At 39.7% G+C, this 288,358-nt stretch overlaps 5 protein-coding genes and 9 non-coding genes across 16 annotated transcripts; 6 read left to right on the top strand and 8 right to left on the bottom strand.

The window, feature by feature from the left end:
- The first annotated feature begins 77,008 nt into the window (after positions 1-77,008).
- On the top strand, positions 77,009-77,090 carry Trnas-uga (transfer RNA serine (anticodon UGA)). Its single transcript has one exon. It is a non-coding gene; the product is annotated as a tRNA-Ser (tRNA).
- Positions 77,091-77,655: 565 nt separating this feature from the next.
- Positions 77,656-77,729, top strand: Trnat-agu (transfer RNA threonine (anticodon AGU)). Its single transcript has one exon. It is a non-coding gene; the product is annotated as a tRNA-Thr (tRNA).
- Positions 77,730-89,194: 11,465 nt separating this feature from the next.
- On the bottom strand, positions 89,195-89,268 carry Trnat-agu (transfer RNA threonine (anticodon AGU)). Its single transcript has one exon. It is a non-coding gene; the product is annotated as a tRNA-Thr (tRNA).
- An 894-nt stretch (positions 89,269-90,162) lies between these two features.
- Trnat-agu (transfer RNA threonine (anticodon AGU)) lies at positions 90,163-90,236 on the top strand. Its single transcript has one exon. It is a non-coding gene; the product is annotated as a tRNA-Thr (tRNA).
- Positions 90,237-91,369: 1,133 nt separating this feature from the next.
- Positions 91,370-91,442, bottom strand: Trnar-acg (transfer RNA arginine (anticodon ACG)). The gene has a single exon. It is a non-coding gene; the product is annotated as a tRNA-Arg (tRNA).
- Positions 91,443-92,533: 1,091 nt separating this feature from the next.
- Positions 92,534-92,605, bottom strand: Trnae-uuc (transfer RNA glutamic acid (anticodon UUC)). Its single transcript has one exon. It is a non-coding gene; the product is annotated as a tRNA-Glu (tRNA).
- Positions 92,606-96,259: 3,654 nt separating this feature from the next.
- Trnaa-ugc (transfer RNA alanine (anticodon UGC)) lies at positions 96,260-96,331 on the bottom strand. Its single transcript has one exon. It is a non-coding gene; the product is annotated as a tRNA-Ala (tRNA).
- Positions 96,332-96,668: 337 nt separating this feature from the next.
- On the top strand, positions 96,669-96,740 carry Trnaa-ugc (transfer RNA alanine (anticodon UGC)). The gene has a single exon. It is a non-coding gene; the product is annotated as a tRNA-Ala (tRNA).
- A 1,875-nt stretch (positions 96,741-98,615) lies between these two features.
- On the bottom strand, positions 98,616-98,695 carry Trnal-uag (transfer RNA leucine (anticodon UAG)). The gene has a single exon. It is a non-coding gene; the product is annotated as a tRNA-Leu (tRNA).
- A 5,069-nt stretch (positions 98,696-103,764) lies between these two features.
- LOC128743098 (N-glycosylase/DNA lyase) lies at positions 103,765-105,198 on the top strand. The gene is made up of 3 exons (XM_053839620.1): positions 103,765-103,941; positions 103,996-104,463; positions 104,517-105,198. Exons 1-3 carry the CDS (start codon positions 103,853-103,855, stop codon positions 105,106-105,108), a joined length of 1,149 nt encoding a protein of 382 aa, XP_053695595.1. The 5' UTR covers positions 103,765-103,852; the 3' UTR covers positions 105,109-105,198.
- Positions 105,199-105,211: 13 nt separating this feature from the next.
- Positions 105,212-183,246, bottom strand: LOC128739584 (uncharacterized). Its single transcript, XM_053835080.1, has 14 exons — positions 182,586-183,246; positions 173,358-173,722; positions 171,008-173,304; positions 170,780-170,926; positions 170,281-170,715; positions 169,991-170,213; positions 160,700-161,536; positions 160,238-160,638; positions 124,035-124,162; positions 109,393-109,673; positions 107,235-109,336; positions 107,039-107,167; positions 105,830-106,189; positions 105,212-105,770 (listed from the first exon to the last, which is right to left on the bottom strand). The coding sequence occupies exons 1-14, from the start codon at positions 182,693-182,695 to the stop codon at positions 105,519-105,521; spliced, it is 8,067 nt and encodes a 2,688-aa protein (XP_053691055.1). The 5' UTR covers positions 182,696-183,246; the 3' UTR covers positions 105,212-105,518.
- Positions 159,935-161,816, bottom strand: LOC128743097 (probable cytochrome P450 6a14). Its single transcript, XM_053839619.1, has 2 exons — positions 160,700-161,816; positions 159,935-160,638 (listed from the first exon to the last, which is right to left on the bottom strand). Exons 1-2 carry the CDS (start codon positions 161,784-161,786, stop codon positions 160,223-160,225), a joined length of 1,503 nt encoding a protein of 500 aa, XP_053695594.1. The 5' UTR covers positions 161,787-161,816; the 3' UTR covers positions 159,935-160,222.
- Positions 183,247-195,373: 12,127 nt separating the features above from the next.
- Positions 195,374-197,891, top strand: LOC128744522 (ATP-binding cassette sub-family G member 1-like). Its single transcript, XM_053841594.1, has 6 exons — positions 195,374-195,391; positions 195,455-195,660; positions 195,716-196,290; positions 196,358-196,957; positions 197,022-197,122; positions 197,391-197,891. The coding sequence occupies exons 1-6, from the start codon at positions 195,374-195,376 to the stop codon at positions 197,889-197,891; spliced, it is 2,001 nt and encodes a 666-aa protein (XP_053697569.1).
- Positions 197,892-208,145: 10,254 nt separating this feature from the next.
- Positions 208,146-288,055, bottom strand: LOC128744462 (ATP-binding cassette subfamily G member 4-like). 3 transcript variants are annotated; one of them, XM_053841493.1, is made up of 8 exons: positions 287,678-288,055; positions 245,420-246,041; positions 221,341-221,467; positions 220,363-220,568; positions 219,719-220,293; positions 218,900-219,661; positions 218,738-218,838; positions 208,146-209,097 (listed from the first exon to the last, which is right to left on the bottom strand). In XM_053841493.1, exons 2-8 carry the CDS (start codon positions 245,800-245,802, stop codon positions 208,597-208,599), a joined length of 2,655 nt encoding a protein of 884 aa, XP_053697468.1. In that variant the 5' UTR covers positions 245,803-246,041; positions 287,678-288,055; the 3' UTR covers positions 208,146-208,596. The 3 variants fall into 3 exon arrangements, with proteins under 3 accessions (XP_053697468.1, XP_053697467.1, XP_053697469.1); XM_053841492.1 differs by lacking the exon at positions 287,678-288,055 and adding an exon at positions 275,464-276,630; XM_053841494.1 differs by lacking the exons at positions 245,420-246,041; positions 287,678-288,055 and adding an exon at positions 229,886-229,949.
- Between the last annotated feature and the right edge of the window lie 303 nt (positions 288,056-288,358).

The raw sequence follows: 288,358 nt of genomic DNA, 5'->3' as shown, positions 1-288,358 counted from the left end.
TCTTTGTCAAGCTACTACCAACGAAACAAAAAAAGTTTGTTCTAATACATTGTGTAGATTCTAAGAAAAAGGTACATAAAGTTTGAAAATCGTGGTGTTTCAGGAGCGGCGTTTTATTCTGTCGATGTTGTTCCACGCCGTACTGGAATGCTTATGTGTATGATCGTTTTTCGGCCACTTCCCGTAGTCGGATTATTACAAAATTAGTATGAAAATAAGCAGAAAAGACTGCAGAATCAAAATGTGAAATAAAAAAATAATGAAATTTTCAGAAGTTTTAGTCGTTTATGTCCCCTTAAATAAAATCCAATATGACCATAATAACTATTTGGTTCAGTTTCCGGCTAAGACTCTTTTACATCTTAGATCTATATTATGCAATATAAGAACTCTAAGAACTAATACAAAGATTAAACATCTTCGCAAACACTGGCTAATGGAATGTATCCGCAGTTCTCTGAATTCTGAATAAACATTTATCTTTTCCAGATCGTAAGATTCGGGCTCAACTAGTATACATATAAGCATACAGACATGCATTCACTATTATGTGTGTAGATAGATTTGTGTCACCTTTCTTGTCAGACGCAATTCCACTTTCATCATCCGGCCACTGGAAATTCCAATAATGCAAGAAACAAAGCTATTGTCCTCATTTAGCCGTTTCTCCCAATCGCCCTTCGTTCAGTACTTCGCATTTGGTCCCTGTATCCACTTAGGTATCTATTTTTCTCTTCGAATATTCCTATAATAAAAGAGAAGCAAACACTGCTTCTTTCGACTTCCCCCTTGTTGGAGACCATCCTCCTTGTGTCCTCCCAGTGCTGATTACCTGATGTCAAGGAGCATATATGCCACGTTTGGTGAAGAACGGTCCAGACGTTCCAGAGTTATGGCGGAACATACATACTGGCGTTTACAGTAATACCTCGATATAAGGCAAGCTTGATTTAAAGCAACTTCTATATAACGTTACTCGATATATAAATAAATTTGTTCTCGAGGTATAACGTATTGAATATTTTTTTTCAATTCAATAAAAAAACTGAATTAATCCCTCTTGCGGTGTTACCTCGGCTTTCCACCCATGTTGCGAATAACGAAGCGAGAATTCAACCATGCATACTCACACGCGAAAGAGTATGGAAAACATAGCATTTAACGCTTACGCCGCAAAAAGAAACAGCCACCGGTGCTGTGTGCAGACATTCTGCTACCCACACACTCGCGCACACACATCATCACATTGTCTTCCTACATAGCTTATTCCCGAGTCAAAAACTTCGCGGAGAATCAGCTGTCTGTGAGGCTGGTGGCACACTGGGATACAAATTATGCATTACTTTTTCTTCTTCTTCCTCATCTTCGTCCTCGATTCTACTCACGGGCGAGAGTATGAGCCGTCGTGAGTAATTGGTATCAGTAGATGGGGCTGCAACGACGAACGACGAGTGACGACTGTAGCTGTTAGCTAAACACACACTCGCAAAAACTCGTTGCAGTGCATGAAGAAATAGGAGAGAAAGTTTTACAGGGATGCTTATGCCGGCGTGTTCATTAGAATGAGTACGCGTGTGTCAGAAAATTAGATCACACAAGTGTGGGCGTCGCAACACTGCTTTCTACTGTGCTAAAACCATTACTATTTTCTCCGATGTAACCTTCGATCTAACCTAACGAAAATGAAAATAAAGTTGCTTTATAACGTGGTATTACTGTTCTTATATATGTTTAAGAAGATTTGTTTAATATAGAGGATTAATAGATGAAATAATTGATGCTATAAGCATTCCTTATTCCTATTAAAATATTTTAACACGTTGATAGAGAAGCAAAAAAAATAAATTCATACAAGTTATACTTCAATTTGGTAACCGTATTTGAATGCTAACTCACTGTACTCTCTGTCTACTATTTTTCACGGCATTTAAACTGATTCGCCACGCAGCAGTGCATTTCTGTAACCACCCCACCCGGCATCATGGCACGAAGTAATACTAAAACAAGATAGCCATACCTGCCATCTACAGTGGCAGTGGCGGAGCAGATAGTTCGGAATGTCTGTGCCTGTGTGGAATACGATGGCAAAAAGAGAGCCCCCGAAACGTTGCACAGAAACTACGTGGTACGTGTCCCCAGCTGTCTGCTGCTATGCGGAGCTTGTTGCTGGATGAGAAGTAATAACTAACCGACCAGACAACAGAAAAACTTTTTCGGACGATCCAAAACACTCCGAAAAATAAAACCGATTTCAGCCGTACCTTCGGCTACATTCAGAAATAATAATCTACTGCTGTGGTTTTATTTAGTTTTTTTTCTGCAGAAGTAAAAAACACTTGCTCAAATGTCTGAGCAGAAGTTCACGTTATAAATTATATCATTAAAATGTTATGTTCGGACTGTTTTAAGCGAAAGTATGAAACACTCCCCTTTAAAGATCACATTATTTAATAGTAATAATAGTAAACAGGTTTACAACGTTCAAAACAAAATAGGCTAATGGTCATCACTCAAGCTAGCCATTTTAATATAAGTGGAATTTGAAAATTTGACATTTGTTGCTCACAAAGCACAACGCGCCTCCATATTTGTTCATCGACGGTGGAGGCTCTTTGAACTTTGATGTATGTTAATTGAGTTTTTCAAATCACATTTATGCAAAAATACCTCGCTAGCCCGGACTAAAAAGCCATTTTTTCTCGAATATCACTGGATGCAACAACAAAAAAATAAAACAAATCTGCCTCAACCTACGCGTCCCTCTTCAAGCAGGGGTCCTTCACACACACACACACAGGAAACTGCACTGTACCAGTTGCGAGCGTTATTGCCTATTACTGTGCCCAGAATTTGTCCCCCCCAAAAATGGCCGGAAACTTTTCTTCAGCACGGCTTCAGCACAAAACTTAACAATGAGTAGTGCAGTTTCTGGATGACTCTCTGCGTGTTGCCCTCGGTGTAGCTACACTATTCCTACAGACTGGAGGCGGCGCGCATTGCTTTCGCGATGCAACCACTTTCGGTTGGCTTGGCACATCAACCTCAGTAGTGTGCCCGTTCCGACACGGCATGGACGGAGGTGACAGCGGCGAAGTTGGACAGTCGGCGGTGGAGACAGACGAAGCCCACTACTCACTCACTATAGGTAGTAAGCAAACCGCATTGCAACACGCGAAGCGGCGTATGCCAGGATAAGTATCGCACAAACGAATCGTGAAATGAATGAAGATGGGGTTTTATTACGGCTTGGTAGATGTATTCGTTTTGGAGCGAATAAAACAGACCTGAACCTGCATGAAACAGTTATACATAGAAGGGAAAACTCGGCTGATTTTGGTGGTTTTCCACTTGCTGCTTTGGCTGGGCTGGGGACCTACCTACTACACACGAAAGGACTCATCTGACGAGAGGACATCCGAACTAAAGTGGCTGAAAATGATTACAGGTTGAAGCCGTTGCTAAACTGGCGGCTGTCGTGGAAGTACATCGATCGATTCTGATGTACGGTCATAAGTGTGCTGTCGGTTTGTGATAGTAACAAAAAAATGCGACTATCGTGGTCATTATCGTAATCAATTATTTACAACAGCGGATCTAAGTCCCGTTAAAGAAACACTACTCAAGCAACCAAAAGTTCGAATTTTACTTAAAAAACGAACTCAGAAATTCACATTTGGTTCACTGTTAGTTCCGCGAAACTTTATGGCTGCTTAATGTAGAACTATACGTGTAAACCGAACTTAAGCACCGCTAAATATTTGTTAGAAACTAAAAAGTTCAAAACAATTTTTTAATTCCCTTCAAAACAACTTTCAAGTTTACATTAAAAACTTAAGAAACTTGCTTCGAACTCTGTTTGACAAAATACAACGAAAGCACCGACCGTGCTTTTAATCAGCGTGAAAGTTCACGACAAATTGTTCTATTCGACTGTTAATCAGCGTTGGGGCTTGTAACTATAGAAATGTTACAGAAATTGTGCTATTTGTGCACTATTTATAGAAGCGCACTTGATTAATCTAGGTATCATGAAACGTTTGCTTCTTGGGTGGAGAGATGGATCGATTTGGGCTATAAATCGAAATTGTCTACGCAGCAGTCTAACGAAATATCGCAAATGTTAGCTAGCATTCAAATGCTTACTGAAATACACCGTAAGCTGCGAAGGATGGTCTTTTGACTTTTTAATTTAGCAGCTTCTTACATTACGCCAGGTGCCTGCAGTAAAATGAGTGGTGGTTGCATCACTGGTATGGGTTGTGGCTGCAATGGTGCGGCGGATGGTTGTAGTAGAGCGACTGTTGGTTCCAGCTTTGCAATTACTGGAGGTAGAGGCGGACCTACACTACCAGAACCAGCATGTTTTGGAATGTTTTGGGTGATGTTGGCATCCCGATGCAATTTTTTGAGATCTTGAACTTACTCTAAATTGGGCCACAGCATAATGTTTCCGGATTTGGATAGCTTCGGATCCATTTTTCTGGCACCGCCTAAAGCTCATTGTGGCCCCTTGCGTTCGTAGTCTTGACTACGGCGAACGGCATATCTGTAATCAATGAAACTGTAATTAATTTTTCGTCAGTCAATATTGTTTGCATTATATATAATTACTAACCTGGATTTTGCAAAAAATGTTGCTGCTGAAAAATTCAAAACAAACTGGTGAACAGTCAAACGCAAGTTCACATAAAGTTTCGCGCGTACTTTTTTTTGAACCATCAAGTCCGAAAAATATTTCGCGAGTACTTTTTCTAAACTGTCACGTTTTCGGATACAGTTTTTCGCGTACTATTTCAAAACTTTCATGACCGGATGAAGTTTCGCGCGTACTATTTCTGAACTTCAAGTTCAGATCATGACTTTCAAGTTCAAAAAGAAACCAGGGGCTGTTCAGGGACTGTTCAGAAACCAGGGATGTTTCAGTAAATGAGAAATCAGTACAGCGAGTGAAATCCATGCAGATTTCATATTTCACCAATGGAGCAGTGGTATGTATCTAGGATACCAAGAGGAGTACTCGAGTTCGAAACACGAGGTAAGTTATGAAAATAAATTAGAATTAATTAACAATCATTATTCTTCTGATCTAGGTTTTCGAACCAAGCTTATCATTAATAACCGAAACAAATGGTTCAGGGAAAAAACAGGGAAAAGTGGACAATTGTCAAATCTTTTTTAATTTTGAGATTTTTGAAGTTTTCGATTTTTTCGAGCTGAACAGCGTTCTCCACAGCGACCAAAGCAGACTTTTTTCGAACTTTCTAGTTTTGTTTGGAAGTAGCTTAGCATTCCTACCTGAAACTTGAAAGTACGGTTAATTGCCTAAAAGTTAAGCTGATCCGAGTTCTATTCATGATCATTTGGGGTAGCTGATTAAGCCAAAACATCCACTTTTATCGGAACTTTTGGTTACTTGGGTAGGCTATACCGTAACCCGGGGGCAAATTGATTACGTTTTTCAGGAAATTTTTAATATTACCGTCATTTTATGTTTGTTTCTCAATTGTTTTTGACACAAGTACTGATGCTAAGGTCAAAAATTGTAGTAGCAATATGTGTTGAAATATTTTGCTAAGAATTAATTTGAAAATGTCTGTCAAATGTGAAAATTTAATAGTAGTGTCCTCACATTTCTAATCTATTCGACCTTGGTTCCGCTGGCCAGCATGTACTTTGTTTTAGACATATTTACCCAATCTTTTCTGCTTCGCACTTTAGTCTGGTGTGCTTCCTGGGGGAGTGGACCTTGTCCATAATTTTCGATAGATCTTTCCGGTCGATGGTATCATATGCGGCTTTGAAGTCAACGAACAAATGCGTCGGAGCTCTGTATTCACGGCCCTTTGAGGTGAGGATCACCTCACGATCGTCCGTCGAAATACTGCCTTTCTTATCCCGACACATTTCGGCTCGCGGCACAAAGCCTTTGCGGGATCCGTTCAGTTTTTGGTAGAACTTTCGCGTTTCCTGAGAACGATGCAGCCGCTCCAACTCTGCATATTCTTGCTCTACCAGGTAGCACTTTTTCTCCCGAAAGATTTGGTATCGCTGCATCTTCTTCTGTTTGTGTCTTTCCACGTTCTGACGTGTGGTACTACGTATCTTGGCCGCCCGCGCAGCGTTCTCCTCATCCATCACCCTCCTACATTCATCGTCAAACCAATCGTTCCGCTGATTCCGGGCCACATGCCCGACGGAACTTTCCGCTACACTGCTGATGGCTATTCCAACAGTCCTCGAAAGGGGCTTCGTCTAGCTCGACCTCTTCCGGCAGCGCAGCTTCGAGTGAATGCGCGTAGTTTGCGGCGACAACCCCAAGCACTCGTTGATCAGTTTCTGTAGCGTACCAGTTTTGTGCGAATTTACAAACTACGGGACCTCAGCTGGCTACGTAATTCGTAGAAAACCCGATTCACGGTTGAATTTAATTTCGTTTGACTGAATCGTACGCCACCTTAAAGTCCACAAACAGTCTGAAAGTTGTACTCCCGGAACTGGTCTAATAACTGACGCCGGGTAAACGTCTGATCTATCGTGCAGCGACCTTCACGTAAACCAGCTTGGTACTCACCGAGGAAGGATTCCACTACCGGTCTTAATCTACAGTACAGGATACGGGAAAGCACTTTGTATGCAGAACTGGAATCAATGTCCTTTTTGGAAAATAGGGTGAATGAGGCCATCCAACCACTCATCCGGCATTTGTTTTTCATCCCAGATCCTACCAACAATCCGGTGGATTGTTTCGTACAATCGCTTGCTCACCGCTTTTAGAAGTTCAGCCAAGATACCGTCCTTCCCAGCAGCCTTATCATTTTTCAGCTAACCTCTACCTGTGTTGGTGGCTCCACACCTTGACCCTCGCTCACAATTCTCATCCTGTTTCTGCTAATCTCCGTCTTTACCTCGCCATTACCTCTCCGAGGCTCCTGGCTTCTTCTACCTGGCTGCTACCTCTGTTTTGTCAGTAAACAGGTTCTAAGCACTATCATTGCACATCACAGGCATGACAAACTTCCTGTACCTCACCGTTTTGTAGAAACTCCGTGTGTCATTGCTGACGAATATCTTCTCAGCGCCGGTAAACACGTACTTTTTTTAGGCGGTGGGTTCTTTTTAGACGCAGTGAGCATGCGACTCCTGACCAGATTCTTCTCATCTATCACTCTCAGGCAATCGGCATCAAACCAGCTGTTACGCTGTATTCTACCCGTCGTGCGTATCACCTTACTCGCTATTATTTCAATGGCACCATAGAGGTTCCTTCACAGCCCACTTATATCTTCCCTTCCTTCCTGCTATTTTGCTATTCGTTGATTCAACTTTCTGGCGTATTCTGCTGCCCCGCCATCTGCCGTCAACCGCTGGATGTTGAAATGTTGCGTTCGACAACCTTGCGCAGATCTTATAGAAAAAAATTATGTAAAAATTGTGAACCTTGCAACAAATAACTGGTTGTTTTAATCAGTTAATGCCATTGCACACCTAATTTTATGAAAGTTTCTTGTAGCATTATTTCAGCTTTCAGCTTTTCAGCAATGTTGGTCTTAAAATGAAAATCGGTTGGGGGGCTCATGGTGAAAACGGCGATTTTTTGATAAAATCCAATAAGGCGACTAAATCCAAGATGGCCGCCAAAAAAGTTTTTACTCCATTTGAAAGCCCTGTTCCTTTGCTTTACAGAACCGGGTCATTTGTTAGTTGTTTCATGGCAAATTTGTGAAATATCGCATGATATAGATCTCAAGGTTTGCTCAAAATTCAACTTTTTTTAAAACTAGGCCCCTTGGCGAACGAGGTGTCCGCTATTTTGAGGTATTTAAAGTGTAATTCTTATTTTTTAACCATTTTGAACCAATTAAACGCAAAAGTTCCAATATTTGAAGACCTCGTGTCAATAGTGGCCACGTTTCAGCGAGAATTACTTAGCATCATCCGATTAAACATTTGTCGGTGCGTATATGTTGATTAGGCTGTAGTTGAGGAATTTGCTTTTAATTCTCAACACACATATACGATCATCTACGGGTTGTAACAGTAACGGACGGGATCACTAGCTTACTGTCAGGCACATGTTCCTTGACATAAGGAAATCGGCACAAGGGGCACGACAGAAATGGAGAGGGGAGACCCAAATTAGAAAAGAGGGGACTGTCCACCCCTAGAATGGAGTTGTTCACTGTGGTGGTACTCCTACTCATTTGTAGGAAAAGCTGATGGAGAGTTTGAAAATGATGATGCGAAAGTGTTTTTGGACAGACTCTGAAATTGTTCGAGAGTCCGCATCAAGTCCCACATTATTGCAATTTTTTGCGGCAAGCAGAGTAGAAGTCAGAAATCCATCATTCAACACGTGAAGAAACACAAAGAACCCTGCCGATGCAGCATCGCTTATTCCTCACACTAAAGCACACTACTTGGTTTCTTAGATTTGTGAACAATGCTCGTCAAAAAGGAGGGGGTAGAGGTCACAATTCACTGTAGAACCAAATGTTGCCTCCAGAAACCTCCATTCCGGATTTGAAGCAAACACCATCTTTGCAGGATAGTTGTCCGGCATTCTAGCAACATGTCCTGCCCAACGTATCAGTCCAGTTTTAACCACTTTCTGAATATTTGGTTCGCCGTAGAGACGCGCGAGCTCGTGGTTCATTCTTCGCCTCCATACACCGTTCTCTTGCACTCCGCCAAAGATGGTTCTTAGCGCCCGCCGTTCAACAACTCCGAGTGCTCGTAGGTCCTCTTCTAGCAGTGTCCACATTTCATGCCCGTAGAGGACAACCGGTCTAATTAGCGTTTTGTAAAGTGTGCACTTTGTACTGGGGCTCAGATTGTTGACCGCAAGTGTTTGTGGAGTCCGTAGTAGGCCCAACTGCCGCTGATAATACGTCTTTTAGTCTCACGGTTGGTATTGTTGTCCTCTGTTGCCAGTGAGCCAAGGTATACAAACTCGTCGACTACCTGGAACTCATTCCCGTCGATTACCACGGTACTGCCCAAGCGGGCCCTGTCGCGCTCGGTGCCATTTGCCAGCATATAGTTCGTTTTAGACTATTTATCTTCAATCTAATCTTCTCTGCTTCGCGTTTTAGTTTGATGTATTGATCTTCCATCGCCTCAAATGTTCTGCCGACAGCATCCACGTCGTCAGCAAAACAAATGAATTGACTGAATTTATTAAAAATCGTGTCTCGCATTTCGATCGCCGCTCGTCTTATAACACCTTCAAGCGAAATGTTGAATAGCAGGCAGGAAAGACCATCTCCTTGTCGAAGTCCCCTGCGCGATTCGAATGGGTCCGACAATCCACCCGAGATTCTCACACAGCACTGGATCCCATCCATCGCAGCCATAATATGTCTAGTAAGCTTACCCGGAAACTTTCTATAGCTCTTGTCGGTTTACGCTATCATATGCGGCTTTGAAATCGATGAACAGGTGATGCGTGGGAACTCGGAATTCGCGGCACTTCTAGAGTCCGTTGTAGACCGACACTCCATAAAGCCGGCCTTGTAACTTCCCACAAATCTATTGGCTATTGGCGATAGTCGATGGAACATGACCTGGGACAGCACTTTGTAGGTGGCATTCAAGATAGTGATCGCTCGGTAGTTCTCACAATCCAGCTTATCGCCTTTTTTGTAGATAGGGCAGATAACCCCGTCTTTCCACTCCTCCGATAGTCATTCCGAATCACAAATCTTGACAATCAGTTGATGCAAACAGCCGGCCACCTTGTCCGGGCCCATTTTAACAAGCTCCGCTCCAAAGCCATCCTTTCCCGTTGCTTTATAGTTTTTCAGCCGCTGGATAGCTTCTTTAACTTCCATTTATCGATGGGGGTGGCACATCTTCGTTGCTTGCTACGCCAATGTTGACACTTCTTCCGCTATCATGGTCTTCCGCCTGTACGCCATTCAGGTGTTCATCGTAGTGCTGCTTCCACCCTACGATCACCGCACGGTCGTCAGTCAAGGTACCTCCATCTTTATTTCTGCACATCTCGGCCCGCGGCACGGCTTTAGCCACATTTTGGATACTGATTTCGCCATAGCTCTGTGTGAATTCATCGTCCGCCTCCATACTCCATTCTCCTGTACGCCACCGAAGATCATTGCTATCACTCATCTTCCGAAAACTACGAGCACTCGCAGGTTCTCCTCGAGCATTGTACTTTGTACATTTTTCATGCACGTATAGAACAACCGGTCTAATAAGCGACTTGTACAGGGTACACTTTGAACGGGGGCTTACTCCGCTCGACCGCAATTGCTTATGAATTGCTTATAATTGCTTATAATAAGCACGACCCAAGTAACCATAAGCATTAATTTAAAACCGTATATTGGAAATAATTCTGCATCCCAAGTGCCAAACTTTTGTATATTAGCAATCTTAATGCTTATAAAACGAATATTAACATTGTTGATGCATAGAAGCATTAACGTAAATCAGCATTAAAGAAAGCAATATATGCGCATATAACGTAACAATATAATGCATTTAGTCAATTGCATTAAAACGAGCCGTAAGTGTTGATGAACGGCTTGTACTTGACTTCTTATTTTGCTATTCTGCGGCCACTATTTGTGCCCTCTTCCATCTGACGGTTGCCGTCTTTTTCTACCCTATTAGTAATGCAGGACAAGTAGCTATGATATGAGAGGGAATATCACCAAGATTTAAATACGACTAATTTCACCTCATTCAATCACATCCGCTATGGTTTAGATAGCAAAGGTGCAAGGAAACGAATGAGGTTGCATGACTAACTCCCGGTTCGAGCCCTGTCTAGGTGGTAAGATTATTCAGCATTTCCAAAAAAATGGTTCCTGTGTTTATCCTGCTTCCCTTGAGATGCAGCAAAAAAATTCGCTTGCTTTTTTAGTTTTTTAAATCCCGACCGAATCTATTTTTATTTACCATAACAAGCAAACGATATGCCATCGATACTTTTTCGATACGTCGATAATGTAGACAAAATGACGTTTCGTTTAAGCCTCAAACAAACACTGATAATGCTTATTGCATGCTTGTGGCGTAGCATTTTAACAACCCGCTATTTCGCCTTTTTAGCATTATGTGAGTTCTATAGAAGTATATAATGAAAAATATGCTTTTAATCATAGTTCTGTATGCTTATATAATGTTGTCCAAGGACTAGTGTTTAGTGCTTACTGGTTACTTGGGGACTTCCGTTGGTAATACGTCTCCGAATCTTACGGCTTACGGTACTTTTTGTTGTTGAAGATCGTGCTCCGCGTGCTGATATCCACATATTCCCAACACCTTGCAGCGGTATGTTGAACAGCAGACATGCGAGACCAGTACCTTGACGAAGCCCTTAGTGTGATTCGAATGATCTTGACAATCCACCCGAAATCCGAACACAGCACTGTATACAATCCATCGTAGATTGAACCCATTTGATGAGCTTCCTGGGGAAGCTTTTCTCGCCCTAATTTTCCATAACTCTTTTCGTATGATGGTATCATATGCGGCTTTGAAGTCAACGAACGAATCGTACGTGGGAACTCTGTATTCTCAGCACTTATTGAGGACCTGCCGCAGTGTAAATATTTAACAAAACCAGCTTGACAAATTCCCATAAATCGGTTCACAATTGGTGGCAGACAGCGGAAAATTATTTGGTACAGCACTTTGTAGGCAGCATTGAGAGAACCGTAATCGCTCGATAGTTCTCACAGTTCAACTTGTCGCCTGTTTAAACGCGGAAACCAAATACATATATTCTTGAATTTCATATACGTTATTGTTTTCCATGCAAAAACCTATGAAAAGAAAAACAAAATCGAAAGATTTCCGTTTCGAATTTCCATTTCTGTTTCGTTAATACTTTCGTAGGTACACTCTTTTTTCGAGATCTTTGGGTTGTTAGGATGGAAACAATTATATTTTTGCGCCCGATTTTTCAAGGCAACTTCCAAGGAGGGGAGACAAAAACTTTGAAAATAATTTGCAATGGCCTGATTGGTCTAATAATCAACAAGTTTCAGTAATATATATTGTCAAAAAATTCGACCAATATAGCATTACAGTAATGTTCCGATTTTGTCAGCCCCACGTTGAATTTTGGGCTGACAAAATGGGGAAACTGACAAAATCGGAAAAATTTTCTTTCGAATTTTTTTTTCAAAATTCAAGACTTAAGATTTCAAGATTCAAGACCTTGCAATATCGAAGACTTCTACTAAAAATTAAATTTTAACCCTCAATTGGTCAACCGAAAGCTCAATGAACCGGGCACAGCACACTGGTCCAGAACCTTTTTTGGAGCGCATTAGCTTTGAGCGAGAAAACTTGGTTTTGGGCTTATGGAACCTTTAGAAAACTTTCTTAAAAATAAATGTTCTATCGTCCAGTGGAATTCAAAGTTTGATTATTCCCCCTAAAATTGCAATAACAAATTTATTTTTCTTCAGTTTCAATATAACACATTGATGTGTTATGCAAAGTTTTACAGCATATTATTACAAGAAATTTTGCTGAAGTAAGTAACCTTCTATCTCTTCACCAAAGATAGAAAAATTCTATTTCTCATAAATGAAAAATTGTTAAAATCAGTTTTTCTATTTTAGCTGTTTTTGTAGTTGTTGAATGACTTTTTTCTGTTTTACAAAGTTGTACAAATAGTAAAAATACACAACATTGCTGAATATAGTATACCTCTATCTTTGCTTGTTAAGGAACTATAGCACTTTTACTATAAAAATACCCTAGTTTTGAGCCCGAATTACTCGCAAGAAGGCATCATTTTATGTAAAATTTCTCCCCAGAGAATCAGAATAGTTTCCAGCAGGCTAAAAAGTTTTATAGATCATGTTTAAAAGCACAAAAGTTAAACAAAAGTTATAGGCTGACAAAATCGGGATAAAAAGCTGATAAAATCGGGGGTAGACAAAATCTGGAGCTGACAAAATCGGAACATTACTGTATTGCAAGTTACCCGGTTTGTCAGCGATTAAATAATGTGTGATTGAGCTAAAATTTTGCATAGTTACAAAAAAATAGTTCAACATTCGCAGTATTATCAAAATATTGTAACAAGTTTGAATGTTTATTTAGATTTAATTACCTCCATTCAATGGTTTTACCGACTTTCAATGAGTTCTTTGTCACAACCAAATGAAAGTTTAATCAATTCAATCAAAACAGCGCCTCTTCATCCTGGACTGACTACCGATGCTGTAGGCAGTCCGGTACAATGCAATAAACCTAAAGGACTGAAAAGCTGTTGCGCATTTCGTTCTGTCATTTGAATATGTATCTTCCTCTCGCCCCACTAGTAAACCCTCCCTAAGACAACTCAGCTTCGGGCGAACGCTCAAATATGTGTACCTCAAATACTCGATACAGAAGCCGAATCGAGAGGAAATCTAGCCAAACAATTTATGCGCATCGGAAAGCCGTTGGACGTCACAGTTTGAACGCCACTTTTGAACCTAACGGCTTTGCTTCCCCACGCCCCCAACAGCAGCAGCGCATCGGCGAGATCAGAACCATCAAAGTCCAGATTTCCGGAAAGGAAACCCCCACACCGGTGGTATGGGCCGCCGCTCGGTTCGTTTCGGTAGCATTTCAAAGCACCGTACGGCTGGCTCTGCTCTCCCAACCCTACCCTACGTCGTCCATCCTAGCCAACCCACCCCACAGAACGGCGACGCATAAACAGATGCATAAACCCCCGTTCCGACCATGCAACGGCCTCAGTCCGTGGAGCGGGAGCCAATAGTGTTGCGGAATGGACGAGGCACAGTAAGGGCCAAGTGGGGCATAAACAGATGGAACGCACGGGTAAAGCGCGAACAGCGAAACAGATGAATGCAGCAACAGTACCAAAACCAACAACAACAACAGCAACAACGTTCCTTACTTCGAAGGCAATAGCTTGTCGAACGGCCGTGCCTTCAACTTCAGCTCTCCCGACCCGATCGGTTCGAACCGTCCTACATGTGTGTATGCGGGTTTGCTAAACAGGCAAAACATGCGATATGCGGCACACAAAGCAGCAAAGAGCGGGGTATCATTCAGTAACAGAAAACAACAACAAAGCAGCAGCAGCAGCGCAACAGAAGCAGGAGGAGGAAGTTTTTATCGAAACCTCTCAGGGGCAGCCGCACAAGTGGTCGGTCACGGTACGAAGCGCGAGTTCCCATGAACTCACCAACACCGAACAAGGTCACCGTGGTTTCACTGTGTGAGTGGCTCTCAAAATATGTGCGCGCTCTCGCAACCTCTCGCGAGTTACTCACTCGCTCGCTCAGTTGCTCAAACTTACGTATGCAGATCGCGAACAACAAAGCCTGATCTGGAAATTGTACACCTCAACGAATCACGCGCGCATTGCCACTCACTCGGGCGATAGCTCAGCCAAGCCAAGAGCAGCCCACGTAGCGAGCGCACGCGTGCGCGCTTTTTTATTATCTGCCACATTTTTCGCCTTCATCGACGACGACGACGACGACGACGACGATGAGATCTCGTGGAAAATTGTTACTGCTGACTGCTTACTGATGGTGTTGCTATTGGTGCTATTTGTAGCACTCGAAATCTACACAACACTAGCTCAGCACACTCTCGCTTACCGGCGCTCTCCGGCTTTGGGTCGGTCGGTCGGTCGGTCGGTTTGTCGATTGAGAGGGTGGTTGGGCTGGGAGGGTCGGTCGGTAGAGGGGGTTAGTTGGTTGGTTGGTTGGTTGGTCGTCATCGTCGTCGGGTGGGTGCTGCAGGGGGTATTCCCCCTTAACGGGCGAGAGTGCTTCACTGCATGGAACATGATACGTGTATATTAAATGATATAATAATGTTTGATAATACCTTCTTCGTCTTCTTTGGGTTCAAATGAGGCACGGCGAACGGAGAAGCAGTAAGCGCACTGCTAGCGGCAGCAGCGATAGCACCACACCGTAAATTTGGAAGATGAATTTTCCGAAAATCGAACGCGAGAGCGTTGGTGTTTTTGCGATTTAGCGATATATTGATGGGATATTCGATTTTGCTTCTTCTGGTGCGACGATATGCGGATCTCCGGACGAGGGAACGAGGGTGAGACGACGGTGTCGGCCGTTGCGTTTGTTGCAAATGGGAGAATAAATGCTTCGGGAGACGATTGTTACGATGAAAAATGTTTTTCTTTCTTCTTTTGTTTTGCAGCCGTCTTAATTACGTGCTACGCACGAACTTTGTGGAACACTGGATTAATTGTTGAAAGTTTTCCGGTAATTATTTATAGCTTGTGTTCTTCCGTGAAGACCGGCATACTAATCAACACGGTACAAAATGTGAAAATCAAGCTAAACCAGAGTCAAAAACTGTAGCTCAAACGAAAAAGAAAATTATTACTTGTAATAAATATGCCTTCATGGAACATATTCTTATATGGACAGCTGACTTCTGAGACACTATAGCGCACTATGATGATGATCGTTCGTTCGTTGCAACCATCCTGAAACATCACGTCGTCGTTAACACTTTATGTTTCTTGAAAACAAAGGAAATGTTAATTAAGAAAAACCTTTTTTCACAATTAAATTGCACTCTTGATTTTATACACAACAGATACGTAGTTCACCTACGACTTAAAGGCTGCACGAGTGTCTGTTTTCTAACAAATGTTCGAAATCAATGGTGGAATTTAATCGAGTTAAAGTTTTCTTTCATTTAATTTTCGTATTCCACTAATACGCGCATAAAAAACTTCAGTCAAAGGAATCGCTGTTTATTTACATAATAAAAAGAAGAAATCTCAAATGAGAGCCTTGAGGTACACTGGAAACGGATTCTTATCCGAGTTCTTTCCGGTGAATTCATTTGTTGGCGATTGCACCCAATCGTGAACTGACTGATCTTTTACCCTGCACTAAAAAATGTGAAAACTGCACGCATGTCCGATAGGCCGCTTGTCGTTGGAACCATAATATGGTCAATATATTATACTAGCTGACCCGACAAACTTCGTATTGCCACAAATTAAACTGTGTTGCACATAAATCGTGAATCTAGGATGACGTTTGTCACAATCTCGAGTTTTGACTATAACGCAGAATATAGATTGCCGGCAACACTTGCGGCTTGCGGCGTTACTATTGGTAGTTTTTGGTGGTCTGGTTATTGACTAATGTTTTATGGAAGAGTCTAGAATTTCTCGAGTTCGATTAGTTTTTAAGTTACGCAAAAAAATCTGTTTTATTCGTATGAGAGTCCTTATCCCCCTACCACAGGGGTGAGGGGTCTTTAACCATCATAAAAAAATGTCTACCTCCAAAACCTCGCACATGCCAAATTTGGTTCCATTTCGTTGATTAGTTCTCTAGTTATGAGGAAATTTGTATTTCATTTGTATGGGAGCCCCCCCTCTTAGTAGGGAGAGGGGTCTCTAACCATCATGAGATCCTTCCCCGGCCCCAAATACCCCTACATGCAAATTTTCACGCCGATCGGTTCGGTATTTTTCGATTCTATAAGGAACATATGGGCAGACAGACAGAAATCCATGTTTATAGGTATAGATATGCACTATATGACTATATGCAATCTATATCTATACCTATAAAGAAGGATTTCTGTCTGTCTGTCTGTCTGTCTGTCTGTCTGTCTGTCCTGTGTTCCTTATAGAATCAAAAACTACTGAACCAATCGGCGTGAAAATTTGCATGTAGAGGTTTTTGGGGCCAGGAAAGGTTTTAGTGATGGTTAGAGACCCCTCCTCCCACTAATAGGGGGGGCTCCCATACAAATGAAACACAAATTTCTGCATAACTCGACAACTAATCAAGCAAATAGAACCAAATTTGGCATGTGGGTGTTTTCGGTGACAAGAATTTATTCTAGGGTAATTTGAGACCCCTCCCCTCTTTATAAGGGGAATTATAACTCCTCTCCCCTTTAAGAGGGGGGGTTTCCATACAAATTTCCTCATAACTCGAGAACTAATCAAGCAAATGGAACCAAATTTGGCATGTGAAGGTTTTCGAGGGCAAGAAAATTTTCTACGGTGAATTAGGACCCCTCCCCACTCTAAGAGGCGGGGCTCCTGTACAAATGAAATACAAATTTCCTCCTAACTCGAGAACTAATCAAGCAAATAGAACCAAATTTGGCATGTGGGTGTTTTCGGTGACAAGAATTTATTCTATGGTAAATTGAGACCCCTCCCTCTTTATAAGGGGAATTGTAACTCCTCTCCCCTTTAAGAGGTGGGGCTTCCATACAAATTTCCTCATAACTCGAGAACTAATCAAGCAAATGGAACCAACTTTGGCATGTGAAGGTTTTCGAGGGCAAGAAAATTTTCTACGGTGAATTAGGACCCCTCCCCACTCTAAGAGGCGGGGCTCCTGTACAAATGAAATACAAATTTCCTCCTAACTCGAGAACTAATCAAGCAAATAGAACAACATTTGGCATGTGGGTGTTTTTGGAGACAATTTTTTTTTTCAATGATGAATTGGGACCCCTCCCCACTTTAGGAGGGGGGTCCTATCCAAACGAAATACAAATTTCCTCATAACTCGAGAACTAATCAAGCAAATGGAACCAAATTTGGCGTGTAGGTGTTTTTGGAGGCAAGAATTTTTTCTGTAATGAATTAGGACCTCTTTCCACATTAGGAGGGGGGGCTCCAATACAAATTTCCCCATAACTCGAGAACTAATCAAGCAAATAGAACCAAATTCGGCATGTGGAGGTTTTTGGAGGCAAAAATATTTTCTACGGTGAATTAGGATCCTTCCACACTTCAAGAGGGGGGGCTTCCACACAAATGCAATACAAATTTCCTCATAATTCGAGAACTAATCAAGCAAATGGAACCATATTTGGCATGTGGGTGTTTTTGGAGGCAACCATTTTTCCCATGATGAATTAGGACTTCTTACCTTTTTAGGAGGGGGGGGGGGCTCCCATTCAAACGAAATACAAATTTGCTCATAACTTTAGAACTAATCAAGCAAATGGAACCAAATTTGGCATGTAGGAGATTTTTGAGTCTTGAATTTATTTTATGATAGTTAGAGACCTCTCACCCCTGTGGTAGGGGGATATGGACTCTCATACAAATAAAACAGAAATTTTTGCGAAACTCAAAAACTAATCCAACTCGAGAAATTCGAGACTCTTCCATAAAACATTAATCAATAACAAGACCACAAAAACTATCTATAGTAACACTAGATCATTCAGGACGAGCCGGTCGCGAGTGTTGCCGGTGACCCGCCGTCGGAAGCGCCGCCCACTGGGGGGCTTGCAAAACTCGAGAAGTGACAAAGATCTTCCGAGATTCATGATTTATGTACAACACAGGTTAATTTGTGGCAATACGAAGTTTGTCGGGTCAGCTAGTAACATATAAAAAATTGTTGTCGGTCGGCTAGCTATCTGGAGCAGATCCAGATAAGGTCGAAGATTATTTCAGGATAAAATTCTTTCAATTAGAATTGAGGGGTTAACCTTATCCTACAACTACATACACAATGTAATAATCAAAAGTTATTTTTGAACGTCTTAGGTAGAAGAATTTTAAAAACGAGTAAAAAAAAATTTCCATTTGATAATACAGGTCTGCATCAAAAAAACTATATAGGATTTTTCAACTGATTTTTACAGATTTTTGTCCACTGAATTCAGAAAAAATAATAAAAATTGTCCATCTCGTCACGTTTTCATGCAATACTTGTTGAATAATCTTTAAATTGATTTTAACCATAAAGCAGCTGAAATATCCCGGATGTAATTTACTTTAAAAATATTTTTTACATCAAAATTGTATTTTTTACTTTAAACACTTCCATTTTTTAAAGAAAACCATATATAATGGAGAAACTATGGAGAATGTCATTTTCCAGCAGACTTGGTGCGCTTAAATACACCCACTGGCGCTCAGTCGAATGTATTACCAGTATAATCAATCTTCAATCTATACCTATAAAGAAGGATTTCTGTCTGTCTGTCTGTCTGTCTGTCTGTATGTTCCTTATAGAATCGAAAACTACTGAACCAATCGGCATGAAAATATGCATGTAGAGGTTTTTTGGGGCCAGGAAAGGTTTTAGTGATGGTTAGAAATCCCTCCCCCCACTAAGAGGGGGGGCTCCCATACAAATGAAACACAAATTTCTGCATAACTCGACAACTAATCAAGCAAATACAACAAAATTTGGCATGTGGGTGTTTCCGGTGACAAGAATTTATTCTATGGTAAATTGAGACCCCTCCCCTCTTTATAAGGGGAATTATAACTCCTCTCCTCTTTAAAAGGGGGGGCTTCCATACAAATTTCCTCATAACTCGAGAACTAATCAAGCAAATGGAACCAAATTTGGCATGTGAAGGTTTTCGAGGGCAAGAATATTTTCTATAGTAAATTAGGACCCCTCCCCACTTTAAGAGGGGGGGCTCCTGTACCAAAGAAACACAATTTTCCTCATAACTCGAGAACTAATCAAGCAAGTGGAACCAAATTTGACACGTGGGTGTTTTTGGAGACAAAAATTTTTTCTATGATGAACTGGGACCCCTCCTCACTTTAGGAGGGGGGGCTCCTATACAAATGAAATACAAATTTCCTCATAACTCGAGAGCTAATCAAGCAAATGAAACCAAATTTGGCATGTGAAAGTTTTCGAGGGCAAGAACATTTTTTATGGTGAATTAGGACCCCTCCCAACTTTAAGAGGGGGGGCTCCTATACAAACGAAATACAAATTTCCTCATAACTCGAGAGCTAATCAAGGAAATGGAACCAAATTTGGCATGTGAAGGTTTTCGAGGGCAAGAATATTTTCTATAGTAAATTAGGACCCCTCCCCACTTTAAGAGGGGGGGCTCCTGTACCAAAGAAACACAATTTTCCTCATAACTCGAGAACTAATCAAGCAAGTGGAACCAAATTTGACACGTGGGTGTTTTTGGAGACAAAATTTTTTTCTATGATGAATTGGGACCCCCCCCACTTTAGGAAGGGGGGCTCCTATACAAATGAAATGCAAATTTCCTCATAACTCTAGAATTAATCAAGCAAAAGGAACCAAATTTGGCATGTGAAAGTTTTCTAGGGCATGAATATTTTCTATGGTGAATTAGAACCCCTCCCCACTTTAAGAGGGGGGGCTCCTATACAAACGAAATTCAAATTTCCTCATAACTCGAGAATTAATTAAGCAAATGGAACCAAATTTGACACGTGGGTGTTTTTATAGACAAACATTTTTTCTATGATGAACTGGGATCCCTCCTCACTTTAGGAGGGGGGGCTCCTGTACAAATGAAATAAAAATTTCCTCATAACTCGAGAGCTAATCAAGCAAATGAAACCAAATTTGGCATGTGAAAGTTTTCGAGGGCAAGAATATTTTCTATGGTGAATTAGGACCCCTCCCAACTTTAAGAGGGGGGACTCCTACACTCAAAATATTCTGCACATCACTAATGGTAAATTTCCATATGAAATTTCAGATAATTATCATGTGTCACATATAAGCACAATCCGCCTAGAAATATACATAAAAATTATACGGATATGAATAGTATGTGCAATTATACACATAAAAAATATGCGCATATGAATAGTATGTGCAAAAGTTTCGCGTACCCATAAATTATAACTGTTTGGCATATAGAGTTCATTAATTGGGCACATTGCAAAAATCTATGTGTGGGACACATAGAAGCTATACGAAAAATTTTCTCAGTGTATACAAACGAAATACAAATTTCCTCATAACTCGAGAACTAATCAAGCAAACGGAACCAAATTTGGCACGTTGGTGTTTTTGGAGACAAATTCTTTTTCTATGATGAATTGGGACCCCTACCCACTTTAGGAGGGGGGGCTCCTATACAAATGAAATTCAAATTTCCTCATAACTCGAGAACTAATCAAGCAAATAGAACCAAATTCGGCATGTGGAGGTTTCTGGAGGCAAAAATATTTTTTATGGTGAATTAAGACCCCTCCCAACTTTAAGAGGGGGTGCTTCTACACAAATAAAATACAAATTTCCTCATAATTCGAAAACTAATCAAGCAAATGGAACCATATTTGGCATGTGGGTGTTTTTGGATGCAATCATTTTTTCTATGATGAATTAGGACCCCTTACCTTTTTAAGAGGGGGGGCTCTCATACAAACGAAATACAAATTTCCTCATAACTCTAGAACTAATCAAGCAAATGGAACCAAATTTATCATGTGGGTGTTTTTGTAGGCAAGAATATTTTCTATGGTATATTTTCTATGGATTTCCCCACTTTAAGAGGGGGTGGGCTCCTAGACAAATGAAAAACAAATTTCCTCATAACTCGAGAACTAATCAACCAAATGGAATCAAATTTGACATGTAAGTGGTTTTGGACGCAAGATTTTTTTCTATGGTGAATTGAGACCCCTCTCTTCTTTAGAAAGCGAGTTATGGCCCATCTCCCCTTTAAGAGGGTGGGCTTCCGTACAAATGAAATGCAAATTTCCTCTTATCTCGAGAACTAATCAATCAAATGGAACCAAATTTGGCATGTGGGAGTTTTAGATGGCAGAAATTTTTTCTATGGTGCATTACGACCCCTTCCCCTTTTAAGAGGGGAGCTCCCATACAAATGAAATTCAAATTTCCTTATAACTTGAGAACTAATCAAGCAAATGGAACCAAATTTGACATGTGGGAGATTTTGGAGTCTTGAATTAATTTTACGATAGTTAGAGACCTCTCACCCCTGTGGTAGGGGGATATGGACTCTCATACAAATAAAACAGAATTTTTTGCGAAACTCAAAAACTAATCGAACTCGAGAAATTCGAGAATCTTCCATAAAACATTAGTCAATACAAGACTACAAAAACTATCTATAGTAACACTAGATCATTCAGGACGAGACGGTCGCGAGTGTTGCCGGTGACCCGCCGTCGGAAGCGCCGCCCACTGGGGGGCTTGCAAAATTCGAGATTGTGACAAAGATCATCCGAGATTCATGATTTATGTACAACACAGGTTAATTTGTGGCAATACGAAGTTTGTCGGGTCAGCTAGTATATATATATAAGAGCCTTGTCTGTAGCCAAAACGAGGGGCGCGATAAGTATTTTCGTGGTAATAATCGCCCACATTAAGCAAAGACTCAAACCAATCATATCAGATTGCATTCAAGAAGAGCAAAAGTAACGTAGCTGGACCTCATAGAGCTACATAGCGTACTTCCGCGAGGCGACGCGCGCGGGTTACAGCTAGTTTATTATATTGTCCATCACACCCGTGACTCCGCTGCAATCGTCTCTCCAGTTGCCATATCAAGTATTGCTCTCCTATTGACTCGGTCCTCGGCTACTCGTAACCAATTTGTTGCGCGTCTCGACACACGCAAGTCGGCTTCAACCTGGTCGAGCCATATCTGGCACGTCGGGCTTCTCTATTCCCGGTGCCGGATTTCGCTGCATAGTCGTTCGGCATCCTTGCGACTTGGCTGGCCCGCCGTAGTCTCCCAACTTTCGCCAGATTTACGATGGGAATCTTTCCAAGTAGTGCCTGCAACTGGTGGTTCCTACGCATACGCCACTCTCCGCTATCCGTTTGTACTCCAATAAAAATAGTCCACAACACCTTTCGTTCAAATACGGCAAGTGCACATATGTCTTCCGTAAGCAAAGTTACTGTCCCCTGTCTTTGTACATCGTCTGCTTTGTGCGAAGGCGAATGCTCCTTAATCGAAGCGTCTTGCGGAGGGAAAAGCAGGCTCGATTTCCAGCTTGAATCCGTCTTTGAATCTCCTTACTCGTATTATTGACGGCGGTGGCCAGAGATCCCAGATATACGAATTCATCAACTACTTCCAGTTCATCGCCTCCAATAGTCACTATCCGTGGGAGGCAACCGTTGCTTTCTCCGGAGCCACTTCCTAACACATATTTTAATTTCGACGCATTGATTTGTGACCCTATTCTCCAAGCCTCTGTTTTTAGTTTGTCGTAGATTGCTCCCGCCGTCCCAAGGTTTCTAGTTATAGTCGAGGTCGCTTGCGAAGGCTAGGAGTTAGCTAGTTTCGATGCCCGCTCGCCGGATCACACCTTCATTAGTGATATTGAATAATATACAGGACAGTCCATTCCCTTGCCACCCTCTCCATTTTGAGAGACACCATTGGCGCGATTCGACAGGATTCAAGAGTGTCCCCGAAACGCGCACATTGTAAATCACTCGTTCCAAGGTAGCTTTAATCAGCCGTGTCAGTTTGTCCGGAAAATCGTACTCGTGTATTATCTGCCATAGCTGTTCGCGTTCAACTGTATCGTATGCGGCTCTGAAATCCACGAAAATAAAGGGTGTCCCACATCATATTGCATCACGGAAGAAACGCTATAGGAAATTACCTAATTGACCGATCATGCTTTCAAACTTTCAGACAATAAAATTTAACCCATTAGTAAGCTTTTGGCATATTTATTTCATCCAACTTCAATACCATAACCGTATGCTCGCACCTTACGTGGAGATAAGTCAAAAAGTTTTGTGCAACATCTCGCTGCAACTTCTTCTGTACGGAAACCCACTTTTTCTTTATGTCTTCCTTAGATTTGACCTTCTTAGGATGCGTCCGTAGTGCCTGCTTCATAATAGGCCAGTATTTTTCGGCCTTAGTTCATGTCCTTGGGTACGAAAGTAACCGCGTCGGCTTCGAACCACTCCGGGATATTCTTTGAATAGTGGCACGATGCTAGATCCGGGCAGAAAATCATAGGGCCCTCGCGTTGCTTCAACAGAGGAAGCAGACGCGTCTGTAGACACTCCTTGAAGTAGATCTGCCCGTTTACAGGTTCGGTAGTCACGAACGGCGCACTCTGTTTGCCACATGAGCAGATCGCTTGCCAAATCAGGTATTTCTTGGCAAACTTTGAAATTTCCTGCATCCTTACTTCCTCCGGAACATCAAACTTGTGCTGGGCGGTGAAGTACAGTAGCCCCGGAAGCTGACGGAAGTCCACCGTGACGCAAGTCTCATCATGCATGATGAGATAGTTAAGAATTTTTCAGGTGCTTGCGCAAAATAAATTCGCGACGTTGCTTTTCGGGTGATGACATTTTCTCCAATTTTAGAAAAATTGACCACGATAAAAATACAGTGTAAACAATGCACTCTAAGCTACTTCTACCCAAATTTTCAAGAGAAAATACCCAATGGATAATTTTCTATATTGTTTCTTCCGTGACGCAATTCGATGTGGGACATCCTTTATGATGCGTGGGCACGTTGTACTCTCAGCATTGTTTGGAGGATTTGTTAGAGTGAAAATTTTATCCGCAGTAGCACGGGCCCCCGGTTCAGCGTGACTCTAGGTCAAATATTCATACGAAGGTTAGGCCGAAGACCGCGGATGTAGTACATGGTTCATCATCCAACAAATCATCATCACAATTGTTTCGGATTCTACCAAAGACGTTGCACAATGGCTAATCTAGAACGCTGATTTACCGTCCAAAGCTGACGATGCACAAAACGACAATCAACCGGATCGTCCTCTACGGACTTCAGACAGCAACTTGGCTTACAACAGACATACGTGCACCTGCCGTATTTGAACGAAAGGTGTTGCGGACAATTTTAAGCGGAGTACAAATGGATAACGGAGAGTGGCGTGTAAGCCTTCGTACACCTGGCAAAAGTTGGGAGATGACGGTGGGTGGGCCAGCCACGTCGCAAGGATGCTGGACGACTGTGCAGTGAAATCCGTTCTCTTCAATAACCCAGCAATAGAGGGGTCCAGTTCGACCAAGTTGAAGACGACTTGCGTGTTTCGAGACGCTCAACGTATTGGCGACCGAGTACAGTGGAGAGGAATTCTTGTTACGGAAGAGCCACCCCGGCTCACTGCTGGTAGAAGTTCCAAGTCCACATTTTCAAGAATATTTCGTTTTATTTCTTACTTGTTACTTGACAAACTGTTTTTCTACCTTATATTTGAAAGTATTCCAATACAAATCCGGAAATCCACTCCGAACACTTGCTCCCATTCCAACACAGCAACAGAAATCTACTTCAGCTTCTTCTTCGGGCGCAGATTGTTTCCATACTTCTACACTTCTTCTTGCGGCAGTTGGTTGCCCTGGGGTGCAGCCGAGCGTAACACTTGCAAATCATCTTGTCGTAGTTGTACTTCTGGACCAGAATACGCAGAAATGGCTCGATGACGAAGCACCAGAGGGAGTGTCGACTCCTTCTGGATGTTGTAGTCGGACAGGGTGCACAGGGGCGGACTGGGAGCCAAAGGGCCCCAGATTGCAATATTCTCATGATAGTAAATTAACACAAAAAACGACATCTACTCAAAAGACATCAGCGTTATAAGGACAGTAAATCGAATGAATATGGGCTCTATTTTGTAAGTCATGTCGTGCAGCTCGACTCGACTCAGGCACTGTCGAGTGTCGAGTATCGGAAGAACGGGCAGCATAGCGGCTCGATGCTCGAAACAAAACAAACTCAGTCGTTATTGGGACCGAGTTACCAGCTTTTAGCGTGTGCGTCATATTAGCGGTTCACAATACTTTAGTTTGGACGCATTTTTCTTCAACCCAATCTTCGCTACTTTGAGTTTTAGTTTGTTCACAGATGCTGTTCTATCGACAATATCCACTAACACGAACTAACTAGATTTGCTGAAGACTGCCTGTGTGGTGCTCCTTTCATAACATCCTGTAACGGCATGTTGAACAGCCCACATGAGGGACCATCACGTTGATAAAGTCCCCTGCGAGGTTAGAATGGCCATGATTTTACGGTCGATGGTATCATACGTAACTTTGAAATCAATTAAATAATTGTGCGTTGAATTCTGTATTCATGGACTTTTTGGAGGATCTGCCGCAGCGTGAATATTTGATTTGATTTGCGTGATAAATGATACGATGTCAATAGTTCAATATATATAAGTAGCTTACTGCGTCTACACGTCAGAACAGAACAGTTCATAGTGCAGGCGAATCCCGTGCCGAGTTATAGATATCCCTGGGATTAAACTCTTGGATTCTCCTATAAGAATCCTGCTTCTATAAGCAAGGTATTCTGTGCGAATCCTCTGTAGAATTTCTTCACACGATTCCAATTTGAGGAATGCCCGAGACTCTGCGCGAATCTTTTTGGTTCGTCCTGGTAGAGCTGCGGAAAAAAGAACCCACCGTCTAAAAACGCCAGTACGAAGAGCACGTGCTCACCAGTCCAGAGGAGAGGTTCGTCAGCAACGACACACGGAGTTTCTACAAAACGGTCAGGTGCAAGAATTTTGCCATACCTGTGATGTGCAATATTAGTGCTGGCAACCTGCTTACTGACAAAACGACGGTAGCAGCCAGGTGGAAGAGTATTTCCAGACGCTGTTGAATAGAGAAGTAAACACGAAGAGCAGCAGGTACAGGATAAGAATTTTGAGCGACAGCCAAACTGTGGAGCCACCAACACAGGAGGAGATCAAAAGAGCTGAGTTCTTCGTTGGCGAGTATCAAGCTGGTTTTCATGAGGGTCGCTTCACGATGGATCAGATATTTACCTTGCGTCTAGTAACTGACGAGTTCCGGGAGTACAACTTGCAGACTCATCATATTTTTATGGATTTCAAGGCGGCATACAATTCAGTCAAACGAAATGAACTGTGACAGTTAATGCTAGGACATGATTTTCCCACAGAACTAGTTACGTTGATTCGTGTGACGCTGGATGAGTAAAAATTATGAGTCAGAATAGTAGATGAGGCCTCACGTGCTTTTTGATTTTGCAGATGACGTCGATATCACCGAAATCAAAAGTAGAGCAGCGAAAGAAGCCTTTAGGTCATTTATTGAGAAATTGGGACTTACCATTAACACCGTCAAAACGAAGTACATGGCGTGGAAATGCAAATGGTGTTGGTGTCGAAGAGGAACTGAATATATTTAGGTATGCTCGTGACATGTGACAACGAAGTAAGTCGCAAAATAAAACGACTAATTGCAGCTGCGAATAGGCCTTTACGCAGGCATTACATTTTGTAGCTGAAGTCCCGTAGCTTGGAAATTCGCATAAACTGACGCTCTAGAGAACACTAATCCTTTCGGTGGCCCTTTACGGGCATGAATCATGGACGCTAAAAGAAGCTGATCGACGAATGCTTCGGGTTTTAGCGTAAAATTTTGCAAAATCCAAAATGGCGTGTAGCGCAGACGCATGAACCACGAGCTGTATTAAGAATGTAAATATGCTGTTATAATGAAGATAGTACAGTGCGACAGTCTGCGCTGGGCTGGTCACGTGTCTAGAATGCCCGACGAAAGAGTAACCAAAATTATTTTAAGCATAGAATCAAGAAGAGGCCGTAGACTTCGGAGTAGACATCGCACTGATAGATGTGCGCTATCGAGGATGATGCACGTTCAGCTGGTGTTCGAGGGGTTTGAAGAAAGGTAGCCCAGGATTGAGTACTGAAGGACCATAATTCATTCGGCGCAGGGTCAATAACGGACCGTCGCCACTGAAGTAAACTAAGTATGGAGCTTAAGCCGACAGTTCGATATTTATAAGTAGTAAAATAACTGCGGATGAAATACTAATTCTACTTTTAATTACTCAGAATTGAAGCTGGTAATATTTTCTGAGCTTGGATCCCAACAGCTCAACTTAAATGGTTTCATGAATCACGGGGCCCCAGCAATCGAATATTCGTGAATCATAGAAAAAGTTTAACTGAAAGAAAAATTTTGGTTTAAAGTTCGGGGCCCCAATAATTCCATTTGAAGCTGAATTTTCAATCATCAAATCGGTTCATTTCATGAATCATGGGACCCCAGCAATCGAGCAATCGTGAGTCATAGAAAAAGTTTAACTGAAAGAGAAATTTTGGTTTAAAGTTCGGGGCCCCAATAGTCCCATTTGAAGCTGAATATTCAATCAACAAATCGGTTGATTTCATGAATCATGGGACCTCAGCAAACGAATATTCGTAAGTCATAGAAAAAGTTTAATTGAAAGAAAAATTTTGGTTTAAAGTTCGGGGCCCCAATAATTCCATTTGAAGCTGAATTTCAAATCATCAAATCGGTTCATTTCATGAATCATGGGACCCCAGCAATCGAGCATTCGTGAGTCATAGAAAAAGTTTAACTGAAAGAGAAATTTTGGTTTAAAGTTCGGGGCCCCAATAGTCCCATTTGAAGCTGAATTTTCAGTCATCAAATCGGTTGATTTCATAAATCATGGGGCCTCAGCAATTGAACATTCGTGAGTATTAGAAAAAGTTTAACTGAAAGAAAAATTTTGGAAAATCTCATTTTGTGTAACGACGAAATTTTTACTGGGGCCCACCGGGCATTTGCCCGGTTGCCCGGTGGGCCAGTCCGCCCCTGAGGGTGCAACCATCCTCCAGCTGCTTCCCATCAAATGTTGCTGATCTGGGGGAGTACCTTCCTTGTCGGATCTCGAGATCGACTGCACATCCCGCGACTGGCGATTGTACATCCCGCATCTTCTGCAGTAACGTATGATATCAGCAGGTCTGGTCGGTCATACAGCTGCTCCAATTACGGCATTATATAGGGAACACCTTTTGGATATAGCAGTATACTCTGCACGCTGTTTATCGCGTCTCCCTTCAAACACTTCTTCAACCCAGACAGATTCTCGGCATTCGAGTAACCACACGCTTGCGTGGTGTTGGTAAACGAACTATAAAACATCGGCCATTCTTCTGCTCGGCCTATGAATGTACGCAACTTCTTATAGATGTGTTAGTCCTTCCCATGATTGTATCTGTCTCGCATATAATACTTCGAACTGGAACCAAGGTGGTTAGGTTGTGGTTCGTTATTCGGCATCTTGTGTGACGCTGAAGTTCTCTCTGACCTGGGATCAGGTTGATGTTCCTGCCGACGTCCAATTCAATGGGTGTAATGTTCCAGTGCCTTGCCACCGGGTTTCCGGTGTATGCTGCTATAGTGCCGCTGCTCTGCTGCGTAGAAGTGCTTATACCGTCGTCGCAGTCGTCATCGACGTCGTCATCATCTATCTCTGTTTCATCTCGCAGATAGAACATTCCTTCGAGGATTGCTTGCTCCATCTGCAGTCGAAGGCGCTGATGATTTTCGCTGTACTGGGTCCAACCACTTCAATGCGAGTCCCTTCATGGTCGCGAGTTTCTCTAGTTACAACTGAGCCCGTTTTGCTTTCGAGCTGCCTAAAAAATTTCCCATTTCGTTGCCTGCCTTGTCTTGCTTCCGACACGGCTGATGCGCTCAACAGACTTTCCAGTAGCTTCTATCGACACCGATACGGAAGGTTGGTTGTATAACCCTTTAAGCATTGGCCCATACAATTATGTTGTTGAAAGCTTGATAAAAAGACTATCTAAAATCGATCGCGTAACGCCGGCCTTAAAAGGATAAGAGACAATAAAACGTACGATCATCTTCAAAGATACTGTCATTAACACACATGCAGTCATAATGTCACCATGACTTACATTGGCAGCAACTTAACATCCTTTCGTTATCTATCTCTGCACAATGCCGGCAATTAGACTTCGACATGTATACGAGCTTCAAAGTACAATTTTTTAGATTTTTGTGACTGATAGAGGCTTTTGAGTCGTCGTAGGTTGTGTTACGGAACTGCTAAAAGTTATTTTATTTCTTTTCAATAAGTTACAAATTTTTACTTCAGCCATTGATGCTTTAGATAAATTTCAGAATGGCGTTCACTTTACTCACGCTCAATTTTTTTCTAACTACAGCCACTTTCCTAAATCCATTCCTATCCAAAATGTGCCGCCTCCAAGTGTAATCAAATCCAAATATAAAATCGTCTTCTAAATCTGTATTTTTTTTCAACTCCACATTCACTTTCGCTTCAATTCTCTCCTCAATTGCATCATCAATTTATTTTCTTCTTGCACTTTTAATATTCTGTGCTTACCTTTTTCTTCTTTCAATTTCCTCTGATAGCTGTTCCGCTACGTTACTCAAGCATGTCAAAGTACTTAAAACTAAGGTACGTTCATCCGCAACACGAAGTTTCTACAAAACGGTGAGGGCAGCCTACTTGTGATAGTGCTGGCAACCTGCTTGCTGACAAAACGGCGGCAGCAGTCAGGTTGAAGGAGCACTTCTAGATGCTGCGGAATGGAGAAGTAAAGACGACGATTAGCAGGAACAGGATAAGAATTGTAAGCGAGGGTCAAGCTGTGGAGCCCCCAACACGGGAGAAGGTTAAGAAGGTAAACAGTGAGCTGTAAAACGGTAGGGTAGCTGGCAAGTACTATATCCCGGCTGAACTTCGAAAAGCGCGGAACGAGCTGCTGTACAAAGCAATCCACCAGATCATTGTCTGTCAGGATCTGGAAGAAAGAATAAATGCCGCAGTAGTGGTTGGATGGCCTCATTTGCCCTATTTTCTAAAAAAGAACATCGCCTCGAGTGTAAAAACTATTCTGGCACATTGCTCGATTCTACCTATAAGGTGCTCTCTCGTATCCTGTTCTGTAGACTGAGGCCGTTAATACAGTCCTACGTCAGCGAGTACCAAGTTGGTTTTCGTAAGGGACGCTCCACGCCGGATCACATGTTTACCCTATGTCAGTTACAAGTTCCAGTAGTCAGTATTTGCAGACTCATCATCTGTTTGTGAACTTTAAGGCGGCGTACGATTCAGTCAAACAAAATTAGCTGTGGCAGGTAATGCTAGAACGAGGTTTTCTGACGAAACTTTGACGAAAGTTTGGCTGATACGTGCGACGCTGGATGAGTCAAACTCATGCGTCAGAATAACGCATGAGACCTTAACCGCTTTCATGACTTTGGGTGGTTTGAAGCAAGAGGATACACTCTCTAACCTGCTATCCAATATTGCCTTGGAAGGTGCAATATGAAGAGCTATACGGAAACCAAGGGGACTAGCATCACGAAATCTCACATGCTTCTTGGTTTTGCGTTTTTGGATTGCGGTCTCGATGTATTAAACGGAAAACAGTGAGATTAGAACTTGCCATTAAAACCACCAAAATGACGTACAAGGTTACTGACTGTGGTCGTGGAAGTCTAAATGGTGTTGGTGCCGAGGTGGAGCTGGATGGGGAACGATATAAAGTAGTGCATGAATTCAGAAAGCTTGGTACGCCCTTGGTATGTAACAACGATATAATCCCCGAAGTGAAACGACGACGACGAATCGCAGTTACAGGTCGACCTTTCTGCGGATTACGTTACCAACTGTAGTCCCGTAGTTTGCAAATTCGCACAAAACTGATTTTCTACAGAACGCCAATTTTTTCCGTGGCCCTTTATGGACATAAATCACGGACGCTTGAAGAAGCTGATCGACCAGTGCTTGGGGCTTTTGAATTCTGCGATCAATTTAACAGCAAAATTGAAAATCACGAGCTGTGTTAAGTATACCTATAGGCTGATATAGTGAAGGTAGTACAATGTGACAGCTGGACGCGTGGTCACAATGGAATGAAACAGCAATAACTTTAAACAGCAATAACTTTTTACCACTGCATAGAATTCCAACGTCGATGTGTTGTTGGATAGAAAGTATGTCCAGTAATTTTGCTTTGTGACAAATACGAATGCTCTGCAATTACCAAGTAGTCAAAATTGATTGAAAAGTAAAGTTTTTCAATCAATTACATGTAAGCACATTTTTTAAATTTTTAGCTTCCCTTGCCCCAGATGATAATTTTATTATTTAATTGCGATAATATTTATTTCAATTTAAGGAAAAAATTACCAAACCTTTTCTTCCCAACAGGTCAGGGATTATTTGTTTCGACTGAACCTAGACCAAGTTGATGTCCTGAAAGTGAACTGTATTGAGAGTTCACCATCACTTCTTCTCTTTGACCAATTTTGTAAGAGAGTTTTCCAGATTCAATATACGATTTTTTAATAATTTGATACCAGAAAGGATCATTTTGATATCGCAGTCTATCTGCCGATTTGATATGGTTTGTTTAAAACACTCTGAAGTAAATTTTAACTTCATGTTTATTTCAGTCACAGCTTCAGTTACATAAATATAATATTTCCAAATCATAAACCGGCGTATTAGAATGAATATTAGCAATTTGCTAACATTTTAGGATTGTCAGACACGAACGCTTCTGCTCAATCATAAAACCATATTCTAGAATACAATGAACTATCTATCGCATAGCCTTGGCAGAGCTGCGGCTCCGATTGCCCGCGAGCGCACGACCTACGGAAAGCTTCGCGATGAAGAATCTACTACGCACACAATCTAGGAAACACTAGCACTGACACGGCCAAGCGCAAATACGCAAAAGCATCGTTCGTTCGTTCGAAGGTTGCTCCAATGAATCGGTACCGGACGGTTGATTTTCCTCCTCAAATATGCTCGCTTGTGCCTATGGATCGAAGCTGAACCGAAGCAGGCCAGGCCGGCGGCTGCCCGTAAGCAAAAACATTCGGATTTGATCCCCTCGAAATCCCCCGCACATTCCGCCCCGCGCCGTATCCTTCGCCAGAGACTGGCAGGAGCAAATCAAGAGCAACCATTTAAATCGGGGTTTCTCATTCACTCCATTCCACAGTCAGTTGTAGTGGCGATGGTGACTTTATATACCTACCGATCGCTGGGCAACTTTGCTACTGCCATGTTCCGCGACGAAATAGAATATCAATTGCGGAGCAAATAAACTTCCATCGCCGCGCCATAACGCTATTATGAAGACACCGCCGCACCACACCGCACCGTCGTCTACATCATCATCATCGTCGTCGACATCGTCGTCGCTAACGTTCCCATCGACTTCAACATCGTTTCAACCTTCGAGAGAAAGCGTATCACCGCAGAACGATGGGGATGGGAAGCCTTTCATATTTTCCGATTTCCACCACTGCAATATACAGTATGTCCAACGGGTGTGTGGGTTGGAGAAAAGAGTCCTTTTTAGTGGGGTTTCATGTAGGTGCGATGGCGAAGCGAAACGCTTTTGGTTCGGTTCGGTTCGCTATTTAGGTTGATTATCATTTGATTGAGGGTGTCGACATTTTTGGCACCGACCGACCGACCGACCGACCGAACACCCATTGCATGTTGTTCGTGATCAGCGCACGGGAGGACCACCGCCCCCCAGACCGGCATCGCAAGTGGTGGCCTTAGATTGGGAAATGATCCGTTCGGGAACAAGGTGCATTGACGGTAACACCAAAGTTAGAACGATTTGGCTCTTTTTCTGCATTCGATTATGGTTAGAGAATCGCTAGAAACTTGACCGCCGACGGGGCATGAAAAAATCGATGCGGGATGGTTTTGGCCGCAGTGCAAACTGACATTTAACCACCACCCAGGAGTTAGAGCAACGGTTGGATTTCAAAATTATTTGTTCGATTTCTTATGGTAATACTTTTGTTTTCCGCCTTTTAGGTTAAGCATCTTTGAGAGATTTATGTTGTGCATCATAAAAAGGTGCAAAAGAACGGGTACGTATACAATCAGCCGAAAATATAGACTACCCGTTATAGACTTTCGTTCGAACACAGTTCTGACCAAAACCATGATAAAATGAATTGGAGACCGGAATTTGCACAGTCTGGGCGATCAATAGCTAAAGATTTTAATGTTTCTCAATCGTCAATTAAGAATAGGAATACCATCAGTTATGATTTGAAGCGCAAAGCGTACAAAAAGCAGCGTATTGATAAGTTAACGGAAAAGTGGATGTGGTTGAAATTGATTCGAAGTAGGTAGCTACTGTAACAGCACGACAACTGTAAAATACTTTTTTTCGAAGAACAAAGGTATGATGATACAAAATACTCACAACTAGCAAATCACAATTCCAGACGGAAACTCTTGCTTTCAACAGGACTTTGCTACCTTTCGAGTGATTGCTGGTCAATTAATAACAAGCACAACGGAATAGAGCGTAGTCAGGAGATATTTCGTAACTGTCGATGTCATACATCATACACACAACTGGATAGCAATAAGCGCAGACGAGCATCTTTAGTTCGCAAACCCCTGACGTTCTGATAGTACACAGTGCGAGCGACGGAATGTGTACGCTTCTGCGTTAGGCGTACCTGTATGCGACATAAGGCTGCTAGCTAGAGTATCCGCAGATATGGGTCCACTATTAGCATTGTTCATATCGAACGAAAGAGCCGAGGTGCTAGGATATGAACTTACTTACTTACTTATGTGTCCATGTCCGTCGGTCCGGCAGAACAAAGGGATGAAATCAGAGATCTCCACTGCTGACGGTAACCCGCCATGGCTTCTACCTGTCGCCAGGACAGGTTCTCGTTTAAAGCTCGGATGTCGTTGGCTAAACTGCGTCGCCATGAGCCTCTGGGTCTACCTCTTCTACGCTGTCCTTGCGGATTCCACTCGAGTGCTTCTCTGCAGACCTCATTCGCTCATTTCCTCCAGGTGTGTCCGATCCACTTCCACCTACGTTCACGAATTTCTGTGGCTATCGGTCGTTGATGACACCGACGATGGAGTTCCTCATTGGATATGCAGTTGTCAGGCCACCAGGCACGAATGATATATCGCAGGCACCGGTTAATGAATACCTGCAATTTTTGCGTTGTCTCCGCTGAGACGCACCACGTTTCGTAGGTATACAGCAGTACGGATTTAACGTTTGAATTGAAGATTTTCGTACGTAGTGATCTGGTTTGAGCGCCAAATGTTTCGCAAACCTGCAAAGGCATCCCTGGCCTTCCTGATCCGTGCGGCTATATCAGTCTTGGTACCACCATCGGGCGTTGTTTGGCTACCAAGATATTGAAAGGCGTCTACCTGCTCAACTTGTCCCGCTACTGTGAAGTTGGTGGAATTGTTAGTGTTCACTACCATAGACTTAGTTTTCGCTACATTGACAGTGAGACCTGCTGCCTGGGAGCTCTCGGAGAGGTCGTCTAACTTGCTCTGCATATCGTTTAGGCGTTATGCGAGCAAGACAATGTCGTCGGCTCGTACTGAACCTCGATGAGATGGACTAGCTTATCTGGAACTCCTCTACGCCTAAGTACGCCCCAGATGTTTTCGTGGTTGAGTCGGTCGAATGCCTTTTCGTAGTCAACGAACACCAGCAGAAGAGAATCCTGCATTTCGTTGATCTCCTTTCTTAGGGACTTTGACCAATATGCCCTGCATCAAGTCCACCGGAAAAGTTTTGGTTTCCCATATATTCCTGAAAAGCTGATGCATCATCTGGGCTGACAAAGATGGGTCAGCTTTGAGCATTTAGGCTGGAATACAGTCTATCCCTGTCGCTCTATTGGATTTCATACTTTTAATGGTTGCTACAATTTCATCCAGCGATGGCGCCATCGAGTTAACGCGATTAATTCGACGAACTGTAGGCGTCACACGCTGCTGGTTTTGTTGGCCTCCGACACTCGAAACTCGGAAGAGTTGTTCAAAATATTCAGTCCATCGCTTAAGCTGTTCTGTACGGTCAGTCAATAGCTGACTAGCTCTGTTCTATAGCGGCATCTTTGTATTCATCCTGGCACCACTAAGGAGGCGAAAAATATCGTACAACACACGGATATCACCATTGGCGGTAGTGGCTTCTCCTCGTTCAGCTAGGGAGTTAGTCCAGGCTCTCTTGTCCCGCCTACAAGCACGTTTAACAATCCTCTCCAGTTCGGTGTATCGTTGACGGGCAACTGTCTTAGCCGATCTGGTCCGCGCTTGCTCAATGCCGGCTTTCGCCTCTCTCCGCTCGTCCAAGTCCAATCTTCCTCCAAGTTTCACCCGAAATCCACTCCCTCCGCCCGCTGCGCGCTTTGCCGAGGTGGCAGCTCCGAGGCTCGAGATTCAAGTTGTGCGACAAAGGCCCTTTTCACCTCAGAATTCTCCAATCGGCGGACGTCGTGACGGCACCCGACTTCTCCTCCCGTCGTTGGACACGTGCGACGCGCAAACGTATTTCAGCGATAACAAGATGATGGTCGGATGCGATATCAGTGCTGCGTTTGTTGCGTACATCAAGAAGGCTCCTTCGCCATTTCCGGTTGATGCAGATGTGGTCGATTTGGTTTTTTGTTCGGCCGTCGCGGGAAACCCACTGGTCTATGGGGGAAGAGCGATCCACCAATGACCATGTTGTTATTACCACAGAATTCTGTAAACAGCTCCCCGTTTTCGCTCATCTCTCCTAGTCCATGGCGTCCCATGACGCGCTCAAGGTTCGCGTTGTTTGAGCCAATCTTCGCGTTGAAATCGCCCATGTGGATTTGGATGTCCCCCTTCGGGATTTTCTCAACCACGCTGTTCCGCTGGCTGTAAAAACTCTCTTTCTCCTGCAGGTCGGCAGCGTCTGTTGGGGCATAGCACTGGATTGCTGTAAGGTTCCTAACCCGTGTTCTAAATCTGGCAACGATTATTCACTCATTTATCGGTTCACTTCATCAGCGTCCCCCAGCCGGTACCCGTGGAGGTAGGAATAGGAGTTAGAAACAGAGGTTATGGATTCACTCTTTGCCAGCCGCTAGGATATGAAGGTATTGAAAATTCGGATTGACAAATATACTTAATTGATATATATCCTTGGCTTTGTTCGACTCGAGTAATGATCACGTTGTATGCACAGTCTGAATATCAGGACACAGCAGGATAGCCTACAGGCATCCGAATCTTTCACACTCCTGATGGTAATTTAACAAATGGAGTTTCAATGGCACTGTTCTGTTTCTGCACTCGGCAGAACGAACTGGTGGCACTTGTAAAAACTCGCTTCTGCAATCGACGGATGCGACCGTCTCGACCAGCGGTTGAAATACTTCTACCGCCTACTCATATCTGGCTTGTTTAGTGTCTCCTTGGCTAAGCGAGAGAGCGATCGGCATGCGATAGAGATAGAGCGACCAAGTTCGGCAATTCTACTGAGTAGGCATGGGAACTATCATTAAAAATCGTTACTGATAACTATCAGTAATTTCAGTACGTTACTGATAACTATCAGTAAGTAAGTATCAGTAATTTTACTCATCAGGGCATTGAAGCAAAAAATAGGAAATTGTAATATAATAACTGCGTTCTTCATTGTAAGTTTACTTTGTAATTTACCAAGCGGGCTTTATGGAGGCTCGCGCAACTACGGACCAGATTTTTACCACCCAGCAGATATGTTGGGAGCACATCGTGCCTACGCATCACACGAACCAGTCGATCAAGACCAGCAATTGCACTTTTTGGATGAACACGGTTTCCCAGATAAACTGACGCTACTGATCAGAGCTTTTGGATCGAGTGGTGTGTTTCGTGCGCATCTCGTGGACACACCCTTCGAGACGCGGCGAGGGTTGAGACAAGATTAAAAGATGACTGATATCATAGCTAGGAACCAAACGCGTGCTTCTCATGAATGGTAACCCTTGACGGCGACGAACTAGAAGTGGTAGATGAATACGAGTATTTTGCTTCGAGGATTGCTGGTGACCGCGGAAAACATTAGTAAGGAAATTCAGCGTCGCATTCAAGCGGGAAATCGAACCTACTTTGCCCTTCGCTATACGCTACGATCAAGAAGCATACGCTACCGTACGAAGCTGATAATGCACAAATCTTTTATTGGGTCAGTAGTTCTTTGTGGGCATGTAAGGTCGCTCACGGAGGATATACGCGCCCTTGCCGTGTCCGAACGAAAGGGTACTGCGGATATTTGGCGGAGTACAAACTGAAAGCGAAGAGTGGTGGAGACGTATGAATCACGAGCTACAGGCATTGTTTGGAGAGAATCCCATCGTACATTTGACGAAAGTCAGTAGGCAACCGTGGGTCAGACACGTCGTAACAATGCCGGACGATAGTGCGACGGAAACAGTTGTATTGAACAACCTCACTGCCACCAGGAACAGGGGGCTCAACGTGCAAGATAGCACGATCACGTCGAAAGTGATTTGTGACTTTTGAGACGATTGGAAAATTGGCGACGACTGGCCAAAGTTCGAGTTAAATGGAGGCGACTGCTTGAATCAGCACGAGCTACCCCGGCTTTAGGCTACTGACGTTGACTACGATATATTGTGTCATCCACGACCCCGTTTATCGTACGCAACTACCGCCCAATAAGTTTAATCTAACTAATTTTTCTAACGGGACAACGTAACTATATCAGTAAATATCAATAATAGTGAAACCTTCCTGATACTTAGTGATAACTATCAGTAGCTAATGATAGTTTTCCCATCCCTACTACTGAGATTATTCGATCGTTGCGAACTGACTGTGGCTCTATTATCGTTGATGGATTAATGCACATAGAAGGTACAGTACTCGCTCAATTTTCGTCAGAAAAATTCAGTTATAACAAGTGAATCGGTTTTCAGGTGTAAGACGGCTCAAAGATAAGACGCAACATTTCGTGACGTTAACTTCCATGCCGTTCAGAGTACACCATCGTGATTCGTGAGAGAGAATTAATATCGCCTTGAAAAGCGCACCCATCAAATGCGGTCTTAATTTCACGGAATATCTTTAAGTCGTCTGCGAACGTAAGCTTAAACGGCTGCACAGCTCGTTAACAAAAAGTACAAATATCAAGGGTGCTAGATGACTGCCTTGAGGCACACCGGATGGCATCTCGAAACAAGCCGAATTAGTATCATTGATGCTGAAAAAAGCAGAGCGTTCGGTAAGGTATGATTGGATCCACTGTGTTACCCAGGTTGGTAACCCCATACACCTCATTTTTTCTACTGCCAATGCGTGTGGAACTTTGTCGCATGCCTTGCTGAAGTCGATGTATATCGCATCGACCTGTTTTCTTTTTTCAATGCTCGTGATCAGTGAGTTGACTCATAAAACCGTGTTGGTGTTCCAAAATTATTCCCAAGTAACAATTTGGGTTTTATTACACTCTTATGATGGCATTGAAGACCAAAATTGGTCATGCAAACCGCCATAAGAGTACAATGAAACTCACATTGTTGCTTAGGTTGGGTGTACTGCATGATACACAACATCATAGACCATCTTTTTAAGAACCTTAGGGAGACAACTCAGAATTGAAATTCCGCGATAGTTCTCAATGTCGTGGACATTTCCAATCTTGTGTATAGGAATGATGGACGCGACTTTCCACATCGTTGGAAATAAACTGAAGTCGCTTTTCACGCGGTTTTTTTGCGCGGTTTTTTTACGCGACTAATTTTACGCGGTTTTCGGAATTTACGCGGTTTATACGCGGTTTTCGGAATTTACGCGGTTTTTTACGCGATTTTCGGAATTTACGCGGTTTTTTTACGCGATTTTCGGAATTTACGCGTTTTTTTTACGCGATTTGAGTGTATATCACAATCTAGTGAACGATTGAAGATATTACAACCGAACACTACAGCTGTATCGAAATTTTCTAAGATATCAAATTCGCTTAGGTTGTATCGTCTCGCACTTAAAGAATTTGTGCGATCTGCTGGGACAAGGAATTTTTGTCATATTCCTGGCACACTTCCCTAATACAGACATTCAATTAGTCTAGGTTTGATCGCGATTGTATGAAATTTTGTTGGAACGAGAAGACATTTTTACGTACTTCCCATTGATGTCTCTGCTTTGGTTTAATCGTCATAAAGAAGCTTCGACCTGTTAGGACGGGGAACCTCAGACATTGGCAGAGCTATTGCCCGTTCAAAATCTTTTATATTTTCGTGATGGTAACTAGATTCTAAATTATGGAATGACACCCTTGCGGAAAGACGTAGTCCTACGTCAAAATACTATCACTGAGAAAAAACAATAAAATACAATGTTGTAAATGTGACATTACAGTACTCTCGTCGTACCCAAAAAATGCAAAAGCGACTCCAAAATTATGCGTGAGATTAAAAAACAAAAAAGGTCGCCCTCAGAAAAATATTGCACCAACCTACAAGCTCTTATTTTCATATTTGATATGTTGAGCTTAATTTGGCTCATCCACTTGTACTTAGTTAGGCTCATCATCCACTTGTACTTAGTTAACAAATCATAGTCTCAAATACAGTAATGTTCCGATTTTGTCAGCCCCATGTTGAATTTTGGGTTGACAAAATGGGGAAACTGACAAAATCGGGAAATTGTTTTTTCGAAAAAAAATTCAAGATTCAGGACTTAAGACCTTGCAATATTGAAGACTTCTAGTAAAAATTAAATTGTAACCCTCAATTAGTCAAACCGAAAGCTCAATGAACCGGGCACAGCACACTTGCCCAGAACCTTTTTTGGTGCGCATTAGTTTTGAGCGGGAAAACGGAACGGAGCGGGCTTATGGAACCTTTAGAAGAGTTTCTTAAAATTAAAAGTTCTATCGTCCAGCGGGATTGACATTTTGATTAATCCCCCTAAAAGTGCAATAAAAAATTTATTTTTCTTCAGTTTCAATAAAACACATTGATGTGTTCTGCAAAGTTTTACAGCAAATTAATACAAGAAATCTTACTGAAGGCAGTAACCTTCTATCTCTTCAGCAAAGATAGAAAAATCCTATTTCTCATAAATGAAAAATCGTTGAAATCAGTTTTTCTATTTTAGCTGTTTTTGTAGTTGTTGTATGACTTTTTCCTGTTTTACAAAGTTGTACAAATAGTAAAAATACATAACATTGCTGAATATAGCATATCTCTATCTTTGCTTGGTTAGGAACTATAGAACTTTTACTATAAAAATGCCCTAATTTTGACCCCGAATTACCCGCAAGAAGACATAATTTTATTCAAATACTCTCCCCAGAGAATCAGAATAGTTTCAAGCAGGCTAAAAAGTTCTATAAATCATGTTTGAAAGCACAAAAGTTAAACAAAGTTTAGAGGCTGACAAAATCGGGATAAAAAGTCGATAAAATCGGGCGTAGACAAAACCGGAAACGGACAAAATCGGAACATTACTGTATTTCTTTATCATACATTTTACCCACATTTTTCAACAGGGTACTCACGATAGAATCAGCTGTCAATAACCACACTGATTCAGATCAAAATATTTCACTGTACCTCTTCTATCAAGCACAGCACGATGGACGAGAACAAGGCATGAAACCGCTATTTTGGATAATCAATTCGATTCTGTTCTATTCTGCTGTGCGAATGCACTGCACACCAATATTCATGACGAGCGGTGGTGTGTGCTTTGTTTACATTCCGTACGTCCAACGTTTATACTTCGGTTTGTATATTTTTAAACAAATCAGTAGCGAGCAATGAAATGATAATCTTTTTTGTGCGCTCGAAGCAGGCAACATTGCCCCCTCAACGGACGAAGACGGGCCCCCGCACTGCTCAGTTTTTCGCATATGCGGAATAGTTAGCCTCTTACCGCTAGTCCACAAACCTCGCACCCTTTCTCTCTCTCACACACACGCTCAGTCTGATTCATATATCTATAACTGCTCGTTCAGCACAAAGGAATGCTGGTCGGCAGGTCTTCTTACTTCTGCTCTATCCATTTAGCAGGTTTTCCCTCGCTCCTATAGGTACCAATACCATACACATTGCTGAGCAGATGATGTTTTCGCTCGCTGACAGAAGAATGTACGCCGTTTGTTATGTTCTATTTCTTCTATTGGAATGTTTACAACCATGATGCTTGGCGGAGGACCACATCTTTAGCCAGTGGAGTGGGATATAACGGAAAGAGGGCAATAAACAGGGACATTCTCTGCACCAGACTCGTATTAAGTTAAAGATTCTTAATGTCTGACAACCATCACACACACGGTGTTCAGAATGAGCGAATCACGAATTGCAATGGACTTATTGCTCAACTTTGCTAATAACACTTTTTAATAGGCACTACTGAAAGAAAACAGCTTCTCAATGCTGGTATCATTCCAAACTATATTACCCTTATTACCATAAATATTAGAAATGTATAGCAAACAATAAACCGATTACCACTCAAACACTCCAGCTCTGTAAAGCTCGTGACCTTTTTTGAGAATGTTTGAGTTTGATCGCCCATAATAAGGCTCTGCCCATTATTTAATTATCGAAAACATAATCGCATATCCGAGCGCCCTTCCGCCGCTCGCTCGCTGCGGCGCAGCACAATCGCCTTTCAAGTGGTCAAGTTCGGAAGTTATCCACTCCGCTTCGACACGCTTTGAAGGACTTGCGTTCCTGCCTGCCGGAGCGCAGCACTCATTGAACCTCCGTTCCATAATCGATCGAATCGAGGCGCATTTGAAGTTGGCTTTGCTCGACACTCGAAGGAAAAGAAAGACTATCAGACGACGATAACAACAACGACGACGACGACGACGTCGTCGACGATGACTTTTCCATCCCTCTTTCGTCCATCCCCGGGCAAGAGCACCACCCGCAGGCGACCGAACAAGCGACCAACCAACCGACCGAACGGAGGCACAAAATAGATTTTATATTTATTGTCGTCACTACATTAGAGGGATAATGTGCTTCATGCGGACACGAGACACGAGGTGGAGGAAATCCATATCTTCCCGCTGTTAACTACACACAAGAACAAACACACAAATAACTACCAACTTGTGGATCGTCGTCGGTGAACTGCAGCCGGGCGAACGGCCTCGAGGGTTTTCCTGCCAGAGTCGACCGACAGGCTCAGCTCACTCTGCGTCGTAGTGTATGAACGAGAAAAAGGGGTTCCACAGTTCGGCCGCACGCAAGGAGGTAGGACAGGAGGAAACGAGAAGCGCAGAAAATAAAGTAAAATACTCCATAGTGTGATGATTTACTTAAAATATGTTTGTAAAATAAATGAAATCCTTCGTCCTCTTGGTCTCAATCTTTGTTTAGGGTAGTCCGGGTGTCACCATTTCCTATTGCCGTATTCTTTCGGTTCGGTTGATTAAGATTGTTTCGGATGAGTTTCGAAGTGTATGTGCGTGCCATGCTGCTGCTGCTGCTGCTGTTCGTCGTTTTGTTTGTGTTGAGGTAGAAATGTTTCCATACACTTCATAACTTATCAACAACTGCATTGGGTCGGGATTCGAAAGGGAGAAAGGTTTCTAATTTGGCGGGTGTGACAAGTCCGGATGCCTATCAGCGGCATGCGACGTGCGGTAGATCTGTGAGTAGCAAAAGACAAGAGCAGCAGCAGCAGCAGAGCACCCAAGGAACTACACAGAATTGATGAGGCACTCACTCTTCGGCACTGGTTTATCGTACATTTGTCACGAGGTGGTTGATACTTGCTCAACGAAGCCCTGTGGGGTGGTTATGCAAGTAATAATTCACCAAAATTGAGTATTTTGAATGCTTTGAAAATATATTAGTCAGTTGTGCAAGTTTTACAAAGCATGCCAATTTTCTCAGGAAAAAAAACATACTGGAAAATATCGTTACAAACTGACAATTTAAAAACAGTAGAACTATTTGAAGATGAAAAGGTAGATTGACAGGACAATGAATTTAAATAATGAAAGAACGACATGAAGATAGAAAGTATACAAATAATAGCAATAGAAGACACATTCCAACACACATTCCAGTATGGGACACAATTCCCACAATGCACATCAATTCTTGTTTCACTTAATTCTTGACAATTGGAAAATTAGGCCTTATCAGCAAAAATGATTGCTTATCTTGTTCCGTAACGCTGGAAGATTAAAAAAAACCAGAAGAGAGTTGAGAATAAACAAAAGTCGTCAATGAACAAAACGAAAAAAAAAAATTTGCCACCATTCGAATGCATTCGTGAAAACTGAACAGATATAATAGACAAATATAACTCACAAAATAGAAGTTCTCGTTTGCATATTAGACTTTTCCATAATCAAATAATGGAATTATGAGCTAATTGTAACCAAATCGTTTGAGGGGTGCAATAGCGCAGTGCAACTAATCATTGCATAAACCCGTAAACCTTCTCATGTACGGCTGATAGTTGGGCATTCCACTTCATATAACTGTCCATGAGTTAAGTTTTTGACCACTATAATAAGCGATAATTTTGTCTCCGCCCACTATATTAACAAATTCATCGAGAACTAATGTCTTTGTTTTAAAAACGATCGCTTGAGTTTTTGCCGAAGCTTTGAAAGCTATTGGAAATGCTCCACTCCATATTTAACTAATGTCCATATTGAGTTTATTCACTGTTTCACACGTTGCATTAGATTTCCCGGAAAAAATATAGTTGAAAACAATCAGCGTACAAGTAAAATTTGTAGGGTAAAAGTTAATACTCAGGCAGACCTTTTGTGAACATAGTAAACAAAGGTGATCCCAAAATTGACCCCTGCGGAACTCCGCTTGTTACGTTTCATAAGTGTGATTGAAGTGTGTGTGTGCCGTTAAACTAACGCATCTTCCCGAAAGATATGAATGGAGAAGATCAATAGCACATTTTTCAAGCTGAAATAAATGCCAAAATCGAAGATTACCATTGACAATGACAACTCTACGATCCAATGCGCAACGGATATTATTTTCGATTTTTGGAAGTGGCCTTTAGTTGTGCTGTAATGTTTGTAATGGTATCCAAACTGGAGAGGACACAATAAGCTGTATTGCACTAAACAGTCTTTCGGTTGTTTAGCAATCAGCCCTTTGAAAATTTTAGATAGAGCAAGAAGAATACTGATTAGACGATAATCAGTTTCAGCAAACAAAAACGACATATTAATTTCACAAAGTACAGGAAGAGTAGTAATAACTGTCAGTAAAGTAAAGGGTCACAACAATAAGACGCTTGCATAAATTTTAATTTTGAGTGTATTTCGTGTAAAGCATATCCATCTCAAATTAGTCCAATTCATGTCTTTCTCCCTTTGCGTTAATTACTAGTCGCAATCGTTGTTGAAAAGAGTTACAACTGACACGCACGATATCCTGAGGCGTTTTACCCCTCATCTTCTCTAAAGTTGCTTGAAAGTATCGCCAGTCAATCCTTTGGTGCCCCTTAGTTTACTTTTACCCCGCCAGGCGCTTGACGAGGTTTGATTGTGGAAAAGCGAAATATATTTTGTAAATTCTTTTCACAGTATTTTCAAAACAGATATGTGAGTGATGAAAAACGCTGCTACAAATTTTTAATAAGTAATATCCTCCTGCTGATATCGTATTTGCCGTATAATGAAAAATTACATCAAAACAGCCCTAAAATAACATTTGCACATAATTCAGCAACTATGCTTCGTAGGCATTCAAAGTTTACGTTAGATTCAAGCTGTCAAAGTAGTCACCCATCCATGCCAATGTAGTCAATTCACTCGAAATCTGCACCGATAAATCATCGAATCGCACTTTTACCCCTCCTTACTCTATATGATTCAAATCAGGCGAAAAGGCAGGCCACTCTTTCAAAGAAATAAAATCCGAAAATTATGCTCACAATTATGTTGCTTTCGCCTGGTGAGACGAGGCAGAAACTTGTTGGAAGCAGTATGGCGCATTCTTGTAATGTTTTTTACGATGGGAAGCAAATAGTTTTTTAAAATATTATTTAATGTGGAATTTACCACCAGAATCATTGAGCATCAATGGAACTTTCAAATTTTTGGAGAAACATCCCCATACCACCATCCTGAGAACATTCCGGAACCTTTGAACAGCTGGTTAGTCCCAAGCAGGGCTTTAACCGATTCTTTTTATCTAACGCAGTCATACATCCGGGCATTCAAATTCACACCGTCCGTTTAGTGGTGGAATACTAACGCTATGCATAACACAACCAGCAATTCGCACAGTTATACCTCCGATTGTACAGAAGATCGATTTCGTTCTGATCTATTTTGCCAATCACTCGGAAAATCGAATTTCGAAAGGAGGCCCATCAGGACGAATGTTTAGTACCATTCGACTCAGTTTAGAAAACTGACCATTTTCTCTCTCTCTCTGTGTGTGTGTGTGTGTGTGTGTGTGTGTGTGTGTGTGTGTGTGTGTGTGTGTGTGTGTGTGTGTGTGTGTGTGTGTGTGTGTGTGTGTGTGTGTGTGTGTGTGTGTGTGTGTGTGTGTGTGTGTGTGTGTGTGTGTGTGTGTGTGTGTGTGTGTGTGTGTGTGTGTGTGTGTGTGTGTGTGTGTGTGTGTGTGTGTGTGTGTGTTATTCCATCAAAAAATACTAGCGCTCGGAAAACAACATTTTTTCCATGCTCAAGCATGTTTGCAGCGCTGCTCTTGCCCTATTTCTTTGATTTCATATCGTTTCTTTAATTTCTAATTTTCTTCATATCTTCATTCGCCCACTCAGTTTACTAAGTAAGAAATACGATGCTAGCCTAATAAGCCAAGTTCGAATCTCGACTGTGCGGTGCTGCTATAGGGTCAGTAGGATATTTGCACTACCATCGTAATTGTCCTGTACTCTAAGAACCGGCTGCGAAGTCTGTCGATAAAGAAGGGTCAAATTCTTAAGAACGTTCATATCCATAGAATTGCTTTGCTTTTATATTCATTCAGGTCTACAAAATATAACGTAAATATTATTAAACTAAACATAAATAAAGTACGCACCCTAGGAAAAACGTAGTTCTTGTGAAATTTACTGTTAAATAACGATTTTGATAACTGATAATTAAAAATATAGCCAAATTCATTATAAATGATCCTGATCCTGAGCAACTAAAAAAAAATATTGTTTCAGTAGAAAGGCCAGGACACACCGCTAAGTGGATTAATTCTGGTGTTTACATTTTTGTTTCGACCGATTTGGAGACGAAAAGAGAAACAAAAAAAAATACGTCACCTTGGCTTCTCTTAAGAGGCCACATGGATTGTAGGTGGCAGCAACGCAAGTGACAGATTGACTGGATTCTAAAAACAGTCAAACGATCGTCCCTCGAACTAGCAAGTATTTTTTGTGGGACATTCCCTTTTTCGTTAAAAAGCGCCACTTTGACCAAACCGGAGACATTCCCAACTAAGCCCAACTTTGAAATGACGGTTTAATCGGTGCGAAGAATGAAAAACGAGTGTTATGTCTGTTTGTCTGTGCTCATGCTTTTCAGTCAAACCGAGCATCCGTTATTTATTTTTTATGTAGAACCAATCGAAGATCATCTTTTAAAATACTCTTTATGGTTGACTCCGAAATTCCCAGTTCCTTGACCATTTATATCCAAACTCATCTGGCTTCCGTTGAATTCGCCCTCTTATTCGTTTGATGACTTCGGGTGATGCACTGTAAGTTTACGGCCAGGTTTTTGGGAGTATTTTCCATGAAACGGGTTCCTTGAATCGCTTGATAGTATGAAAGATGAATTTTTCGTTTATTCCGAGCGATTTCAGCTTCTTAGAAATATCACGCGGCTGAAAATTTTTTTAAAAACGGTATTATCACAAGTTCCCTTTTTGCGTCCATTATTACCACGACTCATAAACGAATGAAAATTCACAACGAACTTGCAAGCTGTGTTAACATTTGAATACACTCTAGACGAAAAACATGCAGGCACATCTGTTATTAATCCATTTTCAATTATATACGTTCAAAGAACATTGACAGCTAGGCCATTACAAATATTTAAAAAAGTTTTTGTCCCTCCGGAGTTGGGCCACTGAAGGGGGGGGGGGGGGGCGAAAAAAAACAAAGAGAATTTTTTAATCGAGCAAAAAAGATATGGATTTTAGGCATTTTTACTTAAACTTTACTTTTTACTTTAAACGTGAAAACCAAATCTATTCTTTCTTTTAATAAATACGTCGTTATTTTTCATGCAAAAATCTACGAACAAAAAGACATAAACGAAAGAAAATTTTTTTGGCCGAGTTCGGAAATTCCACTGTTTGAACTTCTATTTCTATTTCGTGCTAGAAGCGTTATAACTAAACTCGTACACTCATTTTTCGAGTTTTTCAGGCTGTAGAGCTCACAGACAACTAATTTTATAAAAAAAAAATTAACTCATATTCTACAAATTATTTTTTTGCCCCCCTGATTTTTCAAGCCAATTTCCAAGGGGGGGAGGGGTGACAAAAACTTTGAAAATGATTTGCAATGGCCTTATTACTACTCACTCTGTATACCAATGACAAATGAGAAAATGACAAAAAAATAAGTGGAAAAAGTTGCAAAATTAACACATAGTAAAAATTATAAAAAATGACCAAAAGAATAAAAAATAATCAAAAAGTGAGGAAAATGACAGATATCCCAAGTAACAATTTAAGTTACATTGCACTCTTCTAGTGGTATCTATGACCAACTTTGGTCACAAAAACCATCATAAAAGTATAATAAAACTATCAATGATACTTGGATTGACAGGTGGCAAATTAAGAAACATACAGAAATTTCAAAAATGACGAAAACGCCAGTGACAGAATCATTAAATAGCAGAAAAGAGCAAAATGGGTAAATGATAAAAATTGAGAAAGGATCATACAAAAGAGATTCACACAAAAATAAAGGAAACGATAAAAATCACTAAAAAGATACCAAAAGTGCCAGAAATAATATGAAAAATAACGAAATAACGGGAATGGAAAAGTACAATGTAAAATGTTAAACAGAAGTGATAAATAAGACAATACAGAAGACGGAATTTAGACAGAATTAAAACAAATGAAAATAACGAATAAGTAACACTGAAATGCTAATACAGTAATGACCCGATTTTGTCACCTCCATGATGAATTTAGGGGTGATAAAAACGGGACAGTGACAAAATCTTTTCAATTTTTACAAAATTTTTGAGAAGATTATTATAAAGAACTTTGCCAAAGAAAGTGACCTCCTAGCTATTATAGTTGTGGAGATAAGAAACAACTTTTGTGGAAACTCCACGATAATCAACATAATTTTTTTCACAGTGTTTTAACACCTTTGACATGTTTGAAAATGGTTTTCAAACTAAACTTTTGATAAATTAAAAGCGTGACAAAATCGGGTAAAAAACGTGACAAAATCGGGTCAAAAACGTGACAAAATCGGGGGTGACAAAATCGGGGAGTGACAAAATCGGGTTACCACTGTAGTGACAAAACAATAAAACCAAAAATGACAAAAATTTCAACAGTTGCAAAATTGAAAAGGAAAAATGGCTAAAATTTAGAAAAAATAAACCAAATACGAGACAATTATACGAAAATAATGACAAAGATTTCCAAAATGATGACGAAAATAACAAAGATTACCAACATTATCAAAATGACGGCAAAAGTGCAGTGACAAAAATTAAACCAGTGAATTACCAAACGGTCACTAAAAGGATAAAATACAAAACTAGCCAAAACTGAAAATAGCTAGAAAGACTAAAGCATTTGATAAACAAAAATAAGAAGGAATCGAAAAATGACAAAATTGGGAAGCCATTAGATAAGTTATACGGCACTGAGTTGTCAAAAATAATGTTAAAAATTGATAAGGCCATTGCAAATCATTTTGAAAGTTTTTGTCACCCCCCCCCCCCCCCCTCCCGCCCCTTGGAAATTGGCTTGAAAAATCGGGGGACAAAAAAATAATTTGTAGGATATGAGTTAATTTTTTTTATAAAATCAATTGTCCTTGGGCTCTACAGCCTGAAAAACTTGAAAAATAAGTGTACGAGTTGAGTTAACGTTTCTAGCATGAAATAGAAATGCAAATTCAAACAGCGGAATTTCCGAAAATCGGCCAAAAAAATTTTCTTTCGTTTTTGTCTTTTTTTTTTTGTAGATTTTTGCATGGAAATTAACAACGAATATATTAAAAGCAAGAATGGATTTGGTTTTCACGTTTAAACTTAAAATAAAAATGCCTAAAATCCATTTTTTTGCTCGATTAAAAAATTCTCTTTGATTTTTTCGCCCCCCCCCCTTCAGTGGCCCAACACCGGAGGGACAAAAACTTTTTAAAATATTTGTAATGGCCTAAACAATAAAAGATTGTGAATGACATTTTGTCCAGTTAGCTGTGTATGTGTATGACGTTTAGTCACCTTTTAGTGTGAACGTATTCAAATAAGTGGGGTTTAGACTAAAAATCCGACTTAAGATGTTCACATTAACGGGGGTCCATGGTAGAAAAATAACCAGTAACAAAGAGGGAAAGATATTAAAACAGCAGCAACTACAATAAAATTTGAGTCAAATCCCACGGAATAGATGACAATTTGAATAATAAAAATCTATACCTATAAAAATGAACTTCTGTCTGTATGTTCCTTATTGACTCGGAAATTACTGAACCGATCGGCGTGAAAATTGGTATGCAAGGGTTTTTGGAGCCGAGGAAGGTTCTTATGAATGTTAGGGACCCCTTTAAGATGGGAGGCTCCCATACAAATGAAGCACAAATTTCCTCTTAACTCGAATCTTTTCAACGATATTTTTGAGAGTAGAAGCTTGATTCTGATGGTTAAAACGTCGATGGCGCTGCAAAAGAAATAATTTCAAGTACTAAGAAGTAAAATTCAGAGATGCAAACAAACCCAGAAACTTGGAAAACAAAGACTTAAAAAAGCAGAATTACGTAAATATAAGAAAGGTCAAAATAAAACATTGAATCAGATAAATAAAAGTGAGCGTTTAAAAGATAGAATAAACTGTCACATGTAAAACAGAAAAAAGAGATTGTTCTATCAACAGTTGCAGTTGTCGCTAAGCTTTTCTGTCGGTTCCATATCTTATTTGAGGTCGTAGCAAAATGCAGTGAAAACTTTTCCCAACATTTTGCTATCTGTTTTAGCAATCCCATTTGCACACATTTTGCACACCCTATCACAGCGCATCGTTCTCTTCTACGATAGTAACTCCAGGTCGTATATGAATGCAGCTCACGAGCAACCTCTCGGGACGGGCGAAGAAGCGACCGAATAAAGGACATGAATTGTGTCCAACCTTTTTCCTAACAGAGTAGAGTATCGCAAAAAATGCCATGAAAACGAAAAAAAATCCAGTCACATACACCCGATGAAACCCGTACGTACTGAATGTATAGGCCTGTAATAATGCATAAAAGTAGAGCTTCCTACACGGGCCTCCAGCGCGTGAGGGAGGCCAACGAGGCACGAGGAAGCTGCGGTGGCGGGATGCTTCCAATCCAGCCGGAGAAGCGCCGAGAAGTCGGTCGTCGTCGTCGTAGTCGTTGTCGTCGTCGTCGTCGTCGGTTGATTGGACGAAAGACGGCGGGAAAATGCGTCCCTTCTGCCTGATGGCATAGGAAATTTGTTTCCTACACAACAAAGGCAGTAAATATTTTCTGTTGCTAACCATCGTCACCATCATCATCGCTAACCATCATCACCATCATCATCGTCATCATCATCGCCATCATCATCATCGTCATGTTCTTCAACGACGGCAGCAACGTGCTTGGAAAGCGATTTTCTTTCTTCCAGCCATCATCCTGCGTTTTTTTTTTTCATTCTACCTCTGTATTTGTGAACATCGGTATGTGTGCCTCGCCAAGTACTTACACTGAATTTGTCAACGATTGACATCTTTCTGATTTGTGAAGATTCAACAGATTAAAGGGGCTTCTCGAAAGAGACAATCCGAAATGCGAAAGGTTACCTCTAAACAAATGAAGTTAAGTGGGGATTATTAAATCATTATCGACACACCGTTTAGAATGATTACAAGGAAAAATTAGGTTAATTTGCCTCACAGAAGGTTTAGGTTAAAAGCAAGTAATTTCCTACATTTAAACAAAGCTTGAATTAAACAAAGCGAAAAATCACACGTGCTATTAAATAGAGTGCAGCGATTTTCATGGAGCTTTGATTTAAAGCGATAATGTTTAGTTTCATTTTCCCCCTGCCAGGTGTGGCTGTTATTTATTCACGATGTTGGCTTTTATTGTGCGCTGCTCGCAGGTACGCAGCGTAGATGAAAGTGAAAAACCGAGGGAGGTCCCTCCTTGCTCGATCGGAAAACGTGATTCCAATATCAAATGGGTCTTCGGTTTTACCGACGACGACGGCCGGCGGCCAAATCTTTACCGCAAGATAGATCAAGGCGTCGCGGCAGGGTGTGGTTTGCAGTAATTACCGACGTGTTCAACAAGCAGAAATTAATCGCATTAGGGAACTAACATGCAAATTATTTTCTTTCTTCCGTGCGTAGGTTCCGATATGCTCCTCCGGCAGTGGATGACGCCGTCGCCGTCGCCGTCGTTGGGATACACTGTATGGTGACTTCAACCGCGGCGTTGTGGTGCACAAACCCGCCGGCAGTTTGGTCTCTTTTACGGCAGAGCGCAATCATGCAAACTATGCGCTCGCTCGTGTGCTCAATTGCGCGTGAATGTGGCGGTGTATTTTCGTGTAATTATGAATAATTAATTACTTTAGTCGCGAGAAGCCTGCCGGTTGCCAGGATACGAGATTTAATTTGCTCGAAACGAGATTCGGAAAGGAGCTGAGAAGAACGCTTTACGATGACCGACAAGTTGACATGCCGCCAAAAACTCAGTGGTAGTAAAAATGTTTCAAAACCCATAATCCGGAACACAAAAAACTGCAAACACAAGAAAGTCTTTGAAAACAAATTAAACGGTAATCACTAAGAGGTTATTCTTATGGCATCTTCTCTAAAATTGTATTAAAAACAAATATACGGAAAGAAAAGAAGTCATAGTTGAAAAAATCCAAATGCAGATTAATCGAAAGGTTAAAAAATAGCCAGCAAAACGTTCATACAATACTAGAAACGAGAATTTAGCAATGAGTGTCATCTTTACAGACTTCACGGCTGTCTCCCACAAGCCGCCGAAGTTAGGCATTCCCAATGGCATAAATTTTCACATGATTTCACGCTGGGTCATTTTCCATACATCTCTCTCTCTCTCGCTCTTTATCGTTTTTTATCTTTCTCTCAAACTTTCTCTCACTCCTTCTTAGGCCATTGCAAATCATTTTAAAAGTTCTTGGAAATTGGCTTGAAAAATCAGGGGCCAAAAAAATAATTTATAGGATATGAGTTAAATTTTTTTTATAAAATCAATTGTCTGTGGGCTCTACAGCCCGAAAAACTTGAAAAATGAGTGTACGAGTTGAGTTAACGCTTCTAGCATGAATTAGAAATGGAAATTCAAACAGCGGAATTTCCGAAAATCGGCCAAAAAATTTTTCTTTCGTTTTTGTTTTTATTTCGTGGATGTTTGCATGGAAATTAACAACGTATAAGGTACCCCGGGGCAAGTGGGAATACGGGGTAAGTGGGAACGGAGCTCATAACTCTCTTCAACCTCATTTTCTCCAACCGAACCTTTCTAGAAATGAAAGATACAACTCAAACGCATGTATTAAAATTATAGATTATTTATAACAGGCAGTCCAAACATCAAAATTGGACTTTAAATTTGAGCGTTATTTTCAATTTGCGTTGTAAGTTTGACGTACCTTTCTATAAATGATATTTTGGCCACAGGCGTAAAAGTACATGTTTTTCTGACAGTAGGTAAACATAATAAGTGTATTAACAAATTACATCCGAAAACTAGTTGTTTAATTTGACGAACGGCATTGAAAAAATGGGTCGAAATAAGGTCGGCACTTCAAAGTACTCGGGGCAAGTGGGACCTATTAAAAATAAAGTGTTTCAGCACAAAACTTGCGGTCTTAATACATTTTTTAGATGAACTACCAAACATTTTCAGTTTAGTTACATAATATTTATACCAGTAAAGTTTTAAAATAAAACCGAAAAGGACTAAACCAAGGGGCCCCAAAAAAGAAGCCCATGTTCACAGCTTGTGAGGGAACAAACAGTTTGGTCACATTTTGGTTACATCTAAACGATGTTAATTGAATTTGGAAAGGCAAATTTGATATAATTAAGCAAATCTGCAACTGGAATTGAAACAATAAAGTGTTATGGTTATTATAGCGTAACTATCACTTATGAGTAGCTCTACCGTATTGGGCATGGTAGAACAAACAGATCATAATCGTATTTTCGAGCTACTAAACAATGGTTAATCCTAAATTACGTCTCGCAAGAATTGGATACAATGACATATTCAACTACATTACATTACAATAATGCTTTACATTACAATAATGCTTTATGCTCACGATCTGTGTTTTATATAAATTATAAAGTCGCCCGTTGTGATTTGATTTTGTTACGCTATTTTTGAATAAACCCTTCGTACAAATATTGTTTTTGATTGCTTCTTGCAGTGCTTGAACATTGCTGTATATACTTACACAATTTACTATTATTTTATATTTTTTAATCAAATTTGAATATAGGTCCCACTTGCCCCGGTAAATGGGGCAAGTGGGACCTATCGTCATAATTTTGAAAATTCACCTCCAGATTCATTTCATGTAAATTGATAGGCCTTTTTCGTAATTAATCCTTCGAAGTGATACCACTGAAGAGTTTCTGTGCTGAAAGAATTTTGAAATAATCATAGGTATAGAAAACACAGTGGAATAAACCCAAACTATGCATTTTTTAGGTCCCACTTGCCCCGGTGCACCTTATATTAAAAGCAAGAATAGAAATGGTTTTCACGTTTAAACTTAAAATAAAAATGCCAAAAAGGCATATTTTTTTTTGCTCGATTAAAAAATTCCCCTTCAGTGGCCCGACACTGCAGGGACAAAAACTTTTTAAAATATTTGTAATGGCCTTATTATATTTTTCTCAATCTTTTTTAAGTGAGCGAAACACGTTCAATCTTTCTCCTCCTCTTAATCTCAATCCTTCTCATGATCTCAATCTTTCTCTCAATCGCAATCTTTCTTTCAATCTCAAACTTTCTTCCAATCTTTATCATATTTTTTCTTTCTGTCTTCATCTCAATCTTTCTCTTAATGTTTCTCTCAATCTTTCTCTAAATCTTTCTCTCAAGCTTTCTCTTAATCTCAATCTTTCACTCAATTTCAATCATTTTCTAAATCTCAAAGAGAAGGCTCCTAATCTCTATCTTTCTCCCAATTTCAAACTTTCTCTCAAGATTTCTCTTAATCGCTCTCTCAATCGCAATCTTTCTCTCAAACTCTTTTTCATAACTTTTCTCATAACTCTTTCTTTCTCGACTGAAGATTTTGAAGCGTCTTAGTAGAATACGAAACCTAAAATTATATAAAAAGAAGAAAACAGACACTGAGGAAGCCTGCAGGTCGTAGGCGAAATACGTATCTGTCGTGAATAAAATATACATAGTAGAATTAAATTGGACAAGTTTTCTTCTTTCTTTCTTTTTTTCTCAGAACTTTCCTTTCAGTCTTTTTCTCAAGCAATTCTAATTTAAAGTTTCTCCTAAGCTCACTTTAGTCTCACTCACTATTTTTCTCTTAATCTTGCTCTTAATCTTCTCCAAATCTTTTTCTTAATTTTTTTCGTAATCTTTCTCTCCACTTTTTTCTAAAACTCAGACCAATTCTTATTTTCAATATTTCTCTCAATCGCAATCTTGGTCACAATTTCAATCCTTCTTTCAATCTTAATCTTCCTCCCAATATCTCTCAATCTTTTTCTTAATTTTTCTCACAGCCATTCTCTCAAGCTCTCTAGTTTTGTTTTACTCAATCATTCACACCATTTTTTCTCTTAATCTTTTCAGTCTTTTCCAAATCTTTTTCTGATTTTTCTCTTAATTTTTTTTCTTTCTCTCAATCATAGTCTTTCTTTCAATATCAATCATTCTTCCGATCTCAAATTTATCTTTCTCTTAGTTTTATTCTCAATTATTCTCTTAATCTCAATCAGTGATGGTAAAATTTCAAAATTTCAAAACTCATCAAAAATCAAAATCAACTGTGAATCATGTCAACTTGATCCTCTCATAGTTTTCATAGCAAGAAGCACAAAACTCACACATATTTTTTCCCGCTTGATCACATTCTGCTTTGCTTCAATTGCTACCCCGAGCTATGCTCATATACATACAAATTCGTTGTTGAACAGCATAGGCATTTTCTCGTGCGATACGTAGCTGTGAGTGAACGTGAGAAAATGAATCTCTAAAGAATCGCAAAGTTAAACTAAAGCACACATTTAAAGCAATGTTGCGAATCGAGCGAGAAGCCAACCATGCCTACTCACACGCGAAAGAGTATGAGAAAAATAGCATTCAACACTTACGCCGCATACGCAGGCGTACAAGAAACAGCCGCCGGTGCTGTGTGAAATCTTTTGTTACCCACACACTCGCGCACGCTCATTCTCACATCGTTTTCCTGCATGGCTTATTCCCGAGGCACAAAACTCTCGGGGAATCAAATGCCCGTGTGGCTGGTGGCGCACTGCGATACAAATTTTGCATTACTTTTTCTTCTTCTTCTTCTTCTTCTTCTTCTTCTTCAGCTTTGCCCTCGATTCTACTCACGGGCAGGAGCGCGAGCTCTCGCGTGTAATCGGCATCAGCAGATCGGGCTGCAACGACGATCGACGAGCGACAACTGTAGCTGTTAGGTAAACACATACGCGCGAAAACTCGTTGCACTGCATGATGAAATAAGAGCGGTAGTTTTAAAGGGATGCTCATACACGCGTGTTCGTTAGAATGAGTACGCGTGTGTGAGAAAATTAGACCACATGAGTGCGGGCTTCGCAACACTGATTTAAAGTACTTGTTTATCTAATTCTCATTAGGTTTTTTACTTTCCAGTTAATAAAATGTCGATTCCCGCGAAGGAAAAATGTAAATTCCACCAATATGTTTGGCATCTTAATTCATGAATATGTGCGGCATTTTTCGCTGCCGATGTTTGCTCTGGCGATAGATTCTCTTTCGCTCTGTGGTTCGTTAAAGGAAATGCCAGCTGTGGAAGAATTAAACAAAATGCTCACAGTTGAATTTGGTTTACATCGCATAGCAACAGAGACATCGCGTATAATAGCGAGAGAAATTCATATGTGAGTTTGGCGCTTGCGGTCATGGTTAAAATTACATTGCTTGAAATCTCATTGAGTTTTTTGTTGCTATGAATTTTTCAACACTGCTCTCAATCTCAATCTTTCTCTTAATCTCATTCTTTCTCGCAGTCGCAATTTTTCTCGCAATCTCAATCTTTCTCCCAATCTCAACCTTTCTCTCAATCATTCTCTTAAATTTTTTAGTTCTTATAACGGTAGATTTTACAATTTACGGGGGGAACGGTAGAAGAAAGTAATGAAACAAAGGGTCGATAGGATTTAACAGATTGAGACCAGGTGTGAAGGGGAAAGGGCGGAAAATGAGGGGGTAATATGAAGCAACGCTTAAACTGCTTAACTGTGTACCGCAATCTTTTATCCAAGCCGGGGGAATCCATGGATCGAACCAAGATGTAATCAATCGGAGCATTACAGCCGGATTCGAACCCACTCCTCCCACCAGAACATGTGGCTCGCCGGTGGTAATGATCCTTTGAACCACAGAGGTGCTGAACAAAAATGAAACTCCACAACCCCCCTATTAAGCGTGTATTGCAAACTCTGCCAACCCTTGGCAGGTGGAGTTGTTTTTAGACACAAATTGTGCTTCTTCCTCCGTCTACTGATAGAAACCACCGATCGCGAAGTTTAATCTAACTCGATTTACTAACGGGACGACGACACTATATATGCCTTAAATGTTCTCATAGTCTTTTACTCTATCTCAATCTTTTCTCTCAAGCCTTCCCACAAGAATTTCTTCAAAATTTCTCTCAATTTTCCTCTCAAGCTTTATCTCAATCTATCTCTCAATTTCAATCTCAAACTTTCTCTCTCAAGGATCCTCTTAAACTTTCTCTCAAGGTTTCTCTTTTTTTCTCAATCTTTCTCTTAATTTTCTTTACTATTTTTCTCCTAATCTTCTCTACATCTTTTCCATAATCTTTCTCATAATTAATCTTCGATAAATCTCAATCCTTCATTCAATCTCAATCTTTCTTTCAATCGTTCTCTTAATCATTATCTCAAGCTTTCTCTCAAGAATTTCGCTCAATCTCTTAAGCTTTACTTCAATCTTTCGCTTAGGTATTCTGTTGAACTTTCTCTAAATCTTTTTCTTAATCTTTTCCTTAATCTATCTCTCAATCATTCTCTCAGTTTTCTAAACCTTTCCCTTGATTTCTCACTTAATCTTTCTCTCAATCTTTCTTTTGATCTCAATATTTCTACCAATCTCAATCTTTCTCTCAAATTCTCTAAAGTTTTCTCTTTTCTTTTAAGGAGGGACTCTACTCTGAAAAGTTGGAAAAATCGAATTGTATTTTTTTGTATTTTTGAGACGTTTATAGCTTCAGAAATGTTATGCCAAATGGATTTTTTGATATTTGATTAGCTGGCGGTAGGTGTATCTCAGAATCTAGTGGACCGATTTGGTTGATTTTTTTTTCAGCGTGTAAAAATAAATTATCTAAATCTCGTTTTTTGATATCTCAATTTTTCAATTTTTTATGAGCTCTTTTGGCGATTTTTGACGAAAAACCCGATTTAATCCACCTAGTGGTGAAAGGAACCTTTGTTATACGGTCTTACTTGCTATTTGAGATAGAAATCGACACGTCTTCGGAACATAATTCATCTATTGGTTAACGTTACGTAGTTCGTTGGTTTTCATAAAATTGTTGGAAATTGAATAAGTGTTCACAATTTGAACAAAATAGGAGCACTTATAAAATTTTATAGATCCTTTTTTCATGAAATTACTGAGTAAGGGTAAGTTGGTTGTTATTAATTTGAGTAAGTGCAAGTAAAAGTAAGTTGTAAGAGGAAATATTATTATTTAACATATACATTGCCTAGTATAGGTCTAGTTTGTAGGTTTTTGAACTATGCATAAATTCCTGTAATGCCATTCTTTTTGATTGACATTAATAAAGTTTTCTTAAAAAAACTTCATCAATTTTTATTAACCTTCACGCTGTTGCATTTTGTACAACACGTGTAGGTTTTTGAATGCCATAATGTTGTAAAGTTACAAATCGCTGTTTAACTAACGTACGTATATTCTTCAATTAACTTGTTATGAGGAAAATGTCATAATTAGTCAATGCATTAATGCTTTAAATTTTTGGAAAAATAGATCAGCATAAACTGACATCACAGAAACGAAGCAATCAGCATGTGAAGTGTACCGCAATTGATCCCAACTGGAATTTTCTCTCGTTTCTTCTTATGGAAAAATGGTGTCTGTATGCAGCAAAACTATCAGCAAATGTAAAATGTTTAAAATTTATCTGTTGGTAGTCGAGTAATTTGGAGTCAAAATTAAGGTATTTTTTATAATAAAAGTTCTACAGTACCTAAACAAACAAACATAGAGGTACACTATATTCAGCAAAGTTGTGTATTTTTACTATTTGTACAATTTTATAATACATGAAAAAGTCATACAACAATTACAAAAAGAGCTAAAATATAAAATACTGATTTTACAAATTCATAAACAATAAATAAGATTTTTCTATCTTCGCTGAATAGATAGAAGGTTACTGTGTTCAACAAAATTTCTTGTAATAATATGTTCTAAAACTTTGCAGAACACATCAATGTGTTATATTGAAACTGAAGAAAAATATTTTTTTTTTATTTCACTTTTAGGGGGGTTAATCAAAATTTAAATTGCACCAGATGATAGAACTTTCAATTTCAAGAAATTCTTCCGAAGGTTTCATAAACCTAAAACCAAGTTTTTTCAGTCGAAACTCTAGTGCGCATGTCTTTTTGGCTTTGGGCCATTGTGCGCGCGAGTAACCGTATTACAAAGTTGGCGCGAGTGTTGGAGGGTTAATATCTTTTAATCGGCAAAACCGATTCTTCTAAAATTTTGCAGATATATTTGCAGCATTAAAATCTCTAATTTGATGCCAAAATAATTCAAACTAGATAAACTATCTTAGCTGAAATCGTTATAAATTATTGTAAATTTTAATGTGTTGTTTTCAATTGCTCATAACTTTCAAATTAAACGTCCAATCATAAAACAAATCAATAGTGATCTATTAGGCTATGTTACCTTTCAAATGAGACTAAAAGCGCCTGAATCGGTTTAGCCATCTCTAAGAAACAGGCGATAATTATTACCTTGTCAAAACAGGTTTTTAAGCATAACTTTTAAACTACTCATTTGTTTTCAATAAAATTTAGCCTTAACAAGAGCTTTAATTCGATACTAAGATCGTTGAAATCGGTCATTTGGTTCCGGAGAAAATCGTGTCACGTAATTTTCACATTTTTGCTTATAACTTTCAAACGAAAAGTCGGACCATGAAACAATTCAATAGTGATGTACTAGGCAATAATACCTTTCAAACAAAAGTAATAGCGAACAAATCCGTTCAGCCATCTTCGAGAAACAGGCGATAGAAAAGTTGCGTCCCGCACATACATACACACATACACACACACACACACACAGACATTGCTCAGTTCGTCGAACCCTGTCGATTAGTATATGTGGCTCGGCCCTCCGGGCCTCGGATCAATTTCGTGTTTTTCGACCAATTCCTAAACCTTTGTTATAGTATAACAAAGGTAAAAACACCTTTCTTTTGGAAAAATTGCCGCCATTTTGGTAATTTTTCGAATTTTTAAAAACCGCTACGTAACAATTTAGGTATTGACCTAAAGTTTCAAAATCATCCTTGAAATCCGTTCTACACACCTAAACACTCAGCAAAATTTACCGAGATTTGGACAGCCGAGCGTTCGGTGAAAATTTGCAAATCGACGTTTACGGATTTTTACTAATGTTTGGCATCATAAAAAATTTGAATACCGAATGCTCGGCTGTCTAAATCTCGGCAAAATTTTGCTGACTTGAGCACTTTTTTTTAAGTGTGTACGATACTCCGTTGGTTCCCGCCACGTACCGCCAGCAAGGTGCAATTTTCTAGAGGGCATCCACGCCCCCACCGGCCACCAGCATAATAATCACTATTCTGGTATCCAAAAAATACAAAATATATCTTCAAATATACCTTAACCAATAACCAAAATACCCCAACACTTAACTATAGTTCTAGCATCTGAAAAAAATTTACGAAAATCTATTATTTTTCGGTCTTTCAGAGTAGGGTCCCCCCTTAATCAATTTTTTTTCTTAATGTTACTCTTTATCTTTTATAAATCTTTTTCTTAATCCTTCTCTCAATCCTTCTATTAATCTAAATCGTTCTCTTAATCTCTATCCTCCTCTTAATCTCAATCGTTCTCTCCATCGTGATCTTTCTCTCAATCTCAATTTTTCTTCCAATCTCAGCATTTCTCTAAGTCTTTCCCTTAGTTCCCGGTTATAATCTCTGATTACAGCTTGGTTCGACCCATGCACCTTCCAGCATTGGACAAAAGATAGGAGTCACAACGACAACTTGTTAACCATAGCTACCTATTACCCCCCCCCCTTCCTTTCCACCCTTCCCCTTCATTCCCGAAAAAATCCTTCTTCATTACTTTCCCTTACCGTCCCTTCATCAATTGTAGAATCATCGTTTCAAAAAAAAAATATTAATATATGCCTGACCGCATTTCAAGGTCATGACTAAAGTCACGAGTTTGGTCAACTTTCCCTTAGTTTTTCTCTCAGTCTTTCTCTTAATCTCGATCTTTCTCTCAATCTTAATTTTTCTCTTAATCTCAATCTTTCTCTCAATCGCGATTTTCCTCTTAATATCAATCTTTCTCTTAAGTTTTCTCTCAGTCTTTCACTCAATCTCAATCTTTCTCTTAAGCTTCTTTAAAGCATTTTCTCAAGCTTTCTTTCAAGTGTTCTCTCAAGCATGGATAGCACAATCACTTTGACTCATTCCACATTCATTTGACAGTACCGTCTCAGCCGAGCAAAATTTGACAAAGTTTTTTATGGGATATTTGTAGAATTAGTTATTATATAAAATTTTGCTGTAGTTTTGCTGTATATTTTGTAGTTACGGCGCTACAATGCTAGTAGCTCATTAGTGATCGTTGACTTGGCTACTAATGAGTTTCTTCCATTGTAGCACCAAGGTGCCATCCCTGCTCTCAAGTTTTTTTTTCTAAACCTTCCTCTCAAGCTTTATCTCAATCTTTCTCTCAAGTTAATCTTTTTCTTAGTCCTCTTAATCTTTTTCTTAGTCCTTCCCTTCAGGGATGGTTCGGTCACTTTGATTCAATTTTGATTCATTTGACAGTACCGTCTTAGCCGAGCCAAATATGACAATGTTTGGAACATTTGTAGAACTAATCCTAATCTTCAATTTTTCTGAACAAAGTTTTGCTGTATCTTTTGTAATTACTGTGCTACAACGCTAGTAACTCATCAGTGACTTAATGAACGTTCATTTAGTCACTAATAAGATACTAGCATTGTAGCGCCGTGACTACAAAAGATACAGCAAAACTTAATTCAGCAAAATTATAGATAATAACCTGTTCTACAAATGTCTCATACATAACTTTGTCATATTTGGTCCCGTTAAGACGGTACTGTCAAATGAATCAAAATTGAGTCAAAGTGATCGAACCATCCTTGCTTCCCTTATTCTTTCTCTTAATCTTCCTCTCAATGTTTCTCTTGATATAAATTTTTCTCTCAATTTCATATTTTTTTAAATTTTTGTTCAATCTCAGTCTCAATCTCTTATCTTTTTTCACTCGCAATTTTTCTTAATTTTTATCTCAATCTTCCTTCCTTTTTCTTTCATCTTAACTCACTTTTTTCCCTCGTTTTTCTCTTGCGCTATCTTTTTCTCTCTTATTCTCTCAATATATCTTTTTTTCCAAGTTTTCTTACTATATTTCCTCTTTATATTTTCGCTATAAGTTCTTTTTCTCACAGTCTTTCTCTATCTTTTCTCTCTATTTTTTCTTCAATATATCTCTTTTCTCTCCATCTCGCTTTTTTCTCAATTTTTCTCACAATCTTTCTATTAAACTTTCTCTTTCTTTTTTTAACCTTTTCTCTCAATCTTCTCTATTTGCTCTCAGTTTTGACCTAGGACTACGTCTTACGGCAAGGTTTGGGATAGGGTGCCATTCCAGAAAATGTAAAATTGCTAGCGTCACGAAAAAATGAAAGATTTTGAGCGCTAATAGCTCTGTCGATTATGAATGTATTTTGATGGTGATGGTATTTCAATCACTATAAATAGTGAAAATTAACGAAAAATTTCAAGGCCAAATTTCCCCATACCTTTTTATTCGTGATTACCTTGCTTCACAGGTGGGAAATATCAAAAAAAGTAACAAAAATGCCCCCCCTCCCGTTCCAATAGCATTAGCATAGGTGGCTGCACACATCGTAGGAGGCTATATAATCGCATTATATACCTGGCTACGTCCGAACAACTGCAGGGGAAGTGGGTAGGAATGTTAGAGTATCATCTACTTTTGAAAGTGCAGGGATCTCATACTACCTTCATTGATGTTACAGAAAAACAGAGTATATCATGCTATTAGGGCAAGGTAAACAATAAGGATCATGAGGAAGATTTGTTCAATAATAAACTGTATATAGTATATATTGAGTATATATATGCTATAATAGAACAATCTCACCAGCACCACAATCTCACCGTCGCGCGAAATACAATTGCGTCATTTGAATTTCCATCAGTTAGATGCAATATCCAATAATTAATTTATTTTTTCCATATCTATGATATCCATGTGTATCATTTAAACTTGTTACGGCCAAAGTTTTAATCGTACAGTAGGAGGTGCTTGATGAGCTAAAACGAAACAAATAATTAAAATAACATATTAGACTTTCCTGCTACCAAGGCCGGGTGGCTCAGCCGTCTGCGCAAAATCTTAGTTTTGAGGTCTGGCATCTAGCAACCACGCAGCATCGCACCCCATAGCTTGGTTACTCAATAGAGTATTACCAGGTATGGCCGCGTGGAGGCGCTAGGTAGGAGCTTGGGCTGGCAAAAGCTATATTGGTCGCTTTCTCGTTTGCCTTCCCCATTTCATACCACATTTCAAATAACTCGAAAAATCTAAATCAAAAAATTATTTTTTGCTGGGACTAAAAACGAATCTGCGAAGAAAAATACTTCAATGAATGGAATTCTGAAATTGAAAATAACATTTTACTTTATGTCACATGGAAAATATCCATATGACGGTATCGGTAGCAATATAAGATTAATGACTAGAGAAAGACTGCAAAGATAAGCGTTAAACGATTGATTTACTGAGCTTAGGAATGTTCAATGATTAAATTAGTCATTATCGCATGTTCGAACCTCGAGTGACAGCTATTATAATAGCAGAAAAGCACAATTACTAGTTTCCAATAATTGTGCTTTTTGCAGTTTATAAGTCAAAAACTAATTATCATGTACGATGGGACCGCCCCAAACACTCTTTGAATTTTCTCCGTAACGCACATGCCAACGAAGCAAACAAACACGCACATACTCAAACTCAAAGTCGAGTTCTTATCTTCGAGCTTCGGAGCACCAATTTCCATACGGGCAGAGCTAGAGGAGACATTCGAGATTTCGAATAAAAATTAACAGACACATAAGACTACCGAAAAAGTTGCCCTGACATGATTGAGATTGTACGAAACTGTTGCCGCTAACCTCGATGTAGATATAAAGTACGAAACAAGCAAATGGACTGTGAAATGTAAATAAAACCGTCGGGCCGGAAACATTAATCTTTGTCGTTTCTCGCTTCTCCATCGACAATTCAAACTCGGATGGGCCCCCGGTATGGTAGTCTTCTTCTGCCGGCCCGCGGCCTGCATAATTCGTCGGGCGTGCTCCCTGGGTTCTTTTCGAGCGCGTAAAAATTTTCACTCACAGCACTGTACGCCATGGCCACCGCCCGACCGACGCACGACCGACGCGGCGGACGTAAGCGCGCGGTTATTTCGGACACACTTTGGCCCCCGTCGAAACTACCGTCCCAGGCAGGCTTGACCCAGGTGACAATAATGTGAATTTGACTCCCCAGGCAGTCGGCGACTAATTGTAACAGGCAGGAACGACGTGTCACACACACTCGTTAGAATAAGGCAGTCACAACCGGTAGAGGGAACGGTTGAAGGGAAAGGAATAGAAGTAAAACTATAATCATTTTAAATTTTATAGTCAACTGATGACACTAGCTGAACTGCGACGCTCGCAGTTGAACTGTGCGACGGCCTGCCTGGCAGAGGGCGGAAATCTGTCAACATCGACAAACAAGCGTACTAATCGCGGCACGGTACTGAGGGGACTAGCCGTCGGGATGATAAAGATCTTGTACCAGGATTATCTCTCCCGTCTTGTTGTTGTTAGGTACCGCGCGAGGGGTACACATCGCGGTTTGGCTTTCTGTATGTTTGGTCAGAATGTCAGACACTTGGAGAGTGTCGTGTGGTTAGGTCTGACACATCGCTGAACTGAAGTGGGCAAAGTATTTCTAATCGTAAGGAATTTTTGTGGTCGTTGTTGCTTTAATTCTAAATAAAAAAGTACAAGAGCTTAGAGGTAATTTTATTGCCGCTGTACAATGTAGAACGGCAGTTCAAACGCGTCCATAGGGGGGCACAGGGTGCTCTGAGCAAATGAGCTCGCGATGCATAGGAAACCCGTAATCTTATGGTTTATTGCTTATTTATTACTTCTCTCGAAGAAAGGTTTAAATATCACCGTAAAACCGACCTTTCCAACGCAATGACTCGAATATAATATACATTTTGAGATCAGTTGTTTTTTGCTCATTTATGCTGGCAGGTCAGAGAAAATTCCTCAAACAAGAATAGAAGTTAAGTATGTTGTTAGCAATTGATCATTTCTCAGCCATGCAAGTAGTTAAAATACAATTAAATCTGCATGAGGAAGCCCGGCCTATATTATAAGGTGGATTGAAAAAAAAATCTTTTATATTAGTGTACCAAGCACAAGAAGTATCAAAATACTAGTTGCCGAGCTACGCTTAGACTCTACACTATACACTAGATAATTTTCAAGATTTGGAAGGAGGAGAAGCTACCGGAGGAATGGATGGTAGAATCTACAAATGGGTGATCGCTTCAACTGCTGTAACTATCGCGGCATAACACTCGTAAACGCCCCCTAGAAGGCACTCTCCCACATCCTGTTACACCGACTTCATGGGGGCTCATGTCACAGCGGACTAAATTTTCACCATCCGACAGATCTTGCAGTACAACGTGCCCACGCATCACATCTTTATTCATTTTAAAGCACCATACGATACAATCGGTACAGTCTGGTGATCCGAAGCACCTTTTTCCCGCGCAAGGATATCCACATCCACAAAGCCACCTGGAGATCACTTGACCGACATACAATGAACCCAATTTACCACGTTCTCATAGAGGGCCGGTTTTTCTCTAACATCACGAACGTACGCTCCCGATGGGGTGCGGATATTGATTCTGACCTTCACCTAGTAGCAGTATATGTGAGCTCAAAGCTGTCCACCGTATACTGGACACGTCAAAGCCGCCCTCCTCGACCGAACATCAGGCAGCTAGATAACCCGCAAGTTGCCGAGAACTACGCGCAAATACTGAATGAGGCACTGCCTTCTTCCGAGGTGTTAGGTGCTTTAAACCTCGAAAACGGTTGGGGCAGAATACGCTCGGCTATTGGAGAAGCCGGTACCGCGGTACTAGGAATTAAGCCTCGGAGTACACAAAATGATTGGTTTGATGGGGAATGCCAACAAGTGGTGGAGGGGAAAAACTGCTTGGAAAAATTATCTAAGTATTGTCACTAGACAGAACCTGGCCAAATACCGACGAGCTAGGTACCAGTTGACCACGATCCTGAGGAGGAAAAAGCGCCAAAAGGAGGACAGAGATCGCGAAGAATTTTAACAACTATTCCGAGCTAATGACACGCGCAAGTTTTATGAGAAGGTGAACCAAACTCGGAAGGGCTACATACCGAAACCCGACATGTGTAGGGACGAGGGAGGGAATCTAATCACAAACGAGCGCGAGGTGGTCGACAGATGGAAACAGTTCTTCGATGAACACCTCAATGGCGAAGTCCCAGAAGGAGGCGGAAAGGAAATAAACCTAGGAGCGCTCATAGAAGATAGTATTGTCCTAGCACCTGATCTCCAAGAAGTCAAACAAAAAATCGGGCTGCTGAAGACCAATAAAGCCGCCGCCGGGAAGGGCCGCCTACCGGCAGAGCTTTATAAAGGAAGGAGTGGAGTCCCATCTACAAAAAGAGTGATCGGCTAGACTGCTGCAACTATCGCGGTATTACGCTGGTAAACGCCGCCTACAAGGTAATCTCCCAGATCCTGTTACGCCGGCTGTCACCGATAGCACAAGGTTTCGTAAGGAATTATCAGGCGGGTTTCATGGGGGCTCGCGCAACTACGGACCAAATTTTTACTATCCGACAGATCTTGCTGATATGTCGGGAGTACAACGTGCCCACGCATCACATCTTTATTGATTTTAAAGGAGCAAACGATACAGTCGGTCGAGACCAGCTATGGCAGATAATGCACCAACACGGTTTTGTGGATAAACTGACGCGATTGATCAGAGCTACATTGGAACGAGTGATGTGTTTCGTACGCATCTCTGGGACACTCTCGAGTCCCTTCGAGATGCGGCGAGGGTTGAGACAAGGTGACGGTTTATCCTCCATGCTATGCAACATCGCTCTTGAGGGGATGATCCGACGAGCGGGCATCGAAACGAGAGGCACGATTTTTACCAAGAGTAGCCAACTTCTAGGCTTTGCAGATGACTTCGATATCATTGCCAGGAACTTTGCGACGGCGGAGGCAATCTACGCCAGACTTAAAGCGGAGTCTAGGAGAATTGGGCTAAAAATAAATGCGTCGAAGACCAAATACATGAAAGGAAGAGGCTCAAAGGAAACAAACGTGCGCCTCCCACGGACGGTAACCGTTGACGGCGACGAACTAGAAGTGGTAGAGGAGTTCGTGTACTTGGGATCGCTGGTGACCGTGGACAACAACACTAGTAAGAAGATCCAGCGGCGCATCCAAGCGGGAAATCGGGCTTACTTTGCCCTTCGTAAAACGCAACGATCAGGAAACATACGCCGCCGCACGAAGCTAACAATGTACAAAACCCTTATTAGACCGGTAGTTCTTTATGGACTTGAAGCCGTGACGCTGCTCACGGAGGATATACGCACTCTTGCCGTGTTTGAGCGGAAAGTGCTGCGGACGATATTTGGCGGAGTACAAACTGATAGCGGAGAGTGGCGGAGGTGTATGAATCACGAACTACAGGTACTGCTTGGGGAGACTCCCATCGTACATCTAGCGAAAGTTAGCAGGCTACGGTGGGCCGGACACGTCGTAAGGATGCCGGACGACAGTGCGACGAAAATAGTCCTCTTCAACAACCCCAACGGCACCAGGAACAGGGGGGCCGAACGTGCACGATGGCTCAACCAGGTCGAAAGCGATTTGCGACTTCTGAGACGACTAGGAAATTGGGGACGAGTGGCCCAAGGCCGAGTTGAATGGAGACGAGTTCTTGAAACAGCACGATCCACCCCGACTCTATGCTGAGAAGAAGAAGAAGATACAGTCGGTCGAAACCAGCTATGGCAGATAATGCACCAACACTGTTGAACCACCAAAATTGAAAGGCACCGCACTGATTAAATGAACAGCTTTACTGTGTGTAAGACAGCTTCAAATTTATTTAATTAGACATATTTTAATTTACATTTAACATAATTAGTTATAGTAATACTGCAGATACAGACGTTCGAGAGTGCCTGTACCACGTGTGTAAGCAATCAATTGTAGGTGGCACCTCAATCATTATTTTCCAACTGAAACTACTGCGGGTAATAACGATAAAAAAGGACCGCAATAATTATCAACAATAATCAGCAAATAACAACAATTATCGACAAATGTCGATAATCCAGCAATAAGAGACGAGTTCCTATAGGCGGGTTCATTATAGTCGCTTATGGTCTATATTGAAGAATAATTATTTTACCGATGTTAAGCCAGGTATTATTGATATTATTGATGAATTGTGGCAATAAACTCAATAGATGGCAGCAGTGAGCTAGCATTTTCAAAGTGTATTATTTACACAAGTTTTTCGATAAAAAGTGTTCTAGCTTGAACGTCTGTATCTACGGTAATACGTACAAATCAGTGGAACTTTTACACTTTTCCAATTTCGCGGTCAAAAGTATAGGTTAAGTTCTTCTCCTACATAATGAAGTATAATTTAGTGTCTAGGTTCAATATTTATGATTAAATATCTAGTTTCATAAGTTTTAATAATTATTTACCGTAGCTAGCCGTACTATTTACAGATTTAAGTTATATTGTAACACGAAAAGTATTTAACTTTAACACTTTTAGTATAAGACGATTAAACCCGCATGTGCTTTCACCGATTTACATTTGTTCTTTTGTTCGTACTGACAGGCCGTATCTAGCGTAGAGCCCGTAATGTGTAGACTGGATACATGTCACTCGTTGCGTTACGGTTACAACCGTGTTGCCGGTTCACTCGATGTCCCTGTAGCAACAAACACGGTTTTGTGGATAAACTGACGCGACTAATCAGAGCTACATTGGATCGAGTGATTTGTTTCGTGCGTACCTCGGGGACACTCTCGAGTCCCTTCGAGACGCGGCGAGGGTTGAGACAAGGTACAAAAGGCAATAGAAAGGAAAATTTTAAAGGTTTTTCAGGGGGATGTTTCAAATTCGTGGAGAGTAATAGATGAAAAAATTTATTCAAAATTTGTCTCCATGGTCTTACAAAATGAGCAATAAAATTTTTGTTGATTTGGGCATTCCGGGAAAATCCGGCCTTTCGAGATTCGGCCTTTCGTGATTCGGCCTTCTGGGACTGTTATTGGAATTCGACCATTCGTGATTCGACCATTTGTGTTTCGGCCATTCGGTACCAGCCCCTGCAATACTAGATAAAACCTTAACATCGTACGATCTAACCTCTAACATGGAGTTTCTCTACAAAAACTATTTTTATGCCAACGTAAGAACCGATAACTCAATATTTAGTGAACGGGACATAACACTAATAGTTCTTACAAACGGATAGTTTACCTTTTAAGCCGACCGGTTTCGGAAAATATGTTTCCCATCAACGGGGTGATGTCCAACTGATTATCTTGAAGAGGTGGAGCATTTACAACCTTAACTTAGTCAAAGTGAAGAGCGGAGATATTATTGGAGCATCGTCCTCATTCATTAGCGGTTGCTCAGCTGTAGATATTTGCATAGACTCCCAGGCATTTAAGTGTGACGGGTTTCTCACATTTTTTAACATTTTTGCACTGTCCCAGTCTATTTGATGTTGAAGACTAATGGCATGCATCGCCACACTGGAGTCGTTTATGCGTTTGTTCTCTGTTGCATTCCTATGCTCCTTTATCCTGGCTTGGATTTTACGACGAGTTTGGCCAAGGTATATTGACGGGCAGTCTTTACAGTTGATTTGGTAGATTCCTGACCTATCTTTGGTAGGAACCTTATCCTTCGCGTTGCACAGTGAATCACGTATGGTAGTATTACTTTTGTAAACTGCGTGATAGCCATGTCGTTTTAAAATATTTTTTATCGGGTTTGTGACTTTGGGATAAAACGGTATGCTGATTCTTTCGATGTTCTCCCTCTCTGGCTGTAGTGTGGTTACATTTTGTTTATGTTTCTTGCGTTCATGTACCCGGATGATTCTGTCGACAAACTGTTTGTCGTATCCATTAATTTTGGCAGCTTTATATATATTTTCTTTTTCTGCTATGAAGTCAGGTGTGCAGACATTAGACGAGATGGGTCTCATAGCCAATGGGTTTTTATGTATCTTGGGGAGGCAGTAAAGGGAGGCAACTTTTGGATTCGAAAACAGGAGCCGTTTTTCTAGCTTTATTTCCCCCATGAAGTGAGCGACTTTCTGGCGGGTGTTATTTGCCCCCTCAATCATTCCATTGAGAGGATTTTTTGGTTTGCCGTTTGCCGTTGCCACACCTACTGAAAAAATAGCCGCTTGGTTAGTAGACGAGATGAGAAAATACCCCATTAGGCACGGATCAAGTGTGAAGAATTCGCTAGAATTAGTAGCACAAATCCAAGATACAGTTGTACGACGGGGAGAAATTCTGATTTCGTTCGATGTTAGTGCTCTATTTCCGAGTGTGCCAGTCCCCGCCGCTATAAAAAGCTTACGGGAACATTTAGAGAGAAATCGGGCTCCCCCCATTCACATCGAAGCCTACATAACGGTGGTGAAAGAATGTATGAGCCAGAACTTCTTCACATTTAGGGAAAAAATCTTCAAACAAGAATTTGGCCTTAGTATGGGGAGTGAACTCTCACCCCTCCTGGCTGAAGCGTTCATGAGTGACTTTGAAGTCGAATTGGGAAAGGAAAAGCTTTTCCCCAGAGTCTGGAAACGGTATGTCGATGATGTTTTCGCGATCGTAAAAGAAAGGCACCTGCCGCAAACTCTAGATTTACTAAATTCTCGATACCCCACCATAAAATTTACAGTGGAAAAAGAAGTGGATGGAAAATTACCTTTCTTGAACCTGTTAATAACCAAGAAACAGGACAACACTCTGAAATTCGGAATTTATAGAAAACCAACATCCACAGATCGATACATCACATCTGATTCCAATCATTTTGGCGCCCAAAAACAAGCGGCCTTCCATTCCATAGCACACCGTCTTGTCCATATCCCTATGGAAGAAGAAGACTTCATAACAGAAAAAGAAAATATATATAAAGCTGCCAAAATTAATGGATACGACAAACAGTTTGTCGACAGAATCATCCGGGTACATGAACGCAAGAAACATAAACAAAATGTAACCACACTACAGCCAGAGAGGGAGAACATCGAAAGAATCAGCATACCGTTTTATCCCAAAGTCACAAACCCGATAAAAAATATTTTAAAACGACATGGCTATCACGTAGTTTACAAAAGTAATACTACCATACGTGATTCACTGTGCAACGCGAAGGATAAGGTTCCTACCAAAGATAGGTCAGGAATCTACCAAATCAACTGTAAAGACTGCCCGTCAATATACCTTGGCCAAACTCGTCGTAAAATCCAAGCCAGGATAAAGGAGCATAGGAATGCAACAGAGAACAAACGCATAAATGACTCCAGTGTGGCGATGCATGCCATTAGTCTTCAACATCAAATAGACTGGGACAGTGCAAAAATGTTAAAAAATGTGAGAAAACCGTCACAGTTAAATGCCTGGGAGTCTGCAAATATCTACAGCTGAGCAACCGCTAATGAATGAGGACGATGCTCCAATAATATCTCCGCTCTTCACTTTGACTAAGTTAAGGTTGTAAATGCTCCACCTCTTCAAGATAATCAGTTGGACATCACCCCGTTGATGGGAAACATATTTCCCGAAACCGGTCGGTTTAAAAGGTAAACTATCCGTTTGTAAGAACTATTAGTGTTATGTCCCGTTCACTAAATATGGAGTTTCTATTGAGGTTTCTTTTGGATGTTTTTAAAAATGATCAAATGGTTCCTTCTGGGAAGAACAATGCCATAAACTAATTTTTGACGCCAAAATTTTAGTGAAAGTGTTATTGTTATTGTTATTTATTTGAGTACTTCATCTGACTATAAATTGTCTACATGAATAAAATTGATTACAGATTACAGTAAATTCGATCTTCTTATCTTTTGCGCGAATAAGTGCGAAGGCATACCGAAGTCAAATAGTTCTTCGACTTTTGAGAACAACCTAATGCATTCCGTAATCGGTTCATTAGCTCCAAACGCGGTTCGATGAAACGGTATTTGCAGCAAGCCAGTTGAGCGTAATGTCCGTTGCGATGCCCGAAAGTTAAGCATAGATAGCAATTTTGGAGAATCAATTTCGCCGTTGATAAGTTTAGCCACGAATATAGCCTGATGCATTTTACGCCTGCGTTCGAGTGTATCGAGGTCAAGTAGACGACATCTATTCGGGTAAGGTGGCAGGTTATCAGGATGCCGCCATGGGAGATGTCGTAGAGCCAGCCGAATAAACCTACGTTGCACACGTTCGATCCGTAGGTTCCAAGTAAGATGACTGGGGGACCAAACCAAATTACAGCTCTCAAGTAGCGGACGAACCAAAGCGCAATACAATGATTTCAGGCAGTAAACATCTCTAAAGTTCCGTCCAATCTTAGCAATAAATCCAAGTTGTCGGGTCGCCTTGGAAATGACTGATTCACAGTGTAGATTGAATGTCAATTTAGTGTCCAGCAAGACACCCAGGTCGCTAACTTGATCCACTCTGCGAAGTTCAATGTCGTCGATAGTATAACCGAAGCAAATTGGATTTTTAATCCGGTAAAAACTCATAACTTCACACTTTGAAATGCTGATGATAAGCCAATTAAGTCTGCACCATTCAGTAAATAGATTGAGCAAATGTTGCAAACGGCGGCAGTCATCTCCATTATCTATCGTAGCAAATAGTTTCAGGTCATCGGCGTAAACTAACTTGCAGCCGTGTTCTAGCAGAATCGCAACATCATTGAAGAACAATGAGAAAAGCAAAGGACCCAAGTTGCTACCTTGAGGGACTCCAGATTTGTTGCTAAACACTGACGAAGTACTGGATCCTAGTTTCACACGTAGTACTCTATCGCTAAGATATGAGTGAAGCCAATCAATCATTTTCTGGGATGCACCAAGTCGTTGGAGCTTTCGCAAAAGTATTACATGGTCAATCCGATCGAAAGCCGCTTTCAGGTCGGTATAGATGACATCAACCTGTTTTTTCTCTTCCATTTGCAAAATACACGTCGAGGTAAACTCTAACAGATTAGTACAGGCAGATCGACCAGGCATAAAGCCGTGTTGAACAGTGGATATATAGTTTTTAGTTCGGGACAGTATTACACCGCTCACAATTATCTCAAACAATTTTGATGCCGCGGAGAGACTAGTAATCCCGCGGTAGTTCCTTACATCACGGCGATCGCCCGATTTATATACTGGAAACATAAACGATTGCTTCCAAATATCGGGAAATTTACTTTGTTCGAAAGATTTATTGAATATTGCGCATAACGGCTCAGCCAACACTTCTATACAACGGCTCAAAACAACGGCTGGGATGCCATCAGGTCCCGCAGAGAAAGAACGCTTGAGTTTTTTGGTGGCAGTTAACACCATTTCGGTAGTAATAGTAAATAAGCTCAAATCCGCCAAATTAACCGGTACATGCGCTGCCGCTACATCAGCATCACCATCAGAGGCGGTATTATCCGCGAAAACGGAACGGTGTTGAACAACAAGAATAAAATATTGCATTCGGGATCAAAAAACTCCCTATTCGATTCGCCTAAAACGCCCGATTGTTCCTTCCAAACCCAATATTGTTTTAAAACCTTATTGTGATATTTTGGATTACATCTTTAAAAAAAAGCTGATATAAAAAATGAAAATAAAAAAATCACAGTGTGAAACATCGTATCTCTAAGAAACTTCGTGTAGTCTAAACGCTGCCTTGGGCAAAATTGCCAATTAAAACAATATCTTTCCAAAAATATAACTCGATTTTTTAAACCTAGCACACCAGAGAAGTTATGATTAGTACACTTGTTTGAAATAACGTATTTAATCAAAAGAATAATCGTTCACATTCGCGGAGTCGTAGTCTAATGAAAAAAGATCGATTCGAAAATGTTGCTTTCCTTTTCGTCTTTGACGATGCAACGATGCCCAACTGTACGTGATACCAAAGTTTCAATTCCTATATGACATTGTGTTCCAATCGTGTTTGATAAATAATTCCAACACTTACGTAGTTTTCAGCAGACCATCAAAACAAGCTTAATCGTACGAAATTTGAAAGCTCTCACGTGCCGCCGCGGCCAGGCGCTGCTGGCTGGTTCGAGTGTATTTCATCATGCCAGAATCTCCTCTGCCATCATCGCATCGAAGATGTCCTCTTTCTTCACCGGTTTCACGCGCTCGCTGCTGTTGCTGCAGTACGGTACGGGCAAAGCACATATAAATGAAGTATTTCTTCGCTCTCGACATCGAAAGCAGGCAGCATATAAACATATATGCGCGCGTACCGTAGCCCATAAAGTGTAATCTCGTCCGGAATATGAAACGCTGCTGGCTGGCAGGCGGGTTGGCTCGGTGCGATGTGTATGCAGCAGAGGCGGGCGCGCGCGGCTGAGGCGAACCCGAAGTGGCACACATTAATTTTTTTTCCTCCGGATCGTCGTCATTCTATTTTCTGTTTTCCTCCAAAGTTCAAGCTCCGTACACTTGACGTGTATGAACCCATACCACCTAATAGCATCCAATGTCTCGCGGAGTTCTCCGTGCTGTGTGCTCTTGCTATGCTGTGGGATAAAATGCTGAATCCCGATTCCGATTCTGCCATGTAGAACAGCAGGGAATTTACCGATTCCGCTGTGCCTTGTATACGTACGTACGTATATCGGCTGGCGATACGAATGGAAAACGAGGGAGAATTTGGTTTGTATGTTTCCATTATTTTTTTTTTATTGAAATTCTAAGGAATTGTACAATTCGTCATCGCATCTTAATCATTTTCAGAGAAAAGCATACGATACGGTATCTATAAGCAGAGAATTCAGAACCGTTCAGCTTTCGCTGTTATGTAAATCGAGTCATCTCGGAATGCAGTCCATTCGATAGTTCAATGACTTTTGCTGGGATGTTTTTTGGAACAAAATGATAAAATTGATGTTCAACTAGCCATAAAGAGAAGCAAATAAAAAGGAATAATTAAAATAGTAGCAAAATTTAGTTGGTGGTACTAACAGCATACTACGCTATCCGACTGCAAGCCCGAGCCCAAGCTTCACCGCTCGCTCGTACAATCTCATCGCATTTTCAGTTTTCACCGACAGCGACTCCATTGATTTTCCCATTGCTGCTCCAGCGATTTTCATCAAGAAACCTCCACGACCTCGACAAAAGCACATTTTACCAAAGAGTTTTCCCGTATACGTCTGATGTTCGTACAATCACTTATCCGAAGTGGAGTCCGTTGTTCAAGTTGTCCAAGTTTTCCCCCGTTTGTCGAACAAGCACAAATACGGTGTGTTCGGTATGAATTCCGTGGGAAGAGCGAACGAAACAGAATGGTTTTGTAAAAATGGAAAACTCCTTCCCCCTTTTCGTCACATACCGCGTCGTCATCAGGATCCGATCCCTTTCGGTTTATGGTTGCTGTAAAAGAGCTGAAAATGAGAAGAAAAAAAAACAATCATGGGACGGCCGACGAATTGCAAGAATGAATACAATTTCACTGCGCTAAGTATTATCCCTCGGCTACCCGTCGTCGTCGTACTTGCAGGCGGCGGAGAATCCCGAAAACGGAATGTGAGTGAGGTTGTCTCCTGCGCTCCGCTGCTGCTTGGCTTTACACAGTCAACGAACCACCGATTGAAAGGCACTTTTTCCGACACTTCCCTCACGGACGGGACCCTCACGTGCAACTCTGGTTGTTATGCTGTAGAAAGGAGCTACGTGACTTTAAGCATGTTTTATCTTCCCGGATCCCGGCGTAGATTGTCTCCTAGCAAACCTTCACAAATGTGTGCAAACTTTTGAAAATGCTCAAATTTGATATAATTAATTAATTTATCTACTTTTGAATTGAGTGCTCAACTGATTATATTGAGTTCGAATGGTAATTAAAATGATTTTTGAAATCATGGTGATTTAATGTAGTTCAATTACTGACTTAATCATAATACCTTAGCAATCCACAAATTAGTTTCGTAACATTACGATAGCCATTTATCTGAAAACAAAACAAACGAAACCTCATCAGAACGCATAATCCATTAACTGATCACTTGTTTAGCAAATAACTAAATTACAAAAGGCTACAACATACTTCCGCAAATCTCTCTCTAACACCAATTGACGAGCATAACCACAGCATCGAAAATGATCTGCAGCATAGCATATGTACGAAGCATATAGCTTCTTCCTCCTCGGCTGTAACCATCAACCAGCTGCGTAAAAGCGGTAGGTAAAAGCCAAATAGGGGTACGATATAAAGCCAGCCAGAGAGACCAGAGAGACAGTAGAGTTGGTACATCAAAATCGTCGCAAACCCGCACGCACGTCCAACGCCCCTCGTACCCATGAAAAAAGGTTCATCATCATGAATATGCTTCTTTAGTACCGTACCGTAGCTACGGTACAAACCCATACACTGACGTGTTGATCAACCTAGTGCCATGCCGTATATCATTGGTAGTGCTATTTGAAATCGACAACACATCGTGCTGTGGTGTCCGAGCGGTTAAGGAGATGGACTTGAAATCCATTGGGTTCTACCCGCACAGGTTCGAATCCTGTCTACAGCGAGAATCTTTTTTTGTTAATGGTTCTGTCACAGGTGGTTCTATCGTGAATTGCAAAACATATTTTGACTAGATATAACAATTATCAACCATAATTCAGTCAATACTAATTAGCGATTATGAGAAAAACTTAATTGCTTATTAGCATAAGAGTAAATTATTTATTGACAACGAAAATTTTTTTCCACCAAGATTAGGAAGGCTCGACTGGCCTATGACATTACCACCGATAACAAAGGGAACAAAAATGATGTTCTCAAACAAAATGAATGTCAATACAGGGATTTCAATCTGCCGAGCCGAGGCGACAAAATCCATAACCGTTCCACTCACAAACAGGGAACTGTTCCATGTACACAGTCTATTAACAATTTGTCGTTTGGCTCTAGATTTTGACAGCAACGGTGAGAGCATATTCTTACCTCATAGACTCGGAATGATGATAGGTAATGATAATAAGCTGCCAACTTGTCAATGTCAACCCCGATACATAACTTCGCGATGATTAGTGCTTTTCAAGTAACACTTTGTCAAAATTAAACTGCTTTTAGAAGACGATGACGAAAGAGGCGCCGTGGCTTAGTTGGTTAAAGCGCCTGTCTAGTAAACAGGAGATCGTGAGTTCGAATCTCGCCGGAGCCTACGGATATCCACAAGCGGATAACCGTAATAAATTTTTGCAATATAAGCACTGAAAAAATTCGACTTTATCAATATCCGTTTCTTCTTCCCGCGTTTATTATCCCCTATTTTGTTGTGTTATTATAAATCCATTAAGTTAATCATAATTGGCTTGTGTTGTGTCTAGTCCAAAGGGGGATGTTGCTTTTTAATATAAAGCTTATGCTAACAAATTGCCGAAATATCAAAATTTATTTTCATCAATTTCGTTTCGTAGCATAGAAAAGCCACGATATATTCACAGGCGTCAATTAGAGTCAATAGGATCGTAGCAATTGGCCCTGCAATTGTCCTGTACTCCAACAGCTGGCTGCGGAGTCTGTCGTATGAAAACAGAAGGTCAAGCTTCGATAACGTAATCTAGCACCAAGGCTTTGCTTTGCCCAGGCTGGGGTACGTGCCCCACCTTCTCAGTAAAATTTAATTTTCGATAAAACAAAAAAATTTTATAAATAAAATAAAAAATATAAAAAAAATAAAAAATAAAAAAAATTTGTGATAACATTTCTTGTTGTTCTTTAGATATGGCCGAAAAACTCGGTTTTCCTGAATATGTATTTACCTAATTCAAAAATTAATACCTTATGTACTAAACAACGTAGAGCAAACATTTTCTTATCCTTAGCATATTTACTGTCGGATTAACGATGGGCCAAACAGGTAGTCTTTGGAGGAGAAAGTTGGGTGCCGCTACGACGTCCGCCGATTGGAGAATCCTGAGGTGAACAGGGCCTTTGTCGAACCTCGAGCCTCGAAGTTGCCACCTGGTGGAACCGTCAAAGAGCAATGGACCGGCATCAAGAACGCCTTCATCACGACCAGCGATGAAACCCTCGGCAAAGCGCGCAGCGGGCGGAGGGAGTGGATTTCGGATGAAACTTGGAGGAAGATCGACGAGCGGATTGAGGCGAAAGCCGGCATTGAGCGGGCGCGGACCAGATCGGCTAAGACAGCTGCCCGTCAACGATACGCCGAGCTGGAGAGGGCTGTTAAACTTGCTTGTAGGCTGGACAAGAGAGCCTGGACTAACTCCCTAGCCGAACAAGGAGAATCCGCCGCCGCCAATGATGATATCCGTTTGTTGGACGATATTTCTCGCCGCCTTAGTGGTGGCAGGATGAATACAAAGATGCCGTTAAAGGGCAGAGCTGGTCAGCTATTGACTGACCGTTTAGAACAGCTTAAGCGATGGACTGAACATTTTGAACAACTCTTCCGAATTTCAAATGTCAGAGACCAACAAAACCAGCCGCGTATGACGCCTACAGTTCGTCGAATTAATCGCGTCAACTCGGAGGCGCCATCGCTGGATGAAATCGTAGCAGCCATCAAGAGTATGAAATCCAATAGAGCGCCATCTTTGTCAGCCCAGATGATGCATCAGCTTTTCAGCAATATTTGGGAAACCGCAACTTTACCGGTGGACTGGATGCAGGGCATATTGGTCAAAGTCCCTAAGAAAGGAGACCTAACTGAATGCGGTAATTGGCGTGGCATCACGTTGCTCTGTATTACTCTCAAAGTACTCTGTAAGGTAATCCTCAACCGGATCCAGGAGAAGATCGACGCTACTCTCCGGCGGCAGCAAGCTGGATTCCGTGCTGGCCGATCATGTGTAGACCATATCACAACGCTCCGCATTATATTGGAGCAGATCAACGAATTCCAGGACTCTCTTCTGCTGGTGTTCGTTGATTTTGAAAAGGCGTTCGACCGACTCAACCATGAAAACATCTGGGACGCACTTAGGCGTAGAGGAGTTCCAAATAAGCTAGTCCATCTCATCGAGGCTCAGTACGAGGCGTTCTCGTGCAAGGTTTTGCACGACGGCGTCTTGTCCGACCCCATAAGAGTTACCACCGCTTCTGTTTCTCATCGTTATGGATGAGATATTAGTTGGAGCAATTGACAGTCGACCAAATCGAGGATTGCCTAACGATGGAACAGCTAAATGACCTCGACCTAGCCGACGACATTGTCTTGCTCGCACAACGCCGAAACGATATGCAGAGCAAGTTAGATGACCTCTCCGAGAGCTCCTAGGCAGCAGGTCTCACAGTCAATGTAGCGAAAACTAAGTCTATGGTTGTGAATACTGACAATTCCACCAACTTCACAGCAGCGGGACAACAAGTTGAGCAGGTAGACGCCTTTCAATATCTTGGTAGCCAGACAACGCCAGTTGATGGGACCAAAACTGATATAGCCACACGGATCAAGAAGGCCAGGGGTGCCTTTGCAGGTCTGCGAAACATTTGGCGCTCAAACCAGATCACTCTACGTACGAAAATCCGAATCTTGCGAAACGTGTGGCGTCTCAGCGGAGACAACGCAAAAACTGCAGGTATTCATTAACCGGTGCCTGCGACATATCATTCGTGCCTGGTGGCCTGACAACTGGATATCCAATAAGGAACTCCATCGTCGGTGTCATCAATGGCCAATAGCCACAGAAATTCGTGAACGTAGGTGGAAGTGGATCGGACATACCTTGAGGAAAGGAGCGAACGAGGTCAGCAGAGAAGCACTCGACTGGAATCCACAATGACAGCGTAGAAGAGGCAGATCCAGAGGCTCATGGCGACGCAGCTTAGCCAACGACATCCGGGCTGTAGAAGAGCACCTGTCCTGGTGACAGGTAAAAGCCATGGCGGGTAACTGTCAGCAGTGGAGATCTCTGATTTCATCCCTTTGTTCTGCCGGACCGGCGGACATGAACGCATAAGTAAGTAAGTAAACAGGTAGTCTGCCTCCTACTGCTCAAGCAAAAAAGGAAAAATGAGACAGAAGGAGAAAAACACAAAAGACCCAACTAGCACCACCTCGTATATCAATGTACGAAAACTATCGTAAATATCTCCTAACAAACTCCAAATCGTAACTAAAGCTGGATAAAGTGGGATCAAGTTGATTTTTTGTCGTATATAATGATAATGACTGACATACATACGATTTTCAGCACAAAATCGTAGAGTAGTACGGAGCGACTCGCGTTTAATCGAATATATATACTTATATAGTCGTAATGCTCAAATTTATTCGTAATCACGTATATCGCCTCCAAAATAGTACGGATATGCCAATTTTGCGCATGAAATACGATTTATTTAGCATGTATATCTGTACGTAATGCTGATTTTTGCCTGTTTTATACATATGAAAATGCTAGCTGGGGAGCACAAAGGCGCCACAGAAACTGGATAAACAGGATAGAAAAAAAGGAGCAACACGAGACTAAAAGAAGACGGACGTGAATAAAAGAAAACCAAAAGGACCAAAACGTGACAGAATGGGAGAGAAAATGGGAAGAAAAAAGAGTAAACATGAAAAAACATAACGGGTGAGAAGAAAAGGAATTACGTTGCAAAAAGGGGACCGCACAGAAAAAAGAGAAAATCGAAAAGAAAAGGAGAAAAACGAGCAAAAAGGAAGAACAACGATAAAGAAAACTAGGTGAACGAGGAAGAAAAATAAGGCAAACTGTACTGTAAAAGTAGAAAAAGCGGCATTGAAAACGGCAGAAAAATGAAGACACGTGAACAGACGATGAATAACCGAACAGGTAGGAGAACAGGACAGAAAAAATAAAGACAAGAAAATGAAAAATGAAGACAAAAGGTATAGAACGGAAAAGATGAACTTCTGCTTTCCAATAACAGAAAAGGAGGAAAACCAGTACATAATCAAAGAAGAAACGGAACAGACTAGAACGAAAACGGGTTAGAAAAGCATGGAAAAAAAAGCTTGTAGTACCACAAAAAAGAATAAAACGATAAAACAGAAAAATGAGACAGGAAAAGTGAAAAAACAGGCCTGAAAATGAGGAAAAATTACAAAAATAAGAAAATCAAAGAAAAACGGAAGAAAAAACAAGCAAAACGGAACAGAACAGAGAAAGTCAAGAGGAAAATCAGGACTGAAACAGGTGAAAAACGAAATAGGGAAAGAAGAGCAGTACAGAGAAAAACAAAAGAAGAACGGAAAAGGAGTAAGGCCATTGCAAATCATATATAAAGTTTTTGTCACCCACCGCCCCCCCCCCTTGGAAATTGGCTTGAAAAATCGTGGGGCAAAAAATAATTTGTAGGGTATGAGTCAAATTTCTTTTTATAAAATAAATTGTCTGTGGATTCTACAGTCTGAAAAACTCGAAAAATGAGTCTCCGAGTTGAATTAACGTTTCTAGCACGAAACAGAAATGGAAATTCGAACAATGGAATTTCCGAAAATCGTCCAAAAAAATTTTCCTCCGTTTTTGTCCGTTTTCGTATATTTTTGCTTAGAAAATAATAACGTATATGTTACAAGCAAGAATAGATTCGGTTTTCACGTTTAAACCTTAAATAAAAATTCTTAAAATCCATGTTTTTTTTTGCTCGATTAAAAAATTCACTTTGTTTTTTTTGCACCCCCCCCCCTTTGGTGGCCGAACACTGGAAGGACAAAAACTTTATAAAATATTTGTAACGGCCTAAATAGAGGGAAAACGGGTCGAAAATTAAAAATATATGACAGATAAGGTGCGAAAACGAGACTAAACGTGAAGATGGAACACATAACAAGAAACCAAAAGGGAAGTGTGGAATAGCAAGGGAGTGGAAACCCCGATACAGGACACAACGAAAACGGTAAAGAGGTCAAACAAGAAAGAGAAAGATGAGACACGAGCCAGAAAAAGAAGAAAAGAATGACAGGAAAATGGCCTAAAGAAAAAATGGTGCCAAAAACAGAATTAACGTGCCAGACATGAAGGAAAAAACGAGCTATAGTATAACAAACGTAAAAAGAGATATCGAAAAGAGGAAAAATGGGTCAGACAGAAACGTAAAATGACAAGAAAAGGAGATAAACAGAATTGAAAGTAGACGAAAATTAGAAACAACCAAGGGATATTCCCGGAAAACTGGAAAGAAAATCGCAAACAACGAATGAAAAACAAGATAAAAAGCAGAACTGAAAAAAATGAAATAATGTAACGAGAAACGAAGAAAAAAGGAACATTGAAACACGGAACAGAAAAAAACGATAAAAAATGATAAAAAACGGAAAGAAAAAGAAGAAAAGCAAGAGCAAAAACCAAGAAAATGGTACAACTAAGAAGAAAAATGGAAAAAAGTGGTAAAATGGGACTGAAAAGAGAACAAACGGAACAGAAAAGAGATACAATGTATTAAAGAACAAGATCAAAATGTCGATCCTAATTTCAAGTAAAATAATGTGTCTAATTCCGTGTCCATGTCCGGTTTGAAGCAAAACTACAAATTTAAAGTAGTTCAAATTCAAGTCTAATATATTGTCCAATATTAAATTCAAGTTTAAGTCCAATGTCCCATTTTAAGCCAGTGAACGTTCACTGAGCTACTACTGATGAGCTAGCAGTATTGTAGCACCGTAAATACAAAAGTCACAGCAACATTTTATTTAGCAAAACCACCGAACCTAGTGACAAAATTTTGATTTTAAGAAAAACGTAGTCAAAGTTTACTGTATCTGTATTGTTCGATGCTGTCAATCGTTCGAAAACATCTGTTATCTCTGACTGCTTACAACATTTATGTAATCTGATTAGAGTAAAATGTAGTCCGAATTAACCGTAGAAAAAATTCATGCCTGCAAAAACACCCAAATGCCAAATTTGGTTTCATTTAATTAATTAGTTCTCGAGTTATGAGGAAATTTGTATTTCATTTGTGTAGGCCCCCCCCCCTAATTCACCATAGAAAAAATTCTTGCCACCAAAAACACCCATTTGCATTTCATTTGTATGGAAGCCCCACTCTTGAAGGGGAGAGGGGTAATAATTCCCCTTCTAAAGAGGGGAGGGGTCTCAATTCACCATAGAAAAAATGCTTGTCTCCAAAAACACCCACATGTCAAATTTTGTTCCATTTGCTTGATTAGTTCTCGAGTTATGCAGAAATTTGTGTTTCATTTGTATGGGAGCCCCCCCCCCCCGTCTCTTAGTGGGGGGAGGGGTCTCTAATCATCATAAGAACCTTCCCTGGCCCCAAAAACCCCTATATGCAAATTTTCACACCGATCGGTTCAGTAGTTTTCGATTCTATAAGGAACATACGGACAAACAGACAGAAATCCATTTTTATAGATATAGATTTTCGGTCCAAAGTAGTCTTGTTTTAATAGTAGCATTATTCTAGTGACAATCCACCAGATTGTTATGCAAATGCTCCATTTTCATTAACAAACTTTTCTGGACACTTTGAAGTTAATTTCTCGACCGTTGCACAAAAACCTTTGTACGGTTTATTTGCAAGGCCGGCATCCCGACTGCAGAAAAGTTAATCAAATTGCTGACATCGTGAATGCTTTGTCATCTTCTTTGTCCGAAGAATTATGACGACCTGCCGTGTGCGACAGATGGACGCCGCAAGGCGACAAAAAACTTAAGTTCATACTTTTTCTCCATTCTATACCAACGACACTCAACCGATTAGCGCCGGACACAGCAGCAACCCCAAACGAGAAGGGCCACCGGACAGCTGATCATCTCGGAGCAAACGAAAGGGGGCTGAACTGCAAATCGCGAAGACCAACGAGCGCGCGCACGTGTGTCAATATCCTTTCACCGCGTAACTCGTGCTGCAGCTACATATCAACCGGTACCGCTGACGGGCACCAGGCGACACGACACAGATAATACCGTTACAAGTTTCGGTTCCCGTCCCGTCCGTCGAGAAGAATACGGTAATCAATTCCAATTATACACCCTACGGTACACTGCAGCCGTGGTAACAGGCGCACGCGAAATCTTCATCCTCGGAAGCGAACCACCAAAAACCTGTCTCCGGCGTAACCAGAAACGGTGTACGGCGGTATCCTTAATCAAAAGAAAATGAAAAAGAACAGGGAAAGGTACGGGAATATATCCAAATGGTTTCAATATAGGTACCCTTTGCCGGGATGGATGGCTTGGCTGGACGAAACATGTGCGTATACAGCTTGCACTGGATGTTGACGCGAGAATTGTTTTTATTTGATTTCGATAATTTCAATACAAAGAAAAAGTCCTGTCTCAAATTATGGCTTTTTGCCATTTGATACCAATTAAACGTTACAGCTGCTGAACATTTGTATGGATTTGTATGATGCGAACAGAAAAATTATGGTTTAAAACTAGATTGTAGTATGTATAGGTATTTGAAAATATTTTTTAGCAGCTAAAACACTTCGAAAGAATAAACACAGAACCACAACCACAGATATTCAAACTAAGTAGTAAAACCTGAATTAATCTGCCAGGCAGCGGTGTGACCTAGCCTTCCTATTGCAACAATTTTGTTTTATTTCTTAGCAGAGTAAGGAGGGGTAAAAGTGCGATTCAATGGTTTATAGGTGCAGATTCTGAGTAAAATGACTACATTGGCATGGATGAGAGACTACTTTCTTGCTTGAATTTAACGTAAACTTTGGTTGCTTACGAACTTTCGAAGCATAGTTGCTGAGTTATATGCAAATTTTATTTCAGGGCGGTTTTGATGTAATTTTTCATTACATGACAAATACGATATCAACAGGAGGATATTACTTGTTGAAAATTTGTAGCAGCGTTTTACATCACTCACATATCTGTTTTGAAAATACGGCAAAAAAAATTATAAAATATATTTTGCTTTGCCATCATTTAATCAAACCCTGTCAAACGCCTAGCGGGGTAAAAGTTCGTTTCACGGACGAGGCAAAAAATGTATAGCTGTATGTATGTATGTATGTATAAATGTATAGTTTCGATCTGACGGAGGCTGCAATGCACCAGCGCAAAATAGGAAAGGTGTAAATTGAGAATATTCCTTACCGAAACATACCGCAGATTGAAGATAATATGGTTTTGTTAGCTACTGCTGTGCCAATTTCATGGATTCGAGCTTCGCACTTTTGCCACGCTAGTGGGGTAAAAGTGCGAATCGGCACTTGATCAGAAGAATGAAGAAATTATTTTACATTCCGACATCCAAGGTGAGATTGTGCCACGGGGATGAAATTGTGACAAAAACCAAAAATGTTTATTTGTGAAAATTTATTATATCTGCAAAAATAATGGAATAACTCGAGGTTTCACCACTAATGGTGCCTCTACCCTAGTTGTTCTACAACGTTGTCGAATACATAAACCTGCAATCTAGTTGCTACAAAAAAATTTTTTTTTCAAGTGTGATATCCTCTTAATATCTAACTGTATGAAAAAACCAAAAGATGCAAAATCGTATTTTAAGGAATTTGTCGAAAACACTTAAGTTCAAAAACGTTAGGAAAGGCAAGAAAAGACTTTTGACCGTGCTTTATCAGTAATTCTGGCATTAATCGCACAATGCATGCAAAAGAGTTGGTTCTGCGACCTTCTGAAAACTAAAGCCAAAACTATCGTCAATGATCAACAACTAATGACAATTAACGATAAATGTCGATAATCAAGCGATTATAGACGACTTCTTATAGGCGCGTTAATGATAGTTGCTTATGGTCTTAATTATATTACCGCTATTAAGTGGGGTACTATCGATATTACCTCAGATTTCTATGATCACACATTCTAATAATTTGTGGTATAATGAATTTAGATTATCACAGCAAAACGCGTGCTTTGGACGAAATTATAGAAATTTAGGTTGATTCGCTCTCAATTGGACGCGAGACGACGCACGCGGGCTATACAGCTGGCCTGTCATAACTATCAGCAATATTATAAAACGGGCTAGAAACAAACGATGCCCACCCACAGGCCCGTAGTGTCGTTCTGCACGGCCCGCTCCTAAGGCCAATAGCCAGTGAGCTGCCAACTGCCCGTGGGCGTGAGCAGCACACTAGGATGAATGGCTGCATATTTTGCTTTACTTCTTTTCCTCTTCATATTACGGTGTCGTTTACAGGTGCGGAAAAGAATGGGCCTCGTGAGCGATCGTTATCAACTGTTCGGGTCGCAACGACGAGCGAGAACGACGGCCGTTGTTGATAAGCCAATGACACAATCGCAAAAACTCGTCACAATGCCCGAAAAAATAAGAAAGGGAGTCAAAAAGAGATGCTTATGCCAGTCTGTTCGTTAGAGCGATAACGCGTATGAGAGAAAATTAGAAGTATAGATCACCCAAGTCCAGCAGGAGCATATGAGATTTCGTGATGATGGTATCCCTTCTTTGCACGCCTGCCCTTCGAATAGCACATTCGATAGTCCGTCCCCTTACTTCAAACCATCTAACGTCACAAACGAGTCCGATGTCTCACCCGCTATCCTGACGCTTGATTTTGAACCATCAAGGGTAGCACGTATCAGCCTAATCAGTTTTGTTGGAAAACTATGCTCAAGCACAATCTGCCACAGCTCATTTCGTTTAACTGAATTGTACGCCGCCTTGACATCTCTAAACAAATGGTGAGTTTGCTAGTTGAATTCCCGGAATTTATCGAGGATCTGACGCAAGGTGAACATTTGGTTCGTCGTGGAGCGTCCCTCTCGAAAACTGCACTGCTATTCGCCAACAAAGGTTTCCTGCAACGGCCTCAGTCTGAGAAACAGGATGCGGGAGAGAATTTTGTATGCAGAATTGAGAAGAGTAATGCCTCGATAATTGCTGCATTCGACTCGATGGCCCTTCTTATTTATAAATAGGGCATATGAGACTTTCCAACCAGTCCGCTTTCTACAAAACTGAAACTAATACATGTTGTTACCTAAACTACAGCTGGCGTAAGCACCTCATAAATCACTCTCAGCCGGGACAGGATTTTTTGCAAGCCCGAAAAAGAAAGGGTCTATAATCGGTGGAAAAATTCGTGAAATAACAATGGGGAGGGGAGAGGAGGGACCGTGCGCTCTGGTAATAGAGATTGCTAATCTACAACAGCACAATAAGAAAACCACCAACAGCAACAAATCGCGTGTGCGCAAGAGGTTTCCAGTAAGACGTATAAGTGCATAGTAATCAAAAATTACCTGCGGTAATCAATACCCTAATCAATGATAATATTAAGTAACCCTTGGTAATCTTTTTTTGGTAATCAGAGGCAATCAGTAAAGTAATCAAAGGTAACTTTTTTCAAAGGTGCGTTGTATTCATAGCTGTTGGAAACCCATTGCGTGTATGTATTCGCGTCATAGTATGCGTACAGTAACTGTCGGCAATCTCTATATTGCTGTTATAGTGTAGCAGAGCGAAGCTAACTGCACTTCTTTGACGTTTATCGGTGGTTTGTGTGCATGGACTTAGAAGCCAACCATAAAAAATCAGCTCGTCAAGTTTACGTGATAACATAGGTAAGTCTCATCCAGCGCACTTTGCTTGTAACGTTCACGTGAATTATTGGTTATACTAACCGATTCTGGTCTAAATACCATTACTACATCCCCGAGGGTTCGGAGTATCACTTGACCTTTATTAGCAAAAATACTCCCAACGACTGTGAATAAATCATTATCTATATGGGAAGCGTTTGGTACGGGAGGTCCACGCTTTCTTCCTTCCCCTTTATTTCAAGGAGTTTAATGAAATTATGTATTATTTCTGGTCCCATTTGATTGCTTGGAATTCTCTCTGCGGTACATGATGCTGCATAGTTGGCCTGACCATTGACAAGAAAAACGATTGATTCAAGTAATCGTCATTTTCCAGGATGTCTTCAAGAATTGGCTGCGTTAGTGTGAGATTAGATTAGATTAGAGACATGTTTTGCAACATGGCCGCACCGCGACAATTCGAGCATATAAAACCGTAGAAACTAGGTAGAAACGCAGATAGAGATTTGAGCAGTTTAGCTTATTATTTAAACAAACTTAATTTAATTTAAACCAGCCCGGTGTCACCAATACACTCTCACATATGATTTGACAGTACCCCCATACTGATGGGCCCCTCGATGCTGGGCCCCAAACAACAATGGCCGCTCCATAGAATTTCCATGAACTGATTTCCCGCCCAGTGCTTTTGACGTTTAGATTATAGTCATAGAAAAATGGCGATGTGCCGGGGGGTCGATTTAAACAAACATCACTTTCCACACTAAAGTGGAGGTGATTCAATGAGGTTTAAAAAGGTGTGGCAGATGAAGACATTTGATGGTATTAGTAGCGACAAATCAGAAAACAACGTCAAACTACAAAAAACAAACCGCGTCGGACAATGGGGTTTGTTTTTGTAGTTTGACGTCACGCTTCATCGTGATTGGTCGATTTACGATTCCACCCACACCTTGATGAAATTTCTTAATTGCACTAACACCACTTAATCAACATTGCCACACCTGTATATATCACATTGGAGGTGATTGTCGCTGCTGGAGGTGGAGCGTTACGTTGTGTATCAGCTTGTTTAATTATCTGCGGTTTATCCTCTCTCGATCGATGTCCGCGTTCTTTTTGCATGACGGATGCACAGATACACATCCAAAAAGTATGCCATTAGAAATGAATGACTAGGCTCCGGCGAGATTCGAACTCACGATCTCCTGTTTACTAGACAGGCGCTTTAACCAACTAAGCCACGGCGCCGCTTGGCCTCATTATTAAACAATATTTGTTCGCTGCTACGTCAGCAACAAAATGTGTGAAGTCATGCTTATTATACATATGCGTTAGAATAATAATAAACTTGTATAAAATTTGAATAAATAAAACATGAGTAGGTATAAGAAAAAGATTATTATAGCTGAAGTTTAATGTACAGCTCAGTTTCTTGAAATTAAAGTTGAATAATAACCACTAATCAGAGTTGCTTTACTCCGTTACGCTTAATTACATTCCTTTGGCTGTATTACCTAATAGAAGCAAATTTTACAACAGTTTTATATAGGGAAATTATAAAACTGGCTGTACGAGTAAGTTACAGCTGCTGAATTAAGTATTCGTATCTTATTTTTAGTACATATTTACGCTCCAACGCTCGGTCATTACTAACGAAGGTTACGGACCTTGAGCTGCGAAAATAATAAAAATACGCAGTAATAAAGTTAGAAAACTTGCGGATTACATTAAGCTCTGCAAATGTTTCATAGGAGACTTTTACAAATTTTGCTTCTATTATGGCATTACTAGTCGATTGAGCCTAAGTAAGCGTAACTGAGTGCAATGAGCCCGTTTCCAACAATTGAAGTCGTGTCAAGTTGGTAATCATTTTTCAATCATCAATTCAGTGAAATGAATTCAAGAAAAGCTGTGTCAAAGCACTTAATTGCCCTAAAGTTTGTCTAAATTAACGCGAATTTCCATCATTATAGAATGTAGCTTCACAATAAAACTACGGAATGTAACGCGGTGTACGCTAAAACTTTTCGATATCAACTAAAGAATTAAAAAGCAATTTGATTTACAAGTAGTCATATGAAGAGACTGGACAACACAGGCAATTTGGCTTTAGAATAGCACTAACCACCGACTGCTTCAAGCGGCGCCGTGGCTTAGTTGGTTAAAGCGCCTGTCTAGTAAACAGGAGATCGTGAGTTCGAATCTCGCCGGAGCCTAGTCTCATACAAAGATAGACAATGGGACATTTCTTTTTTGTAGAGCCGTTTAAACCAAGATATTGTGAATGTATATATTTTGCTGTGCAGCAGCAACTTCTAGACACTAAATTAGTTTTTGTATTCATAAACACACTGATCACAGTGTTTGATTAATAGTATTTGAGCACTCCTTTGGGAAGCAATTTCTTGGAAGTTTATAGCAAGAGAAATTGCAAAATATTTTATTTTAACGTCACTTTAGTGAAGCTCCTAAAAATGAAAAAATATTGGTATTAATTGACATCGATTTTTAAATTAAAATCATGTTTCTTTGAAAATTAACAAGTACAACGAGGCAGGAGCAACCGGTAATGACGCCAATATTTATTTGACAGCTACATGTAAAACACAATAATGCAAACAAAATACTGCAAACAATTGTTACTTGTTTGTACTTGTTTGCATTATAAAAATCAAAATTAATTAATAAAAAATGAAAAATTAAAATGAATAAATATACTAAAAATTTAAAACGGTTTTTTACATCATTACAATAAATAAATATGTAAATAGTCTTGCCTGCACATTGAACAGCACTTTAAAAATCAAATTCCAATATTTTTTTTAAAACTCGCTCGACTAGTAAGAAAATATGCAAAATTACATACATATGATCCTTAGACTGAACTTTGCAGCTTGAATAAGCTTGTTAGCAATAAGTTTTGCCTATTGAGATGGCTCAAAGCCAAAACTTTATTATCAAGGTGCCCCTGGGGGGTTAGAAATATCAAATATCAACCCTTTATCAAGCCAGGAGATCGCAATAAATTTCTACTGGGTGTTTTTGAAGAGAAAAATAACAACCTGGAAAACGAAAAAGAAACACGAACTTTAAAAACTGCTTGTTTCCTGCTTTTCACACAGTGAATTCTATCCCTAATTCCCTATACCATACCAGCAGCAGTTTCATCTGATACTAATACTAGTGGGAGTGCTAGGATTTCTTCGCCGGCCGCACATTTTCATCGACTGATTCCGTTTTCACCGACTTATTCAGGCATTATTTCAAAAGCAGTGTAGTTGTCATTATTAACAAAAAAAATTTGACATATACACACCATCACATTAAACAAAAAAAGATGTTGCTACAACGATCCTGCCAGGAGTCGAACCTGGAATCTTCTGATCCGTAGTCAGACGCGTTATCCATTGCGCCACAGGACCTAGCTGATGTTTGAGTCTAAACAGCACTCTAAATAGGGCAAACGTAAACAAGATTGAACAAAAATTATAAGAATTTTGATTTTCCATACCTACACGGAGAATAAAAATGTAGTTTCAACCATATTTATGGTTGTTTTACGCACAAACAAAAATTTCGTTTTGTTTCAAACTGAAATGTATGATTGAAATGAAAATATTTATTGTTACATCAATGTCAACTTCAAATTTGAAAATACCTTACTTTTAATTCAAAACTGTTATTTACTTGATTCAAACAGAATCTCGTTTGGAAACAACAATATTTTCAGGTTGTTATAAAAATATTTTATTGAGGCTTAAAACAACAATCATTTTGTTTGAAACAAACTGGAGCTTTTTCGCTCCGTGTACACACTTTTACTGGTTATGTTCTCCAAACAGCAAACACTTTTCTCTATAAGGAAGTATGCGTTTCATCGCAACCACACTGAAACTCGTGCATTGCAATCGTCTGAGTACGGCTCTCGTTCGCTCGCAATATCAACCTCTAGCAGTTTAGCACAGTAGAGCTACGAACGAGTTACGACGACTCTATGCATTGATTACAAACTGCCTGGATTGTGGACAGACGGATTTGGCTGGTTTGTTGGTATGCAGAGTTGTGTTTGTATCTAAAATAAACAGCAAACAAAACCAAACAGGCGAAACGGCGGCGTCGTGTATGATGACGATGATTTTTGCTCCCTTCGGATTGCGCTGTTTGAGCGGAATTCATGTGGAAAGTGTACAAAATACAGGGAACTAATTGGACGTGTTTGTGTTGTTAAGTGGACTGGATTTTATTATCCGTTTAAATTAAGTCAAGTGATTCCGGCGGAAGGTTAATAAGCGACTATCGATAGCAGTTTGCCGTTGATTGTAATATGATATAAACATTTTGATTAATCGAATTTCGCATGTATGACGTGCAACGAGTAACGACGTAGTTGATTGTGAATCAAAAATTTATTGAATCCCGAAAAACATTTGAACCATATGTAAACAAACCGAGTGAGAGTTCAGTGCAAAAAATAACTCCATTCTCGGTTCAACAAATTTTGGTCAAAAAATTGTTCCCATACCGGGAATCGAACCCGGGCCTTCTGGGTGAAAGCCAGATATCCTAGCCACTAGACCATATGGGAGGTTATGTAAGTTGATGACATGCTCTTAACAAATTGCAAATTAACTTAAAATAATTTAATTTTCACCGTTTTGATCATCACTGTATAGCATGCTAGATATATGCTATTATGTCACTTTCAAGAGATTAACACCCTTATTATTGAATTTGTAGGATCGTACTCTCCAATGAGTCCGATTCGTGCAAGTCAGTGATTCGTTTGTTTTTACTGTCGTATTCAAGACGACCACCGTCCTCATTCTAGCAATATTGCTCTCTGGATAGAAAAATGTAATTTTTTTTGCTGATTAAAATTTCAAAGCAAAGCCTTGCTTGCAAAAACCTAACAATCTTTTACACAATGATACATGTATGTACATAAGCAATAATATGAATTTGTATAAATTATGTAATTTATTCTGTAAAATCGCAAGAAAATTACAATTTTCAGTTTTGTAATAAGAGATGTCTTATAATTAATAATTTGTTAAGAACACGTAAGACGTAACATCTTTATGTTAAACCGCTATAGAACAGATTATGCTAGAAACGGTCCTATTAATAGAATAATGAGCATTTACAATAAATACTATGAAACCATTGATGTAACTATGTCACGAATCATGCTTAAAAAGACGTGCATTAGAATTGCATGATTTAAAGGCAACAGCAACAGATTGCCACACGCTATGTCCGAAGGCAATTATTATTTAACTTCCATGCACCTCAGATTTTTCTTCACAGGATGTTAGTATTGGTCAAAACAATTAATTTAGAGAAGGTCCTAAAATATTCTATCTTGGGTTTTTTACAAAATTCAATATTCAAGGTTATATAGGGGTCATTCCCACTCAAATGATCATATCCGTTGTAATCGACCACCTCCGATTTCAACAAAATTTGGTATAATTACTCATTCCAACCCCACATTCAATTTTCCAAAGTTTTGTACAGATTGATCAATCCCCCTTGCAGTGACGCTTCTCCATTTTTCTCAGTTTTTCGAAAAAACTCATTTTTCATTGCATGTCACTGTAAGGGAGATTGATCAATGCGTACAAAACTTTGGGAAATTGAATGTGGAGTTGAAATGAGTAATTATACCAAATTTGATTGAAATCGGAGGTGGTCGATTACAACGGATATGATCACTTGAGAGGGAATGACCCCCATATAACCTTGAATATTGAATTTTGTAAAAAACCCAAGATAAAATATTTGAATACCTTCTCTAAATTAATTGTTTTGACCAATACTAACATCCTGTGAAGAAAAATCTGAGGTGCATGAAAGTTAAATAATAATTGCTTTCGAACATAGCGTGTGCCAATGATGGATTAAATTAAATTCAAATCAAACAATTAAAGTCAGATATTAATTAAACTTACACGTAACAAAGTTTGACGAAATAAATAAGAAATAATACAGTGGAACGTTTTGGACAAGTTGAAGTGCGTGTCATCGACTATTTAGAAATGCGATAAAGAAGTATCATTAAGGTGAAATTAGTCGTCATCGATTCTGCCAATTTCCAAAAACAGTTTTAGACGTAGGACTACGTATTACGACAAGGTTTGGCTGGGTAGGGTGTTATTCCAAAAAATCTTTCTCGAAAAGTGGTCAGATTTTGAACGCCAATAGCTTAGCGGTTTCCGGATCGATTTTCAATATTTTTGCACCAATCGATCGGAACATTTTCTAAGAATGGACTCAAATGAAGAAAGCTATTATTTCGTAAGTGTACATTATTGAAAAACTGAAAATAATGAAGCATTGTCCAACTAGAAATTCTCACATGCTGATTGGTCGAAAAAAAGACGTCATCATGGTTTGCACGTGTTTATCGCCAAAAAGTGACAGAAACTCCTCGTTCCAATAGGTCGAAGATTCTTTACGTCGCTTAAACCTATACCAAGTTGATATCTGTGCTTGGGAAATACCTCAGAGTGCAAAATCACCCCTCTTCTTCAACCGATATCGTTTCAGCATTAAACCTAGTCCAATCTGATGTCCTGAAGGTAAACAATTTTCTTAAAGTATAAAACCACCACTTTTCTTCAACCACCTTTAACAGTTAAGATTGAAATTAGTCCAAATTGATGTCCTGAAGGTGAAAAGTCATCGAAAAGTAAGCGGATGACCGCTTTCCTTTTGCCAGATTGTATCCATATAGGTACTGCAAGAATTTGTTAGAAACTGTTGTCTTGCATTTGTGCATGTGACGTGACGCAGAATTCTCAAAGCGAGGAAAATCAGCGACTCTCTTATCCGAGAATGGTTTTGAACGTTTCATTTGCTACTTTGCATCAGTTAGTTGCTGGCAATTCTTTACATAGTTTCCATACACTAATAAAATTTTAAAACCTAACAATTATTGGACCTGAACACGTACTTTTTATGTTACTTAAAACATTATTTTTATATGTTTAAATATAAATATCAAAAGAAATTTCTTACTTATTATGAGGCAGCCCATAAAAGGTATATGACTTAGAAATCATATTTATGTGTAAACTGCCATAAAAATTATGCTTCATATCCTATAGTCGAAAATTATGTGCTCTTATACATACTTTTAACGGGGCCATAAATGTTATTCATGGCGATACAAATGATTTTTATGTGCCTTACGCATAGATGTTATTTGTCAGATTAAATTGCAAAAAATTATGTAGTTTCACACACAGAGAGTATACGGAAATTTGCCTTAGTGTAGCCAAGCATTACATTTAGATTAATTTCTTTCGAAAATTATGGACAAGACAAGGCAGGAGGGACCCGTAGTGATGCTAATGTTTATTTGACTGTCAACCCAGTATAAGGCAGTAAGGTACAAAACATTTTGCAAACAATTTTAACTGATTTAGTAGTTTTCAATCATGAGAATGGATAACATGCTGTAGAAAATTATCGACTTCCAAAAATTTAGATTTCTTTGATTCTTTGATGTTGAAGTAAGATTTGCGGTGCTATTACCATTAATTCGAAAATAATTGAATATTCTCAACCTGCAGTCTCAACAAACCTATGTATATGCTATGTATACATGAAGAATCGTATTACATATTACATGCATGGATATATGCTACTATCGCCACAAAGAGACTTACGTAGTCCTGCGCCACCTATATGTGGTCATGTCTTGTACACAACCTCTCTGATTTTTTGTTTGAAACAAAAATTCTGTTCATGAAAATATGTTCGCTGTGTTCAGATTGGCAGGAAGAATGCAGCATTTACATTTTTATAAACAAAATCCCTTTTGGGCCTAAAAACTGCTTCCGAAATTGGGCTCTCCGAAAAAAAGTTAACGACTGCTAATTTCCCGTTAAGATATCAATTTCTGTGTGATATTTTTCAATCACTAAGTTTTCACCAAAAGGAAATTTCAATTTGATTTAATCTTATTAATATAGTAAAACAGGTAGAAGCGGAAAGGTATCTGGTAGTTTTTAGTATCATTTATAAACATTATTATTAATATTAACATTTATAAATGTAACAAATTGAAACCGCTTTTCAGCCGTTCGCTTTAACTCATAGCGTTTCCCTAAATTTAGGTTAGAAGATGTATGGAATAGCTTTTCTGTTTCTTAGCACACATGGTAAAATCGCAGGTAAAATAATGAACAAACATAATAAAGATCAAAGTCAAATACCTACGCAGCAAAAAGATTGGAGATACCGGGGATCGAACCCGGGGCCTTTCACATGCAAAGCGAACGCTCTACCACTGAGCTATATCCCCTCGATTGGTAAGAAAGATCCAAAAGTCAGTTTTGAATACGGAGGTGATAACAGTGATGTTAAATATTTATTTAGTTATTTTGATAAAATTGCGAAATGCGAACATGATTAACATGTATAAAAGCTTCTTGATTACATATTGCAGATTATAATTGCAATAAAAAATTAAAACAACAATAAAACATTATTTAATAATACAGATTACACATATAAATTTGTTCAAATTTTTGCGTGTGTTTTTCAATTTATTTGTTCTGCTCCGTTTTACATATATATTTTAAAGCAAAAGCTTGATGATGCTGGCCGCTCCCGCTCTAGGGCTACCCCTAATGCACCAAGGGGATATAGCTCAGTGGTAGAGCGTTCGCTTTGCATGTGAAAGGCCCCGGGTTCGATCCCCGGTATCTCCAAGTTTTTTTTTATATTTTGTGTTTTCAAATTTGATTCCAACGAACGCTTCCAAGTATGTTATTTATTTAAATGAAGAAATTGCGGCAATGCGCAGTATTTTGATTTATAAGTTCATAAGAGATTTAATTAATATACCTCAAGTGTGTAGGCGTAAGGTACAACTCACATTTTTAGGTCCCTACATATTGCAATTCTACTGCAGTTGCAATAAAGAAAACCCTAGTTTATGTGCGCAACAAATATCTCTATTTCTCAGCCCTTTGGTTTATACCGTTATTCTGTTATCTACACGGACTCTTATCCAAAAAGAAAGGCTTTATATGTTAAGTTTATTAATCGCCTAATCGGAGATAATAAAAGATTCAGTGGAAGTATTTTTGCTTTTTATGCGAGTTTGGAAAACATTAAAGAGATGTTTTTTGAGTTATCAACTGTAATTACATTACCTGATTTTACAAAATCAACTCCCCAAATAGAGTCATGTCAATATCTTTACCTTACCACAATGAAATAAAGTTTGAACATTTTCTTAGCACTAGGTAGCGGTAAGAATAAAAATTGCAACCAATGGCACTACACTTTCGATATGTGTAACCGGAATTTGTGTAGTGAAATATTTTTTATATTACCTGGTAGGTAGCAGACTTCGTAGCTATAGTAGCATTTTGATACAGAAAAGTTGATATTCGTTTGGTTTTCCAGAGAATAAATAACTCCTCCAGAAGTGTTTCGTCGTAGGGCACCGACAGTCTAAATCGTGCTTGGGTTTCTTAGCCTCGGAAAGGTTTTTATCACCTTTCAGATACGTAAATTACTTCATTTAGGAGCAAATATTCTGCTGGTTTTGCTAAGCCCAAACATGTTTTGTAAATATTGGTAGCCACTTTCGAGTTATAGAATGAATAGCACCTAGCCCTAGGCATCGTCAGGTCAGGTGGCAATTCTTCTAAATTCACTGATCATATAGAGGACTGTAATATTAATCGTAAATTATCAGCCAACTAACCTTGGGAAGTAGATGATGCAGGTAATGTTTGGTTATTCTTACCAAACATTACAAAATGTTAGTTTCCTTGCGTAGACTGTAGATAAACTACCAGATCACAACTTTTCGTATGCATTATAATATCACAAGTTATTCACTATCCTTATTTAAATACATATCCAGCAAGCATGTTACTTTGCGTTTTCCTTCAATTCAAACATGTATCACATATACGTATTTTGGTTCTTTGGAAATTATTTTGTTAATTGTGTTATTGAGCACTCGAAATCTGCGAAAACCTTTGTGAACAACAGCGAGGACGAGGACAAGGACAGCGAGCGATGCGACACAGAGATGCCAGACATTGCAAAATATTGTTAGCAACTGCTCGAAAACTTGCTCGAGAAATGCCGACCCCGACTGTGCTGTTACATTTGAAGAATTTTTCTAAGAATCGGAAGACACTTGTAAATTTGAATATTATTAAAAAAAATTACATTTACAAATCAATTAGACCGCGTCGCCTAACTGTAACCAATCAACCAAAATTATTTACTGATTTTTACTTTTTTATCTGCCATTTACAGTGATATAGGTATAGCCCTTCTTTAACCAATTATTGATTTCTGTTCAATTTCAATCATTTTTACACGTTTTTGTACCTTTGTTGTGCTGCTGGATTTGACAACCAACCTTTCAATATGCAAACAAGTGAGGGTTCTAGTTGATTGGGCCACAGATAGTTGAGCCAATATACATCAATAGAACCGATAGGTCCCTCACTCCGGTTTGTTTTTAGATGTTGGACTTCGGTCCTATTGACATGTTGGTCGTCAATTTCACAATTACCAACAAAAAGTAACGGCTGGTGGTCGATATAAAAAAGATTTGACAGCGGTGGGATTCGAACCCACGCCATTTCTGACTGGTGCCTAAAACCAGCGCCTTAGACCACTCGGCCACGCTGCCTTAACGAAGTGTAGGGTGGAAAGAAACTATTTTAAGTTAGTTGAAAGAGTGATCCATAAACAACGTTACGTTTTACCTTTGTTATACTATAACAAAGGTTTAAAAATTGGTCGAAAAACACGAAATTGATCTGAGGCCCGGAGGGCCAAGTCACATATACCAATCGATAGGGTTCGACGATTTGAGCAATGTCTGTGTGTGTGTGTGTGTATGTGTAATGGTGTGTGTGTGTGTGTGTGTGTGTGTGTGTGTGTGTGTGTGTGTGTGTGTGTGTGTATGTGTAATGGTGTGTGTGTGTATGTGTAATGGTGTGTGTGTGTGTATGTGTAATGGTGTGTGTGTGTGTGTGTGTGTGTGTGTGTGTGTGTGTGTGTGTGTGTGTGTGTGTATGTGTAATGGTGTGTGTGTGTATGTGTAATGGTGTGTGTGTGTGTATGTGTAATGGTGTGTGTGTGTGTGTGTGTGTATGTGTGTGTGTGTGTGTGTGGGTGTGTGTGTGTGTGTGTGTGTGTGTGTGTGTGTGTGTGTGTGTGTGTGTGTGTGTGTGTGTGTGTGTGTGTGTGTGTGTGTATGTATGTAATGATTTTTTCTATCGCCTGTTTCTCAGAGATGGCTGAACCGAATCGTTCGCTATTACTTTTGTTTGAAAGGTATTATTGTCTAGTAGATCACTATTGAGTTGTTTCGTGATACGACGTTCCGTTTAAAAGTTATGAGCAAAAATGTCAAAAATACGTGACACGGGTTTCTTCGGAACTACTCGACCGATTTCAACGATCTTAGTATCAAATGAAAGCCCTTATTAAAACCAAATTGTTCAGGAATTTTTAATTGAAAACAAATAAGTAGTTTAAAAGTTATGCTTAAAAAACCTGTTTTGACAAGGTAATAATTATCGCCTGTTTCTTAGAGATGGCCAAACCGATTTATGCGCTATTAGTTTCATTTGAAAGATAATATATCCCAATAGATCACTATTGAATGGTTTTTTGATTGGACGTTTAATTTGAAAGTTATGAGCAACTGTATACAGTGGACTCTTTGTTATTGTTTTGGTGGTTTGTTTTAGTTGGCAGTTGCAAGTGCGAATATTGCATTCTCAGATCGGATTTCTATCTTAATCGTTAGGAAAACGACATGTGAAACCGATTAAACACGCTAGGTCAGTACAAACAATTCGTGTTTATGTGCATTGTCTGTATAAACAAATGATGTCATGTTGAGAATGACGTTTGAACCATTTTTAATTTGCACGTCGTGCAAACCAACGGGGTTCAAATTAAAAAGTGTTCAGATTAAAAATGGTCAAACGAACGGGGGTCCACGGTATAGCACACCAAAATTAACAATAATTTATAATGATTTTAACCAAGATAATTTATCTAATTTCAATTATTTTAATATCAAACGAGAGGTTTTGACACTACGAATATATATGCAAAATTTCATAAGAATTGGTTTTATCGGTTAAAAGATATTAACCCTCGAACACTCGCGCCAACTTTTATAACACAATTATTCGCGCGCACAATAGCCCCAAACCAAAGAAAACGTGTGCACTAGAGTTTTGAATGGGAAAACTTGGTTTTAGGTTTATCGAACCTTTGGAAGAGTTTCTTGAAATTGAAAGCTCTATCGTCTGGTGGAATTTAAATTTTGATTAATCCCCCTAAAAGTGAAATAAAAAAATATTTTTCTTCAGTGTCAATATAACACATTGATGTGTTCTGCAAACTTTTAGAGCATATTATTACAAGAAATTTTGCTGAAGACAGTAACCTTCTATCTCTGCAGCGAAGATAGAAAAATCTTATTTATTGTATATGAATTTGTAAAATCAATTTTTCTATTTTTGCTCTTTTTGTAATTGTTGACGCACTTTTATGAGCGATATCGCACTTTGGATGGTACAATTTTCCTTGCAATTGACAATAAATCGTTTCGGTATCTTCGGCGCACTTATTGCTTGGAAGATAACGAAAAAGTGCGCCGAAGATACGGAAACGATTTAATGCAAAATAGCACTTTTATGAGCGATATCGCACTTTGGATGGTACAATTTTCCTTGCAATTGACAATAAATCGTTTCGGTATCTTCGGCGCACTTATTGCTTGGAAGATAACGAAAAAGTGCGCCGAAGATACGGAAACGATTTAATGCAAAATAGCACTTTTATGAGCGATATCGCACTTTGGATGGTACAATTTTCCTTGCAATTGACAATACCTGTTTGTGATAATCAATAAACTGATATACAAATAGGATGAGCATCTAAAAATCAGCCAGATATTTGTGAATGCCTAATGCCGCTACTGTGTTACCCGACTCACTGCGAATATGCGTTGTATTCCCGGGATCGTGTTGGTTCGAAAGGTTTCGAAAAATATCGCCCTTGTATAGAAAATATCGTTAATTTTGATCACTAAAAATATTTCATGTGCCAGTAGTACGCAATAATTGTATTGTGAAACTGAATTGTTATTTATGCAACTTTTTACAAATTAAATGCAATAACAAAAGCACAACTTATAAAAAATCGTTTGTTATCGATATTAACTGCATACCGTGTACCCCCGCTGAATGATCTCCTTCAATCTGAACATTTTTAATCTGAACCCCGTTGGTATGAATGCGTTCACATTAAAAACTGATCAAGCGTCATACTCAGTTGACGGTTAAGTTGACCTGGCAAATTGAAAAAAAAAGCAAAAAATCTTAATACGTTTCCTCTTGCTCAGTAACTTCGGCAATATAGCTCATAAGCAACTTATCTCTCTCCAGCACTCTAAATAGACCATTTTAGTTGAAACTGTCGAACCAATTTCCTCTTCTACAATCTGGATGTTCAGAATTCGCGCATATTCGACATGTTTCAAAACGTTTGTTTTTGTCAAATCAAAACATCAAGTTCATAGACTGCGCACCCTGCGCGTATGTAAAAATGAATAGAGTTACCAAATATTCAGATTAAAAATAAATTCGCCTGATCTGAACGATGTGTGTTTCATATTAGCGGGGGTTGAGTGTATGCGTTATAAATGAATAAAACGTATGGTTACGTTTTATTTCAATAATACGCATATTCGCAGTGAGTCAGGTAAAACAGTAGGGGGGAGAGATTTAGCCCCCCCCCCATAGAAAAATGGAGCTGGCCGACCAAATAAAATGGTCGAAAAAACCGGGGGCTATCCACCTTTTCGCGTGCTTAATGGCGGCTAGTGTTTACACTTTTCGATAACGTTTATTTGCTTTCGGGAACCCCGCTCACGTACGCTTGAAAGTTCTACAACAACAATCAAGGCTGGAAATATCAACTTGACGTGAATAAAGTTACCTAAACCATGCTAACGTTTTCCGAAAGTTGTGCCCACTAGCCGCCATTATACACGCGAAAAAGTCGATAGCCCCCCCTAGAAATGCGCGCTCGTTCCGCCAATGCTGCCTCTTCTTCGTTGCGATCGATCTTCTCTTCGATCCAGTTCAAATTACAAATTACTTTAAGAGTACTTTGTTGGTCTGACCGCAGGTACAGACGTTCAAGCTATAGAAGACATTTTATCCAAAAACTTGTGTAAATAATATACTTTGAAAATGCGAGCTCACTACCGCCATCTATTGAGCTTATTGCCACAATTCATCCATAATATCGATAATACCTGACTTAATATCGCATTCTCAACACGATTCTCAATGCTGAATTAAAAGTTAGTTGAAGCACTATGAAATGCTGATTAGATGCTCTAAGCCAGAGATGCCAGAAGTGAAGACATGTCTTCATTTTGAAGACATTTTTGTTACAAAAAAGTGAAATGTCTTCACTTGAAGACATGTGAAGACATGTCTTCACCATGCAATTTAAATGGGCGGAAAGCCGAAAGCAGACAAATGAAGACATTTTTCCTTGATTCGTGAAGACTTTTCAAAAAATCACCTGGCATCTCTGCTCTAAGCGAGCTTTATTGCCGTTACCGGCAGCAAAAGAACGCACACTTTGAACGCTGCTCACACTTGCAGGAAATCTCATGACGAACAGTGAACGAATGTGTGATGATAAAAGGAAAAATACTTCCCTCTCGTGTTATCTCACGTAAAATCCTGCACCGCTGTTCGAACAAACATCAACATGAATATATGTGGAATATGCAAGCGGATAATATGTTAAATATATGTATACCACCACATGAAAACAAAATAAAAGGCAGGGAATTTCCTCAAAATTCGATGTATAGAAGAAATGGGAAAAATAGAACTTTTCCCTACATTCCACCTTGCTATGCAAATCAAACATCCGAGTGAAAAATTTCGGCAGTTTAAGTGGAGCTGTTGGTAGCTGACTCTCAACTACTGTTTACAGCTTAACTGGTAGAGGTGTTGCACTATTCCTGCAAAGCCACATATGGGAGTGTAATTGACAAATTTTTGGCGGTTCAATTCTCGCCAAAGAAAAAAATGAGAAAAATCACAAAAAAAGCAATCTTGAAACGTTAACAGAGGATAAGAATAACAGAGAGAGGAGATAAAAAAGGACGAACATATATTTTTCCATATTTTATGCTTAGCGATCAATAGTTACGCAACAGGCGTTACATTTTATGACTTTTGTAAATCTCAAAGCTCTAATGCGGCTCTATATTTCGCCAAAACTGGCTTTTTAATAGCATTTTATAAGCATATAGATCAAGGCTGCACGATAAGGTGTGCATTACAGGCTAATTAGAAGCTAAATTTCTGCTTCTTTAAGAGCTCACTGGTTACTTGGGACTACTCGCAGTAAATGACGCGTGTTCACGCTTCACGAACATCTGTATATCTGTGACATGTTTTGCAACAAGTTTTGCAACGAAAATTGTTTTCAGTGTATACACTCCTCGCTGTTTCCACTTTTAACCATTTACAGACCCCTTGATTTGTTTGGCGCGCACTCCTGTCAGCTCGTCAGCTGTAAAAGCGTGCCGGTTGATTTTATTTTTAACTATGCACTCTGTTTTATCGATTTATTTCGTAGGTACGATTGGATTGGATTAGGTCAGGCCAGGCACATCGATTAGAGTATCAACACAGAAGAAGTGTTTAACCGTTTTATAATGTTCGTTAAAGTGTTAAGTTACTAAACGTATTCAGTAAATAAATGTAAATTGTTTGATTCGCTTTCGATAATGGCTGGTACACCGTCGTGGTATAAAATCCCCTGTGCAGATAGAATACTTCAACTGAAAACAACTTTGACTGGCGGTCAGAGTTTCCGGTGAGAAGTTCCATTCTAGCACGATTTGAATCTACTAACTTTGTTTAATTACAGCTGGAAACCACAGGCATCTTCCCAGGACGGAGAAGAATTTATAGGCGTATTTGCCAACATTGTGTGGATTCTAAAGCAAAGCAAATCCCATTTATTATATCGGATAATCGGTGAACTTCCGTATCCTAATCTTACCGATCGTGACGTGAGCAGCTCAACCAAACTTCCCAAGTCGGAAAAATCATCTAGAAAAAGTGGCAATCTGGTGAGCATTCGTCTTAAGGTGAACGAACCGAAGGAGTATTCCCGCGCGGGTAATTTACTTTACCCGCTCAGCTATTATGAACAGTTGCTACGCATCTATTTCCGGTTGGACGTTGATTTGGACCGGTGCTACCAGCAGTGGATTAAATGTCATGCACATTTCGAAAATAGTGCAGGTCAGTTCTACGCAGTACGGCAGCTGAATCAAGATCCGGTGGAGAATTTGTTTTCCTTTATTTGCAGTCAGAATAATAACATTTCAAGGTGGGTTAGTTATTGTTTGAATTTCGATAAATATTACCGCTTTTTTGTTTCAGGATTTCCGGTTTGGTCGAAAAGATTTGTACTCATTATGGGATTAAAATTTGCGATTATCAAGGAACACCATACTACAACTTTCCCGATGCTGAATCGTTAGCTTCTCCGGAGGTGGAAAGACATTTGCGCGAGCTGAGCTTTGGTTATCGAGCGAAATACATTCAAAAATCTGCTGAAGAAATTCTTGCTAAAGGTAACTTGGAATGGTTTCGAAAGCTACAGCAGCTGGACTATAAGGAAGCTCACAAGGAGCTGCTCACGCTAACCGGTATCGGACCGAAAGTGGCCGACTGTATTTGTCTCATGTCCCTGAACCATCTGCAGGCGATTCCCGTAGATACGCATGTGTTTCAAATAGCGCGCAATTATTTGCCACACCTGGGTAAGGTGAAAACCATATCGGGACGAATGTATGGTGAAATTGGTGATAAATTTAGGGAGATCTACGGACCAATGGCAGGCTGGGCACAGACTGTCCTATTCTGTGCTGATTTGAGACAATTTAAGGAGAATGTTGACGTGGGAAAGACACAGGCTAGTGAGGAAGTCTCCGACGATCAACCGAAAGCATTTAAAAGAAAGAAGCGGTAGTTACCAATTCCAGTAAAACGACAATAAAGGATTTCCGAAAGTTAATCTATTTTTCGAAAAGGGTAAAAGTACAAAGAAAAAGTGATTTATTGCAGACATTTTAAAATACTTAGCTTGTTTTTTAGAAATCTTTAATAATCACTAAGAATATTGATCAAAAATCGTAACATTATTAAGAGCTAAACTTACAAACGAATAAGACACAGCATTTAAGCGATATTACCGATCGGTAGTAGTGTTATTACTTATTGCGGTAGACAAACTCACTGCAAAATTTGTAATGGTCGATTAATTTTTGTTGAGCGTAATTTATTGTTAAGCAATCCAAGAAAGGTTGTGCGAGAGCACCTTTAGGCAGCTAATACTGCTATAAGATAAACAAACAAACAGGAATTGAATAAAAATCGACGCTAAAGTTTATCCGTATTAGATATCGGAAGAGGAGATGGAAACGGAGCATTCTCTTCGTAGATCATCATCAGTTTGCTGTACTTTATACTTCCTCCGGTAAATTTGCTTTGACACTGACTGCTTTCGCCATCATCACTGCAACTGCTGCTCGTACCACCGGAAGCCGTTTCGCTGAGCGCCAGTCGAGTTGTCAATCCTTCGCCCTCCAGGTCCAGATACAACTGGTCAAGTTGTTCATTTACCAAGAGCGGCTGAGGGTTGAAATAAAAAGAGATTTCCAAATGAATTACCATAGTGAGTGCTTTCCTACCTGGTGGAGACTTTTCAACGCAATCAAATCGGACTCGAGAAGATCTCGTACGGAACGTTCGTCCAACTGGTAACGGTAAAGCAAGTCTTTCGTTTTGCTCACATTGTCCAGCCACGGTGGATTCGGACGACGCTTAACACGGCTTGCGCTCTCCCAGTTGGCGCAGTTTGAAGTTCGCTTGGTCGGATCGTCACTGTCCGATGAGTTTTCCGACTTCAGAAAGCTTGAATAGAAGCTGGATAAGCTTGAAATGTCCATGTCGTCGTTGTTTTCCTGGAGCGCTGGTGACGGGTCACAATTTTTGCAGGAAATTGGTTCCTTTTCAAGCTGGAAACCTCCGCCGACGTTGAAGACCAATGCCTGGAGGATCGGGATAGCGAAAGAGGTACAAGTGAAACAGAATACATTAGTTTGGGTGTTGATGGACGACCTTGTTCGGTGCAAGAAATGTCCGTAGGGGGCAGTATTGGCTAGGGGGATGATTTTGTTTCTTCGATAATTTGTTTGCTAACCCACAAATCACGGAATTTAACTACAGGTTTTTAGTTTTAAAAGAAGTACTTCTGATATTCAGAAACTTGGTATATCTTTTAATCTGTCTGAAAGGGTCACTATTTGGGCATCTAGTAAGATTCTTCAACAGAGCGGCGTAGTATTGTTTTTTCGAAACAGCTTTTTTAACGCATATAGCTGCCTAAGGGGTCTTTTACCTGGTGTGGGATCAAAGAATTCGGAAAATTCTGGTAAAATTATTAATTCAGCAATAAATGGAGCAAAACATATTTTCCTCAAGTAGTTTTGAGACCAAATACCGCGACATGCTCTAATACCGCGCACTTGGTCTAGATCTGGCGGTTTTCTAGTCGAATATACGATATATTTTCAAAAAAACTGGTCGCTAGTATACTTTTTCAAGCTTTTACACATTATTGACAGCACAGAAATGTGCATGTTGTGTTGGGAGATTGCTGATTTAATGCCAGGTGTGCGGAATAAGGCGTTCAAATTAGACGCGCAAAATTAGAGCAGAATTAGGGAATCATGAGACCTTGCAATAGCATTAGGGAGTACTTTTCGAAATCTATGGGTATGGTGCTGATTCTTTTCCTTTCAGACAAGTCAAAATTTTACCCGTTCAAACCTCAAGGCCGGTGCAATACTTCCCCTATTGAAATTCGAGTCCTGAATCGGCTCACGGGAGTCACATACCGGGGCCGAAGTTGTTGCAAGCGGCACCGAACATCTGCCGCCAGGTCCTAGCGGATGGGTTGTATCGTCCACCTGTACAGCCGTGCTGACTGTTGTTGACTGCTTTGCCGTGTTGAATCTGGATTGCTGCTGTTTTAAATGGGTTCAAATGATTTCAATAAGTTGCATGTTTTGACAATTAGTGCGAGTAACATACATTATGGTGGTCGGTGACGAGTGCACGGGGAGTAGGAATCGACTGATAGGGCATTGCTTGACACATCAACATGGGATGATAGAACACGCAATGTTGGTGAGCTTGCAGCTGGGGGCACATCACACCGGTCATGAGCGGGAATGCGATCGGATGCACAGGAGTAGGATTGTTTGGGTTGATCTGAGGAACTACTGAATGAAGATTCTTCTCTTGGATGAAGCTGGAAAGGGCGGTGCTCTGTATGGCCTGCATGTTTGTAACACTCACTGCAAACGGGGACCACACTTCACTCACGTGAGAAAGTACGCGTGAGGATGAAGACAGTTGTTGATTATGCATGGCCGCCGTAGTAGTCAGAATGATATCGCGTGGATCAGTAGAAGTGCAAATTGCGGGCACTGTCAAATGTGTGCCGTCAGGTTTAGTGTTTGTGCCATGCTGATGCTTGACGCATTTTGGTGTATCTTCTTCCCAAGAGAAAGACGGTCCACGCTTGATTCCATGGTTTTCGACAGCGGCGGAAGCTTTGCCGGAATTATCTTTCGCGGACACATCGCGGGCTAGTACCTGTGCGTCACGATGCTTCTTCAGCATAACTTTTTGCATATCTTCATTGTGTTTGTATAGTAGTTCTTCGGTTAGTGCTGGATGTTGAAAAATTCCTGGTAGTGCGTTTCTGTTACGGTTAGTATTTGTTTTACCAACGTTTAAACTAACGTCTATGGAACTGTTAGGTTTCAATGAATCTGATACATTGATAGCAGGGCAACTGTCGAAAAAGCGTTGGATGTTATCATTATAGTTTAGCTGGTTGTAGCTTAGCAGCGATTCGGAAATTGTTTTATTATCCAGTACCTCGTGGTGCGGGGACATCTCTCCAATGATCATAGAGTCGCGTCTAGAGGAAGTGAAATCCGAATCTCCAGGCAGGTTGTGCTTCACTTTAGATGTGGCCATTTCAGTTATGAGCTCTTCCATGTAAGCAGTCAGGGTTTTGCATTGTTTTGACAAAATACGCTTCTTTTCGTTGGAAGATTCAGTTATCGGTTTCTTCAAAAGTTGTACAATTTGTTCCTCAATTGACTTCGCTTCCTTAAGTAGCTCTTCCGAAAAGCTGTCTGACGTTTGATCCGAGCAATTAGCAGCGAATATGTCTGGATTTGATGGTCCTCTGAGCACATGATGGTTGCCAATAATGAACTCAATCTCTTTAGTCCACGGATTTATAAAACTGACCCACTCCGTCTGAAGTAGAATATAGCACCCATTGTTCGTAAGAAATCGACTTGGTTGGCTGACCCAAGAGCCGGTAATTTGTCCTTTGGTAATCGCCGATTCGCATGCTTTTTTGAATATTGATACATCCTCAGGATGATACAGCTCCAATATCGATCGACCCAAAATATCTTGGGGCAAATAACCGATTGATTTGACGGAATTACCATCCACGTATTTTAGTATTCCACCAATCGTGTGTCGGGTAGTAAAACGTAATTCTTTATTATCCAATAATTCATTAGGCACGTTATAAATACTACAAACTGGTGTGGCAGAAACTACCAGTATAATATTTGGAGTATTTTTCGACGGAAGCTCACTGCCCTCTGTTGGTGCTTGACGAAACATCAAAGTTAATCGATACGGTTGGTAGCCAACCGTAGATTTGGTGATGCCAAAGCCTGTATTTCTCAAACCTCGATACTTCCGTAACATGACGTATAGGAAATTTGTCTGATCCTTCTGGCTAGAGCGACTGCTGGTGTCCCCTAGGGAGATTACCGCGTTTGAAGTAATTTGATCAGCGAACGTCGCTCGGTCCCGGGGATGAACAAAGTCAATGAACGATCTACCGAGCCACATGTCTCTCGGGAACCCCAGACTGTGCGTAATGTTTGGTGTCGTAAACAGCACTGCACCATCTTGCATTGATACGATGCAGCAGAATCCGTCGTCTGCTTCCGGTTTGCTGGCTGCACTTCGGAGTTGTTCGTCCACACTGTCCCATGGTTCTGGAGTTTCGAACATGGTATCCAGCGGACTTGGCGTGGTCCATCGAGCTGGTTTCTTCAGTGTATTACTATCCATAGATGTAGGAGTTTCCCCTGAAAAAGAAATTTGTTTTGCAGGCAAGCTTACAGTAGGTAACGGTTGAATTTACCTTTATTATCAATAGCGTCCTGTTGAGTGGAAGTTGATGCACTAGGCTCTGTCTGTTGAACACCGGATGTTTGATCACTGCTATTGGTTTGAGAAGTCGAAAGCGATTCGTTTTCTCCGAGGCTTGAACCAGTGACAATTGATGCGGTGGAGCATTTGAGCTTTTTCTTTTTACGATTTTTATCCTTAATGCGTCTAATCAAACGGTGACCTACATCCGGTTTGGTCTGTCCACGGGTTCCGTAGCCGCTACTACTGGATAAACAGCTTCGGGCGCTACAACTGGGAATAGAGACGCGTTGGAAAGTTAATTTTTTCAACCAGTTATTACATGTACGTATAATACAATGATTAGTATGTACTATGAACAGATAGTGAACTAAATTGTTATTGACTTATTGAGTTTTGTGGTCAAGTGAATGTCAATTTTTTATGATCTAATATTGATGACTGACGGATGATATGGACATAAAATCAAACTAAACAAACATTTATTTCGCTCAAAGCGCTTGAAGAAAAGAGAAAGCAGCTCTTTAATGAAACTAGCTTTTAATAAACATTTTAACTTTTTTAACAATTAATTCGAAATTTAATTTTTTGGAAGTCTGTTCATATGATTTATCTAAAGTTTTAATAAGCTGAATCAAGTGGCTCTCCAGTTATAGTGATTTATTAGTGGGATTAAAATCAGTACCTTATGCATTGCTTGTCGTGTTTCAATAATCGAACTTTAATTGGCTTGTTGCCTTTAAAAGGGTCATTGGTTACAAATAACATTAAAGCCAAAGCACGTTCATCGCAAATATGATGTGCCATTGGAATGTCCTTCTTTTTTTACATGAATGGCAACAGGCACGTGTAGTGAATAGCATTGGTAAGGTAGAATATGAGCAGATCAATAACTTTCATAGAATATATGAATTGGAAACGTGCTTGTTATAAACTTGAACATAAGGCGAAACGGTCGCTTTTAAATTTTAGCATTGTTAAGGCGCTAATGAAGTCCGACATATCTGGCAATCAAGTACCGTCATCCGGGGATACTTACAACACTTTTGAACTTTGACTTGGTATAACTTTCGAAGTGTACCGCTTAGGTTCAAGTGTAAGTAGCCAAAACTTATGAGTCCGAACTTATGAGAAAAATATCAGCTGAATGAATCTGTAGAATGAACCGAAAATAGGGGTGTTGCAAGTTACCCAGTAAACGGGGTTACTTGCAACACTTTTCTGATTTTGCATTTCTTATGATTTTAACTTTGATTTCAAACCGCGAATGACTATTTTTAGATATTTTGAGTATATTTGTAGTAAAATAAGGAATATTGGAGGCATGTTTTGTTTCCCAATTTTGTCTATCGCCATTTTAAAGATATTCGGTGAAAATGCAGCATTTCAGCGAACTCCAAATTTCCGTTTCAAGGCACGTGGAATTTTTCACAGTTTCAATTTTTCTGGAGATGGCAGTAGACAAATTAACATCGTACAGATGCAAACATACTTTGTACATACTGTCTATTACGATAATTATCTATTTTACAAGTGCTGTAAGCCGTGCCATATTGGAAGTAACAACACGAATTCATCGTTTCTTCTCCAAGTTCAAATTATAAACAAAGCTCAAAGCTGCTATTTGTTAGCTTATATGATGCACTGATTGTGTACAGGAATCAAACGATAAAAAATAATTTCATGTCAATGAACAGGCGCAACTTTACACATCAATTTTTCCTACTCTGATAATGAAATTACTTTCCAATCGTATAAAAACAAGCAAAGCAAGCAAATGATATAATGGATTATACTTAACTAAACAATAGGTAAGCGTCCCTTCTTTATAACGGAATTGACCACAAATGATTATGTGAACAAACAAATGCATTAGAGCTGTCAAAAGTGCGATGCGCAAAGATGTTGCAAGTAACCCCGGTGGTGCAAGTATCCCCGGATGACGGTATATAATTCTTTAGCGTGTGCGCCACATATCCCGTAAGGTCGAGTAACGTCAGAAAGGTCAGATACGACATTCTGTGTGCTACTTTCGTGAACGAAAGATGTGTTTTGTTTTGGGATACGACAGCACGTAAGTTAGCGGCGTTGACTCACTGTCTTTTGCTTCGCGAAGGTTTAACTAGTTTACTTTCTCAGCTAACCGCTTGTTATAGAGTAGAAAATATGGCACATACGCAAAAATTTCTGTTTTATTTGTATGACATCATAAAATATATTCATGCCTCTAAAAATTTCCACATATCAAATTTTGGTTCCATTTGCTTAAATAGTTCTTGAGTTATGAGGAAATTTGTGTTTCGTTTGTATAGGAGCCCCTCTGTTAAAAGACGGATGGGTCTCAGTACACCATAGAAAAAAATCCTGCCTTCTAAACCCCACCCCCATGCCAGATTAGCTTCCATTTGCTTGATTAGTTCTAGAGTTATGAGGAAATTTGAAATTTATTCGTATGGGAGCCCCCCTCTTAGAAGGAGAAGAGGTTTCAGCACACCATAGAAGAAATTCTTACCTCCAAAACCCCCCATATGCCAAATTTGGTTCCCCTTACTTGATTAGTTCTCGAGTTTTGAGGAAATTTGTGTTTCATTTGTATAGGAGCCCCCTACTTACGCCCTCCTTAAAATTGCTATCTTATCCTCCCATGAAATTGCTGGTTATTTTATCTATCCAACGACATATGAATTGTTCAATTTCGCTCTGTACTTTAGTAATTATTAGTATTTAAAATCTTTCATTTAAATGTTACACTTCTATTTTCGTTTACAGAAAGTGCTACCCAGTCCCAGTATAGTAAACAAAGACGTAATCCTATGTCAAAATCTTACCCAGATAACCGATAAGCATTGCCAATGCAATTTAAATGCTAGCCAATAAGCATTTAAGGCACTTCAAATGCTGCTTAAAAACTATACTGGCAAAATATGCTGCAGCTATACTGCTAACCCTCTAGTGCTTTCAATGCTGATTATCAACAAGAATAACTTGGATAGAATTGTGGATGCTAATTTACAGCAGCTGTACAGGTAAAAAGCTGATATACTGCAACGTGCAGTATAAAATGCCAGAAATTCTACTAAACGATTGATTTATTGCTTATATTAATGCTTATTAGGTTAGCTAGGTATGATCAAATATTCAAATCCAAAGAAGCCGAGCACATTTTCGTGGAAGAACATCCCATTACTTCTGAAAACATCGATTTTCTCCGCCCTGTCGACAATACTTAGAAGCTAAATGTTGCGGAGTCTCTTGAAATTTTTCAAGAAAATCCATCTAAGCTCCTAAATAATCAGGCGGGTGGTAATCTTTTACGAGAAACGGTTTTCCGAACAAGCTGACACGGCTGGTAAAGGCTACCCTGGAGTGAGTGATATGCTACGTGCGTGCGGGGGCACTTTCGAGTACTTTCGAATTGGGCAGAGGGTTACGGCAAGTAGATAGACTCTACTGTACTCGTATGTTATTCAACATAGCTATTGAAGGTGTAAACCGGTTAACGGGCATCAAAGTAGTTAACTCCTAGCCTTCGCAGACGATCTCGACATTATTACTAGAAACCTTTGGACGGCGAAGGAAATCTACGCCACACTAATAACGGAGGCTAGGAGGATTAGACAGTGACTATTGACCGATGTACTGGAAGTGCTTGATTAGTTCGTATAACTGGGATCTCTGGCTAATCAGACTGGTAGTCTTCTATGAGCATGATACTGTAACCTTGCTTATGGAAGACATACGCGCTGCAGGCATTACTTGTAAAGATTCCCATCGTACATCTGGCGAAAGTTGGGAGATTACGGTGGGCCGGCCACCTCACAAGGATGCTGCACGACTGTGCACTTTAGTAACCCCACCGGCGCCAGGAATGGAGGGACCTGCAGAGACTATAGATTACAGAGGCGACAAGGTACTCAAAATCCGCTAAATTTTGAATCAAAGCGAAGAGTTACCTTTATTTGTGATGGTACTCTCCGTTTGGATTCAAAATTTAGCGGTTTTTGAGTGCCCTGTCGTCTCTGTAATCTATAGTCTCTGTAGAGGGACCCAACGTGCTAGATGAGTTGACCAAATTAAAGCCGATTGGCGACGAGCAGCCCAGGGCCAAGTACGGTGGAGAAGAATTCTTGATACAGCAAGAACAGCAAGGCTCTATGCTGCTAGAAGTAAGAAGAAAGCTATAGAAGTTTGATTTTTTTTTATAATTTTTGTAAATGACACACAGTTTAAGAAAAATGGAAAAAAAATCTGAGGGGTTGTATACAGAACACGACCGCATAGGTGACGTAGGACTACATAAGTCTCGTTGTAGCGATAGTAGGATGTATCCATGTATGTAATAATACGATTCTTCATGTACCGTGAAAGTAGAATCAATATATATAGAATGCCAGTGTCGCTGCAGTGCTTGTGGTAAACATCACACATTTGAAAATTACGTATTTACACTGTATGCGCATATGTGTGAGTGATCGATTCGAAATGGGAATCTGATTGTCAAACTAAAAAGGCAACCCAATAAAAAATCCTTCTGCTTTTCCGTAAATCACGTATAGGATAAATCACCCGATTTGGTCGTTTTGGGGTATTTCGTCGGCAGGAAAATTTTCTATTGGGCAATTTGACAATGTAGTTCCCGTATCCAAGACACGAACCAGCAACATGTTTGCCACCAAAATATCCATGAAACACCAGTGACACTGGCATTCTATATATATTGATTATACTACCGTGAACGTACCATATTCTGCGCAGTTAAGACATTTTTATGATTCTTCCGCTATTCTAAGTATTCTAGATTTAAATTAACAACGGGGATAGCCTCAACGTGTAGTACTACGGTCTATAATATCTGGTAAAAAATATGGGAATTATAAGTCGACCAACAATTGAGTATATTTTGCGTTTTGTAAACTTATCCACGGTGCCTAATTCTGCGCACTTTCTTGCCCATGTTCCTAATTCTGCGCATGTTTGCTCCTAATTCTGCGCACCCAAAAAGTGAAAATAAATACTCCTGCCATGCTGGTTACGTCTTTATACGCTGAAAGCACACCAAAAAATGCGGCATTAGCCATTACCATAATTGAATTCATGCCCCGGCCTTCTTGTGCTGTCCGGGTGGCAAAGGAATATTGTTATCATTTTGATTGCTTCATTTTAAATATTTTATTCTCGTGAATAAAGGAGGGAGAATTGATTCGGGTTTTCTGCATACTGAACATTACACTTTAGACTAATACTAAAAATTGTGTTTTCATATAGAAACCACTGGCCCGCTCTCTGTCGGCCCCATGAGGTTGGACATTAAAAAAAATAGAAGACATGGTTTCATGAATTGGCGCTCGTGGGTTCGGACCCCGAGACACAGCACATCAGGATTCAAATCAATGCAAGTTAAAGATTCTACTTGAATTTTCATGTCTCTATACCTCAGCCATTTGGGTGTGGTTTCGTATTCTTTCGCGCTTTCTTGGTAGGATACATTACTGCGCAGAATTTGGGACATGAATAAAAAATCTGTGCCTAAATCTGCGCATTATTGCATCGCATTTTTCTAAGGAAAGCAATGCATGCAATCACTCTTTTTGTCTCAAACATGACTAAAACTAATTATTCTTTCTATGCTGGGTAATTTGATCATTGCAAAGAATTTCGATCATAAATTTGTTAATTTTCTAGCAGGACAATCTTAGCGTTGGTGCTAACGACAATGTTTTCTGCCATATAAAATACTTTCAGATTCACGTTAAATTATTTCGCTCTCAAATATTATGGTCCATTGGTGAATAACGGCGTAATATTCACCAGACATTTATTAAAAAATAACGCAATGATCATAGTTATGCACAATGTTAAAAAATATTTAGGGTAAAGAACTAGTTTTAAGCAGTCTAAGCGGGTCACTGATTGTTTTACCTTATTACAAGCGATGGGTTGACTAAGTGGGGGATATCAGCATACCAATCTTCTTGCTATCTTTAGTTCTTCAAGCTGTTACCATTGGAAGACACTATTGTTGAGCTAAGCTTTTGATTTTTCGCTTTAAAAGTTGGAGCGGCGGAACTAATTTTGAACACACCGAACCCATTTTCATCCGCAAGGTGCTATTTTAAGCAATCCTGAAATCTGAATTTTTTTACGTCCCCCCTATTCCCCCTATTCAGTAAGTTCGCGTTCCTATCCGCGACCTACTAATCGGCATCTGATGCGTAATCGGCATAGCGTATCGGCATAGATGCGTAAAATGCCATCTGTCTAAATTGTTTATCGGGGCATACACTCACCGCACCGTTCGGCAAACGGTATTCGTCGTCTCTTTTATTCTCTGGTGTTCTTATGGGAAACTGCGAGTTTGACGTCTCACTCGCTGTTCATAAGGATGGTGGGAGAACAAAAGAGGTAAACGTATAGCAGTATAAACGATCCGAGTACAAACGATCAGAACAGTGTTGTTAAAGCAAATAACATTGAAACACATCGTTGTTTTATTAAATCACTGAGAAAATCTTCGAAAATTATTGAAAAAGCTGTCTTTTGTGTTGTTTTTAATAAAGAAAAATTAATTATGAACATACATTTCTCTTGAAAGTATTGAACCACGTTTTCACCATAGGAGGTTTCAGGTAATTTCAAACTTAAAATTCTTATTTCCAGAACCGAAACAGTGTCTTGGCAACACGATAGTTCATCAGTTGTGCCGCAGCTGCTGCTAGTGGTGAACAGGTTCCGTCAATTCAGAATTTGTTTTCAGTTTTGTTAGAAAATAATAAAACTTTTGGCTAGTGACAAAGCCTTAGATAATAGAAAAAAAGAGAGTGAATAATATGGTATGGGACAATTGAGTGCTTGACTTTCAGAGTGGTTGTAATCAGTGCTGAAAATTTGATGAATTCGTTAGTAGCGAGGTGGCGATTGCTGAAGAGCAGTTGAAAAATGTACGTTTTTGGACAACAATTTTTAATTCATCATATTTCTTGTCGGAAACCCAGTAAATTGTGTTTGTGTGAATCAAATGTATGGTTAAGTGATTTGTGAAGATGATCCTATCAAAAGATTTTGAAAATATGAATAAAAAAGTGCATTTTCGGATCATTTATGTTCAACTGATTAAAATAGGTAACACTGCTTAACTCGTTCCTTACCCTATATAAAGAAAAATGCGCAGAATTAGGAGCTGCGCAGAATTAGGGGCGGTCACGGTATATAACCTACATATGCAACGTTTATCAAAGTAGTAACATTGTATACGTTCAATCTTCAACAGATTTCGGAGTTATTTCCATGAATTGATTGAATCTATTTTATTACAATGAATCGAAGTCACACTAAACCAAACAGTAAATAAATTTTCATGATCTGTTTCTACGTTGAATAGTGCTTATCATCTAGTAATCGGTAGACGGTACGCGCGAGTTTTCAAAAAGCTGAAAAATTTGCGCAAAACTTTTCTGCAGTTTACAATAGAAGAACACTGATAAAAAAGCATTTACAAGCTGCAAACGTTTGGAAGTGGCAGAAAATGTCGTCCGTGACCAGAAAACTTATTCCCGCCATTTGTTGGTCGTCCGCAACGGCGAAAAGTTCAACTTTTCCCTCGTTGCCTGTGTTATTATGGTATTAACTGGGCAAGAAAATATAATAAACTCTTCAATCGTTGTGTGATCTTTAAAAGGACCGATTGTTTGATTATCATAATTCTAGCTTGCAATAAACTTGCACTAACGCACCTAACGTAATTCTCTTTTCGGTAAATCGAAGTACCGATAACCGCTAACCAGGCACGGCTTGTTGCAACGGACTAGCCGGAAAGCCTCAGCAGCTATGCGATCGACGAAGCCGTTGGCGTAGGGCCATGAGTCACGATGAAATACCAGTCCAGGTGGCCAACTACAAGTGACGTGGCATAATTCTGGTCGTTTTGTTGTCGCGAGCAGCATATTTCCTGCCAATTCCAGCACTTAAGCAGCCATATATTCCATCACGGCAGCGAGACGAGTGCTCCAGCTCCGACACGCTCAGCATACTTTCCTTTCCTCAGCAGCCGATGAACGTGACCAACTGATAACGATGTGCACCGTAAGGCAAACAATGTTTCAAATACAACCTTTAAAATTATGCCACGGGTAAGACTCGAAAGCTGCCTGTCCGATGTGTCGCCAACGAAAGCCGCTGACCGACTGACGATGCGCAGTAAAAGGCATAGCAGCCAAAACCATATCGTTCACTGGCGGATGAGTCGATGGATTCTTCGGTTTGTTGGCGTCTCGCTTGGTGAATTTGGATGTCTTCGTTGCCTTATCCGGGGAAGCAGCAACAGCTCAACAATTTTCGATCGGATTCTATAGATAGTAAATTAAATACAATCATAAGGAAGCTTAACCTATAGCTTATATCGTATATATTTTTGTCATCCGTGCTAGAGAAGCACTGACGTGGGAAGGCAAAAAAATGATAATAATTCAATTTTCCAATGACGGGCATTGAAAATCAATAGTTTTCTATATTTTCAATATTTTCCAAATCGATTTTTCGATCAACTGGTTTAAATATCTTGGAAATCTATCGAAAATTGAAAATTATAAGCCGAAACGTGAAAACGCATTTCCACTTTGATGACGTCATTTCCAACAACCAATCACGAAGCGAGAATTCTGGTAAAACATAGGTTCATTATTTTCAATTTTTCAATAGTTTAACATCAAGAATCCATACTTTTCTTCATTTGGGCAAATTCTTAGAATATTTTTCAATCGATTGGTGTAAGAATATTGAAAATCGATCGGAAAACCGCTGAGCTATTAGCGCTCAAAACCTATCATTTTTCATGACGCTCGCATTTTTCGATATTTTGGAATGACACCCTATCTGAAAACTTGCCATAAGACGTAGTCCTACGTCAAAAGATGGCTGAAAAATTAACATTTTGCCTGTTTTCCTTTTTTCTCTGATTGTGTTTTTGCTTAAACGTCAAAAAAGTCTTGACCAAACTTCTACCAAAAAAACAAAATAGATATGTTCCAATACATTGATTAGGCCATTACAAATATTTTATAAAGTTTTTGTCCTTCCGGTGTTCGGCCACTGAAGCAATCGAGCAAAAAAACTTGGGTTTAAGCATTTTTATTTAAAGTTTAAACGTGAAAACCGAATCTATTCTTGCTTATAAGATATACGTTATTATTTTCTATGCAAAAATCTACGAAAAAAAGACAAAAACGAAGGAAAATATTTTGATTCAAAAGTTTTTTTAAGGAAAATGTATGGGATGTCACGTCGGTTCGTCGGTGCTAGAATACTCATGTATATGGTCGTTTTTCATACGCTTCGCGTGGTCGGATCGTTTCAAAAATAGTATCAATAAAGGTGAAAAAGTCTGTAGAATCGAGACGTAAAATAAAAATAAATTACTTTTTCGAAAATTTTTGGTCGTTTATGTCCCCATTAATTCATAATCTTTTAGTGCTAGTGATTTCACGATGATGGTACTTTTCGTTCTTATGAGTTATGGTCGCAAAAAATAACGAAATTCTAAAATGAAAACCTCTATTGAATAATTCACGATAACATCGGTTCGCTGGAGAGCGCTGGAGTTTGAGCTAACTAGGAATACTCACACTAAGAGATACGCGGAAACTAAAGCCAACGATTTGGCATCAGTGTACAAAAACTGCCAGCACTTGCTGCGGAGCAAAATGCTGTAGCAGTGTGACTTGATTGTTTTCAACATATGATCCGCTTCAGTTTTATTCACATGAATTTTGCACAATAGAGCGATATATCTTTCAACTTAATCAGTGTAAAATGCATTGCAAAGCTTTATACACACTGTGTCCGAGTACAGTGGACCCCCGTTCGTTTGAACGATACCTCATGCAAACTAACGGGGTTAGTTTTTAATTTGAACAACTGGTAATCCTAAATATACTGGAGCTTGTGTGAACTGGCTGCCCTACTCTTTGTTATTGTTTTGGTGGTTTGAATCAGTTGGCAGTTGCAAGCAGCGAATATTTCATTATCCGACCGGATTTCTATCATAATCGTTGGGAAAACGCAAAGTGAAACAGATTAAGCCTGCTAGATTAGTACAAACAAATCGTGTTTATGCATTGTCTGCATAAGCAAATGATGTCATATTGAGAATGACATTTGAACCATTTTTAATTTGCACGTCGTGCAAACCAACGGGGTTCAAATTAAAAAGTGTTCAGATTAAAAACGGTCAAACGAACGGGGGTCCACGGTATAATATTCAAGGTGCGTGACAATAGTTTAAGTAGATTTCATAACTATTTCAATACTTGTTAATCAAACATTTAAGCAAACAATATGCGTGTTAGATTGGCTCCCTTTTGACAATTCTCGCTGCTCGATTGGCTCCCAAGATGGCTGCTTCCGCGTATCTCTCACCTCTGAGTATTTCTAGAGCTAACGCATTTTGGGTCTACACCAGAGCTGCCACAAATACAGATATTTGTGCATGCATAAATTTGGGACCCATCAATTATTTCAGTTGCTGTGGTTTCTGGCTCTACTAATGTTCTTGAATTTTAAAGTAGTCCATAAACTATGTATGTTATTTAAAAGATTAGATCGAGAAAATTAAATACTCCGGAGAAAACGGTAGGGTCCCAAATTTATGCATGCACAAATATCTGTATTTATGGCAGCTCTGGTCTACACGCTTCCGTCACGCACAACCACAGAGAACAGACATCCATTCAGGAACAAAATTTTCGGGAATTTTTGGATAAAATTTTAAATTAAAATCACCTAATATGCTAACGACACCACCACTATCGTTTCCCAACTAAATGATTTTTTTGATTTGCACACTGACAACCTTTGGCTCCTCTGGCGCTAGTATATATGGACTATATGCGTTATGCTAGCGCCAGAAGCTAGCTATTGTGAGTTTAGTGTAAAATTTTATGCGCCTTTAGCGACACCATCACCATAGTTTCCCAACTAATTTGACATAAGTTTTAACCAAGTGGGGACCTTTCGCTTGGATGTCTGTTCTCTGTGGTACAACTATGTTGGGTTAAAAAAAACAATGCCAGTAGGTTATTTTAACCGAGCTTTGAGCCCAACATCTTCTGCCAACTAGGTTTCCGGCTTTCACATAGAGGCCTTGAATGATCAAGTCCACTATTGATTGATTGATATATAGATTAAATATTTGCACACGTGTCTGCCTGGTTAGAAATTATAGATATGCTAACATATACATTTTTTCTGACAGTCAAGCAGCGCTTAAAGCACTTAATTTAGCACTTGTATTTGTAATAAAAGCTAGTATGCACACTTAAATTTTTTTACCGAACTCTGAGCAGCCGAACGTTCGGTAAAATTCGATGGTGCCAATCGACGTTTACGGATCATTAGTAATGTTTGGCATCATGCAATTTTTTACCGTACGTTCTGTACTTGAAATGGGACTTGAAATAAGTGAAAAATTTATCACAATAGATCAATGATACATGTACAATGTACATGAAAAAAAGTCAATAATTGCACTATAAATTACACTGGATATTGGGTTTGTATTGGCCCTGAAATTGCTTAAAGCTGTACTTTGAATTGGACTAGAAATTGGAGTATACAATTGAAAGTGGACTTAAAATGGGACATGACATTCAAAATTAAATTGGACTTAAAACGAATTGAAAATTGCACTTAATATTAGCCTTGAAATCGGCCCCCCAAATATATCCAGATATGACCAAATCTAGATAGCAGATTTGGCTTCCATTGATCTAGTTATTGAACTCTAGTGTCATTTAGGTTATCGCACGATAGGTTTTTGTTCATGGACGAAATTGGCCACTTGTCTGGGTGTTCCCGGAAGTCCCCGCAACTTGTCCAGATATAATCAACTTGGCGCTAGGTAGTTGATCTAACTTTCAGTGATCTAGTTTTTAAATTCTGGCGTAATTTGAGGTGTCGCACGATAAGTATTTGTTCACGTTCAATACTGGCTATTTCCCACATCGATAACTTAACCCGGAACATTACCGGTTGGTCCTAATACCGCGTAAAGCTCCTAAAATGGTTGGTAATGGGCACATATTGCATAAAAAATCATTACCGGCTGTGATTTACGTTCATTTTGGAAGTGTCATTGAAGATTTTTATTTACTTTATATGAGCAATCTGCCCATTAAAACTTCAAAAAGGCGTAACTCAAGAATTCGTCGATCGATTTGTTCAAAAATTGGTTATATTGGTTATATTATATTGGGTGTAAGATGGCAATACAAACCAACTGGCATTCTCCGTTTAAATGGCCTATTTTATTTTTTAATTACGGTATTTTGAACACCGTGGGTGCTTATTTTACCCCTGCAAACCGACATATTTTTGAAATGTTATAAAATTTAAAAGAATCACTAGAAAATATTTTTAAACGATTCAATTGGCAAAGTACATGTTCAATCGTAAAAGATCTGTAATTTATAAATAAGCATCTTTTATTTGTTTAAAATGCTTATTTTCCGATGGCAAAATGTTATAAGAAATCAGGGCTGTCAGAACGATAATTTATTTCATGGAATTTTTCCAACAAGCCCGTGATATTTTATGTTCAACGCTATAATATTACTTTGTTTCGGCACAATTCAATAGTTTGTGGGAGTTTTTTAACGAAAAGCTTTTTCGCAGCTGTGAAATGGAGGGGTGCCCATCTTGCCACGGGTGCTGATCTTGCCCCGGGTCCCCCTACATGTATTCGAATATTCACATACCGTGAACGTGCCATATTCGGCGCAGTTAAGAGATTTTTATGATTCTTGCGCTATTCTAAGTATTCTAGATTTAAATTATCAACGTGGATAGCAGCAACGTGTAGTGCTACGGTCTATAATATCTGGTAAAAAATATGGGAATTATAAGTCGACCAACAATTGAGTATATTTTTCGTTATGTAAACCTATCCACGGTGCCTAATTCTGCGCACTTTCTTGCCCATGTTCCTAATTCTGCGCATGTTTGCTCTTAATTCTGTGCACCCAAAAAGTGAAAATAAATTCTCCTGCCATGCTGTTTATGTTTTTATACGCTGAAAGCACAGCAAAAAATCCGGCATTAGCCATTACCATAATTAAATCCATGATCCGGCCTTCTTGTGTTGTTCTTGTGTGGCCTCATTTTAAATATTTTATTCTCGATAACGTGAAGGGCGAATTGATTCGGGTTTTCTGCATACTGAACATTACACTTTAGACTAATACTAAAAAGTTTGTTTTCATATAGAAACCACTTCCCCACTCTCTAACAACCCCATGAGGTTGGACATTAAAAAAAATAGAAGACATGGTTTCATGAATTGGCGCTCGTGGGTTCGGACCCCGAGACACAGCACATCAGGATTCAAATCAATGCAAGTTAAAGATTCTACTTGAATTTTCATGCCTCTACACCTCAGCCATTTGGGTGTGGTTTCGTATTCTTTCGCGCTTTCTTGGTAGGATACATTACTGCGCAGAATTTGGAACATGAATAAAAAGTCTGTGCCTAAGTCTGCGCATTATTGCATCGCATTTTTCTAAGGAAAGCAATACTTGCAATCACTCTTTTTGTCTAAAACATGACTAAAACTAATTATTCTTTCTAGTTATGCTGGGTAATTTGATCATTGCAAAGAATTTCGATCATAAATTTGTTAATTTTCTAGAAGGACAATAAAGCGTTGGTGCTAACGATGATGTATTCTGCAATATAAAATACTTTCAGTTTCAAGTTAAATTATTTCGCTCTCAAATATTATGGCCCGTTTGTGTATAATGGCGTAATATTCAATAGACACTTATAAAAAAATAACGCTGATCATAGTTATGCACAATGTTAAAAAATACTTATATAAAAAAAAATGCGCAGAATTAGGAGCGGTCACGGTAATTTCACGCTAATCTGTCATAGATTTACGAAGTTACATGCATCTTTCTAACGACGTATGGCAGTACATACGTCATAAGCATAACATCAACAAAAGATTTTACGTATTTTTTCTAGTAACGAAGTTCTCCATAGTCCTGATCGTCGCATTGTCATTTTCCATTTTATGAGTTTTTTGCATAATCAGCATATAACTGACAAACGACAAGTCCTACAAAAGTGAATTAAATAGAAAACTTGTTAAAGTCAAAGTTTTTTTTTCACTTGGAGTAACAAGAGTGACATTTGAAGTAATTATTTCAGAAAAAGGTTATTTAAAAAACAAATAAAATTTCAAAAACTGAAACTTATTTGAAAAACAAAAATGTTGAAATCTCATTTTGCTGACATATTTCTTTATTTTGTTAACTTCGTGGGAATGGAGTTAATAACAGTAAATTTCTGCACTTATGTAACTGATTCTCACACGTTTCGGTCATTTTTGAGATTATTTATCAGTGGAAATATTCTTCTGGCGTTTTCATTACGCATGCTACGAAACGCATTTTTTCAAAAAGGCCATCAAAAGAGCCTAATCGTTCCACAATGTTCCAAGGCTGTCATTTGAGTGACTAAATCACCGTTTGTTACGCAACCATCCCACAGTTGGGTCAATCATTCATTTAAGCAAGCATATATCTCGGTGATGCATGAAATTCACTGTTCGGTTATGTAAAAATCCCACTTCTGTCTGCTCACCTCCACTGCGAACGACTGTTGCCACTGGTGGAATATTCTGACTCGGACACCTTTGTGGTGTGAGTCGACTCAGCTGGATCCAGACTCATTCCGCCAGAAATCATTACGCTTAACCGATCAATTTTGCTCTACTCGATACACTTAACCAAGATTTTGATATAATCCTTAAAATTGGTCGCACCCGGGTTTGGTTTCGCTCGGTCGTCACTCGTTGTTTCCTTTGCTGATCCGTTTTCTCCGTGACCAGGAGCTTTTTGAGCTGATTTGAATTTCCAAATTGTTGATGTATGCTGATTTAGTTTCACTCGTTGTTTTCACTCAGTATTGCGTAGTTTGAATTGTAGCACACATTCAGAACGAATTTGATTATTTTATTTCTTGGCCAGCTAAAGCCCACATGCACCAGATAAATCACCGCAAATGCACTTTGTCTGACATACTTATGTGTATACTGAATTGCACCTGGCAGTAAACTATTTTCATTTGTTTCGATCACAGCAAAAATACATCCAACACTTAATTTAGTTTTCTTATGAAGTGCTGATAGCAATATTCACATGTAAACTCATGTGCCCTAACGGGCGGGGCGAATAAGCACCGGAAAACCGTTTATTGTAGCGCAGTTTTCCAATTCGGTAACGATACTCCACAAGACGACTAGACTGTCGACGAAGAACTTAACTCCACGACCGGTAACCGTAGACTGATCGAGCAGTCACCGCCAATTGTGTCGGCCGGGATTGCAACCGGAGAACTAAGCCAACAACCCGGCTGACTACTAAAGAGGATAGCACGGGGCTGTGGCTGTTAGAATTCTCGCGGGTGCACGCCAGTCAGCCAACAACGTCATCACGTTTCGCCTTCTCATGGATTCTCTCGACGCGACCACGACGACGGCGACGACGTCGCACACTGCATACGGACGCTAGGTCAGTAAGTCACACGCTGCGCCACGTGAGTGTCGTAATAATGTTTGTTTTGCTGCTCCTCCGCCCCTCCGCCTCTTGTAACCATCAAACAAGCTTGACGTTTGAGACGGTTGTTGGCTATCGGTTCGAAACGCAGCGGCCCATGAGTAATGAGTAATGTGGAGTAAACTGCGGGATGTCGTCTCACGTAAGCATCGTCTGAGGATACTACTGGAAGGCTGAATTAGTTTGTCATCTTGACTTCGACATTGCCGGATAATTGTAGTACCTGGGGTTCAACTTGCTTTTAAAATTGTTTCTTGACGTTTAGTTGTTGCTTTTGATTTGTTGAAATAGTAACTTAAAAGTTTTCTAAACTTAACTAGAAATAGAAAGTATAAGGTATATCGCATTACTGTCTTCAGCAAAGTTATTCACAATAAAATGTTTTAAAATGTTCTGAAGAAAATATAACCATAACTACTAAAACTGTTATTGCCATATTATTAAGAAAATCGGGAGCTTGGGTAAAGAGGAACGGTACACAATTTCTTAAGCGTTGCTTTAATGACCCTATATTACTTAATTTTTCACTTTTTCCCCTTCACGACTTGTCTCGTTCTGTTTGGGTACTATCAACATCTTTGTTTTATTGTTTTCTTCTACAGTTCCCTCCGACGATTGTACAAAACTACCGTTAAAAAAATTAGGTTAGAGAGTGCAATTCTTGCTTCACAGAGGGATGGTGTGGCTGTCAAACTATACATTGTCCATGTCCCACTCATTGGTTTTGGTACTTTTGGTTCTGGTACTTACTTAAAGGTTGATTCATAATAAAACAGCTGAAACTAATTAGAAAGCAGTTAAACACAGCCTTCCAGTTATAATTTAACTATTATTAACTGTTATTTTCGATATACTGGCTGGTTCAAAGTTGTCGCCATCCATGAATGTTTAGTCCGCAAAATTTTGACAATTTCACACCCCTGTTGCTTCAGCCCATCCAATGTCACGAAAGCGACCAATGTATTACCCGTTATTCTGACACATGATTTTGACTTATCCAGCGTCGCACAAATTAACTTAACTAGTTTCATCGGAAAACCATATCCTAGCATTATATGCCACAGCTCATTCCGTTTAACTGAATCATACGCCACCTTAAAGTCCACAAACGAATGATGAATCTGAAAATTGTACAGGGTAAACATTTGATCCGTCGTGAAGCGACCCTCACGAAAACTCGACTTATACTCGTCGACAGAGGAGTCCACTAATGGTTTCAGTTCACGGAACAAGATATTTGAGTCGATGTCCTTTTTTAATAATAGGGCAAATGAGGCCATATCCAACCACTCCCCCAGCATTTGTTCTTACGCCCAGAACTTGATAACGGTCCGGTGGATTACTTCGTACAGCCGCTTACTCCCCGCTTTTAGAAATTCAACCGGGATAACGTCCTTCAGCAGCCTTAGTATTTTACAACTCACTGATTGCCTTCTTAAATTCATCTTGTCTTGGTTGCTCCACAGCTCACAATACTTATCTGTCTGGAAGCGCTTCTTCCGCCTGGCTGCTACCGTCATTTTGTCAGTAAGCAGATTGTCGGCACTATCATTGCACATCACAGGTATGGGAAAATTCCTGCTCCTCACCATTTTGTATAAGCTCCGTGTGTCGTTACTAGCGATTCGCTCCTCTGCACCGACGAACATGAGTTCCTCGTACTCGCGGTTTTTAGACATGTATCCACAGTGAGCATTCGACTCCTGAACTGATCGTTCTTCCCATCTGTTACTATCTGGCATTCGGCAACAAACCAGCTGTTACGCTGTGTTCCACGCGTCGTCTACCGCCTCTCTCGCAGTTGTTTCAATGGCACCGTGGAGGTTCCTCCACAACCCACTTATATCTTCTTCCCTTTATTCCAGCTGCGATTCGTTGATCAAGTTTAGATAGCGTAGCAGTGCGCTAAATGGCGTCAACCGCTGGTTGTTTAAACGTAGCGTCCTCTTAGTGCGAGCCTTCGTCGCCGCGTTCGACAATCTTGCACGAATTTCACACACGAGGAGATAGTGGTCAGTGTCGACATTAGGTCTCCGAAAAGCCCGTACGTCTATGACTCCATTGTCTCCATTTGGATGCTTCTAGATGTGTTTTCAACACATTCGACAGATGTGTTTTCGTGTGCCATAGATATAATCCACGGAAATCCCTTTATCCGGAACTATCTGACCCGACAAACTTCGTATTGCCACAAATTAAACTGTGTTGTACATAAATCGTTAATCTCGGATGACCTTTGTCACAATCTTGAGTTTTGAAAGTTTCTGGGTAGTTCATGGGTGTTTTAATATACAAATTTTCCTCACAGTAAAGTAGAAAACAACTCCCCCATTACTTAGCCTGATAAAATAGAGCGGATAGCATTTAAATATTCGCCATCATTACAAACCATTTCGCCGAATACCATTTTGCGGAACACCAATTCTCGGTTGACCATAACGCGGAATATAGAATTTCGCAGAAAAACCTTACGCGGGATTTACCATTTCACGGACCTTACGCGGGATGTACCATTTCACGTATAAAGTACCATTTCGCAGGGGTGACCCAATTGAAGGAAAGTAATAGAGGTCAGTGGATCTAAGAAAAGAAATAAACCTAGATAGAGGTGTTCTCTACGGGAGGCTGCCCCCGCAGTGGCCGGCGCTTCCGACGGCAGGTCGCCGGTAACACTCGCGGCCTATGGACGACTCGAGCTGAATTATGTAATGTCACTATTGATAGTTTCTAAAAATTCTCGAGTTCGATTAGTTTTTGAGTTACGCAAAAATTTCTGTTTTATTTGTATGAGAGTCCTTATCCCCCTACTGCAGGGGTGAGGGGTCTCAAACAATCACTAAAAAAATTCCTGCCTCCAAAACTCCCCACATGCCCAATTTGGTTCCATTTGCTTGATTACTTTTCGAGTTATGAGGAAATTTGTATTTCATTTGTATGGGACCCCCCTCCTAAAAAGGGAGGGGTCCTAATTCATCATAGAAAAAGTTCATGCCACCAAAAACACCCACATGCCAAATATGGTTCCATTTGATTTATTAGTTCTCGAGTTATGAGGAAAGTTGTATTTCATTTGTACAGGAGCCCCCCCCCCCCCTCCTGAAGCGGGGAGAGGTTTCAATTCACCATAGAAAACATTCTTGTCTCCAAAAACACCCACATGTCAAATTTGGTTCCATTTGCTTGATTAGTTCTGGAGTTATGAGGAAATTTGTATTTCATTTGTTTGGGAGCCCCCTCCTAAAAAGGTAAGGGGTCCTAATTCATCATAGAAAAAATTCATGCCTCCAAAAACACCCACATGCCAAATAAGGCTCCATTTGAATAAATTAGTTTTCGAGTTATGAGGAAATTTGTATTTCATTTGTATTGGAGGCCCCCCTCCTAAAGCGGGGAGGGGTCTTAGTTCACCATAGAAAGAATTCTTGTCTCCAAAAACACTCACATGTAAAGTTTTGCTCCATTTGCTTGATTAATTCTCGAGTTATGTAGAAATTTGTGCTTCCTTTGTATGGGAGCCCCCTGTGTTAGTGGGAGGAGGGGTCTCTAACCATCATAAGAATTTTCCCTGGCCCCAAAAACCCCTATATGCAAATTTTCACGCCGATCGGTTCAGTAGTTTTCGATTCTATAAGGAACATTCGGGCAGACAGATGGAAATCCATTTTTATAGGCATAGATTTGTATGGGAGCCCCCCTCTTAGCGGGGGGAGGGATCTCTAACCATCATAAGAACCTTCCCTGGCACCAAAAACCCCTACATGCAAATTTTCACTTCATTCGGTTCAATAATTTTCGATTCTATAAGGAACATAGAGCAGACAGAAATCCATTTTTATAGGCATAGATTTGTATGGGAGACCCCGCTCTTAGTGGGGGGAGGGGTCTTTTGCCATCGAGAGAACCTTCCGTAGCCCCAAAAACCCCTAAAACAAATTTTCACGCCGATCGGTTCAGTAGTTTTCGATTCTAAAAGGAACATACGGACAGACAGGCAGACAGACAGACAGAAATCCTTTTTTATAGGTATAGATTTAGCCACCGAATTTCCTGAATAGCAGCGATCTTCATTCCAATTCGGTGTAGCTGTCGAGGAAGCAAGCCTGCTCATGCCGGTTCATGAAGAGTTGGGGCATACTAGGTATCGAGTTTCCAATCGTGTTATCCATAAATTGTCGTTTCTTATACCGATTGTTCCATTTTCGTTCTTGGTATATGAGAGTTTCGGTACACTGCTCTACCGGGGTCGCGAAATCTACATCCCGCGAATGAGTCTGCAGTCTTAAGTATAGCTAACGGGATTCGGTATTTCAAATTCAGCCGCTTGCACTAAGACAGACGCTGTTTGTGCCGCCTGTTACTTGCGAAACAGGTGTTCAAGTTCGTAGTTCCTAGTTTAGTTTCTCCAGTAAACATTTCTAGATATGGTCATCGGACTTAGATCTGCGAAGAGGCGCTAGTTAGGGGCTTGAGAGAGAGTCAGATTTGACCCTCCTTCTAAGTTCTCCCCATTTTACACTCTTCATGTACAATTTCTAGTTGAATTTAAAGTAAGGCTTGAAGCTCAATTTCAAGCGCTATCACATGTCCAATTTCAAGCAAGGGTATGAAATGGGGAGGCCAACTAGGAAGAAGCGCCTAAGATAGCTCTAGCCATTCCAAGCCCCTTCCTAGCAGCTTCACGTGGTCATAACTGGAAATACTCCAATGAAATATTTCACACGACAAATTTTTGACATTTACTGTGGCCCTCGCTGAAGCTGTTTGCAGTAGGAAAAATATCAACAACATCAAACTCCCGGATCCTCTCCTCTACTCTTTTCTACCCTAGCAACCCTATACATTTACGTATGAGCCCCATCTAATGTCATTCTCGTTTAGTGACGAAACCACAAAATACTTGATTTGTATTAATCCAATTGAGTAGCCAAGCTAGGAGACGCAGGGTCGTGTGATTTTTAGTTCCTGATCTTACAACTGTAGTTTTGAGCAACCATTGAAATAAGGCGCTATATCCTTGGCTAATTGCAGCCTGGCTTCTGATCTAAATATCATTAGTTCATTCCCGAGGATGGTTGTTAAAACGCACAAATTGTTGTCGAGTTCCTTTTTCACGTGCAAGACGGCTACTGGTCATATAATGTATTATAAGGAAAACCCAGCTGTGTAAAGCGTTTTGGAATGAAATGGCTATTAAAAGTCAAATTTCGTAGTTTGATGTCAATTTTAAAACAAAGATTAGAAAAAATGCATGAATCCCGTCACTATAAAGTTGTTTGGCTGGTGGCGAAAAACAGAAAGCATTATAAGTCCAAGCCTAGACAACGGTCCGACGCTGATATTATTCTCCTACATCCATGACATTAGCTAATTTCAATTATTCGTACATCTCGTTTAGTAACTCGTACACTGTAAAAAAGTACGTATTTAGTGTACACACTCTATCGCAATATCGAATTTTATTTGTTCAACCTTCTTTTATTAAGGTGTAGTTAAAGTACTAAAAGGCAAACGAGACGAAGGTGGTGTCAAACAACTTTGGACGAGAAAATACAGAGTTAGAGACAATATTAACATCATTTAAACCCGAACAAAGGCAGCTGGTTGGCAGCTGCGGGTTCGATTTCAGGGCACCCAATTCGGAACAGACTTTGCCCGAAACGAAAAGAAATCAGCCCAAGAGCTCACATTACACCTTACGTAACCTAGACAAGGGAGACATCCAACCAAACGAAGCGAAGATGTTGTACCAGGAATATTGATTCGTTTTAAAACTGATCAATATTCGCATTCGAACCGTCGGAGGTGGCAAGCATCCATTTGCATAGGCTGGCATGTTTTGGCATGGGAAATTATTTTTGCGTGACGACTCCAACAATAAGTGCTATCCAGAATACATTATCCGTGGGATTTCGTGTCTAAGCTTAACGTCTAGCCACGTGACACTGACAGGTCAACAGAAAGTAATTATAGAAGCCAACCTCAATCTGCATCCAACGGGGAATATGAGGTGTAAATTTAAGCTGTAACTTTTGTTATGCTTTTCATGCACAGTAGGGTGACAAAAATGGTGGAATAGGAGCTGGGAACAGCAAAAAGCGCGATTTTTACCTGAAAACCCTTTCTGTTGACCTCAAACACGTCCGTTGCATATGTCGAAATACAAATTCACAAACAAGCTTTGTGAATTCAGCTATTTTTCTCTCTGACTAATTATTTTACTTCAAACTATTATGCTTTTATTATATTTAAAAAAATTTAAACTAATAGTGAGCCGTTTTAAATCACCTAATTTAAAAAAAGTTTACTTAATTTCCAAATTTCTGACAACATCTTGACAGACAGCACCTTAAATGTTTTCGGCAATTCTGTTGAGTAAAGTTAAATTTTTCTTATCTTTTTTTTCAATTTGTTCTAAAATAATATAAAATAATTGCAAATAAAGTTATGATTGATTAACTTCAGCAAATAAAAAAGTCTTGGATAACATGTCACAAAAATGTTTGTTTTCGAGGTCGTTCAGTAAAAATATTTGTATGCGTATCCACACAACATCATATTATAACCGAACACTGCAGCTGTAGCACACTTCTCCAACACAGATATCAAATTCGCCTAGGTTAAATCATCTTGCCGTAAAAAATTTGCGATTTGTTGGGACAAGGAACTTCTGTCATTATCGCATTTTTCGGTTTTTTGGAATGACATCCTATTCCAAACCTTGCCGTAAAACGTAGTCCTATGTCAAAATCTATTTCTTTTACGAATAATGATGGCTTTGTTCAGCCCTGGTTGCAGCCGTATAGTTTTGTTGTAGCTGAATACGGCACTTTTATGTGGCAGTACTATTTTCTTAGAGTTTCTAATATAGCGGTACGTGCGTGGGCCATTTGGATAAATTCCTGCAGCGAATTTCATCGTTTGTGAGCAATAACGACGAGCCTTTGGACGTCGAATAGCATTTTTCAGTGAATCATATATTACGGGATTAGCTGCAACCTATTTACCTGTTTGCTTCTCAGAGTCCAGCTTGGATTTTTTCAGAACTTTTATGTCATTTTTAAACTTTGTAGTGATGCGTTTGTTTCGCTTAGCTGCTTTTAAGCGCCGATTACTCGTTTGATTCGACACAAACGTTGAATTGATTTAACTTGGTTTCTGAGCTTGCCGCTGTTTTGCCTTTCTGTTTCTATAATGTTTTGCAAAGTAGAGGGAGCAAAGGGAGGAGCTAGCTGTTTGCCCAACCGGATAGACATGGATAGTTAATCGAAATAGATCCTGGAGGCCTCTGATAGTGATGAAGCTGGCTGAATTTTCGTCTGTTAGAAGTTGTTTGGTACGCTCATTTTGCACAAATCCGTTGCAACTAAACGTAACAGCTCCGTTTACCAATCTACAAGTTTGGATTATTAAATTGGTATCAGATATTATGTTCATGATATATATCTTCCCTTGATTTTTTTGATTTGTCGCGAGGTAGGGGAACTGGGGGGAAAATGAACACCCTTAGCAATTTCGCCAGTTTCTCCTCCAGGAACCAACCAAATGCTGATCGCACTATATGAATTGAAAGCTGGATCCATATTCCACGTAGCAATATATAAAGATGTTTAAAAAAGGACTGTTTATCATGAAAAATTCCTTTTTTTCGAAAGCGTCACATTCGACGCTGATTTTTTTCATGTGGGTAAAATGAACATGTCATAGAAAACTAAAGTTAACATGCAGTTTGGATAAATTAAACATTATTGCACCTTTTATGACTGTTTAGACAACTGTGATAATCATTTAATGCAACGTACCGCATTTTGCACTGTTAATCTGACACTAGAGTGGCTTTTAGTTTGATCTGCTAATGAGTTTGATTTCTTTTTCCTTCTTCCCCTTCTTTTTCACTTCATTTTCTTTGAGCGAAATCGTGTGCGAGATTCGACTGTGATAATCGTGTAAATCGGGGTAGTCTTAATAGGGGCAAATGTCGCAATATTTTACATTATCATTGTTCTACATAAGCTGTAGGTATTCAACAGGGCTGTTGGAATTAAAATGGGATTCCACAAAGTTAACATAATGTATCTTCGCCACGTTCATACAATGCTTAACTTTTAGCTCGCAGGATTTTCCAGCACTCCGTCATTTTCCGTTATTTTTCGAGAGACTCGATCATTTTTGTTGCTTGAATTATAATTATTTCGTAGCTGCTAATAAATGGAAAGTAAAACATCATGATACACACTGTTCATTTTGCCCCCATAGTGAGGTGTTCATTTTACCCCCAAAACACCAATTATTTTCAAGTGTTTATTATAAACAAACAGTTGATAAAAATATTTGGAATTTTCGACAGATCCATAGGATAGTGATAAGCAAACAACACTGAATGATACCAATAGTCGAAATTTAAGTTGTTTCGCTAAAATAGCTTATTTACTAATAGTGGAAATTACCATCAGCGTCAGATTTCTGCAAATATATTTTACTTTTTCCATTTTTTTCACATTGGAAAGCTTATGATCACCACATATTGTCTCAAACAGCTTGAAATACTTCTAGGAGAAGATACCTATTGATCTGGAACAGATTTTAATCGGTTTACTGGGAATTTGGCTGCCTGTTCATTTTAGCCCCCCCCCCTGTTCATTTTACCCACAGTTCCCCTATAAACCGTCGAAAGCTTTGAGCGCACGTATACTGCTACTAGGTAATGGTTCGAGTGGATATTTGCACCCCGTAGGGAGCGTATGTTGGTGATGCTAGAGAAAAACCGGCCCTTGATGAGAATATCGTCGATTTCGTTCAAGGTTCGTTAATCAGGTGATCTCCATCCAGGTGGTTTTGTGGATATCTCCGAAAGGAAAGAAAGTGCTTCTGAGCACCAAGCCTCGGGAAGCTGCAAAGTTGATGCATCGCTGGCCGTTATCGTTCGTATCGGTGTGCAGGCTATGGGACCCGATCACCGGTTAGCTTCCTTGCGATCTGGATGTCCCGTGGTAAGCAGCTGTTGTACATTGCCTCCAGTTGCGCATAGAATGCTTCCTTCTCGTCGTCAGGTCTACCTTCATGTCGGCAATACACGTTATTGATGGCTTAGTTGAAGGGTAAAATAAGGTAAAATATACCCTTACGCGATATTTTAGTAAAAAACTTGATCGTCGCTTGAACTTCTGACTTTTCCAACCTGCCCAACAGGCAGGCCTGCTGGAAAATCTCTGGTAAAAGTATCGAATTGGTATTTTACCTGCAGTACAAAAACGTGGAGTAAAATGGGGTAAAACGAACTTCTAGATTATGTTGCATTAAAATAAAATTGTTCATATACCTTTTTCCTAACATTTTTCTTCTTTGATTATCATAGAATCTCAAATTAGGGGGGCTCTGTAGCCGCAAGGTTACCGAGTCTGCTTTGACAAGCGAATGGTCATGGGTTCGAATCTTAGTAGAATCAGGCCATTCGATGGCAAAGTGACTTTAGCATGGGTTTATTCCCAGGCCCCTCACCACCCTTCCTTCGTGCTGAATTCTATGTTATCCCGATATGGCCTATTGACAGTGCAAAAATGAGACCCTTATAGTTCAATGCACTGGTTAGCTAGCTGTTCCAGGGATGGCTATAATTGGGGACAGTGCTGTCATGTGGAACGAGGTGGGTAAAGTAGAGAAAATGCATTGAAGGAAGGGTACTCAAAATTACACACAAGCACGCATAAAATTCAATAAGCATATCGCTCACTCAATAGCAACTATAGCCAAAATAAATGCAGTGCGGGTTATACAGCAAACACCCGGGCGATATCACAATAGATCAAACTATACTGGTCGCAGTGATGAGTCCATGAAGGAAAAAAAAAGCTCAAATTAGAGAAAGTTTGTACATGACTATTTCAAAACTATTAGAAAATATAGGTGAATGGGGCAAAATGGGCTACTTGCCGTCGTTTCCGCGCATTGAGACCATCACCAATCGATTTCTCATGATTTTTTTACATAAGAAAAGTCACTTTTTACCCCTTAAAACAGCGTCAACAAAAAGTTCTGTTTTTTGGTCGATTCTGCCCTCTGCACAATAGTCGGAAAATTGCGATTTTTGGCCAAAATTATTTTTTAGTTTCAAATTGATTCTAGATTATATTTTTTACAAAAGAAATGATTTAAACTTATAAGAAATCATATTTAGGGTGTTTTGGGGAAAAATGATCAAATGTTTCCGATATAAATATTTGCTTGACAAAAAAAAAAAAATTTCTTTCTCTTCTCATTTCGTCTTCTCATTGAAATTCTCTTCAGGTACTAAATAAATTTAGTAACAAAGATAATCAAATTTGTTGAAAGAGTAAAAAAAATATAAAGACCTGCTAAAAATATGACAATTTTAAAATTATTTTTTTTCAGAAAACATCAAATTATAGCAAACTTTTAATTCATGTTTTGATGCAATATACTTCGAGCTTTCAGACGCACTGTAAGAAACTGCGGCGACAAGAGGCGAGAAGAGTTTTTTTTATTAAAGTTTATGAGAGTCTCATTTTTATTATAAGTAGCCTATGGCGCACCTCATTGACTTTAAATTTGTTTTCATTTCATTTTTTAATAGGCTAAGATATCAGTTTTGATGATATATAACAATAATATTTACATCCGCGAAAACTATTTATTTTTTTGATTTTTTTAAAATGACTTATTTTTCAAACGTTTGAAATGGGCAACTTTGACGGCTTATTTCTACATTATATTTTTTTTCTATCAAAATTTTATTCGCAAACCATAAAAATATAGACAATTTACTACAAAACCGCGTTTACTACAAGTTCGGCAATTTTGGCCGCTACTTTATATGGAGCCCTTCTCTGAGTTCTGGCAGCACGGTTAAGAATTGATGTTTTTATTTTATCGCTCCATTGATTTCAAAATTTTGAGTGTTAAAACTCAGTATTTATTTCCGCAATTTGCGCGAGTGTGTTGTTTAGTGCTGATGGCTTCCTAATCCCACTGATTTATAAAGGATAGGCACTGATAAGTACATTTTCAAACTTAAAGTAGTTTCCGATGACATGTCATAGAAACCCCATAAAAAATAATTCGAGATGCCAATTGTTTTCGATGTTTATTGACGAATATGGGTTTCGTTTGACATGTAGTTGGCGCTACGGTACAGATGATGCTGTTATGCATCAAAATTAAAATAGTTAAGCAGAGTTTTGAAATGTGTAGCTGAGCAACTGAAATGTTCTCTTCGGCTGTATTTTAATTAAAATTATAATTTCGTATTTAATGCAATATCTCCAAAATAGAACTTAAACGGTGTATATGTATAGAAGAGAACTATTTCAAATCAGCTTCGCATGCTGATTGTTTCAAATTACAACTATGATTTTGTCAAATTAAATACGCGCCAGAATAATGAAAATTATTCTGGAAGTGTGGATATGTAAAAGTATCCATGCGGGGCTTATTGTTTATGAAGGCGACTTCGGAATGTACGTGTATATCCAGGCATTCTAGAAATGGGTCGTTGGATGAACAATAGAGCTATCACCTTCCATCTCCAGGACTAAAATTAATTGCATTTAGGAAGACAAACTTTCTAACTAAAAGATGCAAGTAATTTTTTTTCATAAAAGCGCTGCCGGTCAGCGGGCGATGGATTGTATCACACATACACACACACACCCACACACATCCACACACACACATCCACACACACCCACACACACATCCACACACACATCCACACACACACACACACACACACACACACACACACACACACACACACACACACACACATTCACACACACACACATTCACACACACACACACATTCACACACACACACACACACACACATTCACACACACACACACACACATTCACACACACACACACACATTCACACACACACACACACGCGCGCGCACACACACACATTCACACACACACATCCACACACACACACACACACACACACACACACACACACACACACACACACACACACACACACACACACACACACACACACACACACACACACACACACATCCACACACACACACACACATCCACACACACACACACATCCACACACACACACATACACACACACACACACACACACACATACACACATACACACACATACACACACACACACAACTTTATATGGAGCCCTTCTTATGTGCACTGTGCAATGGGTCGCTCCATCGCTCTGGTAAAATTCTGCTTTGCCGTCACGGATCCTCCACACCTTCTTGCCTTTGCGACAGATTTCCTGCAGTGCCATGATGCCAAACCTTCGGGGTTCTGACTGATCGAGCAGCACCCTGTCGCCACCAACAAAATTTTGCGATCTGCAGTTCCAGGTACCAAGTTTCCATTCCATGTCCTTATTTCGTCGCCTTTTCCATACCGAATGTTTCGAGTAGAATTTTCTTGACCCTTGTTAGTTTTTTGGGTTTAGATAGGTAGCCGTACCAAGGCCTACGCTACCGAGTCCCGTGACGGGGCTGCCATCTTACAGTGCCATGAAACACAGTGCCTATCCTTCCCTGTTGGTATACGGCCTTCGTTTCCACCGGGGTTGGTTACCAGATTTCCGCACTTTTTAGCGAGCCATACGTGGCGGTTCATCAACAAAGGTCCGTCATTGGAAGAATTCACATTCAAACTACTGCTGGAAAGACGGAACCTACCCGGACACATGGAGAACCAGCACAATAATCCCGATTCCAAAGCCAGGTAAAGACCTCAACACACCATCAGGTTACAGACCAATTAGTTTAACTAGCTGCGTGGGCAAAATAATGGAAAAAATGATCAACAACAGACTAACAAATATCCTGGAAGAAAGGGATCTATTAGATCAAAGACAATTTGCCTTCAGAAAAGGGCGAGGATGCAGCACATATCTAACATCACTGGGAGATATTCTTGACAGAGCACTGGAAGCTAACCATCATATAGATATCGCGACTCTCGACCTAGAAAAGGCCTACAATCGCGTATGGCGCTACAAAGTACTCAAACAACTTAAAAGCTGGGGATTTAATGGAAGGCTCGGTCAGTTCATCGAAGGTTTTCTCACCGACCGAAAATTCAAAGTTGCTATAGGCGGAACGGAATCAGAAATATTTCAAGAAGAAACTGGGGTACCGCAAGGATCAGTATTAGCCGTCACACTTTTTCTTATAGCCATGAACGACGTATTCAAGAGTCTGCCTTCAGACATATACATACTGGTGTACGCAGATGATATTGTACTCGTGGCCACCGGGAACAACGCTAAGCGAGTCCGCAGAAAAATTCAAACTGGAATTCGACGAATAGCTAAATGGGCTGACAACTCAGGTTTTGGAATGGCAACAGAGAAATGTGCAGTGACACACGTATGTCATCACCGACACCACCCCTGGAACATACCAGTAACTGTCGATGGAACCAAGGTCCCATACCATAAAACAATCAAAATTATCGGAGTTACCATAGACCGCCAACTAACCTTCCTGCCACATTTCGCTTCGGTCAAGTCAGATATGAAATCTAGGAGTCGACTCATTAAGACCATAGCTCGCAGGCACAATAATGGAAACCGGAGATCGTTACTGCAAGTCGGAGATAGTATTATAACTAGCAAACTATTATACGCGTCAGAACTAACAGCAAGACGCTATGATACTTTGATCAAAACATTAGCACCAGTTTACAACAAAATGGTACGATGCTGTTCTGGGTTGCTTCCCAGCACCCCAGCCATTAGTAGCTGTATAGAAGGAGGAATACTCCCTTTCGACATGGCCGTCGCCAACACAGTCATTCATCGCGCTGTAAGCTACCTGGAAAAAACTATAGGATCCAATGACCCAACTGAAGCTGCTCTTCATCCTATTTTAAGCAAATTCTCGTCCATAAAAATACCACAAATATACGAACTACACAGTGTTTTAGACCGCCGCTGGGACATCGAACCACCCCAAATCGACTGGTCCATAAAAAAACTCATCAAAGCTGGCGATCCACCCAATAAAGTATTAGCCGTATTCAACGAAACCATTAACCGAAAATATAGGCGCCACACTATTATCTACACCGATGGTTCAAAAAATGACGTAGATGTAGGCATAGGCATTTCTAGTCGTAGTGAAGGCATGTTTTTCAGACTACCAAGTGAATGTTCCGTATTCACTGCGGAAGCAGCAGCCATACATACAGCAATCACACAACAAGCGACGAACTCCGACACTCCCGTTCTCATCTGCACTGACTCGGCAAGCGCATTAGCGGCCTTAGAAAAAGGATCTAGAAAACATCCATGGGTTCAAGCGATAGACGGCATACGAAATCGAAGCATCACGTTTTGTTGGATCCCCGGACATTGTGGAATATCAGGGAACGAGGAAGCAGATCGCCTAGCGGCCACCGGTCGAAGAGGTAAAATGTTAGTGGAAAAAGTTCCGGGAACAGATATCAAAAACTCCATAAGGCATCAGTTCCAAAGTGAACTCGTATACGCTTGGGGGAAAGAAAGAACCCTATTCTTGAGGAAAATTAAGAACTTGCCTGATAGATGGAACGACCGTACATCCAGAAGAGAGCAGCAAGTACTCTCCAGAATCCGCACTGGTCATACACTCTTAACACACCAAGAACTATACTCTAACGGCAGCAGGCCAAACTGCCATGTTTGTACCGTACCTCTCACTATGGAACACATCCTAACAAGCTGCCCTATATACCAACATCTTCGAGACCAACACGAAATGTGCTACTCCATTCGGGATACTCTATCCAACGATTCGGCACGCGAGGAACAACTTCTTTGCTTCCTTCGAGAGGCAAACCTATTCGATAAAATTTAACACAATTTGTAACTATAATTCAGAGTGGCGAATGAACTTCCAGGTTTAAAACCACTCTCTAATAAAAATCAATACCAACCAACCAACATTCAAACTAAAATTATGAAAACTTTTGAACTGCTGTTCAAAAGTGCCATGCGTATATTTTTTAGAAGAATATAATCATCTGCATTTATTGTTGAAATAGGCTTTGAAGGTTTCTTAAGGGGTTCCGATAAAGAGATTTGCATAAAAGGTTTCAACTGTTCAACCTTATGTGCAGAGCTTTTATTTTCACCAAAAATCTCTGTTTTATCCTTTTTGTAAATCTTGATAAGCTCTTTTCAAAGCAGGGTCACGGGTCCATTGAAGCTCGAAAGAGCTGTCGTATTCTTATTCAAGTTTTCAGAATTTACGCAGCACCAGCACCTAATTATAGCGTTAACCAAATAATATCAATAATGCATGACATGTGGAACGAACGCTTGTTCTCGACAGTTAACCCTCTAACGGGTAAGCACTTCGCTTTTGGAGCTTCAGAGCTACATACCAAATTTGCTTTGAACTGACAATATGAAAAATGTATTCAGAACAGATTTCTTGACATTTTGATATCAATACCACAACATTTTGAACGTTAATTTTTTACTATTGTAGAAAAAGGGCATTTAGAACAAAACGATTGACCTTAACAATTTTCTATGAGTTATTTTCATGCTTTATTTCAATTTTGTAATATATGTATATATTTGAATTTAAACAATGCAAATTGAATTTTTTTTTAAATTAGACTATTTCTTACTTGGTGCTGCTCCAGGCAATCATTTTTGCATGAAAATCAAAACTTAACTTTTTGTTTGCATGAAAATTCATAAAAAATTGGTCATTAGCTTGACCGCCTCGTTTTTACGTTGGAGGGTTAATGGTGGGTAGCGCGAAATTACGCTCATATCACATATAGAATGCAAGCTAACCTATCTCCTCTCTCATCATTCTGTTTTCAGCGGAATTTGTTAAGTAACAAAACAAGCACACGATGTAAAACGTGAATTTCGATGCTCGACAGTCTGGACACTCTGGCAGGCTAGGGGGAACAAGTCGATTCTCATTAGTTCACGTGTTCGATTGTGTGATTCCAAGTTGGCTGCTAACAAAATGCTTGGCAATGAAAAATTCACCGCACTGAAGTGGACAGAAAAAAAGTATCGTCCTCGTTCATTGCGTATTACGTAGAATTTAATATTGGTGAGTAAATGTAGTGAACGTTCTGTTTTAGACTTTGTCTCATGAAGGCTATAGGTCACAACCAAGGTAGTACATTTCGTACTACAGTGAATCATCTGTGTTTTCGCTATGTCATGGTTAAATGCAATCGATGCACAGAGATGTGGTATTGTGATTGCTTGCTTATTTGTCGTTGAATTGCATCATTCGAAGCCAAAAAAAAAAATAGAAAAATTAATAATATTTTCTTATATAATTTCTTTTTTCTTCCTTTCTTTTTTCCTAAAACATCATCCAAGACTCTGCGTTCATCACAAAGTCCAGAATGATGCTAAATAAAACATGAAACAATAAGAGTTTCAGGAACTAAGCACCACTTGCAACAAAAGTGTCTGGAAAGTCGTATCCAAAGTGTATAACTTAATCCATTGAAAAGGTCTAATTGTGCACAATCATTATCGTATTGTATCGTCCAACAGAATTTATGATGACAAAACAATTTTTTTTGGTAAGTCATTATTGTTTGGGTCCACCGGCGGGCGAACTACTTCTTCATGTCAGTTAAAGATAACGTTTCGAGGGTGCTACGAATTGATATCAGTCGTTAAGAGTATTGGAAACATTATGTCTATGATATGTGGACTGTACCGCTAAATATGAATGCAATTTTTCGTTTACCATTACTGAACCTACAACTATGTTTTAATTGAAATGAAAAATTACTGTGTCAACTTAAAGAATAAATTTTGGTTTGTTGGTCTGTTAACATACTTTCAAGCGCTAGTAGTCGACCAATTTATTTGTCAGATAACGGTCTTGTTGGCATTTAATATATGTTTAATGCTTTGGACACTGAGATTTCACAGATCATAAATTAAAAAAGGTGGGAAGAATATTTTTGGGATGAGATGTAGAAGTGTAACAAAATATTATATCACACCTCCCCCGGTAGAGAGAATGATATAACAGAATGAAAGCATTCTTTAAATTGATGTAAATAATGTTGTTATGTGGTTGTTGGTGTTTTGTAACTTAAAATTCAATTCGTTGCAGTATTGTTTCAAATTAAAGATACCCTCGTTTTCAAATCCTAACATAACTGAAAATAAGTAAAATAATTAGTCCAAGCACTATGCACACATTTATTGGACGAGTCAGCAAAATAAGCAGCAGATAATATAAAGAGACAGTCAACGGTTCCATCTCACACTATTGTTCGTGAAAACTTAAAACATGTGTAGATAAACAATAATTTTAAAATGTATCCGTACTTAGCGCAAGAATCTATCATTTCAATTTCTGCAAACTCATCATTTCGTTGTACTCACATCACATAGCCAGCCGAAGTGAACCGGTCACAATTGATTTACCCTTTAAGATAAGATACGTTACCGACCACACGAAGAGCTCAACGGAGTGTTAGTTAGCCATCAACAGTGTATAATAAGTGCCGCAACTGACCGGTTTCATCTCAGTTAGGTGCTGCGTGATTTGCTGGAACGAGTTAATTAAAATGGTTTCCTATCTAGCGCTTGCGACCGCCGGTGTTGTTTTGATTGTGCTTTGGATACGAAAACGGTACGCCTACTGGAAGGAAAGAGGTGTAGCCTACGCGGAACCTACGTTTCCTTTCGGAAATCTTTCTACAATTGGCCGGAAGGAGCACCTCTCAAGCGCATTGGGCAAATGCTACCAGCAATTGAAGGGGCGTGGTCCTATAGGAGGCATTTTCTTTTTCATCAATCCCGTCGCATTGATAACTGATCTGGATTTGATCAAGAATGTCGTAGTGAAGGACTTTCAGTATTTTCATGATCGATTGGCATATCACAACGAGCAAGATGATCCTCTCACCGGACATCTGCTTGCTCTGGAAGGCACAAAGTGGAAGAATTTGAGAGCCAAGCTCACTCCAACCTTTTCGTCCGGAAAGATGAAAATGATGTTCCCAACGATACTGGCGGTAGGGGATGAGTTTCACAAAGCGGTTGCTCGGGAGGCAATGAAAAGTAAAGATCTTGAGATGAAAGATATCTTGGCTCGATTCACCACAGACGTGATCGGCACTTGTGCGTTCGGATTGGAGTGCAACAGTCTACAGGATCCGGAAGCTGAGTTCCGGCGAGTTGGTCGGAAGTTGCTCAAACGTACTTTCGTAAACCAAATCAAATTTTTGCTGGCTCAACAATTTCGTGACATCGCACGGAAGCTGCATGTAAAAGTTATAGATCCAGAAATCACACAGTTCTTTTCCGATGCTGTTAAAAGTACTATCGAATATCGTGAGAAGAACAACGTTGATAGGAACGACTTCATTAGTTTACTAATTAAACTGATGAAGGAAGAATCATTGGAGACAGGTTCGACCAGTAATACAGGAACATTAAGCTTGGGACAAGTAACTGCCCAGGCGTTCGTGTTCTTCATAGCCGGTTTCGAAACGTCATCAGCGGCTATGTCGTTTTGCTTGTATGAGTTGGCGTTGCGGCCTGAATTACAAGAGAAAGCTCGCAAGGATGTTGCCGAGGCGATCCGAAAACACGGCTCAATAACCTACGAAGCGATTCAAGATATGAAATACGTTGATTATTGTCTTAGTGGTAAGTTGAGTAATTATGCTAATTCCATTTTCATTTAAAAAATATGTTCTTGTCTTGTTTGTTGTAGAATCATTGCGCATGTATCCACCAGTGAGTTTTCTAACACGAGCGGTTACCAAACCGTATAAAGTTCCCGGCAGTAATGTTACGCTGGAACAAGGTACTAGTGTGATGATCCCATTGTACTCCATACACCACGATCCGGACTATTATCCAAACCCAGAACGGTTCGATCCGGATCGTTTCACTCCGGAACAGATGGCCAAACGAAATCCGTACAGTTACATGCCGTTCGGTGAGGGTCCAAGAAACTGCATTGGAATGCGCTTTGGATTGATGCAAGCTCGGATTGGATTGGCCTTGTTGTTGAACAACTTTCAGTTCAGCCTATCGAGCAAAACTACCGTACCAATGAAGCTAGCTGCCGATTCCGGTATCCTCTCTTCTGAAGGTGGACTCTGGCTTCACGTTGAAAAATTATAATTTGATTTATTGTTACACATTTCTGCTCCGTTTTTGGAAATAGTTCCTCGGAGTAAAATTAATGTAGGGCTATATTGTTAGTCGGAATGGCTTAGATACTAATTAAAATAATATACAATTAATAAAGTAATAATAATTTACAATTTCATATTTCATATTTTACATTTCATTTCGATGCTGTGAAATTGCTCCTCATGCACCATATATTATTCTTTCAAAATAGCTCATCCGCCAAATCCATACAATTTATCTGCTTGAAACCACATATCGGTCAGAATCATTGCTTGCGTTTGGAGTAAAATAATCTCTGTAAGCATCTGCCGATAGTAGACTTCATTAACAGAAACTTACTTAATTGGTTTGCGCCGTAGCGTGCGGTTGGTCAGACTGGCCCGCGCCAAGGGCCCTAGTTCTTGGGGTCGCTAAAAAGGACCTGCACTTCAGTAAAATATTAGCAATAACATATGCTTAGCTTAGCTTAGCTTAGACTGATTGCACATATCAATGGTTGCACTCAGCGATTGATCCGAATCAGTGAAATTGCACAATGAATCAAACGAATGTGGTTGGGAGTGGCCGGTCATTCTCACTGTGCAAAATTCAGTGACTCGATATATGAAGGATCAATAACTGCGCCGGCCACGTCCTTGCAATCAGGTGGGATTGGGGAAGGAGTGTTAGTGTAATCTTTGTTGTTTTAGGGATCGTGTTAACCTCTGCATCCCAGCAAAGATTACAGGAAGGAGTTAAATTTTGTTAGTAAGGTAGGTTTCGTTGGATCGGGATTCACCTTGATAAGTGATGTGATCGTTTGTTTTTTTTTTTATAAAGATATTATGATGTATTTTTTATATTTATTTTTTTTAGCGTTATTCTTATATCCGACCTTTATTGAGCCGGCCGTTTCGAAAAGATTGTTTAAGATAATCTAGTTCTGTCGACAGATTTATGTTTGCAGATAATTTAAACCAACAGTCGAAATATTGTTGGGCGCTTACCGATACATATTGTCATTATTAGTAGCAAATTGAACTCCAAACAGCCGGCCGTAGGGAGTTTTGCTATATTTTCATATCCACGATATAAAAACCCTGCAATAAGCTTTCGAAAGTACAATAAATGGGCGAAAGGAGGGACCAACGGATATACAGGTTCATGTTTATGAAAAAAATATGCTTGAAAGTGTAGCCACGTACAGATTCAGCAAAGACACAATAACTAGACTGAGCATAGTAAAAGGTTCGCATATACACCGCAAAGGACGATACTACTAACGCCTTCTCTCATCCCAAGGGAGTTACCACTGCTTATAAGTGTTAGTAATCGCCCGGGAATGCCCGGGAACGCCGAAAAGTATTCAAAATAATATTACCACGAAAAGGGCCTGCGAACCGAAAAATATCCTTTCAGACATAACTTTTCTATGCGCACGCCACTACCGAAAATCAGCACCAAAGGAGTTATTAAGAGAGGTTCTTTAAAAATTGCATAGGAAAAATAGTAAAACTGATTTTCAAGACTGTCAGCAGCCTATCAAATGCCTTTGACGAAGTTGCAGATTAAAGTGGCCCTAACAAGATGAAAAGGAGCATGTCAAACTAGAGCATTCTTTATGAGGCATCCTATCAAACTATTCCTTTTAGTGAATTCATCCTCTCATTAAGCAAACTAAACAACCAATAAAATGCCACATATTCGAAAATTTGTGGAAAACTGCTATGAATAATATACACCTAAATTAATCAAAAGAAAATAATTATGCTATTGAACCATAAAACGATGCAAAATCGATCAATTTCCAGGATCAATAAGATCGATCGCAGAACAGTCACAAGCGTAAATGTAAATGTTCATAAAAGTGAAAACAATATTGTTAATGATTACGGGTTATAGTCAGCATATAAAATTGTATCTTTTGACGTAGGACTACGTCTTTGTTTACTATATTGGAATTGAGTAGCACTTTTTTTTTTTTTTTTTTTTTAAATAACCCTCCACTATCCCCCACACCAAAGAGCTCAAATGAGCTCCCTGGTAATGGACGCAACTATCTCAACTCAAACTGCGCAGCAAACAAAATAAAAAAAAACAAACTTAATAAACTAACATTAATGAGTTGAGAAACAAAAGCAAAGAAAGGGTGTGATGTCCCAGTGGAAACAAATTTCCTTTTAAGGGACTCACTTTGTGAAAACGAAAATAGAAGTGTAACGTTTAAATGAAAGATTTCAAATGCTAATAACTTCTAAACTACTGAATGAAACTGAACAGTTTATATGTCGTTGGATAGATAAAATGACTAGCAATTTTATAGGGGAGTAAGAGAGCAATTTTAAGGGGGTGTAAGATGGGGGGGCTCCTATACAAATGAATTTCTTCAAAACTCGAGAACTAATCAAACAAATGGAACCAAATGTGGCATGTGGTGGTTTCAAAAGGCAGGATTTTTTCTACGGTCTACTGAGACCTCTTCTCCTTCTAAGAGGGGGGGGGGGGGCTCCCGTACAAATGAAATGCATATTTCCTCAAAACTCTGCAACTAATCAAGCAAATGGGACCAAATTTGGAATGTAGGGGTTTCAGAAGGCATGAATTTTGTCTTTGGTAAATTGAGACCCCTCCCATCTTTAGGAAGGAGGGCTCCCATACAATAATATACAATTTTCCTCATAACTCTAGAACTAATCAAGCAAATGGAACCATATTTGGCATGTGGGGATTTTTGGAGGCATGAATTTATTTGGAATTTATTTATTTTATGATGGTTTGAGACCCCTCACTACTGTGGTAGGAGGATAAGGACTCTCATACAAATAAAACAGAAATTGGTCATTCAATACCATTTCAACCTTTATGATGCACACAAGTGATTTTTAAATGAAATTTCTATGTCTCAAAGGTTGCAGGCGTTGTACTTATGAACCCCCGTCGTATTTTCGACGTATTTTCAAAGCCGCTATTGCATTAAATGAAGAATTGAATCTGCATATTTCGCTCTTCTCTTTTAAACATTCACTTAAACAATGGCACTCACAGAGTCTTCATATGCTAGAAATGCAGTTTACATTAGTCTTTGATCTAATGATCTGATATAGTCCTACGTCACCCTTTCGTACAACCCTTAGGGCTGTATACCTTGTAGTTTTTTTTAACAGGCTGGATGTTTTTACCAGAGTATAACCGAAGGAAAGCAAAAAACTAACGTGCAAAATCTAGCAACAGCATCAACAATTAGCACAACGTCACGTGCGTAAGGCAAACGTCATCGAGCTCAATACTTATCCCTACTGCTATATTTGCTATGCTCATCAAGTCACTTTTGGAGTTAATAGAAGCCATCTCCATTTTTTCTGTATACTGCCGCCGATGTCCGTCTTCTCCAAGCATTATTCACTCGTTACCGTGCACACACTATCATTATTTTAATTTCAAATTAAATACAGGAGAAAAAGAGAGAAAAAACATCAGCTCGAAGCACCGCCGTTAATTCAATTGTTCTCAAAATTAGAGCACTTGTTCACACCACTACTGATACTGAGAATGAAAGAGCATCGCACAATTTTCCAATTGGAATTACTCTCTATCACTTAGCTATATCACATCACATGCTGTATAGGTATTTGTGCAGAATAAAACTGTACTAGCGTCGGATAATCCACTGAAGCCCTGCTATTAACTTCACAATTTGAGCTAAAAAACATCACTTTTCTGCCAAACTCCATTGCTCCGTAGCACGATTCCACTTTTATTTCAGTTTAAGACAGCTTTTACACAAACCAAAACCGATTTAAAGCCACTAGGGTAGATGCTCCAGTAGTTGTGGTAGTACCAGTAGTGGTGGAAACTCGAAATATATCATAATTTTGGCGGATTTCGAGATAATTTCAGTTTTCTATTGTTAAATATTTATTTGTTAACAGTTTTATCTAAGATACACAGTTAAAATGCAAGAGCCTGGTGCAAAAATTACAAATTTCTTTTCTGCAGTCCAATAGAGTGCAATTTCTTAAGAAATTCGTAACAATCCATAGCATTTTAACAAGCCTACGTTGTTATCCACATGCTGCCATGCTCATTGCAAGCGTTGCTAAGGCGGTAAACAACATTCCACTATTATAGGCAAATTTTCCACTATTATAGGAACATTACCACTACTTTAGCAGCACATACTAATGTCAGGAAAATCAATATTTTAGATATATTAACCAGCAGAATGGTATAATTTTGGTATGTATTTAAAGCCAACACTATGGTGCATCATATTACCATGTAGTTCAATTGAAAACTGATAAATTGAGCGTTTAAATTGTCTTTACACACTACCCCCCGACATAATCCCTCCATTACTGGAGCATCTACCCTATTTGTTGAAAATTTGGCGACTTGCGAAAACGCACACGTCGCTATGAAGGCAGCGATGCCAACTCTCTAAAATATTAGCAATAACATATGCATTAAAAAAGTAGACTGATTTTAGCGATTTTCATGCCACGTTATCAATTGATTTACATGCAACAGCCATGGCGAAAACGTTCGATACTTTGTTCATACTGCCAGCTTCACACCGTAGCGAAGAAGTTGGACATGGTGAAGCACTTCGTACCTGCCGAATTGAGCCAATTTTGGCGGTTACAACATTCTCTCGCAGGAGAAAGGCGAAAGTGTTGAACGGAAGCCAGGTTCCGGCCGCCCGAAGTGCCGCGAGGTCGTAACGTGTAGCAGAAGCTAAAGATGAAGACCGAGAGCTAGGTGGTCTCATCGTTCCGTGTCTTGGGCCGGCAGGCCGGAGCAACCGGCTAAGCATCGAAGAAGGACTTGGCCAAACTGGATATTTTTATACGGAAGCGTCAGTCGAGGCTGGCTGTTTCTGAGTAGCAGGCAATCGCCCAGAGAACGGCTGCAGATGCTGGCGAAAAACATCTTTCCTGCGAAGCACGATATTGCAATGGGCAACGAAAACTACTTGACGCTGGACGGCAACGACTAGCAGAGGACCGAGTACTTTACGTCCCTCACCATGAAGGTATGTGAACACGTTAAGTATATCTTCCGCGGCAAGCTCCCGAAAAAGATCCTTCTGTGGCTGATGATCAGCGAGAAGAGGATCTTGAAGACGCTGTTCAGTCTTTTGGTGTTTACGGTGAACGAGGAGATACAAAGATACAGTACGAAGGCCTTGGCCCATCATGCCTAGAGATCACTAGAGAAGATGAACTGGTTGAAGTTAAATGTTGTACCGCCGATCACCACCTCTCCGAACTTCTCCCGTATTACCTACGAATGGCCGAAACACAAATGGCTGAAATAACAAATGGCATAATATATCTAATGGCCGAATCACCAACGGTAGCACATGTTTCCTAGATGATTCAGGGCGTGACGATCGCAGGGCGCGAGTGTGCGCCGGTGACCCGCCGTGTCCCGGTGACCCGCGGTGACATTGTCAACCGTACTGCATGTATTCAACTTTCGAAAAGCCGATTTTACCGCACCAAATCAATCACTGATAAATGTGAATTGGTCAGAATTTGACATTATCGGGAATGTGGACCACGCTGTTGAATATTTTAACGAAATGCTGCATAGATGTTTTTGTTCGCATGTACCTGCTCCCCGGCCGCGCAGGAAACCACCTTGGTCCAATTCGAGGCTACGATTTTTAAAGCGCCAGAGGGCTGTTGCCTTGAGAAGGTACACTAATAGGCGTAATCCCGTGACGAAGTCTGCTTTCAACCAGATAAGCAATGAGTATAGGGCTTATAACAGGCACCTGTATTCATGCTTCGTAAAGCGTACACAGGACGATTTGAGAAGAAACCCAAAACGATTTTGGTCGTTTGTGAATGATAAACGTAAACAAAATGGCCTTCCTTCTGGTATGCTTTTCGGAGACTTAGTGTCTGATAATATCCAAACTACTTGCAACATGTTTGCTAGACACTTGTCTAGTGTATTTAGTTCGACAGCGGCTTCAACTTCACAAATTGACGAAGCGATGCGTATTATTCCTGAAGATATTTTAGACTTTGGGCTTCCTCATTTCTCGACAGCGGACATTGAAGCGGGACTTCTGAATTTGAAAACCAGCTTTAGTGCGGGTCCAGATGGAATCCCGTCTGTTGTACTCAAAAAATGTGCTGAAGCATTATGTAAGCCGTTGCAAAAGCTATGCAACATGTCGCTCGAACAGCGCAAGTTTCCAGAGTCTTGGAAAAGGTCCTACATCTTTCCTATCTACAAAAAGGGAGATAAGCGTGACGTAACAAACTACCGTGGAATTACTTCGCTATGTGCCGGCTCGAAGCTTTTGGAGATCCTCGTGGGAAAACTGCTGTTTAGTAAAGTGAAGTCTTACATTTCCATAGAGCAACATGGTTTTTCCCTAAACGCTCAATTAACACGAATCTACTGCCGTTCTGTTCATTTTGCCTACGTCATATGGAAGTTGCAGCTCAGGTGGACACAGTATATACAGACCTTAAAGCTGCTTTTGACCGCATTGACCACCAAATACTGCTTCGCAAACTGAGACGTTTGGGCGCATCTGAAGGCTTCGTATGCTGGCTTCAAACGTACCTTACAAATCGTCAGCTTTCAGTAAAGTTAGGCTCCGCTGAATCGTACAGTTTCTGCAATCAATCTGGAGTTACACAGGGAAGTAACTTAGGGCCGTTACTATTCCTTATATTTTTTTAACGACGTCTGTTTTGTTATACCGCCTGGCCGCAAGTTGTTATACGCTGACGATCTTAAAATATTCATCGCTGTGCGGTCAGTGGAAGACTGCAAACTTCTGCAAGATCTTGTCGACAAGTTTACGGGATGGTGCCACTTAAACAACCTCATCATCAGTGTTTCTAAATGTTCAATCATCACCTTCACTCGCAGCAAAACACCGATCGTGTACACCTACCACATCGAAGGGGCTAGTCTGGAACGCGTCAGTGTTGTTAAAGACCTTGGAGTTGAACTGGACGCTAAATTGACCTTCCAGAACCATTACTCGAACATTATCGCTAAAGCAAATCGCAACTTGGGTTTTATCATGCGTATTGCCAATGAATTCCGTGTGTGGCAGGTAGAAAATACATGGGTACAATTGCGCCAATAAATGAGTGCATGCTGTACGTGCCTGACTATTACGTAACAGCAACTCCGACACGAAATATCGTGGATCTTAGGAGGCGCTGCAAATTCAAGCATCGAAGCATGCTGTGAAATCACACGGTAGAATCGGCCTCTTTTCTCCCTGGACCATTGACGAGGTAAGTCGTGTATTTGATAGGCTCCCGTGTAACCTGGCAGGACCACACAATGGCGATCCTGCGGGGTTTTTGATCTTCTGTGCATCTTATTTTAAGATGCATATGAAGAAAAGAAATAAAAATGTACAGGGAGTTTTATCAAAAACACTTTCTTTAAAATAAAACTGCCTCACTAGCGTTACAACGTAAATATGCAACGCCTGCTGTTTTTTTTTGAAAAAAAAAATGACACCAGCAATTTGCACTGCTCTGTGCAGTTGCAGATAACGATTTTTGTAAGAATAAGATGTGACGAGACGTACACCGTAGTATCACCGATACTTGAACATGGTCCGGTGTTACGAGACGTTCATCAGTGAACCGTTGGTTCCGATTACGGCCGAGTGAGACGCCCATCGGAGTAGTATTGGATAGCATTTTCGGCTACCAATAGCTCGATGGCGCGAGACACTCGAGTCATTAAATGAAGACTTCATGTAACGAGACGTCCATCAAAATACTGTTTATTAGAAACAGTAAGAGATGTGATGGAACGAGACGTTCATTGAAGCACATTAGAGCTTATGCTTGTAATAAATAAGCAGAAAGAAAACTGAGAGTTCGCTAACTGCCGTTTACAAATTTGTCTTGCAGTTAAGTACGAAAAGAATACCAACAGCAAAAAAAAAAAATGGAGACACACGCGCAACGTTCCACATCACCGGAGTCGGAGTGGCCTTCGGATCTGGAAATAGCAGGCGAAGAGGAGATCGCTGAAACCGAGTCTTGGTTATCGGATGATGTTGATTCCGAAGTTGAATCCGAGGTGAGTGGCAGCGTTCTAGACGAACCAGCCAAGAAAGTTTACTCTGGTAACACGCAAGCAGGGAATGAACTTAATGCTACCCTCGGGCAGGACCAGTTGTTCCTCAACAAAATAAATGAACTGGAAAAGGCCCTCGCGGCAGCGCAAAGCCGCTTGGAAATGTATGATAAGGCAGCAGCTACAGCAAACGAAGCAACGTGGAGTAACTACCGCCCAACAACTCACGAAACAGCGATTCGTTGGGATCAGATTAAGCCATTCCCCAGCAACATCCCAGTAAACAGAATGTGGGAAGAATGGTCAAAGTACCGCGAAAATTTCGAGATCGCGGCAACACTAGCCAATGCGAACAGTCCTGCGCGACGATCCCAGCTTCTATATCTATCAATAGGAGAGGAAATGCAAGGCGTAATACGAGCGGCGAGACTGAGACCGGATTTGAACGACTCAAACTGTTACGAAAATTTTATTCACGGCATAGAAAATTACCTAAAATCTATGACCGACATCACGTCTGAACACGAGGCATTTTTCTATATGAAGCAGCAACACGGAGAATCCACTGTCATGTTCCACAGCAGATTAGTGCAAAAAAGTCGCCTTTGCGGATACAGCCCGATCGACCAAGACCGATTCATTCGATTGCAATTGTTAAACGGTATGAAGAATAGTAAGCTAGCGGAAGATGCTCGCCTCCACGGGTATGACACCAATTATGTTGTTCGAGCGGCAACCCGGAGTGAAATATACATGCAAGAACCGCGGAGTTCCGGAGGAATTGAACTAGCAGCAGTAGAAAAAGAATCTGACTCACGTGCAGAATTGAATCATGTGACGCGCAGAGAAAGTAGAGGAAACACCAGTAACAAAAGAAACCGCCGGAAGGAACTTCAGGAGAAAACTCCCAGATCAAGATCGCGACAGCGGTGTTCACGATGCAACTACACCTTTCACAGAAATGGAAGATGTGCAGCAGTTAGTAGAAAATGCGACACGTGCGGACGCATCGGTCATTTCGCGGCAGTATGTCGTGACAAATCAAAAAATGAATGTGATCCAAAGGTATGAACTATTTAAATAAAGAGTTGAAAATGTTGTTTCAAATCTTATGACTTACATGTTTTTACAGCTTGTCAATTCCATTTCCTTCTCCGATGCTTTAATTCATTGCCGAGTTGGTTCCTCTAAGCCCATTCTATTCTTGATCGACTCTGGTTCAGATGTAAACGCGATAGGGGGTAAAGACTGGACCAAACTACAAAATGAGCTTGAAACAGGATTGGCCAAACTACTTCTACTTCAACCCTCAAAAATTTCGAAACCAAGGGGATACGCAGCAGAAGAACCAATGCGAGTGGAGCGTGTATTCATGGCTGAAGTAGAAGTGGTTGATGCGACTAAACCAGTCGTTTCAGCTGAGTTTTTAGTGATCCCACAAGGCAATCGTTCTATCCTCGGAAGAAAAACTGCAGGTGATTTGGAGCTATTGAAGGTTGGTCCATCGGTAGGCAATCTTGAAAATCCAGCTGAAGGAAAGACTTTTCCAAAAATGCCAGGCGTTAAAATACGATTTAGTGTAGATTCTTCAGTTCCGCCGCAGAAAAATGCGTATTATAATGTGCCGGCAGCATTCAGAGAAGCGGCGAAGCAACGACTACAGGAGATGGAGGCTAGTGGAATAATCGAAAAGGTAACCACGGCACCAACCTGGATAAGTGGGATGTCAGCGGTAGCGAAAGGTAAGGGCGACTTTCGTCTCGTAGTAAACATGCGAGCTCCAAATAAGGCTATTAAGCGTGAATACTTCCGACTCCCACTCATTCACGAAATAAAAGCGAAATTATACGGGGCCAAATATTTTTCGAAGTTGGACCTAACAAGTGCGTTCTATCACTTAGAACTAAGTAAAGAGTCGCGCGAGCTAACGACATTTTTGGCGGAAAACGGCATGTACCGCTTTACTAGATTAATGTTCGGTGTAAATGCGGCCCCAGAAATTTTTCAGCGGGAAATGAGCAGGATCTTGAAAGATATAGACAGTGTTATCATCTACATAGATGACATCTTAGTTTTCGCAAAGACAATTTCATAACAATTTTAATGGAGTGAAAGGGGGATGTGTGGCAGGTAGAAAATACATGGGTACAATTGCGCCAATAAATGAGTGCATGCTGTACGTGCCTGACTATTACGTAACAGCAACTCCGACACGAAATATCGTGGATCTTAGGAGGCGCTGTAAATTCAAGCATCGAAGCATGCTGTGAAATCACACGGTAGAATCGGCCTCTTTTCTCCCTGGACCATTGACGAGGTAAGTCGTGTATTTGATAGGCTCCCGTGTAACCTGGCAGGACTACACATTCCGTGATCCATATTGTTTGCGTGCTCTTTACTTTTCGCTTGTACGATCCATTCTGGACACAGCTTCTGTGGTATGGAGCCCGTATACAAATGTATGGTCAGCTAGAATCGAAGCAGTGCAACGGAGGTTTATTAGACACGCACTAAGATTTCTACCCTGGTCGGATCCTCGTAACCTTCGTCGTTATGAGGACCGGTGTAAGCTGCTGAATATCGAAACGTTAAGCACAAGGAGGGATCTATCTAGAGCCGTCTTTGTCGCCCAATTGTTGAATTCCGAAATAGATGCTCCTGAACTTCTGGCGTTGGTAAACATAAACGTAATGCCTCGACCGCTAAGATCTCGTGGATTTCTTCGACTCGACTTCCACCGCACTCAATACGGACAACATGAACCAATCCAGGTGATGTGCTCTGTATTTAATGACGTTTACGACTACTATGACTTTTCTATAACGACGAACGCTTTTAAAGCTAGAATTAGATCTAATTTAACTTAACCAAGATTTCATGTATGTTTAAGTGTGAATTTTATGTATGTTTAAGTGTATAATACGTTGTGAAATGGAAAAGATAATGGGTTTTTATGCCGATTTGAGAATGGGATACTAAATCTCAACTCAAGTCGGCTTTTCCCATTCATAGTATTGCATCTTCATTTAGACTGAGTGTCAGTTGAAGTAAATAAATAAATAAATAAATAAATAAATAAATAAATAAATATCCACCAGACATCATCACCACCCGGTTCGACACCGCCAGATTCAGCATCAGCCGGCCGGCCCAGCACCGTACACTTATACTACACATCCAGTAAGTTAAAATAAAAAGTTTTTAAAAAGACCGTGTTTGGACTTCCGATTGGTGTCACATTGTCCCACCTTGAGCCTCCGGAGCTCACGCTCGAGCTAGCCATAAAAAGAGGCCAGGGTGTCGACTCAAATCCAAAAATAAAATTCCCTGACTTTCCCTGATTTTCCCTGATGCATCAAATGTTGATGCCTGACCTCAAAACTCGAGTATAAAGCTTATTTGGGCGATTTCTGGCTTAAGTTTTTTAACCCTTTAGCATGGCTTATGCGACCTGCTGAAAACTAAAGCAAGATTTCTTCGTGTTTTAAGAACACATATCTATTTTATTTTTTCATTTTATTTTATTTTATTGATTTACTTCATCTGACACAAAGTCTAAATAAAGATTAAGTGCTATGAACACATATCAAAGGTTCTTAACCTATTTCTTATCAGCGTTTCGAAAACGCAACGCACTCTTCTATCGATTTTTGGTACAAAACTGTACGTTTCGCTGGCCTCGAGGTAAGGCAAAAGTTTAGCTAGATATATTGATAGAAAATGTTCACATGGCAAATATTTTAATCTTCAATGACGGACAGTATGCGAAGTTAAGACTAAAGCTGGGTGTCATGATTTCGGATTGCAACTATCAAGACTTGAGAGCAATATTGACTCGAAGGACGTTCGGTGGCCGGCCGTTCGATCCGATGTCCGTATATGGCAAATTCTTCAACTACAGCTTACGTATACTCACCAACAAATCATAAATCCGATGATACTAGGATCGAATTGAACCGCCCAGTTAGCTTCGTAGTACGATGCTGATCTAACAAGCCAGTCGTGTTCGAATCTTGGCTAGGCAGTTTTTGCTAGATAGAGTCAGTAGGATCGTTGCACTGACCCCGTAATTTTCCTGAACTCTAACAACCGGCTGCGAAGTCTGTCGATAAAGAAGGGTAATGTCTATTGACGGTTTAAGCCCAAGTCTTTGCATTGCTTTACTAGCGACGAATTCGACAACAGGCTCGAAAGGATTTGAGGGGGCGTACGACTTGAAAATTCAAAACTCTAGCTCCCAGACCGATCCTTAACGGTCGATACTTTCTGGAAGTCATCAATGTACGGTATTTTCTTATCGACTTTGACCACTATTTCGTCGTAAGATCCGCGCAAGGTTATCGAAATCGGCGAAGGCTCGCACTGAGAGGATGTTGCATTTCAACATTCAGCGGTTTACGGCATATGACGTTGCAGTGGAGTACACCAGACAGCTTGATCAACGAATCGCAGAACAGCAGGAAGAAAGGGAATAAGATGTAAGTGGGCTGTGGATGATCCTCCATGGCGCCAACAACTACGAGGGAAGTGATAGGCACAACGTGTGGAAGACAGTGTAACAGCTTGTTTGATGTCGAATGCCAGAAAATGACAGATGAGAAGAAGCAGGCCAACAGTCGCGGGCTCACTACGGATTACGGGCTTTCTGCGTATTACGTAACCAGCTGAACCAGTCCCGAAGATTGCCAATTCGCATAAACGCAAATTCTACATAACGTAATGCTCCCGGTAACCCTTAACGGACATGAATCATGGACGCTGAAGGAAGATAATCAATGCTTGGGGCTTCTGAGCGTAAAATTCTACAATTGGTGAAAACGCTGTAGATCGCGTGTAAATAACAGTCTGTATCCCACTTTGGGCTCTTGATGTCTGCACCGTGAAGTGCGTGAGGCCTGCCATTGCCGATTTCGAGCACTACAACGAGTCTGACAATTGTACGGCGCAAAACAAATAAAAAATCTACGACAAACTGGAAGATAATCGAATCGCCACTAGACATGTGACAAGTTTTAATTCAACCGATCAATCTGCGAAATTTACACGAACGAATTTACACGAAATTTGATTCGATTCCAAAGTTGATCAACAATATTTCCGAGTAAATAAAATTTCCCTGATAGTATTTCGAAATTCCCTGATATTCCCTGATTTCCCTGATCCAAAAATGAATTCCCTGATATTCCCTGATTTTCCAAGAAATCGACACCCTGGAGGCCTTCGGAGCCCAGCCCCGGATAGTCCCCAGTGGTTCGACCAGGGACTGGGGTCGAATGTCGTGGTCCTTCCGACACGCGGAGTAATAAACGGCGGGGGACAGATCCCCCTCGCAGAAATCACTACTATTTAGGGGCATGCATTTTCCTAGGTTTACTGACTAGTAGGGATTATCCCTTAGTTAAGTCCGAACGAGCGGCAGCAAGTAAGGACAGCATATACCCAACTTTTGTGCAGGCTGAAGTCCATGATTATTTTTGGCCGAATATGACGTTTGGCCGTTCATGTATCAGCCTTTTGCGATTCGGCCTTTCGCGATTCAGCCTTTCGCGATTCGGCCTTTCGTGATGCGGCCTGCTGTGACTGTTGTTGGAATTCGGCCTTTTGGATTTCGGCCATTCGTGATTCGGCCATTTGTGTTTCGGCCATTCGGTACCAGCCTCTTCTCCCAAATGCGACCAATAGAAAATTTTTGGGTGAAGCTCAAATGGAGGATTTACTCCCAGGGATGGTTCGATTACTTTGACTCAATTTTGATTCATTTGACAGTACCGTCTCACACAAGAAAAATTTGACAAATTGATATATAGGACATTTGTAGAGCTCGTTATTATCTACAATTTTGCTGAAAAAAATGTCACTGTATCTTTCGTAGTTACGGCGCTACAATGCTAGTACCTCTTTAGTAACTAAACGAACGTTCATTTAGTTACTAAAGAGGTACTAGCGTTGTAGCGCCGTAACTACAAAAGTTACAGCAACACTTTATTCAGCAAAATTGTAGATAATAATGAGTTCTACAAATGTCTTACACATAACTTTGTTAAATTTTGCTCGACTGATGTCAAATGAATCAAAATTCAGTCAAAGTGATCGAACCATCCCTGGTTGTGGCCAAAACGGAGGCCAAAAGGAGTTGAATAATATGCTGACATCTACCTTTTGATTGGCAGTAATAATCTTCTAGTTCTTTAATAATCTAAGCAGATAGTGTGGTTGTTGGTTCAGGAATTCATCACTACTTGGTGCTAGAATACACGTATATTTTTTGTGTATGCTATATGCCGGTCGTGATGGCGGTAATTTAAGAAGTTGTCAACGTGAGCAAAACGGCTCTTTTGTGCAAGCGACTTTAAGCTGTTCATTTTCTGCAGCGAACCTATTAAAATGAGCGGCTCATGGTTCACGGTTCGTTTGTTCGCTAAGTAAGTTGACAGTTCGGTAAATTGCAACTTTCGACCTAAACTTCATGTTAGCTTCGGGTACGTTCGAATTCGAAGAACAGTGTTTCTTGTAGAAAAACGAAAGAGAAAAAGAAGGAAATGTGGCAAAAAACGAAAAGACTGAGCAGAAAAAGATGAAGAACGGAAGATAAAAATAAAAAAAGAGAAAAGAAGGAAGAAACCTGAAAGAAAATGAGGATAAATTGGACAGAAAATGGTAACAATAAGATAAAAAAGGGGTAGAAAAAGAGCAAAAGAAAATACTTGGCAGGAAAATGGAGAAATGAGAACAGAAGGAGAGGAAAAAGGGACTGAAAAACAATGGAGGGAAAAATATGAAACAGAAGACAAAAATGATGAAACGGAAAGGAAAAACAGAACGTGGCAGAAAACAAGGAAAAACAGGACACAATAAGAGGAAAAACTGAACAGATGAAAACGATAAATAGAATAGAAAACGAGTTAAAAAGCGAAAAACATTAAAACGCACCGTAAAAGATAAAACAAGGGCATTGATGGGAATAGAAAGCGTAAAACAAGGAACATCAAAAGGGAAGTTAAGAATAGCGAGAAAGAGAGAAATAAGCTAGAGAAAACGAGGAAAGCGGGAAAAAGTGGTCAAACAGATTGTAAAAAGGGGAAGATGGGACAGAAAAAGCTGAAAAGAGAAATAGCAAAATAGACTAAAGAAAAAGGTAAAATGGAAGTGAAAAAGACGCACAGCGGAAGATAAAACAGAAAAACCGGAAAAGAAAGGAAAAAAGTAGCATGTTTCTTTGGAATTTGTTCCGGGTTAAGAGCAAAAGAGTGAAAAGCAAAAATCCACTCTTTTATATGGGTAGTTAGGCCATTGCAAATTATTTTTAAAGTTTCTGTCGCCCCCCCCCCCAGCCTTGAAAATTTGTTTGAAAAATGGGGGGGGCACAAAAAATAATTTGTGGGATATAAGTTAAACTTTTTTTTATAAAATCAATCGTTGATGGGCTCTACGGCCTAAAAAATTCGAAAAATGAGCGGACGAGTTGAGTTGATAGAAGTGTTAACACGAAACAGAACTGGAAATTCAAACAATGGAATTTCCGAAAATCGACCAAAAAAATTCTTCCGAAAAGATTTCTGCATGGAAAATTAATAAATATGGAAAATAAATAAATAAACGTATACATGAAAAGCAAGAATAAATTTGGAATTCACGTTTATATTTTAAGTAAAAATTCTTACAACGCATTTTTTTCGTCAATTGGAAAAATTTTTGTATTTTTTTAACCCCCTTTTTGTGGCCCAACACCGGCAGGTTAAAAACTTTATAAAATATTTGTAATGGTCTTATTCTATCATTAGTAGTAAGGCTACGTCTCTTTAATAGGTAAGTATATGGCGTTATAAGAAGAAAAAGGCAAAATTAATAATTTTTGTTCAAAATGGACATTTTAAATTAACTAGTACTGTTAATTAGTATTCAAACTAACATGTTGAAATATTCATTCAGTTTTGATATGTGTTAAAATACGGTTTTGAAAAACATAGAGATGCCTTTATAGAAAATAGTGAAGAAACAGGAACCATATCCAATTATAATTCTTCAACGTGAAGCCACAGGCCACCTTCAGAAGCGAGGATACCGGAGCTGGCAGCTAGCTTAATCGGCACGGAAGTTTTGCTCGATAGGCTGAACTGAAAACTGTTCAGTAACAACGCCAATCCAATTCGAGCTTGCATCAATCCAAACCGCATTCCAATACAGTTTCGTGGACCCTCACCGAACGGCATGTAGCAGTAAGGATTTCGCTTTGCCGTCTGTTCCGGAGTAAAACGATCCGGATCGAACTGTTCTGGATTTGGGAAATAATCCGGATCGTGATGGATAGCATACAGTGGAACAATCACAGTTGAACCTTGCTCCAGCGTAACATTGCTACCGGGAACTTTATATGGTTTAGTGACCGATCGCAATAAATTACTCACAGGTGGATACATGCGTAATGATTCTGAAAATACCAGAAAATATAGTTTTAGCGCAAAGATGATCAAAATAAACGTTCAACATACCACTAAGACAATAATCAACATATTTCATATCTTGAATCGCTTCGTATGTGATTGAGCCGTGTTTCCGGATCGCTTCCAGAACATCTTTGCGAGCCTTCTCTTGCAATTCAGGACGTAAAGCTAATTCATACAGGCAAAACGACATCGCTGATGAAGAAGTTTCGAAACCGGCTAAGAAAAACACGAACGCTTGGGCGGTTGCTTCTCTCAAGCTTAATGTTCCCATACTGCTTGCCCCTTCTGTTTCCAATGATTCTCCCTTCATCAGTTTTATTAGTAAGCTAATGAAATCTGTCCTGTCAATATTGTTTTTCTCTCGATACTCGATAGTGTTTTTAACAGCGTCAGAGAAAAAGTGCGTGACTTCCGGATCTATAATTTTAACGTGCAGCTGCCGTGCAATGGTACGGAATTGTTGAGCCAGGAAAAACTTTATTTGTCTGTTGAAAGAAAGGTTGATCACCCTACGGCCCACTCGCCGGAACTCAGCTTCCGGATCCTGTAGGCTGTTGCACTCCAATCCGAACGCACAAGTGCCGATCACATCTGTAGTGAATCGAGCCAAGATATCTTTCATCTCAAGATCTTTGCTTTTCGTCACCTCTCGAGCAACCGTTTTGTGAAACTCATCCCCAACCGCCAGTATTGTCGGAAACATCATTTTCATCTTTCCGGATGTGAAAGTAGGAGTGAGCTTGGCTCTCAAGTTCTTCCACTTTGTACCTTCCAGAGCAAGTAGGTGTCCGGTAAGAGGATCATCTTGCTCATTGTGATATATTAATCGGTCGTGAAAATACTGAAAATCCTTCACCAGAACACTCTTGATCAAATCCAGATCTATTATCAATGCGACGGGATTAATGAAAAAGAAAATTCCTCCGATAGGGCCATGTCCCTTTAACTGCTTATAGCATTTTCTCATGGCACTTGAGAGGTGCTCCTTTCTGCCAACAGCAGAAAGATTTCCGAAGGGAAACGAAGGTTTCACATAGGCTATACCTCTTTCCTTCCAGTAAGCGTACCGTTTTCGTATCCACAGCACAGTCAGAGTCACTGCCACGGCCGCAAGTGTTAGATAGGAAATCATATTAATTAACTCGTTCTAGTAAACAACACAGCACCAGGAACTATGCTGGAACCAATCAGTTGCGGCGCTTATTATATACTGTTGACGAATGATTACTGCCACCTCGCTATACTCTCGGTGCGGTCTATCACTTATCTATTGAGAGGTAATCAACCGTGAATGGGTAGGTCCTGGCTTGGCTGGGTATAACTAAATATAATGCAATGATGATTGTGCACAAATGGACTTAAACTTAATATTTATTTACATTTTTATTTTTTATTTTTATTTTTATTTATCAAATGAATCGGGTGGTAGTACCCTCATATTCGAAAAAGCTCGCGTTAAGGTCAACGAAACCAAAAGCAATATACCTAAATTGATAATAATTTCGATCGAATATAATTCGAACGAAAACAAGAATGTGGCTGAGTCACGCTGAGTATCCGATGTTTTCTGTGTTTTTGCTGACCTGGCCAGTCGATTTTTGCATACTGCGTAGGAAACTATTTTATTTGACAAATAATCAAAATTTTATATTGTTGAGTGGATTAGTAGAATCTTAAATAGGTATGAGTAAAACAGAACTTTTCCTGTTAATTCTACTTGTCACAAATTTACAAAACATTTACACGTGAGTGCACGGCGGTCCAGTTTACTACCGTCCTTTGCTTTCATTGTAGCAATATAGTAGGTAGGTGACTTCGAAACTTTAGTTCGCAGGAATGCTCCCATTATCTAAAACTGTCAAAAGTTACTCATGGCTTAATATGATAAAAAAAAACTTTTTTATGATGGGACACAGACCTAGTTTCTTCGATAAAGTTGTAGAAAATATAAAGCCAAACAAATTTGCTGAAGACATGACATTTCTGTCTGTTTTGAGCGTAGAGATACAGAGCATTTTCTAAGAAAGTTTTTTAAAAATTAGTTTTTCATGCATAGCTTTTGTTGGTTGAATTTTACAAGAATACATTGTTCTAAGCAATTATCGAAGCCCTCAAAACACACATTTCTGCAGAAATTGAATAGATCCACAAATCGTGCCTGAGCTTCAATTGCCTTCAGTTGAAACCAGTCGCATTATGTATGAAGCGATGGTAAGAGAAAATTATTTATTCATTTCATTTCAGCTCCACTACTCACTAATTACTCAGAGTTGCTAATACTGATACGCGCGAATAAAACCGACTACTGCCCAAGTAATAATTTTGCAGCCACTTGGTGTTACTTGAATTTTATAAAGGTTTTATTGCGCTTGCGGTATTAACCGTTACTTCTGGTTTCACTATGGTATTATGGTATAATACCAAGCGGGAGTGGGAGAGTAATATATGAATCTTCATTACAATTTACGAATAATGTAGTAACAATCAGGATAAACAAAACCTTAATCTTTAATATCCTTAATATTCACTTGACTATGAAAAATGTATTTTAGGTTTCTATTATTAGAATTGCTTGTGGGCGAAACAAACGTTTTACAGACAAAAAAAAAGACAATTAATTTAACACCATGTTGTGAGATTTTTTAAAAATCATCAAAACAACACAAACCAACAGAACAGCATCTATGGCTTCCTTGATCTGTTATCAACAAGATACAGTGACTGATATAGATTAAAAATTGAAGTAAGGGACAAAAAATACAATAAATTCAACCGATATAGCGTTGTTGCAAGTTACCCCGCTGTAGCAAGTCGCCCCGTTTGACGGTAGCGCCACATCTCTTATAAACTTACTATAAGTGGGGCGTTGCAACACAATATGGTGTACCTATAGAAAACTGATTTTATAGCGGTTACTTGTTGAACCGCAATACATCTGTTAGTTCTATAGGGCAATTAATATTTTTGTCTGATTTTTGTCTTGACCTTGAATGAGGTTAGGCATACAATTAAGTATTTATAACGGTAGTTTTTTTTACAATTTACGGAGGGAACGGTAGAAGAATGTAATGAAACAACGAGTCGGCAGGATCTAACAGATTGAGATCAGGCGTGAAGGGAAAAGAACGGAAGATGCGGTAAAGGAGGGTCTTTTGAAGCAATGCTTAAGAAGTTGGGAACCGCAATCTTTTATTCAAGCTGGGGGATCCATGGGTCGAACCAAGCTGTAACCGGAGCATTACAACCGGATTACAACCCGCTACTCCTTCACAGACCCTGTAGTTCGCCGGTATTGCTGATCCCATGGGATCCCATGGATCCCCCAGCTTGGATAAAAGATTGCGGTACACAACTTCTTAAGCATTGCTTCAAACGACCCTCCCTTACCTCATCTCACCGGTATACCAGCCGGTATACGAGCAACCTTAGTGAAGATCGGGTAACCAACCCCGGCGGACACTAACGTCGTATGCTAGCAGGGAATGAAGAATCATCATCCTCGTGTCAAAGTGGGACGCTAAACAGTATTGTCACGATGGTTCCCCGGCGACACAGGGGGTTGCCGTACAAGCTATCCGTAAAAATGCCAGTACGCGAAGCATATTATGTCAATACGGACCGGAACAATCGGGATAACCAAGGCAACGAAAAAGGACTAACGATTAGAAGTTTGGAACATGGAACTGCAAGTCTCTCAATTTTCTAGGAAGTACCCGCATCCTTTCCGACTTATTGAGGGCCCACTAGTTCGACATTGTTGCGCTGCAGGAGGCATGCTGGAAGGGATCTACGGTACAGTCGTATAGAAATGGATACACCATTTACGAGAACTGCACGAGCTTGGTGCAACTTTGAGTTTTGGATGGTGGCCAATCGGTAGCCGTATGTGCAAGTTGAGGAATAGAGCTCGAATACGACAACTGCCCAAGACATGACGTCAAATTCGTCATCGAAGACCTCAACGCTTAGGTTGGCCATCCGGAGGAAAAATTCAGACCGCTTATTGGTTATTGGACTTATTGACTTCGCCGCCTCCAAAAATTTGGCCAAACGAAGTACCTACTTCCGGCACACCTGGAGATCACCACAACAGACGGACTCGCAAATCCACCACTTCTAGACGTTCGAGACTATCGTGGCGCAAACGTCGGTTTTGACCTTTTGATGGTTAAAGTGCGGTAAATAAGACTTTCCGTTGTTACCAACATTCGGTACCGTCACTTGAAGTCGCTACTGAATACGCGTAATGTCTCGAGGCCGCGCTGCCGGGTGAGAGAGAGAGAGAAAGAGAGAGAGAGAGAAAGAGAGAGAGAGAAAGAGAGAGAGAAAGAGAGAGAGAGAAAGAGAGAGAGAGAGAGAAAGAGAAAGAGAGAGAGAGAGAGAGAGAGAGAGAGAGAGAGAGAGAGAGAGAGAGAGAGAGAGAGAGAGAGAGAGAGAGAGAGAGAGAGAGAGAGAGAGAGAGAGAGAGAGAGAGAGAGAGAGCTAAACGAAGTCTCTCTCGACGACTGCTGGGATAGCGTTAAAGCAGCCATCAACTGGAAAGGAATCGGCGTAACGACTGCTTCGATGAGGAATACCAGAGGATGTTAGACGATAAGAATGCGGCGCAGGCGTCGATGTTGCAGCAGGGGAAATGGAGTGCGAGGACATGGAACAGTTGTATCGTTCTCAGGCAACGCCTACAAGAAACTGAACGTATCCCGCAAAGGCTTTGTGCCGCCAGTCGAAACATGTCGGGATAATGACAGAGGGATCTTGTCGGATTAACGTGAACTAATCGAAAGGTGTAAGCAAAAAAGCACTACATTGAGCACCTGCCTACATTGCCGAACCCCACAGTAGGTAAAGTGATCGAAGCCATTAAGCATCTCAAGAACAACCAGACAGCTGGCAAAAATGACAGCGTAGCGGAGCTTATCAAGATGGGCCCGGATAGGTTGGCTACCTGTCTACACCAGCTGATAGCCAGAATCTGAGAAACATGGACAACTAATGGAGGAGTGCAAGGAGAGAGTAATATACCCAATATACTTTTACGATATTTTAACTTTTAGGATATTTTTACGATAAGTGAGCTGTGAGCAATCTGTCTCGTCCGCTCAGTGCTCCGATTACCTGGTATCTCCATTGACCCGCATGAAAGACAGACATTTACAGCCAGCCTGAGTATTATATGCACACTACAACATGGATTTTTTCCCGGGCGATCTGTAGAAATAAAATTGGTGAACTTTGTATCGTTCTACGTATGAGTGCCAAAGCGCAAGTTGATACAGTTTATACTGATTTGAAAGCCACTTCTGATACCGTTAATCATACTACTCTTTTGAGCAAGCTGGAGAAACTTGGGTGTACCACAAGAACTTTTCGTACAACTTGTTAACTGCCGGGCTGTCGCGTTTACAAATAGTTCTGGTACACCAAAGCAAAGCCTAGGTGCTACATTCAGTTATCGAAACTTGATCTTCTGTTTTTATACGACAGACTTCGCAGCCAGCTATTAGGGTATGAAATGGGGAAGGCAGCTAGGAAAAAGCGTCCAACACAGCTCTAGCCATCCCAAGCCCGTACCTAGCGCCTTCACGTGGCCATACCTAGAAATACTTCAATTTGTATAATTGAGTAGCCAAGCTATGAGGTGCGGGGTCGTGCGGGTTTCAGTTCCTAACCTTATAAATGTAGTTTTAGGCAACCATTAAACCACGCGACTTTATTTTCAAGTATTATATATTTTAAACTAATATTTTTGGCAAACTAATCTATTTTCAGAGAGCGAAATAAGGCGCTATATCCTTGTCCAATTGCAGCCTGGCTTCTGGTCTAAATGTTCATCCCTGAGGGTCCGAAGTATCACTTAACCTTTGTTAGCAAAGATACTCCCAACGACTGTAAATAAATCATTATCTACGTATATGGGAAGCGTTTGATACGGGAGGTCCACGCTTTCTTCCTTCCCCTTGATTTCAAGGAGTTCAATGGAATTAGGTATTTTTTCTGGTTCCATTTGATTCCTTGGAATTCAATCTGCGGTATATGCTGCGCAGTTGGCCTGGCCGTTGACAAGAAAAATGGTTGATTCAAGTAATCGTCATTTTCCAGGATGCCTTCAAGAAATGGCTGCATTAGTGTGAGATTAGATTAGATTAGATTAGAGACAGACTTCACAGCCAGCTGTTAGAGTACAGGACAATTGCAGGGCCAGTTGCTACGATTCTATTGACTCTAACAGCCTCTCCCAGCCAAGATTCGAACATACGACGACTGGTTTATTAGGCCAGCGGCATACCTCGACCAACCGGTTTTTAAGAAAATCTGGAAAACGAGAATAAAAACGTCTGGAAAAATCTGGCTGCCATTTGGTCTAATGGAAGACAACATTTGAAAAACGTCTTTTTTGTCTGATTAGGCATCAAAAAGTCTGGAAAATCCAGACAAATCTGGAAGGTTGGCAACGCAGCCTCGAAGCCAACTGGGAGTTCTGGTATACCACATGGTAGCAATTTGGGACCACAGCTATTCTGTATCTGCTTCAACGATGTAGCGTTATTACTCAATGAAGGTGAAAGGCTTTTCTTCGCTGACAATTTGAAAATCTATCTTGTAGTTAGACGAATCGAGGACTGCAGAATATTACAAAAGTTTCTGGACTTGTTTAGTGAGTGGCGCGTAAGGAACCAATTGTTATTGGGTGTGGAGAAATGTTGCGTCATCAGATTTCATCGCGGTAGAAGCGCAATAGAGTTTGATTACGAAATTTTCGGAACAGGAGAAGATCTTGGAGTAATACTAGACGAGAAAATCACCATGAAGTTTCATATTTCTGCCTTCATTGACAAGTCCAATCGTAGTCTTGGGTTCATATTTAAGATCGTTGGCGAATTCAATGAACCGCTTTGTTTTAAAGCTTTCTATTGTTCTATTGTACGGTCGACTCTGGAGTTTGCGGCATCGTTTGGAACCCGCACGAGTCTATTTGGTCCGCTAGACAAGAAACGCACGAAAATTTGTTCGCTATGCGCTTCGTCATCTTTCCTGGAGAGATCAGCCATATTTGACGCCGTACAAAGACCACTGTCAATGAATTCTTGCACTTAACAATGTAGATACTAATAATTAGGTAATTTTTAAGCGTTCATTTAGACCCAAATTATCCGATGAATTATACGAATAAATAACAAATATACAAGAAGGGCGGTAAGTTGGAATGTGAGTACTACTGACTGATCACCATTCGCAACGCCGCTTATAAAGTGCTTTCTCAGATCATTTTTCGCCGTCTATCGCCGATAGCAAGTAGATCGAAGGATCGAGGTTATCAAGTTATCAAGCCGGGTTTGTGTACGGGCGAACGACTATGGACCAAATCCTTATGCTGCGACAGATCCTAGTCCCTACGCAACACCTCCCAATTGACCTCAAGGTATGATGCTGACCTAATAAGCCACCAGTCGTCGTATGTTCGAATCTCGGCTGGGAGAGGTTGTTACAGTCAATAGGATCGTAGCAACTGGCCCTGCAATTGTCCTGCACTCTAACAGCTGGCTGCGAAGTCTGTCGTATAAAATACAGAAGGGTAAGTTTCGATAACGGAATATAGCAAAGCTTAGGCTTTGTTTTTCAAGGCCGGCTACGATACTACCGGCCGTGAAGAGCTATGGAAAATTATGGACGAAAACGGCTTTCCCGAGAAACTGACAAGACTGATTAAGCCACCAGGATGGATGGTGTACAGTGCTGTGGGAGGCTATTGGGCACGTTATCAACCCCTTTTGAAACACGCAGGGGATTTTGACAAGGCGATGGTATTTTCTGTCTTCTTTTCAGCATCGGTGTTATGAAACGTGCGGGTTTTAACATGCGGAGCGGGGCATCTCCAATAAATCTAGTCAATTTATCTGTTTCGCTGAAGATGTGGTCATTGTCGGAAGGACGTTCCGGGCAGTTGCTGAGCCGTATACCAAACTGAAATGTGAAGCAGGATGTGAAAGTTGGATTAGTGGACGAATTTGTAAACTTCGGGCCGTTGCCGTCCGTTGACAACTGCAGCAGAGAAATACGCTGACGTATACTTGCCGGAAGTCGTGTTTACTACGGACTCCACAAGACTCTATGGTCTGGTAACCAAATATACCATATACAAAACCATAATAAGACCGGCAATCCTCTACGGGCACAAAACGTGGACAATACTCAGCGGGGACTTGAAAGCACTGGCTGTTTTTGAACGTCGTGTGATTAGGACCATCTCTGGCGGGGTCTGTGAGAACAGTATTAGAGCAGAAGGATGGACCACGAGCTGGCACAGCTCTTCGACGATCTCAGTATCTATAAAGTCAATAAAACTGGAAGGGTACAATTGACGGTACATGTTGTCAGAATGCCGGACACTAACCAAGCAAAAATGGTGTTCGCTTCGAAGCTAGATGGTTAGACCAACTGGAGCAAAACCGAAAAAATGATGTGGGACATTCGGACACGGGAGCTGTTGGGTTGCTTATTTGATGAAACAAATCCATCATCGATTTAGTTTTTGGCCGGAATTCCCCTCTTCAAATTGGAAAAAGATAGAAAGAGGGAGAGAGACAGGAAGACAGTAGAGAGAGAGACAGGGAGGAAGAGAAAATGGAGAGAGAGAGGAATAGAGAAGGAAGAGAGAGAGGAATAGAGAAGGGAGAGAGAGGAAGAGAAAAGGGAGAGAGTGAGGGAGGGAAAGAGAGGGAGGGAGAGTGGAAGGGAGGAAGAGAGGGAGATTGGGTAAGGAAAATATCTAGAGAGGGATGTAAAGAGAAGTATGAGCATTTAAAAATGTTTTTGTCATGATTCACACATTTATTTTAAATATCTAATTTGTTATAAAATTCTTAAGATATAATCATTACCGTGTAAAACACATACATGCAGTATAATGCTACAATGAGAGCGTTGCTCTGCATCGCGTTGGCTGTAATGAGCTACATTTTAGAGATATGTGACATTCTGTCAATTATCTCTGCTATTTAAATTTTCGCAATAGTTAAACATCATCTTTCTTGAGGGATTTCCCAAAAATATATATAAATATTTTCGGCGGCATTCTCCCTGCAAGCGTAAAAGTATAGATCGATAAAATCGCTCAAAATGGTAACCAACAAGTATTCAACACGCAAATTTAAGTCTTCGGATGTAGGAAAAATCGAATCTGTCACTATGGATTCTCTCCGAGTCTATGAATAATAAATTCAAATGTATCACATTTGGATTAAAGCTGCCTAGTTTAATTTTAATACATGTCATGTGTCGACTGTTTCAAAATAATACTGCGGCTAAGTTTAAGTGTAACGACAAAGGCGACCTAGTTTATCGGTCTGAGGGCGGGTGGTGGAAACGGAGCATTCTCCTCGTAAATCATCACCAATTTGCTGTATTTCATGCTCCGCTTGGCAACAATTCTTTTACTCTGCGTGTCGCAATCATCACTACTACTGCCGGAAGTTGTTTCGCTGAGTGACAGTTTAACCGAGAGGCCTTCCAGCTCCAGATCCAGATACAGTTGACCAAGCTGATCGTTAACCAAAATTGGCTGCAATGTAGAGAACAGATTTTTTTGAAGAGCCGATCTCTAATCGTTTCTTCTCAGATCGACAAACCTGGTTAAGATTCCTGAGTGCTCGTAAATCGGCATCCAACACATCCTTAACGGGTCGTTCGTCGACCTGGTAGCGGTAGACAAGATCCTTGGATTGGCAGACATCCTCCAGCCAGGGTGGATCGGGTCGTCGTTTCGCCGGTCCTGCAGTGTTGCTCGATACACTATCCCAGAGCATCTCGCTGGAGCTCTTCTTATCCAAGCCGCCGTTCGTTTCCGACGAGTTATCGGTTTTCAGGAAGCTTGAATACATGCTGGAAAAGCTGGACTCGTCCATGTCGTCGCTGAGCTGCCTGTGCGTTGCGGGTGTTTTTATGCCACTGCTGCTAACGCAGCTGCGCAGCTTTTCCACATTTTCCAGGTGGAAGTTTCCGTCGACGTTGCAAATGATTGGCGAGCTGCCGGAAGCGTACTTCGAGTACTTGGAGGTGGAGGTCTGAAAGAAACAAAACTGTTAGAACAGATTTTAGAGTAAAGTATTTGAATTTCCTTTAGTTTACCCGGTTGTTTTGTTTGCTGCTGCTGGCCACCATTGGGTCGGGCTTTCCACTAGGATCGATAGGAAACTGTTGATCTGGGGCCTTGGCACTGTTGGTATTGGGATTGGTAGATCCCGGTTGTGGCTGAGGCTGCTGTTGAGGTTGAGACTATGTTAGGCAAATGAAAAAGATTGTTATTAGAATATTCCGCAGCATGCGCAGCAGGGAGGAAAAATGTGGTAGACGTACGGTTCTCTGTTCCGTTACCAATCCACAGGGAGGTGGTACCGGTTGGTATGGCATAGTGTGATACATCATTGGAGGATAAATCACCGATTGCTGATAAAGTTGCATCGGATGCGGGTACATCATGTCATTCATGTAGGGAATGGTAATTGGATTTATCCTTGGCATCTCAACGCCGGATGTCGGTGGCGTTGGTTGTGGAGCAGCCGGAATATAGTATAAGGTGGGAAATATACTGTGCGAAGGAACGAAGCTGACGGCTGGATTGTTCTGGGTCGTCTGCATGGAGGCAACACTAACTGAAAACGGAGCCCACAAATCGCCATTTCGTGGCAGGTTGTACGAGTGGGTTGAAGCTTGGGGAGCTACCGAGGAGGCTGCAGTTGTTATGATTGTCCTTGATGGTACTGTGACAACGGCTGATGATATTGGCGTAGGGTTCGACGGTATTACTGGATGTAATGGGTGATTTTGAGTGTTTGCAGCAACGGTCTGCTTGTGCTGATGTCTGACTGTTTTTTGAATATCTCCTTCCCACGAATGCGATGGTCCTCTTTTCACGCCGTGGGCACAGGCTTGTGCTTTATCTGGAGGACCTTTCCTATTTTTCTCGGTACTTCGTGCCAGCGTTCTTGCTTCACGATGACGCTTAAGCATCACTTTCTGCATGTCCTCATTGTGCTGGCACAGCAATTCCTCAGTCAACGCTGACGGTAGCATGCTACCTGACGAAGCATCCGTACTGCTGTGAAGTTGTCCGTTACTTTCAGAGCTAAAGTTTCCTGCGCTGTCATTGCTTCCCTCCCCACTACCCCCGCTGAATCGCTGATTCGGACTTACATGCGTTCGACCGTCTACCGTATCGGTGTGCGCACCTCCAGAAGAATCAATCTTAATCGATTCTTCTATATTCATGACCGGATGACTATTGAAAAATCGCTGCAGATTATCATTGTAATTCAGTTGATTGTAACTGGGCGGTGTTTCCGAAGAGCTTTTGCTATCGAAGTAATCATGATGGGGAGAAACTTTTCCGAGCATTACTGAATCACGTTCGGAGAACGTAAAATCCGAATCATTCAAAAGATTTAGTTTTACTTCCGGCTGAGTCACTTCCTCGATAAGTTCTTCCATGAACGACGCCAAAGCTTTGCACCGCTTGGAAACCTCTTGCTTCACCTTATCGGAAGGCTTTGCCACAGGTTCCTTAAGTATGCGTAGAATATGTTCCTCGATTCCTTTTGCGGTTGCCAACACTTCGTTGGAAAATGTTCGTGAGTTTTCATTCGACGCAAAAACATCCGGTATCACTGGTCCCTCCAATATCTGATGATGTCCTATAACAAACTCAAGCTCTCTGGACCATGGATTGACAAAGCTGGTCCACTCGGTCTGCAATACTATGTAGCAACCATTATTAATCAAAAATCGATACGGTTGACTGACAAACGACGTCCCAGCCGTCTGTCCTTTCACCATAACTGTCTCGTAAACGGTTTTCAGAATTACCATATCCTCCGGATGATACAACTCCATAACCGAACGCCCCAGTATATCCTGTGGTAGATAACCAATCAATTCTGCCGCATTTCCGTCAACGTAACTCAACACCCCGCACGTCGTATGTCTGGTAGTAAATTTTCTCGCATTATCATTGAACTGTTCATTGGGAACTTTAAAGACACTTTTAATTGGAGTGGCCGAGACTATCAACAAAATTGTACGTCCATTGCTGGACTCAAATTCACCCGAATTCTCCTGAGGTGCTTCCCGAAAAGACAACACCAGTCGGTACGGTTCATAGCTGACGGATGTGCTGGTGACACCGAATCCGGCCGACCGTAGCCCGCGATATTTCCGCAACATGACGTAGAGGAAATTTTTCTGATCCCTCTGGCTGGCTTCGGTTTTGCTTTCGCCCAATGGAACCACCACCTTGGATGTGATTTGACTAGCAAACGTGGCCCGGTCCTTGGGGTGAACAAAATCTATAAATGATCGCCCGATCCACATATCTTTTGGAAAACCCAGGCAATGAGTGATGCTGGGCGTTGTGAATAGAACTACTCCGTCGTGCATCGATATGACGCAGCAGAAGCCATCTTCGATGTCTACTTTGGCCACACCCGGGGTGGCCGTTCCGGCCGATTGAGCGTGGATGGCTTCCAGATCTTCAGATTCAGTTTCATGGTGTTCTTCCGTTACGGTGACCGGTGCCGGCGAGGGACCCGGAAGGAAAGCGGGCGATTTAACTATGATGTCCGGACGATGAATTGAATCATGTGATGCTTGACTTTCCTCTGGAAAGAAAAAAAGTTAGAATATGACAGTTTTAATTTGCAACTGAAATCACCTTTCAGAAGAGGTTCCTCTACGCTCGGTGCGACCGATTGCTCACCGACCTCTTCCACCTGGCTGGGCTGGGTCGATTCTTGCTCGCCTCGAGAGGAAACGGTCGAAGTATTGGTTGCTACTGTCGGTTCGCAGGTTGCATTTTTCCCTTCTGTAGTATCATCTCCGGTTGCAATGGTCGTTGACCCGCAGGGTTCAGTTAGGGTTTTAGCTTCTTTATCCTTCTTTTTGCGCTCTTTCTCTTTGGCGTGCTTGCCCGGTGGATGTAAGGAACTGCCCGTCGTGGACTGTTGGCTTGTACCTTTACCGCCATATCCACTGCTGCCGGACGAATTACTGCCACTGTGCTGTGATTTCGAGCTTCCACTGGAGAGCCGAAGAAAATAGAGTTATTCATAAAGAAGCTTGCAATAGAAGCAATACGTCCTTTGTCTTGACAAAAAATTGACTAGAATTTTTACATTACTCATTGAATACAATGGATAGTGGGATAGTGGGAAGTCCATTGTTGTTTTTCAAGTAGCAAAAAATGGAATTCAACCAGGGTTCCTGGAACGGCGTACTTTACTGATCGCGAGCAAATAACTAAATTTACCGGAATGAACTTGAATCCAATTCAAGCCACTTCTAGTGTTCCTCAAGGCTGTTATTTGGGGTCTCACCTTTTAATTTTGTATGTATATGACACTTCTGTCATTCTCAAAAAACTTAAGTGCTAATCTATGCCGACGATACGAGTTTCTTTGTGGAAATAAAAATTGAAGTAGGCATTAATGTATTCCATAATGAAAAACACTTATTTATGGTGCAGAAGGAGCCTATTAGAACCTAACAAAAAAAATCAACTTAATATAACACCAAAAATCTCATTTATATTGGGAAATCAAAAAGTATAAAAATGTAACAAAGTTAGGAATTTACGAATTATCTTAGACTCTAAACAAATATTTATCGACTATTATAACGCAATAAATTCACAAGGCAAATAACATGCTACGGTTAAGCAAACGCTTCAGCATTAATTTTGTGGATCCTTATACCTTCCAAACACTATATATGGGTCATTCCACGTCAAGTGATGGAGAAAAAGTTGAAACGTGTAATCGACCTTCACGGATTTGAACCAAACTTTACCAGATTGTTCGTTTTCGGTCAGAAAGTAAAAATCCAAAATTTGGTGTCGGTTGGACATTTCAAAATACTCGAAAACGAACAATCTGGCAAAGTTTGGTTTAAATCAGTGAAGCTCGATTACATGGCACTCGAAAACTTGACGTGGAATGACCCATATTACCTATGTCAATGTTGGAATATTGCAGTATTGTGTAGTTACTTGTTTTCAATCACGCACGAAGAAAAACTGGAATCAGTAAAAAACATTGTCAGTTATATATCACTGATCTTCCATCCCTGATCGCCTGTTTCTCGGAGATGGCTGAACCGATTCATCTGCTATAACTTTTGTTTGAAAGGTATTTATGCCTCGTATATCACTATTCAGTTGTTTCGTTGTAGGGTAATTTGCCAATGGTCGCACAGCTGAGCCACGAAATTTTGATTTTTAATGGTTTTTTCTAAACAAATAATTACAAATAGACACAACAGATAGACAGATCAGAATCAGATGCCAAATATATTTACATTATATGGCCATTTTCATCGAATAAATAAACTTTTCGTAGAAAAATATGCAATTTTTTGGCAACGCTGCTTGAATGCCCAATCGTTGAACACTTTTGAAACCGTATGTCCTATAGTTGGACATGCAATATATCACACTTAAAAAAAGTGCCGAAGTCAGCAAAATTTTGCCGAGATTTGGACAGCCGAGTGTTTGGTAAATTTTTTTATGATGCCAAACGTTAGTAAAGATTCGTAAACGTCGATTTGCAAAACTGAAATTTTTACTGAACGCTCGGCTGTCCAAATCTCGGCAAATTTTGCTAAGTTTTTTAAGTGTGTATGACACCGACCCAAAGTTAATATGATAGTTCTCTATTAAGAATGAGTACATTTTAAGATATATTTGTTAAATATAATCAGCGATTTGTTAACACTGTTAGTAATTACTCTGCTCTTCTCCTTAATTTTTGTTGCTTTACCGCAAATTTTTTCACTCTACTGCTCCCTTGAAGCACACTTTTCCTTATTCTTCTGTGTTCTGAGGCCCATTTCTAAGCTCTGTTTACTGCAGGGGAAACCATGTCGATTTCCATTTGAAGGCAAACTAATAATCTGGAAAAACTTGGAATATCCGTTTCCTTAGCAAAGCAAAGCCGTTCCGTTAGCGAAACTTGACCATCTGTTTTTATACCATAGTCTTCGCAGCCAGCTGTTAGAGTGCAGGACAATTGCAGGGCCAGTTGCTACGGATCCTATTCACGCTAACAGCCTTCCCCAGTCGAGATTCGAACATACGACGACTGGCTTATTGGGCCAGCGTCATTCCTCGTTGCCAACTGGAAGGCTATCCGTTTCCTTATAGTTGAAAAATACACCATCCATTTTCGTTTCATCAACGAAACTTTATTTTCATAAAAAAATTAAAATTATGAAATTGTGAATTTTTTTTAAAACTTTTGTGAACAAAATCAGCTCTCAAAAAATAAGAAAAGCTAGCTCGCCACACCAATGAAATACAAAAAAAGAGTATTTTCAAACCATTTTTACGAAATAAATAAGCTTTTCGTGGAAAAAAATGCGATTTTTTGACAACGCTTGAATGCCCAATCGTTGAACAGTTCTGAAACCGTATTGTCCAATGGTTGGACGTGCAATATATTGCACTGACCTCAAAGTTAATTTGATAGCTTACTATTAAGAATGAATACATTTTAAGATATATTCATTAAAAAAAAATCAGCAATTAGTTAACATGTTACTAATTATCAATATATTTCTAAAGGGATGTTATTTTCCCCTTCTAAACTTCGATGTTCTTCTCCTTCATTTCTGTTGCTTTCCCGCAAACTTTTCTCTCTTTACGGTTCTATTTCCTGCGGCCTAATAACAAGAACTGTTTTTTACAAGAGAAACTATGTTTGTTTCTCTCCTGGTTACTCGAAACAAATTTGTTAGCAAGATAATAATCTGAAAAACTGCGAATATCCGTTTCCTTAAAGTTGAAAAAATGCATCATTCAGCTTCGTTTCATCATCGAACTTTTATTTATAAAAGAAATAAAATTATAAAATTTATAATTTTTCAAAAGCAATGATAAAAAATTATTTAGCTCTCAAAAAATATGAAAAACTAGCTCGCCATTGTTGGCGAAAATTTAGAAAACAAAATATTTTCAACGTTATATAAATAAATTGTTTCAACCCAATATTATTCTACAATATTCATAGAAGTATCTTACGTTTGCTGTCAGTCCCATTAAGACCGGAGCGATTCGGTGATTCAAATTTCTTATTTTTCTTCAAGTCTTTAGACTAAAATGATGATTTTTGTGATTACCCTAATTCAGGAGCAGGCACTTTTAGCACCAAATCAAATACACGATAATAAAATTTCTCAGATAAGGTACAAGTACAAATAGTTTAAATAAATTTGGAATAGCTTTATTTTGCAATAGAACTATTTTTCTCGAAATTGTTGTATTAAAACAAAAAAATTAAAAGCATGTATGTATATAAAATAAAAATTTATACCATTACATAAATTTCTATCGGAAAACTTTTGCGTACAAATGAAAACCATTTGTAAACAGTGCCATAAACATAAAAACTGTCAAATACACATGCATAATGAGAAGTAATGCGGTTTTTTCATGCTGTTTCAGTTCTTGTACAAGCGTTGCTTTATTGTCCAATGATTAAACAGTAAAATTTTAATACTGTAAAAACTATAAGTAATTTTTTATTTTGCTTGAAAATATTGACAAATAGTGCATAGATGAATATCATTAGCTGTGTACAGCATGATATAGTAATATAATTATTTTAAACGTTAATTAGTGAGACATGATTCTTATCTGAAATGCTAATAAAATTGAGGGTTATAGCCCATATTGTATATGACAATGTTTAATTTAAATTTTTGTTATTAAATCTTGCCTTATGTAACGCTATTGTTACAAGAAATGATCCACAACTGATCAAACTGAAGAATTCGTGCACTTTCATAGGATTTTAGCGTATATGTATTCTAGAATTAGCGTTTTATTGGACGCTGTCCAATCATTGGAATCGTTCAATGATAGGCAAAATACCCTAAAAAAAATTCGCTCCATCCCAATATTTTTTTCTAAACTAACCATAGAAACATCTTTCATGTGCTGTCAGTATCATTAAAATCGGTTCGGTGATGATTTTTTTCAAGTCTAAAGGTGAAAATGATGATTTTTGTGATTACTCTAGTTCAGGAGCAGGCACTTTAAGCACCAAATAAAACACGATCATAAAATTTCTCAGAAAAGTTACAAGTACACATAGTTTAAACAAAATTAGAGTAACTTAAATTGCTATAGGAATATTTATCGTGGAATTGTTGTATTAAAATAAAAAAAGCGAAAGCATGTATATAAACCTGATTTAATCCACCTAGTGGTGAAAAGAACCTTTGTTTTACGGTCTTACTTGCTATTTGAGATAGAAATCGACACGTCTTCGGAAAATAATTCATCTATTGGTTAAGATTGCGTTGTGCGCTGGTTTACATAAAAGTTTTGGAATAGGTACAAAATTTGAACAAAATAGAAGCACCGTAAAACGGGGTAACATTGATCAATTCAGGAAAGTTGGCAGTAGTGGTTTATTTCACTCGAATGGTTCATTTGATCAATGTTACCCCGGTGATCAATGTTACCCCGTTTTACGGCACTTATAAATTTTGATAGTTCGTTTTCTTATGAGATTACTGAGTAAGTTGTTACTAATGTGGGTAAGTGCAAGTGAAAGTAAGTTGTAAGAAGAAATATTTTTCTTTAACATATACATTACGTAGTAAAGGTCTAGTTTATGGGTTGTTGAGCTTTGCATAATTTCCTGTAATGCCATTCTATTTGATTCACATCAATAAAATTTTCATGAATGAATTTCATCAATTTTTATTAACCTTCGGTTACTCACGCTGTTGTATTTTGTACAACACGTGTATGTTTTTGAATGCCATATTGTTATAAAATTACAAATCGTTGTTTAACTAAGGAATATTCTTCAATAAACTTGTTATGAGCAAAATGTCAGAATTATTCAATACATTAATACTTTAAATTGTTAGGAAAACAGATCAGCATAAACTGACATCACAGAAACGAAGCAAGCAGCATGTGAGGTGTACCGCAATTGGCCCCAGCTGGAATTTTCTCTCGTTTCTTTATATGGAAAAATGGTGTCTGTTTGCAGAAAAATTATCAGCAAATGTAGAATGTTTAAAATATATCCGTCTGTTGGTAGTCGAGTAATTCGGGGTCAAAATTAGGGTATTTTTTTATAATCAAAGTTCTACAGTTCCTAAACAAGCAAACATAGAAGTATACTCTGTTCTGCAAAGTTGTGTATTTTTACTATTTGTACAACTTTATAATACACAAAAAAGTCATACAACAATTACAAAAAGAGCTAAAATAGAAAAACTGATTTTACAAATGCATATACAATAAATAAGATTTCTCTATCTTCGCTGAAGAGATAGAAGGTTACTGTCTTCAGCAAAATTTCTTGTAATAATATGATCTAAAACTTTGCAAAACATATCAATGTGTTATATTGAAACTGAAGAAAAATATTTTTTTATTTCACTTTCAGGGGGCTTAATCAAAATTTAAATTCTACCTGACGATAGAGCATTCAGTTTCAAGAAACTCTCCCAAAGGTTTGATAAACTTAAAACCATGTTTTCCTAGTCAAAACTCTAGTACGCACGTTTTCTTTGGTTTTAGACTACTGTGCGCGCGAGTAACCGTGCTGCAAAAGTTGCGCGAGAGTTCGAGGGTTAATATCTTTTGACCGGTAAAAGCAATTCTTATGAAATTTTGCATATATATTCGTAGTCTCAAAACCTCTCGTTTGATATTAACATAATTGAAATTAGGTAGATTATCTTGGTTAAAATCATTATAAATTATTGTTAATTTTGGTGTGGTGCATACGATTGCTCGTAACTTTCAGATTAAACGTCCAATCAAAAACCCATTCAATTGTGATCTATTTGGCTATATTACCTGCCAAATGAGACTAATAGCGCATAGATCGGTTTGACCATCTCTGAGAAACAGGCGATCATTTGAACCTTGTCAAAACTGATTTTATTTATTTTTGAAACGATGATTCTACAATTGATGAAGGGACGGTAAGGGAAAGTAATGAAGAAGGATTTTTTCGGGAATGAAGGGGAAGGGTGGAAAGGAAGGGGGGGGGGTAATAGGTAGCTATGGTTAACAAGTTGTCGTTGTGACTCCTATCTTTTGTCCAATGCTGGAAGGTGCATGGGTCGAACCAAGCTGTAATCAGAGATTATAACCGGATTTGAACCCACAACACCTGCCAGGGCGTGTCGCTCACTGGTACCCGTGTACCTTTGAACCACAGAGGCGCTGGTCCAGCGCCTCTGTGGTTCAAAGGTACACGGGTACCAGTGAGCGACACGCCCTGGCAGGTGTTGTGGGTTCAAATCCGGTTATAATCTCTGATTACAGCTTGGTTCGACCCATGCACCTTCCAGCATTGGACAAAAGATAGGAGTCACAACGACAACTTGTTAACCATAGCTACCTATTACCCCCCCCCCTTCCTTTCCACCCTTCCCCTTCATTCCCGAAAAAATCCTTCTTCATTACTTTCCCTTACCGTCCCTTCATCAATTGTAGAATCATCGTTTCAAAAATAAATATTTATATATGCCTGACCGCATTTCAAGGTCATGACTTAAGTCACGAGTTTGGTCAATTAAGTTTTCTTTTTATTTAATTTCCAGGCAAACATAAATCCTTTTGGCATAACGGTCTTTTGGTTTTCCTATACTTGTGCAGCAAAAAATAATTCGTCAAAAAAAATCAAAAAATGTTTCAGATTTATTTTACATGTTTAGGTACGGCGTTGCTGTACCTGGTTTCAGTTTTGTTTACCATAAGCGCATTTAATTCTACGCATATTTCCCTGGGAGGGGCCTAGGGGGTGCCTTCCAATAAAAATCACTTTGGAATAAAAATTTATGTAAGCGCCATCGCCGTCGTTGTCGTCAGCAGCAGCATAGAGCCGGAGTGGCTTGTGCTGTTTTAAGATCTTGGGTCACTCGTCGCCAATTTTCCAGTCGCCTCAGAAGTCGTAAATCACTTTCGACCTGGTCGAGCCATCCTGCACGTAGAGCCCCCTTGTTCCTAGTGCCGGCGGGGTTGTTGAAGAGGACTATTTCCGTCGCATTGTCGTCTAGCAAGCATACGACGTGTCTGAACTATCATAGCTCACCGCCTTTCACCAGATGTACGATCTTGGAGGGACTCCCCCAAGGCAGTGCCTGTAGCTCGTGATTCATACGCCTCCACCATTCTCTACTTTCAGTTTGTACTCCGCCAAATATCGTCTGCAGCACTTTCCACCGTGTTCTTGCATTATCTGCCATATAGGTGCTTTCGTTTGGCTGTATCGTATGCTGCTTTAAAAACAATAAAGATGTGATTCGTGGGCACGTTGTACTTCTGACATTTCTGCAAGATCTGTCCAATGGTAAAAATATGACCTGTAGTTGCTTGAGCCCCCATGAAGCCTATTTGGTAATTCCCTACGAAACCATGTGCTATTGGTAACAGCCGGTGTAACAAGATCTGAGAAAAAAACTTGGTAGGCGGCTTTACCAGCGTTATACCTTCTATCCATGCCTCCGGTAGCTTCCCCTGCACCTAAATTTTGAAAATAAACCACTGTAGAGCCGTTGCCAATCCTTACCAGCGGCTTTATTGGTCTTTTGCAACGGAATTTCTCGTTTGACTTCTTGGAGATCAAGTGCTGCGACATTATTACCTTCCATGGGCACTCCCAGGTTAACTTTTGTTCCGCCTCCTTTTGCAACTTCGCCATTGAGGTGTTCATCGAAGAACTGCTCTGCAGTTTGAAAGTGCGACTGCACAAATCTGCGATCAAATTGCTACATCCTGAAATCACTATATGTAGTAAGAAAGAGAAAGAGCAACAACGACAGATTTGGCTTCCAGGCATGATAAGAAGGGACTTATTTTTGGGAACATATACACTGAATTTAATCCATTTAATTTTCAAATCCCAATGGTGAAAATTTCTGGAGGGGCCTGGTCCCCTAGACATCCCGTCCAGCTACGCCAATGTAGTTCATGAACATCAATCATTTTATGAGGATTGCCCAATTGAATTCCAAAAATTGACCTAATGCTTTGTGATTGCATTTCAAATGGGAAATCAAAGTCGTTCAAAATTAAATGCCAAACATGATTAGTCTTGCATGTGCAGGATACTGTGAATATAGTTATAGTCATACGCTGGAAAAATCCCCATCTTCATTTAATTTGCGAGTGATTTGCGACAGTCTGGGCCCGTCCCTTCACAAATGGCACAAGTTTTACAACGTATGAAGGAAGTTATCGCAATATGTACTTATTTTCTAAGTTCATGTATTAAAATACGTTGGTTTTGTGAACGAAAAATTAAAATTAGAGAGTCATTTCTTAGTTGTTTACTGCAGATTCTACTGAATCAAGCAATCACGCAAACTCAGTGTGATTTAAAACCTCATCGCTAAGGCTAATTTTTCAAGGCCTGATTTGGAGATTATTTATTCCATGAAAAATTACGTCTCCGCATTAATTGCGCATTTAAATGACTTCATTAGGAACATATAAAATAAATATGTGCATATTTTTGTCGATGAAAGTGACAATTTTTGAAAATAAAAATGGGATGTCCCGATAAAACGTTCAGTTCCTGGAAGTTATAACGCAATATAGATCTTCTCAAGAACAAACACAGACACTACTTTAAATACAATCCATACATTGATCGATCTAAGTTTGATGTCGTAATTATTGTAATCAGACCGGCGGCGTAACGAGCAGGCAGATAAGTGCAAAACTTCGATCGCTAAAACAAAACGTGCAACTTATTCACATGTTGCTCAGAGCAGAACGGCCCTTCGGTTCTGTTCCTCTGTAATGACTTTATTTCCACTCGTTCGAAGGCAGTTAATACATTAAATTGAAAGTGTTTCTCATCGTTTCGCTAGATTTAGACATAACGCCTCGCCTCGCCACGAAACTTACCTCCGTTGCGATTGACTGTTGCTGCAACTGTTGGAATACCCGGAATCGGAAATTTTTGTATTATGGGTGGATTCAGCACCCTCCATGTTCTCTGTTCCGGTGGCACTCATTGCTCAATCGATTTTAAACGGTTATCCTATACACTTGAACTAACAGGGAATATTTGTTCGACTGTTGTGCTATCCACTGTTTGTTAGAACCACGTTCACTGGATATCATTCAATGTGTCATCTTCACTTTCCACAATACTGTCCAATACTATAGACATTGTGCCTCGTTCAAAGTACAAGAATACGACTCACTAATTGAAGACTTGGACGATTGACTAGATAGCGCAATGTAGGTACACCATACAATTAGCCTCCCAATTGGCTATTTCACTTTACGCTAATGTTCTTCAATAACTTACTCACTTTGATTTTACCTTCTAAATGTATTACACAATTCTGTGCAGAGAATGTCGTAATATACTTTGAACACGATTTAGTAGAATATGTCATTAAACTAGAATTTGTATTATTTTTTCCAATAATATAATATTTTGAATAAAATAGATATCAACCCGATGAAGACGGTCTTCGCTGCAGCGAGTGATAAATGCTAGTCCAAACGCGACGACAGGTGACTGGAAACTGAGCGTCAGCCGGACATCGAGCTAACTCCATGGCTTCTCCTGGAGCGCTGCTAGGAACGAATGCATTGCACCTAACGAAACAACAACACCAACGCGAGAAATTTCCTTCCCGCCCTTATCGCCCACCGCCCGACCGCACGGAAAGGCGATCACATTTCCAGCCGCGTGAGTTTCGTAACGCTGTCGCTATGCTGTTCTATTATGCCGGCGCTCGCACAAGGTGCATTAAATCCGAGGTGATTACCGACCGACAGGGGACGTGAAGAGGAAGGAAGAGGGCATGGGGGAACGTCTAGGTGTACATTTCCACCTGCCGGGTTGTGTACTACTCCAACACTCCGCAAAGTTATTCTGTGAAAATATAAGAAATCTGTGTTTGTGTGACATGGTTTTTTGTTTTGATTCGGTTTTCTGGGCGCGGGAAGCTGGAGGCTGTTCGCAGCCGGGTATGTATTTAGTTTTGCTGCTTCTATTGTGTTTTGTAAAGATTCTCGTACCTAAACTGCGAACTAAAAATAAGCACCCGCTGTTGACATTCGCTTTTGTAACCGGGAACAGGTTGGGAAACGTTAAATCTATGTGTAATGATTCATTTCGTAATAGCAATTCATAAAATGTTCCAAGCTGATACAATGAACATAAAATAGGTAAATAAATAACAGTACATGTCCTATGAGTGCAGTAGATCTAGGTTAAGATGGAGATTATCGAGCTAGCAGTGGAATGGGAAAATGTTATCGTTAGATCGTGTATGTAGTGTAACTTATTGAACTTATTTCATTGTACATGTACATATCTATCTTGTCTTGCATAATAAAATTAAAACCTATCAGAGTTATTTGAAACCGGATACGAATCTTGTGTGTTACACATGGTATGAAAATAATATAAACAATTTTCCATTTATTGACTCAACTAAGCAAATAATCAAATAATTTTTTATACATCTTTTATCATATTGTTCTTTCATATAACTATTTCCTTCTTTTTGTTTCTTTCCATTTCTCTATATTTTTCCTTCGCCATAGGTTTCATATTTATTATTCATTTATTTTCCCTTCATTTTTCTACAGTTCTCAAATCATATTGTTTTATTTATCATTCAAAATTGTTTTATTTTCCGCTCATTTCTTTTTCATTTTCCATTTTTACTATATTTCGCTTTTATTTTCCCCTCCTTTTTCAGTTTTCCTTTTTCTTTGTTGTGTCATTTGTTGTCATTTCTCAGTTTCGTTCATTTTAGTATAATTTTTCATAGATTTTCTGTTTATTCTCGTTTAATTCCAATTACTTTTCTTTATTTTACACATAATTTTTTCTTCTTTCTTTCCAAATATGTTTCGAATTCGATTTTAATTGTTCATTTTTCTTTTAGAATTCATCCATTCTGCTTTCCATATATGTACTTCAATTTTCTATATGTGTGTTGTTCATTTTCATTTAATTACCTTATATCATTCCTTTATATTTCCTCTTTCCTATTTCTTTCATTCTTAGTTTTTCTATTTTTTTTATTTCATTTTTTTCGAATACACATTTACTTTACATTTACTAATTTTCGTGTCAATTTACTTTCATATTCCTTTCATCAATCAATCAATTTTTTCTCAATTTGTTTTTCATTTTACTAATTTTTGTTTGATTTTCCTATTCCAAGCATATATTTTTGGGTTTCCGTTGTAGTTCTAATTTCATTCCATCCAATTGTCATTACTCTGTTATCATCCTGTATTATTTTCACTTTACTTTGGTTGCTGACCATTCTCTTATCTTTTTGTGACATTTTTATTTTTCTTCATCTTGCTTTCATTTTGAATTCATTTTCTTAGGTTTTTCTTTTCTTTTTCTATACGCTTATTTATATTGCTTACAAATTTCTTTGATTTTGCTTTCATTTTTCTATCACTATTATTTTTCTTTTGCTTTTCTTATCTATTTTCTTTTCGTTTAATAAGATTTTCCTTATGATTTTTGTGTATTCCCTTTCTTCATATCACTCTCCATTTACATTCCTTTCGTTTTCCTTTTGTTTTGCTTATTATTCACTTTTCAAAAGATAAAAAATAGGCGATATGTATATATGTTTTTTCCCATTTTTCCTTTGTTTTCACTAATTCAGATCATTTTTAGTTTAATTGTTACCGTTTTCCTATTATTTCTTTCCATTTTTACCCATATTTTTGCATATTTATTGTTCATTTCCACATATTTCAAGTTTTTGTCTCTCCGGTGTTGGGCCTCTGAAGGGAGGGGGGGAAGCAACAATTTCTACAACTCTTAAAAATAGTCTCAAATTTACAAATGTTGACCGATTTGGCTGAAATTTTAACCAAAGTCTTAGGATTGAATATAAAACAAGTGATGTTGAGCTTAGGAATGTGGGTCATTTTTAAGGTCACTTTAATGAGAAAAATTTAAATATTTTAGTTAAATTTCATATTTAATTGAAAAAATCTCGTCTAACTTTTGTAAAACCAAAGTGAATGTATATATATCCTGAAAGCTTTCAAAAAATGTATAAAAAACTTAAAATTGCTTGGAAAATTATTGAGTTATTCATGATAGTAAGTGTACACCTAGCAAAAAAACGTTTTTTTGCAATAACTTGAAATTTTGGGAGTGTTAGGATGATGTCATATGTGTTTTTATGATGTACTAGGTGTGACTAACAACGTACACTAGGTCACTTGCAAAGTATATTAGAAAATTTTTTTTTTGTCACACCGTGATTAGTTTTTAAAAAATTTTTGTTTTATTTGTATGAGAGTCCTTATCCCCCACCACAGGGGTAAGGGGTCTAAAACCATCATAAAAAAGCCTCCCACATGCCAAATTTGGTTCCATTTGGTTGATTAGTTTTCGAGTTATGAGAAAATTTGTATTTCATTTGTATGGGAGTCCCCCTCATAAAGTGAGGAGAGGTCTTAAGTCACCATAAAAAAAATTCTTCCCTTCAAAAACCTTCACATGCCGAATTTTATTCCATTTGCTTGATTAGTTCTCGAGTTATTGGGAAATTTGTATTTCATTTGTATAGGAGCCCCGTCTCCTAAAGGGGGGAGGGGTCATAATTCCCCTCCTAAATGCAATTCTCGCAACCGTCTACGGAAAGCTCGCAAATGCTTTTTTAAAGATAAATCAGACCGTAATAAACAGTCTCTTCGTCAAATTGAGCAACAGTACGAAGTACAACGGAATGCCAGTTACCGAGAATACATAAGAAGAATTGAGTCTCAGGTGAAACGAGATCCATCGTCCTTCTGGAATTTTGCTCAAAGTCGTAGGCAATCAAGTGGAATCCCGTCAAGTGTCTTCTATAAGGATAGTAAAGTATCTGAAGCTGAAGATTCTGCGAATTTGTTTGCTGATTTCTTTAAAACTGTATACTGCAACGACCCCCCGGCTATTCAAAGTGCAGCAATTAGCAATATACAAATGCTTAACTTGTTTCTTCCTTCGTTAACACTATCGACAAACGAAGTGTCTATCGCACTTGCCGCAGTGGACTCTTCTAAAGGTCCGGGACCTGATGGACTACCTCCATTATTCTTGAAACATTCTGCCAAAGCGTTAGCATTGCCATTAACGATGATTTTTAATAACTCTCTCAGTAGCGGAGTCTTTCCACAGGCATGGAAACACGCTTCTATTAAACCAATTCATAAATGCGGCAGCACGAACAACGTTGCAAATTACAGAGGTATCTCAATTCTAAACAGCATCTCAAAAGTCTTTGAGAAGATTGTGCACCATTCGTTATACTTAGCGGTCCGCCATGTAATAACTGACTATCAACATGGATTTGTAAGGAACCGATCAACCGTCTCAAACCTGATGAGTTTTGTAACCAATATGTTAAAACGCACAGAGAAACGTCAACAGATAGATGCAATATATGTAGACTTCTCCAGGGCATTCGACAAGGTACCGCATTTATTAGCAATTGGAAAGTTGAAGCGCATTGGCTTACCGGAATGGATAACCAACTGGCTGTTATCTTATTTAATCAGTCGCACTGCTTTCGTGAACATGAATGGAACTAAATCGTACTGTTTTGATATACCCTCTGGAGTACCACAAGGCAGTATTCTGGGCCCATTGATTTTTGTACTTTTCATAAACGATATCTGTGATAGCCTAGAGTCCGAAAAGTTACTATATGCCAATGATCTTAAAATTTTCCGTACTGTCACAACTGCTCTCGATCGCGACGCTTTACAACGTGATGTGAATAGCCTTTTTCACTGGTGCCTCATAAACGGGATGGAGGTAAATGCATCAAAATGTTCCGTCATAACTTTCTCCCGCCTTCGTAACCCTCAACATTTCGAATTTCTAATGAACGCACGCGAAATGAAACGTTGTAGCTCTGTCAAAGATATGGGAGTCATGCTTGACTGCAAGCTAAAGTTCGACGAGCACATTAGCATAATATCGTCAAAAGCGTATGCTGTACTCGGCTTCATTCGACGAACCACTTCGGATTTTAATGATATCTACGCTTTAAAAACGCTTTACTGCACCTTAGTTCGTAGTATTTTGGAATACGCAGCACCGGTGTGGGCACCGTATCACACAGGCAAAATTAATAAAATTGAAAGAGTACAACGTTGTTTCATACGTTTTGCCCTGCGTCGTTTGCCTTGGCAGGACCCTATACGCCTTCCGGCTTACGAAAATCGTTGTCAGTTGATAAAACTTAGTCCGCTTGCCCAAAGAAGACGAACGACACAGAGATTGCTTGTTTACGATCTGCTAATGGGAATTATCGATAACAGTTATCTCTTAGAAGAAATAAATCTGCACGTGCCTCGTCGAATTCTGCGGAATCGAACGTTTCTCTGGACTCCAGCTCATCGAACCCAATATGGCCAGCAAAATCCTCTACATTATTGCTGTACATTATTTAACGAGGTAAATCATGTGTTCGATTTTAATGTTAGCAAAACTAGATTTAAAAGTTTGATTGTAAATGTAAATTAGTTTTAAGATACAATTAGTCTGTACTGCCTTGTGCCGAAGACTGTAGAACAATAAAAAAATAAATAAATATTAGTAAAGAGGGGAGGGGTCTTAATGCACCATAGAAAAAAATCTTGTGTTCTAAAACACCCACATGCCAAATTTTGTTCCATTTGCTTGAGTAGTTCTCGAATTTTGCAGAAATTTGAATTTCGTTTGTATGGGAGCCCCCCTTTTAGTAGGGGGAGAGGTCTCTAACCATCATAAGAACCTTCCTCGGGCCCAAAAACCCCTACATGCAAATTTTCACGCCGATCGGTTCAGCAGTTTTCGATTCTATAGGAAACATACGGGCAGACAGACAAAAATCTATTTTTAAGATATAGATATATAGATTGTATGGGAGCCTTAGTGGGGGAGGGGTCTCTGACCATCATGAGAACCTTCCCTGGCCCCAAAAATCCCTACATGCAAAATTTCACGCTGATCGGATCAGTAGTTTTCGATACTCTAAGGAACATACGGGGAGACAGAAATCCATTTTTATAGGCATAGATTTGTATGGGAGCCTCTTCCTCTTAGTGGGGGGAGGGGTCTCTAACCATCATAAGAACCTTCTCTGGACACAAAAACCCCTACATGCAAATTTTCACGCTGATCGGTTCAGTAGTTTTCGATTCTATAAGGAACAAAACACTTTAAAAATAATTTGCAATGGCCTTACTTGTATTTTTTAATTTTGTTTTGTTTTTTCTTTTCCTTCTTTGGTTTTCCATTTATCATTCATATTTATTTCGAGCTTCGTTTTTTTTGTTTAATTATAGACACTTTAACTTTAACTAAGCATCGTGCATGCTAACCACTACGCTGGGAATGACCCCATCGAGCTTCTTTGGAATTATTATTTTTCATTCATTGATTTTCATTTTTTCCATTTTTTATCACTTTTTCACTTGCCATTCAGTTTCATTTCATTTTCCATTTATTACCTTTTCATTTCCAGTTTTTCTTCTATTTTCGTTTTCTTTCATTTTAATTTTATAGTTACATTTTAATATCATTTCCATTTTTCATCACATTTCTGTTAATGTCCTCTTATTTCCCTGTGGCTATCGTGAATTTTCAATTTAGTTTTCCATTTATCCGTTATTTTGATGTTGGGGTTAGTTTGTATTTCTATTTCAGTTTCGGTCCATGGCAACTGATTTTCAGTTCCGCGGGCACCCAGTGCTCGCCATATCTCGCTCCACCTGGTCTTGCCACCTCGCTTACTGTGACCCTTTTCGTCTTGTTCCTTCCGGATTGGATGCGAAAACCATTTTTGCAGGATAGTTGTCCGGCATTCTAGCAACATGTCCTGTCCAACGTATCCGTCCAGCTTTAACCACTTTCTGAATACTTGGTTCGCCGTAGAGACGCGCGAGCTCGTGGTTCATTCTTTGCCTCCATACACCGTTCTCTTGCACTCCGCCAAAGATGGTTCTTAGCACCCGCCGTTCGAAAACTCTGAGTGCTCGTAGGTCCTCTTCTAGCAGTATCCACGTTTCGTGCCCGAAGAGGACAACTGGTCTAATTTGCATTTTGTACAATGTGCATTTTGTACGGGGGTTCAGATTGTTCGACCGCAAATGTTTGTGGAGTCCGTAGTAGGCCCGACTTCCGCTGATAATACGCCTTTTAATCTCACGGCTGGTATTGTTGTCCTCTGTTGCCAGTGAGCCAAGGTATACGAACTCGTCGACTACCTCGAACTCATCCCCGTCGATCACCACGGTACTGCCCAACAGCCACATAGCCAGAAGGGGGGGCCCGGGGGCCCAATTTTGATTTCAACTCTTTTATATGCATATTTTTGCGTTTTGAACTACAATACATTAAATGTATTGTGATGTATTACATTTATAAGCAGTAAGATATGCATATAATGTATTAGGAGCCAAGATAGGGCTCCTGGCCCCCACCTCTGGCTACGTGGCTGCTGCCCAAGCGGGCCTTGTCGCGCTCGGTCCCACCCGCCAGCATATACTTCGTTTTAGACGTATTTATCTTCAATCCAATCTTCTCTGCCTCGCGCTTTAGTCTGGTGTGCTGATCTTCCACCGCCTCAAATGTTCTGCTGACAGCATCCACGTCGTCAGCAAAACAGATAAATTGACTGGATTTATTGAAAATCTAGCCCCGCATTTCGATCGCCGCTCGTCTTATAACACCTTCAAGCGCAATGTTGAATAGCAGACAGGAACACACACACAGCACTGGATCCCATCCATCGTAGCCATGATAATTCTAGTAAGCTTAATACCCGAAAAGCCGTTTTCGTCCAAAATTTTCCATAGCTCTTGTCGGTTTACGCTTTCATATGCGGCTTTGAAATATGCGGCTTTGGTGGAATAGGGGATTTGGAACTCGCAACACTTCTGGAGGATCTGCCGCAGGGTGAAGATTTAGTCCGTTGTAGACCGACCCTCCATGAAGCCGGCCTGGTAACTTCCCACAAATCTATTGGCTATTGGCGATAGTCGATGGAAGATTACTTGGGACAGCACTTTGTAGGCGGCATTCAGGATAGTGATCGCTCGGTAGTTCTTACAATCCAGCTTATCACCTTTTTTGTAGATAGGGCAGATAACCCCGTCTTTCCACTCCTCCGGTAGTCGTTCCGTATCCCAAATTTTGACAATCAGTTGATGCAAGCAGCCGGCCAACCTGTCCGGGCCCATTTTAATAAGTTCCGCTCCAATGTCATCGTTTTCCGCTGCTTTGTTGTTCTTCAGCCGCCGGATAGCTTCTTTAACTTCCCTCATCGATGGGGGTGGCACATTCAGGTGTTCATCGCAGTGATGCTTCCACCTTTCGATCACCACACGGTCGTCAGTCAAGATACCTCCATCTTTATCTCTGCACATTTCGGCCCGCGGCACAAAGCCTTTGCGAGATTCGTTGAGTCTCTGATAGAACTTTCGTGTGTCGTGAAAGCGGTACAGCTGCTCGAGTTCTTCGCACTCCTTCTCCTCTTGGTGGCGCTTCTTTTCCTTGAAGAGTCGGGTTTGCTGCCTCCGCTTCTGTTTGTATCGCTCCACATTCTGACGGGTGGCTATACGCATTTGTACTCGCGCTGCGTTCTTCACAGCCAATAACTGCTGGCATTCCTCGTCAAACCATTCGTTACGTCGATTCGGTGCTACACGGCCTAGAACGTTCTCCACTACGCTGTTAATGGCTGTTTTCACGGCATTCCAACAGTCCTCAAGAGGGACTTCATCTAGCTCACCCTCTTCCGGCAGTGCGGTTTCGAGAGATAACGCGTAACTTTCGGCGACATCCGGTTGCTTCAGTCGTGCTAGATTATACCGTGGCGGGCGGCGGTATCGTATGTTGTTCACAACAGATAGTTTTTGACGTATCCTTACCATCACTAGGTAGTGATCTGAATCAATGTTAGCGCCCAGATAGGTTCTGACGTCGATAATGTCTGAAAAGTGTGATTCTGTCTGGTAGGGTGATCTCCAGGTGTACCGATGGTAGAGGTTATGCTGGAAGAAGGTACTACGTATGGCCATGTTCTTGGAGGCGGCGAAATCGACAAGTCTTAGGCCGTTTTCGTTCGTTTGCGGGTGTGCGCTGAACCGTCCAATCCCCGGTTTGAATTCATCCTCCTGACCAGCCTGAGCATTACAATGCCCGATGACAATTTTAACATCATGTCTTGGGCAGCGGTCGTATTCACGCTCCAACTGCGCGTAAAATTCGTCTTTGTCATCCTCGGTACTTCCGAGGTGAGAGCTGTGTACGTTAATTATTGAATATTGAAGATATTCATTAAAGAATTTCTAATATTGAAGAATTTCTCGTTTCATGTATTTTAATTTTTCTTCCTTTGCCAATTCAGATTCGATTCATTTCTCTTTCATTTCTTTTTCATTCTCTGGCGTTTTTCATTCTGTTTTATTCTAATTTATATTACATTTTCCTATCATTTTCTTCCAATTGCTTATATTTTTTAAATTTCTTTTCTAATTTTTTTAGTGTTTTTATATGATGCTCTCAGTTACTTTTCAAACGTTTTTGTTTAATTTTCACTAATTTTTATTATTTTTCTTTCACCTTTTGTTTTTCATTATTTTCTTTTTAGCCTTCGTTTTTAGTTTCGTTAATTTTGTTCTAATTTCCCGTTCATTTTTTCATTAATTTTGCCATAATTTTACATATTTTATTCATTTTGTTTTTATCACGTATTACATCATACTTTTTTTCATTCTTACTTTTCGTATTTTTTTTTTCTTAACCTTTTTTAGGCCTTTATAAATATTTTTTAAAGTTTTTGTTCTTCCGATGCTAAGCAACTGAAGGGGGGGGGGGGGCGAAAAAAAACAAAGAGATTTTCTTAATCACGCAAAAAAGATTTTTAGGAATTTTTGCTTGAAGTTTAATCATGAAACCCGAATTTATTATTGCTTCTGATATATACGTTGTTATTTTCTATGCAAAAACCTTTCAAAATAAAGTCAAAATCGAAAAAAAAAATTTTTGCCAGTTTTCGGAAGCTACATTATTTGTACTTTCATTTTTGTTTCGTGCTAGAAGCGTTAACACTCCGTACACTTTTTTTTCGAGCTCTTTATGCTGTAAAACGCACAGATAATTGATTTTATACAAAAAAATTTCACTCAAGTTAAACACATTTTTTTTGCCCCCCCGATTTTTAGAGCCAATTTTGAAGGGCGGGGGGACAAAAACTTTAAAAATAATTTGCAATGGCATTATTAATTTTTTTCCCATGGTCTGTTAACTTTCGTTTATATTAACTTTAATACTTTTATTCCTACTCATACTTCTATCTCAATTCTTTTTTTTATTTTTGTACAATTTTCTTTCATATTCCTTTCACGTTCCTTCGCGTTATCACGTTATTTTACTTTTAATATCCTTCCAGTTTTTTTTTCATTATGCTGTCATTGTTCTTGTAATTTTCTGTCTGTTCTCTAATCGTTCTGTTCTTTCTTTTGAACATTTTTATTTTTATTTTCGATTCATTTTTCTTTCAATTTAACTTGCTTAGTAATTTACATTGTAGATTGCTTAGTAATTTCTATCCCTATTTTCATCTTTACTTTCTGTTTCAAAGTTTAAGTCTTTGGTAACTGTCTTCCCCACGTGTGTTGATATAAGAAATAAAAATATTATTGTATTCAAAAATGAGTTTTTGCTATAATAATACTAGAAATTGATACAATCCCTTACGTGTGAATGCGAAATTTTTAGACAGCATCAGTAACTCTTCTATCGATGGCATAACAATATCATATTTATGCAATTATCATCGGTTTATCTCAAACTTTTTCCTATCAAAAGATTATGCAGTCCCGACACCCACGTTGGTATCTATGGTTATTACAACTTGATTTTGACACATTGGGTAACCCATCCGAAGCACTCAAATAAATCTTATTGTTGCACAAATAAAGATTGCTCAATTCCAGATTAACAGGCCAAGAGGGGATGAACACATCAACATTGGTATAGCAGCGGTTACTGTTTTGCCCCGGATCGATATAAGAACAACAACGATTAACTTATTGCATCATCCAACCCACGAGGGGAAGGAAATGTAAGCTGTGTAAATCGATCTTCGGTAAATGTCTGCGGCACATGGCTGTCAATTTGTGACAACGTGTCGAACGAGATTCCGCTTCGCTGGCAACGTACATATCTGCGATTACTAACACACCAGATCGAGCCCACCAAGCACCCCGGGGGTTCCGTTTTGAGTTGCCATTGTAAACCGAGCATGATGCCGGGTAGTGGGTTGGATAATCATTTTTTTTATCACTGAGTTTCTCATCTTGAATCTGTGGATGGACTGTGACTGCGAACTTCGTGAAAAGTGTAGTGTTTCTAGTATCAATAATAGTTTGTTTTGAAACATAATATGAGATAGAATTCAGAACTTTTTTTTAAATTTTGGTCCTATGATGTTGAAAATAGCCAAATCAGGGTTATTTGCCAACAAAAGCATTTCCCATTTTATTTTATAAAAAAGTAAACTATTCATGTAACACACTAAGTTCACCAATCTGCGGTAGCATAATCCAGCAATTTACCACGTTATTCAACATGGGGTAGGACTGCTGCTGAGTGGGTTTACGAAACACCTTCGGGGTGCATGTTTTGCACGTTGTCTGCTGGGGACACACCTCCCGCAGGCAGCAAATCAACCAATATCAACAGCAGGAGGAGCGCATTTTCTCCCATGTGACAAAAAGCCAATCCCCACTGCACGTTGTCCTTCGGGTGCGCTATTTACCTTCTCCGGATAATGAAGGCATTGCAGTGGAATGCGTCTATGTAAATACTGTACATACACAGGTTTCGATTAGCTAGGTCAGATAAGCTCAATGTCAGTCAAAATAGTTCATAGTGTTTTTATCGAATTAGAAAAACAAAATGTTTCCATTTCTTATTAATTTGATTTATCATGTTCCCACTACTAGGTGCCATTTGAATGTTGATAACAAAATAAACAATGAAAAAAGTAGCGCTTGAAGAAGCACGCACCTCCTGTTCTCATACGAAAATAGTCCAAATCATTTCCTGTTCCATATTATCTAGAAAAAAAAATGTGTAAAATGCTCTAAAAACATAACGAAACTCCAACGTCCGCTTGAGCAGTATGGTTAACCCTTGTCTTTCAGTGAAATTATGTAACGTACCATCCAACGGATTCTGTAATCAATCTGGTGCTCCATAAGAAAGCAGTCTCAGACCACTATTTTTAGCGCCACTTATTTAACAACGTGTCCCATTAGAGCGCAGACTGCTCTAAACATTTATGTTAATTACTTGAATTGATCAAATCATGTGCAAAAGGTTATCGATATATTCATGAACAGTTGCCAGATGGGTATACTTTCAATCCGCATGCTCAAGTTTTTGGCTATCTTAGAGTTATCTAGCAATATGAGTTCTGTGTACTTAACAGGAAATTTTCGTTAGCGGTCATTTACCTTGAACCAGAATTTATTACGTCGTTATTCGCAAACTATAATCTAGTAACCAACGTACGTAATTATAGTAGGTAGTAGGTATAAGTTGACAACGTCAAAACTTTTCTTTTGTTGTTAGATTTATCATAATGCTTGAGAAAGAAATAGTCATCAATAAATAAATAAGTTTTATTATTCCGGTACAGACAATGGCTTTTAGATCTCTGGTACTGTACAATAACACATATTAATCAGACCTATATAACCATTTCAATCAACTAATAATACAGGTATCGCTGACAAACCTTCCGAAGCGGCCTCCGATCGATATCAACTTTAGCGATCTAGCTTACTCGGTGTCGGAAGGTCACAAACGAAGCAACAAAATACTACTCAAAGGAATCAATGGAGAATTTCGCTCCGGTGAGATAACTGCCATTATGGGTCCCTCTGGAGCCGGCAAGAGCACCCTCATGAACATCCTAGCTGGATACAAGTAAGCGAAAAACTACCCAAAGCAATCATGCAAACCCTCAATCCTTCCCTTGCAGAACATCCAGTTTGAAAGGATTAGTCCTGATCAACGGCAAAGGAAGGAACCTTAGCAAGTTTCACAAGTTGTCCTGCTACATCATGCAGGACGACCGACTGCTGCCGTATCTCACCGTACGGGAAGCGATGAATGTGTCGGCTAATCTGAAACTTGGGAAGGACATCCCGGTGGAGCTGAAGAAGAGAATCGTCGAAGAAATTATCGACACCCTTGGGCTGCACGATGTAGCCAACACCCGGGCACTGAATCTTTCTGGTGGTCAGCGAAAGCGGCTGTCGATTGCACTAGAATTAGTGAACAATCCACCGGTCATGTTTTTCGACGAACCAACCAGCGGACTGGACAGTGCGACCTGCTCGCAGCTGATCCATCTACTGCAATTGCTGGCTCACGGTGGTCGGACTATAATTTGTACCATCCACCAGCCGTCCGCAAAAATATTCGAAATGTTTGATAATTTGTACGTGTTAGCGGAAGGACAATGCATCTATCAAGGGCCGGTCAACGGGTTGGTCCCATTCCTGGGTTCGCTCGGACTGGAATGTCCCAGTTATCACAATCCAGCGAATTATGGTAAGTTAGCAACTCACTTTTCACTGAATTAGCTGTTTTAAACCATTCCCTTCTATTCCACTTTCAGTGATGGAAGTCGCCTGTGGCGAGCATGGCGATTGGAATAGCAAACTTGTGACTGCCGTCAATAATGGTAGCTGTAATAACTACAACCCACTATCTCAAAGTAAATCAAAGAAACACGTAGATGCAGAGGATAACCAACCGGCGGAGAGGATGGTTACCGTTCTCTCGCTGGCGGTAGACGGTCAGGATGATTTAAAAGAGTCAACCGCAGTAAAATTCACCACTATTAACAGCGCTGGTGCCAGTAGTAGTGACACTAGTGGAACCGCCGAAACAGGCCCTCTTGCGGCCGCATCAAGGCCAATTTGTACAACTTCCCAGCTAGATTCAAACGAATGCATACCGAGAAAGCTTACCGACTTCCCGACTTCCAGCTGGATGCAGTTTTGGGTCCTGCTGAAGCGAACTTTTATTTCGATTGTGCGCGATCAAACCCTCACACACATGCGGCTATTGGCACACGTCATCGTGGGAGCCCTCATCGGCATGATCTACTACGATATTGGAAACGATGCGTCCAAAATTGTGAGCAACGTTGGATGTCTGTTCTTCACCACCATGTTCACAATGTTTACCGCGATGATGCCAACCATTCTAACCTGTAAGTGTTCGTCCGGGAAAATGGCATTAATAAACGGATTTTATGATACTTATATCCAATCTAGTTCCAGCCGAAATGGCTGTATTTGTGAGGGAACATCTTAACCATTGGTACTCACTAGAAGCGTTCTACTTTGCAAAAACGGTGGCCGATCTTCCTTTCCAGGTGAGTAAGTGGGATGAGATGAGTCATATACTAGTCACTGCAACTACTTTATAACATCTGTGCTGCTCGTTTAGTTCTTTAATAATGTTACTTGACAATATCGGTCAACGGACTCACAAAGACCAAAATCACGAATTTGTGCAGTTAAAGATGACACCTAACTAAGCAATTTCTTTCACTTTGCAGGCGTATGTTGATACCAAAGACCTTTTCCGTACAGCAATAACTAATTTATGAAAACTAAAAAACTTTTTACAATCCTTCTCAGGTACTATTCACTAGTGTGTACGTAATCGTCGTCTACTATCTAACCTCGCAGCCGATGGAACCGAAACGAGTCGCGATGTTTGTCGTGATCTGCATCCTGACATCGCTAGTGGCACAATCTCTAGGGCTACTGATCGGTGCGGGGATGAGCGTGGAAACCGGTGTCTTCCTCGGACCAGTTTCTACCATCCCAATCATTCTGTTCTCTGGATTTTTCGTCAATTTTGACGTCATTCCAACGTACCTGCAATGGCTAACGTACGTCAGCTACCTCCGGTATGGGTTCGAAGGTGCCATGGTCGCCGTATACGGTATGAATCGCGCGGATTTGGAGTGCAGCAAGGTCTACTGCCACTGGCGCCGGACGCCGAGGTTTTTGGAGGAGATGTCAATGCACAAGGCCGAGTACTGGATCGACGCAACCGCTCTTATCGGATTCTTTGTAGGACTGCGCATCATAGCGTACTTTGTGCTGCGCTGGAAACTGCATTCCGTTCGTTGAAGTTTCAGATTTCAGTTGGCTGTTTATAGCAGTTCTAATGTTGCATTCTGCAAAGTTGTTTGCCGAATATAAAGTAATTTGTACATTTAATAAGCTTAAAATAAGTCTTTTTTGAAGAAAACATACACAGTGTTACAAACTGGAAATGTAGATTTTTTGCAAAACTATTTTAACTTAACAAATTCTAAGTGATATTGACGCGCCCTTGGCAGAATACTGATTTGGCGCTCCTTTGTTTCCTAAGTCAGTGTTCCTTCCAGGTTTATCATTTTTTCGTATTCACACTTCATCCAATACTTTGTTGCACTTAACGTATGTATTAAAAAATGGACTTATTTCGGATGACGATGCAAAATACAAAAGATAAAGCAATGAAACAAATCCTAAATCCTATTTATTTAGCCTTCTTTAAAAATGCTTTGACGACCTGCCAGGTGGCTTTTTTTAAGGTTTTAGAGCGGTTCATCGGAACCTTCGCGATGACCGATCAAAAGATAGATATCGGCATTTTATTCGATTCTTTCGTGGCCTTGGCGATCAGCTCTTTCTCCGCTTTGGCCACAAAATTATTGAAAAAAATGCTCGCCTCCCAGTTGGCCTCGAGGTATGATGCTGGCCTAATAAGCCAGTCGTCGTATGTTCGAATCTTGGCTGGGAGATGCTGTTGGAATCCGTAGAATCGTAGCAACTGGCACTGCAATTGTCCTGTATTCAACAGCTAGCTGCGAAGTCTGTCGTATAAAAAACAGAAGGTCAAGTTTCTATAACGAAATGTAGCACCTAGGCTTTGCTGTGCTCCGTTTTTCTTCACCTAAAATTTTTTTATTGGTAGCAGTTGGGGAACGTTGGGAGAATTGATGATTGTCGGTACAACGTTTACCTTCAGCCGGTTCGTCTCCTCTAGTGATATCTTCATATCTTTTCGTTCACCGTAAACCCCGAACGAAACAACAGCGACTAGAACATTCTCTTCTCGCTGATCGTCAGCCACAGAAGGATCTTGTTGGTTGGGGAAAGTACTTGGTCCTCTGCCAGTTGTTGCTGCCCAAGTAGTTTTCGTCACTCATTACGACCGCGTCATCGAACTTAGCCGGAAAGATGTTTTCACCAGCACCTTTAGCCGTTCGCTGAGCGATTGCATGCTATCCGACACAGCCAGCATCGACTGATGTTTCGCAATAAAAATGTCCATTTTGGCCCAGTACTTCTTCACCGTTTAGTTGGTTGCTCCGACCTTCCGGGTCAAGACGCGAAACGATGAGACCACCTTGCTCTCGGTTTTCATCTACAGCTTTTGCAGAACGTTACGGTCACACAGCATTGTCGGGTGTCCGGAACCATGTTTCCATTCAACGCTTTCGACTTTCTCGTGGGGGAGGCTGTTGTAATTGCTGGGTTGGCTCTATTTAGCAGATACGAAGTGCTTCACCATGCCAACTTCTTCGCTGCGGGGTGGAGCTGGCAGTACGAACAAAGCATCGTCCATAATTATTTGACCGTTTTCGCCATAGCAGTTGCATGCAAATCGACTGATAACGTGGCATGAAAAATAGCTCAGTCCAGCTTTTTAACCCTTTATAAGGCAGTGGCAACTATATTGCCACCAACAAAAATTTTTTATTTTGCTTCTATAATTATATTGATGCCATTATAGACGCAAAACCAATATTTTTCGTTAGTGGCAATATAATTGCCACGGCCTTATAAAGGGTTAATGCATATGTTTTTGCAAATGCTTTACCGAAATGCAGACCCGTTTTGGCGCCCCCAAAAGCTAGCGCTCTTGGCGAGGGCCAGTCTGACCAACGCCAACGACACGCTACAGCGCTGCTTATACATGACTCGAAGCTGTAGGTATTGGGTTCAGCAGCAATAGTGGATTATTCTAATGTAGATAGTCGGACAGTATGGACTGACTCTCGGAGCATCTGTGACGGGATTCTACAATAGCGACGAGGAGAAAAATCGGTAAGAATATTTTTTAAAGAAAAATTCAGTGTATTGGACAAAAAACGTGGAGGATGTTGTTTTTTTCGTGATCCGAAATGGAGTGAATAAATTATATGCGAAATAGTACAAAATGAAAGAAACTTTTTTTGGTAAAAAAAAAAATGGTGGAGAAGACATCAGTGTGAAAGCCGAAGAGTTTCAGTTCTTTGTGTTGATAATTATTCCCCACTGTGATAAAAAAAATGGCAGTATGCGAGAAATTATGTGCGGAATGCAACATGTTAGCTGGATGCATTGAAAATGAGTATTGGTACAAGAAAACATAATATAATTAATATGAAATATCCCACAGATTTTCAAAGAGGTTAGCATGTTTTGCGAGATTGTCAAAAAATGATATTTATTTTGACTTCACGCAGCTTTTGCTTATTAAAGCATATCTTTTTCTCGGAAGTAGAATGGCAAAGTTCACGATAAATTCAAAACCGCACTTTAGTTTGGATTATTTGAAGGCTACAATGTTACTTCGAGTGATTGATGAATTACCGAAATATATTTTAGCCATTACACCTTGCGAAAAATGTCTGACATTATTTTGTTTGTAAATGTATAACTTCAGAAAAAAATTCTGTCAACAGCGCGATTAAGCTTTTCTGTTGGTAGTACGAAAACCATGCAACCGACCCCCCGGCACGTCATCATGTTTCTATGACCGCAATCTAAAACCTCAAAACACTGGGCGGGAAATCATTTCATAGAAAATGTATGGAGCGGCTATAGAGCTTTCCAGTTATGTGTGTATTGGTGCTTGAAAATGAGGCAAACAACAACAGTAAACAAAAGAGATGCATTCCTTTGTCACCAAGGTACAGGATGAATTTCGTCTTCCGCTGGCTTTAATACCAGCAAGTTTTCAAAATATGAGCTTGAATTTGGAACAGGATGGAAAATTTAACCGAAATATGTGCTCTGCAGTGTGGCAAACGGAGAAACACAACTAGTAATCGCTATTTTTCGGTTTGTTCCTCCAGCATCAGCTGTTCCCCAAAATGAGGTAAACATCATGTATATACACTAGAGTGTCCCAAAAAAAGCACTATGTCAGAAAACCCGGGGGCTCACCCCTCAAATGATAGCTTAGGGTGTCACAACAAAACTTTTATATGACGTCAACATTGGTTGCCGCGATTTAGGGGTCGCACATTTGAGTTTTATGACAAAATGGCATTTTTTAGGAGTTAATTCAGAAAAATATTTTTAGAAACGTTAAAGTAGGTGAAAAAAGGTACTTAACTATTTTGTTCACAATCATTGGGATCTGATACATTCATAAAAAAGTTATGGTGGCATGTCTGGAGTCATATTTAGTTACAAAAATTTATTGAATTTGGCAAAAATTTAAAATTTTCGAAATTTCATTCAAATAAACGTCAAAACAGGGTATCGAACAGTATCTCAGATTAACGTACGTATCCTGTATAGATGGGAAATTTTATGACGAACAACTTTACCGAATAAAGTATGGACGTATCTTCAAATCTCGCTGAGGTATTCACGTTTTTCTGAAGGCGGGACCAAACATATTTTCGCAATTTTCAAATTTTAGTAGTTCCATGTGAAAAAGGTAATCTAATCTAATCTAATCTAATCTCACACTAACGCAGCCAATTCTGGAAGGCATCCTGGAAAATGACGATTACTTGAATCAATCATTTTTCTTGTCAACGGCCAGGCCAACTGCGCAGCATGTACCGCAGAGAGAATTCCAAGGAATCAAGTGGAACTAGAAAAAATACCTAATTCCATCAAACTCCTTGAAATCAAGGGAAGGAAGAAAGCGTGGACCTCCCGTACCAAACGCTTCCCATATACATAGATAATGATTTATTTACAGTCGTTGGGAGTATCTTTGCTAATAAGGGTTAAGTGATACTCCGGACCCTCAGGGATGAACTAATGGCATTTAGACCAGAAGCCAGGCTGCAATTGGCCAAGGATATAGCGCCTTATTTCGCTCTCTGAAAATAGATTATTTTACCAAAAAATTAGTATAAATCATATAATACTTGAAATTAAAGTCGTGTGGTTTAATGGTTGCCTAAAACTACATTTGTAAGGTTAGGAACTGAAAACCGCACGACCCCGCACCTCCTAGCTTGGCTACTCAATTATACAAATTGAAGTATTTCCAGGTATGGCCACGTGGAGGCGCTAGGTAGGGGCTTGGGATGGCTAGAGCTATGTTGGGCGCTTCTTCCTAGTTGCCTTCCCCATTTCATACCCGTAGTTCCATGTGAAAAAGGTAAATGATAAAACTTGAAGTATGTCTTCTAAACGTTACCTACGTGTTGGATAGGAAGAAATATGCACCTTCCACAGAATTTGGCACCATTTAGGCGCAACAATCACTTTAAAAAAGGGCGTATTTATTTTAATAGGTACTATGTTTGAAAAATTGTATCTCCCGAAACTAGGGTTGCTCCAAAATGATGCCTAACGTGAGTTGTAGAAAATTGATTTTTCAACCTGAAAAAATAAACACTGAAATTTTTTTGACCCTTTTTGTACTATCAGTAGATGGTAGAATCAGCAAGGTGTATTCAGACAAATATTAATTCTAGTAATGTTTATTCTATGAAAACGGCACGTTTATAATAAAAATATAAAATATATTAAACTTTTTTTTTAATATCTTAAATACGGCTGCATTTAGAAGCTAATTATTATTTTGAACACGTGTTGTCAAGCACATATGAAGTTGTTTTTCAAATTCAAATTACATATATGTATAACGAGAAATATAAGAATAATAATAAGAAATATAATAATAATCTTAGGTTACAAAATATTCATAAAAGTCGTTGTTCTACAAAATCCTTTGATAAATGTTGCACCATTTCAGAAAAAGTCTCAAAATGTATCCAACCACCACCATTTTTCCAAAAAAAATCGAGGTTACCATTTCCTGTATATTTTTATTTTACATTTTTTCCTGACTTTGGAGCATAGTGAATTTTTTTTCAGTGTTTATTTTTTCATGTTTAAAACCCAATTTTCAAAAACTCACGCTTAGGCTTCATTATGGAGCAAACCTAGTTTCAGGAGATATAATTTCTCAAACATAGTATCTATTAAAATAAATACGCCCTTTTTAGAAGTGATTCTTGAGTCTAAATGGTGCCAAATTTTTTGGTGCATGTTTCCTCTTATCAAAAACGTAAGTGACGCTTAGAGTAAACAGTTCAAGTTTTTTCATTTACCTCTTTCACCTGAAACTGCTAAAATTTGAAAATTACAGAAATGTGTTTTGTTCCGCCTTCAGAAAACGGTGAATATCTCAGCGAGATTTAAAGATACTTCTTTACTTTTTTCGGCAAAGTTGTTCATCATAAAATTTCCCATCTATACAGTATAGCTACGTTGCTCTAAGACACTGTTCGATACCCTGTTTTGACGTTTATTTAAATGAAATTTCGAAAATTTTACATATTTCCCAAATTCAATAAATTTTTGTAACCAAATATGACTCCAGATATGCCACCATAACTTTTTTATGAATGTATGAGATCCCAATGATTGTGGAAAAAATAGTAAGGTACCTTGTTTCATCTATTATAACATTTCTAGAAATATTTTTTTGAATTTTTTCCTGAAAAATGCCATTTTTTCATAAAACTCAAATGTGCGACCCCTAAATCGCGGCAACCAATGTTAACGTCATATAAAAGTTTTGTTGTGACACCCTAAGCTATCATTTGAGAAGTGAGCCCCCGGGTTTTTTGACATAGTGCTATTTTGGGACACTCTAATATACACGCGTATTTCGTGTTTGATAGTGTGGGTGCTTAAGCTGTCAGAGAGCTCTATTGTTGTTTGGGGCCCAACAACGAGGGGCCCATCAGTATGGGGGTACTGTCAAATCATATGTGAGAGTGTATTGGTGACACCGGGCTGCATGCAACGCATAGGCGTCACTTTGAAATACATATTTCTCAAACATATTATTTTTTAGCTTGCTTCTTGCACTGTATCAGTATTCCTAAGCTAAGCCGCAGATACAGACGTTCAAGCTAGAAGACATTTTATCGAAAAACTTGTGTAAATAATATACTTTGACAATGCTAGATTACTGCCGCCTACCATGGAGCTTATTGCCACAATTCAACAATAATATCAATAAGGTTTTGCAAGGTGACGTCACGAATGAACCGGAATGAACGCAATTCACCCATTTGACATCTACTCGTGGTTTGTTTACTATTTGTTAGGCGAACGCGATATGCATAAATTGGAGTTAAACGTTTTAAAAGCGTATTATCCAGCAGTGTCGCCCTCCAAACTACTCGGAATGGCAGTTTTTGTGCTTCTCTGACTTGCCGTTAAGGCCTTAAGCAATATTCAGTTTCAACTTTGTTAACCCATGTTCCAAGTCTATGTAAACAAACCACTGATAGACGTCAAAGAAGTGAGGTTATGCTCGCCCGTGCAAAATCTTATAATACCTGGCTTAATACCGTGTACCCCCGCTGGAATGACCTTCGTTAATCTGAACATCTCCGTTGGTATGAATGCGTTCACATTAAAAACTGATCAAGCGTCACACACAATTGACGGTTAAGTTGACCGGGCAAATTGAAAAAAAGCAAAAACACTTAATACGTTTCCTCTTGTCAGCAGCTTTGGCAATATAGTTCATATGCAACTTATTTCTCTACAGCACTCAAAATAGACCATTTTAGTTGATATTGTCGAGCCAATTTCCTCTTCTACATTCTGGATGTTCAGAATTCGCAAATATTCGATATGTTTTCAAAACGATTGTTTTTGTCAAATCAAAACAACAAGGTCATAGGGTGCGCGTCTTGCGCGTATGTGAAAGTGAATAGAGTTACCAAATATTCAATTAAAAATGAATCGCCTGATCTGAACGAGGTGTTTTTCATATTAGCGGGGGTTGAGTGTATCGGTAAAATAGTTATTCTTCAGTATGGACCATAAACGACTATGAATAAACCGTCTATACGAACCATTCCCTCATTGCTTGATTATCGACATTCATCGATAATTGTCTCTAAATTTGGTAATTGTCGAAAATTATCGATATCCTTTTTTAATCAGCATTATCCTCAGTAGTTCAAGCTGGAGAATAGAGATTGATACGCCATCTACAATTGATTGCTTACTACTCGCAGTAAAACGGTGGGTGTTTACACGCGCTGGGCTTTCACGCTCGAACGTCTGTATCTGTGGCTAAGCTAAGTTAAGCGGTTTCAGTATTAATCAGGTTGTAATTAAGTATGGCGCAGGGATGGTTCGATCACTTTGAGTCACTTTGATTCATTTGATTTGAGTATCGTCTCAGCCGAGCCAAATATCACAAAGTTATGTATGGGACATTTGTAGAACTAGTTCTTATCTACAATTTTTCTGAACTAAGTTTTGCTATATCTTTTGTAGTTACGGTGCTACAATGCTAGTAACTCATCAGTGACTAAATGAACGTTCATTTAGGAACGTAATAAAATTAGAATTGTTACTTGGGTAAGGTAAGGGTAGGTCTTGACGCATTTCTTTTAATCGTGCATCTTAAAAGCCTGAATACTCCTCATTTTGTCAAACTGCATCCAAATGTCGACCAACATTTGAAAGGGGCGGATAAGCCAACTGTCAAACAGAACGAGTGAGAGTTATTTTTTGCTGGAGTAGCATAGGAAAATGAACTCTCACTCGTTCTGTTTGACAATTGGCTTATCCGCCCCTTTCAAATGTTAGTCGACAAATATGAAAATAATTTAAACGTTCAACAGACGACAGATATGCAACAAAAACCAACAGAAGACATTTAATTCCTTAACACAAACAAGACAAACGACAAAGAACGCTCAACATTGTATGTACAACCTAAAATAATAATTGACATCTAACTAACAAGATACATTGTAGCAATCCTTGAAAAAGGCTTAAATACGAGGCCGAAACGTCGGAAAGCATTTTAAAAACTGTTCTGATTTATACAAAAGGCTGAAAAGCCGGACAAAAAGTGAAAATTAACATCAAAGACACCAGTCGATAGAATACATTTTCACATCTTTTGTGCCAAATTTTGTGGCGACTGAAACACTTCAAGAACACAACAAAATTACGGAGCTCCTGCTCTGAAGGTCGGCGCAGAAGTGGTACTTTATATGGTAGCGGTTGCGTAGATTTGACAGATTATCTGTCAAATTGTATGGGCGAACTGTCAGATTAACGGAAACGCAACCGTAAAGTATCAATTCTGCGCGGGCCTTAAGTTAAGCAACGTACTGCACTCAAAAAAATCGTCACGTCGCATCCACGTGAAAAATCATGTAACTTCTGCACAGCAACTTACATGAACTTCATGTACTAGTTAATGGGAAAGTTCATAAAATTTACTAGGATCGCACGTAAACTGGTTAGTATGAGTGCGAGTCACCAACAATTCACGTGAAAATTACATGAAAAGTGTGATGGATGAGAATCACTTATGTTTTCACGTAAACTTGACGTGCTGAGGGTTTTGAGTGTGCGCTCAAAATAATTTTCACATCGAAATTACGGGAAAAGTTAAGTGAATATTTTCGATCCTGCTTTTCCCGTACTATTTACGTGAATTTAACGTAGTTTGCATTAGTATGCGTGCATTTACGTTTAAATCAGATAGATGTTATTTTATTTTCCAATAACGTTCAACTGAAAGTCACGTAACTCTCTCTAGAGAAATCTACGTGATTTTTCGCAAAAACAATGCGCTTTAAGAGTTACCAGTCATGCTATTTTTAAACGACTTCACGCGTTGGGAATGATTCAACGGCAAGGAAGTTGGGATTCTTATGATTTGCAGCTAAATATTATGATTTGAAACTATTATTGGAGCACGGTATCGAAATCGATTGAAAAACGGCCACAATACGAGCAGAGGTACAAAAAAGTGATTTTGCAGCTTGACAATGGTCGGCCTGACGTTGCCGAATCCTTAAAACTCTTTTTGGAAATACTGAAATGGAAAGTTTCATCGCATCCGTCAGAAAATGCGCTGTTTGATTTATTATTTGTTCGTTCGCTGGCACATTGGTTGTTGATGTTATTGGCTACAGACCGTTAGGGGTAATAGATAGAATAGGTTCTGCATATCTAAATTTGGGCCAGCAACGCTTTGTGTGGGGTATTTCTTTCTGCAACTGAAAGACCTCTTTATGCTTATATTAAAAATTGATGAAATCAAGTTTTCATATCACACTAATTCGCAGCTAAAAATCATCAAAATGCTTTATTAGCTTTCTTTACGTTTTTTTCAGATCAACTTTGTCGTCTCTGTTACATTCTGAAATTCTTCCTTTTCTGATCTTTTTGAGGGTCCTCGTGCATTTGTTCCAGAGGACTCCCCGTTGACCAGTGACAACAAGCTCAAGATCCGTTTTATTCCTCTAAAACATGGAGCTTCGAAACATATGGAAAAATATAAACTAGAAATAATCCTCTTGTATACTGATGTGATTATTATTTCGCTTATTATAAACAAGGATCTAACCTACCGCAATAGTACCATGCATCACTGATTAGAAGTACTTTTGTGTTAAATAAATAGCAGTACATAAATGTTACGGTCAAAATATTAGTTCCGATTTACCACTTGAATAATTTTTTTCCGTTTTCACTAAAATTAAGCTATTGACATACTGATGTTTTTTTTCTCATTTAAAGTAACAACTTATCATCGTTTGCAAGTTAATTGAACTGCCTATCACACGTGTATTCCATATTCACTTTGAATCAACGTTGGGTATACTCAAATACAGTTACCAGTTTCAAAGTACGCTTATACTTGTTTGATTTGAATAACCAATCGAAACAAAAAATCGAAAAAACATTGATGTTTTTGAAATCTAGCAGCTTTTGGTGAATCAGTTTCAACGACCGACCGACACCTTCGCCAATGTGGCGAGAAAATCAAATGCAATATGGTGGTGGATAATTTCCGGGTTTCTGCGCGTCGCGTCGCGGTTGTTGTAGTGTTGTTTTACGCCTCGATTGGTTTCATCTCTGGTTGATTACGTTATTTTTTGTTTCGTTTCTAGTACCGCCTTAATTACTATGGTATATCAGCTGGCTTGATTCTGGTTGGGTTTCCGGTCTATAGTGGTGTAGCTACATTGATGATTTTTACTTCGCTAATCGCTAATTCAGTAGGTGTTGATGTGGAAATGTGGTCTGTTTCGTTTTGTGTTGATTTCTGTTCTAATTGAAGTGGTGTTCGTGGTTGTTTGTGTGTATATTGTATCATTACAGCATGCTTCTAGGTTGTGTCGTGTTCAAACTAGAAATTATCATTTTTGAGCAATTTCGATAAACACTATCTTAAAAGATATGTTCTTTTAAGGGCCAATCGCTAGAATTGAAAAACAAGGATTTTCAACAGGCTATTTCACACCATCTGGCAACATTACTTTGGTGTTTCCGCTTGTTAACTTAATCATGTATGAGAATTAAACTCTAAATTGAAAACTTCTTTAGGATGAAATACTTTTGCTAAAAAATGACATTTCCAGTCTGCAACACTGTGTATGTTTTCGTCAAAAAATGAGCTTATTATAGGCTTATTAAATGTACAAATTACATTATATTCGGCGTACAACATTGCAGAATGCAACATTAGAATTGCTATAGATTCAACGAAAAAAATGAACGTGTTGACCGGTCGGTGCCATTTGCACCGTGGGTTGATTCGGCCACTTCAACGGATGGAATGCAGTTTCCAGCGCAGCACAAAGTAAGCTATGATGCGCAGTCCTATGAAGAATCCGAAGAGGGCGGTTGCGTCGATCCAGTACTCGGCCTTGTCCATTGACATTTCCTCCAAAAACTTCATCGGGTTACGCCAGTGGCAGTAGACTTCGCTGCACTCCAGCTTCGCCCGGTTCATGCCGTACACGGCGACCATGGCACCTTCAAACCCGTACCGGACGTAGCTGACGTACGTTAGCCACTGCAGGTACGTCGGAATGACGTCAAAATTGACGAAAAAGCCAGAGAACAGGATAATTGGGATGGTGGAAACTGGTCCGAGAAAGACACCGGTTTCCACACTCATCCCCGCACCGATCAGTAACCCGAGACTTTGCGCTACTAGCGATGTCAGGATGCAGATTACGACGAACATCGCGACTCGTTTCGGTTCCATCGGCTGTGAGGTTAGATAGTAGACGACAATTACGTACACACTAGTGAATAGTACCTGAGGGAAAAAATGAGATGAGAAGAAATTAGTTTTTTAAAACGCCTCAACGAGATTAGGGGGCTTGTATTCGATTTGGACAGGTTGTGTTATCTTGGGAGATCTATACCGACTAGATATAATAGAGCGATTAGTGTTGTTTGTAAGTAAATTACTAAAGACATAATATTAACCAAAAATTGCTTGAACAATTCCAAAGTGTGACCTTTTGTACTTGCACCTTTACTGAGCAGATGTCCTTATACAAAGTAATTCACGAGATTGAGAACCAGACCATTCTTGTGGTCGTGCAGCAGCCAATGCGAAAACAGTCAAGCAACTACGCTCGTTACTTTGTTTGTTCTGCCAGCTCCAACCCGGAGCGAAGAAGTTGAATGGTCTAGCCATCTTGCTAGCTGCACTACCGGTTGTCTTGTTTCTACCGGATTTGAGACAAACATCTGAGCAATTCCAACTCAACTAGTAAAACGGTTTGACTCGACTATTTTTGATTGGAATGAAATTTTCCTGATGTGTTGGATACCACGCAAGAATTCATTTTCCACTAAACTTGATTTCTTCCGTCAAGAGTAACTTTCCAAAAGGGCGTATTTAGAAATGAGATTACTTTTTTACAAAAAATCATATCTTGAAAACTACTAAGCCTAGGGTCGACCAAATACCATAGATTACAGAAACGACTAGGCTTTTGAGTGCCTTTTATTTATAATGGTACTCTCCGCTTTGGTTCCAAATTTAGCGGTTTTTGAGTGCCTTATCGCCTCTATAATCCATAGTCTCTGTTGTTGGAGCTTAGGACTAAAAACCAAAAAGCCACGTATGGCAATACCGTCGGTACATTGGGATCGGTTCTAGGAAGATTCCATTCGTTGTGTACTGGAAATGCGGCAACCCCACGTTCTTCAAGGACTCCGGTTCTATGCTGTTTGAATGAAATAATGGAAATGCGGGATGCGTTTGGATAAGACGCAGACTGACAGCTGTGTTATTCTACTACCTTGGGTAAGGAAGAGTAACTCCGCAGATACAGGCGTTCAAGCTAGAAAACTTTGATAAAAATTTTTTTACACTTTTTACACTTGTGTAAATAATATACTTTGAAAATCGCACCTCACTACCGCCATCTATTGAGCTTATTGCCACCATTCATCAATAATGTCGATAATACCTTGCTTCATATTGGTAATTCTATAGTTTTTTTTCTGCATAGACCGCCAGCGTCTAACGTGCGTCTAGAAGCTCATTTTTCATCACTTGATTATGGACATTTGCTGATGATTGTCGATAATTACCGCTAACCTTTTTTGTTGTCAATACCCGCAGAGTTTCCTAAAGAATCTAACTAAAGAAATGACATCGAAGCTCAGTCACTCGTGGCCTCCTGTCATCATTAAATCTAATTTGCTCATCGATGATTGTTGTGCGTGACTCTGTTCAAAGTTGCTAGATAAAGTTCCAACAATATTTTTTCGAGTTCAACATTTGGGCTAATTAATGAACTGTACGCTACAAATATGACAGTACGGATCGATTTCGTGATGATACGATGATATTTGTTGCCGTTTGCTTGCAGTCAATGTTTTCTGAAGTTTTTGGAGCGTCTTAGTAGAATACGAAACCTAAAAATAAAAAATAAGAAAACTTATCCAATTTAATTCTACTATGTGTATTTTATTCAATGACAGATACGTATTTCGCCTACGACTTGCAGGCTTCCTCAGTGTCTGTTTTCGAACTACAGACACTGAGGAAGCCTGCAAGTCGTAGGCGAAATACGTATCTGTCATTGAATAAAATACACATAGTAGAATTAAATTGGATAAGTTTTCTTATTTTTTATTATTTTTAGACAATGTTTTCTACCGCGTTCATCGACTGATACTCCGCAAGTTTTCGAGCAAAAGATTCAGAAGTTGCCATCGAGATTCATGTCCACTTGGCTTCGACGAACCGAAAATGAGTTACCTGTCACTTCTTTAGTCAGTTTTTTGAGGATTTCCAGTTGTAGAACTGTGATTGATGCGTGATGTACAATTGATTTTTTCCGTTTTACTTGTCTCTGATTTTTTTCGCGGTCAAACGTAACACTATTTTGATTAAAGTAGAGGAGCGTCTGGTGCGAAGAATGTTAGACTAGATGAAACTGGGAAAATTTTGATATGAGGCTAAAAATATATGGGGTTGTTTAGTGGTGGTGGGACCCCAACGCGTAATTATGGATAAGTTTATTAAACTTAGTGAGGGTACGAAGTCGATCGAGGGAGCGAATGTTGGCAAAGAGGATTAGGACGGTTCAATGCTCAAAATATAAGGGACTGGTAGAGCAGTCTCTGTGAAGGGCAGGTAATGTTAAAGCCCTGTTGCAGCGCATTCTCGTCGAGTGTAATACCTTGGTGGTGCCTTCAGATATTGAGTTGCGATGCGACGAGTAAGGCTACTTCTTGAAAGGGACTGGTCTTCAAGAGGGTTATAAAAACTAGGGTGGAGGTTATATAGATTAATCTCAATCACTGCGATACGACGCAGTGGTTGCTCTGGGGAGTCGGAAACCGAGACGTAATACGATATTTCCATTATCGCAGACCCCTACCGTGTTCCTCATTGTAAAGGTAACTGGGCGACGGACAAGAGTCGAATGATAACCATCGCTGTCATGACTCATGAGCAGAACTATCGCTGTAGTCGATAGCGTCCCGACCAGCTGCTATGCAATTTGACCGGATGCTAGACAAGCTTACTTACTAGCTCATGAGCCGCAAATTGAAAACTTTGTTCAAGCTGGACATAAGTCTAGCAAAAGAAGGTTCCATTCCGCAAAGAACTACAACAATTGACTATCGATATAACCTTTTGCAGCTCAACGTTGTTGGTCAACGTAGGCTGGAGGAGGTCGGAGTTGGAAGGTGAAGGCCTTCGATAAAGACCTATTCATGGAAGCACTCAGTGCAGAGATCAATTACTCGAGCCCGTCTGCTAACGAGCTTCCCAACGTCTTAACGAGAGCGTGCGATACAATCATGCTTAGGAACGTGCAACCAATGAACGGTCTTCGCCGTTGGTGTAGCCAGAAAATTTCTCTGGAGGGGGCCTAGGGGGTGCACTCAAAAAAATTCATTATGATCCTGTTACACCGGTTGTCACCGATAGCACCGGGTTTTAAGGAAATTATGAGGTGGGCTTCATGAGGGACCAGATACGGACGGACTACGGACCAGATGTTTACTGTCTGACAGATCTTGCAGAAATATCGGGAGTTTTACTTGCCCTCGCATTACATCTATATTGATTTGAAAGCAGCATACGATACAGTCGATCGAGACCAACTATGGTAGATAATGCACGAACATGGTTTTCCGGATAATCTGACGTGACTAATCAAGCTACATTGAATCGAGTGATATGTTTCGTGCGCATTTCGGGGATGCTTTCGAGTCCCTTTGAGACGCGACGAGGGTTGAGACAAGGTGGCGGCTTATCATGTGCATGCTATTAAACATTTTCCTTGTGGGGGTTATCCGACGAATGCGGAGTCTAGGAGCTAGGCCAAATATCAATGCGTCGATGATCAAATACATGTAAGAAAGCGGCTCAAAGGAAACAAACGCGTGCCTCCCACGGACGGTAATTATTGACGGTGACGAACTAGAAGTGGCAGATGAGTTCGTGTATTTAGGATTGCTGGTAACCGCGGAAAACAACACTAGTAAGAAGATCCTGCGGCGCATTTAAGCGGGAAATCGGGCCTACTTTGCCCGTCGCAAAACGCTATTATCAAGAAGCATACGATGCCGTACGAAGAACAGTAGTTCTTTATGGACTTGAAGTACTTGAAGTATTTGACGAAGTACAAACTGAAAGCGAAGAGTGGCGGATCCTTACTAGTCGTAAGGTTGCCGGACGACAGTGCGACGAAAACGGGGGCTCAACGTAAGACACGGGGGGGGGGCTCAACGTACAAGATAGCTCGGCCAGGTTGAAAGTAAGTTACAACTTTTGAGACGACTGGGAAATTGCCGACGAGTGGTCCAAGATCGTGTTGAATGGAGACGACTGCTTGAAACGGGATGAGCCGGGATGACCACTAGGCTACTGATGACGACGACAACTACGCGTTTGCGATGCCTGGTGATTAAAAAAATACATCTGCGCAGCGGGAATTGTCCTAAATTTTTGTCCGGTCTTTAAATTCCAATTGGCAGAAATTTCTGGAGAGGGCCTGCAGAGTTCTGGAGGGGGCCAGGTCCCCCAGGCACCCCCTCTAGCTACGCCAATGGTCTTCGCTTGGTATACAGATGGAACAAGACCATCGGTCTCCTCCGGTCTAGTTGCCACAACTCGAGAAGGCATATGCAGAGGCCCCGAACCGATGCGGATATCGAAGCTCGTGGGGTAGAGCTCAGAACGGCCAAGTTCTCAATAAAACCTATATCCAAGAGTTATGCCACGATGCGAGCTTAAACCCCTGGGCCTACCAGATGGTGATAAAAAAGATGGCCAGCCCACAGAAACTCAGAGTCATCGTGGAAGGGTTATTCCCGCAGTACGATCTAGTAACGTGGCCTTCGACTCCGTATGGACAAGCAAATGACACCTTCACTCCTGTCACGGATGAGCGGCTCATTGCGGTTATCAGAGGTCTAAAGAAGAAGAAGGTGACCGGTCCTGAGGCACTGAAGGCCGCGATCCAGGTTTATGTTTAGAGAGACGCTTTAGAGCAGACTAGAAGCATGAGAATTTCATAGAAAGGGCCGAGAAGCCAATGAAGCAACAGAGGCTGGGTGATAGATATTGTGCCATAGTCACGATTGATGTCAAAAACACCTTTCACAGCGTTAATCGGAGAGTGATCCCGCAGGGCTGCACAAGATGAGGGTAACGGATCATCTATGAGGTTGCGTAAAAGGTACTTCGAAAACTGGGCGCTAGAGTACAACACGGCTGATGGTGCGAAGAAGTACAAAGTGACCGCACGTGTTCCACACTCTTAAATGATTCTACGTAAATAGGTCGGATTTCGCTAAAGCTAGGCTGAAACTACTCAAAATGCCCTTAAAGTGTACAAACTCAAATTTTGGGTAAAAAATTCAACCAATTTTGGCTACTTGCTACCGATAATTGAATTATTCTCTGTGACAAATAACGCACTTTCAAGCTCCTACTACCAATTTTTTGGTTGAAAAACTACTCAAAATCTCAGTTTGTACACTTTAACGGGAAACTAGCAGTCATTAATTTTTCCTCGGAAATCCAAATTTCGGAAGCAGTTTTTGGGCTCAAAAGCGGGGTTCCGTTTATAAAAGTGTATTCACTGCATTCTTCATGCCAATCTGAACACAGCGAATATATTTTCATGAACCAAATTTTTGTTTCAAACAAAAAAACTGCTTTTGAAATTTGCAGAATCGATGACGACTAATTTCACCTTAAGGGCATTTGGAGTAGTTTCAACCTAGCTTTAGCTAAATCTGACCTATTTACGGATAGAATCATTTAACAGTGCACGTTATAGATTGAGATAGAGTCATATCCACTTATCATTTTTTTTTGACGTAGGACTACGTCTTACGGCAAGTTTTGAGATAGGGTGTCATTCCAAAAAATCGAAAAATGCGAGCGTCACGAAAAATGATAGCTTTTGAGCGCTAATAGTTCAGCGGTTTTCCGATCGATTTTCAATATTCTTACACCGATCGATCGGGAAATCTTTTAAGAATTGATCCAAATGAAGAAAAGTATGGATTCTTGATGCTGAACTATTGAAAAATTGAAAATAATGAACCTATGTTTTACAAGAATTCTTGCTTCTTGATTGGTTGTTGGAAATGACGTCATCACGTCGGCTTATAATTCAGTCAATTTTCAATAGATTTCCAAGATATTTACACCAATTGATCGGAAAATCGATTTGGAAAATATTGAAAATACAGAAAACTATTGATTTTTAATGCGCGCCATTGAAAAATTGAATTATTTTCATATTTTTGCCTTTCCTCGTCAGTGCTTCCCTAGCACGGATGACAGAAATTTATTCGATATAAGCTATGGGTTAAGCTTCCTTATGATTGTATTTAATTTACGCCCTATAGAATCCGATCGAAAATTGTTGAGCAGATGCTGAGCGTGTGGTGGAGCTGGAGCACGCGTTTCGCTGTCGTGCGGGAATATCTGGCTGCTGAAGTTCCGGAATTGGCAGGAAATATGCTGCTCGCGACAACGAAACGATCAGAATTATCGTCACTTGCAGCTGGCCATCCGCAACAACGGAAGCCATCATGCCTGGAAGCTGGCCACTTCCGGACAGATGGAAGCGACAGAATCTGGTCCTATTGCCGAAGCCGGGAAAACCGGGTGTCTCCTCGTCATATAGGCCGATCTGTCTGCTCGATACTGCCGGCAAGGTGCTGGAAAGGGTTATCCTTAACAGACTCGTGCAGTACACTGAGGGTACAAACGGTCTGTCAAGGAACCCATTCGGCTTCCGAAAAGGCAAATCTACGGTGGATGCCATCTTGTCTGTCACTAAGACAGCCGAGGTGCCGATCCAGCACAAGAGGACAGCTATTCGCTATTGCGCAGTTGTCACGCTCAACGTGAGAAATGCATTTAATAGCGCTAACTGGGACTCCATAGCCATTCGGAACGTCCAAGTGCCGGTGTCGCTGTACAGGATCCTTATTTCCAGAATCGTGTGCTATGCTACAACACGGAGGCGGGTCAGAAATGTGTTCCAATCACCGCAGGGGTTCCGCAAGGTTCCATACTGGGCTCGGTGTTGTAGAACGTCATGTATGACGAGGTGTTGAAGCTAAAGTTCCCGGTAGGGGTGGTGATTGTCGGCTTTGCGGATGACATCACCTTGAAAGACTACGGTGAATCTATCAGAGAGGTTGAGTTGACGGCTACCCACTCTATAAGCATTGTTGAAGATTGGATGCGATCCAGGAAACTGGACCTAGCGCATCATAAAACGGAGGTTATCGTGGTGAACAACCGCAAGTCGGTGCAGCAAGCAAATATCAGCGTCGGGGACTGAACTATTTTATCAACGCGGCCCTAAAAACTCCTGGGAGTCATGGTCGACGACAAGCTCAAGTTTGCGAGCCACGTCGACTATGCCTGCAAGAAGGCTTCCACAGTGTCCCGAATGCGTGGACGTTGAGGAAACTGCAGAACATGCTTTCTTCATATGCCCTCGTTTCGCGGGCGTGAGAAGCAACATGATGGCAGTGAGTGGACAGGACACTACTCCGGATAACTTAGTCCAAAGGATGTGTTCTAGCTCAGACGTCTGGGGAGCGGTCAATGCGGCTGCTACCCAGGTCGTACTTGAGCTACAAAACCGCTGGAAAGCCGATCAACGGTGAATAAACAGCCTAACTATCATAGTTCAGTAGTTATCTAAGAGTGTGCGTTAAGCACAATAGCCCCTCCCTGAAGTAATACCGATAAGGTGGTGCCAGGGGGGATTGAGGCTGGAGACTCGAGTAGGGTTTTAGTGGGTCTGGATCCTCACGCCCTGAGTAGGGGGTCGGGATACCAAACCACACTCCCTGAGTTGTCTTCTCAGGTGTCTGATAGCAGATTTCCCTACTCGTTAAAAAAAATCCGCAACAACGAAGAGTTGAACAAATTGCTGTCCCGTGTCACCACTGCTCAGAGAAGTGTCTTTCCGAACATCCAAGCTGTTTTGTTGCTGCCCAAGAAGATGGAAAAGAAGGTTTCAATTTCCAACATATCACGTCGACAAAATGTTTTTTTAAGGACAAAACACAATGTTCATGAAGATTTGAGGAATTTTCGCTCACTGATTTCAATTCTATTTAATTTAGACTTATTCTTATAGGCTTCTTATCAAATAATTTTAACCGATCACCTCTCGCGCTTCTGTTCGCTTGTTGCTGCTGGAGTGCTGGTTGAGTTGGCCGTCTCGGAAAATAAGAAGCAGCCAACAAATATACCAGCTCAATGTATTCGGGCAAGCGTCAAAATGCATAAAACCATGGGTTTAATAAAATGAAAGTTTTAGAAACATCTTCATATAAGAATTTGTTCGTTCTTCAAAGAACGGTTTTCGGCAATTGATGAAACCTGGAAACTTGGAAACTCGGGCTTTTCACTCGGTTTTCTTTAGCAACACAAATTTATCCATCACCAATGCTACAGTAATAATACGTAGTGTAATTTTGGCAGCAAAAGGCGAACGGTTCATTGGTAACTTTGCTCTTTTGTTCAGATAAATTGAAATGCTCCATTTTATTTAACGTAGATTATAGAATGAAGGACCATGAAAAATAGGTGGGGCCGATTCTTTTCGCTTGCTCTGGTACATAACACGTGGTAAGCCGGCGAACAGCATTATTCAAACGCTAGCTGAGCTACTGCCAACATCGTTTGCCAGGGCAAACGAAAGTCACGCTCGACTCGTGCACGTTTGCAGTTCCCGGTCGGTCGTGTTCATCGGCTACTGAGCGAGTGTTGGAGCTGAAGTACTCATTTCGCTGCCGTGATGCAATATCTGGCTGCTGAAGTTCTGGAAATATGCTGCTCGCGACAACAAAACGACCAAAAGCATCCCACGTCACTTGCAGCTGGCCACTTGGTATTTCATCGTGATTAAAGACCATACATGAAAGGCTTCGTTGATCGCATAGCTGCTGAGGCTTTCCGGCTGGTCCATTGCAACAAACCCTGCCTGGTTAGCGGTTATCGGTACTTTACCGGTAATTTACCAAACAGACAATTACGTTAAGTGCGTTAGTGCAAGTTTATTGCAAGCTGGAGTTATGATAATCAAACAATCGGTCCTTTTAAGGGCCACACAACGATTGAAGAGTTTATATTATATTAGTTTATTATATTTTCTTGCCCAGTTAATACCATAATAACACAGGCAACGAGGGAAAAGTTGAATTTTTCGCCATTGCGGACAACCAACAAATGACGGAAATAAGTTTTCTGGTCACGGGCAACATTTTCTGTGACTTCCAAAACGTCTGCAGGTTGTAAATGCTTTATTAGTGTTCTTTTGTAAGCCGTAGAAAAGTTGCGTAAAATTTTCAACTTTTTGAAAACTCGCGCGTACTGTTTACCGATTACCAGAGGAAAAGCTCTTTTCAACGTAGAAACAGATCATAAAAATTTATTTACTGTTTGGTTTCGTTTTAATAAAATAGCCAGCAGCTGGGTTGCTTACACACATTCTTCCTTCTGAAGTAATACCTAACGATGGTTTCAACAGGGGTACATCAAAGGTAGAGCAGCGTTAGCACCTTGTGAATGTTGGTCTAACAATAAGCCTCGCCTAGGCCATGTTGCTAGGGTCAGTAGGGTCGTGGCACTAGCGCCGTAATTGTATTGTACTCTAATAATCGGCTGCGAAGTCTGACGAAAAAGAAAAGCCATGTCTTGAAGGCGTTTATGCCCAAGGCTTTGCATTGCTTCGCCAAGAAACATTTGATACGTTAACGACGCAGAAGCAGAGGCCATTAGCAAGGTTTCGGTCCCACATAAAAATAAACTTTGTAAAATTACAATAATATGGGGTATTGTGTGAAATATTGTGTGGCTCATTGAATTGCAAGCGCAAGAGGACGAGAAAAGTTTGCATAGTTTATGTTGACATTCGCAGTCACTTACTCACCTGAAAAGGAAGATCGGCCACCGTTTTCGCAAAGTAAAACGCTTTCAGCGAGTACCAATAGTTGAGATGTTCCCTTACAAACACGGCCATTTCGGTTGGAACTAAAATTTTCGAAAATAAAAATTAGCTTTTGAGCCCATTTGACTTAGAAAGAACACTTACAGGTGAGAATGGTTGGCATCATCGCGGTAAACATTGTGAACATGGTAGTGAAGAATAGACATCCGGCGTTGCTCATAATTTTGGACGCTTCGTTTCCGATGTCGTAGTAGATCATGCCGATGATGGCCCCCACGATGACGTGCGACAGCAGCCGCATCTGGGTGAGGGTTTGATCGCGCATAATCGTAATGAAGGTTCGCTTCAGCAGAATCCAAAACTGCATCCAGCCGGAAGTCGGAAAACCGGTAAGCTTTTTCGGTATCGCAATACTGACGCTTTCGGTTGAATCTAGCAGTGAGGTCGTGCAAGTTGGCTTCGACGAGACCGCAAGAGCGCCTGTTCCGGCGGGTCCACTGGTGCCACTCATCCCGACACCAACGCCGCCGGCAGTGCCGGTTGCCACAGCGTTCATCGTCGTTGCACATTCCGGAGGTGGATCCGTCGGTTTAAGACTAGTACTACTGCTAACTAGGGCGGTTGAAAATTTACTATCATTGTTAAGTGGTTCGGTCAGCGGGGGCATGTTGATGGCGGTGAACTCTACCGCGGTTGGTTTTTTCAGATCGTCTTGACCGGCCGCCGCCAGTGAGAGTACCGTAACGATCCTCTCCGCCGCCGGTTGGTTATCCTCTACGTCTACGTTTTTCTGTGGTTTGCTTTGAGCTAGTACTGGTTGGTTGTAGTTATTACATTTGCCATTGTTGACGGCAGTCACGAGTTTGCTATTCCAGTCGCCGTGCTCGCCACAGGCGACTTCCATTACTGAAAAAGAATGGTTCAAGGTAGCTGATTTGAATGGAAAGTGAGTTTCAAACTTACCATAATTCGCTGGGTTGTGATAACTGGGACATTCCAGTCCGAGCGAAGCCAGGAACGGTACCAACCCGTTGACCAGCCCCTGATAGATGCATTGTCCTTCCGCTAATACGTACAAATTGTCAAACATTTCGAATATCCTCGCGGACGGCTGGTGGATGGTGCACACGATGGTTCGACCGCCGCGGGCCAGCGATTTCAGCAGATGGATCAGCTGCGAGCAGGTCGCACTGTCCAGTCCGCTGGTTGGTTCGTCGAAAAACATGACCGGTGGGTTGTTGACTAATTCTAGTGCGATCGACAGTCGCTTGCGCTGGCCGCCGGAAAGGTTCAGTGCCAGCGTGTTGGCCGCATCGAGCAGCCCCAGGGTGTCGATAATTTCCTCGACGATTTCCTTCTTCAGCTCCATCGGGATGTCCTTCCCGAGTTTCAGATTGGCCGACACATTCATCGCTTCCCGCACGGTAAGGTACGGCAGCAGCCGGTCATCCTGCATGATGTAGCAGGACAGTTTGCGAAACTTGCGCAGGTTTCGCTCCTTGCCGTTGATCAGGACTGATCCTATCAGACTGGATGTTCTGCAGGAGAAGGGTTTTGAGGGTTAGTAAATTTCTTTGCACAATTGCGTTGGGTAGCTTTTCACTTACTTGTATCCGGCTAGGATGTTCATGAGGGTGCTCTTGCCGGCTCCGGAAGGACCCATGATGGCAGTCAGCTCACCGGAGCGAAACTTTCCATTGATGCCTTTGAGTATTGTTTTGTAGCTACGTTTGTGGCCTTCCGACACCGAGTAAGCCAGATCGTTGAAGTTGATATCGATCGGCGGCCGCTTCGGAAGGTGCGTTAGCGACACCTGTAATAGATTGTAACAGTGTCGAAGGAAATATTAGTTGGTTGAATGTGCTGTTGATAAAGGCTTTCACTGAAACAGATAACTGGTACGGTTGAACTTGACTGTTGGCCGATTTAGATAAGTATCAGCTGATGATAAAATGCATGGGAAATGCTTTATCATCTATTGAGGTAATGGAATCAATTGATTTGAACGGAAATGGGGTTATTGGTTTTATGCAATATATGGTATAATACAGTATCAAAAAGCGTAATCCCATTGTCATATCCGCAATAATCCGCAACCCTATATGGAGGAAACTATTCTCAAACAGTTAGTTATTTTAAACTAGAGTTAGTTCGCAATAATTTTTTTTAATGGCGATTACTGGCCCGCTGGTAAAGTAATTACTAGTGAAAAGAACTATAAACCAGAAAATTATTATCGCTTTTATGACAGATTTCTATTCATGTTTTTACACTATTTTCGTATAAGAAATGTACCAATTTACTTATGAAAGATGAAAGCATTTAATCAAAATTAAATATTTAAAAATAAAATCAAACAATTCAATTCAAACAGAAGATGAAAAACCCCTTAAAATTAATCTGATGAAGAACCCAAACAGAAGTAAACCGTAACCAATTAATTATAATTGAAATTATACAATTATATAAAATGCATTCAAAAAGAAACGGTATGATGTGAATGTTGGCCAAAACCAAAACGACAGAGCTGTATAGATATTTGGTGACTGAACTATCGGAAACTACTAACAGGCCAAACTACTCACCATGCCCTTCTTTTGACCGTTTTCACTGTTGTTCAGTACCTTTCGCACCAGCCCGTGGGGCAGGTTGGAGTCCTTGGTTTGACCGTTTGTCATGATGGCTCCATTGCAGAGAGCGCTTTGAGAGTTTCTGGAAAAGAAAAATTAAGAAAAACAAAGTTCCATTAAGATTTGACATAAGGAACCACCCGGAAACTCACAATTTTAGAAACCTAAAAATTTCAACCCACGGTACAGACGGTACGGTGGAAATTCCGTTTTTATTCGCTACTGGTTTTACGTGGCATTCGCCACCTTCGAGGTTCACATCCGTCCACATTGTCGTTCGTCAGTGCTGCAGCTGGCTCACTATAGCGACTACCGAAGTGTTGGACTTTTCGCACTCAACTGACCCACCGTCGATCGCTGATTTCGGCAATGACCAGGAAGAAAATCAACGCAGCGTTCGTTTTCCGTCAGCTCAGAGCGAGCAGCTGCTGCTATCAATGAATGTTTGCCAGCCGGTCAGATTAGCGCGCAAGCAATTTGATTAATCGCGCCAACTTTTTGGGCTATCGACCATTGTGACCCTATAGGCACACGTCCCTGTCGTCGGTTATCGCGTGGAAGTACACTTGGAGTACATTAATTCGGTAATCGTGAAGGCGTTCAGTACATTAGCACTGGACGTTTCGGTACGAACGTTCTCGGTTAAAACCAGAAGTAATAATAAATAGATATTTTATTAAAAATTGCGTCAGTTTGCGTGCGATTAAACAGTTAGTTGGATGTCAAGGTCCAACTCAACTGGAGCATTGCGTCGTTTTTCTATTTGATTTCATTGAATTTTTTTACACACGTGTCTAGTTGCGTGCTGGACATGTTTCTTGTACAAAGGTTATAGACGTCATAGTGATATGACTATTTTTACATTTTTCATAATCTGATGTGTTTTCTGATGATATTTGTATCAACTGGTGTAATATTTTTTTTACAGTTTCATAAACCTCAAGGTTATTGAAATACCAGAAAACCATTCACGAATGTAAAAGAGGTATAATCGATCATCGATATCGTTTCAACCCCGATCAGGTGAGCCCGAGCAGAATTTCAATATATAACATTAGGGCAGACACATTATTTTAAAATAAACTGTACTTTGACTCCATACATTGAATGAACAATTACGCTTCTGTGGGGTGATATAATGTCTGGCACGCACAAAAGAAACAGATGATGCTTAGTCGATAAGAATCGATTAAATTTTTCCCCGTATCATGATTGGGGTTGGGTTTCCAGCAATGAGCGGAGGGAACATGAAAGTCACGCAGCTCTAGTCAAATCTATCCAATAATCATTTCAAGCTGCAGTACCTACAATGAGCGATTGTAGCGAAGCGGAAATGATTGAAAACACTTGTTTCTGGTGGAAAATACGCTGCTTTTGCATGCGATTCAGAGTTAATTTTAAACAGAATTCAATATTTTTTCTAAAACTGAAAATAGCTTCCAGTATGTCCAGCTTGTCAGTAATTCAATCATCAGCTTTAGTATTCATGGTCATTCAGATTATGAAATTAAGTTTGTAAATGTAATTGTATGTAAAAGAATCAAGCTATTTCTATCAAAAATTTCAAAAGCCGATGCCTAAATATTTTTCGAACTTTCATGATTTGACAGCCAGAGAAGTGGCTCTGGAAAGTGGATGTTAAAGGATACGAGGAGTTAACAAGCTGAAACAGTGAACTGAATAGTATCAATTTTTACGGTGGAGTTATTAAACAACTTGTTGTGAAATTGTTATGGAAGTATTATTTCAAATGGTGATTAGATAAACGATCGTTTATGAACTTACTTAAAAGTATCCTTCAATAAGGGCTTGGATTTCACAGTAAAACAGTGAATAGAATTGGGAAAATGGTTGAGGAAAAATTTCTTTTGCAAATGACTTGAAATGTCGCTTTGTCAACCAGTTAGAATACAACTGCCGCGGGTATCGTTTCATTACAATTAGGTACAAAGAAAAGCTTAAAAAGTGAGTGTATTTTAGTATTCACCCGAGCAGGTACAGACAATCTTAGGAAACACGAAAATTCTACCAGAAACTCGGAATTAGAATGGCAGTATTCTAACTGACCGAAAAGGAAAATTAACATTTTGATGAACACTTGAAAGTGGAGAAGAGGTGCCAGACCCAACGATAGGTGAAGTTGAGGAAATCATTAATCAGCTAAAAGCAATAACAGATTTATTGGAATTTATCAAGCCAACTTCGTTAAAAGACAGTCAGCAATGGATCAAATCTTTACTCTGCGACCGATCATCCAAAAAGATCGTGAATAAAGAACTCCCATGCACCATTTGTTCATTGCCTTCAAAGCAATGATACCTTCAGCCGAAAAGAGTTATGGAAGCTTATTAGACTTATTATGGCTACGATGGATGTGGTGCTGTATGAGAATTTCATGTAGATTGTCGGAATCATTAAAATATAGCAGAGGATTCAACACGGAGATGGCCTGATGCTTTCCTGTGTGCTAGACGTATTGAATAAATAAATAAATATTAGATTGTCAGAATAACGCATGTCATTATTGAAAGCAGTGATGTATTAAAAACATCATTCTTATACTCTATCATCTAGGAAGTAGCTCTATCCTCGAGAGCCGGAATCTCAGCAATTACTGATGAAAAGATAAATGTCGGCATGTTCTTTAGCTCTTCGATGGCCTTGGCGATCAGCTGCTTCTCCGTGTCGGCCACGCAAATATTGGAATAGATCCTCAGTTTGAGATTTGTTAAAAAATTTTCTATTTGTTGCAGCTGAAGCCATAGAGACATAGGCTTCAGCCAGTCCATCCTTTTCAGTGACCGAAACCAGGTCCCGCCAAAAGAACAAATCCTCTTTTGCGTGATAGCGTGATACTTATTGATAAATGCGGAAGCTTCCGGTAGGCACTTCGTATTATGTACATATTGCCGTTCGTTGCAAACACCGTATAACGGCGGCTTGGACATCCCCTTCTTGCTGATTGTCAGTCACAGAAGAACCTTCTTCGTAAACTTCACTTGGGAGTTTACCTACGAATTGCCGAAACACAAATGGCCGAGTCACTAATGGCCGAATCACACAAAGGCCGAAACACGAATGGCCGAACATCACATTCGGCCGAAAATATTCACGTCCTTTAACCTGCACAAACGTTGGGTACATGCCGTCCTTACTCGCTGCCGCTAAACTAAGGGATGATCCCTACTAGTCAGTAAACCTAGGGAAACGCATCCGTCAGTAAACCTAGGAAACGCAAACGCGGCGCAGTGGCCGGCGCTACCGACCAGGTCACCGGGGCACACTCGCGGTCTGCGGACGTCTCGCCCTGAATCATCTAGGAAACATGAGCAACAAAAACTTTATTAACGCAGTTGCTCTTTTGTTAAGCGCTAAACAAAGGGACTCTTGAAGCTTGTGTTTTTTTTGTTTTATAGTAAACTAGCTGACCCGACAAACTTCGTATTGCCACAAATTAACCTGTGTTGTACATAAATCATGAATCTCGGATGATCTTTGTCACAATCTCGAGTTTTGCAAGCCCCCCAGTGGGCGGCGCTTTTGACGGCGGGTCACCGGCAACACTCGCGACCGTCTCGTCCTGAATGATCTAGTGTTACTATAGATAGTTTTTGTGGTCTTGTATTGACTAATGTTTTATGGAAGAGTCTCGAATTTCTCGAGTTCGATTAGTTTTTGAGTTTCGCAAAAAATTCTGTTTTATTTGTATGAGAGTCCATATCCCCCTACCACAGGGGTGAGAGGTCTCTAACTATCGTAAAATAAATTCAAGACTCCAAAATCTCCCACATGCCAAATTTAGTTCCATTTGGTTGATTAGTTCTCAAGTTATAAGGAAATTTGAATTTCATTTGTATGGGAGCTCCCCTCTTAAAAGGGGAAGGGGTCGTAATTCACCATAGAAAAAATTTCTGCGATCTAAAACTCCCACATGCCAAATTTGGTTCCATTTGATTGATTAGTTCTCGAGATAAGAGGAAATTTGCATTTCATTTGTATGGAAGCCCACCCTCTTAAAGAGGAGATGGGCCATAACTCGCTTTCTAAAGAAGAGAGGGGTCTCAATTCACCATAGAAAATAATCTTGCGTCCAAAACCACTTACATGACAAATTTGGTTCCATTTGCTTGATTAGTTCTCGAGTTATGAGGAAATTTGTTTTTCATTTGTATAGGAGCCCCCCTCTCTTAAAGTGGGGAAATCCATAGAAAATATTCTTGCCTACAAAAATACCCACTTGATAAATTTGGTTCTATTTGCTTGATTAGTTCTCGAGTTATGAGGAAATTTGAATTTCATTTGTATAGGAGCCCCCCCCCTCCTAAAGTGGGTAGGGGTTCCAATTCATCATAGAAAAAAATTTTGTCTCCAAAAACACCCACGTGCCAAATTTGGTTCCATTTGCTTGATTAGTTGTCGAGTTATGAGGAAATTTGTATTTCGTTTGTATAGGAGCCCCCCTCTTAAAGTTGGGAGGGGTCCTAAATCACCATAGAAAATATTCTTGCCCTCAAAAACTTTCACATACCAAATTTGGTTCCATTTGCTTGATTAATTCTCGAGTTATGAAGAAATTTGCATTTCATTTGTATAGGAGCCCCCCTTCCTAAAGTGGGGAGGGGTCCCAATTCATCATAGAAAAAAATGTTGTCTCCAAAAACACCCACGTGCCAGATTTTGTTCCATTTGCTTAATTACTTCTCGAGTTATGAGGAAAATTGTGTTTCTTTGGTACAGGAGCCCCCCCTCTTAAAGTGGGGAGGGGTCCTAATTTACTATAGAAAATATTCTTGCCCTCGAAAACCTTCACATGCCAAATTTGGTTCCATTTGCTTTTTTTTTTTTTTTAATTCTATATTAGAGAGGTTTCCATTTGCTTGATTAGTTCTCGAGTTATGCGGAAATTTGTATGGAAGCCCCCCCTTTTAAAGAGGAGAGGAGTTATAATTTCCCTTATAAAGAGGGGAGGGGTCTCAATTTACCATAGAATAAATTCTTGTCACCGAAAACACCGCAATGCCAAATTTTGTTCTATTTGCTTGATTAGTTGTCGAGTTATGCAGAAATTTGTGTTTCATTTATATGGGAGCCCCCCCTCTTAGTGGGGGGAGGGCTTTCTAACCATCACTAAAACCTTTCCTGGCCCCAAAAAAACCTCTACATGCATATTTTAATGCCGATTGGTTCAGTAGTTTTCGATTCTATAAGGAACATACAGACAGACAGACAGACAGAAATCCTTTTTTATAGGTATAGATAGTTGCGTTGCTTATTTCGTTTTTTGTTTAATGAAAGTTATTTGTTAACTGCTTACCAATTCATGTTTTTTATTGAATAGTTTTTTAGGCATTCCAAGAAAATTCGGCCTTTCGTGTAATTCCACCATTTGTAATTCAGCCTTTCGTGATTCGGCCATTCGTGAGTCGTCCTTTCATGATTTGGCTATCTGTGACTGTTGTTGAAATATAGCCATTTAGATTTCGAAAATAGCCGGCGGACACAAAGTGCCTCACTATGTTTAACTTCTTCACTCTGGAATGGAGCTGGTGGTACGAACAAAACATTGAGCGTAATTGCTTGACGACTTTCGCCCTGGCTGCTGCAAATCAAATGATAACGCTGACAATTTTTTTCTGTACACAAGCGGACAAATTGTCCGCTTTCGAAATGTCCTCTCAAACCGAATTCAAGTCACCTGTGGGGTTCCCCAGTGTTTCCACCTAGGACCACTTCTTTTCATTTTACACTTAAATGACATTTTTTGCATACTTAACTACTCAGAAGTATTTATATATGCAGACGACTTGAAATTATATACGGAAATAAAAAATGCTCATTATGTGGTAGTATTTTAAATGAAGTTCGTGCTGAAAATCTCCATGAAGATAACAAAAGTTGAAAATGATGGACAAAGTATTCAAAATCTGCCAACAAAAAAAACTTGAAGACTCTTTGCTTTCATTGAATACATTATGATGTCGCAGTCTTAGGGCTGTGTTCCAAAGATTGCCTTTCTCGATAATTTTGTCACGAACTCGAGTTTTTATTTGTTTCAAAAATCCAGCCCACAATAACTGAAAATTTCAGAAATACTAAGTCTGACTACTGATCATGATGAATATGAAGGGATGTTGGGCTTTTGTGGGTATCCTAGAAGTGCTGGAAACTCCTTAAATGAATTCAATTTAGCAAATCATTGGAAGAGTTTGCTTTGGATTTTTTTGGATTCTTAGAATGGTGAATAATAAGGGATCAACCCTTAGTCGCTTTTCAGTGATTTCAAAGTTCACGGATCGGAAGGTAAGTGTGTTTTAGTCAAATCAGTACAAGAACTTTTAGAGTATTCATTAAATCCATCCAGCATATGATGAAAATTAGAATGGCTTTCCTTATTACGACGGGAATTAGAAAAAGACCCTATATAGCGATTTGAATTAACGTCCTCTCTATCTACATCCAAAATTTGAACTAACGTCATCTCTTTTAACGTAGAAAATTTAAATTACCGTTTTCTCTTTCTGCGGCCAACATTTGAATTAGCGTCCCGTTTTTTACGTTTCCACAGTGTGGACGTAAAACAAGACTAGAGTGTATTTAAAAACCTAAAAAATACCTTTTTATTAGATAACTAGCTGACCCGACAAACTTCGTATTACCACAAATTAAACTGTGTTATACATAAATTTAACTATAGTATAGTATTTAACTGATTGCCAGATAATTTTCTAAATATTCTTCAAATTCGATTTGCAGTTTGAGCAATCCCAACACCATTTTTCTACGAGTAGTAAGCAACCAGTTACAGATGACGCATTAATCACTACTCTCCAACTGGAAATACTACGGTAAAAAAGGATATCGATTATTATCGGCAACTATCAACAATTAACGACAATTATCGATAAATGTCGATAATCAAGTGATGAGAAACAAGTTCCTATATAGGAGTGTTAATTACAGTTGCTTATAGTGTACACTCAACCCCCGCTAATATGAAAAACAGCTCGTTCAGATTGGGCGAGTTCATTTTTAATCTGAATATTTGGTAACTCTATTCAATTTCACACACGCGCAAGACGTGCACCCTATGAACTTGTTGTTTTGATTTGACGAAAACAAACGTTTTGAAAACATTTCAAACTTGCGCGAATTCTAAAGGTTCGGTTTGTAGAAGACGAAATTGGCTCGGTAGTTTCGACTAAAATGGTCTATTTTGAGTGCTGGAGAGAGGTAAGTTGCATATGAGCTATATTGCCAAAGCTCCTGAGCAAGAGGAAACGCATAGGGTTGCCAAGTGGCCGGTTTTTGGCCGGCCCGACCGGTTTTTCACTTGCAAAGCCGGTGGCCGGTCAATCCGGCAAAAAGGCCGGTTTTCCGACGTATGAAGCTGGATTTGTACTTTTTGCCTGGTTTATTAAATTTTCTGATAAATTTATCAGCAATCCTGAACAGTGGATCATTGAAGATAGCTAGTTTAGCAGTGATAATACCTTGCTTCTGGCCGTAATATACATTAAATTATCCACTAGCGCCAGAAGCAAGTAGTTCTCACTCAAAAACTAGCTATCTTGAATAATTTACACGGAAAACTGTCAACCGACTCTACTTTCTCTCTATGCCGGTTACATGCTACCGGCGACTGTCTAACGCACATTACACGTTACAGGCAAATCCTCTAATACACAGCCAGAACCCCCCCCCCCCCGCCCCCCGCATTATTTGATGTCAGGACCGACCGGCCGGTTTTTGCAATTTTCAGACTTGGCAACCCTAGAAACGCATTAAGATTTTTTGCTTTTTTTTAATTTACCGGTCAACTTTAACGTCAATTGTGTGTGACGCTTGATCGGTTTTTAATGTGAACGCATTCATACCACCGGGGTACAGATTAAAAATGTTCAGATTAAAGAAGTTCATACCAACGGGGGTACACGGTATACTGAAGAATAACTATATTATCGATATGAAGCTAGATGTTATCGATATTACTGATGAATTGTGGCAATAAGCTTAATAGATGGCGGTAGTGGTCTACGATTTTTAAAGAATATTATTTACACAAGTTTTTTGATAAAAATTCTTCTAGCTTTACCGTTTGTATCTAGGACAGCACACAGTCAATACATTTAATGAAACAAAGGATATTGGCTGGTTCTGAACAAAAATAAACTTCTTTTCTGGGATAGTATCCACCTCATAACACGTTTCATCCTCGCAGCCGGCCCTCAGCTGGTTCGAGCTGCTTTCCGTTTGCTTTCGTGCAATGTTTTATTAACTTGGAGGTTGCCACTTGACCCGCATGAAATTCAATTCCGAGCATCACCGTGAGAACACACAGAGACCGGTACGATGCTGCAACTCCTCTCAGCATATTTAACTCGATTGCATTCTGAGGGTTTGCACTATAGCCACTAGCGCATTTCCTATAGTGCGGATAACAATCAGGAAAATCTATTCACATACTATTGAAAAATAAAAATAATAGTCGGGAAAAACACACCTTTTGATCCACACTTCCGGAGATCTCCTTTCACTATCTTTAATACCTTGTCGGTTGTTGTGGTGATCACTGTGGTAGCTCAAATTATAACTATTATCACAGCTGAAATGACTTGCAGCAGTCAATCGCTGACCGCATGCATTCAGTGCATCGAGACTGCTAGCGCCGGACGGGGGAAAACTCATCTCCACTAATGGAGCACGCTTTGGAGGGTAACTTTCCAACTCCTCGTAGGGAGGATCATCGTCCTCCAAGCTGGCACTCAAACGTTTAATGATTTTCGACATGATTGGCTGTTGGCACGAACTTGCTTTTGCTGCTACCTGTTCGGGGGGGCTATCAGTTTGTACTTAAGGCACTTCAGATTCAGAGGAGCGCAAGCCACCGCACAGCCAACCAACCACTGAACGACTGACTGATCGCGCCGGTTTCACCGAATCAACTGCTATCTAAATGCTTGCCAGCCATTGCTCACCGCTGGCACTGCTAAACATGAGGTTTGAACTTTGATGACACCGCGTATTCTGCTGCTGGATGCTTCAATGCCACTGTCATCGCTTGATTAGTTCGTACCTACCGACTGATTCAGCGGGAGAGTAAGTTGAAAAATGAAAACATGGAAAAAAGGCAAATGATCGCAGTATCTACTCTCTTACTCGCAGAAGATACGTTGAAACAAAGTGATGGATGGATGAGTCTTTGTTTTCGCTAATTGAATGCTTTAGTATTGCAATTACGTTCAGTGACATTTGTTTGCTTTCGGTAATCAATGCAAATTTTGGTATTTTGTATAGAAAAAAGAATAAATGTACAAAAAAAAACTATAAAACAATAGACAAATGAAAAATAACAATAAATAAATAAACAAATGAAAAATAAACAAACACACAAAGTTAAAAAATAAAAAAGAAGTGTTATAAAAGCACCCCTGAGAACAATTTGTTTAAGTTTAAATTATTCTAACAAATTTGCTTTGCATTTTACAAGTGTCAGTTTAAACGCATAACAGCTGATTTCCAATTTCAAATATAGAGGCCGATTAATTTTATTTCCTTGTAATTATAACTATTGAAACCAGTTGTGGCAGTTGAAATGAAACATTTCAACGTCTAGGTAAAGCAAATTAAAACTTTTGAAGTACCATTACGTGGCCTTTTTTTCAATTCGGTCTCATTAATATTTGTAGAACCGATTTCAATTTCACTAGAGCCGGATAAAGAGCAGTTCTTTCTATATTTAATTTTGTGCCCTGCATTTCGTTTCCGGACGGAAAAGTAGACCACGGACGGATCGGATCGGTTGCGCTCCGGTGCATCATTGATTTAATTTTAATTGAGCTTAATTGACAACTCGTCTCCCGTGATAAGCACTGTTAAGGGCATATTGGAGTTTTACGAACAGCAATCAGGTCAAAATATTTCTGCATTCAATTGGCGTCAGTTTGTCAAAGTTTTATATAAATAAAAACCCAATTTTTCGTTGTATTCGCAATAAATTGGGTTAATTTAGGCTGTATCACTAATTTTCTATGTAGCCCAGAAAAAAGTAATGTGCCACACCGTATGCTTCGAATTTCCATGCCAGCCGTTCGATGGCCATTTCGGAACGAATCTCGGTCGATCAAGTGCAATTGTTGTATTGAATCGCTCGATTATTATCCACATCGTTGTGCTTTAGCAAGTGAAATACGGGATTGTTTGGGTTAGTAGGGTAAGCGTACCCTTAGTGGAGGTAGTACCAATAGTGGTGGTACTTGAATAAAATACGCCCTTTATGAGATAAAATTCAATTATGATTCTAAATAACGTATATATATAATCTATACGTGGATTTTACAGGTTTACTTGATATAATCGTCACTTCTTTTAGCGGTAAAATGAAATTTGTAGAAATTTTCCGCTGGTTTTGTTAAGATTTCCTGATTGAAATTTAATTTTGCATAGCTGCTAAAATAGGTTTTGAATTTTATCTTTTCTGATATTATTTATTTATGAATTTAAGAAATTTAAATCTGTCGAGCATATAAAGTGTGTGCGTAATCTCATGCAAACAAGCAGAGCCAGTTTGTATAAATTTTTATTGCAGTAATTGAATGTTTAATGTGTTGCCTCCATTATGGGCTCGCGATGCCTCCAATCTAGGGACCTCGGTAGCAACCATACCACCACTATAGGCAAACCAATGATCGTAGAAAAAATCTTTCTCTTTAATAAAATTCGAATTTTGAATTACTCCAACCGTCATTTTTAGTAAGATTAAGAATGTTTCCATCATATCGTGCGCGAGTGCATGTATATTTGTTCTGATATCACAGTATTTTGACCAGAAATATGAAATTTTACTACTAAATGCGCCACTACTGGTACGCTTACCCTAATGGTGCACAAAATTATATTACAATTTGGTTCGGATGAAGTGCTGTGAAGTCGAAAAGCCGGTTTAACGGCTATAGTATAGTATAAGCTGCCATTAAATGCAGCAGCCTGTGTATGACCGATTCAGTACAATTGCACAGTGTTCTAAATTAATGACACGTCATTTTCAGTCTTCACGTTCCGTAGCTTCTGAATGATTATATCGTTAACAATCACGGATTCTGTTGTTCTAAGGTAGACAATACCTAGATGGATTTTCAATTTTTTCTCGTATATTAGACAAAATATTTGCATCATGACAAGTTGAGTGATTCTGAAAAGTAAATCCGGCACAAATTATTTTCGGTTTGTTTTGTGTTCGTCTGTACTTAGAAAGCTAGCGGATGAATTGATTGAAAAACCAATTGTCGTGAATTTCAATATTCATTTGCAGCTGTCGCTAAAAGTTTGTGATTCGTGTCGAATATACAAATATCGACAGCCACAGGATGAACACAGAGATGTTCAGCAGGGAGTAACCAAAAAATAGGAGTAGGTACTACTGGTGCAAATCAACGCGCAAATCCACTAAACTGCACTAAAAATGGAAACGGTCAACCACCGACGAAAAAGCATTTGATTTTGAAACAGGGCGATTTCGGAAACATTTATTCAAACTCTCCGCCGCCGAAAGGAAGCAAATTGCCCAAGAATTGATTTAATTCCAACATTAACGGTCTCGCCAAATTTATGGTTCGGCTCAGCAGATAAGCGACCGACCTTTTTGGAGGCAAACAAATATTATAGAATAGGTATATTGCAGTAACGAACGAAGTGTTGCATTTTTTTAATGCTCATAATATCAGCAAGGTAATAACAGAACAAAGAGATTCTGTTTCTGTGTAAATTAATGTTAACAAATACATATACATATGGGTTTTCTTTTCATCTCTGAGAGAAGCAATCAATCGATTCTGCATAGTGCAATGAATCAGTTTAGACCCGTCCGCTACGTGGACTCTATTTTGGCCACTTTCATTTGATTTTATCATAATAGGACAACATGAAGTTCGCGTAACGCACGAACTAAAACAAATTCACTTAATTGATAAATAACGTTTCTGTTTGTTCCATACCGCAACCGAAGCAAGGAATAAACTGATCCTACCAAGGAGGCACATTCATCTAAAATGGTTAATCCATCGCATCGTGGTGTAGTACCGAATAATGTTTTAGGCAGGACCACCAATGCTGCATTTTCACTAACTATTTACACGAAGAATAGAATAGACATTCCTTCATGACTCTTCAAATTAGCAAAAATTGGAATAGAACCCAAACTTTTGAAATAGCCTTAGTATGAATTGTCCGCGTCCAAACTGCCCTTTCTGACCTTATTCAAGTCACCGTTGAGGTTCCCCTGGGTTCCCACCTAGGACCACTTCTTTTGATTTCACATGTAAATGACATTTCTTGCATACTTAAGCACTCAAAAGTATGAAACTACATATACAGGGTATTAGGTAGCTTAACGCAAATATTTCAGGGGGTGATAGAGGACCATATTTGATGAAAAAAATCCTACGCATATGGTCAAATCTCAATCATTACAGAGTTCTTAAACATTTTTAGTTTTCGGTTCTGTTTGCCCTAAAGTCGTTTTAGTTCAAAAACTATGCCACTGAAATATTTGCACTAAGCTACCTAACACCATGTATCTTATATATAAAAATGGATTTCTGTCTGTCTGTCGGGATGTTCCTTATAGATTCCAAATCTACTGAACCAATCGGCGTGAAAATTTGCATGTAGAGGTTTGGGACCAGGAAAGGTTTTAGTGATGGTTAGAGACCCCGCCTCCCACTAAGAGAGGGGGCTCCCATACAAATGAAACACAAGTTTCTGCATAACTCGAGAACTAGTCAAGCAAATAGAACAAAATTTGGCATGTGGCTATTTTTGGTGACAAGAATTTATTCTATGGTAAATTGAGACCCCTCCCCTCTTTAGAAGGGGAATTATGACCCCTCTCCCCTTTAAGAGGGGGGCTTTCATGCAAATGAAATACAAATTTCCTCATAACTCGAGAACTAATCAAGCAAATGGAACCAAACACACAAAACTTTTTTCTTCGATGAATTGGGATCCCTCCCCACTTTAGGAGGGGGGGCTCCTATACAAACTAAAAACAAATTTCCTCATAACTCGAGAATTAATCAATCAAATGGAACCAAATTTAACATGTAAGTGGTTTTGAAGGCAAGATTTTTTTCTATGAGGAATTGAGACCCCTCTCCTCTTTAAAAAGCGAGTTATGACCCATCTCCCCTTTAAGAGGGTGGGCTTCCATACAAATGAAATGCAAATTTCCTCTTCTCTCGAGAACTAATCAAGCAAATGGAACTAAATTTGGCATGTGGGAGTTTAAGATGGCAGAAATTTTTTCTATGATGAATTACGACCCCTTCCCCTTTTAACAGGGGGGCTCCCATACAAATGAACTACAAATCTCCTTATAACTTGAGGACTAATCAAGCAAATGGAACCAAATTTGGCATGTGGGGCTTTTAGGGGGCAGAAATTTTTTCTATGATGAATTAAGACACCTCCCCTGTTTAGGGGGGGGGGGCTCCCATACAAATGAAATTAAAATTTCCTTATAACTTGAGAACTAATCAAGCAAATGGAACCAAATTTGGCATGTGGGAGATTTTGGAGTCTTGAATTTATTTTATGATAGTTAGAGACCTCTCACCCCTGTGGTAGGTGGCTATGGACTCTCATACAAATGAAACAGAAATTTTTGCGAACTTCAAAAACTAATCGAACTCGAGAAGTTCGAGACTCTTCCATAAAACATTAGTCAATAACAAGGCCACAAAAACTGTCTATAGTAAAACTAGATCATTCAGGACGAGACGACCGCGAGTGTTGCCGGCTGCCCGCCGTCGGAAGCGCCGCCCACTGGGGGGGAGGCAACGCCCCGCAGAAATCACTACTGTCTAGGTTTATTTGTTTTCCTAGGTCTACCTGGGTTTCCTGGAACGAGCGACAGCGAGTTAGGAGAGGATCGCGAAATGGTACTTTCCACAAAAAAGTTTTCCGTGAAATGGTACATTCCGCTTAAGGTTTTTCGCAAAATGATATTCGGCGAAATGTTGTACAATCATGGCGAATATTACTATCTGCTTTCTGGTTATGCAATGAGGGGACAGGGGAGTTGTTTTCTACTTTACTGTGAGGAAAAATTGCAAATTTGTATATTAAAATACCCATTCCTGGTAACTAATAAGCATTAACATAAGCAGCAAATCAGCGTATCTGGCATTTTATAATGCACGTTGTTGTATATTAGTGTATATTAGTGAGCATTTTTTGGTAATCCAAGTCTTTGTGATGATCAATAGCAAAGCTGGCCACGTCCAATGCAGATTAACTTTGGAGGAAAAGGAATGTTCGTCCGACACTTGCTGCTACAAGTGTCACAGGAAGGAGTTGTTGTTAGTGGAAAGGAATTGATCTGGGTCCATCGAGGTAGTTGGTGCGATCACTGTCTAGCTCACGTACGATTTGAGGACATACTGTAGGACTGTAGTGTAGGTTACATGGCCATTGTGAAAAAGGTAACGGAAATCCGAGATATCGATATAAGAAAAACCACGAGAAATTAGTTTACCGAGACGGTTTTGAAGATTATGTGTTATTAACTTATTCGATCCATTTGAAATCGTGCGCAGTTATTAGATAAAACATACTTAAAAGTTATTAGATAAAACCTTGACTACTTTATCTGAGAGATGTACAAAAGCTATTCAGTTTTTGATATTCGATAACCATATAATGATGTTACATTGGGAATATTACAAGAAATAATTTCAGGTCATCGGCATAGATGAGTTTACAGCCATTTAGCCGATTTAATAAAAAATATGTCCAGCCGTCGTATGTTCGAATCCCGACTGGGAGAGGCTGTTAGAGTAACCGGATCATAGCAACTGGCCCTGCAATTGTACTGCACTCTAACAGCTGGCTGCGTAGTCCTTCGTATAAAAACAGAAGGTCAAGTTTCGGACGGAATGTAGCAACTAGGCTTTGCTTTGCTTTACTTTATGTCATTAAAGAATAAAGAGAACACCAGTGGTCCCAGTTTGCTTCACTGTGGAACACCAGACAAGGTAGTGAAACTTTCTGACTTAAGGTGAAATTAGTCGTCATCAATTGTGCCAATTTCAAAAGCAGTTTTTTTGTTTAAAACAAAAATTTTGTTTATGAAAATATATTCGCTGTGTTCAGATTGACAAGAAGAATGCAGTATTTACATTTTTATAAACAGAATCCCGCTTTTGGGCCGAAAAACTGCATCCAAAATTGGGCTTTCCGACGAAAAGTTAATGACTGCTAGTTTCCCGTTAATGTGCTCAAATGTAATACAGAACGAACGATCAATGAGATAAGAAAAAGATAGAGAGATAGAAGGAGATAGAGAGATAGAGGGAGAAAGAATGATAGAAGGAGATAGAGAGATAAAGGGAGATAGAGAGATAGAGGGAGATACAGAAATAGAGGGAGATAGAAAGAGAGGGAAATAGAGAGATAAAGCACTGACGAACTGACATGACACATAAAAGAAAATCCTTTAAAAACCGTCGTCCTACACATTTTGCTTGCACACTAGCACCCTCTGTTATGCATGTTGCGGAGTAGCTTGCATTTGCAGGGTTTTACGCTGTAGGGTTTTTTACATTTGTATGGTTTTATACTGAAACTCGAAGGAACACTCGCGCGCCGCGGTGTGGTCATATTGCGAAACATGCTTCTTTGAAAAATGAGTGGTTTTTGATTGGACAATGGAATTAACGCGATTGTCCCGTCTGTTAGTCTGTGGATAAAGGAAGGGTAAAGAGAGAGAATGATTACAGTCCAATAGAAGTTGGTTAATGTTATGAAAGTAGCAAGTCAAGCACTTCGTGATTTTTTTACGAAAGGAACTTTCCTTTACATTGAATGCACTTTTGATACCGGTTTTTGCCTTAAAAAGGGTGCTGCGCGTCATAATAATGTGCCCTTCATAACTGTAATTGGACAGAATAAAATAATTAGAATTTTTTTTCAACATCTCAGTAAACGTACAGTAAAGTATAAATGAGAAAGTTAACAAAAAAGGGTCTTGTCCAGGCCATACTAGTTTAGTAGAATTAAATGGATAGAACAGTTCTTGTCTGTATTATTTATCAGTAGTTTATTAAATTCACCTTATTAATCTAAACTTACATTATACAATATATCATATGCATCCCCGAATATGTTGAGGGAAGGCTTTTGTGGACTCGTTGCAATCGACCGAGTGATGCTCCGCTCACATTAATCATAGGGTCATTGTCTGTCGCCGTACAAATTGTCACCGTGCAAATTCAGGAAATATCGCAATCATTATATGGAAATTGTGAATCTTGTTACAGATAACGCCAATGCACACTCGATTTTTTTAATGTTTCTTGTAGCATTTTTTCTCAACTTTCCAATAGTGGTCTTAAAATGAAAATCTATTGGGGGGCTCTTGTTAAATTTTGTTTTTGATAAAATCCAAAATGGCAACTAAATCCAAGATGGACGCCAAAATATTTATTGCTTCGTTTGAAAGCCTTGTTCTTCTTCTTTAATGAACGGTGCCATTTGTTAATTGTTTCATTGCAAATCTAGAAAATATCACATGATATAGATATCAAAGTTTGCTGATAATTCAACATTCTTAAAAACTGTTGTGCCCCTTGGTGAACGAGAGATCCACCTTTTCCGGGTATTAAAAGTGTAATTCTCATTTTTTAACCATTTTCAACCAATCAAGTTCAAAAGTACCAATGTTTCAGGACCTCGTGTCAGTAGTGGCCCCGTTTCAACGAGAACTCTAGTATTTCTAGCAGGTTGTCGTAGCCATTGTCTGGGTCTTACATTGCGTTCGTTGTATGGTGCATAGATATGAAGTTGATCAAGCTCTGCGGTGCCATCTACCTCGGATCGTAAAATTTTTGCATAGAAAATGGCTTGGTTGGCATTCCGTTCATCTTTTAATGTTTCGATGCCAATCAATGCACATCGGCTTTCATAAGAAAGCAAGTCTTGCAGGTGCTTCTATGGAAGGTTGACTGGCTTAGGTGGCTTGCCGTCCTAAGACGAAGGCTGTTGAACAAGATTTTTCCATTTTACTTGGTTGTGAGCTACCGCTTTTTAATTCCTCGGAAACCGAGTACTCTCTGCCAGATCTCGCTCCTCCTAGTCTAACCATTTTGCTCGCTGCGCTCCTGATCGTCTAGTTTCTACCGGATTTGCAGGATACTTGACCGGCACTCTTGCAACATACCCTTGTACAGGTTTGATAATACGCATACGAATCTCATGGCTGATATCATTGTGTGCCATTACCAGTGGACCAAGGTAGACAAATTCGTCAAATATCTCAGACTTATCGCGATCGATCGTTATGCTACTGGCCAACCGGCCACGCTCCGTTTCGGTTCCGCTGGCCAACATGTAGTTTGTTTTAGACGTATTTACCTCCCAGTTGGCTCCGAGGTATAACGCTGGCCTAATAAGCCAGCCGTCGTATGTTCGAATCTTGACTGGGAGAGGCTGTTAGAGTCAATAGGATCGTAGCAACTAGCCCTGCAATTGTCCTGCACTCTAACAGCTGGCTGCGAAGTCTGTCGTATAAAAACAGAAGGTCAAGTTTCGATAACGGAATGTAGCACCTAGGCTTTGCTTCTTTTTTACCTTTAACCCAATCTTTTCTGCTTCGCGCTTTAGTCTGCTGTACTGTTCAGCCTCCGCCACAAATGTTCTGCCGATAATATCCATGTTATCGCCAAAGCGGACGAATTGACTAGATTTGTTGTTACGCATGTGTGTATATCCGCTTGGTTCATAACACCTTGTAGCGCTATGTTGAACAACAGGCATGAGAGACCATTACTTTGACGAAGCCCTCTGTGTGATTCGAATGAACTTCGCAATATACCCGAAATCCGAACACAGCAATGTGTACCATCCATCGTAGATTGAATCAGTTTGATGAGTTTCCTGGGGAAGCTGTTCTCGTGCATGATTTTCCTTAGCTCTGGTGGGTCTATGGAAGGCTGCGCATACAACCGTTTGGTAGAATCTAGGAGATAGCATTGAAAAAGAGACTGAGTAGATGGTGGTCCTGAATCGCTTCCTTGAGAAACCACTCACTACGAACTGAATGTTGTCGATCCAGTCGATCCCGTCTTTACGCATAGCTGTTGTGTCAACTGTGTCAAAAGCAGATTGGATGTTCGCATGTATCGCTTCAATTTGCACACCATTATCCGTATTGTGGATACAGAAGGATGTAAACTCACAGAAGTTCGACTCAACAGAACGCGTGTGGAAGAATCCGTGTCGAGATGGTGTAGTACAAGGCTTGCACGCATCTAAAGTCACTTTGTTCAGTATGGTTCAAAGCAAGGTGATTCAGCAGGCAGCGAAGTTATGCTGGAAGATAGTTGGAAATATCTGCTTTGTCTCCTTCTTACCCAAGTAACCAAAAGCATTAATCCAAAACCGTATATTAAAAATAATTCTGCATCCCTAGTGCCAAACTTTTGCATATTAGCAATCTAAATGCTTATAAAACGTATATTAACATTGTTGATGCATAGACGCATTAACGTAAACCAGCGTTATAGAAAGCAATAGGGTAACGACCCCAGAATTCGCCCCTTTTATCAGGTTTTTATGCTGTAAAATGAATAAATCGCCATATTATTATAAAATCAGCCCTGAACTCAGACAAGTAGGACTATATATTAATATTCTATCTATTTTGGCTATTCGGAATCGCGAAAATTGAAATTTGATAGCAAAAAACCCAATTTTGTGCAGGAACCTCTAGTACCACATTTCGCCCATAGCGATCCAAAATTCGTCCCCCATGTGACCCAGATTTCGCCCACTTGTTATTTGTTGCAAATTTCCCAAATAACCTCAATTATTTTGTTAGAATTGTTGTTACTATTATTTAACTTTAAGATTATGTCTATCCAGTGCTTAATATGGCAATCAAATTGTATCAGGAATTCGTTAAATGTAAAGCTAAATTGAAATAAACTGATCATCATCACCTCCTGATACCTGATTCAGTAAAACTAAAAAACACAGAGAAGGTGGGTTTTTACTAAATGTTTATTTTCATTGCAGTAAAATAAGGCTTTTGCCACTCGTCAAAGATATTTAAAATGAATGGTCCTGTTGGTGCTTTTTCTGGTCCTTTGCTGAATTCATTTTCACTATTGATATGTGGGATATCAGTGCCTACAGAATGGTACAATGTTTATTTTAATAGTTTAAATAACCTTAATGATTACTTATATCATTGTTTAGTATTTTTTTGGGAAAGAGTAAATGTTTACTGTGAACAATAAAAAATTAGATGAACTGGAAAATCTTGATATTGGGCTATATATATTGACTAATCGAAGGTGAGACTCGAATCCACAACCTAACTTCTTCCCCAAGAAATAACTAAGCTTAACTGCTATATAGTCAATAAAAAGTTGAAGAAAAAAAATTGTTTAGTAAATTACTGTCTGTAAATGGGTATGCCGGTTTACTGTATTAAATATTCCTGGTAACTGGTAAGCATACCCATCTTACCTACTCAACTAGGATATTTTTGGACATAACTTGGAATTCTTAACTAGCATTTTTGGTTAGACCGGGTTTGTAATGCTAAGATATTAGAGTTTTCATGATATTATCGAAATATTCTATTTTATCACCACGATTATTTCTTTGTTGTCTGCATTCCACATTAAATACTTTTCATGACAACAATTTTATTGCTCTTATCTGCTTTAAAATAGTAGACGGTTTTTTCGCGTGATTTTCCAATAGTCAGATTTTTTCTCATGACAAGAAAGATTGTGATTTTTGAGAATATTATGCGCGTCTTATTAATTCGTGCGGTTTTAATCTTATCATCAATTTCGATGCCGATTATTGCTAATTCAACATTTCGCTAAACCCCATTAGCCCATGTTTAGCAGGTAATTCGTTTGTTAGATGAATTTAAATGAATATGATGTGCTTTCTGCATCAAAATATTATTTATTCGATACTTTTACACACCATTTTGATAAACATAAATCAGCGAACAAACTAATCGATTGTGACTTGCTTTTGCTTATGTGTGGCATATTTGCATATATTTGATAGATGAGGGCGAAAACTGGTTCACGCAGTAAGTTCGGCTAAGTATATACAGATTCGACCCGGGCGAATTTTGGAACTCATATGATTTACAATACCCAGTTTTCGCCCAGTGCATTTATGTTCTATTTTCAGCAGAATTGCGATAAAATATTAAAATAAAAGCACAATTATGAAATTTGAAACAGATATAACCAAATTGATGCGAAAAAAGTGCAAAGAGATACGATTTTCCATTACTTTTCCTCAATTTTATTTTTCGTGCTCGTTCTTGAAAATGGAAAAATCGCGTCTTAAATACAATACCTATTTTTCAAACCACATTAAATCATTAAAATACATAAAACAACACAACGAATTCTATTCAAATAACTGAAAACTGAGTTAAATTGAATATAAATTAAACTAACAACTTATATTTCAACTATATATTGAGTTTAATCACGGGAATACCAATGGGAGGGCGAATTCTGGGGTGGGGGCGAATTGTGGGGTTCTTACCCTATATGTGCATATAACGTAACAATATAATGCATTTAGTCAATTCTGGCTTTAGTTTTCAGAAGGTCGCATAATCAACCCTTTTACATGCATTATGCGACCTTTTGAAAACTAAAGCCAGAATTGCATTAAAACGAGCTGTAAGTGTTGATAAACGGCTTGTACTGACTTCTTATTTTGCTATTCTGCGGCCACTATTTGTGCCCTCTTGCATCTGACAGTTGCCGTCTTTTTCTACCCTATTGGTAATGCAGGACAAGTATCTATGATATGAGAGGGAATATCACCAAGATTTAAATACGACTAATTTCAACTCACTCAATCACGTCCGTCATGGTTTAAATAGCAAAGGTGCAAGGGAACGAATGAGGTTGCATGACTTACTCTTGGTTCGAACCTCTGTCTAGGTGGTAACATTATTCAGCATTTCAAAAAATGGTTCTGTTTATCCTGCTCCCCTTGAGATGCAGCAAAAAAAATCGCTTGTTTTAGTTTTTTAAATCCCGAGCGAATCTATTTTTATTTTCCATAACAAGCAAACGATATGTCGTCGTTACGTTTTCGATATGTGGATAATGTAGACCAAATGACGTTTCGGTTAAGCCTCAAACATTTAGCATTTTAATAACCCGCTATTTCGCCTTTTTAGCATTATGTGAGTTCTACAGAAGTATATAAAGAAAAATAAGCTTTCAATCTTAGTTCTCTATGCTTATACAATGTTGTCAAAGGACTAGTGTTTAGTGCTTACTGGTTACTTGGGTAGTGTACTGGTGTCCATACCTGAGTTTTGTAGGTTGAAAGAAACGTCCGACTTTGCAGTGAAAGTTTGAAAATCGCTCACAGAGGTTCTACCAGCGTTGGCGTATGGTTGTTTAGTATGGCGGCGAAAGGAAAAAGTTGTGACTGTTCAGACAAAGCAAAACCAGCTTCCAAGAATGTGTATGATGGTAATGTCTGACACCCCAGAAGCTACAACATCAAACCTCTACACTTCCAACTAAGGAAAAAGGCAGTGATACGTGCTCATCGACGGGTATGCGTCGGTGGCTGTGGGCAACTGACACCGTTGATTATACTCGAAAGTGGTTTCAAACGCTCATGCGTACTTTTATGTACAGAGCTTTCACAATTAATTTACCTACGAGAGAGGGTTGTTTATTAAGCTACATGGAAAGAAAAAATCCTGAATATATCTGCCGAACTGGTGCATCTCCCCAGATGTGACAATGGCGTGCGAAGCTTATTTCCTGTGTTTCCTCTCAATTTACGAATGTTTCTGGAGTTCCGCAAGGCAGCAATACGGGGTCACTGCTTTTTTTATCTGTTTTTCAAAGACGTCCCGGTCCAGTTGGCTACCGGATGCAGACTTGTGTATGGTGATGAGCTAAAACTATTCTATAGTCAGTAGTCAGTAGAAAAAGTAGATGATTGTCGCCGCTTAGAAGCACTATTCGATATTTTTGTTGTTTGGTGCAAACGACTCTAGCAACACTAGCAACACTAGCAGCATTGCTAAAGGCGAGGTGATGAGTTTTTATCGCTTAAAACCCAGATTTCGTAAACTCAAATGGGCTTTGCCATGGATTCGTTTCAATAAGACTATATTTAATAGGTAAATAAACAAATAAACATGTAAATAATAAATATCACATTCGTCTAGAAACTTCTTCCTTACTAGCTGTCGTAGACCGCTCATTGACTTTGGCAACCAAATATGATTTTTGCTGGAGTAAGTCAATATTTTTGGTAAAGTTTGTTGAAAATCACTGCAGGTATTCTTAAATTCATTTGAATTTTTAATTGACCGGGAAAAGTAAAGTGACACATCAACAAACTGGTTGTACTGCAAATATTGCCGTCGAACTTTTCCAATAATCGGTTTCTCAATCTGCATTGTTAAAATGCTAGGTGAGTTTACTCGGTAATTGAAATCGTTCAATTAATTGCTCTCGGGAGAAATCATACCACAGAAAACGGGTTCCCTCCGTTCCTTGGTCATATAATCACAAGCGTTAGAAACGCTAACTCATCATGAGAGTTAATTTTAAATGGTTTTACGAGTCTGTTCTTCACGTAAGCAGTTTTAGTGTCTATTCGGGAAAAAGTGCACACTTCGGTTGCTTCGGTGCTAGAGGATGCAATTGCTCTCCCCGGTGCAGGAGCTTTGATATGTAGCAAGAATCGCCGCTAGCAGCCATCGAACGAACACACACACAAAGGTCTGTGAAGTACGTTTTCCTATGCCTAAATGGCTTCCTCATCCTGGTTCATGCCCCACAGGAATAGTTCAGTCGGTGCTGGTGGGAAACAGCTAGCACATAGGAGCACAAAGAAGATGATGGCGCGACGTTTAGCGGTTTCATATTGAAACGCCGCCGGCGCCGACCGACGACGACATCGTGTAGGGGAATAGGGGTACTCGAGAAATGACACAAAATTGCGGAAATCGCGCCAAGTGCAATTTAAGGTGCATTGTTTCTACGACCATGTGACGAATGTGTCCCGTCAATTGAAGCATATTCCTGCATTGTGAAGTTAACAGAAAAAGTATGGATGAAACGTTGAACTATTTTTGGATTTTAAACTCCACAGAGAATTGTTCTATAATTGTTGGAGTCATTTGTCTTTTTTCTTGCAGCCGATGCCATGGCTTCCGTGACCTTTTCCAGTATAATCAACTGTGCAAAACCATTGGCATATGGCAGCAGAGAAAACCGAGTGGATTGAGAAAAGTTCCTTTTGTGAGAACATTAAGACGTCAGAAGGTCACCGGTTTTAACCGAGCAATTTTTCTTCCATTTCCGTCGGTTGCTGTTGGACAGTCAGCAAAGCATGCCGAACCGAACATAGGAACAAGAGAAAAAAAAGCCCAGGCATACTTTTCCGGAGGGAACAGGATGTTTGCAACCAAGGACACGCCGAGAAAAACGGCTGAATGATTTAGCACCATTATGCATAACGTGTCTCTGAAGTTTAGACCACGGTACATAAATGTATAATACTGAGATAATAATAATATATATCAAAGGTACAAGCTTCGAAAATAAAGTCAAACAAACTGAACATTGATTGTGATTACAGGACTTGATTGACTTATCAACACAAATATTGATTATTTTTGTAAATATTTGTTGGTTTTTTTTTCAGATGAAAATAAATCTAAACGTCAAGTTCTCTTTGGTTGAGGTTTTATAGCGCAAAGCCTAATTAATTAGCACAAAAGTGTGTATTTCGTTAGCATATTGTGATTTACACGTCGCTGCCACAGCCAGGTGGCACGGTGCGACATATAATTGATTATACGTGACGTCAATCAATGCTAATTGTCTCGCCCAAATAGTTTCACGGCTTTATGCGCTTTTTGAATGAAACGTTTCCACGGTTTTTTTTTCAGCGCATAATGTGCTAAGTTTTTTTTTCATTCGCAATAAAAAGCAAACTTTTTACTTACCCGATCGTTCCGTTTTTGAGATTGTCAACCAACGTCGGCGGCGACCGGCAGCGAACATTTTGCGTGTAAGAGTTGTACGCCACTGCGGTCAGGTCGGCACTGTTGGATAGGTTGCCAAAGAGATTCCCTCCGCCACCGGAGTCGGCCAGCAGGGCTGCCGCTTGGGACGACTGATGGTTGCCGGCAGCCGTTGACGCCGAGGAGCTCACGATGCACGCAGCAGACACGGGCGTTGACAGGAGTGGTGCCGAGGCAGTTAACGACGCATTGATGTCCACGACTGACACCTCGGTTAAGTCATGATGTCCTGCGGGGACCGACCCTCCTCCACTTGTCACCGCTGTCAACATGGCGCTGTCACTGGGAACGACACTTTCGGCCATATAACAAGGAGCCTAATGGTTTCCGGCTTCGGTTTGCTAGAGATTGCTAGACTGTCGATTCGCGCAACTTCGACGGTTGCGTGCTACTTCGGAACGGGCCTGACGTGGCCTGGTTTGTCACCTTCAGTACATTTTTCGGCAAACGACTGACACGACGAATGGATGTCGCCCGGCCTGTTATCTAATGTTCTACTGTGTTAATTAACTTCGCCGCTGAACTGTATTGAATGGAAGCAATTCTGTAGAAAAAAACAGAGACAGAGAAAATTTACGATAATTGTGTGGCAGGAAAACGATTCTCGTGTTTCGATGTTTTAATTGCAAGTCGCGTTTTTATCTGCAGTTATTCAGCTGGATAGCGGCGAATGGTTTGTGGGGCAAATTTGCTATTGTCTATCATGTTGCCGCTTTACCGTTTTCACAAGGAAATGCTGAAATGTCGTTGTGGAAATATGTATAAGCAAGAAAAATCCAAAGATCACTGAGCATGTCATAAAGTAGAATGTTAAATTATCGAAAACGCTATTTTGGAACGTCTTGGTAAAATTTCCGAGAATAATGAACCAAATTGACAATTTGAAACATAAAAACCTAAAACATAGATCATAAATCATAAATCATAAATCATAAATCATAAATCATAAATCATAAATCATAAATCATAAATCATAAATCATAAATCATAAATCATAAATCATAAATCATAAATCATAAATCATAAATCATAAATCATAAATCATAAATCATAAATCATAAATCATAAATCATAAATCATAAATCATAAATCATAAATCATAAATCATAAATCATAAATCATAAATCATAAATCATAAATCATAAATCATAAATCATAAATCATAAATCATAAATCATAAATCATAAATCATAAATCATAAATCATAAATCATAAATCATAAATCATAAATCATAAATCATAAATCATAAATCATAAATCATAAATCATAAATCATGAATCATCATAAATCATAAATCATAAATCATAAATAATAAATAATAAATCATAAATCATAAATCATAAATAATAAATAATAAATCATAAATCATAAATCATAAATCATAAATCATAAATCATAAATCATAAATCATAAATCATAAATCATAAATCATAAATCATAAATCATAAATCATAAATCATAAATCATAAATCATAAATCATAAATCATAAATCATAAATCATAAATCATAAATCATAAATCATAAATCATAAATCATGAATCATCATAAATCATAAATCATAAATCATGAATCATCATAAATCATGAACCATGAATCATGAATCATAAATCATAAATCATACATCACACATCATAAATCATAAATTAAAAATCATAACTTGATAAATCATAAATCACAACTCAAAAATCATAAATCATAGACGATAAATCAGAAACCGGAAATCGAAAATCATAAATCAAATCATGAATCAGATACAGTAATGTTCCGATTTTGTCAGCCCCATGTTGAATTTTGGGCTGACAAAATGGGGAAACTGACAAAATCGGGATATTTTTTTTTTAAATTTTTTTCCAAATTCATTTTTTCATTCATTTTTTCCTTGCAATATCAAAAACTTCTACTAAAAACTAAATTTATAGATAGAGGGTAGAGGGTTATACAATAGAGGGTTAATTGATCAACCGAAAGCTCAACGCAATCTAATTAACGGGGCACAGTACACTGGTCCAGAAACTTTTTTGGTGCGCATTATAGTTTTGAACGGGAGAACTAGCACTTTTAATATAACACATTGATGTGTTCTGCAAAGTTTTAGACAATATTATTATAAGAAATTTTGCTGAAGACAGTAACCTTCTATCTCTTCAGCCAAGATAGAAAAATACTATTTTTCATATATGAATATAATCGTTAAAATCAGTTTTTCTATTTTAGCTGTTTCTGTAGTTGTTGTATGACTTTTTCATGTTTACAAAGTTGTACAAATAGTGAAAATACACAACATTGCTGAATATAGTGCACCTCTATCTTTGCTTGTTTAGGAATTGTAGAACTTTTAATATATAAATACCCTAATTTTGACCCCGATTTACTCGCAAAAATGCACCATTTCATTCAAAAACTCTACACCCCCGCCCCCACCCCCCACGGAATTGGAATCGTTTCATGCAAACTAAAAAGTTCTATAAATCATGTTTGAAAGCACAAAAGTTAAACAAAATTTACAGGCTGACAAAATCGGGATAAAAAGCTGATAAATTCGAGGGTAAACAAAATCGGGGATAGACAAAATCGGGAGCTGACAAAATCGAAACATTACTGCATTAGAAATCAGAAAATAAAAATCAGAAATCAGAGGTTAGATCTGGAATTAGAAATTAGAAATCAAAAATCAAAAATCAGAAATGGAAATCAGATCATCAATCAGAAATCAGAATTCAAAATTCCGAATTTAACCTTTCGTTGCGCCACCGTTACTAATGCCACTTGGTGAAAAACTTATGAAACTTTTTCCACCGTTTGAAAGACCTTTGTCAGCGGATCAACTTTACTGAAAACAGTAATTTTATTTATTGCTGGAATCCCGAGATATACCGAGATAAAGTTAACGGTTCACATGTGTTGTACAAAATACAACAGCGCGAGTAAAATCGGAATGCAGAAATCAGAAATTATAAATTAAAAATCAGAAATTATAAATCAGAAATCAGAGATCAGATTCTGAATCAACGAAAAAGTTGAAAATCGGATATAAGAAACCAAAATAAGACATGAGAAATCTAAAATTAGAAACTAGAAATCGAAAATCAGAAATTAGTGATCACATCTTGATTCAGAAATCAGAAATTGAAATTCAGAAATCAAAAATCGGAAAGCAGAAATCTAGAATCAGAAATTAGAATTCAGAAATCAAAAGTCGGAAATCAAAATCAGATATCGGAAATCACAATCACAAATCAGTTACCAGATTAGATTAGAAAACGGAGAAAACCAAATCGGCAAATGAGAAAAATAGAAACCGAAATAGAAATAAAAGCCGCAGAAAGAGCAAAAACAGAAAAAACGATAAACGATGAAAGAATAACTGAAAAAAGAATAAACAGACAAAATACAGAAAATAGAAAAACGAAACAACGCAAAATAAACATTTACATTTACATTTACATTTATTGGGATATTACATCTGACATAAAAATTGTCTTAATGAATAGAAACTTATAACATATTACACCTCTTCAATTTTCGTGCAAACACGTGCGATGGTTCGCCGAACTCAAATAGTTCCTCCACGTTTGTAAAAGTCCGAATGCATTCCGTGATTGGTTCGTTACATCCAAATGCCGTTCGATGAAATGGAGTTTGTAGTAGACCCGTCGATCGTAATGGTCGTTGTGATACCCGGAAATTCAGCAAGGACAACAGTTTCGGAGAATCAATTTCACCATTGATTAGTTTAGCCACAAATATCGTCTGATGCATTTTGCGTCTGTGGTCAAGCGTGTCTAGGTCGATTAAACGGCACCGGTTTGCATACGGTGGCAAGTTATCGGGATGACGCCAAGGGAGATGTCGCAAAGCCATTCGAACAAATCTCCTTTGCACACGTTCGATGCGTAGATTCCAAGTGATCTGCTTGGGAGACCAAACTAAATTACAGTTCTCCAGCAATGGTCGTACTAGCGCGCAATACAAGGATTTTAAACAATGGACATCCTTAAAGTCTCGTCCAATCTTAGAAATGAAGCTGTCGAGATGCTTTTGAAATAATCAATTCAAGGTGTAAAAACAGAAAACAGTGGAAATAAATAGGCATAGCGAAAAATTACAGAGCAAAAACAGAATAACATCAAAAACAGAAAAACACAAAAAGTGTAGAAAATCAAAAAACAGATAAAAAATCAAGCAGAAAAACGGAAAGAATACTCAACTAAAAATAGTAAACAAATGAACAGGAAAAAACTAAGAAACAGAATTGTAACAGATATAAACAAAAAACAAAATAAAAAAAACAAAAAAAAATAGAAAAACAAGAAACAAATTAAAGCAAGAAAACAGCAAAAAATAGCACCATAAAAGCAAATAAAAGAAAAAAGGAAAGCAAAACAACTGACAGCAGCTAGAAAATATAACTGGAACTGGAAATAAAACTGGACAAAAGACAAAAAGAAACAGCAAAAACAGAAAAAAGTCGAAAAAAAACGAAAAGACGAGAAATAACAAACAGGCAAAATACAACTGAGAAAAAGTAAAACATAGCAGGAAAAACGAAAAAAATCGAAGTACAGAAAAAGCAAAAAGAACAGAGAAACAGCGAAAAGGAAACACAGAACACAGAGAAAAAACAGAATACAGAAATTACGAAACCGGGAAAGAAACAGAACTAGCAAACACAGAAAAAGGAAAACGTAACAGACAGAATACAGGAAAATAAAAATAAAGAATAATATAAAATTAAAAACAATAATAATTCCAGAAAAAAAGAAAATTGGAAAACCAAAAGAATCGAGAAATCGACGAAAGTGAAACAAGACAGAAACTAAAAAATAAAAAACACCAAAAACCAGATTGAACGGAAAAATTCGTAAAGAGGAGAAAAAATACGAACAGAGAGTAAAACACAAGCAAGCAAAAAAGAAGAATACAAAGAAAAGTAAAACAGACAAAATAAACATTAAAAATCGAAATATTTGCATAAAAACACAGGAAACGCAAAAATGCAATAGAAAAAATAGAATATAGGAAACTAACAGACAAACAAAAAGAAATAAATATAAAAAAAAACAAAACAGAGAAAAAAGAAAATACACTCAAGTCGCTTTTTACGCGAAGGATACGTCCTGCGTAAATCAAAACCGCTTTAAAAAACCGCGTAAACTCCGAGATTCGTAGAAGTAGAAAAGAGCAGAAAAACATAAAAACAACGAAACAGCATATCAGAAAATCTGTAAAACCTGACCAACAAATTCAGAAAAAAACAAAAATAAAGAACATGAAGTACAGAAAAAAGAAAAAAAACAGGGAAGCCTAGGAACCAAAATAAACTGAAAAAATCAGAGGGGTAGTATACAAGACACTACCGCATATGCAGGTGACAGATACAACAGTACCGGAAAAATAGATAAAACAGGAAACAAAATAAATTGAAAAAAGCAGAAAGTACAAAAAAAGTAAAAAAGATCAAAACTTGCATAATAAAAAGCGAAAAATCCAAATAAATCCAAAAGGTAAAAAAGAGGGAAGTTGAAAAAAGTAAAGAAATAGTAAAAAACCAAAAATCCGGAAAACAGTAAAATAGGGAAAACAAAAAAAAAACGCGTTAAAGCGTCAAGTTTGATTAAGAACCGTCCAGACGTTTCGGTGTTATGGCGGAACATACATTCATACTCACATTCCCAATTATGCATCTGTTTACTCTCTAAAATCCCTATAACGAAAGAGAAACAAAGCCTTTTTTCCATATATCGCTTCTCGACTCCTCGGTGAAAACATATAAAAGCACAGCCATGGGTATAAACGTCCTTCAGAACGTGATCCGACAGAACTTATCGACAGAACTTATCGACAGATTTTGCAGCCGGTCATTAGAATACAAGAAAATTACGGGGCTAGTGCAAAGATCCTATTACCTCTGTAGCGACGACACCTCCCAGTCGAGATTCGAACATACAACGACTGGCTCGTTAGGTCAGCATCGTACCCCGGAGCTAACTGGGCGGGCAAAATACGTATCTGTTAGGATGATTAGAAAGTAGAATCAATGTTTCGCTTTTACCAAAGCAAAAATTTTAAAATTTTGTTCCCTGTCACTGCAGCGAATCCACACTTGAGAGTGCATAAGTTCTCCTCCGATTGGAGCAGAACGCCTCACCACCACAACAAAACAACGAGAAGAAGTGTTAAAAAGCGCTCATTATTCTTACTCAGTGACAACTTTGCATAAGGGTTTGCCCTGAACAGTGCTATTATTACATTATTATTGCAATTGAGCACGCCATTACCGGACACCACACACAGGTTCCACGCGGTTTGAATATTCAGCTATGTTCGAAGTGGGTGAAGGCACGGCAATGCCGCGCCATAAAGTTGGACCTGCTGAGGGCAGCTGTGTATATGCATATTTATGGCAACTAACTTTGTGCAGCACCCTTTTGTAGAACATCAAAAGCTCGGAAGGGTTGATTGACATTGAAACGTTTTTTTTCTGCTCCGCTGCTGCAGTCCATATTCAGCGAACTTTTTTTCACTCGACTATAGATTTCTGTGAACTTGGTAGCCGTTCCCTTATGGAAATGTTTTTCACTTTGAACATAAACGATAATGGCCCATTCGAAAATATGTACATATATCTAACGAGGTATCCCTCAATCATGTGTTTGGAAGTTGATGAACCTGTATGCTTATTTAGGATGATGCTATCGAATGGTACAAATATGCGATTGTTCAAAGAGAAAGTAGATGACTCAAGCAGTCGTAGAAATATGAATCATTTGCTATCCTAGATCTAGTGCTAGAATCCGATAGAGAAGCCAAATGCGGTACTGCTATCATGTTTGCATAAGTCCACGTGCGTTGTACTCATTTTCAATTTCATTCAAGTTCATGCATCACCCCCTTTATGCTCCAGCTTGCTCGTTGCGGGTGCAATGTCGTATGAACGCAACAACAAAGAGCAAACGTCAGACTGAAAACAACTCGAGCATCATATATGTACGTATATATTGCTAGGAGCAGTATCACTAGCTTCAAGTGCGACTGTACTTCCCTTGCGTATACTAAGCGCAATGGAATTAGTTTATATAAACAATTTGCTTCCAAGTTTGCGTTGCTCAGTTGCTTATCGAGCGACCCGATAGAAATCAGCTGTCGTAGAACACGATGTTGGTTAAAATTGCTATCTCGAGTAAATACAGCACTTTGTTTATGGACTGAAATTGGCGAATTTCCGCGATTTGAAGATTGTAACTCTGCTCCCATGTATGCTCAATGGTTTTCTGTAAGTAGAAGTGAAGGTTTTTAGGAATCGTTAGCTTAAATCTAACAAATGTAGCGCCATAGTGAAATTGAATTAACAATGTTCTTAGATCATCCACGAAGATAGCCAGGATAGAGGATTGGATGATGCTTAATATTGCAGTATATTTTTTGATTTTTATGATTTGTTGTTTTTTTGTGAATAGTATTCTTAGAGCAAGACAAACTGGAAAATTTGATAGTCTTTTGTTAAACCAGTTCCGTGGTCAGTTATACGTCTCTTACTATCATTGAAAAATTATTTACTATCAATTAAAATAAATTTACTAACTCATACCCATTTTGTTCAACGCATTCCTTTGATCTCTTTGTCAAAGATCAAACACGAAAAGCACGGCGATCGTCATTGCTTTGAACCAAATTGTTTAACTTCGAGCGCGAAAGTTGGCTCGAGAAATTCTATTTTCATTTCATATAAAACGGCTGCAAGAGGTTTTTGTAATAACTTCAAATATAGAGTTAATTGTGTTGTGTTTCATCTTTTTGTATTGGCAGCATAAAACAATGTGATTAGAGTATTTCAATTTTCAATGACGCCAAAAGAAAGCGACACGGATGCACAACAACAACAACAACAACAACAACAACAACAACAACAACAACAACAACAACAACAACAACAACAACAACAACAACAACAACAACAACAACAACAACAACAACAACAACAACAACAACAACAACAACAACAACAACAACAACAACAACAACAACAACAACAACAACAACAACAACAACAACAACAACAACAACAACAACAACAACAACAACAACAACAACAACAACAACAACAACAACAACAACAACAACAATAGCAACAACAACAACAACAACAACAACAACAACAACAACAACAACAACAACAACAACAACAACAACAACAACAACAACAACAACAACAACAGCAACAACAACAACAATATCATCAACACGATCACGTATATTACCATCCATATTATTTCCATTTTCTATCCTTTTTTGATTATCCTGCACATAATATAAGCAAGGATAGAAAACCAGTGACTTTGATCAAATATGTAAGTTATTGTCACACGCACAGATCACGATCACGTCCGTTCCAATCCCTGATTCCGTGCGTGGTGTCAATTTTACGTCCATTTTGTGTTCATTTTCGGTCTATTTTCTGTCCACATGTTATCCATTTTCTACTCATGGGTATGAAATGGGTAAGGCAATGAAGATGTATGTGTTCAATTTAGCTCTAGCCATCCCAAGTTCCTACCTAGCGCCTCCACGTGGCCATACCCGGTAATGCTCTTTCCTTAAGATTGAGTAGCTAAGCTAGGAGGTGCGATGCTGCGTGGATCCCGGCTGCCTGACATCAAAATTGTGGTATTGGGCAGACGACTGATCGACTTGGTCCCATTGACAGGTAAGCCCCAACAGATATTCTAATTATTTGTTTCGTTCTAGCTCTTCAAACACCTACTATACAATGGAAACATTGACCATAAAACTTTCTAATATAAATGTACATGGATATTGTTGGGTTGTGGTACATGTAGGACTGATGGAAACTCAAATGATGCAACTATATCTGATCCAAAGGAATGCTGGTGAGCTCGTTCTATTTTATCCATGTTAATTTAATTTCATTATATATCATGTGATAAATTTATTATATGCACTGTATGATAAATTCATGAATACAGAGGCATCATATGAGCGGAAGACTGGAGGATGGAGTGAGGAGTCAACCGGAATCACTAGGAGGAAACTCCCGAAGGTCTTAAACAATGTTTATGTTGCACTCTTCGAACAAACAAACCATCACGTGGGTTAAAGCTGATGCAGCGAAATTGATTGTTACATTGAAGAATCCTAATGCTGGAAGGAAATTCTTATAATCCTGGAATGCGCACAACTGTCTCTGCTTGTGGGTCCACCCAATCCCTTTTGGTCCTTCTACAACAGCGTTAGTGTGAAATTCATTTGACAATCAAATTTGGATCTACTGAAGTCTACCCACGTATACTGACAGGACCTTGAACTGATGGTGGATTCCTCCCCATACATGCATACATACATACATGTTATCCATTTTCTTTGTCCATATTGTTGTGTCCATTTTCTGGTTCATTTTTTTGTTTCTCTCCATGTTCTGTCTATTTTTTGTTAATTTTCTATACACTAAAGTCACTTTTTACGCGTATTTCATAATACGCGGTTTTATTTACGCAAAACGTATCCTTCTTTTCTATTCATATTCTATCCATTTTTAATTTATTTTCTGTCCATTATTAGTTCATTATCGGTTCATTTTCTATTCATATTCAATCTATTTTTAATCTGTTTACCGTTCACTTTCAGACCATTTTCTGTTTATGTTTGTCCAAATTCTATCTATTTTCGGCCCATTTCAATTCATTTTCTGTCCATTTGCTTAAATTTTCAGTTTGTTTTCCGTCCATTTTCTCTTCATGTTCTACCCATTTTCTATCTATTTTTTGATCATTTTTTGCTCATCTTCTGTTAAGTTTTTGTCTACTTATTTTCTGTTCCTTTACCGTACATTTTTTATTCATTTTCTGTTGTTCTGCATCTTCTTTCCATTTATTGTCTATTTTCTGTCCATTTCCTTTTCATTTTTTGTTCATCTGGCGTTCCTCTTCTGTGCATGTTCTTTTTATCGTCTGTTCATTTTCTGATCGATTTTTCTATATTTTTTACTCATTTGTTTTCTGTACATTCTTTGTCCATTTTGTAGCCATTTTCTGTATATACTTTGTCTACTTTCTATTTACTTTCGATCCATGTTTTGTTGATTATTTCTCCATGATCTGCCCAATATCTGTCAATTTTTTATACATTTTCTGTTCCCATCGTCGCTAGGGTCCGTTTTCTGTTAGTTCTATCAATTTACTGTCCGTTATCTGTTTATTTTCGATCTATTTTTCGTAAATATCCACTTTTAATCTATTTTGCTCCTCTTACTAACGTTTTCCGACCATTTTCTGTTTATTGTTCACTTTCAGTCCGTTTTCTGTCTTTCATCTGTTCATTTTCGTTTTGTATTCTCTCCATGTTCTGCCCATTTTCTTTAAATTTTTCGACGCTTGTTAATTTTCTGTATTTTTTTCATTTTCTGTCAGTTGTCTATCCGTTGCCTATCCATTTTCTGACCATTTATTTCATTTTTTATTCATTTCTGTCTATTTTCCATCCATTACTGTTTATTTTATGTCTATTTGCTGTGCATCTTCTGTACATTTTCCATTTAATTTCTGTTTTATTTATTGTCCTTTTTCAGTACATTTATTGATCGATTTTTGGTTCATTTTCAATTTATTTTCTATTTATTTTCAATCTATTTTCTGTGCATTTTTAGTGCATTCTTAGTATGTTTTATATAAATATAGCATCTATTTTTGATTTTTTTACCATCCATTGTCCATTTTGTGTTTTTTTGACCAATTTCTATTTATTTTCGGTCGCTTTCAATCCGTTCTCTATCCATTTTCGGTTTGTTTTCCAGTCATTTCCTGTCTATTTACTTTTCATGCCCTGTCTATTTTTGTCCACTTTATGTTCATTTCTTTGCTCATCTTTAATTCATTTCCATTTTATTTTTTACCCATTATCCATAGATATTCTATCCATTTATAACCTATTATTTTTTTACCTACAGCTTTTTTAAAAATCCATGACGACATCCATAAAGTGATCGATAGAAGAGGCATGGCGCTTCTTTTGCTAATAGACTTCTCTAAGGCTTTCGATCGTGTCTCGCATAACAAATTACTCACCAAACTCTCACATCAATTTCATTTTTCCAATAAAGCCGTAAAACTTATACAATCCTACTTATCAAACAGAACTCAAGTTGTCTCTGTGGATGGTGACTTATCTCAAAGTATTGATATTGTGAGCGGAGTCCCCCAAGGATCTGTTCTTGGGCCTATATTGTTCTCAATGTATATCAACGATCTACCATCTATCCTGCATTACTATCATATACATATGTTCGCTGATGATGTTCAGATTTACATTTACTCATCTGAGCTTGAAATAAATGAAATTACAAGTCATTTAAACGCTGATCTAGAAAAAGTGTTTGAATGGTCCCAGCGTAACTTATTACCAATAAATATTGAAAAAACTAAAGCTATGTATATTTCAAGATCGCGAATAGTTGAAGACAAGCCCGCTGTGTGGCTCGGAAACGATCGTATAGAGTTTGTTCAAAAAGCTATCAATCTGGGATTTGTTCTGACAGATGATCTCGAATGGGATCAACAAGTTAACCTAATTTGTGGTAAAGTATATGGAAGTCTACGTCAACTAAGAAGATCTTCTTGTATGCTGAGACATGATGTGAAACTCAAATTGTTTAAGTCACTGATCTTACCTCATTTTATCTATGGGACTGAGTTCTTACTGAATGCATCTGCTAGAGCTAAAGATAGATTGAGGGTTGCTTTGAATAGTTGCGTAAGATACGTTTACAACTTATCACGTTTCTCAAGAGTTTCACACCTTCAAAAGGATTTGCTAGGTTGTTCATTTTACGATTTTTTGAAACTGCGTGTTTGTTTATGTTTATTCAAAATAGCTAAGTTTTCTTCGCCTATATATTTACACGAAAAACTACAGCCATGCCGTAGTTTAAGAACCAGAAATTATGTAATACCGCGACATAACACAGCTCATTATGGAAACACTATCTTTGTAAGGGGCATTGCCATCTGGAACTTGCTGCCGTCAGAAATAAAAAACAATCTTACGATATTTGGATTTCGGCGTGATTGTGTTGCCTACTTCAACGGGGAGAATCAGCAAAATGAATAATAGTAGTAGTTAAAGTAGTTTTAGGATATTGGAAGATAATCTGGGTTCAACTATATTGTAGTAATTTATAAGGAATGTGCCTTACGCTACAAATTTGTGAAATAAACTAAACTAAACTATTTTCTCTCTATTTATAATTCATTTCAGACTATTTTCTGTTTATTTTTTGTCTATTTTCAACCCGTTTTTTGTCTTACCTTTGTCCACTTTCGCTTTGATTTCTCTCCAAGTTATTGTAATTTTCTGTCAATTTATCATCCATATCGTCCCCAGTCGATTTTCTGTACATTTTCTGCAAATCTATTCGTTTCATGACAATTTTCTCATTGGGTTCTAACAGTCTACAGACCATTTTCTTTACATTTTCCATTTATTCCACTTTTCATCCATGTCCATTTTTCAACCATTTTCTGTTTTGCAGCATCTGCTGTTCATTTTCTGTTTCATATTTTGTGCTTTTTCATCTCATTTGAAGCTTTTTTCGGTCGATTTTCGGTCTATTTTCTATACATATTCTATCAATTTTATGTTCATTCTTAGTTCTGTCTCGGTTCACTTTCTATCCATATTATACTTCATTTTAATCCGTTTATCGTCCAGTTTCAGACTATTGTCTGTTTGTTTGTGTCCAATTTCAGTTAATTTCCGGTCAGTTTCAATCCATTTTCTATCCATTCCCCTTCTATTTGCTTCAATTTTCAGTTTGTTTTCCATCCACTTTCTGTTCATGTCCTGTTCATTTTCTGTTCAGATCATTTTCTGTTTATTTTGCGTCCTTTGTCAATTTTGTGCATATTTTTGGCATATTTTGTTAAGTTTTATATCCATATCCTGTCCATTGTTTTGCATTTTCTATTCATCTTCCACTTTTCATCCATTTCATGTTAAATTTTTTCTGTTTATTTGTGTTTCATTTTTTGCCCTTTTTCAGTTCATTTTCGGTTTGTTGTCTGTTTATATTCTATCTATTTTTATCTATTTTCTGTCCAATTTCGTGCATTCTCGGATAATTTTGGCCAATTTCTGTCTATTTTCGGTTAGTTTCAAACCATTTTTTGAACATTTGCTGTACATTTTCTGATTGTTTTCCTTCCATGTTTTGTTTTTTTCTCACTCCATGTTTTGCCCGTTTGTCGATGATTTTCTGTCTATTTTTGCTTATCTTCTTTAAATTTGTTGTCCATTTTCTTTTGTTTCGGCTCATTTTTTGTTTCATTTCTGTGCGTGTTCTTATTAACCCTTAAACGCGCACGCTGAAAAAAATCATTTAAAAAGAAAACTTACTTATCTAAAGGCGGCAAACATAATTTACTTTGGGGATGTTTTTCACTATGTTGTTTTAAAGCAACATTCCCAAGCAACAATGTGAGTTTATTGTACTCTTATGGTGGTCTTCATGACCAGTTTTGGTCTTAAATTCCATCATAAGAGTGTAATAAAACTCAAATTGTTACATATGTTGTGGTTAAGGTCTGTTCATTTAAGGTCTGTCGATTTTTGTACTCTTTTATCCTTTTTTATGTTCCTTTTCTCCCAGTCATTTTCTGCATATTATTTGTCCATTTTGTGTACATTAACTGTTTATTTTTTGTCCATTTTCCAGCCATTTTCTGTTTGTTTTCGGTCTACGTTTTGATTATTTGCTCTCCATGTTTTGCCCATATTCTAGACATTTTCTATCAATTTACTGTCTATTTTCCATTCACTTTCGACTCATTTACCGCAGATTTTCTATCCAGTTTTAAACTATTTGCTGTAAATTTATCTTCCATTTTAGTCCATTTGCTGTTTTTTTTCTGTCCACTTTCAGTTCGTTTTCTGTCTTTCCTCTGTCCACTTTCGCATTGGTTTCTCTCCATGTTTTACCCGCTTTCTGACAATTTTTCGTCCCTTGTTTATACATTTTCTGTACGTTTTTTGTACATTTTCTGTTACTTTTCTCGGTTTCCTGTCCATTTTTTGACCATTTTGTTATATGTTCTATTGATTTCTGTGCACTTTTCATCCATCTAATTTATATTTTATATTAATTTGCTGTGTATATCTATTTGCTGTACATTTTCTATTTTATTTCTGTTTCATTTTTTAGTTATTTTCAGTCCATTTTTGGTCTATTTTCTGTTCATTTTCTATTCATATTCTATTTATTTTTCATCTTTTTTCTGTACATTTTTAGTTCATTCTCGATCCATTTTCTATCCATATTCTATCACTTTTTAATTTGTTTACCGTCTATTGTCCACACCATTCGGTCGTTTTCAATCCATTTTCTGTCCTTTTTTTGGTTTATCTTCAGTTTATTTTCTGAGTATTTTCCGCTCATTTTCGGCCAGTTTTCCATAGATTTTTAGTCCGTTTCAGACATTTTCTATTAATTTTTTGTTTACTTTCAGTTCGTTTTCTGTGTTTGCTTACTGCATTTTGCTTCATTGTTTGTCCATTTTTGCTCTGTATTCTTTTCCTGTTATTCCCATTTGCCGTCAATTTTCCGTTCTTATCGTCCATTTTCGATTTTTTGTACATTCTGTGCATCTTCAGTCGATTTTCTGTTTAAATTTTGTTCATTTTATGTTCTTTTTTAATAGGGTATTGTCGTTATCGTCGGGCCACTGGTATGGTCGGGCCATCACGATTTTACAGTTTTAATAACTCATGATATCTATCCCAAGCAGCAATGTGAGTTTTATTGTACTCTTATGGTGGTCTTCAAGATCAGTTTTGGTCTTAAATGCCATCATAAGAGTGTCATAAAACCTAAATTGTTACTTGGGATGATACAACCATTGTAACACTTCTTACTGTGACAGCTAACTTTTCACATTATTGTGAGTTTCAATCGTATATTCAAAACACCCGTATTGAATTCAGTGACTAAATCTTACAAAAAAAAAGTTTTCCAGGCGCAATGAACTTTTTTTCAAGAAATGATTCATGAAATGCAATTAACGAGATAAATTTTGAAAATGTATGAAGTGTGTTGTGCTGCACACGAAGACTATAGAAAAATCCTCTCTAGTAAGGTGTTTGGGAAGGTGAAATACTAGAAAAGCGCTATTTGTAAAGGTCGGACCACTTGAGTAGTCATGGTTGGGCCACCATAATTTTAAGCGCAGAAGCGTAATAATCGCTAGAGAATGTCAGTCACGTAAAATGTGATGAAATAAAGCAAAACTAATACGATAAAAACCTAGATTTTTGTTGTTTTTTTCATTGTAGTTGTACACTTCGGAAAAGGCGATTGTAGCAATATTGATTTTACAAGATCGCCAACATTTCGCAAAAATGCAATTATAAATAGGGTATTTGTACCTATATGAGTCGTTGTTCACGGAATTCATTCTTTTCATGTCTCTATATAGAATTTCAATACGTATGTCTTAGATATTCTGCGGTGGCCCAACCTGCACAACATGGCCCGACTATGACAACATTTTTTGTCTTCGCGTAAATGCCTATAACTTTTTTATTTTTCAAGAAATCAGTTCAAAACTTTCCGGAAATATACCTTATTCTTAGACCTTTGCAACGATGTATTTAGATTTCCAAAATTCCTTTTGAAACGAAAGTTATAGGCGAATTCCAAAACGTGGCCCAACCACGACGACACTCCCCTATATTTTTAGTTTATTTTAGGACTGTTCTCGGCTTATTTTCTATCCATATTCTATCTGTTTTTAATCCATTTTCAGACCATTTTCTGTCCATTTTGGTTCATTTCCTGTTCTTTTGTTCATTTATTGTTTATTTGCTATCCATTTTCTATCCATTTTTATACATTTTGTGTTCATCATAAGTTCATCTTCTCTCCATTTTTTGTATATTTTCAGTCCATTTCCGTTACATTTACTGCTAATTTTCTGTTAATTTTTTGTTCGGTTTCGGTGCATTTTCTTTATATAGTCTGTTCATTTTCTGTTCGATTTTCCTACATTTTTTGCTCATTTAACTTTTTTTCTGTTCAATTTCTCCTCTACTTGTTTTCTATTTGTTTTTGTTTGTATTTATCCATTTCCGCTTATTTCCTGTCGATTTATTGTTCATTTTTTGTTCGTTTTCTGCTCACTTTTTCGTTTACTTTTGTCTATTTTTTGTCTAGCTGTTTTTTTTCGATTCCTTCCTTTGATGTCCATTTTCTTGTTTTTTTTTTGTCGTTTTGTCCCTTACTTTCATTTTCTGATGTAACTTAAAGAAAAGTCGAAATTATTCTGACAATTAAATACCACTATAGCAGTAAACAAATACTATTTTCTTTGACCAAACTCGTGATTTTAGTCATAACCTTGAAATGCGGTCAGGCATATATTAATATTTTTTTGAAACGATGATTCTACAATTGATGAAGAGATGGTAAGGGAAAGTAATGAAGAAGGATTTTTTTGGTAATGGGGAGGAAAGAGTGGAAAGGAAGCGGGTAATAGGTAGCTACGCTTAACAAGTTGTCGTTGTGACTCCTATCTTTTGTCCAATACTGGAAGGTGCATGGGTCGAACCAAGCTATAATCAGAGATTATAACCGGGTTTGAACCCACAACACCTGCCAGGGCGTGTGGCTCGCTGGTACCCGTGTACCTTTGAACCATAGAGGCGCTGGACTACACGGGTACCAGCGAGCCACACGCCCTGGCAGGTGTTGTGGGTTCAAACCCGGTTATAATCTCTGATTATAGCTTGGTTCGACCCATGCACCTTCCAGTATTGGACAAAAGATAGGAGTCACAACGACAACTTGTTAAGCGTAGCTACCCATCACCCCTCCTTCCTTTCCACTCTTTCCCCTCCATTCCCAAAAAAATCCTTCTTCATTACTTTCCCTTACCGTCCCTTCATCAATTGTAGAATCATCGTTTCAAAAAAATATTACAATTTTCTTTGTTTTATTTGATTAGAGTCATTTTAACAGTTTGGGTCAGTCGTTACTTCTGCGAAGTTGGCATTTAAACCCGGGTTCTCGGCGGGAAAAGCGAAAAATATTGTTTTAGTATTCAGCTCATAAGTCCGTGAGAAAAATTTAAATATTTATTTGCTTATTTGCTCATATGATTTTAGCCTTTCCACATATGACTTTTTATTGTATGATTTTTTAGCCGCATTTGTACGGAATTAGCTTACATCAATTGATGCCATTATGAATTGCTCACTTCTATGTTCGTTAACCACTCTTGTTTTTTTTTCAAACTATTTCTTAGGAATGAGAAAAAATGCAATAACCTCGAATGCCGCCTAATTATAAACGGTAAACATATATTAAATATCCATCTTCTTTGCACTGTGGTCTCATCGGCAATCAGTTCGCCGATTCCACATGCAGGGTTGTGGATATCTTTCCCTATGGCAAACAATAATTACGAGCCAATTATCATACATTTACGCGAACCATCTGCGAAGAATTTAACGCCCAATAATTATACCCGCCAGTGACACGCACGATTTTGTATGTGAGTACAATTAAAAAACGCATCGCACGGCAATTGTGTAGGTTCAACACAAAATATAGGTCATTCGCCGAGAAGTGGTAATCAATCTCTGTGATATGTATGGGCTGACATCAAGGAAATGTAGTAATGGTCACATAGCGTTTCACATGCTATTAGTGTAAGCATGTATTTCCAGTTCCTGCAATCCATTAGGCTCGAACGTGGAAAAAAAGGTGACTCCCGGTGTTCAAGAGTGATGTTTCTGAATTTTCCCTACATGTCTCTGTTAGTTTGCCAGAACAATTTGTTACTTTCGTAATATAAATATATTTCGTTTTTATGTTTTCATGTAGTTGAAGTAAATTACCTAGATTGTATCCATGAAAAAATCGAACAAAAACTATTTATAGCTTAACAATCTAACTCATCAGTTACTCCAAATTGCTTCGTGAAAAAATAATACTGCTTACGATTGCCCATTCACACCTAATCTACTTGGGAAAGCGATGACGTAATTATTTCGCCGGATTGATTTATGCTGGTCGCCGGCTTCCTACGCTTTTCCGTTTCTTAGATGAAATTAAATTGGGAATTTAATCAATCAATCGTTCTATCAAAGCTCCGACACTCTGCCCGCCAACAGGGGATTTGATTGGTGGTACGCTGACGTCGATGATAAGTCCTTGAGTGGAATATTTCTAGATTAACTATTCATAGCCGATGGGCTTTAATAATTAATAGATAGCACAGAAAGGCTAAAATTTCTCCATGGCCTACAGCCGTAGATCCAAAACTGGTTACAACCTTAATCGTATGAAGCAATGTTAAATGTAGCAGCTACAAACGCTCACATACACGTATGTGAAGCAAAATTTCCACACAGGAAAGGTGGACGAGAAATCACACTTCAGAAGTATGTACCTACCATAAATGCTCCATAAACGACTTACAGCCTAGGGGCAATCGGTGTCCTATGGTAACTAGCACTAGAGCTTAAAGTGATTAAAAATAAATCAAATAGTGCAGCAATAAAAAAGCGGGTGGTAGGTACAGCACCGATGCGATCCAGTGTTATCAGACAGCCATTCGCCACCTGAACTACTATTGCCATCGATATGGGCAACGTACGGCAGATTCATATATGATAGCACCTTCATTGATTTAGCAGATTGATAGGGTGGTTCAATATGCCGGAGGCACAGGAAGTGAAACTAGGAAATAGTTCAAGCATAAATCTTCCTATCGGGGGAGTCTTGAGCGTCTTGACGAAAAGCAGGTAGAGTTTGTTCTTTGGATATGTTTCTTTCTGGTAGGTGGTAGGTGATTAATTTTTCCTGTTTGTGTCGTGTTTGTGTCTCTGATAGACCAATGTGTTTCGTTTCCCATTTGGGCGTCAATCGATTTTAATTTTGTGTGGCGTCCTTTGTCATTGTGAATTGCCGGCACAAGCTATCGTTCGGAAGTGCAGCCTTTTTGAAGCTAGGTGTTATTATTCGCAGCCAGCTGGAAACATGTTACGACCGTAGAATAATAATAGTCTTCTCCGGAAAATTGTACCTTGAACATTAGAACACAAGCAGTTATCATTTCTCATACAGAGGTGGCCTTGTACTGCACACTCCCGCACGCTGCTGCTGAACGCGGGATTGAACCCACTGCTTGCTTGCTACACAGTCGGTTCGCATTAATACACTCCTTGCTGAACTTGGCGTAATAATAATAGTAATGATGCATGTGTGTACATTCGCAGCACAAAGCACTACTCGGCCAGGATCGGCTGGAAGTTAATAGCAGCTGCTGTAGCAGTGGCAGTGGCAGAGCGGTGCCAGAGATATGTTCATGACTGTGATAAAAATTGTCATTACCAGCTGTATCGTATCCCCGCGTGGTGCACGTGTTGTGAAATTCGTTGAAAAAGAAACTAGATTGCAACGAATGGGTGCAAAAAGAATGTGTACTGCGAAGTGCTCTGTCACACGTTAATAATCATCGCATCGTTTGTGTTTTTTTTGACGTAGGATTACGTCTTTGTTTACTATACTGGGACTGGGTAGCACTTTTGAAAACGAAAATAGAAGTGTAACGTTTGAATGAAAGATTTCAAATGCTAATAACTACTAAACTACTGAACGAAACTGAACAATTTATATGTCTTTGGTTAGATAAAATGACCAGCAATTTCATAGGGGGGTAATAGAGCAATTTTAAGCAGGGCGGAAGAGGGGGGGCTCCTATACAAATGAAACACAAATTTCCTCAAAACTCGAGAACTAATCAAGCAAATGGAACCAAATTTGGCAAGTGGGGGTTTTAGAAGGCAAGAATTTTCACTATGGTGTACTGAGACCTCTTCCCCTTCTAAGAGGGGGGGGGGTCCCAAACAAATTTCCTCATAGCTCTAGAGCTTATCAAGCAAATGGAATTAAATTTGACATGTGGGGGTTTTAGAAGGCAGGAATTTTCTCTATGGTGTACTAAGACCCAACTGTCTTTTAACAGGGGAGGGCTCCTATACAAATGAAACACGCGTTTCCTCATAACTCAAGAACTAATTAATCCCATACAAATGAAATCAAATTTCCTCACAACTCGAGAACTAAGCTACCAAATTTGGCATGTGGGGGTTTTTGGAGGCATGAATTTATTTTATGATGGTTTGAGACCCCTCACCCCTGTGGTAGGAGGATAAGGACTCTCATACAAATAAAACAGAAATGTTTGCGTATGAAAGTAAAACTAGTAAAACCTTCTCGGAGCAAGAGACAGTGAATCGACGCTGCTAACTTACGTGCATGTTGCCATCAAAAAGAGTCAAAAGAGAAGGACATTCGAATGGCACGTCATATTTGCAATGAACGTTCTTTGGCTTTACTGTTATTTGTAACCAATGGCCCTTTTAAAGGTCACAAGCGAGTTAAAGTAAGATTATTGAAACATGCTAAGCTACGCATAACAAGGGCGTAGCCAGAAAAATTTCTTGGGAGGGGGGCGCTCGGCGCTGACGAGCATTGTACATTTTCCTGTGCTCTAAACAGCTGGTAAACCCCCCCCCCGTCGCTACGCCCATGACGCATAATTATTTTTAATACAGTAATCTGTAGGCTGGTCATTCATTACTATTTCAACCTTTATGATGCACACAAGAGATTTTTAAAAGAAATCTCTATGTCTCAATGGTTGCAGGCGTTGTACTTATGAACCCCCGTTCACGTACTTTCAAAGCCACCATTGCATTCAATAAAGAATTGAATCTGAATATTTCGCTCTTCTCTTTTCAACATTCACTTAAACAATGGCACTCACAGATTCTCATAAACATACATATGCCAGAAATGCAGTTTACATTAGTATTTGATCTAATGATCTGATATAGTCCTACGTCACCCTTTCGTACAACCCTTAGGGCTGTATACCTTGTAGTTTTTTTGATAACTGGGTTTAACCGAGTGGAACGGTCGTTATGATGACATTAGAGTAACTCGGTTTGATTAACCATAATATTATGAGTCATTTAAATTGCGAGGAATGTCTCAAGATTAAAATTTGTTTGCCTTACTAACTAAACCGCGAAGACGAAATTACTACAACACAGTAAATTTACTGTCAACTCTCTTATAGTGCAGTTTTGTAAAATACTTGACACTTTCGCCTAACGCCACCCATAAAAGTTTGTACAGTTATTCATTTTTTTTCCTTTTTTCATTTTTTTCCGCTTCGTTAGCACGTCCTTAGCCTTTTTAACTTTCTCCTTACTCTTTCTGAGGTACCGCTTCTTGATGGTCTAAAAGGTTTCAAACGGACGTAGTTTAAGGCAATTCGGTGGGTTCATATCATTGGGGACAAAATACACCGAATTAGCCACAACCATTCCAATTTCCAACACACTATTAGACTAAGTTTGGAAGAAGAAAGTTTTGTACCTTATATGCTTATATTCCAGCTTTTGCCGTAAGTTTTTGGACGCAGTTTTGTGAAACGCGGACCCTCTTGACAACATCACATGTTAAATATTCGGGTGAAATTGCAAACCTGGGGTAACATTGCGCATCTCGTTTCGAGTGATTTTGGTTCGTTTCGACCACGTTAAACAAATGGGCGTCTCGAACGAAAATCACTCGAAACGAGATGCGCAATGTCAACCCTGGTTTCCTGGTGAAATGGGCCTGGTTTCCTTTTAGGTTTGTGTTCCAATATCAACTTGAACCTTGAACCTTTTCTATACACTCTTGAGATCACTGAATTTCAGATCTTTACCTTTTTCCCAAAGCACTATGGGCACGATGGGATAGCTCCGGACTTTTCATATGAGCGGACAAAACTTTTTTACGCATCTTCACATGACTCGCTTCCATCTTGGCCAAAACAAAATGCACGTCTACGGAATTCAAAGAATGAAAACACTACAAGTCAGAAACAGTCCCAAATATAGTTAATTGTTATCTATAATATTGTTGAAGAAAGTATAGTTTTATTTTTTATATGTAAGGGGCTGCTACTCCGTTGGTAGAAAAAAGAGCGCTTTTTTGCTATCAACGACACACGCTATTAATTTCCCAGTTTAGTATGGATCGAACAATCCAGAATCAGCAATTGTACCAAACTTGGCAATTATACCAAATTGGGTTGAAATTGGAGGTGGTCGATTACTACGGATATGATCTCTTGAGAGGGGATGACCCCTAATTAACCTTGAAAATTGAAATTTGCAAAAATCCCCAGATAGAATATTTTAAGACCTTCTGTAAATTAATTGTTTTGACTAATACTAACATCCTGTAAAGAGAAATCTGAGGTGTATGTAAGTTAAATAATAAGTACCTTCGGACAGCATGCGACCGTGCAGCTGTGGTTCGAATGAACTTGAATCAGTTTGATGAGCATGTTGGGGAAACTGTCATCGTCTATAATTTTCCATAGGTCTTTCTGGTCGATGGTCGATGGACCGAAGAGATCGGTCGGCCGAAGAACAATAAAGCGGCTGGGGCTGATCAGCTACCCGGCGAGCTGCTGATATACGGTGGTGACGCCCTGGCTAGAGCTCTGCACTGGGTCATTGTCAAGATTTGGGAGGAGGAGCTACTACCGGAGGAGTGGACGGAAGGCATCGTGTATCCGATCTACAAAAAGGGTGACAAGTTGGATTGTTGTAATTACCGCGCAATCACACTGTTGAACGCCGCCTACAAGGTACTCTTCCAACTTTTATGTCGTCGACTATCACCATTTGCAAAGGAGTTCGTGGGGCAATATCAAGTGGGATTCATGGGTGCCCGTGCCACCACGGATCAGATTTTCGCGCTTCGACAAGTGTCAGAAATGTCGCGAATACAACGTGCCCTCGCATCATTTATTCATCGACTTCAAATCGGCGTATGACACGATCGATCGAGATCAGCTATGGCAGATTATGCACGGATTTCCGGATAAACTAACGCGATTGGTCAAGGCGACGATGGATCGAGAAATATGTGTTGTTCGAGTATCAGGTGGCAAGGTGATGGGCTTTCATGTTTGCTGTTCAACATCGCTTCGGAGGGAGTGATAAGAAGAGCGGGGCTAGACATGAGTGGCACGATATTCACGAAGTCCGTCCAGCTTCTTGGTTTCCCTGACGACGTTGACATCATTACACGTACCTTTGAGAGGATGGTGGAAACGTACATCTGAAAGCTATACTGAAAGCTGAAGCCAAACGGATTAGACTTGTCATTAATGTAACGAAAACAAAATACATGAAAGGAAGAGGTTCTAAAGAAGTGAATGCTGACTTCTCTCCCCGGATTCATTTAGAAGAGTTCGTGTATCTGGGCTCACTGGTTACCGCAGATAACGACACCAGCAGAGAAATACAAAGACGCATTATGGCAGGAAATCGTGCCTCCGTAGGACGCTGCGATCGAACAAAATTCGCTACCGCACGAAGTTAACAATCTACAAGACGCTGATTATACCGGTAGTCCTCTACGGTCATGAGACATGGACTCTGCTCGTGGAGGACCAACGCGCCCTGTTTTCGTGTGTTTTCGAACGGAAGGTGTTGCGCACCATCTTCGGCGGCGTGCAGATGGCAGACGGAACGTGGAGGAGGCGAACGAACCATGAATTGCATCAGCTGCTTAGGGAACCACCCATCGCTCACACCGTAAAATCGGTCGCCTGCGATGGGCTGGGCATGTCGTGAGGATGTCGGACGACAGCCCGGTTAAAAAAGTTCTCAATAACGATCCGACTGGAACGAGACGGCGGGGCGCGCAGCGAGCAAGATGGATCGATCAAGTGGAAGGCGACCTGCGGACCCTACGTAGACTACGTGGCTGGCGAATTGCGGTCATGGACCGAATGGAATGGAGACGACTTCTACGTACAGCAGAGGAAACCACGGCCTGGAGCTGATTAAGTAAGTAGTGACAGGTAACCCAAAAGCATCAACATAAGCAGTAATTTAACTGGTTATTTACTGAAACTGCGTATTTGATGGGCCGTTCTTACTTTCCGTGTACTTACTTCCGTGTAAGCTTAGTCGCTCTAGTAACTTGCCAATCGAATCCAACAGGCATACAGGCCTATACGTTGAGGGATCCCCGGCGAACAGCACCAGTTTCTAGTGCTTCCAGGTATCGAGGAAGTTACCTTTGTCAATGCGTTTCTGTAACGTAGTCCTAAACATATCCGGGCACAACAAGATTGCAAAACCTGCGTTCGGAATGCCATCTGGACCTAGGGCCTTCTTTCATGGCATGGCAAAAGCTAATTAAACAATATAAAAACCTGTTTGCCGATTTAGAAAAAAATCCTGCCTCCAAAAACACCCACATGCCGAAATTGATTTCATTTGCTCGATGAGTTCGCTAGTTATGCAGAAATTTGTGTTTCATTTGTATGGCAGTCATTCCTCTTAGTGGGGGGAGGGGCTCTAACCATCATAAGAACCTTCCTCGGCCCTAAAAACCCTACATGCAAATTTTCACGCCGATCGATTCAGTAATTTTCGATTCAATAAGGAACAATACGGGCAGACAGACAGACAGAAATCCATTTTTATAGAACTTTCCATTTTTCCAAAGACACTATTGTTGGAAAATTACGCATATTCTATGCAATAGCAAATGAACGTGTTTTTGCGGATCTAGGAGAAAACCAGGCAAAGTGGACCGTTTGTAAATTCTGTACGGTACGAAATCGAAGACATCCCACTCTTCTGATGTTTTTCAAATGAACTGGTGATATTCGAGTTTATTCCCCGGCCTTTGAGCCATCCCAAGCAGCACCATTTGTTGCATGAAGGGTTACGCAACTATAATTGAAACATTCAAATATGGTAAAAGTTCGCATCAGTTGCTTTATAGAACTGTTAAGTGATTGAAAAAGCGTAAGAGCGTAAGAATTAAGCCAGCCAGATTAAGAATTCGTTTACGATGGAAAAATGCGGTATAAAATCGAACTAGATACTGTAATCAAATAATATTTTAGTAAATGCCATGGATTCCTGATGAATGTTCGTGTAATTATTGTTAAAATAAAAACATTTCTTCGTTGAAAAATATTTTTTCATGAAAATATGGCGGAATATGATGTTACATTGATTGTATTTGTTTGGTTACATTTTATTTAAAAATATGCCATAATCAACATGATGCAACATCATGTGACATTACTGTTTAGCAATGACATTATAATAACACGATGTTGCGATCAAGTTTCATGTTACTAGATATAGACTAATATAGATATAGACTAATATAATATATGACAGCCTGTACAAGTATTGGATAACCTGAATCCAACGTATTAATAACATGAAGTTGCTTATTTCTTGCGTGTTTCAATACTGTAACCAGTGAAGTTTTTTGCAATTTAAACAAGACTTAATAGCAACATGGAAGATGTTCCAAGTGCTGCTTGGGATATGAGCCTTTGAGGCCCAAAATCGCTTCAATTAGGTTTTACGATATTTTAGGTGTGAAATGGGCAAAATGGACTATTCTTGCATTTTGCACAATATGGCATTTGATTCTTCTGATATTTTGACAACATTTGGAAGTTATTTGAGTTCATTTCATGGCCAGCAAATAAGTTTTTATACTGTTTGATCACCTTTCGCTATGATTTTTGAGGATAATAAGGTAAAAATGGACTTCTTCTGAAGGTCTGCGCAAAATGGGATAAGCAGCTTCTAAATATTGGGATTACGCGCTCATTTTTGCCCATTGAGCGCTGGTTCATGCTGCGCTAACGGTCCTTCGATGATGATTTTCATCTTCTCCGGACATCTTTTAGGTGGTACGGAAGTACCTTCTAACTTCGTCATGGCAACTCTGTAAGCGTCTCTATCAAAGATTCGCATTGGCGCTGTGGCATAACTCCCCAAAGCAAGATTTTTTGCTGAGATTGATTGCTTTGTAAAGTGCGCTTCTTGCCGATTTATGCTCTAATTTTCGGCGTCATTGCGAACCCGATGACATCTCCTCCTGGCACGGCGGAAACTTGCACCTTTGATCCTTTTCAGCTTGAGGATCATTCCTTCCTGACGGGTACGTCTGATTTTTTGCACATTTGCACTTAGCTCTTTAAGTTCCGGATTTGTCGGCATGGCACGCAGAACGTAGGAATCACTGTTAGCTTGCACCGCTGACTGACATGACACATAGAAGAAAATCCTTTAAAAACCATCGTCCTACACATTTAGCTTGCACACTAGCACCCTCTGTTATGCATGTTGCGGAGTAGCTTGAATTTGCAGGGTTTTATGCTGTAGGATTTTTACATTTGTATGGTTTTATACTGAAAACTCAAAGTAACACTCGCGCGCCGTGATGTGGCCATGTTGTGAAACATGTTTTTTTTTTGAGAAATGAATGATTTTTGATTGGACGATGGAGTTAACGCGAGTGTCTCGTCTGTTTGTCTGTGCTTGCACTAATAGCAGCTCGCTTTTATTCCTCCCCTTAACCGTTATGTGTGCGACAAAAAAAACACCTTTAGGAGGGCGACAAGGGTACCCGGGTACCCAAAATTGATATTGTTATAACATCAACAATTTTAAACCGAATTTGATGAAATAAGTGTCATTTGATTCGTTAATTTATCTAGTTTTGAATTATTTGGCCATTTGGCCATTAAAAGACATACGGGGCTCAAAATTCCGGAATTCCGATAGAGTGTCCGCTGTGAGGTAGAGAATTGATTGTATTGCAGGAAAATCAGTCATGCGGATATAAAAATTCTAAAAATTCATACAATGAATTATTTCATTTAACGAGATGAATCAGGTTGGCCATTCCGGGGTAGGTTCCTGTGGGGTCATGGGTGGCCAGTTTAGGATTGGAGGTAAAACCTAGCAATATGGGTATCAAAGTTCTTGGAATTAGTTCGGTAAGTGATATTTTTTACATTTCGATGTATTTTGATTGGTTATTTCGAAAATGGTTTCTACGGGATCCCAGATGATACCGCAGGATTCAAGATAATGCTTAGCATTTTCAGAACAGTTCAAAACGTAGAACCATCCGTTATACATTTGGAACCAGTTCTAAAATTATTAATCAGTACTAAACTGGCCATATCAGTTCAAAACATCTAAAAGATCCGCTAAACCAATCCTAATATTGGATTAGGCACCCAACTGGCCATCTGTAACCCTACAGGAACCCAATTCTGGAATGGCCAATGCGATTTAAAGCCACCAATTTATATAATAAGATGAAAACAGGGTTCACAATGTCAAGTTCAAAGCTAATAGCTTTGCTGAAAGCTGATATTCTTTCAAAACAAGTGGCTTCCCACGTTGTACCGGACATTGCTCCGGAATTACCGATTCCCGGGAACTACATGTCATTTTATGGCCAAATGCTTTATCTAATCAAAACAAGATAAATGTACGAATCAAATGCCACTGGCTTCATCCAAATCGGTTCAAATTAGCCAAAGTTATGAACATAGCAAATCATGGGTACCCGGGTACCCTTGTCGCCCTCCTACGTAATAAAAAAATTCAAGTGCCTCTCATTGGTAATCCCCTTTATGGATATGCACCAAAAAAACTTCAATTACTTAAGATCAACGAGTTCTACGATGTCGCAAAATTTCAATTACGTATGTTTTAAATTGAATGAGTTATAACAATTTTAAAACTGAAAAGGTACCCGGGTACCCTGTTGCACACATAACGGTTAATGAACTTACGTTTGCCAAGCCTCCTGTATTTTTCGTTGCCGTTGACCTTTTCATTAGCCAGCTGTGTACTAGTGCCGGGTGTGTCTTTGGGTTTCTTGGAACCCCCTGGTCTTGCCCTCTTCGGTGTGAAGAAAAGCACGGATTTTGCCCCCTGGGGATTGCCATTAATCTTGTTAATTTCCCCACTGATGAACTGGGTGCTGTTTTTGACACTGCCGCCAGAGCCATCTTGGTTGCCGACAATTCCTTCTCAGTTGTTTCAGCTCAATGCGGCAATGTTTTCCATTCATTAATGGGCGATCCGAGGACTCCTTGAATTTGAACAACTAGTGCTGAATTCTATACGACCACCCATAAAAGGCACCCGAGCTCGAGCCCGATATTTATATCTTCTAGAAAGTTATGTATTTCGATGATATTAAAATGTTTGTACAACATGTCAAACCAGTTAGATAAGATTTTGTGTGCAAAAAGGTTAATAAACTGATTTTAAGGGGTCACGACAGAAAGCCTATCTTATCTCGCAAACCATACGACGTGGATACCTACTATCTTCGGCAAAGTTTGATAAAATTTGTAGTTCTACAAGTTTGCTGAATACACGAACTTGCTATCTAATTTCCCCTTAATATCGATTTGTATGAAAAAGTGAAAAGATGGAAAAGAGTATTTTAAGTTTAAGTTCAGAGAAGTATGAAGACACCTAAGCTCAAAAACCTCAGAAAAGGCAAGAAAAGACTTTTGCCAATCTTTTTTCAGTATGTTACCACTGTGCGCTAAGGGCTTCCGCTTTTTGCGAATGCCGCTCCGATTTCGGACTTGGACTTGACGTTTTTCATTATTTCAGTAGGGTCCCCCCTCCGGGTCGCTATCTCTGCTCATTGTAGATAATCGCCTTTCGTGATACCATGGTTGTCTTTGTAAGTAGGGATATGCCACGCTAGGGTTGACACGGTACCTTATGGGGACCCCGTCGAAATGTGGAGCGATACAAAAAAAAAACGGAGGGCAAACCCGACTCTTCCGGGAGAAGTAGCACCAACAGGAGCGCTAGGAACTCGAGTAGCGGTATCATTCTCACGATACATGGAAGTTCTATCCAAACTCAACGAATCTTCGAAGGGCTTTTTACAGCGGGCCGAAATATGCAGAGATAAGAATGGAGGTATTTAGAAAGACAACAAAGTGGTGATTGAAAGGTGGATGCGGTACTATGATGAACATCTAAATGGCGTGTAGGTGGAAGACCTGATAGTGAAGGAAGTGACTTCATTGGTGCAGCAAGGTACGGAAATGTGCCACCACCATCGATAAGCGAAGTTAAAGAAATAATCCGGCTGCTAAAGAACAATCAAGCAGTAGGAAAGGATGGTATTGGAGCGGACCTCAAAATGTTCACGGACAAGTTGGTCAGCTATTTGCATCAATTGATTGTTAAGATCTGGAATATGGAACGACTACCTTATTTGCCATATCTACAAGAAAGGTGATAAGCTGGATGGGGAGATCTAGCTATCCAGAGTGCCACCTACAAAGTACTTTTCCAAGTTACCTTCTATCGACTGCAGCCAATAGCCAAGAGATTCGTGGGAAGCTGGTAGTTCGGCTTTATAGACAGTCAGACTACAGCGGATGAAACCATTACCGTAGGCAGAACCTACAGAAGTACTGTGAATACCGAGTCCACACGCATCACCCCTGTCCATTGATTTCGAAGCCGCATATGGTAGTGTAAACCGATAAAAGCTATGATAAATCTTGGATGGGTTGACTGTCGGACATATTCGAATTCTACAGAGGACTTCAATGGTACTCGATTTTCAATAAATCCAGTGAATTCCACAGGTCACAAGAAACACATCGAGCATGACCCTTTCGAAATTGAATGATTTATCAATATGTATTAGTCAACATGACATTAGGTACGGTCAGGCTGGTAAATTTACCAATTTAGAGAAGCAATTGCTCATGAGGCGGTGGATACCCATGCTGAAGAAAGTTCTCCAAACTATTTTACAGGATTTGCCTCAAATTTTGTATCTTTTTTCATCATGTGTATATCATGGTATTGAAGAACTTCTTAAAATCCTAACTAAATCACTTAAGTTGAAAGTTAGAGATCAATAAATATTTTAAAAAATCGTTCTTTTTATAGTTTTTGATATTCAAACCCTGGTGATGTAATGGGTAATTAATCCATTTTTTTATATTATAAAGCAGATTAGAAAAAAAGACTATTCTGCTCCCAAATACTTACATTCAGCTATAAATCCTACTGTCACAGTGCGGCCCACACTTACTGCTATGGAATCCCGGCTAAGTTCACGTGCACTCGCACTCTGTTGTCGAAGAGTTTTTTTTTGTTTATGCTCAGTGCAGGATATGTAGGTATAGCATAACAAACCTTTCACTCTAACACTTCCCCGTTTGTGTTCGGGTGGGTCGTAGACAAACACAGAACGCACCAAATGCAGAGCACGAGAGCCGAAGCATGAGCATACACAAGGACAAATTTTCTCACCGAAACTACCCGGCTATCCGTGCGTCCGTCCGTCGGAATAGGCAGACTGACTGTCCTTTGCGCGATTGGAAAGCCTCTTACTCGCTACAATATTCGCTCTCGGTTCTAAAACCGAACGACTGAAATTCAACCGAACGACGAATACACACTCATAATAATCGGAACATCAGCATGAAACTTCACTAGTAGAGCTACAAGCATTCCCACTGACGACAGAAAGCAGCACAGGGGGAGTCAATTTTCCACCCCAACGATTTTCTTCTCCGGACTTACACTAGTACAAACAGTAACCCAAGGGTTGCACAGCGAGATCGATTTCTACAAAGATTTCTTTTTTTCTGCTTTTTTACATACAGGATTTGCTTCTTCGCACTTGCACCGTTAGCAGAAAGCGATATTTATTTCTTCCATTTGCTTGCTGCATGTTTGGGGGTGAAAATTTAATCAAGCCGTTAGATGCTGTAAACCGTGTTTACCAGAAACGATTCTTCTATTTTTATAACCTGATGTCTTGGCATTCCAAACACGCCACATCTTCACGAATCCATTTTCAGCAGGTTTTCAAACAAACGTAATCAAACTTTTCCACCAATTTGGCCGTGTGTGCGACCTACCATATAATATCGACGAATGAGAAGACATACAGACTGGGTGTTCTGCAAAGGTCATCGCTGCTGTATGGCTGCTTTGTAAATTTTGCACCGTTTGTCGTTTTCATTGGCGACGGAGCTTTACTTGTCTCCAAACAGCGTCACTCGATGATTCATGTAAATATTCCGAACCAGCCGATTTGGACACTAGCGGATAACCGTACAAGATGGATCTTTTTCGCAGCTGAAATCAGTTTTTGACATTTGCACACAGACACAGCAAAATTTTACCATCCCGCAAGCGGTACAATATTTTTCGGTCCTTCCGTCTGGCGAACTCCTCTCAGACTGGCAAGCGTTCCCATCGACTGACTTGTGGACGCTGCTCTCACAGCTGTGCAAAGACGACGACGGCACGGTGGTGGGCTCGGTTTGTGGCCAGCTCGGCTGTGGTGGGTGGTAGTGTTGGGTGTTCGGGGGGACGGGGCTGACCGACGGTGGTAAGAATGGGCTCTCCTCTCACTCACTGACTGCCTGAACGCAGCAGCAGAAGTCAAATCATAAAACGGCAACAAAAACAAAAACCGGCAGAACGATGCGGATGTTTGCTCGCTTTGACCGCGATCGGATTGAACCGGCTTCTACGGGTGAAGTTTGCTCTGCCATCACGGTTCTCGAACCCAGCGTTCCATGAGTTGCGATCGCACATCACTTAACATCGCTGTGATAGCCAATTGTTAGTATCGCGGAATGACGCTCTTTTTCTGTCACTCTCGCCATGCCTCATACAAAAGCGGTTTTTTGTCAAAATTATGGCAGTGGCAGACTTGTGCACACGCAGTCGATGAGATGCAAACAGCGAAAGAATAACGTACGGCTCTCCGCTGTGAGACGTGAGCAGGCGTGTCGCGAGGTGAGATAAACGTCAAACTGCGATATTAGACTGAAGCTGGATAAAGCAATGTTCTCGATAGGTTTGAATTCAAATTTGAGCTACGATTTTAGTACATTTTTACCTTTGTTATACTATAACAAAGGTTTAAAAATTGGTCGAAAAACACGAAATTGATCCGAGGCCCGGAGGGCCAAGTCACATATACCAATCGATAGGGTTCGACGATTTGAGCAATGTCTGTGTGTGTGTGTGTGTGTGTGTGTGTGTGTGTGTGTGTGTGTGTGTATGTATGTAATGATTTTTTCTATCGCCTGTTTCTCAGAGATGGCTGAACCGAATCGTTCGCTATTACTTTTGTTTGAAGGGTATTATTGTCTAGTAGATCACTATTGAGTTGCTTCGTGACACGACGTTTCGTTTAAAAGTTATAAGCAAAAATGTGAAAAATACGTGACACGGGTTTCTCTAGAACTACATGACCGATTTTAACGATCTTAGTATCAAATGAAAGCCCTTATTAAAGCTAAATTATTCAGAAATTTTTAATTGAAAACAAACAAGTAGTTTAAAAGTTATGCTTAAAAAACCTGTTTTGACAAGGTAATAATTATCGCCTGTTTCTTAGAAATGGCCAAACCGATTTATGCGCTATTAGTCTCATTTGAAAGATAATATATGCTAATAGATCACTATTGAATGGTTTTTTGATTGGACGTTTAATTTGAAAGTTATGAGCAACCGTATACACCACACCAAAATTAACAATAATTTATAATGATTTTAACCAAGATAATTTACCTAATTTCAATTATTTTAATATCAAACAAGAGGTTTTGACACTACGAATATATATGCAAAATTTCATAAGAATTGGTTGTACCGGTCAAAAGATATTAACCCTCGAACACTCGCGCCAACTTTTGCAACACAGTTACTCGCGCGCACTATAACCCCAAACCAAAGAAAACGTGCGCACTAGAGGTTTGACTGGGAAAACTTGGTTTTAGGTTTATCGAACCTTTAGAATAGTTTCTTGAAATTAAAAGCTCTATCGTCTGGTGGAATCTAAAATTTGACTAATCCCCCTAAAAGTGAAATAAAAAAAAATATTTTTCTTCAGTGTCAATATAACACATTGATGTGCTCTGCAAAGTTATAGAGCATATTATTACAAGAAATTTTGCTAGAGACAGTAACCTTCCATCTCTACAGCTAAGATAGAAAAATCTTATTTATTGTATATGAATTTGTAAACTCAGTTTTTATATTTTTGCTCTTTTTGTAATTGTTGTATGACTTTTTCTTGTATTACAAAATTGTACAAATGATAAAAATACACAACTTTGCTGAATATAGTATACCTCTATGTTTGCTTGTTTAGGAACTGTAGAACTTTGATTATAAAAAATACCTTAATTTTGACTACGAATTACTCGACTACCAGCAGACGGATACATTTTAAACATTTTACATTGGCTAGTTTTGCTGCATACAGACACCATTTTTCCAAATGAAGAAACGAGAGAAAATTCCACTTGGGGTCAATTGCGGTACACCTCGCATGCTGATTGTTTCGTTTCTGTGATGGCGGTTTATGCTGATCTATTTTTCAAACAATTTAAATTATTAATGCATTGAATAATTATGACATTTTGCTCAGAATAAGTTTATTGAAGAATATTCGTTAGTTAAACAACGATTTGTAACTTTATAACAATATGGCGTTGAAAAACCTACACTTGTTGTACAAAATACAACAGCGTGAGTAACCGAAGGTTAATAAAAATTGATTAAAATTATTCAAGAAAACTCTATTGATGTGAATCAAATAGAATGGCATTACAGGAAATTATGCATAGTTCAAAAACCTATAAACTAGACCTTTACTAGGCAATATATATATATGTTAAAGAATAAGATTTCCTCTTACAACTTACTTTTATTTGCACTTACTCAAATTAATAACAACTTACCTATCCTTACTCAGCAATTACATGAAAAAAGGATCTATCAAAATTTAAAAGTGTTCCTATTTTGTTCAAAATTTGTAAACTTATTCAATTTTCAAAAATTTTATGTAAACCAACGCATTACGCAACGTTAACCAATAGATGAATTATGTTCCGAAAACGTGTCGATTTCTATCTCAAATACCAAGTAAGACCGTATAACAAAGGTTCCTTTCACCACTAGGTGGATTAAATCGGGTTTTTAACCTTTCAATGATACAGCGAAGCATAAACACTTGATTGATTTAATTTTTATCATTTTTTAACTGGGCTTATAGCTTCAATTTTGTAAAATTAGAAACTCAGCTTTGTTGAATATCTGTATTTTGCAGTATTCGATAGTTAAGGCTAATCTTAATTCTTAATTTGGTAGTTTTAAGGATTTATTTTGACGAAGGATTGCGTGTTACGGCAAGGTAGGGTGTCATTCCAAAAAAATCTAAACACGAAAAGTGATTAGGTTTTAAGCCATCAAGTTATAACCACCAATAACTCAGTGATTTCCATGTTGATATTATATTTTTTGCACCGATCGATCAGAAAATCTTCTTAAAAAGATATTATTTAACAAAACACTATTGGTGTTCTGTTAAATATCAGCATAAATATCAAGCATTGTCAGTATTAACCACTCAGTAAATTACGTAAATTTAAGAAAAAAAAGTGACAAAGTTTACACGTCCAACATGTCAGAGATTATTATAGCTAGAACAACTTGATATCCTGAAAGTAAACAAATTTTGTTAAAGTGTAAAAATATATCTGTTCTTCTAGCGTTTCTGTCGATTAAACATTGGCCCAAGCCCAATTTGATGTTCTGAAAGTGAACAGTTATAGAAAAGCGAGCGACCTTCCCTGTCTTTTGACCATTCTATCTAAGAATCTTTTCAAAACTGATGTCGTGTGCGAAAACAAAGTTTGTCGGAATATTCATGTATGTGACGTAACGCAGTAATTCTGAAAGTGAGAAGGAATCAGCAACTGTCTCATCCGAAAATAAGTTTTAGGTGTTTAATTTTAATTTCGGCCCTGTGCTACTCGTCGCCAATTCGTCGACCGTCTCGACACACGCAAGTCGTTTTCAACCTGGTAGAGCCATCTAGCACGTTGGAACCCTCTATTTCTGGTGCAAGTGGGGTTCTTGAAGAGAACGGATTTCACTAGACTGTCGTCAGGCATCTTTGCGACGTGGCCGGCCCACCGTAGTCTCCCAACTATCGCCAAGTGTACGATGGGAATCTCTCCAAGTAGTGTTTGCAGCTCATGGTCCATACGCAAACGCCATTCTCCGCTTTCCGTTTGTATTTATGAAAGCGTCTCGCTGAGGGAAAATTAAGTTCGACTTCCAACTGGAATGCGTCGTTGAATCTCATTACTAGTATTACTCTCGGCGGTGACCAGAGATTCCAAATGCATGAACTCATCAACCACTTCCAGTTCATCGCTGTTAATAGTCACTGTCCGTGGGAGACAAGCGTTATTTTCTCTTGAGCCGTTTTCTACCATATATTTAGCTTTGGACGCATTGATTTGAAGCCCAATCCTCCAAGCTTGCGTTTCTAGTCTGGCGTAGATTACCTCAGCCGTCTCAAGGTTTCTAGTAATGATGTAGAGGTCGGAGTTGGCTACTCTTGCAGAGTAGCTTTGATCAGCCGCGTCAATTTGTCCGAAAAACCGTACTCGTGCATTATCTGCCATAGCTGTTCTCGTTCAACTGTATCGTATGCTGCCCTGAAATCTACGAAAATATAATGCGTAGGCACGTTGTATTCTCGACATTTCTAGAGGATTTGTCGGAGAGTAATAATTTGATCCGTAGTAGCCCGAGCTTCCATAAAGCCCGCCTGATACTGCCCTATGAATTCTTTTGCTATTGGGGATAGACGACGCAGCAAAATCTGGGAGAGCACCTTGTAGGCGGCGTTGACCAACGTGATCTCTTCGAGATCGGGAGCCGGCGCGCTGTTGTCGTTTGTAGGCACTCCGAGGTTAACTTCCATTGCGTTTCCTGCTGCTATATCGCCATTGAGGTGCTCATCGAAATACTACTTTCGTCGTCCACCTTGCGTTCGTTTGTGATTAGATCCCCTCCCTCGTCCCTACACATGCCAGGTTTAGATGTGTGGCCCTTACGAGTTTGGTTCACTTTCTCGTAAAACTTGCGCGTGTCATTAGCCCGGAATAGTATAGTTCCTACTCCTCACGATCTCTGTCCTCCTTCTGGCGCTTTTTCCTCCTCAGGATCGTGGTTAACTCATTGCGCGCTCGTCGATACTTGGCCAAGTTTTCTCTCTTGGATATGCTTAGATAGTTTTTCCAAACGCTTTTTTCTCTCTTTATCGCTTGTTGGCATTCCCCGTCAAACCAATCATTTCGTGCACTCAAGGTTTCCACTCCTAGGACCGCGGTTACGGCCTCGTTGATGGTCGAGCGTATCATACTCCATCCGTTTTCGAGGGTTGAAGGATCTAGCTCCACAGAGGAAGGAAGAGCTTCATCCAGTACGCGCGCGTAGTTTTCGGCGGCAACTGGCGGATTGTTAAGCTGCCGAATGTTTAACAGAGGAGGGCGGCTTTGTCGCGAGGTATAAACCGTCGATAGTTTTACAATAGTGCAAGTGTACTGTTACTAGGTAATGGTCTGAGTCGGTATCCGCACCCCGTAGGGAGCGTACGGTGGTGATGTTTGAGAAATACCGGCCCTCAATGAGAATATGGTCGATTTGGTTCGAAGTTGATATCCCGTCGTGAGCAGCTGTCGTACGTTGCCTCCAGCTGCGCATAGAACGTTTCCTTCTCGTCGTCGGGTCTACCTTCGTGTGGACAATGCACGTTTATGACGTGCCCAATGACACGAATGTTCCGAGTAAAATTTTCTTGACTTTTTAGCTTTTAGGGCTTAGATAGGTAGCCGTACCTAGGCCTACGCTACCGAGTCTCGTGATGGGACTGCCATCTTAAAATGTCGAGACACACTATGCCTCTTTCCCTATTGGGATACGACCTTAGTTTCCACCGGGGTTGGTGACCCGATCTCCGCTAAGGTTGCTCGTATTCCGGCTGGTACCACGTGGGGGTAGGGATAGGACTTGCTGGAGAAGGGGCTTAGGACCACCATGGGGACTGTTTTACGCATTATCCAACCATTTACCAATCAAACACTTGTCTTAGGATAACTTACATTTAATACCGCCATTGAGATGCCCACCGGAGAGCTGCTTCCACCTACAGAGACTATAGATTACAGAGGCGTCGAGACTCAAAATCAAAATCCGCTAAATTTTGAACGAAAGCGGAGAGTTACCTTTATTTATGATGGTACTCTCCGTTTTGTTTCAAAATTTAGCGGATTTTGAGTGTCTCGGTGCTTCTGTAATCTATAGTCTCTGTACTTCCACCTGTCGACCACCTCGCGCTCATTTGTGACCAGGTTATTTATTTTAAGAAATCATTTAAAAGCAGCGAATGATAAGCCAAAATCGAACAACGCGTAGGCAGTGTTGATTATACCGACCGTAGTTAACTCCTCGTGCATCTCGATGAAAAAAATTTATCGAATCCATGCCGAATTCAGTAGCCGTCTCCACATTACTCGGTCTTGAGCTGCCACTCTCCAGTCGCCCCTAACACCCACTGTTCTAGCACCCTCGTCAACAGCGCTCATCCAACGGGTACGGGGTCTGCCTCGAAGTCGTCGGCCTCTGTCGGGTTCTCTGCTAAATGTTGTTTTCGCTGGTCTCTCATTCGGCATCCTTGCTACGTGGCCAGCCCACTGTAGCCTGCCGTATTTTAGTCGCTTCACAATATCCGCATCTTTGTACGCTTGGTATATATCATGATTCATGCGCCTGCGCCACACTCCTTCGTCTAATATGCCGCCAAGAATTGATCGTAGGATCTTACGCTCGAAAACGCCAAGAACTCGTCGGTCGCTCTCTTTCAACGTCCACGCTTCGTGGCCGTAGAGTACCAGCGTCTTGTAGAGCGAAAGTTTTGTACGGAGTTGTAGGCTACGGGACCTCAGCTGGCTACGTAATCCGTAGAAGGCCCTGTTGGTAACCGCTATCCGCCTTTTTACTTCACGGCTCACATCGTTGTCACATGTCACTAACGTACCAAGGTAAACAAATTCGTTGACCACTTCAAAAGTATCTCCATCTATCACCCCTGCAGTTCCAACACCCGAAGGGCTACCATGCTTTCTACCAGCCACCATATACTTTGTTTTGGTAGAATTTATGATAAGCCCTATCCTCGCAGCTTCCTCCTTAAGATGCATGTACGCTTATTCCACAGCTCTACGGTTAACACCGATGCTATCGATGTCGTCCGCGAACCCTAGGAGCATATGAGATTTCGTGATGATGGTACCGCTTCTCTGCACGCCGGCCCTTCGAATAGCACCTTCCAATGCAATGTTGAAACCATTTAACGTCACAAACGAGTCCGAAGTCTCACCCGCTATCCTGACGCTTGATTTTGAACCATCAAGGGTAGCACGTATCAGCCTAATCAGTTTTGTTGGAAAACCAAGTTCAAGCATAATCTGCCACAGCTCGTTTCGTTTAACTGAATCGTACGCCGCCTTGAAGTCTATAAACAGATGATCAGTCTGCAAGTTGAATTGCCGGAATTTATCGAGGATCTGTCGCAAGGTAAACATTTGGTCCGTCGTGGAGCGTCTCTCTCAAAAACCGCACTGGTATTCGCCAACAAAGGTTTCCTGTAACGGCCTCAGTCTGAGAAACAGGATGCGGGAGAGATTTTTGTATGCAGAATTGAGGAGAGTAATACCTCGATAATTGCTGCATTCGAGCCGAAGGCCCTTTTTGTAAATTGGGCATATGAGACCTTCCAACCAGTCAGTAGGTAAATGCTACTCAGTCCATACCTTTAGTATAACCTAATGGATACCTTTGAACCATAGAGGCGCTGGACAAAAGGAGACTGTAAAATCCACTTATCAAAACGTGTCGCTATCTTGATAAGTGGATTTTGCAGTCTCCTTTTGTCCAGCGCCTCTATGGTTCAAAGGTACAAGTACCAGCGAACCACATGCCCTGGCGGGTGTTGTGGGTTCGAATCCGGTTAGAATCTCAGATTATAGCTTGGTTCGACTCATGCACCTTCCAGCATTGGACAAAAGGTAGGAGTCAAAATGACTACTTGTCAAGCGTAGCTACCAATATCCCCCCCTTCTTTCCTTTCCGCTCTTCCCCTCCTTCACCAAAAATTTTCATTTCTTTCCCCTACCGTTCCTTCATCAATTGTAGAACCATCGTTTCAAAAAATCTGAAAATCGATGTTAACTTCTGAATCTTCTGCTTGAAAACTTGCGGGGTATCAGTCGATGAACGCGGGAGAAAATATTGACTGCAGGAAAATGGCAACAAATCTCATCATATCATCACGAAATCGATCCGTGCTGCGTGCTGCCTAACGAAAGAACCAGGCAATCAAATTTGTAGTATACAGTTCATAAAATCGCCTAAATGATGAGTTGTTTATTAACATGAACTCTTTACACACACACACAAAGTATCATTAAATTCTGTGAAGGTCATGCCAACCTTTGGTCGAGTTGACATGAAATCCGTCTTTGGTAACATTAATGCATGAAAGCTTTTAACAGTGATGCAAATAAAAATTATTATCAAATTTTTATTATCGCTTAGATACCCCCCTCTCCTTTAGTTTCACTAATGAATAATATTTTTAGGGTTGCTACTCAAGTTTCTACTATTAAACAAAATGTATTTGATTTCAAATCTATTTGTATAAGAGGCTTGTCTGTACCGAAAACCAGGTCTCTGACATAACGCCATAAGAGGCTTATCGGTAACTAGCAATGGACTGTATTCTCAGTCACCTCACTGGCTGGACTGCTTGATTGCTCAACTAGCATACTAGACTACTCAACTGGACTGGTCGATTAGACTGCTCGATTTGATTGCTCGACTGGACTGCTTAAATGTACTGCTCGACTCAACTGTTCGATTCGACTGCTCGACTCAACTGCTTGATTGGACAGATCGACTTGACTGCTCGACTGAACAGCTCGATTTAATTGCTAGAGTGAACTACTCGACTTAACTACTCGATTCGACTGCTTGACATATTTGCTTGATTTACTACTCGGCTTAACTACTCGATGAAACTGTTCGACTGGACTACTCGATTGAACTGCTCGACTTTACTGCACGATTGAACTGCACGACTGGTCTGTTCGATTCGACTGCTCGATTGGACTGCTTGACTGAACAGCTTGATTCATCTGCTGGACTAGACTAGAGTCGACTCAACTGTTCGAGTTAACTGCTCGACTGAATCGCTTGATCCAACTGCTCGACTAGACTAGAGTTGACTCAACTGCTCGATTGGACTACTCGAATCAACTGCTCGACTGGACTACTCGACTCAACTGCTCAATTAAACTGTTCGACAAGACTGCTCGATTCTATTGCTCGACTCAACTGTTCGACTTATCTGCTCGACTGAACCGCTTGACCCGACTGCACGACTTGACTGCTTGACTAAACTGTTCGATTCAAGTGCTCGACTCAACTGCTCGACCAGACTACACGATTCAACTGCTCGACCAGACTACACGATTCAACTGCTCGATTAAACTACTTGACTCGACTGCTTGATTCAGCTGCTCGACTCAACTGTTCGACTTAACTGCTCGACTGAACCGCTTGACCCGACTGCACGACTAGACTGCTTGACTGGTCAACTCGATTGCTTGTCGCTATATCATATGGTCGGTGTTAAATCGGACCGAACCAAGTCGCAAAATTTTACAAAATGAGTTAATGACAGCAAACGATCAAGAATTTTCTAAGCTACATTTTACTCTAATCAGACTGCATGAATGTTGCGAACAGCCTGTGAGTTAGAAGATGATTTCGAAGTCAGAATTTTGTCACTCGGTTTTGTCTGACTTAACACTGACCATATGAATCGATTCGCAGCAGACAATGGACACAAAAGAGCCATTTTGCCCACCTATAGAATCAGCATAGTGGAGATAATGTTTTTATTCAGTTAGATAAAATCCAATGCAAGCATGAAAACTATTTGTTTTTGTTTCCGACTTTTATGTACAACATCTTAGAGCTATATTATGCAATATAGAATCCAAAGAACTAATACAAAGATTAAACATCTTCGCAAACACGGTCAATGGAATGTATCCGCAGTTTTCTGAATTCTGAACAGACATTTAAATTTTCCGGATCGTAAGATTCGGACTCAACTAGTGATAAATAAAGACGATAGCAGGGTTATTAGATTTGTATTTCGCTACATTTTGCTAAGCTAGGAGTTCTGCGATTTAGAACCGGCTTACAATCCGAACGAACCGATTATTGCCGGATTTTATATAGACTTATGCCAAAGCAGGGCTGCGACAAATTTATTTCGGTCGTATTGGCACATTTCATATTTTGACTGTGTACGTTATTTTATTATTAACAGGTAGGATGTCTACAGTTGGACACGTTTTGAACATTAAAACAGATAATGTTTTTCACGCCTATTTTCGGAAGCTCAAAGCAATGCGAAACAAAACAAAGCAATGTCAATGTGCTGTAGAAAACAATATCCGTCCGTTCCGAACGACACTTTTGATTGGTTAATCGGAGCTAAGCAAAGAAACTATTCATTTGATTGAAGTTGCTGTGAAGGTACACGTTATGTGTTGTTACTATACTGTAACATTGCCAATAACTGATGGAAAGTGAACATCATGTTTAATACCACAGCGCGCAGGTCTCTCACGTTTCACGCTTTTGCCTTTGGTTCTGCTGCCTTCGCTTACCATAGCATTCAGTTTTCGTTAATGTTTGGGACAGAAGGTAGGTAGCAAAGCAAAATTAGAATGCATCTACACGCAAAGGATACCACAGTTGCTTAATTACGTAACACAAATACGAAGTTCCCACTGCTGACCCGATTTTACCTCTACTTATTCAGGTTAAATGAATTAAATTAACGTACCCAGCTGTGTGCGCTATTCGATTTCGCCTGTAAAATAAATTGGGTGAATCAAATTTGTTGGAAATCAACATTATGCTGGTTTGTGATACAACAAGACTTGGTGAAAAATGCATTCACCAGCACATTTTTATTGTTTCCACACTCCTCGGTTGTCCCTCCTACACGCCACTGACATCGGACTCGAGTCCCGATCAGGTCAAGGACCTTTGCAGGTTCGAAACTTTCGCGATCCGCACACTGAAGTACATATGTCAAACAACTCACAGAAAATATTGAGTTCCTACTAGTAAGTAGATCCTGAACGTTGCTTTTTAAAATCATTCGACTAAGAATCAAGCTTTATGAGAACCAAATAGAATGATTCATTGTCGCGATATGTTTACTACTGTAGTTAGCGTATCCTAGCAACCTTGCATAGTAAGGAAATAAAGAGATAGATTAATGCATTTTACTTACTTTCGCTACTCGTCTGAGTCATGTACTATTCGAAAAGAGTTTGTATTTCATATCTTCGAAGTCACAACTGGCAATGACTAATCACTGGACAGCACAAGAGGAAACACCACAACCAGCAAGCAACAACTGCAAACAGCTCATTTTCTTTGTTCTGCATCATAGGTAGTTAATCACAGATCTTTCCTCAGCTTTCCTACTTTTTCTCCTTATAACAATCGTTCGTTACACAAAGTTCACCAAAACGGTAGGTACAGTTACTGCGCCATCGGATTTTTCCGTATAAATTTAAGCATCAAATTAGCTGAATTGTGTCAAAAATCTCCACGCGCGAAACGAAATCTTTCTTTACTTCGAACCTCTACGACGCCTCCAGCCAGCACCCAACAATAACTCCTGCGTCTAACTTCACTGACTATCTCATGTATTACAAATCGGAAAAGCAACACCATCGACGGACGACCGCCAGTCGCTGTTGCTTTATGACGACGCGACGCACGCGAGTACAAGCGAACTTTGAACAGCTGATTCCGTTCCGGACGCTCGGTGCGGATGTACTGAACAGTCATCGTACGGGTACGTTGGTCGGCACTGGCTGTGGCATCATTGATTGCTGAGACGATCTCCCCATCGCGCCCCGTCGCGTCGCCTCGTTACCCGGCAATCCCATAAGCTCTACGCGAA

The sequence above is a fragment of the Sabethes cyaneus genome, chromosome 3, assembly GCF_943734655.1.
Source record: "Sabethes cyaneus chromosome 3, idSabCyanKW18_F2, whole genome shotgun sequence".
NCBI lineage: Eukaryota > Metazoa > Arthropoda > Insecta > Diptera > Culicidae > Sabethes > Sabethes cyaneus.
Note: the sequence above shows the minus strand (reverse complement) of the source record. Positions and strands in the feature narration are given on the sequence as shown.

Bases quoted from the DNA above. Each gene is read 5' to 3' on its own strand.
- LOC128743098 (XM_053839620.1), top strand. From the start codon at position 103,853: ATGGCTGGTACACCGTCGTGGTATAAAATCCCCTGTGCAGATAGAATA. The intron at 103,942-103,995 runs GTGAGAAGTTCC...GTTTAATTACAG, and splicing joins ACTGGCGGTCAGAGTTTCCG to CTGGAAACCACAGGCATCTT. The intron at 104,464-104,516 runs GTGGGTTAGTTA...TTTTTGTTTCAG, and splicing joins CAGAATAATAACATTTCAAG to GATTTCCGGTTTGGTCGAAA.
- LOC128743097 (XM_053839619.1), bottom strand. From the start codon at position 161,786: ATGATTTCCTATCTAACACTTGCGGCCGTGGCAGTGACTCTGACTGTG. The intron at 160,639-160,699 runs GTATGTTGAACG...TGGTATTTTCAG, and splicing joins TGTTGATTATTGTCTTAGTG to AATCATTACGCATGTATCCA.
- LOC128739584 (XM_053835080.1), bottom strand. From the start codon at position 182,695: ATGAGTGCCACCGGAACAGAGAACATGGAGGGTGCTGAATCCACCCAT. The intron at 109,337-109,392 runs GTAAATTCAACC...TTTCTTTTTCAG, and splicing joins GGACGCTATTGATAATAAAG to GGGAAACTCCTACATCTATG. The intron at 105,771-105,829 runs GTAGGAAAGCAC...TTCAACCCTCAG, and splicing joins CGTTGAAAAGTCTCCACCAG to CCGCTCTTGGTAAATGAACA.
- LOC128744522 (XM_053841594.1), top strand. The intron at 195,661-195,715 runs GTAAGCGAAAAA...CTTCCCTTGCAG, and splicing joins AACATCCTAGCTGGATACAA to AACATCCAGTTTGAAAGGAT. The intron at 197,123-197,390 runs GTGAGTAAGTGG...AATCCTTCTCAG, and splicing joins TGGCCGATCTTCCTTTCCAG to GTACTATTCACTAGTGTGTA.
- LOC128744462 (XM_053841493.1), bottom strand. From the start codon at position 245,802: ATGGCCGAAAGTGTCGTTCCCAGTGACAGCGCCATGTTGACAGCGGTG. The intron at 220,569-221,340 runs GTGAGTAGTTTG...AATCTATTACAG, and splicing joins ACGGTCAAAAGAAGGGCATG to GTGTCGCTAACGCACCTTCC. The intron at 209,098-218,737 runs GTGAGTAAGTGA...TTTTTCCCTCAG, and splicing joins TGGCCGATCTTCCTTTTCAG to GTACTATTCACTAGTGTGTA.